Source organism: Geotrypetes seraphini, chromosome 16 (assembly GCF_902459505.1).
Source record: "Geotrypetes seraphini chromosome 16, aGeoSer1.1, whole genome shotgun sequence".
In the NCBI taxonomy this organism is placed as follows: domain Eukaryota; kingdom Metazoa; phylum Chordata; class Amphibia; order Gymnophiona; family Dermophiidae; genus Geotrypetes; species Geotrypetes seraphini.
The window spans coordinates 45,613,156-45,897,199 of record NC_047099.1 but is presented as its reverse complement, the minus strand read 5'-3'; the positions used below and the strand labels follow the sequence as shown (position 1 = coordinate 45,897,199).

The following is a 284,044-nucleotide window of genomic DNA, read 5'->3' as shown; positions in this document are numbered from 1 at the left end:
TCATGCATATTCATTAGGTATAGCCTGAAAACCTGCCCCTTCTGGCTGAGGCATCTTCACTCTTTGGAAGCAGAAACCTGGTGTAAAAGTCAGTAGGGAAAGAAGAGGCCAGCACGCCCCCTGGAGGAGGGCACTAAAGATGCTCCCCAAGGGCCTGTGGGCTTCCAAGCCAGCTCAGGTGAAAGCACTGCCTGGTCCTAACCAGAGCTGCCAACATGGACTGAGGTCCAGGAGAGACCGACCACGGGCAGGTTCCAATTGTGCCACTAGGATGCCCAAACCACAGACGCCCAAGAAGAGAAGAAAGGCCAAGTGGTGGAGCCTGACCTTCACCGTGCAAGGGTTAAGAACCGTGGCCTTTAGGGAGAGGATGCTGCGGCTTTTATCTGGCATCATCGCTTGTGGGTCAAGGCCTATTCTTATGACTTAGAAATAGCTTAGTGCAAGGGATTTCCTAAAAACGTCATTTCCAGGAGACTCCAGCGCATTCTAGCTACTGAAACCAGTGCTGCAGGTACCAGAATTTCCCTCCAATTAATAGTTTGACAGTTCTGTAATTAAGAAGTTACATTTTCACACTGATTGTGCACATACATGTTTCAAATAATGCTAAGACTTTGCCTAAGCGTGAGTCTGTAAATATGCGGGTGTTTGACAGATGGGCAGTGCTCACAGTTCAGTCCCTATCATAAAATGCTATAATTCAGTGTTTCTTAACTTGGCCCTGGAGTACCCCCTTGTCAGTCAGGATATCCACCCTGAATATGCACTGGCAAAGTGGGACTCCAGGACCGAGTTGAGAAACTCTGCTCTATAGTATGGCGCTCTTTTACAGAATCACCCCTTAATGCAGCGGTGTCAAAGTCCCTCCTCAAGGGCCGCAATCCAGTCGGGTTTTCAGGATTTCCTCAATGAATATGCATGAGATCTATTAGCATACAATGAAAGCAGTGCATGCAAGTAGATCTCATGCATATTCATTGGGGAAATCCTGAAAACCCGACTGGAATGGCCCTCGAGAAGGGACTTTGACACCCCTGCCTTAACGTGTGCATTCTATGATACTCGGCTTCTCAGTGTGACATGCACCTACAGGCCTGTCTTGCCTCACTGCCAGTATGGATTTGTGCTTTTAGCAGGATTGTGTCTTCCAGCAGGTAGTGGGGTAAAATCAGGCCTGGAGTGACCCATCCTGAGAAAATTGAGCAAAGCTGAATCCCACATGTTCCCCCCTCCTAACGTGATACAGAATTCATCAAGCCTGACAGGCTGATGAGATTACCCCCTAGAACAGGGGTAGGGAGTTCTGATCCTCGAGAGCCACAGGCAGGTCAGGTTTTCAAGATATCCACAATAAATATGCATGAGATAGATTTGCATCTCAAGAAGGCAGTGCATGAAAATCCATCTCGTACATATTCATTGTGGATATCCTGAAAACCTGACCTGCCTGTGGCTCTTGAGGACCGGAATTGCCTGCCCAAGACCTCTCTGCTGTTCACTTCCAAGCCTCAAGAGCTTTCAGTAGGTCAGGGTTTCCCTGATGAATATGCATGAGAGAGATTCAGATCGCTCATGCATATTCATTATAAATCTTGTTGTGAAAAAGCTGAATAGCATCGCTATAATTCCAGTTTCTCAGCAAGGGAAGAGCTGCTCATTGCAGAGATGCGGTGGCACAGAACCAGAATGCCATCAGCCATCTTCCCCCCCTCCTTCAAGAATAGAGCAATGTCGATGTTCTTGTTCCCACTCCCCCCTTGACGTGCCATGTTTGGCCTTCTCCATTCCCAGAAGAGACACGTTGAGAAATTGGAGCTAGTCAGCTTGGCCTGTGGAGTTCATCCAGGATTTATCCAGTAGCATCCTCTACTGCAGGAGCAAGTGATCTTCAGTGGCTTGGTATCTCTGGTTCAGTCTGGTGAGGGACTGCCAAGTTCCTCGGCGCCAGGCTGAAGCTTCTGGGACAGCCCTGGGTTTGAACTTTGAACTCATACATCCCAAAGCAGAGTGGGATTTATAGTGCCTGATCCTGTTCATTGAAATTAGTGGCACCAAGATGGGACAGTTAGAAATCCAGGACTGTTCCAAAATCTCCAGCCTGGTCTTGAGTAACTTGGGATCTCTGCTGAGCTCGTGTTTAGGATAGATCCACACCCTGCAGAGAGGTGGCAGGACAGTGATAGTGAACCACTCTGCATGATTTTGTTTTGTAAAGAATTTTTTTTCTCTCTAATTTTTGCTTCTTTTCTGGTCTTAACTCTCTCACCAGTTGTTTTATGATTATGATTCTTGTTTGAATATGAGGTGCGGTTCTTGATTTTGTTATAGAGAAACCCTAAGGGCATTTATTCCCAACTTAGGGCTCTTTTTACTAAGCTGCGTTAGGGCATTAATGCACAGAATAGCGTTCGCTACAATGCCTCGCGCACTAGACGCTGCATTGAGCTGGCGTTAGTTCTAGCCACGTAGCACGTGCTAATCTGCGTGCGCTAGTAAAAAGAGCCCTTAATCTTCGGAGCACACCTGGTCCCATCAGGTTTTCGAGATACTCTCAATGAATAGTCATGAGTTAGATTTTGTATTCATTGTGGATATCCTGAAAACCCGATGGTAGGGCAGGCACAGCAATAAGGTAAATGCCGCCTGGTATGCCAAGCTGAGCGCTATTAGTGCTCAGGGAACAGCACCGTTCTGAGATGGTATTTGTTTGCAAAGTTTGTCCCAGCTGGTCTGCTGCCGATTTCTCCTTTGCACTAGGGCAGGGGTGTCAAAGTCCCTCCTCGAGGTTCCCCAGTGAATATGCATGAGATCTATTTGCATGCACTGCTTTCAATGCACATTCATTGGGGAAATCCTGAAAACCCGACTGGATTGCGGCCCTCGAGGTGGGGCTTTGACACCTCTGCACTAGGGTCTTTAAAGGAGTGCTAGTCACTGCTTTATCCATTCAGTATGACATGTCTGTTATGTAGGCTGGTGAATGCACATCCCGGTGGAGATGCCCTGTGTCCTCCAGTTGCTCAGGTGAATTATTTTTTGAAGCAGTGATTGTCATCGTACTCCTGGATGCTGTAGTGTTTTCTGGGCGGGCACCTGAGTCCATTGTGTGACATGCCAGTGTTTCCCAAGTCAGTCCTGGAACACTCCCCGGCCAGTCAGGTTTTCTAGAAAGCCACAGTGAATACTTATGAGATTGATTTGCATATTCACTGCCTCCGTGATATGCAAATCTTTCACGCATATTCATTGTAGCTATCCAGAAAACCTGATTGGTAAGGGGAGTAGTCCAGGACTGATTTGGAAAAGACTGTTCTAGGCTCCAGTTCATCCTCTTTGGGAATGGAGGAGGCTTGACTCTGGGGAAATGGTGCGAATTGAGAGTTGTCTGGGAATCCTAATTCTTTGTAAAGACACAGTTTATTTACATGAGCATAAACTGGCACTTAGATGTTTGTATTACTACAAATACTTGAATATAAGCTGAGATTTTGGGGCCCAAAAATGGAGATTTCGACATTCGGATCAGCGCCCACCTGCCCCCCCCCCTCCCGGACCTGTTGCAGGCCTCCGCTGGGCCTACCATAAAACCTGACTGTGCCTTCCTTTACCTCCCTCCCACTTCCTCCACATACCTTTTATAATCCCCAGTGGTGAACCAGAGCAGGAGTGAGCCACTAGTGATTGGCTGCTGCGAGCTCTTGCAAGGCCTGTGAACAGTTTAAAGTCATGGGCAGGCTCGGGTGATATGCAAACAGACAATGAAAGCCATAATGACAGCATAAGAATATGAGTTGCTGTACTGGGACAGACCGAAGGTCCATCAAGCCCAGCATCCTGTTTGCAACAGTGGCCAACCCAGGTCCCAAGTACCTAGCTAGATCCCAAAGAGCAAAACAGATTCTATGCTGCTTATCCTAGGAATAAGCAGTGGATTTCCCCATGTCCATCTTAAAAATGACTTATGGACCTTTTTTAAACCCTGCTAAGCTAACTGATTTTACCTCATTCTCCTGCAACAAATGCCAGAGTTTAATTACACGCTGTGCAAAATAGTCCAGTGGCATCAGGTCAAGGCTTTCAGGTTAACAAGAAACCCAGTAACGAGATGATATGCAGAAGACGGTTCCATTCTGGACTTGGATCATATTTTTATCGTGAAAGCCAAAGTTGTTCACTGAGAGTAGTAAACATCGGCTCACTTTCTACCACAAATGTAAGCAATGAACAGCTGAGAGTGAGTGGGTGCACCTTCAGCCACTTTCACTCTGTTCTATAGCTTTCATAGACATGTCAGGAGACCTTCAGCCAGGGTATGTGAAGCAAGCGCCAAACTCGTGTTTGGATTGGTTGAGCAGTTATGGATTATGCAAATTATTCCCCTGTGCCATTAGGGTTGTAGTTTCTGCTCCATCCAGGTTACTCCCCCCCTGTACTGGCTCTTTATTTTCATGCATGTTTTATTGTGAATGGGATTATTCTGTATTTTGAATCCATCACCCCCCATTATATGCAAATCTTTCTCATGTATATTCATTAGGACTATCCCAAAAACCTGACTGGCAGGTGGTCCTCCAGGTCAGCCACTGATATAACATGTCGGTTGTAATGTTACCTCTCCATGGCAGATGCCCACCCTCACCTCCTCTCTCCATTACTAGAAGAAAGCAACCTTTGAGTGGTGGAAAGACAACTCAGAAATGCAAAAGGAAGCTTAGAAAATGTATTTATTTTCTGCTATCTAAATGATCAGTAGGGAAGGCACAAGGTCCTATCGTACATAGGGTTATAGGAGAAGGAGCAGTGCAAAAGTGAGCTTCTCAAAGTTCAGTAGTCACTCATGTTCAGGATACACCGGCTCTCCTTTCCCCAAGGCAAGAGGAGAAATGTCATCTTTCAGTGGAGCACTTGGAACCATCTTCATACCTTTCATGGTAGAGCTTCTCTCCCTTGTTCATAGTCTAGGAGGTCCTATTCTATTTCTCTTCTCTCTTCACACTGGGGGGAGGTGTCTGTTTCTCTCCCTCTCTCACACTAGTCTCTGTCTTGTTCTAGGCGGTAGAAGAATATAAGAATAGCCATATAGCCCACTATCCTGTTTCCAACAGTGGTCAATCCAGATCACAAGTACTTAGGAAAAACACCAATAATAGCAACCTTCCATGCTACTGAAGCCAGGGCAAGCAGTGGCTTCACCCATGTTTGTCTCAATAGCAGACTATGGACTGTTCCTCCAGGAACTTGTCCAAACCTTTTTTTAAACCCAGCTATGCTAACTGCTGTCACCAAGTGCCAGAGCTTAACTATTTCTTGAATGAAAAAAATATTCCCTCTTATTTGTTTAGAAGTATTTTCCAGATAACTTCGTTGAGTATTCCCTAGTCTTTGTACATTTTTGAAAGAGTAAAAAATTGTTTCTAGGACTAGGATGGCATGACACAAAGTTACTAAGCAGTAAATTTAAAACAAGCCAGAGACAATATTTCTTCACTCAATGTGTAATTTGTTATTGGAGAATGTGGTGAAAGCAGTTAGCAGGGCGGAATTTAAAAAAGGTTTGGATAATTTTTTAAAAGTCCATACACCATTATTAAGATGGACTTGGGAAAATCCACTGCTTATTTCTAGGATAAGCAGCATCAGATCTGTTTTATTCTCTTTTGGGATCTTGCCAGATACTTGTGACCTGGATTTAGGCCAAGGTCTATTCCAGTATGGCAACTCTTATGTTATGATTGAATCGTATTCCCATCTCTTCTGCAAACCGAAGAGCCCTTGACCTCTTTAGTCTTTCCTCATAACAGGAGTTCCACCCCCTTTATCATCTTGGTCGCTATATCTTTTTTAGAAATATGGCGACCAGAATTGAATGCAGTATAGAAGGTGAGGTCACACCGTGGAGTGGCATTATAATATCCTTGGTCTGATTTACCATCCCTATCCTGACCATTCCTAGCATCCTATTTGCTTTTTTGGCCACCTTTGCGCTCTCTGATTCTAGGAGTTGGGTGTCTGTTTCTGACTCTCATTCTAGGCGTTCCTATTTCTCTTTCCTGTCCAGATTGAAGGGGTCTTTTTTTCTCTCATTCTAGGAGGTCCTAGTTCTCTTTCCTTTTCACGGGGGGGGGGGGGATCTGTTGCTCTGTCTTTCTCATTTTAGCAGACCTTAGTTCTCCTTTTTTCATATTAAAGTGGATGTGTTTGTCTGTTTTCCCCCTTAGAATAAGAGATACATCCCAATCCTGTGACACTTGGGTAGGAGACGAATCCATGCTCTTCTCCTCACCCTGCTAATGTCACACTATTTTTTTGCACCTTAAGCTTCACATTTTTCTTAAATCAGAATCCAGCACCCAATAGACCAAGGCTGTATTAGAAAATCAATCTCACAGTGTCCAGCTCTACGACCCTCCCAAGACTGAAGCCCCTGAAGTAGAGACTCAGGGATGGCACCATGGCTGGTTCCATGTAACATCCAGAGGATAAAACTGTATCACAAGCCCTGCGTATAACACCCTGCTTATCCATCCTCCCCTCCCACCCCCATTAACTGAAGTGAGTGGCACTGTTTCTGACAGCACTTAGAAGAGGTTCAGTACAATAAAAGTGAAAAAAAAACCTTGTTCTCTGCGGGTGGTCACAGGTTCGGGAAAAGCCAAATGTTGATATATACAAGGCCACATTCTGTGTTGAGAAACAGGATCCCTGTTGTGCCTTCCACAGCAATGTGACCAAGACCTTGGTACCCTCAGCACAGTTACACAACAAGATATGGTTGGGGAAAGAGAGGGACTGTGAGACTATGGGTCTGGGGAAAGGGGTCTGGGGGTCTTGGGAAAAGGAGAGAGCCTGTGAGACTAGTAGAGAGACGGGGGTCTGGGGAAAGGGGGAGAGCCTGTGAGACTAGCAGAGAGATGGGGTCTTGGGAAAAGGGAGAGCCTGTGAGAGTAGCAGAGAGATGGGGGTCTTGGGAAAGGGGGAGAGCCTGTGAGACTAGTAGAGAGACGGGGGTCTGGGGAAAGGGGGAGAGCCTGTGAGACTAGCAGAGAGATGGGGTCTTGGGAAAAGGGAGAGCCTGTGAGACTAGTAGAGAGATGGGGTCTTGGGAAAGGGGGAGAGCCTGTGAGACTAGTAGAGAGATGGGGGTCTGGGGAAAGGGGGAGAGCCTGTGAGAGTAGCAGAGAGATGGGGGTCTTGGGAAAAGGGAGAGCCTGTGAGACTAGTAGAGAGACGGGGGTCTGGGGAAAGGGGGAGAGCCTGTGAGACTAGTAGAGATATGGGGGTCTGGGGAAAGGGGGAGAGCCTGTGAGAGTAGCAGAGAGATGGGGGTCTTGGGAAAAGGGAGAGCCTGTGAGACTAGTAGAGAGACGGGGGTCTGGGGAAAGGGGGAGAGCCTGTGAGAGTAGCAGAGAGATGGGGGTCTTGGGAAAGGGGGAGAGCCTGTGAGACTAGTAGAGAGACGGGGGTCTGGGGAAAGGGGGAGAGCCTGTGAGACTAGCAGAGAGATGGGGGTCTGAGGAAAGGGGGAGAGCCTGCAAGACTAGCAGAGAGATGGGGGTCTGAGGAAAGGGGGAGAGCCTGTGAGACTAGCAGAGAGATGGGGGTCTGGGGAAAGGGGGAGAGCCTGTGAGACTAGTAGAGAGACGGGGGTCTTGGGAAAGGGGGAGAGCCTGTGAGACTAGTAGAGAGATGGGGGTCTGGGGAAAGGGGGAGAGCCTGTGAGACTAGTAGAGAGACGGGGTCTTGGGAAAGGGGGAGAGCCTGTGAGACTAGTAGAGAGATGGGGGTCTGGGGAAAGGGGGAGAGCCTGTGAGACTAGCAGAGAGACGGGGCCTGGGGAAAGGGGGAGCCTGCAAGACTAGCAGAGAGACGGGGTCTTGGGAAAAGGGAGAGCCTGTGAGAGTAGCAGAGAGACGGGGGTCTTGGGAAAGGGGGAGAGCCTGTGAGACTAGTAGAGAGATGGGGGTCTGGGAAAAGGGAGAGCCTGTGAGACTAGTAGAGAGATGGGGGTCTGGGGAAAGGGGGAGAGCCTGCAAGACTAGTAGAGAGATGGGGGTCTGGGGAAAGGGGGAGAGCCTGTGAGACTAGCAGAGAGACGGGGTCTTGGGAAAAGGGAGAGCCTGTGAGAGTAGCAGAGAGACGGGGGTCTTGGGAAAGGGGGAGAGCCTGTGAGACTAGTAGAGAGACGGGGGTCTGGGGAAAGGGGGAGAGCCTGTGAGACTAGTAGAGAGATGGGGGTCTGGGGAAAGGGGGAGAGCCTGTGAGACTAGTAGAGAGACGGGGTCTTGGGAAAGGGGGAGAGCCTGTGAGACTAGTAGAGAGATGGGGGTCTGGGGAAAGGGGGAGAGCCTGTGAGACTAGCAGAGAGACGGGGCCTGGGGAAAGGGGGAGCCTGCAAGACTAGCAGAGAGACGGGGTCTTGGGAAAAGGGAGAGCCTGTGAGAGTAGCAGAGAGACGGGGGTCTTGGGAAAGGGGGAGAGCCTGTGAGACTAGTAGAGAGATGGGGGTCTGGGAAAAGGGAGAGCCTGTGAGACTAGTAGAGAGATGGGGGTCTGGGGAAAGGGGGAGAGCCTGCAAGACTAGTAGAGAGATGGGGGTCTGGGGAAAGGGGGAGAGCCTGTGAGACTAGCAGAGAGACGGGGTCTTGGGAAAAGGGAGAGCCTGTGAGAGTAGCAGAGAGACGGGGGTCTTGGGAAAGGGGGGAGAGCCTGTGAGACTAGTAGAGAGACGGGGGTCTGGGGAAAGGGGGAGAGCCTGTGAGACTAGTAGAGAGATGGGGGTCTGGGGAAAGGGGGAGAGCCTGTGAGACTAGTAGAGAGACGGGGTCTTGGGAAAGGGGGAGAGCCTGTGAGACTAGTAGAGAGATGGGGGTCTGGGGAAAGGGGGAGAGCCTGTGAGACTAGCAGAGAGACGGGGCCTGGGGAAAGGGGGAGCCTGCAAGACTAGCAGAGAGACGGGGTCTTGGGAAAAGGGAGAGCCTGTGAGAGTAGCAGAGAGACGGGGGTCTTGGGAAAGGGGGAGAGCCTGTGAGACTAGTAGAGAGATGGGGGTCTGGGAAAAGGGAGAGCCTGTGAGACTAGTAGAGAGATGGGGGTCTGGGGAAAGGGGGAGAGCCTGTGAGACTAGCAGAGAGACGGGGTCTTGGGAAAAGGGAGAGCCTGTGAGAGTAGCAGAGAGACGGGGGTCTTGGGAAAGGGGGAGAGCCTGTGAGACTAGTAGAGAGATGGGGGTCTGGGGAAAGGGGGAGAGCCTGTGAGACTAGCAGAGAGACGGGGCCTGGGGAAAGGGGGAGCCTGCAAGACTAGCAGAGAGATGGGGTCTTGGGAAAGGGGGAGAGCCTGTGAGACTAGCAGAGAGATGGGGGTCTGGGGAAAGGGGGAGAGCCTGTGAGACTAGCAGAGAGATGGGGGTCTGGGGAAAGGGGGAGAGCCTGTGAGACTAGCAGAGAGATGGGGGTCTGGGGAAAGGGGGAGAGCCTGTGAGACTAGCAGAGAGACGGGGCCTGGGGAAAGGGGGAGCCTGCAAGACTAGCAGAGAGACGGGGTCTTGGGAAAAGGGAGAGCCTGTGAGAGTAGCAGAGAGACGGGGGTCTTGGGAAAGGGGGAGAGCCTGTGAGACTAGTAGAGAGATGGGGGTCTGGGAAAAGGGAGAGCCTGTGAGACTAGTAGAGAGATGGGGGTCTGGGGAAAGGGGGAGAGCCTGTGAGACTAGCAGAGAGACGGGGTCTTGGGAAAAGGGAGAGCCTGTGAGAGTAGCAGAGAGACGGGGGTCTTGGGAAAGGGGGAGAGCCTGTGAGACTAGTAGAGAGATGGGGGTCTGGGAAAAGGGAGAGCCTGTGAGACTAGTAGAGAGATGGGGGTCTGGGGAAAGGGGGAGAGCCTGTGAGACTAGCAGAGAGACGGGGTCTTGGGAAAAGGGAGAGCCTGTGAGAGTAGCAGAGAGACGGGGGTCTTGGGAAAGGGGGAGAGCCTGTGAGACTAGTAGAGAGATGGGGTCTTGGGAAAGGGGGAGAGCCTGTGAGACTAGCAGAGAGATGGGGGTCTGGGGAAAGGGGGAGAGCCTGTGAGACTAGCAGAGAGATGGGGGTCTGGGGAAAGGGGGAGAGCCTGTGAGACTAGCAGAGAGACGGGGCCGGGGGAAAGGGGGAGCCTGCAAGACTAGCAGAGAGACGGGGTCTTGGGAAAAGGGAGAGCCTGTGAGAGTAGCAGAGAGACGGGGGTCTTGGGAAAGGGGGAGAGCCTGTGAGACTAGTAGAGAGATGGGGGTCTGGGAAAAGGGAGAGCCTGTGAGACTAGTAGAGAGACGGGGGTCTGGGGAAAGGGGGAGAGCCTGTGAGACTAGCAGAGAGATGGGGTCTTGGGAAAAGGGAGAGCCTGTGAGAGTAGCAGAGAGACGGGGGTCTTGGGAAAGGGGGAGAGCCTGTGAGACTAGTAGAGAGATGGGGGTCTGGGAAAAGGGAGAGCCTGTGAGACTAGTAGAGAGATGGGGGTCTGGGGAAAGGGGGAGAGCCTGTGAGACTAGCAGAGAGACGGGGTCTTGGGAAAAGGGAGAGCCTGTGAGAGTAGCAGAGAGACGGGGGTCTTGGGAAAGGGGGAGAGCCTGTGAGACTAGTAGAGAGATGGGGGTCTGGGGAAAGGGGGAGAGCCTGTGAGACTAGCAGAGAGACGGGGCCTGGGGAAAGGGGGAGCCTGCAAGACTAGCAGAGAGATGGGGTCTTGGGAAAGGGGGAGAGCCTGTGAGACTAGCAGAGAGACGGGGGTCTGGGGAAAGGGGGAGAGCCTGTGAGACTAGCAGAGAGATGGGGGTCTGGGGAAAGGGGGAGAGCCTGTGAGACTAGCAGAGAGATGGGGGTCTGGGGAAAGGGGGAGAGCCTGTGAGACTAGCAGAGAGACGGGGCCTGGGGAAAGGGGGAGCCTGCAAGACTAGCAGAGAGACGGGGTCTTGGGAAAAGGGAGAGCCTGTGAGAGTAGCAGAGAGACGGGGGTCTTGGGAAAGGGGGAGAGCCTGTGAGACTAGTAGAGAGATGGGGGTCTGGGAAAAGGGAGAGCCTGTGAGACTAGTAGAGAGATGGGGGTCTGGGGAAAGGGGGAGAGCCTGTGAGACTAGCAGAGAGACGGGGTCTTGGGAAAAGGGAGAGCCTGTGAGAGTAGCAGAGAGACGGGGGTCTTGGGAAAGGGGGAGAGCCTGTGAGACTAGTAGAGAGATGGGGGTCTGGGAAAAGGGAGAGCCTGTGAGACTAGTAGAGAGATGGGGGTCTGGGGAAAGGGGGAGAGCCTGTGAGACTAGCAGAGAGACGGGGTCTTGGGAAAAGGGAGAGCCTGTGAGAGTAGCAGAGAGACGGGGGTCTTGGGAAAGGGGGAGAGCCTGTGAGACTAGTAGAGAGACGGGGTCTTGGGAAAGGGGGAGAGCCTGTGAGACTAGTAGAGAGATGGGGGTCTGGGGAAAGGGGGAGAGCCTGTGAGACTAGCAGAGAGACGGGGCCTGGGGAAAGGGGGAGCCTGCAAGACTAGCAGAGAGACGGGGTCTTGGGAAAAGGGAGAGCCTGTGAGAGTAGCAGAGAGACGGGGGTCTTGGGAAAGGGGGAGAGCCTGTGAGACTAGTAGAGAGATGGGGGTCTGGGAAAAGGGAGAGCCTGTGAGACTAGTAGAGAGATGGGGGTCTGGGGAAAGGGGGAGAGCCTGTGAGACTAGCAGAGAGACGGGGTCTTGGGAAAAGGGAGAGCCTGTGAGAGTAGCAGAGAGACGGGGGTCTTGGGAAAGGGGGAGAGCCTGTGAGACTAGTAGAGAGATGGGGGTCTGGGGAAAGGGGGAGAGCCTGTGAGACTAGCAGAGAGACGGGGCCTGGGGAAAGGGGGAGCCTGCAAGACTAGCAGAGAGATGGGGTCTTGGGAAAGGGGGAGAGCCTGTGAGACTAGCAGAGAGACGGGGGTCTGGGGAAAGGGGGAGAGCCTGTGAGACTAGCAGAGAGATGGGGGTCTGGGGAAAGGGGGAGAGCCTGTGAGACTAGCAGAGAGATGGGGGTCTGGGGAAAGGGGGAGAGCCTGTGAGACTAGCAGAGAGACGGGGCCTGGGGAAAGGGGGAGCCTGCAAGACTAGCAGAGAGACGGGGTCTTGGGAAAAGGGAGAGCCTGTGAGAGTAGCAGAGAGAGGGGGGTCTTGGGAAAGGGGGAGAGCCTGTGAGACTAGTAGAGAGATGGGGGTCTGGGAAAAGGGAGAGCCTGTGAGACTAGTAGAGAGATGGGGGTCTGGGGAAAGGGGGAGAGCCTGTGAGACTAGCAGAGAGACGGGGTCTTGGGAAAAGGGAGAGCCTGTGAGAGTAGCAGAGAGACGGGGGTCTTGGGAAAGGGGGAGAGCCTGTGAGACTAGTAGAGAGATGGGGGTCTGGGAAAAGGGAGAGCCTGTGAGACTAGTAGAGAGATGGGGGTCTGGGGAAAGGGGGAGAGCCTGTGAGACTAGCAGAGAGACGGGGTCTTGGGAAAAGGGAGAGCCTGTGAGAGTAGCAGAGAGACGGGGGTCTTGGGAAAGGGGGAGAGCCTGTGAGACTAGTAGAGAGATGGGGTCTTGGGAAAGGGGGAGAGCCTGTGAGACTAGCAGAGAGATGGGGGTCTGGGGAAAGGGGGAGAGCCTGTGAGACTAGCAGAGAGATGGGGGTCTGGGGAAAGGGGGAGAGCCTGTGAGACTAGCAGAGAGACGGGGCCTGGGGAAAGGGGGAGCCTGCAAGACTAGCAGAGAGACGGGGTCTTGGGAAAAGGGAGAGCCTGTGAGAGTAGCAGAGAGACGGGGGTCTTGGGAAAGGGGGAGAGCCTGTGAGACTAGTAGAGAGATGGGGGTCTGGGAAAAGGGAGAGCCTGTGAGACTAGTAGAGAGATGGGGGTCTGGGGAAAGGGGGAGAGCCTGTGAGACTAGCAGAGAGATGGGGTCTTGGGAAAAGGGAGAGCCTGTGAGAGTAGCAGAGAGACGGGGGTCTTGGGAAAGGGGGAGAGCCTGTGAGACTAGTAGAGAGATGGGGGTCTGGGAAAAGGGAGAGCCTGTGAGACTAGTAGAGAGATGGGGGTCTGGGGAAAGGGGGAGAGCCTGTGAGAGTAGCAGAGAGACGGGGTCTTGGGAAAAGGGAGAGCCTGTGAGAGTAGCAGAGAGACGGGGGTCTTGGGAAAGGGGGAGAGCCTGTGAGACTAGCAGAGAGATGGGGGTCTGGGGAAAGGGGGAGAGCCTGTGAGACTAGCAGAGAGACGGGGCCTGGGGAAAGGGGGAGCCTGCAAGACTAGCAGAGAGATGGGGTCTTGGGAAAGGGGGAGAGCCTGTGAGACTAGCAGAGAGATGGGGGTCTGGGGAAAGGGGGAGAGCCTGTGAGACTAGCAGAGAGATGGGGGTCTGGGGAAAGGGGGAGAGCCTGTGAGACTAGCAGAGAGAGGGGGGTCTGGGGAAAGGGGGAGAGCCTGTGAGACTAGCAGAGAGACGGGGCCTGGGGAAAGGGGGAGCCTGCAAGACTAGCAGAGAGACGGGGTCTTGGGAAAAGGGAGAGCCTGTGAGAGTAGCAGAGAGACGGGGGTCTTGGGAAAGGGGGAGAGCCTGTGAGACTAGTAGAGAGATGGGGGTCTGGGAAAAGGGAGAGCCTGTGAGACTAGTAGAGAGATGGGGGTCTGGGGAAAGGGGGAGAGCCTGTGAGACTAGCAGAGAGACGGGGTCTTGGGAAAAGGGAGAGCCTGTGAGAGTAGCAGAGAGACGGGGGTCTTGGGAAAGGGGGAGAGCCTGTGAGACTAGTAGAGAGATGGGGGTCTGGGGAAAGGGAGAGCCTGTGAGACTAGTAGAGAGATGGGGGTCTGGGGAAAGGGGGAGAGCCTGTGAGACTAGCAGAGAGACGGGGTCTTGGGAAAAGGGAGAGCCTGTGAGAGTAGCAGAGAGACGGGGGTCTTGGGAAAGGGGGAGAGCCTGTGAGACTAGTAGAGAGATGGGGTCTTGGGAAAGGGGGAGAGCCTGTGAGACTAGCAGAGAGATGGGGGTCTGGGGAAAGGGGGAGAGCCTGTGAGACTAGCAGAGAGATGGGGGTCTGGGGAAAGGGGGAGAGCCTGTGAGACTAGCAGAGAGACGGGGCCTGGGGAAAGGGGGAGCCTGCAAGACTAGCAGAGAGACGGGGTCTTGGGAAAAGGGAGAGCCTGTGAGAGTAGCAGAGAGACGGGGGTCTTGGGAAAGGGGGAGAGCCTGTGAGACTAGTAGAGAGATGGGGGTCTGGGAAAAGGGAGAGCCTGTGAGACTAGTAGAGAGATGGGGGTCTGGGGAAAGGGGGAGAGCCTGTGAGACTAGCAGAGAGACGGGGTCTTGGGAAAAGGGAGAGCCTGTGAGAGTAGCAGAGAGACGGGGGTCTTGGGAAAGGGGGAGAGCCTGTGAGACTAGTAGAGAGATGGGGGTCTGGGGAAAGGGGGAGAGCCTGTGAGACTAGCAGAGAGACGGGGCCTGGGGAAAGGGGGAGCCTGCAAGACTAGCAGAGAGATGGGGTCTTGGGAAAGGGGGAGAGCCTGTGAGACTAGCAGAGAGATGGGGGTCTGGGGAAAGGGGGAGAGCCTGTGAGACTAGCAGAGAGATGGGGGTCTGGGGAAAGGGGGAGAGCCTGTGAGACTAGCAGAGAGACGGGGCCTGGGGAAAGGGGGAGCCTGCAAGACTAGCAGAGAGACGGGGTCTTGGGAAAGGGGGAGAGCCTGTGAGACTAGCAGAGAGATGGGGTCTTGGGAAAGGGGGAGAGCCTGTGAGACTAGCAGAGAGATGGGGGTCTGGGGAAAGGGGGAGAGCCTGTGAGACTAGTAGAGAGATGGGGGTCTGGGGAAAGGGGGAGAGCCTGTGAGACTAGCAGAGAGATGGGGGTCTGGGGAAAGGGGGAGAGCCTGTGAGACTAGCAGAGAGACGGGGTCTTGGGAAAGGGGGAGATCCTGTGAGACTAGTAGAGAGACGGGGGTCTGGGGAAAGGGGGAGAGCCTGTGAGACTAGCAGAGAGATGGGGGTCTGGGGAAAGGGGGAGAGCCTGTGAGACTAGCAGAGAGATGGGGGTCTGGGGAAAGGGGGAGAGCCTGTGAGACTAACAGAGAGATGGGGGTCTGAGGAAAAAGTGTGAGAGGGAAAAATGTAGTGCATCAAAGTGGTTTACCTATCACAAGCAGGTACTTTCTCTGTCACAAGTGGGCTCGCAATCTTAAGTTTTTATACCTGGGGCAGTGGAGGGTTACATGACTTATCCAGGGTCAGCATCACAGGACGGGTATCGGTTCCCCCTTGTCTGTAAGAAGTTTCAGCTCTTGTTCTAAGGATTCCCTATTGTCAGTGAAGTGTGGAAGAAGAGACAGGGGCAGGGAGTGAGAGTGAGCAAGTTCATTTCCAGTGGCAGGAACAGCGAAGTGCAAAGTGTGGGCAAACCTGGAGAACAGAGAGGCAGAGGCTGCAGTGGGATCGTGGCTCTCCTCTCTTTTACCCACTTCCTGGCAGGGAACCTCCTTCCAGTGACAACTGACTCAGCTGCCCTAGGAGTCAGTCAGCCTCTCCCCCACCCGTGCACCAGGAGCCCTTCTGCCCATCATGTTGGGGAGACAGACAAGCAGGGCAGTACAGGAAAAGAGAGGCACAGACCCTAAGGAGGGAGCACGTTTTCTAAGACTCAAGTGCTTTTGTGTAGGGAGTGGGTAAAACAAATGACCATTTTAAAACTATTGCCAAGGACAGGAAAGGATGAGGGGCTGGAGGTGGAGTGAGAGGGGGGGAGGTAAGCAGATGTCCGTGGAAACCTGGGCATGTCCTCTTTTTAGAGGACTGTCCGAGTGCCCAGATGGGCTTCCAAAACCGGTTTGGGGCCATTTGGCATGCACGGATGGCAACGCAATAACTTTGCACGCATATGTGTGCATGATGTCAACACGTTGCATCCACGCATGCTCAGAAGCCCTGCAGACGCAGCCCCGAGCTCAGGGAAAAGAGACGAGGATTGTGTGGAGGACGGGCTGGGGCAGGCCACACGTCTGCTTTTTTTTTTTTTTTTTTAATGAAGACATCTGGGAACCCAATTGGGGGGGTGACAAATGCTGCACCCGTCCTTCCCATCAGATTTGACCTAAAGTTCTGGAGCCTCCTTTCATAGTAATCCCTTCTCCTGCCATTGAGCTGGTCCTGTAGGTGTCCCGAGGGCGAGGGAGGGAGAAATTCAGACTGAGCAAAAATAGCAATACAGGCAAACACATTACTTGTGGTTCCACACTGGCGCTGGCGTACTGCATGCATGTGTGTTCCAAGTGTGAGGTAGCAGGTTATACAATCTCAGATAAAACATTATACAAACTTAAATACAAATGATGCTTCTAAATGCCCACGCCTTGGACAGCCGTTGCCAGGCCAGAGCTCGCCATTCTGAGCTGGTACAGCCGCTGCCAGTCCAGTGAGGCTGCTCCACCTCTTGCAGATGGCACTGTGCAAGTAGGAAATAGGACCGTAGAGGAGAAAAAAAATATCCCAAAGATGGCCAGAAGCTCAGGCGAGGGAACAGACGTGGAGGCCTGAGCAGCAAATGCACGGACAGCTTCACAAAGAAGTTTGTACTGTCCCTTCCCAGTGAGCCCACCTGCTGTGTCTGCTGAAGCTACAGATGGGTAACAGAAGACGCCTGTTTCCTCTGTTCTTTTCAAGAGCCACCTCCATTAACAAACAGATGGGCACGATTACACACGTCTCCCTAACAGTGCTATCCATCAGAGCTGGGGAAGGGAGCCAGATGCGTAGGGTGAAAGGCAGGCCCTGGCACATGAGTCTCTCGCGGGCCACCCTATGCCTCCTCTTGAAGTCTCATCTGGAAGATACTCCCAGAGCCACTTTCATGTTCTCGTAGACCACGTAGCTGATGCTGACAGCAGGAATCACCTTCATGAAGTTGGGAGCAATGCCTCGATACAGTCCAAAAACCCCCTCCTGAGACAAGATGTGTTTGAACAGTCCCAGCATGGAGAGCTGAGGGGCTCCTGCAATGGAGGCTGCAGAGGGGAAGAGATGGGGCACAGTCAGATTCAGACCCACAGCCAAGTTTCTCAGTCTCATCACAGACATTTGGTGGCATAGGAAGCCCACTGCCTGCCCTGGCAGCGTAACCATCAGGTGCGACTAGGCATTCGCCTGGGGGGAGGCGGCGAACAGCAGCTGCAGTCAAAGCACAATTATAGATCCTAACAGCTACAAATGTACTGAGGGGTGGACAATTTCTAAATAACCCTTTATCTAGATAAATGACTAGATATGAAGAGTGGAGGAGCAACCAGTGCTTAGAGCAGGGATGTCAAAGTCCCTCCTCGAGGTTCCCCAATGAATATGCATGAGATCTATTTGCATGCACTGCTTTCATTGTATGCTAATAGATCTCATGCATATTCATTGGGGAACCTCGAGGAGGGACTTTGACCCCCCCTGGCTTAGAGAACCAGGGAAGCCAGCGGTCAAATCCCACTGTGGTAGGGTTGTCAGATTTCCACCCCCTTGCGACCCTCCCCGAGATCAGGACTGCGTCTGGAGGGCGTCTGTGCGTGCGATGATGAGCTTCTGCATGATATTGCGTCAAAGTCCACGCACGCACAGACGCGGCCCAGAGGATGGAGACTTCCAAAAGCCAGACAAACTGCTGGGTTTTGGAAATCCCTTCAGGTACCCAGACCGTCTGGTAACCCTGCACTGCGGCTCCTTCTGACTTTACTCTCCATTGGCTCAGGTACAAACATAGGCCTAGATTCACTAAGCCCCCCCATCTTACCTGACCTGTGGGCGATCCAAGGCAGGCTGACCGATGCAAGTGGGGGGCGGCGATCGGAGACACGCTTCTCACCGACAACACGGATTGCTGGAGAGCGATCCCAATGCATGCGCAGATCATCTACTTTGCCTGTGGATGGTCTGTGCATGCGTTTGCTGTCCATTTTGTTCTTTTTTACTCACCCCAACTCCTGCTCTCTGCTGCTCTTCCCTGCAGTGCGAGCCCGTGGTTTTAACCCGCTCACGCTGCAGGGAAGGGAGCAAGCAGGAGCAGAGAGCTAAATGGAGCAGGGCTTCTGGGATTTCAGGTCCTCAGCAGTCGCTTGTTTTTTAGTGAATCGCTGTCTGCCTACATTTGCATGCCGTTCCCCCTCATTTGCATGCACGGATCGGGTCGGGACACGATCAGTGTCCTTAGTGAATCTAGCCCTTAGATTTTAAGTCCTCAGGGTCAGGGAAATACCTGAATGTAATTTCCTTGAGCTAGTACTCGGAAAGAAAGGTGGAGGCTAAATCTGAAGAGAAGAAAATCCATATTACGCCACCGAGTATCACTGACTGGTCCAGGAGAGTGCTGGTTATTTTTGGGGGGGGGAGCTGCATTGGAATGATCATAGTTCTTGAGTTTAATTATTAAAATCTTGGGGTGAGGGTTGGCTAAGGGCCTGAAAGTTAATTGTGGGAAAGGAGTTGGGGGGGGGGGCATGATAATCAGGCTGAAGGATCAGCGAGGGTGTCCTGTCTCCTTGCACCAGTCCTGAGAGAGCCCTGCCTGTTACTTAGGAGAGATACACTGTCCCTCCCTCAGCATGAAAGTCGATGGGTTCCTTTTACCGCATGCGCTAGACGCTAATGCCTCCTTTGAGCTGGCGTTAGTTTTGGGCGCATAGCGCACGCTAAAAACGCTAACGCACCTTAGTGAAAGGAGCCCTATGTGTGGAACTGAGGGTGCCCAGCCTTTCTCTCTCCCCAGCAAACAGAAAGTCTGTGCATGGAACAGGAGGGATTGGCAATTTAATATCCTGCTGTAATCATAAGAAGATACTAGGACAGGCCAAAGGTCCATCAAGCCCAGAATCCTGTTTCCAACCTAGATCCCTAGTAGCAAAACAGTGGCTTTCCCCAAGCCCTCTCAATAATGGCCTGTGAACTTCCATTTTAGGAATTTCTCCAAACCTTTTTTAAACCTCGCTTAGCTAATAATTTCTCCAGTCAGGATGCTAAATTGCAATTCTCAGCCGACATGCACAACTTATCCAGCTGTGTCTAAATGGAGGGCAGTTCCAGAACTGTGCGAGTCCCCTCTTGAGTGGACGTTGAGTAGCTTAGGGGCTGCTCTCTCTCACTGGATCCTGTAATCTCACCTCCCTCCACCAGGAGATGTCTCACCTTGCGCTTGCATGCGAGTGCGCACCAGTGCCAATGGGTAACTGGCTATCTGACCACAGGTGCTGGAGACTGTCCCACACGCCAAGAGGACCAAGACGCCTGGATCGGCCGTGTTTCTGCTATAATTCTGTAGCCATGTGTTCTTCAGAGTCTGTAGAGAGGCAAAAGAGAAGGAAGATATTTAAAGATAGAAAGAAAGAAGGGGTGGGATGGCAGCAGCAGGGTGAGGGTGGGAGGGGAGAGGCAGAGGCAGCCCAAGGTCTTCCTAAGCAGGGAGGGGGTTGGAGTTATGAATGCAGCCCTCTGGTGCCTCTGGGGGGGGTGTAGGGGAGCAGCACTTCCTGGTTCACAATAACAGTATTTCTGAAGATTTATTAACCATCATTATGAAGCGATTCCATCATACTAACAGCAAAATGATCCAATGTCATCATAGAAGTAGGCAAATACAGACCTCATAGACTGCCAGATCGATGCCAGCGTAGGGGACGATTCCTAGCAGATTGGGCAGGTAACCCTTGGAGAATGCACGAACACCTTCCTTCTTCAGGATCTGCCTGGCACAGTCCACCATGCCCAAGTACTGACCAGTCCTGCGCAGGGCCAGCCGCGTCTTCAAGACCTGAACACAGATTCTTTTGCTTACTTCGGTTGCATTTCATTAGTTGCTTCGCCAGAAACACATGAAGTGAGAGACCCACTCAATGCAAGACCATATCCCCCTGACCCCAAATCTGCTATTGGCGCTCTTCCCTAGGGCAAAGCTGACCCCCACCCCACAGCATTAATATCCGAGTAGGAATTGTGCTCAGTCTTTGTGTATGATTGTAAATGGGTCGTCATGTAGCAGGGGCAGAGCCAGACACCCAATTTTGGGTGGGTCTGGACCCAAGTTCAGTGGGCGGAAGAACCCTGCGATCCAGTCTCTCAAGCTCCGCCCCCTGCTGTTGCCTCCGCCAGTTCAGACCTTCACCAGCAGCGTGACTGATAACACACTGCTTGCGCTGGCCCCCACAGCTTTCCTTCTGACATACTCTGCCTATGTGGAAACAGGAAGTTACGTCGGAAAGAAGGCTGTGGGGGCCACGGCGAAGGCTTGAGGATCTCCACCAGGCCCACCCATGGCTACACCACTTGTGTAGATCTATGATTACAGTACAGTAGATCGGTACTAAAGAAAAGTTGATGTTCCATTGCTCTCTAAGGGATTTTATAGACCTGCACCAGTTGAGGTGAGAACCGAAAGGAGAACCTGATTAGTTGCGTTTGTATTTTCACCATTTAAATGATCCGTTGGGGGGGGCCAAAATGCGTATATTTCCTGATATGGAGAAAGGAGTTGTTGGCATTAAGGCCTTGAATCCTTGCCTGGGGTGGAACTTTCCTGTAAAATGTTTTATTTCCTATTTTTTGAACCCAAACAGCTGTTAGAGTTTATTGAATCAAGAGGAGGAGGAGCATCCAGAGCAAATAATGTGTCGTTTGCTCTACTGGCTGTAGGTCATGCAGAATATTGCCGCTTTCTTATTCTTGTCTAATTTTTCATTTGAATTTTTATTTTCTGTTGATCTTCTCAAAATATTGTGGACTAAATATCTAAATAATTTGCTTTTCCTGTTTTTAGGTGTTTCTATTATGTTTAATTGATCCATTCAAGTTGTAATTATTCTGCTCGATTGTAATAAGAAAGTTGTTATAAATAAAAAAAATTTTTTAAAAGATTTCCACGGTAGCTCAGCACAGATGTGGTCCTGCCTGAAATACTGATTGTGTCTTCAGGGGACAGATGTGCTGTTGGTTGTGTTAGACCCTTAGTGTTGCTTTCGAGGCCATCGACCGTGACCTGGCGTCGCGTCGGTTGTGAAGGGGGCTGGGGGTGAGCATTGCGGACAAGGTTGTCATCAGTTTGAGAATGGCGGCTCAAATGCCACCGAGGCTCCTTGTGACTTGAACAAAGCCACTTAGCCTTCCATGGCCTCGAGTACAGACGTCGTCTGTCAGTCCTCCAGGGACAGGAAATACCTGAATGTAACTCACTGCGGGAAAAAAAGGCCTGAGACAAATGCAGAATCCAAATAATTAAATGCATTTTTATTTGTGAGAACTCGGGCGATGCTAGTAGGTGGCAGGTTATCAGGTTACCCAGTTACATGGGCAATCCTGCAGGGGGCGACACTGTCACCCCTTCCCCCTATTTTTCATCGTGTCTATTATCAGCGGGATGATATTTAGGATAGTTGGGTATTAAGCATTTTATTTTTGCTGATGACATCCATATTTTCATACTTTAAGCTAAAGATAAGGGAGGGGGATAGAAATGCTCTCAAGATGGTGCTGAATCTGCAGAAAACAGATATTGTGGGTAGAAAAATCCTCTGGCGATGTAGAGCATCCCTTAGTTTTGGGAAAGGGACTTTGGTGTGCAGCTTGACGGTTCTTTGACATTAAAGAATCCGATATCTGCAGCGGTGCCTCGTTTTAATCAATTCTGTTCTGTGGGTTTGAGGAATGCCTGCGGCTACTTCCTGTCTTAATTATTGCAATGTTCGTTACTTGGGATTACTAGAAGACGGCTGCGAATTCGAGAACATGCTGGCTCCATGTTTGTTTATTTAGTCAAAGGTTCTTGATGTACCGCGCAGTATGACCTGAATCGGCTTCAAGGCTGTTTAGTAAAATAACATTGCGTGGTTAGGGGGAGGGAGGAGATATATCAAGAAGTGCTTGAAGTTACCTGTTATTTCCTTTGTTTATACTTTTTTGTGCATTTAATTCTTAAAATGGTGGACAGTGTGAATCATAAATGTTTATTCATAAATTAGTAAACAAATTTAGCCCATCCAAACATACCCCCTTCCTTTACAAAGCCACAGTGTTTTTAGCGCTGGCTGCGGCAGTAACAACTTGAACGCTCATAAGAATTCTATGCGTGTCAGAGCTAAAAACACTAGCGCGGCTTTGTAACGGAGGAGGCGAGGATAGATCTCAGGGTGAGTCACAATTTTAACATCCATAAATTAATACAAGCAGCAAAGTGACATTCGACATAATCAATCTTAAACCGCCGTCAAATTCAAGAATGAAATAAAATTAACGCTTCCAGAGCCCCCTTAAATGTCTCTTAAACCCAGCCAAAGCACCAGTGGGAGTTCATTCAACAGGGCGGCTTTTCAACAGAAAAAGCCACAGTCCGCATATCTGGCATCCGTGCAATCTTCAGACCAGGAACTAGCAATAGACTGTCATCTAGACAAGTTATTTCATGTGACTGCTTAGTCCCTGTCCCATTTCAACCTTCGTCAGATCAGAAGTTGGGAATGAAACGGGGGGAAATTTCTCCCTGTCCCTGCAGGAACTCAATTTCCCTGTCCGGTCCCTGTGAGTTTTCTCGCTATCGCTGTCCCTGCTCCATTCCTGTAAGCTCTGCCTTAACCGCACTTGTGCAGATGAGGATGGAGCTTGCAGGAAAAGAACTCGCGGGGATGGGAAAATGAGTTCTCATAGGGAAGAGGAAAAATTTGTCCCCACGTCATTCTGGTACTAAACACGAAACCTTGACTCACCTCCATGGGGTAGATGATTGTCTGAGCTGTAGCCCCAGCCAGAGACCCAGCAATGAACCTCTCCTGCACACGCAGCGTCTCCTGCTGGCCCCGAATCAGACGCTTGATCTGAAATAAGAAACTACAGATGCAACCAGGGATTGCAACCACGCTTTCAGTTCATGGACTTCATATAGCTGAGAAGCTCACATGTACCGTGGAGGATATGTGAGTGTGTGGGTTTGAGAGAGAGGACTGGTGGCATGCCACAACACACCTGCTCATAGGCCATGAATTTTATGGCAGATTCAGGTGCTATCTTCAAAACGTTGATCCCGTTCCCACGCCACAGCGAGCAGACTCCGCCCTCCTGGATCATTCCCCTGAGCCCACTCAGCACATTCATATGGTTGTCTTTGGAAGCATGTACCTAAGCAGGAAAGAAAGCCCAAAGAGTTAGACGAGATATGTACACGGATTCTTTGTAAACAGGAGCTGAACCTGTTGGTGAACTGTGTGTTGGGGCATTAACTTTCTGTGCTTTTACCTGTTATGAAGTGGAATTCCTTTCTGCCTTTATTATTTAACTAGTCTTTAAGCCCATTACATTAACGTGTGCTAGAATAGATGTGTGTGTCTATCTTTCTTTTTTTCTTTCTCTCCTTTGCCACTTTCTGTCTGTCTGTCTTTCTGTCTCTCTCTTTCCTCAGCTGTCCACCACCAACCCTTGCCTGCTCCCCCTGTCCAGCAGTAGCCATTCTCCCTTCCTTTTACCTCCCCCGTGTCCAGCAGCATCCCTTCCCTGTTCACCCTATCCAGCAGCAGCTCTTCTCCCTTCGTTTACCTCCTGCCTGTCCAGCAGCACCTCTTCCCAGCTTACCCTGTCCAGCAGTAGGCCTTCTCCCTTTTACCTCCCCCCTGTCCAGCAGTAGCTCTTGCCTGCTCCCCCTGTCCATCAGTAGCCCTTCTCCCTTCCTTTTACCTCCCCTTTGTCCAGCAGCACCTTTTACCTGATCCCCCTGTCCATCAGTAGGTCTTCTCCTTTCACTGCTCCCCCCTGTCCAGCATCCGCTAGCCCTAGCAGCCTCGGGGCTTTTGCTAGGCTGGCCTACCTCGCATTATTGAAGTGGGCCGGCCTAGCAAATGGCCCGCGGCTGCTGTGTTTGCTGGTCCGGGGGTGAGAAGAGGTGTCCCGGCAGCACAGGAATCAAACCGCCGAAGCAAGCCGCCCCATGCGCCGGAAATCAAATTCGGCATGGAGGCAGACAGTAAGGCAGCAGGGATCACAAAATCCTCAGTGCGCATACGCGCTTAGGGTTTTATTATAGAGAATAATGTACCCCACCCAGATGGATCTAGTATCCTTAGGCGGGTAATCATGTTAAGAAACCTGAACCTGAAGAGTGTGAGGGACCCACCAGACAGGCGACATGCGTGCAAGGGGCAAAGAACTGCATTGCAGGCAGAAGGCAGGGAAAGACTTACCTGCATGAAAACCTTGAGTCGATCCAGTGGGGCTGTACCAGTTCTGGAGACGGCTCCTGCCACCCCACCTGCAATCAGCTGCTTCCACCAGAACCCCGTCCTCTTCTCCTCCTCTGAGAATTCATCTGGCACCGTCAGACCCTCCCCAATATCCAGAACCTGGGGAAATCGTCAAACAGCACACCGTAATTAGTTCAGTGAGAAGCAGAACATGGGTAAGGACACTGTATTGAGAGAGTGGCAGAAGCTCGGGGGGTTCCATAACTACAAATTAAAAATGAGACTATTCCAGGCCGCCTGATTTGTTACATAGAGGAGAGGAGAAGGAACCAAGACAGAGATGGGTTTTTTTAACGCTCTACTGCCATTCTAATCTTATACAGTATAATCAACACAGTTTACACAATGGTCTGTCATATAAAATACTTAATCTTACAGAGCATTGTTACGTTCATTAATTACAATACAGTTAACAAACTACATTTCTATTTAAGCCATATTCGTATCATTCCCAGCACACGGACTGCTTCTCACACACTTTCTTAACTTGCACTCTTGTTTAGGAAGAGACACGAAGGGACAGGGCAGGTCTGAGAAGGGCAATATTCTGTGGGGGGAGGTGCAGGTTTGGGATTACCTGCAACTCTTCTGGGTATAACCAAATTTGGTCATCCTTGACCAAAGAGTTAGAGTGCATAAAAAATAAAATAGAACTGAATGAGATCGTGGTTCCTGTCTGGAGCCACATGTGGCAGCGGGAAAAGGCACTTCCTAGCAGCCGGCACATTCCTTGAAACCAGGACATTGCAGCATAGAGCACCGGCACAATAGATCAGTCAGGAGACATCACCAGAAAGTGTCCTGCTGTCTCCAGAGAAGTCATCTCACTTGTCCAGTGTGTGTGAGCCTAGTGATGTAATGAAAATGCTCAGTGATTTCATAATGTGGCACCAGAACTTAGGTTATGATGATGTCTTCAGGGTTTTCAGCAAACATCTGGTCTGCTCCTCAGGGGTAGAGCTACCATTGAGCAGAAAGGAAGTAAAGGTCTAATTTGCTCCTCAGGGGTGGAGGTATTATTGAGCAGAAAGGAAGAAAAGGTCTAATTGGCTCCTCAGGGGTGGAGCTGTTAGTGAACAGAAAGGCATAAATGGTCTGATTGGCTCCTCAGGGGTGGAGGTATTATTGAGCAGAAAGGAAGTAAAGGTCTAATTTGCTCCTCAGGGGTGGAGGTATTATTGAGCAGAAAGGAAGAAAAGGTCTGATTGGCTCCTCAGGGGTGGAGCTACCATTGAGCAGAAAGAAAGTAAAGGTCTGACTGGCTCCTCAGGGGTGGAGCCACCATTGAGCAGAAAGTCAAACAAAGAAAAATCAGAACCATGGTCCAACCCCTGCGGCATACCCCAAGGATCACCTTTATCTCCCACACTCTTCAACCTCTACATTGCATCCCTCGGTACCTGTCTAGACAAATTAGGCCTAACCTCCTATAGTTATGCAGGCGACATCACCATTCTCCTTCCTTTTGATCAACCAGCGCCCTCCATGACAGACACACTACACAGAACACTAGAAACAGTAGCAACATGGATGAAAGAGCACAAACTGAATCCTGACAAAACAAAATTAATCCGCCTCAAAAATAACAAAACCCCAACCATAACAAACCTAGTAATAAACTCAATCACATACCCCATTCAACCCACTCTAAAACTTCTAGGAAAGATGATAGACAGAGGCTGTACCATGCAGCCACAAATCAACAAAACAATACAGAAATCATTTGCAAGTTCAAAAATTCTTCGACAGAAAACAATTCCAGCTCCCTAGTCCTGGGTCTTCTAGACTACTGCAACATCCTCTGTCTCCCCTGCCTTGCAACCATGATAAAACAACTACAAACAGTACAAAACACAGCTCTGAGACTTATCTACTCACTGAGGAAACATGACAACATCACAGCGGCTTACCTCGATTCACACTGGCTCCCAATACAAGCAAGAATACTATTCAAATTCTACTGTCTACTATTTAAGACCATAAACGGAGACTGCCCAGCCTACTTGAACAACTGACTAATCCAAATAACCACAACCAGACATAGGAGAACCCACGCACCATCCAATCAGAAACGTCAAACGAAAAAGAATGTACGATGGCCTCCTGGCCACTCAAGCAGCAAGACTAGACTACCAATTCTCCAATTTACTGATCACGACCACAGACTACAAAACCTTCAGAAAAGAAATAAAAACCCTGCTATTCAAGAAATCCTTAAAGACAAACTAACACAGTAAGAATAATCTCATTCCCCAATAGCAACCTGCTCCACTCCATAATACCACGGGAAATGTCCAGATAACTCCTTATGTAATCCGCCTTGAACCGCAAGGTAATGGCGGAATAGAAATCACTAAAGTAATGTAATGAAAAGGTCTGATTGGCTCATGGGCAGAGGTACCACTGAGCGAGCCAAGCAGAAAATCTAGTTTGCTCATTCATTCCTGCTGCTATCCAGTCTTCTACTGGCTCTGGCCACTGCCACCATAGAGCTATTGAACCCAATGGGCAAAATTCCTTTTATCTCTGAGCTCGACTCTTTTTGCATGGCGCCAGTGGTCAGAGCAGCAGGAATGAAGAAGCCATTCCACCTTTGAAGCTAATTTAGAAATGTTAGAGAAGTGAGGAAGTGGGACAATTCTGAAAGCAAGGCAAGGAAACTGATACTCCACAATTTCTACACCCCACCCTGAGTGGACTTCTGAAGAAATCTGTCCACATTACCTTGGGAGAGATGGTTTTATAGGGACCCATTTAATCCTAGCTATGTCGCTGCAGCTCCTACATTTACCTGACCAATGAGTTCTTCCAGACCCTGTTTTGATGCTCCTGCACCTCCTTCTCTCCTACCCAGGGAGGGAGAGAGGAGTAGAGTATGAGATGGGAAGAGGAGGGGAGAGGAAGGAGAAGAAAGAAAGGTTGCAGATGGAGCAGGCAGGGAGGGAGGAGAAGAGGATGGAGTAGGGAGAACCAGAATTTCTGATTGTTACATGTACTTGAAGGGTGTCCTTAGAGGAAGGTCAAATCCTTCCTTAAGCTGCATCTGAGCAGTTTTACTGGGTTATAACCAGTACACCAAATAAGCAGGCAGGAAGGAGTAGCCTGGAGGTCACAACAGTGGGCTGAGGTCCAGGGAATCCAGGGTTCGAGTCCTGCTAATACTCCTTGTGAAATCACATCACCCTCTGCTGCTTTAGGCACCAACTAGATTATAAAACCTTTTAGGGACAAGGAAATTTCTATCATACCTGGCCATAACTCTGAAAAGGCATGAGAGAACGATTAGCTTCTTACCTCGATGAGTTTCTTTCTTGTAGATGTTTCTACTGGTTTTGAGCACTAGGGTTTTGCATCTGAACCAAACAGCCTGTGCTCAAGCTCCTGAAATCAGGGATCCAAGCAGCTAAGCAGAGGATGGCCCCAAGCTAAAAAAATATAAAAGCAGGCTGGCTAGCTAGGTGTCCCCGAGGGCTAATCCTGCTAGCAGCAGACTTCCAAAGCACGAGTCTGTGTCTTCTCCCAGACAGAGGTCCCAACAAGTGGGGAACCTCTGAGCACCGAGCCTCCAACCAAACTTAGAAAAAAAACCTGAAAATAATAAAACCACAGAGCAAAGCAGAAACACTTCTGAGAAACTTGCTTGCAGAAAAAAAGCTGAGGGGGAAGGATCAGCTCCCTAGGAAGGAGGCGGAGTTCAATAGATGATTGGCAGCATTCTACAAGCAACTTGAGGTTTCAGATGCATAATCCTAGCATTCAGGATCAGTAGACCAACATTTAAAAACCTGACAGCAAAGGCTGCAAACTTCTGTGAGACAGAGGGATAGGAATCAGATAGATCCTACCACTTACCTTGGAGTGTTCAGAAGGACAGAGAGATCCAGTCACAAACCGTGGAGTGTTCACAGGGACAGAGAGATCCCATTACTTACCGTGGAATGCTTCCAGTAATGGATCACCTCTTCCACGTTCTCCAATGGGTTCAGCAGGAAATGATCTCTCCACTCATGCCAGTCTATGGTCATAGTGTCATCTTTATCTATGCTACAAGAACAGAGACAGGACTTAGTGCTGCTTCTCTTGCCATTATATTCTTCCCACCTCTGTCTGTCACTGAGCTGCTTTCAGTATCTGCCTGTCTTTCATGGCATGCTTGTGTCTCTCCTGCAATATGCTCCCACCAATTGGGTTCTAGATGGTTGTTCTGCCTTTTACGAGTGCCTTATTTTGATGGCATTCCACATTGTGCTGCATCTCTTTCACACTGACTGTACCCTATCTTTCTGTTATAGCTTACTCACATTGATGGATTTCTAGACTGCCCCCCTGTCTCCTACATGTCACACCAATAGTGGTTTCAGGCTACACCCTGCCTCCTGCATGTCATGCCAATGGTGGTTCTAGACTGCATCCTGTCTCCCATGTGTCATGCTGACAGTACCAGACTGTGCTGTCTCACGTGTGTCATGCCAAAGGTAGCTCTAGACTGTGCCCTGTCTCCTGTGCATCATATCGATGGAGGTACTAGACTGTTTCCTGACTCACATAAGTTACATCATTGGTAGCTGTAGACCAGGGTTGTCCAGCGTTGATCTTTGAGGGCTGCAATCCAGTCAGGTTTTCAGGATTTCCCCAATGAATTTGCATGCACTGCTTCTATTGTATGTAAATAGATCTCATGCATATTTATTGGGGAAATCCTGAAAACCCAACCTGGCGAGGGACAAGGTTGGACACCCCAGCTCTAGACAGTCTTGTCTTTGATGTGCCACACCAACAGTGGTTCCACACATCACACTGTGGTCAATTCCAGATTATTCTGTCTCATTCATCACATTGATGGTGGTTCTAGACTGTATCCTGTCTATTGCACATCATGCCAACACTGGTTCTAGATCACATCCTGTCTTTCACACCTCATGCAGATTGTGGTTCCAGACTGCACTGTTTCCCATGCATTGCATTGATGGTGGTTCTAGACTGTGCCTTAAACTGATGGGAACTTCAGACTGATCTCTTCTCTCTCACCTCTGCAGGATTTTCTCTGCTTGCTGCAGTGAGATATAGACCCCTAGGCTGTGGAAGGTTTGCTGAATCTCAGATACATCAATATGTCCTGAAGAAGAAACAAGAAGGAGACCGGTGTCAGCAAGAAGCCCAAGGGTGAATGTGGGAGAGCAGGAGAGATTGGGCTTGAGTTGTGTCTCACCACGCTGGAGGACAACAGTTCTTACCATCATTGTTTTTGTCCAGGCTGTGGAACATAAGTAGCAATTTACTCTCTCGCTCCTTCAGGTACCTTGTAAACTCCTCAAAATCCAGACCCCCATCCTGGTTTATGTCTCCTCCCTTCAAGATCTCCTGCCAAAGATTTAAAAAACAGACATGAGAGAGTAGCACCTCCGTACCTCCAAATGGCAGGTGGAATTTTATGTAGACAAATGCAACGTAATACACTTTGGGAAGTATAACCCAGATGATAACTGTATGAAGCAAGGTTCTACATTGGAAGTCACCACTGAAGAAAAGGACAGGACGTAGAAATCTTCTGCCCACTTGTGGTGGTGGCCCAAAGAAAGGAAAGAGAATGTCAGGAGTTATTAGGGAAGGAAGATAGAATATCATCATGCCTCTGTATAGTGGAATGAGAACAAGGACAGCAAAGTGCATGTAACATGATAAAGGAGGAAGGTTGACGCTCGAATGAGGAAAGGCTTAAGAGGATGGAGCTCCTCAGCTTGGCTGAAGGGAGATTATATGATAATGGATAATTGCAAATTGTTTAGTCTTTTAAAATTACAAAGACTAGAGCCGACTGTAGGTGCTGCATTCTCCTATCACACCCCAGGAGCACATTTCCACTGCTGCCCCCACCCTTCACTGACCTTCCTCACTCGCATAGATGCCCTCAGACCTGCATGAGCCTGTTCCACACACACACTGCATAGTCTCAGAGTGTGCTCATTATGTGAGGGTTGGGCACTGCAGGATATAGCGTGATGACCCTTCAACATCTACTCCTTCAGAGCTTGAGGATACACAATGTTTACCTCCTTAGCTTGGTATTGAACCAATTCCAGCAGACAGATGCTGGTCGTCATTTTAAATCGTTACAATTAGCAAGATCAGCTCTTTACTGAGAAAGTTGTCCTAATCTTATTGTGTATTAGACAATTTGCCCTGTGTATTTGATGGTGGATCCATCTCTTCAGATAACTGAATGGCTTACATCAATTCTAACCCATTTTTCAAGCTGGTCGATTTCCATCTCCATTAGGAAAAATCTTAACTCCTGTTGTGCATCTTTAGGACACAAACCTCCCTTCAAATTACAGATCAGTTTATCGTTTATTAAACTTGATATGCCGCCTTAGTTGCAGCACAATTCAAAGCGGTTTACAAAAAAATATATCGAAAAATAGAAATTGAATGCCATTAAGAATAGGACAGAATGCTACATTCGTACAAAAGAAGATAAAAAGCATTCAAAGATTGACCCTGCAAAGAGGAAGGCGCTCTTCATTACTTTTAGTACTGGCTGTGGCGGTAACAGCTCTGACGTTTATAGGAATCCTATGAGTGTTGGAGCTGTTACCACTGTGGCCTTTGCTATAAACCGCGCTACAGTTTTGTGAAAGGGGGGTAAATTAGCAGAATCATATGTAGCTGAATCATGATCAGATGTCTTAACAAAATATGATTGTCTACGTTTTCAACAGTTTGATTTTAGACCCTATCACTCTACTGATTCAGTTTTACTAGCTCTGGTTTTTGAGATTAATAATAATAATAATAATAATTTTATTCTTATATACCGCCATACCCAGCGAGTTCTAGGCGGTTTACATTAAATTAGATTAGGATCCGCTTAGACTTGTAGATTTACAACAAATTTATAGGATTTACAACAACTGTAGCCAAAACTTGGCAGATGAAAAGGGAAATTTACAACAAGTTTAGCCAACTTCGTAGATGAAGAGGGCAGAATTACAACAAATTAATCGGATTTACAACAGATTTGGTCAGACTTGAAGGAAGTGGGAAGGAGAAGCAGGGGGAGATAGGAGCTATCGTGAAGGAGAAGAGTCGGGTAGGAGGCCTTGAGATTATCTGAAGGGTCAGTTAAGGGTTTTGTTAAGTCACCGCTTAAAGTAAATGATCTTACAGCGGCATTTGATATAATGGATTATAATGTTTTATTGCACTTCCAGAGAGTGTGATAGGACAGCGTATGGTATTGGGGTTCAAGAGGGGCTTAGATGATTTCCTGAAGGAAAAGGGGATAGAAGGGGATAGAGGAATTACTATATAGGTCCTGGACCTGATGGGCCGCCGCGTGAGCAGACTGCTGGGCATGATGGACCTCTGGTCTGACCCAACAGAGGCACTGTTTATGTTCCTATGTTCTTAAGGTTATCATACAATGCGCTGTTTTGGATAAAATAATTTCTCGCTCTCAGATACTACAGTATGAACTTAAAATGGGTTCCCAAATTTCAGCAACTTGAATCCCACCATGTCCCACTGTCCCCTATTATATTTGACATTTGCATTACATCTTTTTGTGATAAGGTCACCCAATAACATCTTAACCTCCCTCCCTCCCAATAAACGTACAACAGTGGACAAATTAGGAGTACAGGATAAAAAAGGAAAATCAAATAGCATGTAATCTATGATGCAAAAGAGCCCAAACCTTATTAAAATATTGAATCGCCAAACAAATTCCAGCCCACTAGGTAGAAAAGTAAAGAGCTGTGCTATCTTTCTGTTCTAGTATAACAGGTTAAATGGCTGAACCCATAAGAATATCAAACAATTTGACCTCACATTATCGAACTAAGGGCTCCTTTTATAAAGCCATGTTAGGCTTTGTAATTACATTAGTGATTTTTATTCCGCCATTACCTTGCGGTTCAAGCAGATTACAAAAGAGGATTTCTGGACATGTCCAGAGGTGTTACAGAGTAGAGCGGGTTGCTTCAGAGGATTGAAATGTTTCATACGGTGTTAGTTAGTCTTCATGGATTTCTTGAATAGCAGGGTTTTTATTTCTTTTCTGAAAGTTTTGTAGTCTGGGGTCGCGATTAGTAGATTGGAGAGTTGGTGGTCTAGTTTTGCTGCCTGTGTAGCTCGAAGGCCATCGTACAGTTTTTTCCTTTTGATGTCTCTGATTGGAGGGTATGTGAATTGTGTCTGGGTTCTCTTGTGTCTGGTTGTGGTAGTTTGAGTTAGGCAATTGTTCAAGAAGGCTGGGCTGTCACCATTTATGGATTTAAATAGTATTCTTGCTTGAATTGGGAGTCAGTGTGAGTCGAGGTATGCCTCGGTGATGTGGTCGTGTTTTCTTAGTGAATAGATTAGTCTCAGGGCTGTGTTTTGTACTGTTATCACCAGCCAAGGCAGTACTAGACATGGGGGAAGCCACTGCTTGCCCTGGATGAGTAGCATGGAATATTGCTACTCCTTGGGTTTTGACCTGGATGGGCCACCGTGAGGACGGGCTGCTGGGCTTGATGGACCCTGTAAGGCTAGTCTTATGTTCTTAGCTTCGACACTCATAGAATTCCTATGAGTGTCAGAGCTAGTGCCACTAATGCTAGCGATAAAAAAACCTAACACAGCTTCATAAAAGGGAGGGCGGGGGTAAGTGAGGCATTTCATATGTCAGCTCTGATCATTTTTTTAAATTTTGGGACAAAATTGTTTTCTCATGCCGATGATATATTTTTATTGGTATATCTCAGCATTCGATCTTGCATAAAACATTTGGAATTATTATGTTCATGGTTTTAAACTGAACAGGAACAAAACAAAGTTACTTTGGCTGGACAGGACTGGACTTGATATCCCTGAGGGAATATGCTTTTCTGGTGGCGGATAAGGTAGCTAAGATGTCTGGTTTTTACTTAGAGAACACGCTGTCTCTGAATCAATATATAGATATGATAATTAAAGCCACTTTTTACAAATTACAATTACATTGCCTCAGGAGACTTCATTCATTGTTCGAAGAAAAACATTTTTCTGTCTTAGCCGAAGCTTATATATCGTAATGGTTTTCATTACCTTCTTTCCAATAAGTTGATTCTAAGATTGCAGACTCTTCAAAATATGGCCACTAAGATGATTTTTACATTACATTATTTATTTATAGATTGGTAATAGGCCCTAGAAGGAGTTAAATGCGATTTACAATTTAGAAGTGCCTGGGATTACATTATTTCATTAGGGTTCATGATATAGGTATCTTGATTTGTGTTCGTGTAGGTACTTGGAACCTGGGTTGGCCACTGTTGAAACAGGATGCTGGGCTTGATGGACCTTTCTTATGTTTTTAGGATTATGACATATGGTTTGGAGAGAAGATTGGCTGTTTCTGGTGTTGTAGTCTTGATATTATGGGTTCTGGTATGGATGTCGCTTTCCCCGTTTGTAGGGAGCTTGGTCATCTATCAAGATAGGAGAGGTGATTTGTGTCTTGTTTGGTTTCTGGTGGTCGTAGCCTGTTGTTTGGGGGGTGGGGGAAGGTGTTTTCCAAATAGATATATAGATTTGTAGGCCTTTACAAAAGTTTTGGTACAAGGAGGAGATGTTCCTTAATTGTGCTGGTAAAGAATTCCACCATTTTGCTGCCAGGTATGGGAAGGTTGTAAATGAAGAGTTTTAGATTTGATTCCTCTAGGCTAAAGAGATTGGATCATGTCACACCTAGTTTGGTGAGACTTCATTGGCTCCCAATCAAGGCCCATATTATTTTCACATTATCATGTTGGGTAAATAAGACATTTGCAGGAATTTGCCCTGAATACTGATTTTCTTTATTTTCATTCCCTCTATCTCGGCAGGCTGGAGAATCTTGTTTAGTTTATTTTCCATCATTTGCTAAGGTTCAATATAAAAAAATCTATTACCTTATCTTTTTTTTGTCAATCAGTTACAGCTTGAACTAGGGTGGATATCTTCTTATTTGCTATTCCATAAGGAGCTGAAGCCTTACGAGTGTAGAAAGTTTTTTCTTTAAAGTTTTACCACATTATTTCAGGATATATATTGCATTTTTTATGTTATCTGCTTTGAACCTGGTTCTCAGCGAATTGGTGGACTATAAGTATCAATACCATTACTTTCACATCTGAGCAAGTGGGGAATAAGGAGCTCCCTCAGATTGTTGGGGGAATGTCTGTACCAGGATCACTTTCTCAGCACTGTATTTTGTGCATCTCATGATAGGAATGATGTTTACTCATAAGCCAGGGAATACCTGGATAAGATCTTGGTCTCTCAGATGCACTGCTGGGGGGGGGGGGGGGTCTAGAACAATTAATCACAGCTGTTTAATTGCGGTCAGTTTTTTGTGGCTGTTTCAGTGCTGAACCATCCCATGAAATATCCTGCAATGAAACAAACAAATAGGTTGTCCTCCCCTCCCAGATCGTGTTGATTCAGCATTTTTTTTTGGGGGGGGCAATGCTCCGCAACACCTCCCCCCAATTCTTTCCACCCCACTGAATCATGTCGATCTCTGCCAGTTTCTTGAAGCTAAGAGAGTAACCGGGCAGTAGTTCTGCCATAGTGGGAGAGAAGAAGACCTCCAAAAAAGATGTCCCGGGAGTCAATGACAGACATTAGAGCAATTGCAGTTCCACTCCACCGTAAGTTACAAATCTGGCACGCTCCTGGCGGTGCATCTCCTACCACATCATTCTCGCGCCAGATCAACTTCACCAATTAGAGGGTTTACATGCAACAGATCCTTTCTTGAACCTGTGGCATGCTTCAGAAGGGTCTAGGACAATTCATCATGGTCCGCAATGAATCATCCCATTTTTATGCCGGAGCTCTCCGTAATACTTACACTACGCCCGAGGGGACCTCTGGAGTTCACAGGGTGCCTTGAGAGCAGGCAACGTAGTGGAAGGAGCTAGAAGTTCCTTCTAATTAAACTGGTGGCTCCCAGTATAACGGGGATCATTTATCTTTCTGCCACATTTTCCTGGTCTCCAATTGTATTTTTATTAATGTTTGAGGATCGTCTCTATCCTCGTACGGATTCAGATAAGTTTATTGCATGTCCCATAAAGTCTCCAGTTTGGTTGTGAATAATAATAGCTTTATTTATATCCCGTCATACCTTTTCAGTTCAAGACGGTGCATGACAAGAGGCGTTGTAAGGAGAACAGTGAGGTAACATCAGTTAGATTTGGGAAGGAGAAGAAGTCAGTTATGTGGCGGGGTGGTAAAGGGTGGGAGGAGGGATGCAGCTCTGAAACCCGTTCTGGGCTCCTGGGGAGGATGGTCTATGAACTCAAAGAAATCTCCACAGGGTAGAAGGAGATCATTCACAGGATTTTCTTGCAGGTAATGTGCTGTAAGCTCACAGGGGTGGGAAGAGCGTGCAGCCAGCACAGGGGAGGGAGTGCAGACACTCTGCCAAGATTATACAAAAACAGCGTGTGGGCTGAGCTAATTATAAGCACTGACAGAGCACAGGAGAGAACAGCAGCGCCCCGAAGGCCTCTTTCTTCACCAGCCTGGCTACATGTCTCTCTCCGAGTGTGACTGTCACATGGGCTGCTGTGTGTATACCTGCAGTGTGCCTGCCCAACCTGCTCCCCACTCCCCAGATCTGAATGTCTGCCCCCATCAGAGATCTTGTCAGTGTTACCATACCTGCCCCCCGATCTCAGTTAAGGATGTGTCTCCCTCCCCACCCCCCCAAAATTGGGTCTTAGTTAAGGATATGTCTATCCTCCTACTACTACTATTATTTATTCATTTATTTATTTATTTATAGGAGACAGTCCCTGCTTGAGTGAGCTTACAGTCTAAACAATCAAGAGAGACAGGGTGCCAGGGAAGGGGTAACAGTTAGAGGAGATGGTTAAACTGCTGGCTAGGGTGGTGAGCAGAGGGCAGAGATCCTGGTCAGTGTTACGCATGACCCCCTCTCCCAGTCCCACTTCCACAACGTACCCCACACGATGCATTTAGAAGCGTGGTAATCATACCTAAGAAACATGTCTCGGTCTCCTCCTCCTTTTTGGGCTTCACACTGAAACACAAGTCATATCCTGCACCCACCCTCATCCCATTAGTTCAGAGTAGACGGACCATATCTTGAACATCAGTTTACAATCCTCCCATCACACTCTTTGAATGCTGATATGTCGCAGACCTCTCACTTTGGGCTCAGTCCCACACAAAATTGTGGCACCCTTATTAATGCTGGCAGGGATCCCCAAAGCCCACCAGCTGACGTGGCCTAGAGTACTGTTGTACCCACTGCAGCCAGGGGCACTCTCTATAGGTTGTTGCTGCACCAGCTCACCCCTCTCCTGCAAATGCTCGGTGTTTGCATATGCACAGGAGAGAGGAAAGCCAGCTTAGCGTCAGTGGCCCATAGAGAGTTCTGCTGGCTGCAGTGAGTTCCCCCAGGAGCACGCGGGGCTTGGGATCCCTGCCAGCTCAGGTATCTATTTGAATTTGGAGTCACCAGGGGGAGGGAGAGCAAAATAGGTGTGTGCCCATCCAAATCCCGAGTTTATACACAGGTTCATGCCTGTGCTGGTACACAGACCTCTCACCTGCTCGGCGTTGATACCCAGGTTCATGCCCATTGCTGCCAGCCCCTCACGTAGCTCATTGATGTCCACATGTCCATCCTTGTTGGCGTCCAGCTGCTCAAACAGGCTGGCCCAGCGCTTCTGGCGCTCGGAGTCCCTGAACTCCTGACCCATGGCACCTGGATTTGACATCTTCGCCAGATGCACTAGGCTGTCTGCAGGAAGCAGGGCACCCTCATTGCTGCTGCGTGCCGGGGCTCAATCTTCCTGCTGGACCCTGAGGGCCACCACCAGGCCAGGGTTTCTGCTGTTATGCTGCTGCTGTTGCTGGTGTCCTGGTCTCTCTGAGGAATCCCTCCTCTGTGCAATGGCAAAAGCAGAGGCAGGAGAGGGAAATGCAGCTAGGAAGCTGTTTCACGCGCTCGCCCTCCTTTAAACTGTGCTGTCAGCAGAGCCACTCTTCACTTCTGGGGAAAGGAAAACAGAGGTGCCGGCCCAGGGGACATCAGTGGGCCAAAAGCTACGGTCTAAGCCAGTAGAGACCGACGTGTGTCTGCAGGAGCATTTCTTAGGGTTTCTGTCGATTAAAGGACACTGGGCATTTGGCTTGCCTTGAGTTGTCTTCCATCTCCGCATTCTCTGCTTGTGTGTGACACCTCAGCTCCAGCTGATGACTAAGCTCTGACACTCTCACTTCGCTTTCTGCACTGAAGCCTGCAGTTCCCCCAAACCCTTCTTCTCACTGCACATTCCTTTCTCCCTCCCACTTCACTTTCTGCAGCTGAAGCTTACAAGAACCCAAGACTCAAGGACTGGCTTCCTGCAGTGCAAATCCTGTGCCTGCCTCCAGGGTGGGACTAAACTCTCCCAGCTGTTCTTGCAAGGAGGAAGTGAAAGGAAGGAATAGTGGCCTCTCACTCCACCACCAGGCTCTCCGAGAAGTAGCACTGACTACAGAAAGCAAGTAATGGAAACACTGCGATATGCCCTGAAATCCCAGTACACCTGGAAGAAAAAGAGCAAGCAGGATTGGGCACCTCCCCTCTGCCGCACATGAAGGACACGGACAGACCCTTGCCAGTTACAGACTACAAAGAGAAAGAGGCAGACAAAAGCTGAACTGGAAGGCCAGAGAAGCCAGACTTTGCACCCAGGGCAATATCAGAGAAATAAGAACATAAGAATTTGCCTCCGCTGGGTCAGACCAAAGGTCCATCGCACCCAGCAGTCCGCAACCGCGGCGGTCCATCAGGTCCATGACCTGTCAGGTTATCATGATTTAGCCCTATAGCCCCCTTGTTTTTATCAATACTCTTTCCATGCTGATATCTACCCCTATTTGTATCCCTCAATCCTCCTATCCTTCAGGAATCCATCCAATCCCTGAGCCACAAGCAAGGAGAGAAGGGAGAGAAAACTCAAAGACTTCTCAGCAAAGAACAAACAGGGAAAGCTCTGAATAACCATAAGGAAAGAGGAGAAATAGAAATGCATTTCATCCTATACTGAGCAAAATGAAGAGAGAAAATCAAAAACTCCCCAGCAAAGAACGAATGGCAAAAAAATTGATGGAACCCTAGGCAAATAGGAGAAATAGAAACAGCAGTGTTCATAAATTAGAGCCCTTGCGACCTTGGACAAGTCAGCTACCCTCCATGGCCTCCAATACAAAACTGAGACCACCAGGGACAGAACATGTGCAGCGCTGTGTATGTCTCGGAGCGCTATAGACATGATTAGTCCAGGTAGTCCCTGGATTAAGAACGAGTTACATATTTGAAGCTGTTCTTAAGTCAGATTTGTATGTAACTCTGAACTTGTAGATTTTAAGATTCTGCTCCCAGCTGACAAAAGGGCCAAATGTCCTAAACATGCACAACCACACACTGTCCTTAATGTGGACATGCATCAATCCTGAATCTGTAGGAGTCTAAACATAGAAACATAGAAGATGATGGCAGATAAGGGCCATAGGTTCCAGAGTCCACAGGTCGGCCCACCCCTAGGAAGCGCAGAGTTGTGGTCATCGGGGATTCACTGCTAAGGGGCACCGAGGGACCAATTTGTAGACCAGATCTGCAATCAAGAGAGGTCTGCTGCTTGCCGGGGGCCAAGATCCGGGATGTAACTGCTAGCCTGGGCAGACTCATCAAGCCCCAAGATCACTTCCCTATGATTCTCATCCACGTCGAAACCAACGACACTGCCAGGGGCACCCCGGAAAGCATACCCGAAGACTTCAGAGCCCTAGGAGAGAAGCTGAGGCGGATGGATGCGCAGGTGGTCTTCTCCTCGATCCTCCCAGTGAGGGGCAAGGGCAGTGCCAGGGAGGATCGAGTCCAGAGGGTGAACGACTGGCTGCAGGAATGGTGCTAGGAGATGAACTTTGGGTTCCTGCACCACGGAGAGGCACTGCAAGGACTGCTTGGACCAGACGGGTTACACCTGACCAAGAGGGGGAAGAACGTCCTTGGACACCGTCTAGCCCGCCTACTACACAGGGCTTTAAACTAGGTAAGTTGGGGGAGGGTACAGGCTACCAATACTATTTTGAGACTGAACTAAGTAAACACTACATTGGGTCACATTACAATTCTGGGTCTAAGGGGAGTACACATAGCAATTCTGGGTCTAGAGGGAGTACACACTGTAATTCTGGGACCAGCGAGAGTGCACACGCTGCAAATTGCACTAAAGGAGCTCAAGTAGCCCAAACGGGAATACCCCCACAGGGTACACACATTACCAAGTCTCTGATAGGAGCACACTGTAGTTATGGGGAGTCCGGGATAGGTACACGCTGTAGCTCTGGGTCTAGGGAGTGTAAGAGACACTAATACTAATGGTGGCCTAGTTGATATAGAGGGATTGTCCCCACTGAGATACAACAAGCACACAACATGGAGGGCTATGTACGTCAACGCCCACAGTCTGGGAAACAAGATCCTAGACTTGGAAACAGAAATGAGGAATGCCGACCTGGATGTGGTGGCGATATCTGAGACCTGGCTCACAGACTCCCACGGGTGGGACATGGTCATTCCAGGTTACAACTTGCTTCGTCGGGACAGGGAGGGCAAAATGGGAGGTGGAGTAGCATTATATACTAAAGATGACATTAAGATCACCAGAATCACAGATGTACAGTACACTGGGGAATCCCTTTGGGTAAATTTGGCCAGAGGGAAGGACAAATGCCTGTATCTTGGCGTAGTGTACAGACCCCCAAAACATCAAGAAGACCTAGATTTGGAATTAATCGGAGATATAGAGAATATCACCTTGCGGGGGGCACAGTATTGGTAGGTGACTTCAACATGCCCGATGTGGATTGGGTCACGCTTTCCTCTGCTTCCGGCAGCAGCAGGAAGCTATTAAACTCTTTGAATGGAGCAGGACTCAGGCAACTGGTATTTGAGCCAACAAGGGATCAGGCAATTTTGGACCTGGTACTTACCAATGGAGAAAGTATCGCAGAGGTCTCGGTGGGTGAAACTTTGGCCTCCAGTGACCACAATATGATATGGTTCAATCTCAGGAAAGGTTTCACGAAATCTACCACACTGACCAAGGTTGTCAAGTTCAAGGACACAAACTTCCAGGACATGGGAGACTTCGTTCACCAGGCGCTACAAACCCAAGCAGACACCGACAGCGTGGAAGAAATGTGGTCAACTTTGAAAACCACCATACAGGAAGCAACAAACCACTATGTTAAATCAGTAAGCAAACGGAGTAGGAACAACAAGCCACAGTGGTTCTCTATGGAGATCTCGGACCTCATCAAAGAGAAGAAAAAAGCATTCATCTCTTACAAACAATCAGGGACACAGGACTCCATAGTAGATTATCTGACCAAATCAAGAGCCGTCAAAGCGGCAGTTAGAGAGGCCAAATTCCGCATGAAGGAGTCTCTAGCAAAGAACATCCAGAAGGGAGATAAATCCTTCTTCAGGTATATTAATGACAGGAAAAAGAACTCGGGTGGGATAGTACGACTCAGAAAACCAGACGGAGACCATGTAGAGACGGACTCGGAAAAGGCCCAACTGTTAAATGAATACTTCTGTTCAGTCTTCACCCGCGAGGCGCCGGGAATCGGCCCTCAACCACAGACAAGGATTAAATCAGTAGACCCGTTTAGTAATTTCAAATTTACACTCAGCAGCGTCTACTGCGAGCTGTCAAAAATCAAGGTCAACAAGACAATGGGGCCTGACAACCTACACCCTAGGGTACTCAGGGAGTTGGGTGATGTCTTGGCGGAACCACTATCCGCGCTCTTCAGTCTCTCCCTTAGTACAGGTAACGTCCCGATGGACTGGAAGATGGCTAACGTCATTCCACTACACAAGAAAGGCTCCAGGATGGAGATGGCAAACTACAGACCAGTGAGTCTCACTTCAATAGTGAGCACACTAATGGAAACCCTAATCAAACGCCAATTGGATAGGATCATGGACGAGGAGAATCTGCGGGATCCCCGCCAACATGGATTTACTAAGGGGAGATCCTGCCAATCCAACCTGATTGGCTTCTTTGACTGGGTGACGAGGAAGCTGGATGTTGGTGAGTCCCTGGACATCGTCTACCTGGATTTCAGCAAAGCATTTGATAGCGTGCCACACCGCAGGTTGCTGAACAAGATGAGTTCTTTAGGTTTGGGCGACACATTAACCAAATGGGTTGGGAACTGGCTTGGAGGTAGGCTTTAGAGGGTGATGGTGAATGGCACCTCCTCCAAGATGTCGGAGGTGATAAGTGGAGTGCCACAGGGCTCCGTCCTGGGCCCGATCTTGTTCAACATCTATATAAGAGACCTGACAGAAGGGCTCCGAGGTAGAATAACATTGTTCGCCGATGATGCCAAACTGAGCAATGTAGTGAGCAAAAGCACAACAGACAAAAAAGCAATGACAGACAATATGGTACATGACTTACTTCTGCTGGAGCACTGGTCTAGGTCCTGGCAACTTGGTTTCAATGCCAAAAAAATGCAAAGTCATGCACCTGGGAAGCCAAAATCCATGCAAGATCTACACCCTAAATGGCGAGATCCTGACTAGAACTGAAGCAGAAAGAGACTTGGGGGTGATTGTCAGGGAAGATATGTAGTCTGCAAACCAAGTGGAGCAAGCTTCATCCAAAGCAAGGCAAATCATAGGTTGCATGCGCAGGAGTTTCGTCAGCCGTAAACCTGAAGTCATTATGCCACTGTATAGATCCATGGTGAGACCGCACCTGGAGAACTGTGTGCAATTCTGGAGGCCGCATTACCGCAAGGATGTGCTGAGACTGGAATCGGTTCAGAGGATGGCCACCAGGATGGTCTTGGGACTCAGGGAGCTCCCATACGAGGAGCGGTTGGGGAATTTGCAGCTCTACTCACTCGAGGAGCGTCGAGAGAGGGGAGATATGATCGAGACATTCAAATATCTCACGGGCCGCATCAAGGTGGAAGAAGACATCTTCTTCTTCAAGGGTCCCGCGGCAACAAGGGGGCATTCGTGGAAAATCAGGGGCGGGAAACTGCACAGTGGCACTAGGAAGTTCTTCTTCACTGAAAGGGTGGTTGATCGCTGGAATAGTCTTCCACTTCAGGTTATTGAGGCCACCAGTGTGGCGGATTTTAAGGCCAGATGGGATAGACATGTGGGATCTATCCGCAAAGATAGATAGGGAGGATCACTGGAGTGGGCAGACTTGATGGGCCGTGGCCCTTATCTGCCGTCTATTTCTATATTTCTATGTTTCTATGTTTCTATCAGGTCTGCCCACTCTACTGACCCACCCCCAAGTCTACTATCCTAGGGATCTCACTCCTGGTGACAGGTTCCCTTGGCTTAACCCTCTAAGGGATCCCACATGGGCATCCCATTTGCTCTTAAATTCTTGCACGCTGTTTGCCTCGATCACCTGCCCGGGAGCTCGTTCCAAGGATCAAACACTCTCTCGGTGAAGAAATATTTCCTGGTGTTGCCATGAAATTTCCCGCCCTTGAGTTTGAGCGGATGCCCTCTTGTGGCTGAGGGTCCTTTGAGATAAGAGAATCTCTTCTTCCATCTTGATATGGCCGTTAATATACTTAAACGTCTCGATCATGTCTCCTCTCTCCCTACGTTCCTCGAGTGAGTACAGCCACAGATTTGCATGCCTGGCACCTTCATTATATGCAGATCTCTCTCATGTATATTCATTAGGGCTATCCTGAAAACCCGACTGGCCTGGTGGTCCTCCAGGAGAGGGTTGGGAACCACTGGTCTAGGTTCTTAAGTAGGAGTCGTACTTAAGTTGGGCGTCTGTAACTCGGGGACTGCCTGTAGTAGTGGTGGAATGCATTTCCTCTTGTACTGCGCATTATCCAAAGCTGAGAAAGCAAAAGAAAGCGTGAGCAGATAACCCCTGTCATCTTGGAGAAATGGCTGCCTTAATAGCAAATCAATGAGATCAGCCACCAAGTGAAAAATGTGGACTGGAGATCAGGAATCGTCCTTTGGAAGTTGGCTTTAATGGTACAATTTCTGTTTCATAAACAATCCCCATCCTCTTTGGGGGTAATTTCACAAGCAAGAAGCAAACAGTAAGATAGTAATTGATGGCAAATAAAGACCAGTTTGGATTGCCTCGAGTTGCAGCAATCACTCTGTATAGGTTACATCTCTGTATTCCTTTGTTTAACTGCTGGCATTTCTTTAAGACTATTAAAAGCTCACTTTTTCTCTATAGCTTTCAGTTTACAGTCAGGTTGAGGGAATTACTGGGGGGGTCATTTTGATCTGCTTCATTTGATTGCCCTGTTTTTGAGCAATTGATCTTGATTTGCGTGATGTCTGCCTGTCACTTTTATGGAGTTCAGTTTCCTTCTTTTTATTATGACTTTTTTTTGAACATTGCTTTGACCTGTCTTCTCAGAAATAAACATAAACAGAGAAGATTTGTTTGTTGAATGATTTCTAAAGCACAAACAAGTGTTTCAGGAGAACAGAGGCATCCAAAGGGGAAGAGGAGGGTTGGAAGAATCTGACTCCAAGAGGAAAATATAGCATCGTTTTTCGACAAATGAAATTTCAGCCTGTTAATTTATGAGCTGTTCATCAACAGTATCTGGCTTTGAGAAAAGTCCAGAGATGAAATCAGAATCAATAGGGATAAAGAGTTTTATATCACCAGAGAGCCACTGGGGCAAGAAAAATCGGAAAAAGAATAAGATCCAATATTAAACCCTACAAGACGGTGCATGTGAGTCAGAATATGAATTATTCCACCATATGAAGATCAGACAGGCGGTCCAGGGAATAGAATAATCGACAGGACTAAAGGCAGGAGAGAGATGTAGTGTGAACAAAAGCACATCACAGTTTCTGTCCAGATCAATCCTGATCTAGTCGGTTGAGCGTTCTGTGCAGTAATGTGGGCAGAAGCAAGTCTGTTTGTCTTTTGAGGCCAACTAACCTTGATCATAAATGGAAGCGTGGAAATAGGGCAGTAGTGCAGGGTCTTCTAGATGAGGGTGAATGATAGCAAATTTCCACCCAGGCAGGAAAAATGCCTAATTGGAGACTAGATAGAGAAAGAGCTATACAGTGCAGATGAGGAAGAAGAGAGTCAATGAATTTCTTGAGCAAATGAGTCAGCAGGAGAAATAGGTTTGACTTGAGAAGCAGCCTTCATGAGATCCAAAGTACGAGAATGGGGGGGGGGGGGCAATTAAGAACATAAGCATCGCCTCCGCTGAGTCAGACCATAGGTCCATCATGCCCAGCAGTCCACTCCCGCAGCGGCCCCCAGGTCAATGACCTGTAAGTGATCCTAAAGCATTTGTACTGTATAGTACCCCTCTAATTGTACCCTTCAATCCACTTCTCCTTCAGAAATTTGTCCAGTCCCATTTTGAAACCCAAAATCGTGCTCTGCTTTACGACCTCCTCCGGAAGTGCATTCCAGGTGTCCACCACCCTCTGAGTGAAGAAGAACTTCTTGGCATTTGTTCTGAATCTGTCTCTCTTAAATTTTTCAAATGTCCTCTAAATGTGGAAGTCAGGCCAGGAATTTCAGAAGAATGAGAAGATAAACAGAAGGAAGAAGTTTGAGCTGCGGAGCATAGAAAAGCAGGTCTAAGGACAAAGCTTTAACGTCCAAGGTGGAGGCCGATAAGGATGGAGTTATAGGAGCTACCACCTGTTGTGTGTTGATTTCTTTAAGGTGTAGCCATCGCTCCACGCTGTGTGTGCCCTTGTTAGGAAGTTGCACCTTCTGTGCTTTTGTTTGGGTTGTAACTGTTGGTCTGTGCAGGTTACACCCATCGAGGCCTTTGTTTAAGGTAGTAACTGTCACTCTGAGAGGGGGGCTTACTGGGAAAAGTCCCCTGCGTGAGGCTCTCCCACTCTTAGGGCGAGCCCTATGCGACCCGATCCACTTACCTGTGTACCGATCCAATCCCGATCCGTGCATGCAAATGAAGGGAATCGGCATGCAAAGCAGGAAGGACTCGATTCACTAAAATAAAAAAGCAACACTGACTGGGCTGGCCAATCCAAAATAAGCGACTGCTGAGGTCTTTTCCGACTGCCCTGCCTTCTGCCGCCCTGCTCTCGCCCCAAGTCTCTCCTGCCACCCCGACTCCTGCCCTTCCCCGCACTGCGAGCCCGTGGTTTTAATCCGTGGGTTAAAAGCAGGTTAAAACCACAGGCTCGCTGGGCTAGTAAAAGTTTTTTTAAAAAGTTGGAGCTCTTAGACGCATGCGTCGGGGTCACACACTAGCGATCTGTGTGGTACGAGGGGGGCGTTCCTCCGATCACCCTCATTTTAATTTTTTCTGTGAATTGGTCGGGCATGCACGGATCGGCCACGGAAATGAGGTTAGTGAATCTAGCCCTTAGTCGCATCATCAGTTTTGGCAAGGGAGGGTGGCCTCTGAGCCTCCCTTGCCTAGACAATGGCTTTGCTTTTCCCTGAGCTGGAGCTAATATCGGAAGATACACATTTGCTTTCCCCTGTGGTCATGATCCGAGCACTTTGTTCCTTCCTCCTTGAGCCTCCACCCCACACTCTTCCCTTTCTGTCTCTTTAGAAAGAGATTATGGATGAACACGAGCATCAAACTCTGTTTTTGGAACCTCCTACGCTGCTTTTAAATAGACAGTTGGTCAGAACAACAAGCCCCTGCCTGAAATGAGTAAACACTCATGGATCATCCCTGTCAGGCAAGTGTAAAACATGGCAACTGTACAGGGTTCCAGACCCCATCAGCCAGAATCTGCAAGAACATAAGAATAGCCTTACAGGGTCATCTAGCCAATTCATGTCACAAGTACCTGCCCAAACCCAAGGAGTAGCAACATTCCATGCTACCGATCCGGGGCAAGCAGTGGCTTCCCCTATGTCTGTCTCAATAGCAGACTATGGACATTTCCTCCAAGTCCTCTGGCAAAGCATTCCTCTTTTCCTCTTAGAAAGAATTGTATTTTTTTTTAATGAAGGGGCATGTTGCAGGCAGAGAATGAGGATGGAAGATGTTTTGTGGTTAATGTGCTGCAAATACTATGAAATTAATGCACAATTAACATAGAAGCACTTACTGCCTCCTACAAAGGAAGCACTAACCCCTAAATTCTGTGTAGGGCGACTTAAATTGTGCACACAACTTAATTGTTTAACAACTTGATAGGTTAGTTTTGCTGCGCAAATCTGAAAAGGGTCAGAGAGGAGCACGGGCAGATCGTGGGCATAGACCAGACAAGGGCAACTCTGGTCCTTGAGGGCCGGAATCCATTCAGGTTTTCAGGATTTTCCCAATGAATATGCATTGAAAGCATGCAAATAGATCTCATGTATATTCATTGAGGAAATCCTGAAAACCCAATTGGATTCCGGCCCTTGAGGACTGGAGTTGCCCATGTATGGAATAGATCCACGTTTCAAGATACACCTGGTTTGCGCACAACTTAGGCAAGTCATTTAGGTGTTGATTTCCTTGGCCTAAATGGGTGTGACTAGTTATGACACACCCTGGCACCTAGCGCTTTATAATATCACCCCAAACACAGTTCTTGTTGGTGCCAAATTTTCAAGTGCTGTATACAGAGTATGTCCCTAAGTGCCACCATGCTAACTCTAAGGCAGTGGTTCCCAACCCTGTCCTGGAGGACCACCAGGCCAGTTGGATTTTCAGGATAGCCCTAATGAATATGCATGGAGCAGATTTGCATGTCTGGAACCTCCATTATATGCAGAGCTCTCTCATGCATATTCATTAGGGCTATCCTGAAAACCCGACTGGCCTGGTGGTCCTCCAGGAGAGGGTTGGGAACCACTGGTCTAAGGGATTATTGCACACTAATGGAACTTGAACATGGGAAATGTGTAAAAAAAAATGCTGGATACACCCCTAACAGTTGCAGCTACTTTAAGATGTACTAAGGGCAAATTTTAGTCTTTTAATTTAGTAAAAGGGCCCCTAAGTAGCCAAAGTCAGGATTTCATCCATGCCTGAAACGTGACATAAAAATCCAAAAGGTCTCTTGTACCTCAGTTCTAAATCCAATGAAAAGGATCATTTCCAAAAAGAGAAGTCCAGAGGCCATTGTTGAGAAGGCTTGGAGAAATCCACTGCTTATTCCTAGGCTAAGCAGCATAAGATCTGTTTTGCTACTTGGGATTTGGGACCAGGGTTGGCCACTGTGGGAATCAGGATCCTGGGCTCGATGGACTTTTGCTCTGGCCCAGTTTAGCAACTCTTATGTTGTTATGAAATGACTGAGAATCTAAAGATCACCGTCTGGATGCAGAAAAGAAGTTGCTCTTTCAAAGAGAAGCGCAATGCAAACTGGAAAGCTCGGCTTCTTCTTTCCTGGGGGGTCCCTGAGAGTAGACGAGTCCAAGGAAGGCAGCGAAGGCCATTGTGCCGTCACTCTGCGCCCTCTGGTGGCCGCGGCGCTCCTCGCAGCCTTCCTCCGGGGCGCGGGCAGGTGTGCGCTGACGCCGGCAGGTGCGTCCTGCGGAGAGGAAGTGACGCCGACAGGTGGGCGGAAGAGACGCCGGGATTGCGGAAGTGGCGGCTCAGGTGGCCAGCGAGAGCGAGAGGCGCTGCGCTATCCGGGACGAGGTGGAGCCAGGCGGAAGGGCAGGTAACGTAAGGACCCCCCAGGAGAGGATAAAAGAGAGGTCGGGGGCAGGGGGGGGAATGAAGGCATCGGAGGCCGCAATTAGTCACGTTGCAAAATCTGCCCAGTAGGAAAGGCTCAGGGCTAGAATCGGAGAAATTAAAGATAGAAACAGTGAACCATGACAAAAGGTAGGAAAAAAAAAAAGAACACCAATCAAGCTCATAATTGTCATGAAACTATAAGAATACCTAGAAACATGAGATCCCACCTGCCTATCATAGACAAACAACCTGTGAACCTCCTCCTCAGCAAATAAAAGGTTAGTCCAGCATACTTGTTGCATCTGGAGAGAAATGTTGTTTAATAAAACCCAAATAAAGGATCCGATAGACATTTTTGGTTGTTTAACTCCTATGTCATCCATTCCATATTTACAAGGTCCCAAACTGTTTCGTAACCATTCGGATCTTGAAGGAAGAGTCCCTCTACAAAATGTTTGTGTATGTGAGGAAGCAATATATTTTCCCCTGGTACAACACCCTTTAAAGAAAAAAGGGACATTTGTTCTTATATGAATTTGTCTCCAAAAAGGTTGTATTAGTGGCTATTTTGTATTAGTGACATCTTTATTTATTGCACCTTTTATTATTGGACAATTCCACTTGTGTTTATCATTCTATTTGCTGTGGATTTGTTTCCCCTGTGTTTTGTGGCTATTCCCACCACAGATTAATGAAAATACCTATCTGGCCACATTTTCTCCAGCCTACATCAGAATTCTGGAAACCCCAGATTTTGAGTTTTTGAGGAATGATGTCATGTCATATTAAGAATCATATCTCAGTAAAAAAGAAGACTACATCTGGCACTATGAAATGTTCTCTCCCAAATTCGGGTCTAAAATTGTTTTTGGGTGAGTGGTAGCTCAGAGGAAAGTGGGCCTACTTCATGTTACAGAGCTCCTGGGTTCAAATCTCCCACTTGCACCTGTTTAAAGATATAAACAGGATGGTGTCGGTCCAGAGGAAGACTACTAAAATGATCTACATCATAAAACATACGGGAACAGACTCCAAGATCTCAATATGTATATTTTGCAGGGAGAGGGGAGATATGATAGAGATGTTTAAATATCTGTTACATAAATGTGCAAGAGGTGAGTCTCTCTTATTTCTAATCTAAATCTTAGATTTATAGACCGAATCATCTCTTGAAAATAAGGGCTTGATTCAGTTTACACAGTTTAGATTAATAAAATAAATAATAAAAATAGAAAAAACCATAACCCATATGAAAACTAATTACCTAAGAAACGATGGAACAAAGTAGTTTTCAAAATTTTACGAAACATCTGAAGAGATAAGCAAGATCTAATCTGAATAGGTAATTCATTCCATATCACGGTCAATAGATGGGGAAAGAACAAGAGATTTTACTGGCTGAGGGAAAAGAGAGCTTATGCATGTGACCAGTTCTACTGCCAGATGATCTCAGGGTGTTTAAAGACAGAGAGATAAAAGGAAAGTCCAGAGTGAGAGGGAAGAAGTTAAAATAATAATTATTTTATTTTTCTATACCGCCACACCATATATAGTTCTAGGCGGTTCACATACAAAAAGAATTTATACAAACAGTAAATAAAATACAACTGAATTAAAAATATATTAAAATCAAGCTAAGAACAACCTAAAGAACAATGTACATTTTACCAATCAAAAATTCTAAAAACATCAATTAACAAATTTATTAAATAAGTCAGTTTTCAGCAGCTTCCTAAAAGACATATAGGAATGAGCCTGAGAAATGATGGTACATAACCATGGAGTGATAAGCTCAGAAGTAATCTAAGAAAATACTTTTTTACAGAGAGAGTGGTAGATACAAAGGCTATGTCTGAATTCAAGAAAACGTGGGATCTCTTAGGGAGAGGAGGAGGTGGTGGATATTGCGGATGGGCAGACTGGATGGGCCATTTAGCCTTTATCTGTTGTCATGTTTCTTTCTAAAAGACCCCAGATCCTTGGTCTCAAGAAAAGTAGATGACTTGTCTCAATCTGGTCAAAAATGTCTTTAGTTTAAGTTTAGCAAAAATAACCTCTTAGAAGGTAAAGGTTTTTTTTTGTTTGTTTGTTTTTAAACGCCATAAGATTAAGGCTCTTCATCTTGGAAAAGAGACGGCTGAGGGGAGATACGCTCAATGCTGGCATTAAGGTCTAGTACACGGGGCTGTGTAGCGCTCGCTATTCCACACGTTAAAGCCCTAGCGTACCTTCGTTGTTCCCAGTGAGGATTTATTTAGTTGTTTCCTCTTAAACAAGCACACCAGGAAAATACTTGAACTGCTGATTGGGAATGCCAGTTTATTTTCCTTTTTCCAGATATAATTAAGTGAATATTGTTTAATTTTAGGAAAAATATTTTTAGGAACAAATTTGGGTAGGTGAATGGAAAGAAATATAAGTTTGGGGAGAATCAGCATCCTGACAATGTTTGATCTACCCAGCCATAAAAGAGCCATATTCTAAATAATGAACTAAGATTGGTAATGACAGTAATAGCATATTGTTTATGCTCTTAAAAATGTGCTTGGTAGCATGATTGCTTGGGGGGGGGGGGGGGGTACTTGATATCACTACCTTTATCAACAGTCCTGAAGGGGTTCACTGGGAAAACTCTACCCAATACCACCAGATCCAGAGGAGGCCACTTCCTCTCATCAATCCCAGGGAAGGGGGGAAGATGATATATCAATGAATTTGATTAGAATCTGAACACAATTGTGAAATTTGAGTGAAAAACTCAGTTACAGTCTTCAAAATATGATTCTCAAATGAAAAGAGATCCCCATCATGGAGAACCTCTTCATACAGCTGGAAAGGGCAGTTACTTCATAGGCCAACCCCGCCCCCAACCTATAATTACAACTTTGTGTGATATTTATCTAGTGTCAACTTGCAGTGTACAAATAGCAGGAAGGGGGAAGAGGGCCCTAAGCCATAGCATCAGTTTGGGGAGAGGGAATGGGAGGAGAGTTCCTGGATATCACCAATACTGGGAAAGGAGAGATGCTTTTATGCCTCCTTACTTATACTTATATTGTTAATTACCGCCACAATCCCACTTGGTAACTCTTCACTATTGTATACCGTCTTGAACTGAACAGGTATGACGGGATATAAATAAAGCTTGATTATTATGTGGCATGACCCTCTCAGGGGCTGAGGTGTTACTCTTCCCTATATGGTATCAGAGGTAAAATTTTACAGTTGAGATAGCAAATGGATAAAGTAGAACGCTTGCTGTGTTGGTCTGATTAAGCTCTTGATGGTCAGAACCTTTTCCTCGGGTCAAGGCAATAGAAGCAAAAGCTGGGAGTGTCAGGATATGTAATTGAAACAAAAGCGTGCTTTCTGGCTACTTGTCCTTGGCTCCCACTAGTTGTCTGCCTTTTTTGTTGTTCGTTCATTTGCGAACCGCTCTGTTGCACTCCTGCAAGGCAGCAGTAAATTAAATTGAATAAAACATTCCAGTGACAGCCTTGCGGGGAGAGATGGGTGGTGATCAGAAAGTGACACAGCAGTATAATTCTTACAGGTGTTAGTGAAGGTCACACCAGCTGCTAATCTGGATCCAAGTTGTTTCCTGTGGAATGTTTCCCATGACTGGCAGTGAATCGTAAGCTTGTTGGGACACAGTGGGTGTTTGGACCCCCCCTATCGCTGGACATTCCTTGTGGTTTTTCTACTCCTACTCCTGCTGTGACCTCAACTGGGCCAAGGTAGGGTAGGATCACATATGCTTCTGGGGATAGGGAGGGCCTTGATGTTGCAATCAAAACCAAGAACACACCAGAACTCTTGTTTTGTATTTCGCTGTTGCATGCTGTAAGATCTTTTTTTGTAGAGGTTATAAGCTTCATTCTAGAGTGCTGCTTCCTCTCACCCAGAGACTGCAGAGGTTTCTTCAGGCCCTTAGTATGTCTTTGGCACAGGGGGAAGAAGAAGGCCTCTTTGTAAAGTGTAGCTCGCTTTTTTTTCATTCTCTGCTTTCTTGTTTCCAACTTCCTGCTCTTCATATAATATCTGTACTTGTGGGGTGTTTGACATCAGAAATGAAAGTAAATATCCTTCAGTGAGAATAGAAGGCCTCTGGACTCCCTCACCTAGTAGCCCACATTGTCCAGCGGTCATCCTGTTAGCCCTGGTTCAGGAGAGATCACAGTAGATGTCTGTGTGTTCCCCTAATAACTTTTGATTGGTTAGACCTAATTATACCAAACTTTTGTTGGGATGTACATCCTGAGAGGGTTTCAGACTTTTTAATGAGTAATTCAGGAGGAGGACCTGCAAAGTTGGCACCTTTTTGAAAACAAATGGCTTGGGGGTTTGAGCCAAGATGTTTGAGAAAGTATAGTCAATGGGCTAGATTCACTAAGCAAACCGATCGTGTACCAATCGGTTTGCGACCCCTTTGTGACTCGATTTCCCTACGACCTGATTCACTAACCTGTGTAGTGATCCCATCCCAATCCGTGCATGCAAATGAAGGGAATCGGCATGCAAAGCAGGAACAATGCGATTCACAACACTTTTTTCCTGACACACTGACTGGCCGATCAAGAACAAGCGACTGGTGAGGACCAGTCGCTTGTGTAAAAAACTGCTCTCTGCCCCGATTCTCTTTGGTGAGGCTCCACTCAAAAAAACCTGCCCACCCACCTTCTCCCCACGCGCGAAGGAATATGACAAGAGGAATGCCAACTCCCTCCTGCCATCGCAAACTCGGCCGGGCCCATCCCCTCCCCGTACCTTTAAAAATGTTGGGAGCAGGAGGGGTGCCCAGTCCCTCCTGCTCCTTAGGCCTCCAGTTATCTTTGGGAGCAGGAGAAAGTGCAAAGTGCTCCTGCTGCTCTGCTGGCTGTGATGCAATACCTGCATTAGGCCATGCCATGGTGCATCATGTGATTGGCTGAGGCGCCCGAGGCACCTCAACCAATCAGGGACTTCCTTAGGGAGGAGTCTAAGGAAGTCCCTGATTGGCCACTGTCAGGGCTCTAACGATCCGTGCCTCCGATTGCCTCCATTTGCATGAAGATGGCTGGTGAATCGTTCAGCCTGCCTCCAATAGGACACGGATCAGAAGGTTAGTGAATCTAGCCTCTTGTTTTTTGTCTAGGACATGAGAGAGGTGCGGAACATAGGTAGACGCTTCCTGTTGTGTTTTTGCTCATGTGTTAGGCTGTTCCACCCTTGTTTAATGTAGAGGTTGTGGAGGTAATCATTATTAAGTGAGTCAGAATAAGCAGAGCAAAGCTGGATTTATGTGCAGGCGGCAGACAGCAGCACCTCAGCGCTTTAGCTCTCTCTCGTTTAAGATGTCTGGGTGGGAACAAAGATTTGGCCCTATTTACCTTGGGCAGCAGAGAATGAAAAGTAGTTCACACTTCAATTTAGCTGCCGTTAACTGTTTCTCAGAGTAAAGTCTAGGCCATTGGGGGGGGGGAAGGGATACGTTAGCTGTTGACAGATGATCAGTTGCTGCATCCAGTTAACTTTTTTTGTGTTTTTCTTTTTCAACTCCCAAACTAGGTATGACTATACCAAACAATACAACTACTGCCCCCCCTTCTGGTCTGACGGTAAGTGTGAGTGTCTGGGTGATTGCTGCACTGATTTATGTATTTTGGATTGACTACACGATGCAGAACAGAGAGGTTTAAAGACTAATTAAAAAGAGCAGAAAATAATTCCAGTGATTAAGAGGGAAGATTCAGAATGTAGACAGACTTTCCACAAGAGGCTTATAAGGATTTGTCCTCTTGTCAACGGCTTGTGCAAAGTGCCAGTGATCATCTATGCTGTGCACTGGCCACAGAATGTTTAAAATGTCTGAGAGCCTGTGTATGACGGGTGCTGCTCTGCTCTCTGCAGGAACCCCAGCGTCTGGCAGCTATCATTGTACCATGCGTTCTTGGAGGAATCCTGCTGATTGGCATTCTCATCTTTGTTATCATGAAGGTGCGGGAGAAGCGCCAGACAGAGGGAACCTACCAACCTAGCAGTGAGGAACAGGCAGGTTCTCGCATGGAGACTAATAGTACATTGAAACTGCCTCCTGAAGAAAGACTGATTTAAGCAGGGGAGGGGCCCTGTTGCTGCTGTAGATGTTGGTCATGGATACTGGATGGGACAGAAATGTGTTTTGCCTGGGCTTGCTGTGGAGCTAGGCTGATTTCACTACCCTGCCAACAGCAGCAACCGGTCCTTCTGAGAAGTTTCAAGAAATCTATTCAGTGATCCAAAGGGAGTATTGAGCACATTTCTCCTTCCTGTTCACAACTCCAGAGCAGCTTCAGGACATACTTCTTTCTGCTGAGTGTGAGAAGGGTGTACCTGGCATACACCATAGTGACTCTGTTCTCTTTACCAGACAGTATGCTACTTGTCCATGTGCTGAAAGTGTTGATTTTGCGATATGGAAGTTCTTAGCTCACCTGGGGCGGAGTCTAGCCTATCAGAATAATCACGTTTTAAGCAGTAACCTTATCAGCAATGAGAGTGTTGCAGACAAAAATTGAGGTTGCTTTAAATTGACTTGCAGCTCCAAAGGGAGGATGGAGGCTTTGTGCATCGCTCTCTAATCAGTTCCCTGTCCTGTGATGGAGCACCCGCTACCCCTTGTCTTTTCCCTCTGTCCAGAAGTTTAGGGATCAGTAGCTTAGCAGATGGACACTGTTTGAGTATCGCAGACCAGCCTGAACTGTGCCAGCTGCAGAGATATTGACACTTGTGGCAGATGCTGGCAGAATCAGAGGTTGTATGGCACCTTTTCATTCATGACTTGAGGGGCCTTCAAACATTGACCCAGATGACATGTCCCCTGGCCCCCTTGTCCCCTGAAGAGCAGTAGGCGGAGGCTTTCTGGCTGAACTAGCAACACTGGCTTTTCCCAGGCTGGTTCCTGCTTGTTGTTCTTTTTTTTAAATAAACATGAAATGACAACAATTAAAAAAATATATTTTCTTTTGCTTTTAAAACATGTAAAAGCTGATTTTTAAACATTGTGATAACGAATAAAACTGTTTAAAAGATATATCTCTCTGTTTTCCCAGGAGTCCTACAGCAGTTCCAACTGTGAGGAAATAATATTTTTGTGAAAAGCAGCTTTACTGGCGAGCAAAAACTGAGCCTTTCACTTAGCTGTATTGTATTAGACAGTACGTTTGGATTTTTTGTGGTTATAGTTCAAGTCCAGTTTTTCAGGTACAGGTACATCGCTGATTTTCTGGCAACCTCCTTTAGTCCGGACAAAATTATGAGTGGGAAATTCAAATTCCTGCACCCGCCAGACCGGTTTACTTGGTGGCCCACAGATGGCGTTGAATGTAGCTGGATCATTTACACGGTGATGTTACCTCAGTTTGGCTATGGCGTTCTGGTATCAAACTTAAACACCGGTCCATATCAATTCAAGAGAAAGTTGAACTGTTGGAAAAACTGGACTATGGTGTTTCACTGCTTAAGCTATGTGGCATCTATGGCATTGGTTCACCAAAGAAGCAAAAGGGAATTCGATAGAGAGAGTGATTGCAAGAACCAAATGAGCATTAGAAAAACTATGAAAGCAGGCTTTACTGTTAATAAGGATAAATCTGAGTTGCAGATGATGTCCAGCGGTTATCAGGGAGATTTCTGTTCCGTTGGGCTTTGAGGGCGATTAAATACTTGGGTATCCATATCTCCAATGACCTTTCTCAGCTCTATGCCTTGAATTATACTCCCATTGTTCAGCAGGTTCGGGGACTGGGTTGTGGCTGTCTTGGTGGGGGCGGATAGAGTTGTTCAAATGAATATTCTGCCCCGTTTATTGTTTCTACCAATCCCGGTTCCTACCTTAGTGCCTTATTTTTCAAGTTTATTTGGAAAGGGAAATCGCCTAGACTTTCCCGGCAGTGTATATGGTCGCCGAGCACTTCCTCATTTGTTTTGGTATTACCGGGCGGCGCAGCTGAGATATTTCTTGGATTGGGATATTGCTGAAGCGAAGAGTGTAGTGCAACTGGAGCAACAATTTGTGGGAACCCATGTTTTATGGTTTTGGCTTTGGTCTTCTTTATCGGAAAGGGTGCTTTTAGGGGGCTTGTAATCCTTTTCTGAGGCATCTATTGTGTTTATGGTGTGAAACGAGGAGGAGATGGGGAGCTGGGTTGGTACCTTCCCTTTTGGGGACGCTATGTGATGAACCTCTGTTCCCTGCAGGTAGGGAGAGCTCTGTCTTTTTGCGCTGGGGGAGTATTGGGCTTCAGACCTTTAGGGATGTTTTACATAAGGGGATCCTGGTATCTTTTGAGGCCTTTCAGACTAGTTGTGCCTTGCCCCAGGGAGATTTTTTGGCTTACTCACAGACCCGACATTTTATTCATCCTTAGAAAATTTGTGGATCAAACTTAGAAGTCTGCCTAAGCCCATTTCAGTTCTTTACCAATATTTTAGGGGCTCTGTTTCCTTCCATCCTCGATATAAAGAAGCATGGGAGCGGGATTTGGGATGTTCTTTTTCAGAGAGGGAATGGACTCAACTTTGCATAGAAGTGGGCAAGGCCTCCTCTTGTGTTCTTATCCAGGAAAATGCTTATAAGGTGTTTACTAGGTGGTATTATATACCAGCTAGGTTGCATAAAATGTATCCTGGGACTTCTGCAATGTGCTGGAGGTGTGGGGTGGCTTTGGGAACCTTTCTTCATGTTTGGTGGGATTGTATTCCTTTGCAGATTTTTTGGAAACGGGTGGTTGGGTGTTTATCACAATTGTTACAATTAGTGATCCCTTTAGTACCAAGGGAATGTTTATTGGGCTTAACCAATGTGTGTGATTATTCTTGGCAAACTAAACTCTGCCGTTGGGGTATGGCAGCTGCTAAATGTTTAATTGCTAGTCACTGGAAGTGGACCGAGGCACCAGCTATCCTGGAATGGTCTCTGAAGTTTCACAATATGTGTGCAATGGAGCTTTCAATAGCTAAGCGACATGGGCATTATTTTTCATCTGTTCGAACCTGGACTGTAATTATGGACAAGGTGGATACTTTGGTTTAATTTACGGGGGGGTGCAGGGGAATCGGGGGGATTGATTGTTTGGGGATGACTTCCTGAAGGAACAACAGGGGGTTGTCCACATGGGTTGTTTCAGTTTACTGAGGTGGGGTGGGGGGTGTGGAGTTTCATTAAAGGGGATATCCATTTCTTTGTATTGTAATTTGTTATTGCTCTTTTGTGACTTTTGCCTGAGATATTATTCTGTTTTGCTACAGAATCTGGAGTTTGATTGTGAGCTGATATCCACAATTTTGCTTGTACAACTTTTCTAATTTCAAAATTCTAATAAAATATTTTAAATTTAAAAAAAAAGAAAAGAAAAACAATGAAAGATGGTATGAGTAGCGAGCATGATCGAGGGATGATGGAATGGTTTTGACAGCGTTGGAGTGACAGAGTGGAATTGTCACGTAGTTTGATAATAGAGTATACTATAACCAGGAAAATGCTGAAGACTCATTTCTTCTCTCGAAAAGCATAGACGTTCTACCCTTAATCTATATCTTATTGTTCAAGATCACCGATTATAAATCTTATTGTAAACTGCATTGAATCCTTGTCGAAGCTTGCGGTATAGAAGAAAGTGTATGGTATGGTATGTTTCATAAAGAAATTAGAACATGAGTGTGATTATAGTGAAGGATGGCTTCAAAGATTCAAGAAGCATCATGGAATTTCCTTCCACGAAGTGTGTGGAGAAAAACAGTCTGCAAACCAAGGAGCTACAGCGTATGTAGATGAATTTGCCAAGCTCATAGCTGACGAGCAGCTCAGTCCTGAGCAGGTCAATAATGCAGATGAAATTGCATTATATTGGTGATGCACACCTAGGAAAACATTAACAGTGGAAGATGAAGCGCCCACAGGATTCAATCAGTCTTAAGAACAGGCTTATCAAACGCAGCAGGTAAAACCGCCGGTGATGGGAAAAAGTAAATGCCTCAGGGCCTTGAAATGTATTAAATTAAACTAAAACTTAATTTTATAATCCAATTTGTAGCTCGACTCGATTAACATAAAGAAAAGGAAAATAGACAAGAAAAGAACTAAAGCAGGAGAGGTAGTAGTAGTTAATTTCCAAAGTGCTTGGTGAACAGAATTGTCTTCAAAGCGTTCCTGAATGATTAGAATGGGCCTAAGCTTCTTAACGAAAGCAGCAAGTTATTCCAGAGCTCTGTCAATTTGAAGGAGAAAGAATGATGAAATTGCAAATAACAATGGTTTGGAAAGATTTTTTGTGCCATTTGTAAGACTGCCAGGAGACTGCAGAATCCTTCTTCTGGGCAACTCTTCAGCCCACCCCAAAGCTGAGCTCCTGTATAAGAAAAACATTTACACTGTCTATTTACCATTCAACTGTACATCACTTATTTAACCCCAAGACCAAGGAATACTGGGCTCGCTAAAGGCTAAGTATCGCTCACTTTTCATGAAATGAATGTTAGATAGAGTGAATGCTGGCAAGTCTGGACTTAACATGAAGGATGTCCTTTGGTTCATTGCTAGAGGATGAGAGAAGGTGGAAGTATCTGCACTTAAGAAAGCCTTTATCAAAGGAGAAAGAAGTTGTACGTGAGTTGCTTGAGTATGCAGAGAATGTTACAGGTATATAGCAAATCATCTTCATGAAGAAAGTCTGGCCAAGTGGATGAATGCCAATGAAGAAACACCTGTTGTGCGTCATGTTGAAAATATAGGAAGTGATGAGGATGAAACAGTTGTAGCTGAAAGACTTTCCTATGACAAATTAATTGAGTTGGGGGCTGGAGAAACCGACCACCTTTACGGAACAAGAACTAATGAATTTGCACACGAAACAACTGTGCTTGGATGAAATGTTTACAAAGATTCACACCAGCAGCAGAAATCAGACAGCTCTCAACTCCCAGACAGTTGTGATTCGCTTTAGTTCCCGTAAAATTCTAAAATCTTGTTTAATCTGTTTCACTTATACACAGGAGGTGTTTATCAGTGGGTTTGAGTGTGAGCACTGTTGATCCAGCAAGACTTTGCAACTCGGGGTGCCAGAAAATCGGTGGTGTACCTGTCTTTATTTCCTTGTCCCCAGCGGGCTTACAGTCTAAATCTATACCTGAGGAGTGAGTGACTTGCTCGCGAGGAATATTAGCAGGATGTGACCCTGGTTTATATCTGCTTTGCATCTGCTGCTCCAACAGCTGAATTATTTGTCTCTGCTTTTGCCTCACTTTGCATATGTAGGGCCTGAATCTCTAAACTCTGGAGAAGGACCTTTCTTTCAGTGAGTGCAGGATAAGATAACAACACATTTCTATAGTGAGATACTGTGCTTTTCCACTCAGTACATTACAGAGACTTATACAAAGCAGTTTTCCCATAGACACGGAATGGGAAAAAATTCAGTAAATCAGATACCTTAGGCCTCAAAGCGCTTTTTCAGCTCTGCTACCTTTGGGAGACTGGGGATATCAGGTTCCAGATGAAGGCCTTTCAACAAGGGACTTGTGGGTATAGGTGCAGTTTGGGGAATGGCCCCCACTGTTTTTGTAAGTGAGAAAGTTTTAGTCTCAGGAGAGGTATAAAGTTTGTTTTGAATAGGTCTTTCAGTTTGCTGTTCCCCTCTAGCCTGGAAAAGTGCTAGTGCTGACCGGACACTGGAGCCTCTACTTTCACCTTCGGCCTGTGCATGTTGGTCATTGGGATATCCAGTGTGTCGCTGAGCTGATGCTGGGAGGGCTTCTAGGCCACAGCCTTTTCTTTTAGCTTCCCTCCAACTGGGCTTCTCTGCTGCTTCAGTTGCGCCTAGGACTTGCTCACATTCTGTCTCGCTGTTCCCCAGGACTAATACTGTTTCTGGTGTTGCCATCTCTTCTTCCCAAGTAATCCCCTGGTCCCATGTTTCGCTCCTTTCCAGATCCTTAGCAGCAACACTCAGGGACACGTCGGGTACCACAGGATCCGCCTCTTCTGAGATAGATATTTCCTCAGAAGATGGCATGGTGTATTCAAGAGAATCTTCTTCCAGACACCAGTGCTTTCTCCCATAGGACTCGGAATCCCTTTCAGACTCGTAGCTCAGGTTTTCATTGCTTGGTGTATCTAGGGACTTTGCCTGAAATGATAATGACAATAATAGCAATTCTACATAAAAGATGCAACAACTGAGGCACTATCTCATCAAAAACAAAGGGGGGAAGTTGACTCACCCTGGTCATATAGCTGTCCTCCTCCAGATTGAAGAAGTCGAGGCTGCGTGTTCCATACAAGACCCTTTCCCCAGACACCTGTGTACTGAGTGTATCAAAAATCTCTCCCAGAAGATCCAGCTCCTCTTGCTCCAAGAAATTCTCTTCAAGCTCTTGATCTAAGTCGCTAGCTGTCATAGATATTTCCTGCTCATCCTCTCTGCCAACAGAGGTATAACAATCAGGGCACATGACTTGGAACCAGGCACAGTAAAGTGTGGCAATACACACATGTCCATTACAACAGCAGTGTCCAAAAGCCTTTCCCGTCCACCATAATTTGGACAAATGATGGTCTGCATAAGAGTGTGGCGGCTTATTTATGTGTGGTTTCTGTCTCAGACTGTAGTTATAGGAGGGTGGTGTAGATGTAGAGGAGGGTGTGATTACTGTGCATCCGTGTCAGACTGTAGATACGGGAGAGGAGGAACACTATCTGTGGGGGTATGAGAGGGTGTGAATTACTGTATGTCAGGCTGAAGGAACAGAGTATCTGTGGATAGGATTTGCTGTCTTAGACTGTAAATAGGAGCAGCTTCACCTTGGACAAGACTTTTAGGTACAGGAGAGTTGGACAGAGGCTATAGAGGGTTTTGGGGTTTTTTTGGTTGTTCCTTACCTTTGTGCTTGCAAAGCAGAACTGTTCTGAGTTTCTTGATACTTTTTGTTTGGCCTCTTGGGACGAGACTGACAGTAAAAGAAAGTGAGAAAAGTTTAAGGTCTTTTTCACATATTTATTATGAGGATATGTACACAGAAGGTTTCAGAAATAATAACACATGTTACAGGATTAATAACGAGCTACAGAAAATTGAGACGGTTTTCGATAACATACATGCTTTAGTGAATCTAAGAGTAAACAGCTATATAGAGTCTGCATGGCTGTAGTAGATAAGAGTACAATATTGGCTGACAGATTCAGGTGCCCCGAGTTTTATTAAAAATTTGATTAAACGTTTATAGAATTTCTAAGCGATTTACATTAAGAATATTAAAATAGTAGTTTACAAAGAAAACATATAAACAATACTAATATTGATACTGATTTACAAGAAAGAAAGGGAAGAACTACAATTTTTAAAAGCAAAGAAACATTCACGGTAAACACATGATTTATTCATTAATTTTTTTGCCTGTTATTAAATAATTTCAACCGTTTCTGAACTTAATGCTAAAAGGCATCATTAAATAGAAATGTTTTAAGAGCAGTTTTAAATTTATCTAATTGTCTTTCTCCCCTTATGAAAGACGTTAGTCGATTCCAGATTTGTGGGGCTGTTATAGAAAAAATCTCTGTTCTTCTCGTATTTATGATTTTCAACGATGGAATTGTCAAAAGATTTTGTTCCGCTGATCTAAGGGCTCCTTTTAATAAGCTGCATTAGAATTTTTAGTGCACGCTAAACCCGTGCTACGCTGATAGAACTCATGCTGGCATTAGCGTCTAGTGCGCACGGCAATGCCCTAAGTGTTCGTGAAGGAGCATAGGGCAATAGCAGTCTGTCAAGGAAGATAGGTTGTTGTTTATGCCGAATTTGAAATGTCAAGAGTGCTAATTGGGTGGCATTGGTAGCCAATGGGCACTTTTTAGAAGGGGTGTGACATGATCAAACTTTTTTGAATTGGTAATAATTTTTATTGCTGTGTTCTGAATAATTTGTAAATGTCGTATTTCCTTTTGAGACAAGTTATTAGCATTACAATAATCCAATTTAAAAATAATCAGAGTGTATTATTAACACATTAAGGGATGTTGAGTCCAGTACTTTTGCTAGAGATCTTATCATTTTTAATTTAAAGAAGCGATTTTTAACGGTAGAGCTAATCTGATCATGATAGGTTAATTTGTAATCTAAAATGATCCCTAAGATTTTGACTGAACTAACAGGTTGAATAGTAGAATTATCAATTATAATTTTACTTTTTTGGGTAAGGCCATCCTTCCAAGGGATTAACATTGTTTTTGTTTTATTGAGATTGAGAGCCAGCATATTGTTTCTCAACCAACAACTAATTTGATCAAGTTTTGCATTCAAATCAAATGTCATTTGGGCTTTCGGTGTCTATTGGGTACAGAATTTGTATACGGAGAAAGTGAAGCAATCTCCTTACAGTCAGTTTCACTTAACATGGAGAGTTTGGTGCTTTGTTCGAATGCACCCTCTTGCTCTGACTTCTTACCTATGAGTACTATATATTATTTCTATAGCGCTGTCCTTATTAACACACAATAGGCAGTCCCTGCTCAGAAGAGCTTACAATCTAATTTAGACAGGACATTACAGGGTTGGGGAGATTATGGTAGAGGAAATGATACAGTGGGTCTAGGTATCTGACAGCAGTGAGTGGGAGTCAAAAGCTGAAAGCAGTTTCAAAAAAAGTGGGCCTTTAGCTTGGATTTGAACACTGCCAGGGACGGAGCACGATGTATTGATTCAGCCAGCCTGTTTGGTTACCTGTCCAAAGTGTTGTGTTATGGGCAGCCTACTCTGTAGACAGTCATGAGGTTGCTTGTGGAAACCTGGGCCAGTCATCTGGTCACATCTGAGAGAGCCGCCACGCTGCAGCTCCCGTGCTGTACACATGTCCTGGAGGCAGAGAGAGAGACATGAGAAGTGGCAGAAGCCAGCCCTAAAAACAATGAAGCAAGAATAACAGGGGGCCTGTCTCTCACCTTGTATTTAAAGCGATTCCTCATTTCCTTCAGACCTATCTTAGCCTGGCCCTTTGCCTGCCATGAAGAAAAGAAACACCGAAGTGTTGCATTAATTTCTGGGTGGATTTATATAAGCACTCACTCGTAGCCATATATGCTCTGTGGCTGCTAACTAAAGTGTTGAAGTCAACTCTGCTAGTATTGTCTTAATTTAAAAGGTATTTTAGTAAACTGAGTCACAATATATTTATGAATAAGTGAGTAATGTAAGTTGTGTTAAAATTTTTATTATTCCTGCGTTGGTCCTAGTAGCAGTATATAACAATAAAGTATATACCGAATATAAACCTATCCAAATAGATAACATTCCCCCCCCCCAAAAAAAAAAAAAAGGGAGGGAGGAATTAACAAGCATATAGACCAATGGTCTTATATATTAAGGACTTGACCAAAAGAGATCCCTTTCCCTGAGGTGTCCTGTCTGCTGGATTTATAGCCAGCCAGTCTGTCCCCCTTTCCCCCTCATGATCCAGGGGTGCGGGGAGCTGGAGCTGGAGCTACAGAGCCAGAGCTACCGATCCTTCCCTTTTCCGCAACGACTTGTCACTTCAGCAACTAGCCTGTCTACTTCCTGATCCCCCTGGAGGCCTACCTTAGGTCCTTGGTGATCCAGTGGTGAGGGGGGCAGGAGCAATCCTTTGACGCTCCTGCCTGGCAGTCTCCTTAGTAAACGAATGGCTACTGAGTCTCATGGCAGCCAATTTGTTTACTACAGAGACTGCGGGGCAGGAGTGTAGAAGGATCACTCCTGCCCCGACTCACCGCTGGACCAGCAGGGACCCTAAGGTGGGTCTGCGGGGGTCACAGGAGGGGAGGCAGGCTGGCTGGTTGGTTGCTGAGGTGAAAGTCACAGCAGGGAGGGATGAATAACCAGGGCAGTACTGGAGACCTGCGATGGGACTGGAATATAAACCAAGACCCCCATTTTTGGGCCATTTTTTGGCCCCAAAATCTTGGTTTATATTTGAGTATATTTGGTAACAGAAGGAATCTGTGTTTAATATTAGGATAACCCCTGAATCACCTCCCCTCCTTCTTCCCAAGGCACAATAACAGGTGTCTGCTTACAAATTAATAGAGGACTCTAACTATCTTTGCTGATGGCTGAGAATTTATGTGCAGTCTCTGTGTTCCAGAAGTGCTATGATTGTAAATTTAGAGGGAACAGTTTTGGGGGGGGAGGGGGGAGTCCTGCCATTGCAATTAGTAAATCATTTGGCATTTACTGTAAGACTGCTAATCAAGGGAGTTTTGATGACAGAACTTTTTATCTAGTCGGCTAAATTGTCTGGAGTTGGGAGGGAGTACCAATAAGTTTTTCATTTGAAAGGAAACTCCAGAATGAGGGCATAGGATGAAGTTAAGAGGTGACAGACTCAGGAGTAATCTAAGGAAATAGTTTGTTACAGAAAGGGTGGTAGATGCATGGAATAGGTTCTCGCTAGAGGTGGTGGAAACAAAGACTGTCTGAATTCAAGAAAGCAATCGTAAAGCGCTATGATGTCACAAGGCAGCTATTAAGAGCCTTAGCCAATAGGAGAGGAGATAGTGGATGCTGCGGATGGGCCATTTGGCCTTTATCTGCCATCATCTTTAAGTACCATATTTATTTTGTTTGAATTTAGCTCATACCTTTTTCAGATGTTACATTTGGGTATATTAGGCCTTTATATAAGGTAACATCTATTTTCCATTAGGTTATTTGCTATAGTGCTTATAAAAATTTATTTTTCTGATCTGCCTCTGGCACTATAATGTACATGTGATACACCAAATTTTTCCAACATTTACATCTTTTTAATATCATGCAGTAAGTGGACAGACACAATGATGACCAAAACTGGTGCTGTTCAAGGAAACATTTTAGATTAGATTTGCTTTTCTTTTGGATTATAATATATACAGACCAGGTCTCATTCAATCAGAGAAAAATGGGGAGCAAAGCATTCATCTTTCTTACATATTTGTACATGTTCTTCACAGCCGGGTTTGCCTTGTTTTTCACTGTATGAATAAGAACATCACCTCCTTTCTAAAAAGAAGTGGAGGGAAAATGATTAACTATGGACTATCTCACAGAAATAGAACACTGGAAAGAGAGGCTGGAAGGAAGGTGGGTACAGGAAGACAGACGCTACAGTGAGAAGAGAGGCTGGAAGGATGGTGGGTACAGGAAGACAGACGCTACAGTGAGAAGAGAGGCTGGAAGGAAGGTGGGTACAGGAAGACAGATGCTACACTGGGAAGAGAGGCTGGAAGGAAAGTGGGTACAGGAGGACACACGCTACAGTGGGAAGAGAAGCTGGAAGAAAGATGAGTACAGGACAGACGCTACACTGGGAAGAGAGGCTGGAAGGAAGGTGGGTACAGGAGGACAGATGCTACAGTGGGAAGAGAGACAGATGTTACAATGGGAAGAGAGGCTGGAAGGAAGGTGGGTACAGGAGGACAGACGCTACAGTGGGAAGAGAGGCTGGAAGGATGGTGGGTACAGGAAGACAGACGCTACAGTGAGAAGAGAGGCTGGAAGGAAGGTGGGTACAGGAGGACAGATGCTACACTGGGAAGAGAGGCTGGAAGGAAAGTGGGTACAGGAGGACACGCTACAGTGGGAAGAGAAGCTGGAAGAAAGGGTACAGGAGGACAGATGCTACACTGGGAAGAGAGGCTGGAAGGAAGGTGGGTACAGGAGGACAGATGCTACAGTGGGAAGAGACTGGAAGGAAAGTGGTACAGGAGGACAGCCGCTAAGTGGGAAGAGAGGCTGGAAGGAAGGTGGGTACAGGAGGACAGATGTTACAATGGGAAGAGAGGCTGGAAGGAAGGTGGGTACAGGAGGACAGATGTTACAGTGGGAAGAGAAGCTGGAAGAAAGATGAGTACAGGACAGACGCTACACTGGGAAGAGAGGCTGGAAGGAAGGTGGGTACAGGAGGACAGATGCTACAGTGGGAAGAGAGACTGGAAGGAAAGTGGGTACAGGAGGACAGCCGCTATAGTGGGAAGAGAGGCTGGAAGGAAGGCGGGTACAGGAGGACAGATGTTACAATGGGAAGAGAGGCTGGAAGGAAGGTGGGTACAGGAGGACAGATGTTACAGTGGGAAGAGAAGCTGGAAGAAAGATGAGTACAGGACAGACGCTACACTGGGAAGAGAGGCTGGAAGGAAGGTGGGTACAGGAAGACAGATGCTACACTGGGAAGAGAGGCTGGAAGGAAAGTGGGTACAGGAGGACACACGCTACAGTGGGAAGAGAAGCTGGAAGAAAGATGAGTACAGGACAGACGCTACACTGGGAAGAGAGGCTGGAAGGAAGGTGGGTACAGGAGGACAGATGCTACAGTGGGAAGAGAGACTGGAAGGAAAGTGGGTACAGGAGGACAGCCGCTATAGTGGGAAGAGAGGCTGGAAGGAAGGCGGGTACAGGAGGACAGATGTTACAATGGGAAGAGAGGCTGGAAGGAAGGTGGGTACAGGAGGACAGATGTTACAGTGGGAAGAGAAGCTGGAAGAAAGATGAGTACAGGACAGACGCTACACTGGGAAGAGAGGCTGGAAGGAAAGTGGGTACAGGAGGACACACGCTACAGTGGGAAGAGAAGCTGGAAGAAAGATGAGTACAGGACAGACGCTACACTGGGAAGAGAGGCTGGAAGGAAGGTGGGTACAGGAGGACAGATGCTACAGTGGGAAGAGAGACTGGAAGGAAAGTGGGTACAGGAGGACAGCCGCTATAGTGGGAAGAGAGGCTGGAAGGAAGGCGGGTACAGGAGGACAGATGTTACAATGGGAAGAGAGGCTGGAAGGAAGGTGGGTACAGGAGGACAGATGTTACAGTGGGAAGAGAAGCTGGAAGAAAGATGAGTACAGGACAGACGCTACACTGGGAAGAGAGGCTGGAAGGAAGGTGGGTACAGGAGGACAGACGCTACAGTGGGCGGGGAGGCTGGAAGAGAGATCATTAGTGTGTAGTGAGACACTGGTTATGTGAGAAGGTAGCATGCAACATGTGGACTTTTCTTCACTATTCTAACAAGAATCAGGGGTTTTACCTTTAGACTGTCTAGCCAAATCTGATAAGACTTGGAACTTCCTGTATAAAAGAAGCAAAGACAGATGAGGAGCAAATAAATGGGAAAAAAAATAAAAATCTCGTGAGCTGTAGTTTGTACATGCCTTTTGCAGTCTTCTCTCAGGCAGTCTGTCTGTAATGAATCTGGAGGAGTTCCATTCATGGAGTTTTATATACTTACATCAGCTTGATGGGTGAGCAGTGGTGCTGTTCACTAGCACGAATCTGATTGGTTAGTGTATTCACTGAATGTCATATGCTTAGAGTGCTCTGATTGGCTAGCCTAGGTTCCGCTCACCAAGTTCCATTCAAGGAATTTCATACATTACATTACCCTTTTAAAGTCTTTCTATTACGTTTTGAAAATATAAACGTCATAATCGGAGAGAAACAATTTTCCCCAACAGTAGAAATGAATATATTAATTATCAAAATTTAAGCAATAATATCAGAGGTACTTCAATTTTACAGCAACTTCTGTATGCTGTCAAAGTTTCCCCAGTCCTGCTGTGCCCAGACTGGGCTCTAAAGGAGGGCATTATAAGAGAGCCCCCTCCTTGTAAAGACAAGAATGATTTATAAAGACACTTAGGTGCCTGTAATATATAGGTATTTTATAACTGACACCCAGACTTCGCCTGTATGTGGGTCATATAATAACATGCCTTCTTGGCATCACACGTTCTTTTCCATGCATAATAATATTGTGCATGAAATCTCCTGAAAAACATTTGCTCTCCAGAATAATATGAACTCAGTGATGTAATTATGGACTGGTTCAGTCCCTGCACTCACCTGCAGCCAGTCCACAGTTGTTAATTTCCTGTTCAAAGACGTCAGAAAATCCTACCCCACTGTTCAGTTTTTCCAGCCGGCCCTCAATAAACTGCAAAAAGGGGAGAAAAGCAGGAGAAATTGTCTTTGTCATGAAAGAAAAGTGCAAGATGTGACCTGAGAGGGGCATGGGCTGCATTGGATGTGGAGATATTTTTGTACCTGTTTGAACAGCTGCAGATGAACTGCGTTCTGCAAAAATCGCCTGATGCTGCTTGATTTGTGGTTGAGGAATGATTCTTCACAGAAAGAGATGGGCTCTTTCTGCCGAGAGGACAGACAGAAGCTGTTAAAAAGTTTCCTATGCAACCACTGCTGTTATTTTGGAAAGGGATGAGAAATGTCTCAAACATACCGGGATACAAATCAAGGCATCTCTGTAGCTTCCGAAAAGCAAAGCCTGGGCTCTGAGGAAGGCCCGCGCAATCCCATCACCTACAGTTGCAGATTGCTTTTTCAACTTAAGCCTCAGTAGTGAAACCTGCAGAAGAAGATTAATAATGTTGAGACTTCAGCGAGATGAGACCTTCCCTTGTTGGCACAGAACTCTTCTCCCATCCCCCATATTATATGATCTCAGCTCCCCTCCCCTCAGTACACAGACATACAAGACCTTCCCCAACTCCCATGCTGGCACAACCTACCATATATGGAATTTAATTTTGTCGTACCCCCACCAGCACACAGCTCTAATGTGCATAGCTATCGGGTTATCTACTATTTATTGACAGCTTGTATATCCAAGAGGGCGAAAGCACTTACTACATGACAGGGAAGGCTTTCCAAGTCCTGAAAGGGCGATTCCACAGTGTTGGTATCCACATTCAGTATGATGACATCTTCCAGAGCCTTGCTCCTGACCCTCTGTAGAGCAAACAGTGACATCACAACATCTTGTGTAACACAAACACCTGCGTATAAGGTCTATTTAACACAAACCACATGACACTTTTGCAGCATAAACATTGAAACACAGTCAACCAGAGAAATCCACACAGCACTCATATGTAATGTAATCACCCCCGTATTTGTACAACTCAACTTCCCCATGACACCTAACACTTGCTATAGAAGCACATACTGCAGTGTGCAGTATCTGTGTAATCTCAGGATCATGTGCTCGCAAGGCCAGAAAGCTCTTTAGAGATCATAAAGAGATTTTACATTGACTAGAAAAGCTCAATGGGCAACAGAAGGTCACTGACAGAACCAATGGAATATATGCAAAGTATGCGAGTGCTTTTGAGTGAACCTCAACGCAATTACCCAGGTCATCTCTCTTTGAAAATGAACATTAGAAGCAGCTGCAATTTAAACTCTCTGACTGGCACAACATTCTGCATTTTTTAGTAAATTATCAGATTGTATAGGGTGGCAGAGGATTAAGGACCACTCCAAAACTGCAGTACCATTGAATGGCTAGCAGGGATACCCAAGTCCCACCAGCCAAAAAAGATCCACTGCCTGACCCCCCCCTCCCCCTCCCCGGTAGCGCTTCAGAATCATTGCAACGCACTCGGCTACACCCTCTGAAGGGCAGTATAGGAAGTTGGATATTAAACATAGAGAGAAACAAAGTCCCTGGGCATGAAATGAATGCACTGGTTGCTGGAGGGAACAGGAGGAAATCGCTAAGCTCTTGTACTCCTCAAAATAATGAAACATAGGAGGAGAGGGGGCCAGTAAGAACTCCCCTTTCAACTTCAAACCTAGAAAATAATCAGAGAGTACTTACCTCCATAAGGCTAGTGTGGACACCAATAAGGTAAGGCATAGGAGCACTGCAAGCACAAGGAAAAATATAAGTCTCAGATGTGTTTGTGCGGGTGGAAGGGAAGAAGGTGTTGCAGAGACAGACAGCTGATGAGCTTAGAGAACAGATTGTGGCAAGAAGGAACCCGCAGCTGGTGAGGTTGGGGCAGTGGGGTAGGATGGAGTCCACAGCTTCCAGTGAGATGAATCACTGCAAGTTGTTGAACATTTCAGGAGACAGGAATGAAAAGGAAATGCGAGGAATGTTCCTTACCAGCAGTAGTCCAGTAGGTGTGGGGGCAGCATGGGGATGTATATGTGTTGCCAGTACATGGGGTAGAGAAGTGTGGTAGATGCATGAACACACGCTGTCAGCTGGAAGAAGAAAGTAGGCAAAATGATTCTATTGAAAGAACAAGTCCCAGATGCCTGTGTGTGACGAGTGGATTTGAGTTGGCTTGCATTTATCTGACCATTGGTAAGCCTCGGCATCAATCCATGTATATATGCACGTGTGCTTGTGTGTTACATGTGTATAAGAACTGCCATCTCCGGATCAGACCTTCGGTCCATCAAGTCCGGCAATCCGCACATGCGGAGGCCCAGCCAGGTGTACACCGTAATTTTAGTCACCCATATCCCTCTATGCCTCTCATAAGGAGATGTGCATCTAGTTTGCTTTTAAATCCTAGAACGGTGGATTCCACAATAACCTCCTCTGGGAGAGCATTCCAGGTGTCCACCATTCGTTGCGTGAAGCAGAACTTCCTGATATTTGTCCTGGACTTGTCCCCCCTTAGCTTCAGTCCATGTCCTCTTGCCGTGTCACATTGGACATTGTAAATAATTTTTTTCCTGCTCTATTTTTGAAAGTCTCAATCATATCCCCTCGCAGTCTCCTTTTCTCAAGGGAGAACAATCCCAGTCTCTTAAGTCATTCCTCATATTCCAAGTTCTCCATACCTTTTATTAACTTCGTTGCTCGTCTCTGCACCCTCTCCAGCAGTTTTCTATCCTTCTTTAGGTTGGGAGACCAAAGTTGGACACAGTATTCCAAGTGTGGTCTGACCGCCTCTTTTGCAGGTTTTTTTCCTTTTACGTATCTAAAGAAGGGTTTGAAATTTTTGGCCTCTTGCACTATTTTCTCCTCATAGTCCTTTTTGGCATCCCTCACCGCCTTGTGACATTTCTTCTGATCATCTTTGTGTTTGTTCCAAGCTTCGGTTGTTTTCGTGCGTTTCCATTTTTTAAAGGAGTCCTTCTTTTCTTTTATGGCTTCCTAGTAAGCCATGCTGGTTCTCCTTTGCCTTTAGTTTTCCTTTCTTTGGAAATCCGTGGAATGTAGAGATTTTGTGCTTCCGTGATAGTAGACCTGCCTGATCTACTGTTTTAACTTTGTCCATCTTTTTCTTCAGCCGTTGTTTCACTATGGCTCTCATGCTATCGTATCTTCCCTTTTTAAAGTTTACATGTTACTTCTATATCGGAGGAAGGCCCCGCCCTGACATTCTTCCCTTACATGTCTTCTATCTTATTATGACCTGTAGTTCCTCCCTCTCTCCTATTTTTGTTCTATTTTGTACATGTGATTTTATTTATTCATGATATTGGATCCCTATTTTAATTGTAAATCACTTAGAATTACCGATAAGCGTTCAATCAAATTTTAATAATAATCATAAAACTTGAGTTAGCATGTGTCTGTATGGATTCATGCATGTCACGTGTATATCGAGTTTGTGATTCAGTTCACACATGACTTTGGGATTGCAGTCTCTCACCGTGCTGAGCTTGCTGGAGGTTATCAGGATGCGTCTCTCGTACAACATACCGGCATAGAGCTGTAACATATTGTTCACATCCACAGCAACAACATACTCTGTTAGATTCCTCTGAGCAGAAAAAAGAGATATCCTAATTGTGAGATTCATACATCAAGTTTCAAAGCATTCATTTACCACCTTAAACATTCTGGTAGGAGTCTGCGCCTTCCCCCCTTTCTCTGCCTCTAGCCTCTCCCTAACCCCAATCACTTCCTAGCTTCCTCTCTCACTGCCCGCTCTCTCTCACACAGTCTCCTTGCTTGCTTCCTCTCTTCATAAGAAGAGCCATACTGGTTCAGACCAATGGCCCATCTAGTCCAGAATCCTGGTTTCACAGTGGCCAACCCAGGTCACAAGGACCTCTCTTGAGTTGCTTCTGTCTCCCTGTTTCTGAGGTTGGTGTTGCTGCTCACTTCCCCCTTTACCATGTGTCTGCTTCTTGCCTCTCTCTCTGTCCCGTACTGTAAGGCAGTCTTCATACTTACACTTTCTGGGATGGTAGGAAGGCTCCCACTGTCTGGTGCAATAAAATATGATAGCTGTTAAATGACAGGACATAAAGAGAGTCAGCCCTGCTATAGTGAGGTAGCTGTGCACACACATTATATTACACTAAGATATGCTTTTGTTAAAGGCAGAGGTTCCTCAATATCTATGATATTGCAAAGCAGGTCGTTAATGATGTGCATTGTCACACGTTCATTTCAGGGAAGAGTAGGGCCCAGGCTTGAGGACCCTTTCACTTGCCTAGTAGTCCTTTTTGGCAACTTTTGGACAACTAATAATAGTAATAATAATAATAGCTTTATTCCTTTGTGGTACCAGGTTTTGGGACTCTTTCAAGACATTTGGGGTTGGGGTTTGGGATGTGTGGGTGAACTGGTGGGGGGGGGGGTTGTTTTTCTGACATATAAAATGTGAGCTTGCTCTGTACTTTCTTGTACTTCTGTTTTTCTACTTATTGAGCTCAATAAAATACATTCTTCTTAGTGTACCTCTTCATCATTGGGTCTCTTTGGGCAGGGATACTTGCCCTGAGTTCCACAACCCCTCCCGGATGCTTTCCCTCAGTCTATCCTCAGAAAAGTATTAAATTGGTTCAAAGATTTTTTTGGCATTACGATCCTATCAAGTACATGTTGAGGGTAAATTCTCTTCTGCTTGGACTCCTGTCTTTGGAGTACCACAGGGTTCACCATTGTTCCCGATATTATTTAACATATATATGACTATGTTAAAATATCTGAATTTATCCTCCTCAGAATTGATTTTCACTTATGCAGACGACATTTTCATCTTATTTGAAGTTGATCCTTCATTAATAAACCTAACAGCAGATATTAATTCTTGTTTTTCAAGAATTCAAGATTGCGCTTTCTCTGTGTGTATGAAATTAAAAATCACTAAGACAAAACTCTTATGGTTTGGTCCTAAACTAGACCACCTGTCTTCTTCATTTTCGTTAAATTCTGTCGAAACTTTTAAAGATTGAATTTTCATCAAAAATTCTGGGTTTTCTTCTGGATTCTACTCTCTCTTTGTCAAATCAAATTAATAATATAACAAAAAAAATGTTTCTTCACTCTCCGAATGTTGAGAAGGGTTTGTCATCTTGTTCATCTGCATTTTGCTGTTTTGGTTCAGGCAATTATACTGGCTCACTTGGATTACATAAATTCTCTTTATATCTGCTTAAGTAAGTGTAACATGAAAAGGCTGCAACTTATTCAAAATTCGGCAAGGAAATATGATCATGTTACTCCTTTGCTGAAAGCCTTGCACTGGCTTCTGGTTTATTGGAGAATCCAATTCAAATGTGCCAGTATAACATTCAAAATTCTTTAGGGGATTTTTTCCTCATTGGTCTCTCATTCTCAACAGCCTCTATCCTCCAGGGATATTCATAAAGTTAAACTAGCCTTTCCTTCTATTAAGGGAATTAAAGCTTTAGGCAAGATCTGTCGATCTTTTGCTTTTGCAAAAATTTGGAATCATCTTCCTGCTGAAGTTAGACTTATTTCGGGAAACTTTAAAAACTTATCGATTTCAGAAATTTCTAATATAAATAAGGATTATAAATGATGATGCTAATATCCCACTTTTTTGTCCTATTATTTAATCTTTTGTAAACAAAATCAAGCCCCTTTGTTTGGATGAATCAGTATATAAGACCAAGGATTGGATTGGATTGGATTCTTCCTTTATCCCTCTCCAGACGTACAAACTTAATTTCCTGATGCTGCTTCATAGGGCTTATGAGGACCCCCTCCCCCCCCCAATTCTATAGCAGTGTATCTCCTAGTCCTATTGTAAGGATTTGGGGCCGGATTCTTAAATATTGTTGGTAAAATCCAATGGGTCACTGTAGCGGCCGTAAATCTAACGAGCCATTCTCACTGCGCATGCAAGTGAGGTTCACGGAGGGTCTCCAAATTTACATGAGATCAGTCGCAATCCTCACATGGCAGTCAGAGGCTGCTAGGATGCTCAGAAAGATCACAGTGAGCCGTTCTGATAATCAAACAGTAAAATACTGGACAAGAGTGAGGGGTAAAACCTGGGATAAGCACAGAGGGGAGAGGGAGTGAGGTTGAGAGATCAAGCCACAGATCAGATGACTATTGTGAGGGGAGAGCAGATCTGGTGACAGCTGATAGGAAGAGCTCACTTCTGTGAAATACTCGTACTTACAAAGTGCAGGCTCAAGCCACCATTTGTCTGAGGCACTGGATGCTGGTATAGAGACGTGAGCAGTTCCATCATGTCACTAAACTAAAAGGAAGCAAGATTAGTCTTAACTACATTTTCAACATCAGAAAGCATGATGGGTAGGAGACCTATTTCCATTAAGAGATAGAGAGTGTTTGTATGTGTGTTAGGGAGTTGGAACTGTAAACACTCACCTGTTCTTTTGCGAGATGGTCTGCAATATTGTTTAGGAGTTTGTAGAAAACTTCAAACCATGGCAAGTAACTGAAAGAAGAAGCATTGTATTTACACAACAAGAAGCAAAACATAAGCAAAGGACAGGCAAAGTAGCAATACCCACAACATACACAAAATGAGCGGGCAGAGTGCCATGCCTGAGAAATGTGGCTGCGAAAGCTGAGCTCAGTGCGGAAGATGAAGGAGAATTGCCATGTAGCTGTCAGTACCAGAGACCATTTGCAATTTAGCTGGAATGATCTCTGCAGGCCAGGAGATATGAGCAGAGACTGTAGTATATTCATTTTCAGGTTGTTGAGTCCTATCATCGAAAGGGTGTGAGAGCAGGGTGCCTGGTGCAGGGAAGAGCAGAGGAATAACACAGAAGCTCACCTGAGGATACATAGACACGACTTAAAGCCAACGGCCAGTCGGCAGAACCCAAAGCGCTGGTTCCCTTCCAGGTCTGTCAGTACAAATGTGAAATGCTGGACTACATTATTCTCTTTCACCCTGCAGTGAGAGAGGAGACATCAAAAAGTTGATGGCAACAGCCACAGCTGTTGAATGCCAATTACTACTCCCTGGACAAACTTAAGTACTGTACATAAGACTAGCCATACTGGGCCAGACTAATGGTCCATTGAGCCCAGTATCCCGTTTCCAATAGTACCTGGCAGAAACCTGGGAACATTTCATGCTACCAATTCCAGAGCAAGCACCCACTCTACTCACAGAGCTGGCATCTCTGTGGGTGCAATACCATTTCACTGACAGTATATAGCGAGTCCAAAGCCCAGCACATAGCTCTGCTCCTGCAAGGGCAGCTCAGACTGCAAACTCGAGGGAAGTGTCAGCAGCAGCTCCTCACCTTTCCACATCAAATGGGTAGCAAAATCTGCAGAGTGTCTGGATAGATTCCTGGGGAGACATATGAAATTCCACCTTTTAGCACCTTTCAGGTCCAATATTCTTTCTAACCCCTTAGTACCTAATGTGTTTCCCCTTCGATGTCATTCTCTAACAAAGAACATGATTGTAACTTTTCCCCTTCCTTCCCTCCCCCCCTGTTCGTCTAATTTTGTCTGTCTTATGAGTAACTATTGTAAATTAATTGTATTACCACACTCTGATGGTTTTTATTACTGTACATCGCTTAGATGTTATTATAAGCGATTCATCAAATAAAGGTCAAACTTGAAACTTGAAACTTGAGAGCAGAAGGATGCAGGGTTGCAGAGGTGAGGATGTGATCAGAATTAGGGCAGCATCTTTCAAGGTGATGTCATAACCCAAATCATATCAGGTACTTCCAGCTGAAGCTCCACTAAACTCTACACATTCTGACTGCCTCAGATTCTGTACATGAACCGTACTAGAGATCCTCATCCTCCAATTGCATCTGAAATTCTGTCCACTAAACCAGGCAAATGCATTTCCTTTGTGCTGTGCAAAGTACAAAGATGTAAGAGAAATGTATTTTTTTTAAACTAGCAGAGCAAATCAAAGAATAAGCAGGAATAGTGATAGTGATATCATCCTGAACAATGAGATATTCCATCATATCCATTTAGTTAAGCAGCAGATACGGCTGTTCTAAATTAAACTGCGAGCTGCAGGGAGCCGCAGATTCTTATATTAGATATCTTTTACAACCTTAAGAAATACAAATACTACAACTGAATCTTCAGGCTGTTCGTTAGTACCTGTTTTCATGTTTATGGTCAGCAAAACAGTTTGTTTTCTGTTATCGTGTAAATCTAATCACCGTATGACTTATGCGCATGGCTAGTGACCTCTATTTGAATGTAAGTAATTAGTGGATTGTTGGAGCAAACTCAGCTGTTATACTCGTAGTTATCAAACTTTATTATTGTTGAGTAAGCGTCAAGTTCTGATCAACATAATTTTAAAAATTTGTTTCAGAACCCTAAACCTTTACAATAAGTTGTTTTCATTTTTTTAATTAATAATCGTCTCGCGCTAACAACTATCAGGTATGTGTTAGATTACAGAACTATTGTTTGACCTGGGGAGCCGTGGAAAAATTTTGAAACATTAAGTGAGCTGTGAACAGAAAAAGTTTGGGAACCACTGGCTTAACTATATGAACAGCAATTGAATACTGGCACAATCTGCATTGCGGCAGCTGTCTGTGCTGTCTAAATCTTAAACGCTGCCACTTCTGTGGGGAAGAGGATTATTTAAACATTGCGGCTAGCGGGTTGTTGTTTTTTTAAGCAACATTGATCCTGGGACTTAAATATCACCCTAACACAGTAGATGACAGCAGAAAAAGACCCTCATGGTCCATCCAGTCTGCCCAACAAGGTGACCTTAGCCTCACCCACCGCTTTGTGTAGGCTCAAGTCATAACCAGGTCAACCATATAGGCAGCCAAACATGATGGGGATGATAAGGAGAAATTAGGTTCTTACCTGCTAATTTACTTTCTTTTAGCTTCTCCAGACCAGTAGAGGTTAACTTTACGAATGGGTATATATCTAATCATGACCAGCAGGTGGAGACTGAAAACAAAACTTTGGGACAGTATATCCTAGCCCCTCCTCTCTATTTCCCTCAGTCTGCCGAATAGCCAAGCAGAACCAAGAACTGGAAAACAACAGAGAGAAAAAACAATACTCCGAAAGGAGTAACAAATAACAAAACCCAAAATGCTGTTGGAAAATGCAGAGGAGAAATTCCCGAAGGAAGAATGTCCCCACAGCTCGCCAGCTAAGCCAGCCGAGCCACAGCCGCTGTTCTTCAATTCTCCCCGGCCCTAGAAAAATACTAGAACCCGCAGCAAAAAACCAAAAACTGCCCGCGCAACAGCCCCAACAACAACAACAACAGACAGGGTGGGGACCTCTACTGGTCTGGAGAAGCTAAAAGAAAGTAAATTAGCAGGTAAGAACCTAATTTCTCCTTCTTTAGCACTCTCCAGACCAGTAGAGGTTAACTTTACGAATGGGACGTACCAAAGCAGTCCCTCTCACGGGCGGGACCCCCGAAGGGCCGATACCAGTACACGCTCACCGAACACCGCGTCCCGACGCGCCTGCACATCAACCCGATAATGACGAACAAAGGAATGCAAGGAGGACCAAACCGCAGCCTTACAAATATCCACAGGAGGCACGAGCGACGACTCAGCCCAAGAAGCCGCCTGACCCCGAGTGGAATGAGCCTTGAGAAACTCCGGAACAGGCTGCTGTTTCAGAAGATAAGCGGAAGCAATCGTCTCCTTGATCCAGCGCGCAATAGTAGCCTTAGAAGCGCCAGCTCCCCGACGAGGACCCGCCAGGAGGACAAAGAGACGATCGGACTTCCGGAATTCCTGGGTCCGCTGCACATAAGAGCGAAGGACCCGACCGACATCCAACTTGCGCAGCTGCCGTTGCTCAGAAGAGCCCTCCCGACCACCCAAGACCGGGAGAACCACCGATTGATTGACATGAAAAGGAGAAACAACCTTAGGCAGAAAGGAAGGAACAGGCCGCAAGACGACCCGCTCCCTAGAAAACTCCAAGAAGGGAGTCCTACAAGAGAAAGCCTGCAGCTCAGAAACACGCCTAGCAGAAGTAATGGCCACCAAAAAGACCGCCTTCAAAGTAAGGTCCTTCAAAGAACAGTCGTCCAACGGCTCGAAAGGCGGACGCACCAATACAGAAAGCACCAGATTAAGATCCCAAGAGGGAACCGAGGGCCGTAGGGGAGGCCTAAGCAACTTGGCCGCCCGCAAAAACCTAATCACATCAGGAAGAGCCGATAAACGCTGACCTGACACCAACCCTCGAAAAGCCGACAGGGCCGCAAGATGAACCCGGAGAGAAGACCAAGCCAGGCCTCTATCCAGACCGTCCTGCAAGAACTCCAGAATGTTAGGCAGAGAAGCGCGAAAAGAGGTCACTCCCCGCGCCCGACACCATTCCTCAAAGAGACGCCAAACCCGCACATAAGCCCGAGAGGTAGAAAGCCTCCGGGACCCCAACAGTGTAGAGATCACCTTGTCGGAATATCCCTTCTTGCTAAGGCGACCCCTTTCAAGAGCCACGCCGTAAGACAGAAGGGAGACGGGTCGAACATGGGAATGGGACCCTGCATCAGCAGGTCGTCCGAGAGAGGCAGAGGAAGAGGACCCGCTACCAGGTGCCTCACCAGATCCGCATACCACGGACGGCGAGGCCAATCCGGCGCCACCAGCACCACCAAACCCGGATGGTAAACAATGCGAAGAAGCACTCTGCCCACCAGCGGCCAAGGAGGGAATACATACAACAGCCCCTCCGTTGGCCACTGCTGGACCAGAGCATCCAGACCCTCGGCCAGACCGTCCCTGCGACGACTGAAGAAGCGGGGCACTTTGGCGTTGCCACCCATGGCCATCAGGTCCATCAGGGGCTGCCCCCAAGCCTGCACTATCAACTGAAACGCCTCGGCGCCGAGACACCACTCTCCTGGATCTAGGAAGTGACGACTGAGGAAGTCTGCCTGAACATTTTCTACTCCGGCTATGTGAGAGGCCGAGAGGTCCAGCAGATGGGATTCCGCCCAAACCATGAGCAGAGCCGCCTCCTGCGCCACCTGAGTGCTCTTGGTGCCCCCCTGACGATTGACATAAGCCACCGCCGTGGCATTGTCCGACAGCACTCTGACCGACTTGCCCCGCAACAGGGAGTGGAAAGCCAACAGCGCCAGACGGACCGCTCTGGTCTCCAACACGTTGATCGACCAGGCGGCCTCCTCCGCGGACCAGGTGCCCTGGGCTGAGTGACCCAAACACTGAGCCCCCCAACCCAGGAGACTCGCATCCGTCAGGAGCACCGTCCACTGCGGGAGATCCAGACCCACCCCCTGAACTAGGTGAGGGGTCTGGAGCCACCAACGCAGACTGCAGCGCGCCAAGCCTCGCAGGGGAACCGGAACATCCATCCCGTGCCTCTGGGGAGACCACCTCCGGAGCAGAGCATACTGGAGAGGACGCATGTGGGCCCGCGCCCACCTCACCACGTCCAGGGACGCCGCCATCGACCCCAAGACCTGGAGGAAATCTCGCGCCCGAGGACACCGGGACGCCAAAAGCAGGCGAATCTGAGATTGCAATTTGCTCACCCGGCCCTCTGGGAGGAAGACCTTCCCCAAGGAGGTGTCGAACAGCACCCCTAGGTACTCCAGACGCTGAGCCGGGACCAACCGACTCTTGGAAAGGTTGACCACCCAGCCCAGCGACCGGAGAAACTCCACCACCCGAGCAGTAACCCGGGAGCTTTCCTGCAACGACTTTGCCCGAATTAACCAGTCGTCCAGGTAGGGGTGTACCAGGATGCCCTCCGACCGCAAGGCTGCCGCGACGACCACCATCACCTTGGTGAACGTCCGAGGAGCCGTGGCCAGCCCAAAGGGAAGCGCACAGAACTGAAAGTGCCGACCCAAGATCGCAAAGCGCAGGAAACGCTGATGAGAGGCCCGAATGGGAACATGCAAGTAGGCCTCCGTCAGATCGAGAGAAGTGAGAAACTCCCCCGGCTGAACCGCCAGAATGACCGACCGCAGAGTTTCCATACGGAAAGAGGGAATCTTGAGAGCCCTGTTGACCCCTTTCAAATCGAGGATGGGCCGAAAAGTCCCCTCCTTCTTGGGCACCACAAAGTAAATGGAGTACCTGCCCGTGCCCCACTCCGGAGGGGGCACCGGAACAACTGCCCTGAGATCTAGCAAGCGCTGAAGGGTCTGGCGAAAAGCCTGCGTCTTCCCCGGAGTCTGACATGGAGAAGCGAGGAAAAAATCCGGTAGAGAGCGGGCGAACTCCAGGGCATAACCGTCCCGCACCACCTCCAGGACCCACTGATCGGACGTGATCTCGGCCCATTTGGGGAAAAATTCGCGCAGCCGGGCCCCCACCGGAACCAAAGGGGGCGCCGGCAAGGCGTCATTGTGCAGGACGGGAAGCGGGGGAACCGGCGGAGGGATTCCCTGCCCCCCGACGGGCCCCCCGAAAGGGCTGCATACGCTGGAAGAACCGACCCCGGGAAAATCCCGGAGACTGGAAAGAAGCAGCCCCACGCCCAGGGCGATACTTGCGAAAATCCCGCAAACGCCCCCGGGCCGCACCCCCCCGAGACGCCGGGCGGGCACGGTCCTCCGGCAGACGGGGAACTTTCGAGTCCGACAGAGTCTGAATCAACTTATCCAAATCCTCTCCAAACAAAAACGACCCCCGAAAGGGAAATTTAGTAAGCTTAGCTTTGGACGCAGCATCCGCCGCCCAAGCGCGCAGCCACAACACACGCCTTGCGGCCACGCCAAAAGCCATAGACTTAGCCGAGATCCGCACCAAGTCATAGAGAGCATCCGAGAGGAATGAGGCCGCCATCTCAATCTTCGCAACCTCCTGATCCACCAGAGACCAGTCGTCAGACTCTCGATCCAAGACCCGCTCCGCCCACCGAAACACGGCGCGAGCGACCAGTCCCCCACAAATAGCCGCCTGGACCCCAAAGCCAGAGACCTGAAAATTTTGCTTAAGGAGGCCCTCCAATTTGCGCTCCTCAGGATCTCGCAAGGCAGAACCGCCCTCAACAGGCACGGTATGCCGCTTGGAAATTGCCGAGACCACCGCATCCACGACCGGCGAAGCTAACGTAGCCCGATCCCCTTCAGGAATGGGATACAGGCGAGCCATGCTGCGCGCCAGCCGAAACGGCGTCTCCGGCGTTTTCCACTGCTCCAGGATAATATCCCGAATATCCTGATGCATAGGAAAAGAGCGGGAAACGGTACGGATCCCCCGCAACAGGGGGTCCCCCACACGCGGAGTCTCCGGCGGCGCGTCCTCAAAACGCAAAACCGAAGAAACCTGTTGAATAAGGTCAGGCAACTCATCTTTCTGAAAAAGACGCACCACAGACGCCTCGTCACTGGAGAACGGGAAATCCGACAACCCGCCGCCAGCTTCCGTCCCCTCCAGAGAGTCCTGGAATTCCTCAGAAGGGTCCAGGTCCTCCTCCAGACCGACCCGTTCCTCCGACCACAAATTCTCGTCCCACGACACCCGCGGACGCTTGGACAAGGGAGGCGGCGGAGGGGACGTCACGCCAGACGAAAGAGGCAAAGCCGCAGGAAGCGCGGAGGAAAAACCACCCCCCGAGACCCCCTGGGCGCAACCGGGACCCCCAGCCGCCTGAAAATAGGCTCTGCATAAAGAAAAGAAAAATTCAGGAGAAAACCCCCCCGAGGGTCCCAAGGGACTCCCTGCCACAGCAGGGGACCCAGCAGAACCTTGCCCCTGCATAGTCAAAACAGGGGGAAGGTCACCTGAGGTGGAAGACAAAATGGAGGGGCCAGACAGAGAAGATGGCGTCTTTCCCGCCAAAACAGCTCCCTCCACAGCCTGCAGCGGCTGAGAGACCTGAAAAGTCTCAGCCGCTAAAACAGGCAAGCCGGCATCAGCTGTCAAAATATCAGCTGAGAGGGAATCCTCAAAAACCCGACCGTCGGCGGCTCGGGGAATCCCTCCGTGGGCGGACGGAGAAGACCGGGCTTCTCCTCCGTTCCCTGCCGACTCGCGAGGCACCATCGGCGGGGAGCTCTGGGCGCCTGCAGCCGCTGCCGACGGAGCTCCTCCACCGCACCGGCCTGAACACCGCTTGCACAGGCCGGCCGCGAGTGCCTCGCGTCTGGAGCACAATGAGCACTTTTTCCCTTTAGAAGTGCTCATTGCTCCATACGCGACCTAGCTGTAAAAAAGTGCCGGTTAGTTGAAAAAATACAGTAAAATACAGTTTTCTTAAAGGGATACAACCCTCCAGACCAGCACTACCTCAGGATTTTTTTTTTTTTTTTTACAGAACAGACTCCACAGGCTCTCAAAGCAATAGTCTTGCTTGATTTAGGGGGCAAGGCTTATTGCTGAGGCTCCTCTAAAAAAATGTGGGGAGGTGGAGGAAGTGGGGGGAGGGACCCCGCTCGTGACCCGCCGGGTTTGACACCCCCGAGGTCGGACGAACCCCCAAACAGAGTCCGTCCAAGCTCCGTCCGGCTAAAAACAGGGACAATAAACCCCTTAAACAAATTCCAACAGCCCTACCAAGGGAGATGGGTACAGATCACTCAACACCTGCTGGAGACTGAAAGAAGACTGAGGGAAATAGAGAGGAGGGGCTAGGATATACTGTCCCAAAGTTTTGTTTTCAGTCTCCACCTGCTGGTCATGATTAGATATATACCCATTCGTAAAGTTAACCTCTACTGGTCTGGAGAGTGCTAAAGAAGCTGAATACTTTCGGCAGTACACCACGTATCGGACAAGATGCCTTCCCCTCCCTCCTAGGGTGCTCAGTGCCCCCCACCCCCCTTACTGTATGTGACTATAAAATGATCAACACACTGGAGCTGTCTAACCCTCAACATGACTTTCTAGAGCCCAAATGAGGGAGGACACCCACCTGATTGAATTGCTCGGGAAACTGCCTGAGAACTGTGGGATCTGTAGGGGAAGCAAAGAGAAGATCAGGAGTTGGTATGTTTTTCATCTCAGAATAAACAGAAAAAAAAGCCTAGTAGACTCAGCCTTTCAGGGAGCATTTCTGAGCCCCACATCAAGAGCGCCTGAAGCTACTCTGACATTTTGATGCTTTTCCAGAGGGGTGAAAGTGCTGCCCTTCTGGTTTTGGTGAGTTTGAGTGAAATGCACTCTTTGCTGTCTCTTCATCTCGGCCTACCTCATACAGGATCAGGATTATTTGCTCTTTTTCACACTGAATACAATCTGCTTTCAAGTCATTGAAATGAACTCAGCAGAGCAGTTGCTCTACCCCTTGCAGAGACCACTCTTTGTTATTTGGTGCTCAGAGCTGGGAGTATCATAGAGAGAAGAAGATGCCTTCACCCTATCTCCTCTGTTCACTCACCATCACCTGATGACTTGGGGCAGCCAACTTCAAAGAACCAATCAAAAGTCTTCTCTGGATTTTGCCTGCACAGAGGTAAAGCAAGATCAAACATAAACCAAACTAGAGAGAAATGGCCGTGAAAGTCTTTTTTGAAAGGAAGGAGGCTGATGAGAGCACCCTGTTCTCTTCAATATCCTCAACACACCACATTTTCTAGAAACCTCTGTAGGGTTACAATATGACGCCAGAAAAAGGACAGATTGAGACCTCTGGGTTTTATTTCCGTTGCTTTCAAGGGACGTAAAGCCCAGATGTCTCTATCTGTCCTCTTTACTTACATTGCTTTCAGTAGAAGTAAAATCCAGAGGTTTCTGCAGCCAGATGGTAACCCTAGTCTGGTACTTCTTGCTTATGGATGCGGTTCTGGGCTAACCTCATGACACTTCTGCTCGTTCTCTACTAGGGTAGGGTAGTGCGTCATACTTTCCTGGAAGGGAGTCCTGCATGTCTCAGGTCATCAGGTGGTGGAGGGGCCAGGTGTATAGTCCTGCAATTCTCAGGTGATTGTGTGTGTATGTGGGGGGGCGGGGGCAGAAGGTGGGCAGATCATACCAGCTGCAGAAAAGAACCAAAAGGTTAATGTGTAGGACACAGGACTCAGCTGTTTGTTACTGCATTTTTGTGATTTATTAATCGGCATTTGAAGAAAAGAATCTGCTTAACCAGGTTTGCAATTGTCATCTTGCGATTTACTAGTTGAAGAGAAGAAATTGTTCAATTACATATATTTTATGATATGGTTTGTTTTATCTTATGTGTGTTTTAGTTGATATAAATCATTTAGCCTTTTGTAAACAGTATAAAAGAAAAGCTTTGAATAAATAATAATGTACAGACTGCTGTCCTGGAGGGTGCCACGTAATGTGTTCATGGCTGCCCAGTGTTGCTGACGTCTCTTTGTTATCAGAAGTTGTGTTCTTTTCACAGAATAGCCGAAAGTATCTGCCTCATGATAGAACCTGTTTAGCCAGCTACTTGCCAACTCTCACTGCCATTTTCTTGCCTGAGCAAGTCAGTAAAACAGGTTTATTTCTACATAATAGCTGCTTTTTCCCTTAGGCAAATGAGCAAAATCTTGGTGCGTGACCCAGTTTACAAAAAGAAAGGCAGCAGAGGCAAGTACACCTAACCCACAATCAATGTCAGATACACCGTAACCCACAAGCAACAAATCAGATCTACTTAATAACTCATGCTAAATAATGCACTTAATTGGCTTTATTTTCAATGCCAGAGCCCCATATACTCCTCCATACCATCGACTATCTCCTCTCCCTTAGAGATCCTTCATACTTCTTCCATGCTTTCTTAAATTCAGATATAGTCTTTGTCCCACTCTCCATCACCTCCAGTGAGAGGCTATTCCACACATCCACTACTCTTTCTAGAAAGAAATATTTCCTTACATTACTCCTTAGTCTGTCCTCTTTCACCTTCATCTTATGCCCCTTCCTTTCAGTTGAAAGTCTTGTGCCCTGCGAATTTATGCCTTAGACATATTTGAATATCTCTATCATATCTCCCCTCTCCCTCCTCCTGTGCCTTTATATCACAGTGGTATTTAAATGTTTCTACCCCCCCCCCCAAAGTATACATAATGGAAATCTTTAAGTCTGACCCCTTATGTTCAATATTTTAACAATTTTTATATACAATTTATTGCAAAACGTCTACGTGGTTTGCAAAATTAAGCAATATGCTTTATGACCAAGATCACTGACCATTTTAGTAGCAGCCATCTGGACCGACTCCATCCTTTTTATATTTTTTTGAAGTGTGGTTTCCAGAATTGGACACAGTATTCTAAATGGGGTCTCAGAGACTTGAGAGAGAAAAGAGGGGAGACACCGAATGTAAATGCTGGCTGGAAGGTGGAAGAAACAGGAGAGATGCACTGTTTAGAGAGGGGGGATATTGGATGGAACAGAGGAGAAATGTTGGCTGGAAGGGAGGAAAACAGGAGGGAAGCACTAATTCAAGAGGGGGAGAAGCTGAATAGTAAGAAGGGGAGGGATATGTTGGATGGAAGAGGGGAGAACAGGAGGGAAGTGCTGATTCAAGAGGGGGAGGGAGATGTTGGATGGAAGAGGGAAGAGAAACTCTGGCTGGAAGGGAGAGATGCTGTCTGGAAAGAGTGCAGAGAGAGAGGAAGGAAATACTGGATGGAAAAGGAAAGAGAAGCCTGGTGGTCATTTGGCAACCTACCCCAAAAAACTGATGGACAAATCATTCTATTGTTTTGTCAGTAACCAAGAGATTTCTGTTTCAGTGCTGCTAAAAAATATCGTTCACATGGCCCAACAGGAATATACTGGACTGGGGAGCTAAGGTACTGCAATTGTTATTTCTTTTATTTTACATAAGAATAGCCTTACTGGATCAGACCAATGGTCCATCAAGCCCAGTAGCCCACTCTCACGGTGGCCAATCCAGGTCATTAGTACCTGGCCAAAACCCAAGGAGTAACAATATTCCATGCTACTGATACAGGGCAAGTAGTGGCTTCCCTCATGTCTTTCTCAATAACAGGCTATGGACTTTTCCTCCAGGAATTTGTCCAAAATTTCCTTAAAACCAGGTGTTGGAATATAATTTCCTGGAGTGTTCAGTGTGCATGATACCATCTGTAATAAAGGTTAGGGGGAGGGGGGGGGTCAGCTGGTAGGGTAGGGGTCTTTCCTGTTCTGTTCAAAACTGCCCCCTGCTTAAAGTTACCATGGCTCCAGAAAAAGGAGGACAGACTGAGACACCAAGGTTTTACTTCCACAGAAAGCAATGGAATTAAGGAGGACGGATTGAGACATCTGGGCTTTACTTACACTGAAAGCAATGGAAGTAAGGAGGATGGATTGAGACATCCAGGTTTACTTCCATTGAAAGTAATGAAAGTAAAACCCAGATGTCTCAATCCAGCCTCCTTTTTCTGGAGCCATATGGTAACCCTACCCTGCTGCCGCTCCCCCCACAGTTGAGTCACCGACCAACTAGGTACTTGGTTCCATTAGTGACTGCTGGAGTAGTTCTCCCTGGATCTCCCTATTGCTAGATGAAGGAGTGCGGCATCTGGCATATTGAAATCACTTATTTTTAGTACTTCCCTTTTCATAGTTTTGTCATGAATGTCTCCAATTAAATCTCTGTCCACTTCTCTCTGTAAAGGAGGTCAGTGTATCACACAGATGTAAACAGATTCTTCCATTCCCTCCTTCCAGATTAATCCACAGTACCTCTTCCTTATAGCAATTCTGTCACTTTCATATTAACTACGATGCGATGAAACTACTAAGTAGTAGTTTTAAAGCAAACTGGAAAAAAATATTTCTTCATACAACATGTAATTAAAATCTGGAATTTGTTGCCAGAGAATATGGTGAAATCAGTTAGCTTAGTGGGATTTAAAAAAGGTTTGTTCGAGGTTGTTATGTATACATTTGCAATTTATATTATTAATGCGGCTATTATTATATTTGTTTAATTTGTTATGTTGTATATTTGTTGAAAATTTATAAATAAATTAAAAAGGTTTGGATAAATTCATAAAAGGGAAGTCCATAGGCCACTATTGAGATGGCTTGGGAAGATCTGCTTATTCCTAGGATAAGCAGCATAAAATGTGATGATTTGGTATAAGATTGGGCTAGGGAGGGTATCGATGGGAACTTCACTAACTTGGAACATGAAGATGTTACTGGCCAGACTTTGTGGAAGATATCCTGCAAACAGGATGGTTGGATAGGCTGGAGTGAGCTTGGACGGCAACTTCAGCATTTGGAACCTAGGACAATACCAGGTGGACTTTACAGTCTATGACCCAGAAATATCAAAGAAGAGATAAGTTAAATGAATCATGTATTTTTAATGGGTATAGCTAATGGACAGACTGGATGGACCATTCAGGTCTTTATCTGCCGTCATTTACTATGTTACCTGGCAGAAACCTAAAGAGTAGTAACATTCCAGAGCTGAGATTGTGATGTCATAATGCCTAAGAAGCCAACCTCAGCAGTGATGTCACAATGGCTTGTTTAGATGGCAACTTCAGCATTTGGAACCTAGGACAATACCAGGTGGACTTTACAGTCTATAACTCAGAAATAGCAAAGAAGAGATAAGTTAAATGAATCATGTATTTGTAATGGGTATAGCTAATGGGCAGACTGGATGGACCATTCAGGTCTTTATCTGCCGTCATTTACTATGTTACCTGGCAGAAACCCAAAGAGTAGCAACATTCCAGAGCTGAGATTGTGATGTCATAATGCCTAAGAAGCCAACCTCAGCAGTGATGTCACAATGGCTTGTTTAGATGGCAACTTCAGCAGTTGGAACCTAGGACAATACTAGGTGGACTTTACAGTTTACGACCCAGAAATATCAAAGAAGAGACAAGTTAATTGAATAATGCATTTGGGTATAACTAATGGGCAGACTGGATGGACCATTCAGGTCTTTATCTGCCGGCATTTACTATAAATCTGTTCTACTACTTGGAATCTAGCTAGGTACTTGGGACCAGGGTTGGACACTATTGGAAACAGGAGACTGGGCTTGATGACCTTCAGTGTGTCCCAGTATGGCAATTCTCATGTTCTTAATCTAAGAGCTTCCCCACTAGGTCAATTAAAAGTCCATTACCCAATGGCTAGTCCAGTTCAATTGAACAGGTGCCTAGTAGACGCCCAAAATGCCACCAACCCCGGGGATATGCAGTGTCTTTCCCCAGTCTACCTTCCAGAGCTGCATTATATGACATGAAGTGTCCCCCTCAACTCAGGACTTTTGTAGAGAGTAAACAGTCGATTCAAATTTCCCTGTTCCAGTCATTAGAATTTTATAGACCTGATCAAATCCCCTCAACTGATGTTTTCTTCAAGAAGGAGAGTATTACGCTCTTTAGCCTTTCCTCATACGAGTCCTCTCATCCCTTTAATCATTTTGGCCACCCTGCTCTGTATGTTATCAGCGACAGAGGCACTATGATTTTGTTTTATTCTCTATTCCTGTCCTAGTCATTTCTAACATTCTGTTGCTTTTTGGCCACCGCTGCACAGTGACCAAAATATTATCCATGATGACCCAGCTAATGATCGTAACAGTCTCCTTCTACCTCATGACTTCATTTGTCTTATCAAATTAGCTTTCTTGCTGTACTATACTCCTCTGATTGCTCTTTTAATGTACCTCCCATGGTTCCATTGAGCAGTACCAATCTACCTCTTTCACTACTAAAGACAATCTCTACCTCGGGAAATCCCCAAAGCCCTAATTGTCCTTTAGTACATCTGTGTATTGTAATGTTTACGTTAGGTATTCTGCAATGTACTAATCTGTACTAATTTTCATCTGTACTAATTTTCATCTGTAAGTCACCTTGAACCTCTGTAGGTGTAGTAAGATGCACAAATACCAGATTAGATTAGACTCCTACCGTGGAACCTACCTAGGGTCTTGTAGCTATAATTTGGGTTATTCTTTATTTTCCTCCTTGGATCTATCAGTGTTAATATAGTAAGATCAGGATAAGCTTATATCAGCTAGGAATTTGTATTTAGCTCACACTTTTTTCTTAATCTCTGACTGAAAATTTATCTAAATTTAGGCCTGCTAAATTTATTTTCCCACACCTGTGTGCCTAGAAATGAAAATCAGGACTAAACCATTATCTTTTTTCAAAGAGGGAATTGAATCTACTGGAGAGAACACGCTACAACTGACGGATAAGTTAGAGTCTCTATGGGTCAAAATTCCGGGAACAAATGGCCTGGAAATGAAGATTGGCATCTACTACTGACCCCCAGGGCAGTCTGAAGAAATTGACGGAGAAATGATGGACGAGATTAAATGCAACTGCAAGGGAGGCAACGCAGTTATCATGGGTGACTTCAATATCCGGGAATAGACTGGAACCTAGGCACCTCCGGCTGCTTTATAGAGACCAAGTTCTTGGATGCTGTAGGCGATTGCTTCCTGGAACAACTTGTCAAGGAAAACACTAAAGGAAATGCAATTCTGGACTTAATTCTAAATAGCCTATGAGGACCAGCACAAGATGTAGATGTAGAAGTAGAAGGGACGCTGGGAAACAGCGATCACAATATGATCTGCTTCAATCTGGACGCAGAGGAGAAACGTCAGTCCAAAACGACAGCCATGGCACTGAACTTCCGAAAAAGGAATTACGAAGGGATGAGACTCATGGTAGGGAAGAAGATAAGCACTGTAAAAACATTAGAGCAAGCTTGGTCCCTTTTTAAGGACACAGTCACCGAGGCGCAAAATCTATATATACCACGTATCAACAAGGGATCAAAGAGGAAAAAGAACAAAGAACCGGCGTGGTTCACTGTAGAGGTGAAGGAAGCGATAAGAGACAATAAAACTTTGTTTAAGGAATGGAAAAGGTAAAAAAATGGACGAGAACTGGAACAAGCACAAACATCAATGCAGGTGCCATAAGGCGGTAAAAGGGGCCAAGGAGGTGAAGAACTTCAAGCCGCTCTTTCGATATATTAAGGAGAAACGACCCGCGAAGGAAGCAGTGGGACCGTTGAATGACCATGGAATAAAGGGAGCGCTAAAGGAGGACAAAGCAATCGCCGACAAACTGAACACATTTTTTGCGTCTGTATTTACCGAAGATGATGTACACAGCATACCGGAACCCATCAGGCTAAATGCTGGAAATGAAGACGAAAAGCTAACAGGATTGACGGTCAGTCTAGAGGATGTGTGTAGGCAGATTGATAGGCTTAAGAATGATAAATCCCCGTAACCGAATGGCATCCATCCGAGGGTCATCAAGGAACTGAAAGAGACCATAGCTGAACTGCTTCAACTAATAGCCAATCTGTCGATCAAATCGGGAAAGATTCCGGAAGACTGGAAGGTGGCAAATGTTACACCGATCTTCAAGAAAGGTTCGAGGGGAGATACGGGAAACTACAGACCGGCGAGTCTGACCTCGGTACTGGGAAAGATGGTAGAGTCGCTGATAAAGGACCGCATCATTGATTACCTTGACGGACACGGACTGATGAGGACCAGTCAGCACGGTTTTAGCAAAGGCAGATCGTGTTTGATGAATTTGCTGTACTTCTTTGAGGGAGTAAACAGATAGATAGACAAGAGCAACCCGGTCAACATTGTATATCTGGATTTTCAGAAGGCATTTGACAAGGTTCTGCATGAACGACTACTTTGGAAAATTGCGAGCCATGGAATCAAGGGTTAAATACTCACGTGGATTAAAAACTGGCTGGATCATAGGAAACAGAGAGTGGGGGTAAATGGACAATACTCGGACTGGAAGTGCATCACCAATGGGGTGCCGCAGGGCTCGGTGCTTGGACCAGTGTTCTTCAACATCTTTATAAACGATCTGGACATTGGTACGACGAGTGAGGTGATTAAATTTGCGGATGATACAAAGTTATTCAGAGTAATGAAAACACAGGGGGATTGCGAAGATCTGCAATGTGACATAATCAGGCTTGAGGAATGGGCATCAACATGGCAGATGAGGTTCAACGTGAATAAGTGTAAAGTGATGCACGTAGGTAACAAAAATCTCATGCACGAATATAGGATGTCCGGGGCGGTACTTGGAGAGACCTCCCAGGAAAGAGTCTTGGGAGTTATGATCGACAAGTTGATGAAGCCATCCACGCAATGTATGGCGGCGGCGAAAAGGGCGAACGGAATGCTAGGAATGATAAAGAAGGGGATCACAAACAGAGAAGGTTATCATGCCGCTGTACCGGGCCATGGTGCACCCACACCTGGAGTACTGCATCCAGCATTGGTCGCCGTACATGAAGAAAGACACGGTACTATTCAAAAGGGTCCAGAGAAGAGCGACTAAGATGGTTAAGGGGCTGGATGAGTTGCCGTACAGTGAAAGATTATAGAAACTGGGCCTTTTCTCCCTCAAACAGAGGAGATTGAGAAGGGACATGATCGAAACATTCAAGGTACTGAAGGGAATAGACTTAGTAGATAAGGACAGGTTGTTCACCCTCTCCAAGGTAGGGAGAATGAGAGGGCACTCTCTAAAATTGAAAGGGGATAGATTCCGTACTAACGTAAGGAAGTTCTTCATCACTCAGAGAGTGGAAGAAAATTGGAACGTAGGGGAAAACACCCTCCAGGGATTCAAGACAAAGTTAGACAAGTTCCTGCTGAACCAGAACGTACGCAGGTAGGGCTAGTCTCAGTTAGGGCACTGGTCTTTGACCAAGGGCTGCCGCGTGAGCAGACTGCTGGGCACGATGGACCACTGGTCTGACCCAACAGCGGCAATTCTTATGTTCCCTGATTCCCACCTTCATTCTGCTCACTTTATAGGATCCTACATTTAGAAACTTTGAGGTTAATTTACAAAACTTTTGTACAGTTAAAATTGGCTTTAAATAACATAAATTTAAGAGGTAAAAAATGTCCCACTCAAACAGTATCTGTTAAAATCAGTCTGCCCAAAGTGGCTGTGTGCACAATTTAGCCAGACAGAAGGGGAATGGAGAAAGGATCTGATAATAATTTTCCCTCCATATTCACGGGTTTGGCATTCGTAACTTTGGTTATTTGCGAGTGTTTCATCAGTAATTAAATGGGAATATTTTGTGGCCTTTGCTGAAAATTGCAGACATCATGTGTAGACTTAAAAATGTAAACAATACTAAAATAAGCCTAAGTGATAAATGCATCAAATACTGTATATCAGTTATTAATCTATTTTATAATTTACATATCACAAACTTTTATCTCGTAGCAATTATTTAATCTCATGTTAGTTGCAACTTTGTTCATGTTTCAGTGTGCAGTTGGATTACTTGCAGTATGGTTCCAAAGCGTAAAGCTCCCGGTGCTACGGAAAGTACTTCCAAAAGGTTGAATTATTGGTATGTGCCTTGAAGGTGAAGGAGTTAACATAAGATTTGCCGCTGCTGGGTCAGACCAGTGGTCCATTGTGCCCAGCAGTCCACTCACGCGGTGGCCCTTAGGTCAAAGACCAGTGCCCTATTAGAGTCTAGCCGTACTTGCATTTATTCTGTTCCATTAGGAACTTATCCAACCTCGTTTTGAATCCCTGAAGTGTGCATTCCCCTATAACAGCCTCCGGGAGAGCATTCCAAACCTCCACCACTCTCTGGGTGAAGAAGAACTTCCTTACGTTTGTACGAACTCTTTTCCCTTCTAACTTTAGTGAGTGCTCTCTCGTTCTTTTCACCTTGTTAGCAGAAGCAGCAATGTCTACGTACACAAGCATATAATGAAGAAACAGAAGAGCCAGACAAACCACAATGTATTTCCAGAAGATACCAATAAATCCCTGCCACCCATGAGAAGGCTTCCTCTTTGTCTCTTGCACTGCAAGATGTTTATTCTGATGATCCACTTCCACTGCTTGAATAAGTGATCAGTATTATTTGTTATTTTTATGTGTTGTTAAGGTTTGGGAGGCCCTAAAAGTATTCGCAAGGGGGCTCTGCCCCTAACCTCTTCAGATATGGAGGGAGAACTATATTGTCTTTCTGTGGTTACGATCAAGGTGGCTTACAAGTTATATACAGGTACTGGGGCAATGGAGGGTTAAGTGACTTGCCCAGGAGCTGCAGTGGGAATTGAAGCTGGTTCTCAGGACATTACTCAAAGCATTAGGCTCCTCCTCCACTCTAGAGGGAAAAGGAGAGGACTGTGTATGTTTGGGACAGTGTTTCAAAATTTAGCTGCCTGGTCTAATATTCAGAGCTATCCGAGCCATTGGCTGTAGTGCTGACTGGACAAGTCTGTGGCCATTTCTTAGTCCTTGAGGGCTACCATTAAGTCAGATTTTCAGGATATCCCTCATGAATATGCATAAGAGAGATTTGAATACCTATTATTTCTATTGTATGTATATTCACGAGGGATATCCTGAAAAAAAACAACTCATTAGCCCACGAGAACTAGAAGTGAAGACCCAAAAGACTAAGTTTTATAGGGTCAGACTTAACCGGACATTCAGACACTACTTAGTTAGAAATTCAGCCACGGCAAACTGGCTAAAGTTCAGTGGTTAAAACTTCTTTTTAGACCTTTGATATGTTCTGTCCTTTGGAGCAAAAACCATCCAGGCGGTGTACAGTTTAATGATAAAATAAAAGCATGGGAAAATGCAGTTGGCAAAGCAGAAACTCTGGGAGAGAGAAAAGCGCTTAGCAGACTTCATTGCAGGCTGTCACTCCACAAAGTTGGACACATGCCAGCTGCCACAGCCAGGTCTTTGTGGCTTTCTTAAATTTGAGAAAAGACTTTTTTCCTACCATACTACAGCAGGAGGGAATACCAGAGAAAAGAACCGTGATGAAAGAAAGCAGACTTATGAAAGACCTCCAAAAATAAATGAGAGGATAGGGGAAAGAGAAAGCAAAAGCAGACAAGATGGACAAAGACAGCTGACTTAAATAAAAGCCAGGATAGAGTGGAGAGTCAAGCTAATAGGGTGGATGCCACTGTTGTGAAATGAGGAGAGGGACACGTGGTTAGAATCGCTTCCCTCATCAGGAGCTTTACGGTAGCAAATTGTCTAAGAGGAAGACAGCGTGAAAATGAGATTATGATAGAGAGGGTTACAGCAGTGTGGTTAACAGTAGGGGCTTGGTATTCATAAAAACATAAGAATTGTTGCTGCTGGGTCAGACCAGTGATCCATCGTGCCAAGAAATCCGCTTCCGCGGTGGCCCTTAGGTCAAAGACCAGTGCCCTAATTGAGTCTAGTCTCACCTGCCTACGTTCTGGTTCAGCAGGAACTTGTCTAACTTTGTCTTGAATCCCTGGAGGGTGTTTCCCCTATAACAGCCTTCGGAAGAGCTTTCCAGTTTTCTACCACTCTCTGGGTAAAGAAGAACTTCCTTACGTTTGTACGGAATCTATCCCCTATTAACTTTAGAGAGAACCCTCTTGTTCTCTCTACCTTGGAGAGGGTGATCAATCTGTCTTTATCTACTAAGTCTATTCCCTTCATTATCTTGAATGTTTCAATCATGTCCCCTCTTAGTCTCCTCTTTTCAAGGGAGAAGAGGCCAAGTTTCTCTAATCTCTCACTGTACAGCAACTCCTCCAGCCTCTTAACCATTTTAGTCACTCTTCTCTGGACCCTTGTACGGCAACCAGTGCTGGACGCAGTATTCCAGGTGAGGGCTTACCATGGCCTGGTACAGCAGCATGATAACCTTCTCCGATCTGTTCGTGATCCCCTTCTTAATCATTCCTAGCATTCTGTTTGCCCTTTTCGCTGCCGCCACACATTACGCGGACGGCTTCAGCTGAAAATTCATCTTAATTTAGGAGCTTATAAATATAGGCCTGCCATTAATTTATCTAAATTGATCAACCCCAGTGCTAGGCTCCTAACTTTTCCCCTGCCCTGTATCCTCTCCTGTTAATATCCATTTTTATACTGTTACTACTATTTATCATTTCTATAGAGCTGAAAGGCATACGCAGTACTGTATAATTAACATGTAAAAGAGCTTACAATCTAATTTGGACATACAGACAGGGCATATAGGGGTTGGGGAGTTTCTAGCAGAGAGAACGATAGGATGGACATTGGTATCTTATGGTGAGTGGGAGTGTGCTTTGCTGAATGAGAAGCCTGCTGAAGGTAGTGGCTGGTAAAGGTGCTGGCTAAGGTAAACCAATTATTATTTGGTTGAGGCTGTGTGCTGAAGAGCCTAACACTGCTTGGAAAGGAATAGCTAATGTCTGGTGTGGCTGAGGTAAGCCACGCCGGTTTTGAAATTGCTGAGAGCTGATTACCTGACTAAACATTGAATGGGAATTGATACTGTCTATAGAACAGACTGTTACACTGGACTAAGAGACTGAACTTAAAAGTCTAGAGTTTTGGTTTCTCTGAGCTTGTGAAGGAACAGACTCAGGTCCTGTACATCAATAAACGTGTTCATTATACCTTCAAGAGTGTCTAGAAGTAGACACGTGTATGAATACAGAGAGGGTTGTTAGAAAACCTGGCCCGGAGCACTGCAGGTCCTGGCAATTTGATGGGAAAATGAGCGCTCGGCTTGTCACACTTGGCCATGCTTAATTTTAGATGGCAGCGAGACATCGAGGTGGCAAAGGCAGACCGACATTCATGCCTGGATTCCTATAGAGAGAGCTGATGTGGAGAGGTAGATCTGGGAGTCGTCAGCATAGAGATGATAGTGAAAACCACCAGAGGATCAGAGTCAAGAACGGACATCTGAGCAGGTCGCAGCGAGCTTTGAGAGTTTTTCTTGCTGTTTATATTTACCGCTGAAGCACAACTCTAACCCAAATGGGGAAGAGAAAGGGAGCCATCCGCCCTAACCCTCTGGCGTCTGGGACCTCGCAGCACATGATTCAGCCAACGATTTTGTGCGGTTTTACCTGCTCAGCTGTGGAGAACCTCCCTACCAAAAACTTCAAGCCCTTCTTTAGATACGTGAAAGGGAAAAAACCTGCAAAAGAGGCAGTGGGACCCCTGGACGACCAGGGAAGAAAAGGGTATATCAAGGAAGATAAACAAATCGCAGACAAACTAAATTCCTTCTTTGCGTCCGTCTTTACGAAGGAGGACACCTCAACAATACCTGAAGCGGAGAAAGTGTTTGCAGGAGAAATAGAAGACAGCCTCACCACAGTTGAAGTGGACTTAGACCAGATATACTATCAGATCGACAAACTTAAAAGTGACAAATCCCCTGGACCGGATGGGATTCATCCGAGAGTCTTAAAGGAATTGAAGTTTGAAATCGGAGAGTTATTGCAAAAACTTGCAAACCTGACAATCAGAACTGGACAGATACCGGACGACTGGAGGATAGCGAACGTCACCCCAATTTTCAAAAAAGGATCGAGAGGGGAACCGGGCAACTATAGACCTGTTAGTCTTACGTCTGTCCCTGGCAAGATGGTTGAAGCACTGATCAAGGATAGCATAGTCCGGCACTTGGACGCATACGACTTGATGAAACCCAGTCAACATGGATTCAGGAAAGGGAAATCATGTTTGACTAATTTACTCCAATTTTTCGAGACCGTGAACGAGCAAATTGATAGTGGGAAGCCGGTGGACATAATATACTTGGACTTCCAGAAAGCGTTCGACAAAGTTCCACACGAAAGACTTCTCAGGAAACTACAAAGTCATGGCATAGAGGGGGATATACAAAGATGGATAGGCAAATGGCTGGAAAACCGAAAGCAGAGAGTGGGCATAAATGGGAAGTTCTCCGACTGGGAGAAAGTGACTAGTGGTGTACCCCAGGGCTCGGTACTTGGGCCGATCCTTTTTAATATTTATATCAATGACCTGGAGGAAGGAACATCCAGTGAGATCATCAAGTTTGCAGACGATACAAAACTATGCCGGGCAATCAGATCGCAGGAGGATCGAGAGAAACTCCAGAGCGACTTGTGTCGGTTAGAAACATGGGCGGAGAAATGGCAGATGAAGTTCAATGTGGAGAAATGCAAGGTAATGCATTTAGGCAATAAAAATAAGGAATACGAGTATACAATGTCAGGTGCAACTCTGGGGAAGAGTGAACAAGAAAAGGACCTGGGTGTACTGATAGATAGGACCCTGAAGCCGTCGGCACAATGCGCGGCAGCGGCAAAGAAGGCAAATAGAATGTTGGGCATGATAAAGAAAGGAATCTCGAGTAGATCAGAGAAAGTTATAATGCCGCTTTATAGGGCAATGGTCAGACCACACTTGGAATACTGTGTCCAACATTGGTCCCCCTACCTAAAGAAGGATATAAAGCTGCTGGAGAGGGTGCAGAGACGAGCAACAAAACTGGTGAAGGGTATGGAGAAACTGGAATACGAGGACAGACTTATAACACTAGGATTGTTCTCCCTTGAGAAAAGGAGACTGCGTGGGGATATGATCGAGACCTTCAAAATACTGAAAGGAATCGACAAAATAGAGCAGAGAAGATTATTTACATTGTCCAATTTGACACGGACTAGAGGACATGTAATGAAGCTGAGGGGGGACAGGTTCAGGACTAATGTCAGGAAGTTCTGCTTTACTCAGAGAGTGGTTGACACCTGGAATGCTCTCCCAGAGGAGATTATGACAGAATCGACCATCCTAGGCTTCAAGAGCAAACTAGATGCATATCTCCTTAAGAGAGGCATATAAGGATTTGATGGACTATAAATTACGCCAGGTGTACACCTGGCAGGGCCTCCGCGTGTGCGGATCGCCGGACTTGATGGACCGAAGGTCTGATCCGGAGAAGGCAGTTCTTATGTTCTTATGTTCTTATGTTCTTACCTCGGAGGGGGGGGGGTGAGCCCGGAGCTTTCCGGCGAACTCAGTGCAGGAGCTGCCTGGGCGTTCCTGAGCCCAGAGTAGATGTCAATCCCTCCCCAACCCGGAAGTGTTTTGGTGCAGGGAGGTGCAGGAGTTCAGCAGCCCGGTGTGGGAGGAATGGACTCCAGCAGAGGAGGGACGCCAGCACTGGAGCCTCGGCAGGACGGTGTTGGAGATGTCGGCCAGCTAACCCCTGACACCATTGAAGGGAGGTGAGAGGAGCTTCTGGAGGGAATAACATCAGTTTTGGGGAGCTGAAACAACCTGAGAAAATTGATATGGAAGCGCTTTGGCAGGCCATATCTATCATGGACACCAACCTTAAATTGAGTCTCAACTATCAAAACTGACTATGGGACTATCTATTTCAAGGTTGAGCAACTTGGAGTGCGACTAATTAACTTAAGTAAGAAATTGGAGAAACAAGAAGAAAGTTTGAAGGAAGTGAAGACTGTCCAATTGGAAATGGTTAAGGAAAGGTCATTTATTTCTTGCAAGTTGGAAAATTTTGAAAACTCACTCAGGAGAAATAATTTAAGATTGTTGAACTTTCCTAAATGTCCAGTCATCTCTCCAGTGGAGATGGCAAGAAAATATTTTTGACTAGCCATCCCATTGGAAAATTTACCTCCAATTGTTAGGGCTTATTATTTGGACATTAGGAGACCTCAAGGGGAGTCTACTCCTAAGGAAAAATCTAAAGATAATATTGATCTGTCTCTGGAAAGTTCCCTTGAGGTGGTTACAGATAGAACCACTCTCTTATTGATTCTAGCCTTGGAAAGTGATAGAGAATATGTTTTACGCCTATATTTCCGTCATTTAAATGATAAATTTTTGGGCTCAAATGTTAGAATTTTTCCAGACTTAGCTTTGAAAACCCAGAAGTGTAGAAAGGAGTTCTTGGCCTTGCAGCCAAGAGCCCTGACCCTTGGGGCTACTTTTTTGCTTAAATTTCCAGCAAAATGTTTTATTTCTTATCAAAATAAAAATTTCCTTTTATTTGAGCCCAAACAGTTATTAGATTTTTTTAGGGCCAAAAGAAGGGTTGGTTTCTTAGTCCGTGGATGAATGACCTTTCTATCAGCTGTAGGGTGGATATCCATTGCCGTTACTCTATATCTGTATAATTTTGTTCAATTAATTGAAATTTATTTTCTTGATTTCAAATTTTGTGGACTAAATAGCTGATTGAATTTCCTAGTACATATGTTAATTCTTTTCTTTTTGGATATTCTGATCTCTTTTTAAGATTGTAATGCTTGATGTTAAATTGTAAAAGGATTTTAATACAAAAAAGTTTTTTAAAAAGAAAACCACCAGAGGAGATCAGTGCACTTTGGGAGCAGGTATAGATGGAGAAAAGGTCCCAAGACAGAGCCTTGTGGTACATCAATTGATAGTGGGATAGCAGTGAAGGAGTATCCACCATTGTATACAATGAAAGTGTGATGGGAAAGGTAGAAAGAAAACCAAGAGAAAACAGAGCCCTGGAACCAAGTGAGGATCTCGTGTCAAGGAACAGGTGCTGATCAACAGTGTTGAAAGCAGCAGATCGAGAAGGGTAAGGATAGAGTAGAGGCCTTTGGATCTGGCCAAGAACAAGTCATTGGAGACTTTAGCAAGGGCAGTTTCCATGGAATGCAGTGGGCGAAAGCCTGACTGAAATGGGTCAAGAATAGCTTAAGATGAAAGAAAGTCCAGGCAATGGCGATGAACAGCATGTTCAAAGTACCTTGGATAAGAAGGGGAGGAGGGGGATGGGGTATATAGGCCTAGTGAGGGTTTTAGGGCCTAGTGAGGGTTTTTTGGGGGAGAGGTGTAACTACAGCATGTTTGAAGACATCAGGAACAGTTGCAGTGAAGAGTAATAGGTTGAAGATATAACAGAGAGAAGGGATGATAGTGGGAGGGATAGCACTGAGCAGGTGGGTGGGAATCAGATCCGATGGGCAGGTAGTGGGTTTAGAAGAGGAGAAAAGATGTGCAGTTTCCTCTACAGTAATTTCAGAAAAGGTGGTGGAAGTTGGCAGAAGGACCAGATGGAAGGGGGGAGAGGGTGACCTGGTTGTGAACTCAAGGTGAATCTTCTGTACCTTGTTGTAGAAGAACTCGGCCATACTCTGGGGAGAAAGTGAAGGGGGGATTGGAGATGAGGGCAATTTGAGTAGGGAGTTTAGTGTGGTAAAGAGATAGTGAGGGTTAGAACTGAGAGAGGGCATAGTATTCTTGTTTGGCAGACTGGAAGGATATCAGCAGGAATTTGAAGTGTATGAAGTCAGCATGTGTGGGGGATTTAAGCCAGAGACATTCAATAGATCGGGTGCAGGTAGTGGATGTTGGAGGTCAGCCAGGTCTGAGGTTTGGTACACCTTAAAGGATGTGAAATGGGAGGAGCAAGGGTGTCTTGAGCAGAAGACAGCTTCATTGATAGACTTGTGTGACATAGCAGGTGAGGGGAGGGATGAAGCAGTGGTAGAGAGGGCGCCAGGGTCAATAGCCTAAAACATATTGGTGGTGATTGACTGAGTCAGAGGAGGAGGGTGAGGAATTGTGAAGGTTAACAGTTGATGGTGGTAGTGCAGTTGAAGAAGAAAACAAGGTCAAGGCAGTGGCCATTCTGGTATATAGAGATGATTGAATGAGGATGTTAGAGTGAGAAACCTGGAAGTGTAGGAGTTGGAGTTGTCAGCATGGATGTTGAAGTCACCAAGGATGAAGGAAGGAGTTAAGAGTTCGAAGAAGGAGAGCCAGGAGTCAAAATCTGTGTCGCTGGGACCGGTACTATTTAACTTATTTATAAATAATCTGGAAATTGGAACGATGAGTGAGGTGATTAAATTTGCAGATGACACTAAACTGTTCAAAGTTGTTAAAACTCATGCGGATTGTGAAAAATTGCAGGCAGACCTTAGGAAATTGGAAGAATGGGCATCCAAGTGGCAGACGAAATTTAATGTGGACAAATGCAAAGTGATGCACATTGGAAAGAACAACCCAAATCACAATTACTGGATGCTAGGGCCCACCTTGGGGGTTAGCACCCAAGAAAAGGATCTGGGTATCATCGTAGACAACATGATGAAACCTTCCGCTCAATGTGTGGCGGCCAAAAAAGCAAACAGGATACTAGGAATTATTAAAAAAAGGGATGGTTAACAAGACTAAGAATGTTATAATGCCCCTGTATCGCTCCATGGTGCGGCCTCACCTGAAGTATTGCGTTCAATTCTGGTCTCTTTATCTCAAGAAAGATATAGCGGCACTAGAAAAGGTTCAAAGAAGAGTGACCAAGATGATAAAGGGGATGGAACTCTCCTTGAATGAGGAAAGGCTAAAAAGGTTAGGGCTCTTCAGCTTGGAAAACAGATGGCTGAGGGGACATATAATCGAAGTCTATAAAATCCTGAGTGGAGTAGAACAGGTACAAGTGGATCGATTTTTCACTCTGTCAAAAATTACAAAGACTAGGGGACACTCGAAGTTACTGGGAGATACTTTTAAAACCAATAGGAGGAAATATTTTTTCACTCAGAGAATAGTTAAGGTCTGGAACACATTACCAGACGTTGTGGTAAGAGCGAATAGTGTAGCTGGTTTTAAAAAGGGTTTGGACAATTTCCTAGAGGAAAAGTCCATAGTCTGTTATTGAGAAGGACATGGGGGAAGTCACTGCTTGCCCTGGATCGGTATCATGGAATGTTGCTACTCCTTGGGTTTTGGCCAGGTACTAGGGACCTGGATTGGCCACTATGAGAACGGGCTGCTGGGCTTGATGGACTATTGGTCTGACCTAGTAAGGCTATTCTTATGTTCTTATGAGATCAAATGGAAACAAAATTTAAATGCCATTGACAGAGAAAAACAGGCTAAAACTGAGTGTGTGTGTGGGGAAGAGGGGCCAGAAAAAATTGATATTGGGGATATGGCTAGATTCCGCATTGACGATGAGGTGTCAATCTTGACATAAGAACATAAGAATTGCTGCTGCTGGGTCAGACCAGTGGTCCATCGTGCCCAGCAGTCCACTCACGCGGCGGCCCCCAGGTCAAAGACCAGTGCTCCAAATGAGTCCAGCCTCACCTGCGTACGTTCCAGTTTAGCAGGAACTTGTCCAACTTTGTCTTGAATCCCTGGAGGGTGTTTTCTCCTATAACAGACTCCATAAGAGCTTTCCAGTTTTCCACCACTCTCTGGGTGAAGAAGAACTTCCTTTATGTTTGTACAGAATCTATCCCCTTTCAACTTTAGAGAGTGCCCTCTCGTTCTCCCTACCTTGGAGAGGGTGAACAATCTGTCTTTATCTGCTAAGTCTATTCCCTTCAGTATTTTGAATGTTTTGAACATGTCCCCTCTGTCTCTTCTTTTCAAGGGAGAAGAGGCCCAATTTCTCCAATATCTCACTGTACGGCAACTCCTCCAGCCCCTTAACCATTTTAGTCGCTCTTCTCTGGACCCTTTCGAGAAGTACCATGTATGGCGACCAGTGCTGGACGCAGTACTCCAGGTGAGGGCGCACCATGGCCCAGTACAGCGGCATGATAACCTTCTCTGATCTGTTCATGATTCCCTTCTTAATCATTCCTAGCATTCTGTTCGCCCTTTTTGCCACCGCAACACATTGCACAGACGGCTTCATCAACTTGTCGATCAGAACTCCCAAGTCTCTTTCCTGGGAGGTCTCTCCAAGTACCGCCCCAGACATCCTGAATTTGTGCATGAGATTTTTGTTATACACCATCAATCCACAACGACATATAATAAACTTCAAAGTGCCTAATTTCTAAGTGATCTTTTTTTCAGATAATATATTTCTAAGTACCTCTATGGTCTTCAGTTCCAGCCAACCACCAGCCAAATTATTTGAAGGCTTGTTTCTCTTTCTGGCTTTTATTCATCATCAGACCTTAGGTTTTTTTTTTAAGTGCTTGTGCTCTACATTCTATGTTTTGTGCAAATCGATAAACTTTTCATAGAAACATAGAAATAGACGGCAGATAAGGGCCCACAGCCCATCTAGTCTGCCCACCTTAATGTCCCTCCCCTACCTTTGCCCTGTGAATAGATCCCATGTGCCGATCCCATTTGGCCTTAAAATCAGGCACGCTGCTGGCCTCAATCACCTGTAGTGGAAGACTATTCCAGCGATCAACCACTCTTTCAGTGAAAAAGAATTTCCTGGTGTCACCTCGTAGTTTCCCGCCCCTGATTTTCAACAGATGCCCTCTTGTTGTCGTGGGACCCTTGAAAAAGAAGATATCTTCCTCCGCCTCGATGCGGCCCGTAAGATACAACTTTAAAACTTTTGTACTTAGCTTTAGCTATTTCTTCATTCTTTTTTTAAACTTCCGGAAGGACCTTAAGGTTCAACCAGTTATGCCCGAAGGCTTTTTCAAGAACGGGTCCCACCTTTTGTTTTACTCCACAGCATCCCGACATGTGTTCTATGTAAAGAAACAAGCCTTCAAATAATTTGGCTGGTGGTTGGCTTGAACTGAAGACCATAGAGCAGGGGTCTCCAAAGTCCCTCCTCGAGGGCCGAATCCAGTCGGGTTTTCGAGATTTCCCCCAATGAATATGCATGAGATCTATGTGCATGAACTGCTTTCAATGCCTATTCTTTGGGGAAAACCCGACTGGATTCGGCCCTCGAGGAGGGACTTTGGACACCCCTGCCATAGAGGTACTTAGAAATGTATTATCTGAAAAAAAGATCACTTAGAAATTAGGCACTTTGAAGTTTATTATATGCCGTTGTGGATTGATGGTGTATATTACATAGACAACGTCATAAACAACATTGGGCTATTTTAATACATCAGTTGAGACTTTTGTTAAGCACAATTATACATGCTATATAGATTGAAACCAATGCTGCCGCCGTATGATATTCATTCTATGGTACAATCGCTCATTTTAGTTAAGTTTGACTACTGCAATGCACTTTATCTTGGAGTAGTAAAGACAAAGCAAAAGGCATGGCAAGTGTTGATGAATTCTGTGGCTAGATTAATTGTCGGAGTTTTGCGGCAGGTCCACATTATGTCAATTTTGAAGCAGCTGCATTGGCTTCTGATACATTAGTGTGCTGAATTCAAGGTCTTGAGCATTGAGTACCAGGTCTAATATCACAAGGCCCCTGATTGTCTTTTTGACATGCTGAAGTTGTACTCTCCAACAAAAGTGTTGTGATCTGAACATACTATGAGACTAGCCCTGGATAGGGCATGTAGCATCTCTCATGCAAGACTTGGGATATTGATGTTCTCTGTTGCTAGTGTGAAGTTCTGGAATGCTTTGAATGGGCAATTACGCCTAACAATATTTTTAAGAAATTATTGAAAACATATTTGTTTGTGTTGGCATTTATGTGAATCATGAGGTTATTTTATTTACAGGATCTGTTTGTAAAAATAAAGGATGTGTTAGATGTTTCTACTTTGCATATTGCTTGTACACTGCTTAGGTTTAAAATAGTATATAAATTTTTTAATAAATATTAAAAAGGATAGAGGCGAGCAGGGCTACTAGAGGAGGAGAAAGCAACTGGCTATATGAAACTTAAAAAGAACACAGAATGAGGCAAGAGCAAATGCCACTCAGCTGCTCATCTACTGCCAAGATATAACTCAACGGGGGAAAATGTTCTTGTAGGCAGAACACATCATTTCTATAGCACTGGTAGACGTATGCACCAACGCCTTAAGTTTTTACTTATTCATTATGCTGGATTAATGATGACCGTATTAAAATGATATCCATGTTTTCTCCAATAAGAATGGAGAGTTAGAACCACCAAACTGTTCAATTCACCTGTAGCCAAGAAACCCAGTGAGCATAAAAATATGAAACAAAACCCCTGTATTAGCAGGCTGTGCATTACCCCGACTTACTCCCGTGTGCAAGTGGGAGGAAAGTCCTCAGTACATCAGTTCATGGTAGCTAAATACTTGCAGTCTACTCTCTCTGAAGGTGCTCAGACCAGGGCTTGCTAAGAAAGCGGGAACTCCTCTCTCGATTCTTCGGCTTGATTTTTCTTTGTGTCATTTTTTCCCTCCGTGCCTCATTATTTCAGAATAAGGAAGCAGGGCTGCAAAACTGGTCAGACAAGACAAAAGAGCAGAAAAGAAATTCACTCTCTTACTTGATTCGGGAGCCCATGATTCAGCTCACACGGTCATCCTGTGGATTCCAGAGGGGTTCTCTCAAAGAAACTCCTTTATATGAATTTTAACACAAGAAAAAGAAATCTTTTTTGTTGCCAGGGTAGATCTTTGAATGTTTCTGTTGCTTCAAGGCTTCCTGTGTGGGTTTTGCAGAGGAAGTAAAAACAGTGACGTATAAAACCTAGCTTGGCTGAATGCAGTAATTTAAAATTGTGCACACTTGCGATACCACAGCGTACACCTACCAGTATACACTCGGTTACTTTAGTGCAAGGGTGTCCAACCTTTTGGCTTCCCTGGGCCGCATTGGCCGAAAAAAATATTTCTGGGGCCACACAAACGCGCAAACACTGCAGCAAGACAGAGAAAGGAGCTGGTAAGGCGGTAAACACCCAGGGGCAGCAGAGGAAAACACTGTATCGCCCTCGACCGGGGCCGCACAAAATACTTCACTGGGCCACAGGTTGGACACCCCTGCTTTAGTGCATGGGAGGCAGATGGAAGTGCTCGGTTGGATAAAGGCTGCGAGACAGGGTTCCTCCAGAAGGAACACAAGAGTTGTACAGTAGAACATCTAGCTCCATCCATGCAGGTTTCTTGACAGACTCTTACGAGTGCTGTCCATTATAGATCAGGGTGCCATCACTGTCTTATATTTTAATTAATTCCATTGATTTTCCCATTCTGGACCCTATTGAATTGCCTTCCTGACACTGAGGTCCACAGGTAGGAGGATGACAACATCTACCCTTTGCTTTAAGCTCTATATATCCCTTTAAGAACATAAAAATTGCCACTGCTGGGTCAGACCAATGGTCCATCATGCCCAGCAGTCTGCTCCCACGGCGGCCCTTAGGTCAAAGACCAGTGCCCTGAGACTAGCCTTATCTGCGTACGTTCTGGTTCAGCAGGAACTTGTCTAACTTTGTCTTGAATCCCTGGAGGGTGTTTTCCCTTATATTAGTGTTTTCCCCTATAACAGAATCCGGAAGAACGTTCCAGTTGTCTACCACTCTCTGGGTGAAGAAGAACTTCCTTACGTTTGTACGGAATCTATCCCCTTTCAGCTTTAGGGAGTGCCCTCGTGTTCTCCCTACCTTGGAGAGGGTAAACAATCTGCCTTTATCTACTAAGTCTATTCCCTTCAGTATCTTGAATGTTTCGATCATGTCCCCACTGTCTCCTCTTTTTAAGGGAGAAGAGGCCCAGTTTCTCCAATCTCTCACTGTACAGCAACTTCTCCAGCCCTTTAACCATTTTAGTTGCTCTTCTCTGGACCCTTTCGAGTAGTACCGTGGTTTTTTTTTGTCATTATGAGCATAAACAAGCTATCCCTTTCCTTTCTCCACCATTTTATGAATTTGTTTCCCAAGCTAAATGAAAGTAGTTCCACCCTGCAATTCATCATCCTTCTTGATCCGTTTTATTATCTTCAGTGCTTTTCTCTCCTTTCCCCCTCTCCTGTCACCCTTTTTTAGTGCGGCATGCCTACCCAACTCTTATGCATTTTCACAGGTGAGGTTCATGTTTCCCAAGCTCCATTCATACAGCAGTTACCTATTTATAAATTGCAATGGTTAAAAAAAAACCCACAAAACTACCTTAACTATAAAGGCCACAAGACAGGAGGCCTAGGTAAGACCAGGAACCTTTTAGCAATCTACATACCCAGGAGAAACAGTGGGTAAGGGAACTGTACAAAGACTTTTACAAATCCAGAAGTAACTAGTTGAAGAGGAAGTTAGGGCAGAGAATGACATAGGGACAAAGTTGTCCCTGTGGGATCTATCTCCATCCACCCAAGTCTTGAACGGCAATCATTCTCTACAGCCATATAGTGCAATACCAGCAATTAACTTTACATAGTACACATTAACAGAATTCTTGTAATAGCATTTTCCTAACCCAGAGAAGCTTCCATTTGTGATTTCAAGCCTTGATTAATTAAAATAGTAGATGAGACGTTAATGGACTCCCACCTCACCACAACAGCAATACAAATAAATGGCCACGACCACCCAATATTAAAAACTATAAGAATACTAGGAGTCACTCTAGATACCCAACTAACTATGACCGATCACACAAACTCGGTGATAAAAAAATGCTTCTCCACTCTTTGGAAACTGAAAACCATAAAAAAATATTTCGACCCTCTATCCTTCAGATTATTGGTACAGTCGCTGATTCTATCCACCCTGGACTATTGTAACATCATCTACTTGGGGATACCTAAAAAAACCGTAAGAAAACTGCGAATAGTTCAAAACACGGCTGTCCGCTTAATATTTGGACTAAAGAAAAGTGATCACGTTAGTCTCTTCTACAAACGGCTGCACTGGTTACCAATCGAAGAAAGAATTCTATTCAAGTTCTCCTGCTTTTGCTATAAATTAATCTGGGGAATGGCCCCCAACTACCTTCTACCTCACTTCGAATTCTACTCCCCCATTAGATCTACCAGAAACCACAACCTGTTTGCATACCCGAAAATCGCTGGCTGCAGATATCGAACCTTCCTGGACAGAACTTTCAAGTTTCAAGCTGGTAGACAGCAATCATGGCTAGGCTATTTCATCGATACCGCTAGGCATTTTCCGGAAAAAATTAAAGACCACTTTGTTTAAGAAATTCTTGTCCTAGCCAGACACTCTCCCGCGAACATAACTTCCACACCTTATCCTGAATTTCTTCCTCACACTAGGTATCCACATTCCCTGTCTGCTAAAATTCCCTCTTCATAATTGTATCCCGATACTCGCTGGTGTCAGACTATTTTCAATGTAAAATAGTTAATTTCTTATAATTCAACCTATGTATAATTTTCCTTTCAACCACCTTGCATTCATCTACTGTAATTCACTGATTGTACAGCTCTTCTTCTTTGTGAACCGCCTAGAAGTCGCAAGATTATGGCGGTATAGAAAAATAAAGTTATTATTATTATTAAACAATAAACTGGACTTCATAAATGATTGGCTTCATTCTAACAAACTTTCTCTCAACATAGATAAATCTCGCGGTCTTCTATTTTCAATCAAAAATTCTGAATTTCTACCAGAAAAAATTTCTATTAAATCCATCCCAATTCAAATGGAGACAAAAATAAAACTCTTGGGAGTTACCATTGATAAAGACCTATCATTTCATGACCATATTAGTTCGGTAGTTAAAACATGTTTCTATAAACTACGCATAATTCGTTCATTGACCTCAATTCTAGAAACCGAATCTATCAAAATTCTTGTCCATTCTTTAATTATCTCTCACCTGGATTACTGTAATTCCATACTCAATGGCCTCCCACAAAAAGAAATTTGTCGTCTTCAACTCATACAAAACTCTGCAATAAAACTCATCTATAACCTAGGTAAATATGATCACGTTACGCCAGCTCTGAAAGATGCTCACTGGCTACCCGTGACATACCGAATCACCTACAAAATCATCCTTTTGTCTTTTAAAATAAAATCTTCTCACCTGCCGTTATATCTTCACAAACTTCTCATTCCTTTGTGCTCTACTCGAACTTTGAGATCTTCAAATCAAAACCTCTTATTGATTCCGTCTATAAAAGAGTTTTATTACACACGCAAAATAAATTTTGCAGTAACTGCTCAGATATTATGGAACTCCCTCCCACAACCACTTCGAGACGAACAACACCTTGACAAATTTAAGAAAAACTTAAAAACTTTTTTATTTCGTGATGCGTTCTCTTCCATTTAATCTCTCTCTTCTTAATTTTCTTCTAACTTTTTTTTTTTTTCTTCTTCCACAAACATTCAATATATTTTTTCCCCATCCAACATGTTTTTTCCCAACCCCTCTTTCTCCTTTTTCTACCTACAATGTAACTTTACCCATCCATTTCCTCTCTCCTCACTGTCAAGTCCGTCTTGTTATTGTTTTTAATGTTCACTATATATTATTTAAATTACTTAACATTTTTTCAATTGTTTCTACTCTTATCTGTCATTTTTAAATCTAATGTAAACCGTCCAGATATTTGCTTGATGGTCGGTATATTAAAATCTAATAAACTTGAAACTTGATTAAACTACTGCAGTTGGAACCATACAGTTGCCAGGATTATATAGGACAGAGCAGTAGGTCCTGGTTTCATCAGTCTCACATTAGATGCAACATTTATTTATATACATGGTGGTTAAACTCACATAGGTCTCTTCGGCAGACTGATCTCTGTTACATACAAGATACATTTGAGCAGCCCAGAATTATTATGTTGATACGTCAAGCTCTGTCATGGGTAGTATTCACATCTAGGCTAAAAGCCCATTTTAGGGAGATGGCTTTTAATTCCTAACTCCCACTCTCTTGTAATGCACCCAGGCCTGAGAAACTCCTTACGTGTCCTGTTTGCCTTCTTGATTAGATTGCAAGTTCTACTGAGCAGGGACTGGCTGTTGAATGTTTGATGTACAGCGCTGCATATGTCTTGTAGCAGTATGGCCCCTGGAAATAGGGACGAGCAAATAGGGCCAGGGCCTTAGCTCTCAACCTGACCCTGTCCCCATATTATGAACACCCTGCTACATGATACCTCAGATTTGAAGGACTTGTTAGGATTTCTAGAAGTTGACAATACTTACCAGAACATTGATATTACGGGAGGTGTGGTTGGGTTAGTCCTAAAGCCCTGAACAAGTGGTACATCATAACCCTATGGAGAAGCCTGGAGATTAATGGCATTTGCTGGGTAGGATTAGAGAACTGTATTCAGTACTGGAAAGTCACATTACGGTAATGTTATAGCAAGGTTTGAGAAGGCAGAGGGGAGCTGAGACAGTTAAATACTTAAAATCCTTTCCCAAGGACAGAGGAGCTGAAGTATTAGGTAACAGACTGTATATAATAAAGCTGCCTGCAGGTCACATCAGTAAACACTTGAGCAGAGAAATGGTAGATGCCCGAAATAGCCTTCTACGTGTCTGATGTGAACTCATTATTGCTGTGGTGCTACAAAGACACAGGACAAGCAGGAAGTTCACTCTAGAGCAGACAGGAAAACCTGATACAAATAAATCATTCAGGTAAAAGCAAACCAGTATGACAGGCCCGTGAACTGGGCTGTTGTTTGAATCAAAGGGTAATACTGCAAGCTTTTAATAAATATTAAAAAAGGGATGATGGAAGTCTGCATGCTAACTGAGTTAAGCACCATGGGGAGAGATTAAGGGATGTTCAGCCATTTTCAACCAGATTAGTTAGAATTTAATCATTTCTGAAATCCTAGCTGATGGTACATATCAACATGAGCACAGGGTCAGATATCCTGTGCATTTTTCCCATAAAGAATGGGGAAAAGGTGGGAACGCACCAACCCCATGGTTTGGAGCTGTGTCAGTATCAAGATGGCATCACCGGCTGACAGTGAATAGGGGCAGTTAATTGAGTAGAGTATTAATCTCCCAGGGCCCCCACCCCATAGGAGCCTTACACTACACCATGATTTATATACTCTGGAAACAGTTGCTCCAAATTACAGAGAAAATGCAACTTTTCAGTAGAAATATTTGCTTGAGGAGAGAACAAAGATATCTTCAAGCATTAAGCAAAGAAAGCAGTGTCATGTCAAAGAACAGATCCTCCAAGAACACAGCACAGCTAGCCCGATGGCTCCTGCCCCTTTCCCGCTCATAGAAAAAACGCACAGTATCACATGATTCATCTTTATTGTGGACATACACCATGCTCACAATAGACACAAGATTCTGTCCTGGGGGCCAAGGCAGATTTTTACAGCCAGGTTCCATGATTTAGTCCAGCAGTGAAATGAGGCCATTGAGTTAGTCACAATTACAAAAAAAAAAAAAAAACAGCAGCATAGATGGGGTTATGGGAGACACCGATTGCATTCAATTAACCACATTATACGGCACTATCATTTTGACACCATTGAAACCACATTTTTAACAAGTCCTCTAGGACCCAGGATTAACCTGGGCCACGCTCAGTCTAGTATTGGCGCTATGAGCTGTTGGTGCAAACGTAGCAGCTCCAGGAGGATCACGCCACTTCCTCTTCTGCATCCTCCTCAAACTCTCCTTCCTCAGCGGTAGCATCCTGATACTGCTGGTATTCCGACACCAAGTCATTCATGTTGCTCTCTGCCTCTGTGAACTCCATCTCATCCATACCTTCACCCGTGTACCAGTGGAGGAAAGCCTTGCGGCGGAACATGGCTGTGAACTGCTCAGAGATGCGCTTGAAGAGTTCCTGAATGGCAGTGCTATTACCGATGAAAGTAGCTGCCATCTTGAGGCCCCGTGGTGGGATGTCGCACACAGCCGTCTTGACATTGTTGGGGATCCACTCCACAAAGTAGCTACTGTTCTTGTTCTGAACATTTAGCATCTGTTCGTCCACCTCTTTCATGGACATGCGGCCACGGAACACAGCCGCTACAGTCAAGTAACGTCCGTGCCGGGGATCACAGGCTGCCATCATGTTCTTGGCATCAAACATCTGCTGGGTCAGTTCTGGCACTGTGAGAGCACGATACTGCTGACTACCCCGGCTGGTCAATGGGGCAAACCCAGGCATGAAGAAATGCAGGCGGGGGAAGGGCACCATATTCACTGCCAGCTTCCGCAAGTCCGCATTGAGCTGGCCGGGGAAGCGCAAACAGGTGGTTACACCGCTCATGGTGGCAGAGACCAGGTGGTTGAGGTCACCATAGGTAGGAGTTGTCAGCTTGAGGGTGCGGAAGCAGATGTCGTACAGCGCCTCGTTATCAATGCAGAAGGTCTCGTCTGTGTTCTCCACTAGCTGGTGCACAGAGAGGGTGGCATTGTAGGGCTCTACCACAGTATCCGACACCTTGGGGGAAGGCACCACGCTGAATGTATTCATGATTCTGTCAGGGTATTCTTCTCGGATTTTGCTGATGAGCAGGGTGCCCATACCAGATCCCGTGCCACCACCCAAGGAATGTGTGAGCTGGAAGCCCTGCAGACAGTCACAGTTTTCCGCCTCCTTCCGCACCACATCCATCACAGAGTCCACTAGCTCCGCACCCTCTGTGTAGTGACCCTTTGCCCAGTTGTTCCCAGCACCACTCTGACCTAAGAAGCAAGAACAGAGGTCAGTCATATTCAGACAGACAACACATGTGCTGTTTATGCTGGATACTGAAGTAGCCTAGATCATCCTACGGCTCCTCAGACTCAAACAACCAAGTGCCTGTCCTGAACTGTCAGAATAGCTTCTGATGGGACCTGTGCCATTTTAGTGCTGCCCAATCTGTAATATTGGAACAGGCAGCATCTTGGAAAAAGCTACCAAGCTCCTTGCACAAGCAGTCATTTAAACTGATAGCCTATTTATTTATCCATCCTTAATGTCCAAAGGTTTCTGCCAGCCTTGCTCATTTGTTGCATTGACGCTGATACCTGTAGCTTCTTGCAGTTTCCTAGTCTAATATTCCTGTACCAGTGTTCATGTAAAAAAGCTTTAAGCTAAGACGGACATCAGATCTGGACTTAATCCACTGTGCTTTGACAGACCACAATATTCTGCATTATCTGCTTTCAGAAATCGGCCTTGGTCAAATTGTTCTAGACTGGTTGGACAAATTTCTATCTTTCCCGCTCTTATTCAGTCAAAATGAAAGGTTCAATTCAAAATCATGGAGAGTCCTCTATGGTGTCCCCCAGGGCTCTCCATTATCTCCAATCTTATTTAACATCTACACGAGTTCATTGAAATATTACGATTTGAATACCTGAGAAACTTTACTAACAAATGCTGATATCTTTATATTACTTGAGGTTGATCCACATCTTGATAATTTGATACCTAATATTAACCAAACTTCAGTCCTGGGTGACGATGGTCCAGATGAAATTAAATGCTGCCAAGACTAAGCTTTTATGGCTTGGCCCAAAGTTAGATTCTCTCCTTTCTGCTGTGATCTTAGACTCAGGAGAATCTTTGAAAATTGAGTTTTCCTCATTAATATTGGGTATTATCAATTCTTCACTTAAATTTAAGGACCAACTAAATTCACTTATTAAAAAGTGTTTTTTCAGCCTCCGTGCTCTGTGAAGAGTGAGAGCACTCTTTCACCAACAACACTTCTCTGTATTGGTTCAATCAATCATTTTGTCAAGGTTGGATTACTGTAATTCAGTGTATTTGGGTCTTTCAAAGGTCAGTCTGCAGAGATGTCAAGCTAAACTTATTTTCGGTAAGAGTAAATTCGATAACGTAACCCCTCTGCTCAAGCAATTACATTGGTTTCCAGTGTATCTCAGAATTCAATTTAAGTGCATTTGTATTGCATTTAAGATCCTATTTGGCATTTTTGCTACTTTGATTCCTTTAGACTGGAATGGTCGTAGATCTCATCATGCCAGAAGTTCTCAAATTAAAACTTACATTTCCCTCTCTCAGTGGTAAAAACAGAACATAAGAGATTTAGTCATTCTTTTGCTTTTAAATTAACCAAATTCTGGAATGCTTTACCACTTACATTAAGAAGTTTAGGTTATTTTGCTTTATTCCAGAAAGTTCTGAAAACTTTTCTGTTTGCTAAACATTTTGGAAATTAACTATTTCAGTCTATTTTTCCTTGTCAAGTTTATGTAACAGAGTCGAGCTCCTCTTGGTTGATGACTCAGTCTATAAAACTAAGTTTAAGTTTAGCTTAGTTTAGTCTTGGGAATAGACTACTGCCACAGTAAAGGCTCCCTGGAATGGTTGAGAGAATGCACAATGCTCCCTAATTTAGCTTATGCCTTTAGTAGTAGCTCAAGGACGTCAACATTCATGTATAGGTGGTATAGATTCCAAGATGCAACAATTCATTACAATTCTCAGATAGTGGGAAGTCAATTGGCATGTACAGCAGATGCTTTCAACTACAATCAAGGAAAAAGTGTTTATTTCCCCAAACCTTTCTATTGCTCATATTTAAGCCTGCTGTTGCGCATCCCTCAGGATTTAAGAGCAAAGCATATAGAAGAACCCCACCTCAGAAGATACTCACCAAAAACAAAGTTATCTGGACGGAAGATCTGGCCAAAAGGTCCAGAGCGTACAGAATCCATTGTACCAGGCTCCAGATCTACAAGCACTGCTCGTGGCACGTATTTCCCACCTGTAAAGGGAGAACAGCAAAGTCAAGTTATGGAGCAACTCGTTTTTCTCTCTCGGCTCTCCTTGCATGGTCACTACACTCACCCAGCCAGATGCCGGAGAAACACTAAATAGTAGCACAGTCTCGCCCTCCTAGTCCATAGCCTAGCAGGCGCAATCACTGTCAAGATATTCTTACCCTTCTCATTCTTTCCAAAACTGACCCATTTTCTAGTCTGGTCCCTCTAGCAACCCAAGTGACGTACCTGAGGCTTCATTGTAGTAGACATTTATCCTTTCCAGTTGCAGGTCGCCATCTCCATGATAAGTGCCAGTGGGGTCAATGCCATGCTCGTCACTAATCACCTCCCAGAACTAAGGGACAAGAAACTGTGATCAGCAGAGATCAGACAGAAGGGAAGTTGCACAATTTATTGTCATAGTCCATTCACAAGAAACAACAAACCACTTAAAAGGACTGACAGGAATGAGTCCAAAATTATTTCCATGACCATGAACTAAAGCAGTTCATGCATGAAAACTTCCAGATTCTGTAGTTTCATGAAAGCAGAGGGTAATTAGGGGTGCCTTACATATAATGCACATTACAAAGGAGCTCTTGTCCTTAAAATCTTATGTGAAGGCAGTTGTTCCCAAGTCTGTCCTAGGGGGATTGCAGGTTTTGGCAGCAGGTAGTAATCCAGTATGCTGCACATGGGGCCCCACTAGGAGCCAACCACTGAACCCCTCGGTCTGGGGAAGATAAAAGGAGGCCCAAATGTACCCCAGACCCGGTCCTGTTGGTATTAAATATAAAGGGTTTAGAGCAGTGTGTCGCAACTTTCCGGCCGACGGCACACTGAACAAAGTACCCCGGCTGGAAGGCACCTGGAAGTGCGTGGTCGCCATTGCATAGACATCCAAGCATGCACAGAGGCCCATCTGGCCGCTTCGGTGGGGATACGGGAGCAGAGGAGGTACAGAGAGAGGAGGAGAGTCATCCACACCGGCTGCCTGCCTTCAGGACGCGACTCTCCTCCTCGCCAATATGTCGCAGTACCCCTGAAATCTCAGGAGGCACACAGTTTGTGATACACTGGTTTAGAGGGACAGCATTGATCCTGTCCCCAAATCCCACTTTGGTTTGTGTTTAGTTTAAGTTTTAAGGATTTGAACTTTCACAGAAGGCAGTTATGACAAAGCTTGTGCTGCTCTCTAGAATCAGGCGTGTGGAATATCACATTACATATGAGGAACAAAGATCAAAACTTTGATTGTAAATATTCATTAGACTGTAAAGGCAAACAAGGGCCCATGTTCATCACATGAATTAGGAAGTCTCCCAGGTGCACGAGTTTCTGCACTCTCCTTATTCATATGAATCCATTCCAGATCCTCTGGAATGAAAAGCACCAGAGGTGGGGGGAATATAAAACATTTGGGGGAGGAGTGATAGGAATGTATTGAAATATCAGAATTGTGAAATTACTTGTAATTAATATTTCTTTGTATTATATTATTGTATATTTACTTGATTGATTCCTTCAATAAAATGTTATAACAGATAACGGAAGTCAGTTTTACTTCAGTAATATTATAGATTTTGTTAATAACCTTTCATTGAAGTAATGGAAGTCTTCTATTTTAGTAATAATAATAATGATAACAGCTTATATACTGCAATACCATGAAGTTCTATGCGGTTTACAAAGATTAAGCAAAGGTACAAATTGATTGACTTTAAGAGGGGAGGAAGAAAGAGGATTAATAGGACTGATTTTTTGAAACGTTTGATAGCTTTTTATTGACATGATGGAAATCTATTTTCATAACATTATCAATTTCTTAAAAATTATTGTAATTTTTTTTTTTTTTTGCTTTAGATTGAGTTATTGTATATGATATTTTTATAAATATACTGTGATATATTGTATTCGAAATTTGTAGCTTTCCAGACCGCTTAATACTTTGGTACAATGTATCCAATGCAGTATGGTGAGAGATGTGGAAATGAACCATGAAAATAGTACACCAAACAATCTGTCAGGGATTGCTGACCCTGATCAGCTAAAGAAGTGGCATTGTCTCCTCCCTATTTATAACACTCATGGCTAATGGCAGCCCAGGACCTGGTCAAAGTGATGCTACTTATGTATGCCACAGCTGTAGACATGAGCACACAAGCACATCCACGACTCATGTGTTGCTCCTGAAAATGCTCCTTTGTGCCCTGGAGCTTTGGGAGGAGGCCAGCGAAGGCTTAGTGCTTAAGCTACAACTGTCAGGGCTGCTTCAATCTTCTCTTGCATGCTTTTTATCTGATGTGCCAGCACAGGTGCCTTAGGAAACTCAAGGCTGCATGTCCCTCTCTTAACTGTAAGCAACCAACCTCCCCAGGAAGGTTTTGCCCTATTCCAAAACCCAGTTGCTGCTGGGTCTACTTTTTCATCACGCCCATGAGAGAATGTGTTGGTCTGAAAAGATGATTTATATTACAAGGGTAAAAATATAGCCTGTGATCTCTCTCATTTGCCAAGCTCATATTTAAATTATTTAGACAGACATACTCGAAGGCCTGCAGCAGGTCTGATCAAAATCAACTTAACTGCAGTGTCTGATTTACAGATCAAAGCAGCAATATGAAGGACTTTTTTTTCAGTATTTCTTAAAACTAAGCCTAAACAAAAAAGGGGGGCATGGTGAATCTGCAGGCATTCCTACAGAGCATCCCATGGCATCAGCTGTATCATGGCAATAAGATGCTTGAAATCTGAAAAGGCAGCTGTGAAGACCACAGCAGATTTATATCACAGATCCTCCATTTGTCCTTTCCCAGGATCCAGCAGGCAAAATGCAGTCTTGCCTCTTCTTGCTGATCTGGGAATGGGTGGAGTAGAGGCAGTGCACAGCCAGTGACTGAGCTGTTCACAACCCAAGTCTTAGTCAGCAGAGGTTGCGAGATAACTGCTTCCCTTCAGGTGTGTCCGCAGAGAAGGGTGTGTTAATGCTTTCAAAGCAACAGTTATCAGCAGTATCCAGAATAGACTTGGCTTTAGACATAACTAGAAGTGGTGCAATGGGGATAGGACAGGGGGGGGGGGGAAGGTGTCAGCAGCTAGAAGCACAGTCACTCTCAGGCACGCCCGAGGACATGAAAGCTTCCAGGTCGTGGGAAGTGTCCAGTCAGGCCCCTACTTTTCCCTGTTAGAGGATACCAAGTAGAGAATGACATGGGGACAAAATTTTCCCCGTCACCGCAGGAACTCATTTTCCCTTCCCGACCCCCCGAGTTCTTTTCCTGTACCTGCCCCATTCCTGCAAGCTCCGTCCTCATCTGCACAAGCCTAAAACACATTAAAATCGTAAGTGTTCAAGGCTGAGCTTACAGGAATGGAGCAAGGACAGGGACATCAACAAAACTCACAGGGACGGGATGGAGAAATTGAATTCCCGTGGGGACGGGGAAAAAATTGAACCCATGTCATTCTCTAATGCCAAGTGCAACACACAGGGCAGTCACAGAACAAGACTATCTGGGCAAAATGACCCTTGGCCCTGAACCGCCCCCATCTGACACTGATGGCTCAGCCCTGGCCCCCTCTAAACAGACCATTTATCTCCAGCCCATGTCCCTGTCGGGGGAGCCAGCCTCATCTCACCCTACCACCACCCCCCTCAGTTTATTCCCTTCCCTAATCCCCCCCCCAATTCTAATGTCAGTGCTGCCCTCACTCTCTCCCTTCTGCCACAGCACTGAGCCACCACCACATCATCCTATATATCCTCAGACACTCCCCTCCAGTGTTACCCCATCTCCCCCGTCTCTCCTCAGACCCCCCCTCCAGTGCTGCCTTCACTCTCTCCCCTCCCACATCACCCCGTCTCTCCTCAGACACCCCCTCCAGTGCTGCCTTCACTCTCTCCCCTCCCACATCACCCCGTCTCTCCTCAGACACCCCCTCCTGTGCTGCCCTCACTCTCTCCCCTCCCACATCACCCCATCTCTCCTCAGACACCCCCTCCTGTGCTGCCCTCACTCTCTCCCCTCCCACATCACCCCGTCTCTCCTCAGACACCCCCTCCAGTGCTGCCTTCACTCTCTCCCCTCCCACATCACCCCGTCTCTCCTCAGACCCCCCCTCCAGTGCTGCCCTCACTCTCTCCCCTCCCACATCACCCAGTCTCTCCTCAGACACACACACCCTCCAGTGCAGCCTTCACTCTCTCCCCTCCCACATCACCCCGTCTCTCCTCAGACACACCCTTCTGTGCTGCCTTCACTCTCCCCCTCCCACATCACCCCGTCTCTCCTCAGACCCCCCCTCCAGTGCTGCCCTCACTCTCTCCCCTCCCACATCACCCAGTCTCTCCTCAGACACACACACCCTCCAGTGCAGCCTTCACTCTCTCCCCTCCCACATCACCCCGTCTCTCCTCAGACACACCCTTCTGTGCTGCCTTCACTCTCCCCCTCCCACATCACCCCGTCTCTCCTCAGACCCCCCCTCCAGTGCTGCCCTCACTCTCTCCCCTCCCACATCACCCAGTCTCTCCTCAGACACACACACCCTCCAGTGCAGCCTTCACTCTCTCCCCTCCCACATCACCCCGTCTCTCCTCAGACACCCCCTCCAGTGCTGCCTTCACTCTCTCCCCTCCCACATCACCCCGTCTCTCCTCAGACACCCCCTCCTGTGCTGCCCTCACTCTCTCCCCTCCCACATCACCCCATCTCTCCTCAGACACCCCCTCCTGTGCTGCCCTCACTCTCTCCCCTCCCACATCACCCCGTCTCTCCTCAGACACCCCCTCCAGTGCTGCCTTCACTCTCTCCCCTCCCACATCACCCCGTCTCTCCTCAGACCCCCCCCTCCAGTGCTGCCCTCACTCTCTCCCCTCCCACATCACCCAGTCTCTCCTCAGACACACACACCCTCCAGTGCAGCCTTCACTCTCTCCCCTCCCACATCACCCCGTCTCTCCTCAGACACACCCTTCTGTGCTGCCTTCACTCTCCCCCTCCCACATCACCCCGTCTCTCCTCAGACCCCCCCTCCAGTGCTGCCCTCACTCTCTCCCCTCCCACATCACCCAGTCTCTCCTCAGACACACACACCCTCCAGTGCAGCCTTCACTCTCTCCCCTCCCACATCACCCCGTCTCTCCTCAGACACACCCTTCTGTGCTGCCTTCACTCTCCCCCTCCCACATCACCCTTTCTCTCCTCAGACACCCCCCTTCTAATCCAGTACTAATCTCTCCCCCATTCTAAGGTCAGTGCTGCCCTCCCCCTCTGAGCCCCCCCATCACCCCCCTTCTAATCCAGTATTAATCTCTCTCCCTCCCTCTCCTCTCCTCTCCTCACCTTGGCTCCGATCTGGTTGCCGCACTGGCCGGCCTGCAGGTGAACGATCTCGCGCATCGTGTCTCGCGCTGCAACAACCCAGCCAAAGCCCCAGAAGAAGCGCTCGGTGGCGCGCCCGCCCCGCGCAGCGCTTCTTATAGCCGCCGACGTCACCGGCCGCCAGAACGAGGCTGGGAACGACGTCAACTGCCTCCCCCTGGACGCGGCCTATGCGCGAGGACGTGCGCTGACTTGGCAGCGCGCGCTCGGCCCGCCAACGGACTCGCTTCTCTCGTTTCCTCCTAGCAGAGTGTGACTGGAACTGGGGCCTGTCAAAGAAAGCACCTCCTCATGACTGTTCATTCAGGTTACGCGCAAAGCGCGAGTCTGCTAGCAGGAAAAGGTCACGGGAGTGGAATTGGCACAAATAACGCCTTTATTCTTCCCAAAACTCAGTAGCTCAGGAGTCACCTGCAGTGGCAAAGGTTAGCGGATGGGCTAATGAGCCCTAGAGAGGAGGGCTGTTTGCCTGCCAGCAATTAGATACCCCCACTCGAAGGACTTGTCGAAATTCGATTGGAAGCTCTTCTGAGCAGGGACTGTCGAGTGTACGCCTTTCAGCGCTATAGAAATAATAAATAGTAGACTTACAGAATACTGGGCATGAGCTTACACCTAGTTGCTTCACAAATGCCAGTTTATACTAGTACTTGATTACACTGATGGGATAGTGCGCCTTAGGAAATCAGATGGGAAGTTTGTAGAATCAGATTCAGATAAAGCCGAACTACTAAATGAATACTTCTGCTCAGTCTTCACCTGCGGTCCACAGTTGCAGGCAAAGCAAAGTTCAGAAGACCCATTTCGGGATTTTGAGTTTACTTCCGGAGACGTCTACGACGAATTATCAAGACTCAAGGTGAACAAAGCCATGGGCCCGGACAGTCTACATCCCAGGGTGCTCAGTGAGCTCAGGGACGTCCTAGCAGAACCTTTATCCGTACTCTTCAATCTGTCCCTGAGCACGGGAATAGTCCCCTTGGACTGGAAAACAGTTAATGTCGGCTGCAAATTACAGACCGGTAAGTCTCACATCGGTAGTGAGTAAACTCATGGAAACACTCATCAAACACAAATTAGACATGATACTAGACGAGGAGGAACTACGTGATCCCCACCAACATGGATTCACCAAGGGTAGGTCCTGTCAATCCAATCTTATCAGTTTCTTTGACTGGGTAATAAGGAAACTGGATTTGGGAGAGTCCCTAGACGTCGTGTACTTGGACTTCAGCAAAGCTTTTGATAGCGTCCCCCACCGCAGGCTATTGAGCAAGATGAAATCGATGGGATTAGGTGAAACACTTACAGCATGGGTCCACGAATGGCTAAGTGGTAGACTTCAGAGGGTGGTTGTTAATGGTACCATCTCTAAAACGTCGGAGGTGACCAGTGGGGTGCCGCAGGGCTCGGTCTTGGGCCCGATCCTTTTCAACATATTTGTAAGAGACATGACTCAAGGGCTTCAAGGTAAAATAACATTATTCGCCGATGATGCCAAACTATGTAATATTGTGAGTAACGGCAATCTGTCCGACAGCATGACGCAAGACCTGCTTTTATTGGAACATTGGTCCTCGACCTGGCAGCTTAGCTTCAACGCTAACAAATGCAAGGTCATGCACCTTGGCAACAATAATCCGTGCAGAACGTACACATTGAATGGAGAAACCTTAGCAAGGACTGCCGCAGAACGGGATTTGGGGGTGATCATCAGTGAAGACATGAAAAAGGCCAAACAAGTGGAGAAGGCTTCATCCAGGGCTAGGCAAATGCTGGGTTGTATCCGGAGAAGCTTTGTTAGTCGGAAGCCCGACATCTTAATGCCTTTGTACAGAACCATGGTGAGGCCTCATCTGGAGTACTGCGTACAATTCTGGAGGCCACATTACCACAAAGATGTGCTGAGAATCGAGTCGGTGCAGCGAATGGCCACCAGGATGGTCTCGGGGCTCAAAGATCTATCATACGAAGAAAGGCTGAACGAATTGCGGCTATATTCTCTCGAAGAACGTAGGGAGAGAGGGGACATGATTGAGATGTTTAAGTATGTCACTGGTCGCATCAAGGTAGAAGATTATATTTTCCTTCTTAGAGGACCCTCGGCCACAAGAGAACACCCGCTGAAAATAAAGGGCGGGAAGTTTCATGGCGACACCAGGAAGTACTTCTTCACTGAAAGAGTAGTGGAAAGCTGGAATAAGCTCCCAGTACAGGTGGTCGAGGCCAGCAGCGTGCCAGATTTTAAGAACAGATGGGATGCTCATGTCGGATCTCTACGAGGGAAAAGGTCATCAGAGAGCGATTAACTAGGGGGGTGGGTCAATGGAGTGGGCAGACTCGATGGGCCTTGGCCTTTTTCTGCCGTCACTTTCTATGTTTCTATGTTACAGAACCTCCGCTCCCAGCTCCTGTTATGACATTCACATTCCCAATCTTGCCACCTGACTTTTGGTATCCTTTAGAGTGCTGTTCCCGATAGGCTTAAAAAAATTCAACAGGGATAGGGTTGCACCTTTGTGGAGGTGTCAGGGTTTGTGGTTATGAGCCAGCTACTCGGCGGTTATAAAGCATCACATTTTATTCTGAATAACGTACCATAAAAACTTACTTCTGTACCGCAATACCGTTAAGGTCTATGCCAGGGGTGTCCAACCTGCAGCCCCGTGAAGTATTTTGTGCGGCCCTAATTGAGGGTGATGCAGTGTTTTCCTCTGCTGCCTCTGGGTGTTGACCTCTTGCCTGCTCCCTCCTCTGTCTTGCTGCAGCGTTTGTGCGGCCCCAGGAATGTTTTTTTTTGGCCAATGCAGCCCAGGGAAGCCAAAAGGTTGGACACCCGTGGTCTATGCAGTTTACAAAATAAAATAGTTACAATAGATAAAGTGAAACTACAAAGCAATTGGAGGTAGTAATAACACACTCAGAAATTAAATAAAGCTGGTAGCAAGTAAGTGAAAAATGGATCCTTACTCCAGCAAGTATTGTAATTGTGTCCCTCCACTGCAGACTTAAATATTGCCACCTAGGCCCCCATGTTCAAAAACTTTCCGGCCACGCAAGACTGGTTAAAGCCAGTCTAATATGCAAGGAAGCTCAGGTTCCGATACTCAAAAAGGTTCTCGAGGGCTTTTACCCATCCTGGTAGCCAGCCACCCAAAACCATATGCCTGTGTACCGCAAACTGTGTGCCACACAAGATGCAGAGGAGGAGGAGAGGTGCTCAGCTGATCACGGCTTCACTCTTCCCGTGCCGGCTCAGCTGACCAGCAGCTCCAGTGAGTCCTTGAGTCCTGCCATGATCAGCTGTGCAGAGGAAGGAGTGGTGACATCAACCTGTAGAAACCACTAGGCCTGCTCAGAACTGGGCCTACTGAGGCACTGTGGCTTCTCCAAGTTTCTTCACCCACACAGAAGAGGCACAGCTTTGGAAGCAGGCCCAGGGGTAATTTCATTAGTCTGATTGGCCAGAATGTACGGTAATTGCAAAGCTGAAAAATTTAGACAACCAACTATAGTTGCACAAACCTCTTGAATAAGTCCAACTAAATAAATCAGGAAATCAGTCCCAGTCCCAAATCTATGTGCTGTAGCTAAAATGTCCCACTGAACTTTGTTAACCTTTACTTTTTTTGATTAGTTATCTCAACAGTTCCTTGAAAATCTCTAGGTAAAGATTCCTGCAGAGGGAAAGTAACTTGATCACTGTTAAAATGAATTGATGATAGTGTAAGAGGGAGGGGTCTCAAGGAGGCCTAACACCCCATCTGCTTCAGTTCCTCTCTTCTCTACCTTCAAGCAAAGCAACTCATATGTCCAATAAACCAAAAAAAAGTCTTCCTTAGCTAGAGGAGAGCTCTCGCACAATAGCTCTCAGAGGACACCACCACCAAATGGTAATCGCTGCATTCCCCTGCTATCTACAGAGAACCTCTGCTACAGGTGAGGAACTCGGGCTTCTTGAGGACAACCACTAGGAGCTTATATTACAGCTCAATACCAAAATAAAACTGTTTAAAAGCCACTTGACCAAAGACAACATCTTTATTCCTGACCTACCTAAAACATAAAACACCTCTTCAGGCAGTTCTGTACTTTTCACTCAGTATTTCCTGTGAAATGTACAGAGTTTCCCTTTTATTTATGTAGTTCTGAAAAACGTATGAAAAGTCTGGGTACGAACAGTATGGCAAAGCCAGCTGCACATCAGCAATAGCACGAGCCAACTACCCTAGGCCCTTGTCCCGTTCCATGAGGAGATGCTTTTGTAAAGCTGGCATGTGTGGTGTAGAGAGGGCGATGCATGGCATGGAAGGAACAATATAGCAACTGTGTAACGATGATCTCACTAAGGAGGGTCAGGCTGCCACTCTGTACAAGAAAAAAAATAGACAGTGATAAAGGCAGCATAATGTACTTTTTTTAAAAGAATTAACATCTCTGTAAAGTGAAGTATCCAGTGATCCCCATGCATCTAATTAGGAGGCTCACATTGCACAAATATAATGAGCATAATAATTGCCTGGAACAGAGCAAAGGTCCATCAAGCCCTGTATCCTGTTTCCAACAGTGGCCAATCCAGGTCCCAAGTACCTAGCTAGATCCCAAGTAGCAAAACTGATTTTATGCTGCTTATCCTAGGAATAAGCAGTGGATTTCCTGAAGCCATCTCAAGAATGGCCTATGGACTCTAGGAAATTATCCAAACCTTTTTTAAACCCCACTAAGGGCTAGATTCACTAAGCAAACCGATCGTGTACCGATCAATTAGCGAGCCCTTTACGACCAGATTTCCCTCCTGCACTATTCACTAACGCCTGTAGCGATCCGATCCCGATCATCCCATGCAAATTAATAAAACCCTATGCAAAAGAGCCAAGCGATTGATTCACTAACAATTGCTTGGCTATTTTGAGTCGGGTATTACTATTGGCAAACCTGACTGCTACAGACCTGTCGGTAACTGAGTTACCGTAAAGATAATGTATAATAAGGCCTTAAATATATATCATCCCTGAAAATGGAATAATTGATGACAGAAAGGTGGAAGGGAAGATAATGCAATAAATGAATGAAATTATTAAACAATCAATTCTAACTATACTAATAGCTATATCAGGGCCATCATAGCATCTGATAAATGAAGTTTAAATCAATAATTTCTAGAATCTATATATATATATAATCTTAAAGATATTAATTCTAAATCACAATCCTTATTAAATATCTAAAGCAAACAGTGGTGGACATATAAATTATACAGACTTCAGTCTTTGGAACCTCTTATGATATATACCATTCCAGGTTCCTGTCTTGTATATTGTTATAATCATCTATGTCCACCACCCCCTACCAAAAAGGTTTTTTAATTATTATTCAACCACTTAATTTTATTCCCTAATAAATTATCGCTAATTTTAATGTTAGAATATATATTATTTTTGAGAATAAATAGATTAAGTAGAACAAAATAATGGGAAACCTAAAACATTAATTCATGTTAATGTGCTGAATTCATATTGATCTAAAAAGATTCTTTAAAAATTTCAATAAATTTGTAACATAAAAAACTTTTTTAAGGTGCATAAAGTGCCTGTGAAAAAATTTTGAAAGTGGAAACCTAAATTGATTAACTATGAAATATAAATATAAATTTATCTAGTCAAATAAAACGCATATATCTAAAATATGTAAGTGCCTACAAAAACTTCTTAAATATAAAGAAATTATGTGCAAAACAGCCGATATTTGAAAAAAGGGGGAAGAAAAGAGAAAAGGCAACACTTAGCTTATCATGAGGTGGAGCCTGCCACCATCAACGTTGATATATTAGAGAACTCCCAACGCCTTTATAGAGGCGTTTCGACCTTAAACCGGGACTTCTTTGGGGGGAATTTCCAAGCCAGAGTTGCCTTAGAATATAAAAAGAAATTGGACATGCATTGTCAGCACAGAGGAAACCTTAAATGAACAGAATAAACCGGCCTAACGCTCGCGCAAATTTGTATATAAGGAGAACAATGTCTTCCGTAACCGTCAGGTCTGCAGGTATTTTGACAGGCCTGACTGTCTTTTTTATTGATTTTTTTCCATGGCACAGATATTTTGCGTGTGTTACACAAGCAAAATATCTGCCCCATAAAAAAATGAAAAGACAGGCAGACCCACATATAGCAGGAGGGATGTCCCACCACCCGACGCTGCCCTCCCTGCCCGCACGAATATGGCAGGAGGGATGGCTTTCTCTCATTAATCCATGTTTACGTATATGGTAGCTGTAGGCATCTTGCACTATAGTCTTACTTTCTGTAATGCTTCCAGCAAAAGCAACAAAATATGCATTGGAAGTACAACAGGGAGTAGAAATGTCAACAATGACCGCACAGGAACAGTAGAAAAGTGTCAACCCAAAGAACAGATCCTCCAAGAACACAGCACAGCTAGCACGATAGCTCCTGCCCCTTCCCCGCTCATAGAAAAAATGCACAGTATCACATGATTCACCTTTATTGTGGACATACACCATGCTCACAATAGACACAAGATTCTGTCCTGGGGGCCAAGGCAGATTTTTACAGCCAGGTTCCATGATTTAGTCCAGCAGTGAAATGAGGCCATTGAGTTAGTCACAATTACAAAAAAAACAGCAACATAGATGGGGTTATGGGAGACACCGATTGCATTCAATTAATCACATTATACGGCACTATCATTTTGACACCATTGAAACCACATTTTTAACAAGTCCTCTAGGACCCAGGATTAACCTGGGCCACGCTCAGCCTAGTATTGGCGCTATGAGCTGTTGGTGCAAACGTAGCAGCTCCAGGAGGATCACGCCACTTCCTCTTCTGCATCCTCCTCAAACTCTCCTTCCTCGGCGGTAGCATCCTGATACTGCTGGTATTCCGACACCAAGTCATTCATGTTGCTCTCTGCCTCTGTGAACTCCATCTCATCCATATTTTAAACCACTGCCTTTTTTTAAAGATTTTACATGGTATCTTTGCTCCTCTTGTTCCTCTGCTATGGAATGTTTATAGATTTTCATATGCAAGAGGCATTCATCGATTTAAACTTTCTCTTCCTTCTAGGAAAGGAATTCAAGGAGTTAAGAATTTTAGCAGCTCTCTGGTGTTTAAATTTCACCAGTTATGGAATGAACTTCACCTATTTTTGAGGTATCCCAGTTCCTTCCAACTCTTCCATAAACTTCTAAAAACTTTTTTATTCGCTAAACATTTTGAAAACTAACTCTCTTGTATTTCAGTTTACTTTATTTTTTTAATTTATTGTTAACCGCGTCGAGCTTCCTTTGGTTGAAGACCCGGTATATAAGGTTAAGTTTTAATTTAGTTTTGGTGGTTGGCAGCAACAGAGGGGTACTCTGATAAGAGGGCTGTAGAGCCAACAAGGGTTACTGAGAAGAAATTATTATTTCTATAGCGCTACATTACATTACATTAGTGACTTTTATTTTGCCATTATCTTACAATTCAAGGCGGATTACATAAGAGGTTATTTGGACATTTCCAGAAGTGTTACAGAATAGAGTGGGTTACTTCAGGGGATTGAAATGCTTATTGCGGTGTTAGTTTGTCTTGATGTATTTCTTGAATAGCAGGGTTTTTATTTCTTTTCTGAAAATTTTGTAGTCTGGTGTCGTGATCAGTAGATTGGAGAGTTTTTGGTCTAATCAGCTTCTTTGACTGGGTTACAAGGAAATTAGATATGGGGGAGTCTCTGGACGTCGTGTACTTGGACTTCAGCAAAGCTTTTGATAGCGTCCCGCACCGCAGATTGTTGAGCAAAATGACGTCGATGGGATTGGGAGCAACATTGACGACATGGGTCAATGACTGGTTAAGCAGTAGACTCCAGAGGGTAGTGGTTAACGGTACCCCCTCCAATACATCAGAGGTGACCAGTGGAGTGCCACAGGGCTCAGTCTTGGGACCGATCCTTTTCAACTTATACATAAGAGACCTGACTCAGGGGCTTCAAGGTAAAATAACATTATTCGCCGACCACACCAAACTATGCAACATAGTAGGTAACAGCGCTTTGCCCAACAGTATGGAGCAGGACCTGCTCTTATTGGAACAATGGTCCTCGACTTGGCAGCTAGGCTTCAACGCTAAAAATTGTAAGGTCATGCACCTTGAAGCAGAAACCCATGCAGAACTTACACTCTAAATGGTGAGACCTTAGCTAGGACTAGGGCAGAACGTGATTTGGGAGTGATCATTAGTGAAGACATGAAAACTGCCAATCAGGTGGAGAAATCTGCATCCAAGGCTAGACAAATGGTAGGATGCATCTGTAGAGGTTTCATCAGCCGGAGGCCCGAAGTCATAATGCCCTTGTACAGATCCATGGTGAGACCTCATCTGGAATATTGTGTTCAATTCTGGAGACCACATTATCAAAAAGATGTGCAGAGAATTGAGTCGGTTCAACGAATGGCCACCAGGATGATCTCGGGACTCAAGAACCTCCCATATGAGGAAAGACTGAATAAATTGCAGCTATACTCGCTCAAGGAACGTAGAGAGAGGGGGGACATGATTGAGACGTTTAAATATATCACCGGCCGCATCGAGGTGGAAGACGATATCTTCTTTCTTAAAGGACCTTCAACCACAAGAGGTCATCCGCTGAAAATCAAAGGCGGGCAATTTCATGGCGACGCCAGGAAGTATTTCTTCACCGAAAGGGTGGTTGATCATTGGAATGAATTTCCACTGCAGGTGATTAACGCCAGCAGCATGCTAGATTTTAAAAAGAAATGGGATATGCATGTGGAATCTCTAGCGGGGTGAAGTCTGTGGGTGGGTCATTAGCGTGGGCAGACTTGATGGGCTATAGCCCTTTTCTGCCGTCATATTCTATGTTTCTAGTTTCACTGCCTGCGTAGCCAGTAGGCCATCGTACATTTTTTTGTGTTTGACGGCTCTGATTGGGGGGGGTGAATGGTGTCTGGGTTCTCCTTTGCCTGTTGTGGTTGTTCGGATAAGGCGGTTGTTCAAATAGGCTGGGCTGTCTCCATTCATGGCTTTAAATAGTAGACAGTAAAATTTGAATAGTATTCTTGCTTGTATTGATGTGATCGTATTTCTTCAGCGAACAGATCAGTCTCAGAGCTGTGTTTCATACTGTTTGTAGTTGTTTTATTATGACTGCGGGGCAGGGGAGATAGAGGATGTTGTAGTAAGTCTAGAAGTCCTAGGACTAGGGATTTGACCAGAAGCATGCAGTGCTGTACATTAAAAACGCAAGAGACTGTCCCTGCTCAAAAGAGTTTACAATCTAATTATGACAGACATAGAGGACACAAGGGTGAATCTATACAGAGGGAATGATAAGGCAGATAGGGTAGGAAACTACAGAGGGAATGACAGACGGACAGGGGTATTTTCCAAGTGGGTTGGGGTTAGGAGCTGATATGTGGAAGATGATATGAGGCTGCCTTTGCTAATGGTTGGTCTTTTCCTGCAGCATTGCCAGGTTCTGTGGAGGATTTTAAATGGAATGCTGAGTGCTTGGCTGTCCTAGATATTTTTAGCTGGGAGCCTCAGCTGTTAATGAATGATATGGGAATCAGCTTCCAGATTTATGCGAAGGACATTTGGATTTCTCTAGGAGCAAAAACATATTAGGGAAAGAGGATGTGTGGGTCCAGAGAAGAGCAACTAAAATGGTTAAGGGGCTGGAGGAGTTGCTATACAGTGAGAGATTGGAGAAACTGGGCCTCTTCTCCCTTGAAAAGAGGAGACATAGGGGACATGATCAAAACATTCAAGATAATGAAGGGGATAGACTTAGTAGATAAAGACAGGTTGTTCACCCTGTCCAAGGTAGAGAGAACGAGAGGGCACTCTCTAAATTTAAAAGGGGATAGATTCCGTACAAACATAAGGAAGTTCTTCTTCACCCAGAGAGTGGTAGAAAACTGGAACGCTCTGCCGGAGTCTGTCATAGGGAAAAACACCGTCCAGGGATTCAAGACAAAGTTAGACAAGTTCCTACTGAACCAGAACGTACGCAGGTAGGGCTAGTCTCAGTTAGGACGCTGGTCTTTGACCAGAGGGCCGCTGTGTGAGTGGACTGCTGGGCACCATGGACCACTGGTCTGACCCAGCAGCAGCAATTCTTATGTTCTTAAGAGGAAAGCATCCGATCCATCTAGTTGCAGAACGCAGATAAATGCTATACAAATACACAAACGAAACCCTAAGATGCCAGACTCTGCATGCGGTACAACAGCACAGAAATAGAAACAAATGCATTTCTTCCTGAGCAGTACAAAATATAGACAGCAGATGTCAATTCTGAAAACGGGTACATTTCAAACACTAAATTGAAAATAAAATTATTTTTCCTAACTTTATTGTCTGGCGATTTTTATTTTTCTAATCAGCTTTTTCCTGTCTGGCAGCACTTCCTTCTGTCTGTGCTCTTGACTGTGTTTCCAGGGCCTTCTTATCCATTTGCTGTTTTTCTCTCCTTCACTTTCTGGCCATACATTCATCTTTATCCAGAAGAAACAGGGGATTTAAATATGAAAACTGTTACTCGGGGGAAGGAATCGATACAGAACAAATGCAAAACCCCTTATCCACAGAATAATAAACTTTTTTAGGACTTGCCGCAAATTGTTAACTTAACAATGAATTATTGAACTTCAAATGTGCTCATAAATCCTTCAGCAGGGTGCCAAACAGCGATACGAAATCGATGACACAATGCATAAGTTTTTAATCATATCACATTTAATTGAGCACTACAGCTTCTATAAATATATGATATTGTTCATATGGCTCTACAGCATGTAAAAAAGCCACTTATCTGAAAAGTTGTGTCTCTCAGCTCCAACACAGTCTGGAAGCTGAATGAAATAGTATTTTTAAAGAAATTTTTCTGTTGCTTTAGTGCAGTGCCTGAGTCCTCTGACTTTGACACTCCTAGCTGAAAAAGACACCTCTGGGGACGGGGGGGGGGGGGGTGTGTGGATGGAACCCCAGTTTGCTGCTTAGGCTGCCATTGGCTCATGGGTTTGCAATGAAGACCACTGTGCTAAACTAACAGCTCTAGAAACCAAATACCTCCTTTTCTCCGCAAGGAGGGCAAGTATAAGATTCTCACAGACTGTTGTGGTACAACTTCCAGGGGAAGAGGGTTGTTCAGTCTTTGTCATTTCTGCTGCGTCCAGTGGCGGTAACCAAAAAAAGCAAGCAGGATGCTAAGAAGTATTAGGAAAGGGATGCTAAATAATACCTCCATATTGCTCCACGGTGTGACCTCACCTTGAGTATTGTGTTCAGTTCTGTTCTGTTCTGTGGTATTCAGCCTATGCCTGCTAGGTCTGTCCCCAGAGCAGTGCACAAACCAGAAACTGATGCAGTAGAAACAGCACATTTTAAACCTCAAGCTGACAATTTTTAGAACTTTTCTTCTTTGGCCTCTAGAGGGAGCAGGAGAGCAGACTTACCTGTTCCACAACACACACACAGCTGTAGCTTGGTTCCCTGTAGTCATGTGCAGGCTGAAACTAGAATCCGCAGGAAAACCTTTGCACCTGAGGGTTTGGGGCGTGGCTGCAGGCTTTTACTCCAGAAAGCAGAACAACTAGAGAGGCAGAGGGAGAAGAAGCACAAGGAGGGCAGGAGAGCTCAGGGCTGAGAACAGCCAGCATACATGGACCTGGTAGAGGCTGGATCAGAGCAACTGAAGCCAGTACACCAGGATTTACAAGCCATGGAGTTGGGGCCATATCCTGAACTGTCCAATGGGATGGAAGTCTGCTGCACTAGGCAAGTGAACTAAACTGTCTAATTGTTTGAACTGGAAGTTTTATTTTTTCTTCTGCTATGGTTTGCTTGTGAAGAACTGAATATTTTGAGATAAGCTTGCTGGATGTTCTGCTGAGTAACCCTGAAGAAGTGAGGTGATTTTGGGCACCTGAACTTTGAGAGAACTGGTTTTTTTTTGGGGGGGAGGTCTTTCCCTCTGTGTGGGGGAAGGGCTGTTAATTGTCCCAGGAAGTGGGGACTGCTCTGTGTTTTTTGTGGTGGGGTTTTGAGGGCATACTACCTTGTTTCCCTGAAAATAAGACCTACCCCGAAAATAAGCCCTAGTTGCAAGCAGCAGCAGTGCTTATCTCCCCCCCCTGCCGCTGATCCATCTCTCCCTCCCATCCGAACCAGGAGACAGAAATAAATACTTTATAACAAACCAGCAGCGTCGGCAGCAATCTACATAGGCTGCTTTATGGCCTTCTATCGCCCAGCCGTTCCTCTGCCGCATTGCTGATGATGTCATCAATGATGAGGCAGAGGAATGGCCAGGTGATAGAAGGCCGCGAAGCAGCCTATCTAGATTGCTGCCGATTTGTTATAAGGTATTTATTTCTGTCTCGCAGTTCGGATGGAAAGGAGAGATGGGTCGGCGGGGGGAGGTTCTTGATGGATGCGGGAGGGATAGAAATATGCTACATGGGGGGATGGGAGGAAGGGAGGGATAGAAGCCGTAAGGGTTCTGCTGCACAAAGGATGGGAGGGAGGGAGGGAGGGATAGAAAGATACTGCACAAGGGGATGGGTGAGAGGGGAGGAAAGGAAATAGGAAGAATTGAGGTGGAGGAGAGGAAGGGAGAGATGATTATTGTACATGAAAAGAATAAGACATCCCCCAAAATAATAGAAGACTGTCTTATTTTCGGGGAAACACGGTATATGCAATATTGAGATCACACAGAGCACACTCCATGGCCAGCAAGCCTTAGGCTATAGCACTAGGGCAGGCTGTGTTATCAGATATCAGCCCAAGGAATTGTTTTGAGAAAGTTGAATTTTGCTTTAGAGTTAAGCTGAAGAAACTGTGAAGGCTTGGAGAAGCCAGAACTGTGCATTTGAATTTATTTTGATTCTCAATAATGAGATACTCAAGGTAAAAGAGTTTCAAAGAACTTTATTGAACAGCAGTATCACAAAGACTGATTGAAAATACTTTATTTTTGTGTGCACAGTGTGCACTGGTAAAAGGACCATACTTTAGATGCTTGGAGCATTCTGACACTTTTGCTTTATTTTGAACCTTGAACTGTTTAAACCTTGATGCAAGAAGGATGGTTTAAATGGTTTTGGTTTTTTTGCCTGAATAAACTAAGTCCTTATTATTTGAACCCTATTTACCTGTAGTGTTTTCCTGTGGTTGCCTTTATTCCTTGTGCAGCCCGCAGCGGCTCACAAGAGGTTCCTTGTCACTGGTGCCCTAGGACCCATTGCCCTGAGGCTGCCTGTGACAGTTCATTGTATCTCAAAAATGATATAGTGGAATTAGAAAAGGTTCAAAGAAGAGCAACTCCTCTTGTATGACATGGTGACATTCTTTTTGATACTTCTTGTGCTCTTTCCAGTTCCCCTCAGTTTTGTCCTTTTTCCATTTCTTGAATTAATTTTTCTTATTGCCTATTGCTTCCTTCACTATTTTGGTTATCCACGCCGGGTCTTTTGTTCGATTCTTTTTGCACCCCTTTCTGAATCTGGGGGATATACAGATTTTGCACCTCGCTCACCATGTCCCTGAAGAAGGACCAGGCATGATTTACCGTTAGCCATGTTTTGGAAGTGTTCCTCCTTACCAATTCCCTCATTGCTTCGTAGTTTCCTTTCCTGAAGTTAAAGGTTGTTGCTATGGATCTCTTGCCTTTTGATACTCCTACCTCAATCTTGAACTTGATCATATTATGATCGCTGTTTCCCAACGGTCCCACTACTTCTACGTCCTTTGCAGGTCCCCTTAACCCATTTAGAATTAGATCACCTAAGAAATTTGAAGGAATGTATTTAAACGTTCACAGATTTTACTTCAGAATCAGCTCCTTCGTTCAATCAGATTTATTAGGCATTCTGTGCATTCTACAGACTCCTGATGAAGGTAACTTCATGCTGAAACACAGCCCATGTTGGGTCCTGTACTTAATTTCTCACACCAAAGAGCTGTAGATTTTATAATAAAGAACAGTTCAAATGATAGTTTTTATTCTTCTGTCTGGTACTTTCCATTCTATATTTGCCATAGAATTGGCCTTTACATGTATTACTTTATCAATGTATCTAAAAATTGCCATGTCGATAGTTATCTGAATCCTTCATGCTTCTTAGATTGTATGTGGAATACTTGACAGCACCAGAAATGTAATAATTCCTGCATCCACAAGAGGGCGCTCCATGCATTTTTTTCCCAGCTAAGAACCATGTGTAAAATGCTTCTCAGTTTTGCTAACAGGTTTCATTCAGTGCTAGAACATTTATGTTTTTTCAGCAGGTGATCAAGGCTTGACTCTAAAGGTGCAGGCTACTGGTATCTGCATTACCAGATGGCACACAATGATTCTGAAAATGATTTAGATATGTTTGTTTATTGTATATATTGTTTACCTCAAAGGCAAAACAAGGTGGTTTATAGAATTAAAAATACATTAAGTATAAGAATGGTATGCCAGGATAGAAGCAGAAAAGCAAAAGTGGAGGAATACAGACTTCACTCCATATGCTTAGACACTGCCAGAAACCCTTAAATTTAGGAATGAATGGTTTGAGTGGATTCAAGTTGATCAAGAGATGGTGCAAGAGAGTGTTGGAAGAGCGGAGAACCCAGAGCAAGTGGGGAGGAGAGCCCTTGGGATTGCCTTCTGAGTGAGATCAAAGATTTTCAACTGAATTCAACAAGTATTCTGAAGCCAGTGGTGTTGGGAAAGAATGTGAGAGACATGGTTGAATCTCTGGACTGTATTTTAGACAGACTGAAGATTTTTAAGGAGACAAAGCATAAATATACAGTAATTGCAGTAGTCCGGTCTAGACTTTCCATGAGCATGTATTAAGAAAAGAACAGATTGATCTGGGTTGAGGTGAGACATTTGTGCTTCAAAAGAGAGGGATACATAGAAACAAAACTTATTGCGTTGTGTCATCTGCATTTAAGAACATAAGATGTTGCCTCCACTGGGTCAGACCAGAGGTCCATCGTGCCCAGCGGTCCGCTCCCGCGGCGGCCCATCAGGTCTATGACCTGTGAAGTGGTTCCTGACCACTTCTATAACCTACCTCTACTTCTATCAAGTTTCAAGTTTATTTGATTAAACGCCTATCCAAAATACTAAGCGTTGTACAATAATAATTAAAACATTAACAAAAGTACACAGAGACTAACAATCTTAACATACTTCGGGTTTTGTTTTGTTTTTTGTTATCAATCTACAAGGACACATTAGGAAAAGGGGGGGAGAACTACAATATTTATTAAGAAAAGATACAGCAAAGGAAAGAACAATGGGATGGGAAAAAATCAAGAGTTGCTGGACTTGAAACGAATAGTCAATTGTAGGCGTCTTTAAAAAAGAAACATTTTAAACTATTTTTAAATTTCTGTAAGTTGTGTTCAGATTGTATATATATGGGAAGAGAATTCCAAATCGTGGGGGCGGTTACTGAAAAGATTGCATTATGTCGAGTACCTATTATTCTTAAGGATGGAATATTAAGAGTATGCTGTGAGGTGGATCGTAGAGCTCTCGGAGGGTCATATGGAATAAGAAGTCTGTCAATAAATGCTGGGACATGTGTACCCCTATCTATCTGTACCCCTCAATCCCCTTATCTTTTAAGAACCTATTTAGACCCTCCTTGAACCCCTGTAGCGTGCTCTGGCCTATCACAACCTCCGGAAGCGTGTTCCATGTGTCCACCACCCTCTGAGTGAAAAAGAACTTCCTAGCATTTGTTCTAAACCTGTCCTTTTTCAATTTCTCAGAGTGCCCCCTTGTACTTGTGGTTCCCCACAGTCTGAAGAATCTGTCCCTGTCTACCTTCTCTATGCCCTTCAGGATTTTGAAAGTTTCTATCATGTCTCTAAGTCTCCGCTTTTCCAGGGAGAATAGCCCCAGCATTTCCAATCTGTCAGCGTATGAGAAGTTTTCCATACCTTTTATCAGTTTTGTCGCTCTTCTCTGGACTCCCTCAAGTACTGCCATGTCCTTTTTGAGGTACGGCGACCAGTACTGGACACAGTATTCCAGATGTGGGTGCACCATTGCCCGATACAGCGGCAAGATGACTTCCTTCGTTCTGGTCGTGATACCCTTTTTAATGATACCCAACATTCTGTTCGCTTTCTTTGAGGCTGTCGCACACTGTGCTGATGCTTTCAATGTTGTGTCCACCATCACCCCCAGGTCTCTTTCAAGGTTGCTCACCCCTAGCAATGATCCCCCCATTTTATAGTTGAACATCGTGTTCTTTTTCCCTACATGCATGACCTTGCATTTCTCAGTGTTAAAACTCATTGGTATGGTTGATAAGAAAGTTTTGTTAAGTATATTATCCAATATGGAGATCAGTATATAACTGATTTGTATCATATTCTCAGTATTGATCAACGCAGGTGAAAAGTAATGGATGTACTTCTATTATGATATCCATACAGAGAGGGGTTCCACAAGGATCAGCTTTATCAGCACTTTTCTGTAATATTTAGTTGGCATCTTTAGGTGATGCATTTCGTAAATTGGGTATTAGTTATTGTCTATATGCAGACGATGTCCAATTTATTTTTTTTCCCCATGTCAGAATGGCAAAATGGATCGAAGGATTAGACAAGTGAAATTCCTAGTACAATCTTGTCCCCATTAAGGATGGAGTGAAGATTGGGTAATAGCCCGTTAGAACAGTTTCTGTGCTGTGCCATGGACCAAAGCAAGATGGACGAGGGTGAAAGAAACAAAGAGTTAAAAAGAACTATTTTGCCAAGCTTGCACTTAGTATTAGACCTTGACTGGAGTAGGTTGGCTGAATATTTGCCTGTTTGTCTCACATGTTTTTAAATATTGATTGTGTGGTGTATAAATTGATTGATAAATGGAAATGGTGTTTAAAATATATGGGAGAGCTCCATCATACATGTTAGATACAGTGCGGTATGTTTGCCAAAGGGGAATAGAATTGTCACATTGCAAAACATAGAAACATGATGGCAGATAAAGGCCAAATGGCCCATCTGCAGTAACCATTATCTTTTCCTCTCTCCGAGAGATCCCACGTGCCTATCCCAGGCCCTCTTGAATTCAGACACAGTCTCTGTCTCCACCACTTCCTCCAGGAGATTGTTCCACGCATCTACCACCCTTTCTGTAAAAGTGTATTTCCTTAGATTATTCCAGAACCTATCACCTCTTAACCTCATCCTATCATCCTATGCCATCTCATTCCAGAGCTTCCTTTCAAATGAAAGAGACTCAACTCATGTGCATTTATAATACGTAGGTATTTAAACGTCTCCATCATATCTGCCTTCTCCCGCCTTTCCTCCAAAGTGTACATGATGTTATTACATTTCTCTGATCCTAAGCAGTTGCGTTTTAAAAGTGTTTCCATCAGGCTTCTCCTATCAAATTCATTACCTATACAAATCAGAATGCTAACAAAATTATCTGGCTTCTTGAAAAGCAATGAAGTCCTTTTTTGTTTAAAAAATGCCTACTGGCAATGCGTCTTAAACCTATTTCTCTTTTATTGTCATAATTGTTCTTCCCAAGGACTGCTAGGTTCTCATGGACTCTACAGTGTTTGTGAAATACAAGAGTACGTGAAATGTAATGTAATGAAGAATTTGCCCCAAAGACAGATTTTCTGTCTGTTTGGAAAGAAAGGATACATTTGAGATTGGCCTATATTTTGCTAGGGTACAAGGGCCAAGGGAAGCCTTTTTCAGAACAGAGCATACTAGGTCAGTCTTCAAAGTAGGAAGAATCTTGCCAGATTGGATACCGAGATGAAGAGTATTGAATAACTTATTTGTCTGTCTTGAATATATTGCAAGCTCTGTCGAGCAGAGACTGTCTCTTACTGTACATGTTTTGTTTACGGTGCTGCATATGTCTGGTAGTGCTATAGAAGCCCTAGTGATGGGGTTTTGACACAACCAGAAGGCAAAGGATTGCGGGAAGATGTGGTGGGTTTTGATGAAGATTTAACTTTTAGTTTTAGAGAGAGCAAATTCAGAGATCTCATTAAACAAGGACCAAGGACAGCACAATCCGAAGAAGAGGAGACTTAGAGGGGATATGATAGAGACTTATAAGATCATGAAGGGCATAGAGAGAGTAGAGAGGGACAGATTCTTCACACTTTCAAAAAATAAAAGAACAAGAGGGCATCTGGAAAAGTTGAAAGGGGACAGATTCAAAACAAATGCTAGGAAGTTCTTCTTTACCCAACGTGTGGTGGACACCTGGAATGCGCTTCCAGAGAATGTAATAGGGCAGAGTACGGTACTGGGATTTAAGAAAGGATTGGACGGTTTCCTGCTGGAAAAGAGGATAGAGGGGTATAAATAGAGGATTTCTGCACAGGTCCTGGACCTGATGGGCCGCCGCGTGAGCGGACTGCTGGGCATGATGGACCTCAGGTCTGACCCAGCAGAGGCATTGCTTATGTTCTTATGTTCTTATGTAGGGAGGAAGGTTGGATCTTGAGCATTTGGCAAAGGAGGACTGTAGGAAGATGGGGACAAAAAGAAAGAGAATGAGGATTTGGGTGATATTTTCAATAACGGTGGAGATCTGTGGATTGACAAAGGTCTTTGATTTTAGTAGTCAAATATTGAGCAAATGAGTCAGCAATAAGGGAAATGGAAACGGAGGGCTTAGAGACCCCAGTGGTAAAATTGGAAATGATGGAGAATAACTTTTGAGGTCATATTATGACTGTCGGGATCTTGTTGAGCTCTTTGTTATAGATGTAATGAGAGTGGCTTTACAATTAAATAAGTTGGTCATTGTTTGATTTCATCTTCAGCATCTTTCTGTCTGCCCGGACTGATGTTTTCATTACCCAGCGGTATTTTGCACTGAAGGAGCAAGTCGACAGAGCCGAATATGCTTTTTGGGTGAGGTCCTCAAGACAACGCTGTAGACAAGCCCTATTACTTTCTTCAGCTTTCTCTCTCTGTGGGTTCATAATATAGGTTTGTACATGAGGTAATGGAAGGTGGGATTTGAACAAGGCCTCCCCTGGTTCTCTGGCCACTTATCTAACCATAAGGGCGATTCTTTCACTGCTAGATGGTATCTGTCAGAATTTCAGCAGAACTGGTATCGTTGAAAATGATCTTATTCTTAAAATGTTTAGAAACCAGCAGAAAGAGCATTTATAATACAGTAAAGCCCTCTTAGGCTGTTGACAGAGGAAATAAGTTTGCCTCCCCATAACGTTGTAGCTGATTCTTATAACTATACAGTCTAAAAGAGCCAGATTTCAGCTAAATGTGTTCTGCCTGGTGGGAGTTCCTTGGTAAGTGAAGCTTCATATATACTGGTTCTGTGAGAAAAGTCTCCAACATTGCTTCATTCATTGAAAGCATGTGAGCTGGAGGATCGAGGAAAGGCCAAAGGAAAGGCACTTGCTGGGTGTGTCCATCCCGATGCTCGGTCATTGTTTCAGTGTGCTGGACAGGATGTGCCAATTAAAACAAATGTGCCTTCCAGGCCCAGAGAGTGAAATGTGGCTCCAGAGAGGGACTCGGCCCCGGATTTTGGAGCATGGGAGGAGAAGGTCATTACTGATGCTTCACTGTGTGACTGCTTAAAATAGATCTCTGGTTGGAATGTCCTCATGGCCTCTATCAGTACAAGCCAGGTGGAAGATAAAATCTAGACTTCCCTCCACATGGGGAAGATTTATTTGCACACAGGGCCGGCTTAACCAATGCAACAGGTGAGGCTACAGTGAAAAAGGGTGCCAAAGAGTAATGTCACTGGCCCTATAGGTTAAGCCAACTTATTCTCTCCCCTCCCCACTTCCTCAGCCTCTCTCAGTAGCCCCAGACCAGCAAACCTGTTCTTTGCTGGGGCAGCAGTGGTAACACGCTGCCCGAGTCAAGCCAGCTCTTTCCCTCTGCAGTGAAATAACTTCCTGTTCTCACACGGGTGAGATGCAACAAATGGAAGGGTAGGTTTGTTGGTTGGGGGGTGCTGAGGGAGGCCAAGGAAGAGGTGCTAGACCTGTGTGGGGGAGGGGGACAGCAGAGATGCCAACCCTTGGGTGAGGGAACAGGTGAGGGGGGGGGAAATGTCAGATCTTGAAGGTGAGGAGAAGGGCTAAGGGTGAAGAGAGGAGGACATGTCAGACTGGGGGGTAGGGAGAGAGGGACATGTAAGATGGCAAGGGATGAGATATGCAGGTGGGGGTGTGGTGGGGGAGGGGCACAAAACCAAAAGTTGGTCCAAAGCATCACAACCTCTTGAGTCAGCCCTGTTTACATGTTCCTCATGGATGTGGCAAGAAACTGGAGAAGGTAATATTCTGTCATCCTTTGAAAGGAGAAAGAGAAGTGAGTGAATTACAATTCAGAAAAGCAAGCTCAAGGGATCTGGGTACAGCAGCTGCCCACTGAGAGTCAAGCTGGATCTCTTTCCAACAACTGCTGGGCCCTTCTCCTCTGCAGCATGAGCAAGGAAGAAGAAATATGTATGCACACTTGCAGATGTCCTGTACTCCTCAGTCCTCCAGGACCTGTCTGGTACGTTCCAGGTCTTGGAGACATCTGGTGGTTTCTGGGGCATGACGGATGCCTGTGCTCCATGGAAGTCTGTCAGACTGCCTGCGATTAGAATTGACTTCTGCAGGAGTCCTCGGGGCTGAAAGGATATCGCAGAAGCTTAGAGACTCTGGTCTCCACCAGCCAAGAAGACCCCAGGTCTGGCCTCTGGGTTTTTCTAGTTTTTGCAAATGGCTCTGGGCCACACTAGGAAATGGAAATGCTGTTTTGGAATGGAGTATTCCACAATAGGGAAAAAGAAGTGGCTAGGATATTAATATTCACACTAGAGGCAGCTGTTCCTGTCTCTCATTTCCTCAGGCAGACAGAGAGCTAAAAGCTTTCGTTGTTGGACATGACATCAACGAACATAAGATGGACCATGCGAGACAGAACCACAGCTGCACAATTTTCAAAACCTTTGAAAACAGAATTGTTTGCTTCAAGCTCTGCCTGGCTAAAAGAGCACGTGGAGTTCCGAGGGGGATCATTTGTGAGGACTGGGCAGAAAGGAGACATGTGTCCATTGTATTTGGAATTCATTACCCCCGGAATGACACAATGAAAATTCTCTAGAAAAGTTTTAAGGAAACCTTAAAACGTTCCTCTAAATTGCTACGAGTCCTTCTTTTTATATTTCCCCTTCATGGCTTACTTTGCTATTTTAAGATAGATTTCCTACCTCCAGCCCTATTGTTCCAGTTAGTCCTGTTTGTCACCCTGTTCAGTGATTTTATTATGGAAAAACTGCTTAGAAGTATGATAGGTGGTATATCAAATTTTTATTAAACTTGAAACTTTTCAAATCTGAGACTGTTGTTTTTCAGCAAAAGCTGGCGCATGGTTCATTGCCCCTGTGGGCACTTTTCAAAGGCAGACCAAGTGCACGGTTTCCCTTTAAACAAATACCTTTCAGGTCTTTGAGTAGTTGATACCACAGCAGTATGGGGGGTGTTGTTTTTTTTTGGGGGGGAGGGCTTGGAGTGGGAGATTAGGGGTCCTGGGGGGCACAGTGATTTTTAAGAAGGATCAAGGGTGAGGGATCCTCTAGATTCCAGGATAATTTATTTGGAGGGAGGCCAAGGTTGTCAGCAGGTGGAATTTGGAGGATTGGGGAATTTTTTTTTGTGGGGGGAGAGAGGGTGGGATAATTATAGATGTGACCCCCTTATGCAGCAGTGTGTTTTTCCTTATTTAAAATGTCTTTCTTCATATCAGAGGAACACAAAAAAGGAGCAACAAACCAGGGAAGTGAGGTTCAGATAACAACTCCAGATGGGTTACCTTGTAATGAAAATCAAAGTTGGATAGGTAATCAAAGACCACTCAACATGGCTATGTTTTGGTAATGTGAGGGAGTCGGGGGATTCTCTCTCATGAATGATGTTGTTATATTGGTGGGCAGCAGAGGGCGCTGGCCAATTAGTGGGTAAACTACATGGTCTAGGATGCATTGAGCTCTGTAGTTCAGAGCTGAACTCTCATTCAGCTGGTGACTCTGAACTACAGGGTCCAAGATGCATTGAGCTTTGTAGCTCAGAGCTCAACCCTCATCCAGCAGGTGGCACTGAACTGCATGAACATGCTACCCTGCAGAGTCATGGGGTGGAACCCAGGCAGGAAGAGCTTTATATGCCCAGTCTGGGGTTCATTCTGAGAGAGGTACCTGTGGGAAGGAGAGAGCCTCCACAAAGAGACTTCCCTGGGCAGAGAAGGCTCAGAAGCCGTGGGTTAAGGAGAATCCCAGGGGAAGACTGATAAGGATTGCTTCTGGATGGTGGTGTGCTTTGTTGGATGAGAAGCCTGCTGAAGGTAGTGGCTGGTAAAGGTGCTGGCTAAGGTAAGCCAATTATTATTTGGTTGAGGCTGTGTGCTGAAGAGCCTAATACTGCTTGGAAAGGAACAGCTAATGTCTGGTGTGGCTGAGGTAAGCCACGCCGGTTTTGAAATTGCTGAGAGCTGATTACCTGACTAAACATTGAATGGGAATTGATACTGTCTATAGAACAGACTGTTACACTGGATTAAGAGACTGAACTTAAAGTCTAGAGTTTTGGTTTCTCTGAGCTTGTGAAGGAACAGACTCAGGTCCTGTACATCAATAAACATGTTCATTATACCTTCAAGAGTGTCTAGAAGTAGACACGTGTATGAATACAGAGAGGGTTGTTAGAAAACCTGGCCCGGAGCACTGCAGGTCCTGGCAGTGTGATGGGAAAATGAGCGCTCAGCTTGTCGCAGTTAATAACGCCCACATTAGGTGTCCATATAGAGCAGGGGTCTCAAAGTCCCTCCTTGAGGGCCGCAATCCAGTCGGGTTTTCAGGATTTCCCCAATGAAAATGCATGAGATCTATGTGCATGCACTGCTTTCAATGCATATTCATTGGGGAAATCCTGAAAACCTGACTGGATTGCGGCCCTCAAGGAGGGACTTTGAGATCCCTGATATAGAGCAATGATGTGGGCTGAACATATGATGACTATAAAGTTGATGATCGTATTCAGGATTGCTGTCTTATGAAGAATAGTTAAAGCTGTATAGTCTTTTTCTGAGTCATTTTCTATGTACAGAGGATCTCTCAGGGAGAGGAAGGGATAGTAGAGATTAGAAGTTGTTGTGGATGGGAGACTGGATAGGCCATAGGATTTTTATCTGTAAAATAGACAACACCCACAAAGGTGAAACTGCCTCCAGAACTGGGACAAAAATTTCACAATATATGACCCGACACTGACAGTGTTTCGGCTCTTGCCTGCCTCAGGGGTCTTTTCTCTCTTTCAAAAATGATTTGTCCAAACGTAGTAAAACTTTTTCTAAAATTAGAAGTGACGTGTTCTCTCCTCACTCCAGCTTTCACTCTCAAAAAATTTTCTATGTTTCTATATAGAGAGGATTTACGAGAGAGAGGAAGGGATAGTAGAGATTGTAAAATTATGTCCTACCTGTTAATTTTCTTTCCTTTAGACGCAGCAGATGACCAGTGGGATAGCACATACCTACCAGCAGGTGGAGATAGAACCCTGATTTTCAGGAGTATATCTAGATGGAACTCCCTCTTGCCAATCAGTACTGCTCTTGCCCAAGCATCCGGGACAATGCAGCTGCAGCTCAAAAAACACCAATCAAAAAACAATAGCTAATTTAACACCAACACCCCCCCCCCCCCCACACACACACACAGTATTCTCCCCTCCCCGCTAAGGGAGTAACCGCAGAACCTAACCCGGGTGGGGCTCTGGATTCATTTGCTGCGTCTAAAGGATTAACAGGTAGGACTTAATTTTACATTCCTTAGCGCCGGCAGTAGATGAATCCAGAGACCAGTGGGATGTAGCAAAGCCAATTCATACTGGGTGGGACTAAGGGGCAGCCTCTGCAATGACAGAAGCCCCGAAAGACGCCTCAGTCCACTCAGCCACATCCAGATGGTAATGTCTAGAGAAAGAGCTAGAGGAAGACCATGTGGCTGCCCTGCAAATTTCTTCCAGAGAAAAACCTCTGGACTCAGCCCAGGACATAGCCATTGCCCTTGTTGAGTGAGCATGGAGGGCCTCTGGTAGCCATTTGCCTGCTACCAAATAAGTAGAAACAATAGCCTCTCAGACCCACCGAGCTACTGAAGGTTTTGAGGCCACCAGGCCCTTCCTGGGTCCTGAAAATAGAATAAAGAGATGATCTGACTTCCGAAAGTCATTAATAACCTGAAGATAGTGCAAGAGAATTCTACGCACATCCAGCAAATGTAAAGACTGAAATAGCGACCCCCACTCTTCCCTAAAAGCTGGAAGGAAGAGAGCCTGATTGACGTGAAAAGGCAAAACTACCTTAGGCAGAAAAGAAGGAACCGTCCGAATTGAGACACCTGATTCCGAAAAACATAAGAACGGATCCCTGCAAGACAGAGCTTGCAACTCTGACACCCACCTCGCCGAGGCCATAGCCACCAGAAAAATCACTTTCAAGGTAACATCCTTGATCGTCCCCGTATTCAAAGGTTCGAAAGGAGCTCCTATCAACCCCCCAAGAACCACTTTCAAACTCCAATCTGGACATGGTTTCCGCCTAATCTGGTTAACCCCCTTAAGGAACCTCACGACTTCTGGCTGAGATCCTAAAAAAGTATTAGACACCTTACCTCTGTAACAGGCGATAGCCGCCACTTGAACTCGAAGGGATTTACCCTCTAATCCTTTGGAAACCCCTTCTTGCAAAAAAAGAGAGAATGTGAGACAAGAAAGCCTGAAAAGGCAAATTCTCCATTCTACAACACCAAGAAACAAACACTCGCCAGACCCTAGCATAAGCCATAGAAATAGACTTTTTCTTTGCCTGCAGAAGAGTAGAAATAACCTGCTTAGAATAGTCCTTTCGCCTTAGCCCTGACCTTTCAATAGCCAGGCTGTAAGACTAAAACAGGAGGGATCCTCCAACTGTACTGGTCCTTGTGCTAGTAAGTCAGGTGTCACCGGAAGCCAAAGTGGAGGTCCCTGTGACAGCTTCACCAAATCCGCATACCACGGACGACGCGGCCAACTCATGTGCTCCTTATTGGAAGGCAAAAGGGAGAAGCTTGTGCTGCAGTGGCCAGTGGATGCCGGCACCCAGGGTTGGGTTTGGGGTTTTCTTTTACTATAGGAAAGGAGCCTCTGACCCCCTCAGTTTCTCTGCAATGGTAGGGAGGGTGGGGTAGGGTTGCCCCTAAAGTTGCCCCAGCTCGGCCAACACCCCAAGGCTCAAATGAAGCCACAGCAACAGGAGCAACAAACCCTGGAAAAGCGGAGACTGAGAGGAGACATGATACAGACGTATAAAATCATGAAAGGCATAGAGAGGGACAGATTTTTCAGACTAGCGGGGACAACAAAAACAAGAGGTCATTCAGAAAAACTGAGAGGGGACAGATTCAAAACGAATGCAAGGAAGTTTTTCTTCACTCAGAGGGTGGTGGACACCTGGAACTCGCTTCCAAATGAGGTAATAGGACAGAGTACAATACTGGGTTTCAAAAAGGGACTGGATGACTTCCTGGAAGCGAAGAGGATTGCAGGGTATAGATAGAAGGTTACTCTACAGGACAAAAGCGAAAAGCGTATGTGAGTTTTAGGGTAGGAGCACTATCAGGTCCTGGACCTGAGGGGCCGCCGCGTGAGCGGACTGCAGGGCACGATGGACCTCCGGTCTGACCTGACAGAGGCAATTCTTATGTTCTGTCCTCAGGAGCAGCAACCAGAAACCAGAATGATAACCACCATCCAACCTGCTGGAGATAGAGTATACTGATTGGCAAGAGGGAGTTCCATCCAGATATACTCCTGAAAATCAGGGCTCTATCTCTACCTGCTGGTAGGTATGTACTATCCCACTGGTCTCTGGATTCATCTGCTGCCAGCGCTAAGGAATAGTAGTTGGTGTGGATGGGAGACTGGATAGGCTGTACGGTCTTTATTTGTCTCATTCTCTGTGTTTATATATATATATATATATATATATATATATATATATATATATATATATATATATATATATATATATATATAAACATAGAAAATGAAACAGATTTGGCAGCCAGCCCCAGAGACATTTTGGCAGCCAGTATGTATGTGTATATATATATTGTGACAGTATTTGCAGCACCAGCATTTATCAGCTGAGCAAAGCTTTTATCATTAGGATCATATCTTTTTAACTTGATCTTATTCTAATTTATGATTCTGAGTAAGAAGTAGATTCTGGGATACCCATGTACACCCTAACGCACCAGAAAGCAAACTGTTGGGCAGTTCAATTTCATGAAACAAAGATCTTGTCAAATATTTCACTAGTAGCCAAACTCATGACAAGTGGACCATCAGGTCTCTGGGGCTGGCTGCCAGGCTACAGTTAATCATTGTAAAACTCAGACGCCTACAAACAGAGAACAGATAAAGCCTGTAAACCCAGCTAGTCTTCTTCCAGGCTTCAGGATTGTTCTTGCTCTGTTTTCCACCTGCCCCAGTGGAAGGCACTTTCTTGTATCTTCCATCCTTTCCAGGCTTAACTCCAGTGGAAAGTGCATGCTTCTTGTGAATTTGGGGTGTACCTTTCAGGTGTCCCTCTCTGCCAATCCAGGGTATTCATAGGGCTTACGGACCAAGCTTTGCACCATTCTGGTGGCTCTTTTGGTGCCTCTCAAAGCACTTACAATCACACTCATATCTCATCTTCCTTCTTCTGCTGCTGCAGCCCAAATGCCTGACCGTTTCTCTTGCGTCCTCAGTGGTGCTGCTGCTTTTCACCCCCTTCCTTACCTGCTTATATGTACATATATTAAGATGTCCTTAGTGAATGGTGAAATAACTTCTTTAATATTAGTCCTTTCTGTACACAGCACATGTTGATGACGAGCAGGGACTAGAAGAAACTGAGCCTCTTGGCAGTACAATTTCTGGAAATATCTTTTGCTTTCAGGCAAGGTATGTGAAGGGTTGGGTGTTTTAAGCAGCACATCTGAAAGAAAGGCTGGCAGAACACCTTTACATTGTAGGACTTGTTTTTACATGCAGTATTAGCAACTCGGTGGTCAAAAGTCTTTGAAGGGAGAGCAGTACAGAAGGAAGGGGCCTACCCGGTGCACAGTGCTTGCTTCATTGCCGGACTGGCCCTGCCAGCTGTCACTTCCCAGTGAGGACAAGCCCGCATTTCAGGAGAAGGAAAGGCAGACTCTTTACCAGGTCTTGTAGATCTATGTCTCTGCGCAAAGATGCTAAAATGGAAAAGCACAGCAAGGTTGTATTTCTAACATCACATTTGTAGACCGCAAAACTTTGCGGTTTAACAAACGAAGAAAACTGAACAATCTCAGTGATTAACAACTCAATTCTCCAGGAATTTTGCAAATAAACTCGATTTTCTAAAATGCATGTAAGATGAAGCAATTCTGTATTCTTAAATAAAACTCAGGCAAGGCCCTGGGTAACTTGGTCGTTTCTCTCTTTCACAGCTTGAATGTCCCAGGTGCAGAAAAGGTTCTTACCGTCCTGTCTGGGGGCTGGAAGGTCCGGGTCACAATGAGACTTAGGGTATCAGCTCTCTTTCCAAATGAGCAATGCAATGGCTTCTTTACCTGCTCTCATATTGTTTATGGTTATGTTTATGTTATATGTGAGTGTGTGCTTCTAGGCTTGGTGATTTCCTGCTTTTCTTTCATGCTCAGTCGAGGCAACAGCTGGGATCTGCATCATGAAATGTCACACAATACTGTCTTGTGATTTCCCTTTATTATATTTTGAATTTTGCAATCCACTTAGTGCAATACAAGACCTCAGCTGAGGACCACACACCAAGGCTCCTCTCAAAGCCTGCAATCCTGAGCCCTGCCACAAGGTGTCAGTGTTGCAAAATGAATGGAACTCCTTCTCTTCTAGGTTGTGGTGTAGCCACGGGTGGGCACAGACCCTTCCAGCAGTAATGCATCTTTGAGGTGTCTGGCAGGGCTCCTCAAGCCACACCAGCTGAAGACTCCTGACATTTCACCTTTCCCTCCCTGCAGGCATTCTAGCGTCTCTTAACTCCACTCCTAAACCTTTTAAAGCCTCCATTTCTTTGCCAGCAGCAAGCAGCAACTCATATCCAAGTTGGCCCTGAGCCTTTCTTCGTAAACAACTTCCTGTTTCCCCATTGGCAAGACCAAGTTACAGGAAAGGCTCAAGGCTGGCATGTGCAAAAGGTAGAGGTGGGGAATTCAGAGATGCCCATTCGCCTGGGGGGATTTGTCCTTGCTCTCGTCACTTCTCACCTTGATTTCTGCAACTCTGCTAAGCCATCTCTCTTCCCTGCTATTATGCTCACATTATCCCTCTCCACAAATCACTTCACTGGCTCCCTGTCCGTTTTCACATACAGTTCAAACTCCTCTTATTAATCCTACAAGTGTATTCACTCTGCAGCTCCTCCGTATCTCTCCCTATACTCCGCCCCAGGAACTTTGTTCATCGGGTAAGTCTCTCTTGGCTGTATCCTTCTCCTCTACTGCCAACTCTCAACTCTGTCCCTTCTACCTTTGTTACGCCGTATGTCTGGAACAACCTGCCCAACTCGGTATGTCAGGCTTTGACTCTGGCAGGCTGAAAGCCCACTTTTTTGAAGTCCTAACTTGTAAAGCATCCATATCTGTTTCATTCCCTCCATAGTTGCCTTCTCACTCTTTGTGTAATTCTCTACCTGAGCAGTGTGCATAGGGTCACTTTTTTTGTCCTGTTTGTCATAATTTGTGCAGGGATTGTGTCTTGCATGTTTAACGTCTAGTAGCACTATAGAATTGAGAAACAGTAGTAGTAGCAGTGTATACTTCTAAATACTACGTGGAAGACAATTTTGAGCTCCAGCAATTTACCCAAATGGCTCCCCATTTTGTCCATATTTTTTCATAGGCTCCAAAGGAAAGCCGATAGAATTTAATGCTGCCTTGAATCATTGGCAAAGCAATACTACACTTAAGTCATTTAGATGTATACTTTGAATGTACCATCTGAAAATCTCACTCTTTAAGATGGTTCACCCTTGGCATGTCTGCTACCGTATTGTAGATTTTGGTATCTGCAAAGAGGCAAACCTTACCAGACACCCCTTACGATAACTTTAGATTTTCTGCTCTGTATTAGCACCGTTTAGAAGGCTTTGTGGCGAGGTGGAAGATGTATGTATCTCATGGTCTGTTATAAACCTCTGGAGTTGTATGAAGCTGTTTCTATAATCTACAACAGGGGTGCCCAATAGGTTGATCGTGATTGACCGTTAGATCGCCAAGGCAAAGTGAGTCGATCGCATAGACTCACTTTGCCTTGGCGATATACCGGGCTGATCAGCCTTCCTCTCCCAGTCAATTCTGCTGTCGGAGAGGAAGTTCGGGCCAGCCAATTGCTGCCTGGCTGGGCTGGAACTTCCTCTCCGATGGCAGAATTGACATCGGGGAGAGGAATGCTGGTCGGCCTGACGCAGGGAGAGCTTGGGTGGTGGCGGCTTTGGGGCCTGTTACCTGATGGCGGCGGCTTGGGGGCCTGTTTCCCGATGGTGGCAGCAGTGGCTTGGTGGAGGGCAGGGAGAAAGAAAGAAAGGGGGCAGGCAGGGAGACAGAAGGAAAGAAGGGAAACAGAAAAAAAGAAAGGGGGCATGAGAGAAAAAAAGAAAGGGAGGCAGGGAGAAAGAAAGGGCAGGGAGAGAGGAAGAAAAAGTTGGGGGAGGGAAGCACAAAAAACAGAATTGGATAATAAATTGGAACTGATGAAACAACAAGATTCAGATTAAAGTTTTAGAAAAGCGTAGCAAGAACACATTTCTGGTATGGATAAATATAAAAGCGAACAGAGACAATTTAAAATTAAAAAGTTCCGAAGAGACGAGATGGATTTCACCAAGGGTTATGTTTACCCATGGATGAATCGTAATGCTAAAACAAAACGACAGCGGAAAATGAACAACATCAAAAAAGTGGGGTTTAATTTATCCACGAGTGATTCATCTTCAGATAATGAGAATAATGGATCTAACGTCTCTAAACCTACTTCAAGGCAGGGAGGACTTAATACGTTATCAGATCCCATCAATGGAATCAGTAACACAGGAACCAACCAGGATAGAAACCAGAAGTTCCAACAAACAGAAGAAGCTATCTCAACACTAAATACGGGTATATTTAATTTGTCATCTCGAAGACTTAGTAACCAGGAAGAGGAACTGTTATCTAAGGGCCTGTCTTTTATTCCCAGCATTAAATATGACGGGTTTGATATCCATACCCACTATTATAGATTTTTTAGAACGTTGAGATTAAAGGTATTTTTTCAAGATAAGGATAATAACATCACGGATACAAGCCTTCCTGAGGGCTTGATTTATAAATCTTCCTGGATGCCTCCGGGCTCTCCTGACCCTTTAGTTACAACATTTGAGCGCTTAGTGATGAAGGATGTAGGAGGGGTTAGAATCTCAGAATATGAAAATGCAACATAATATATCATCTAATCAATGGAAAATTATCCAGGATTTACAGGATGATCGTTCAATAATAATTCATAGGGCAGATAAGGGAGGCGGCATAGTCATTCAAGACTATGTTGATTATCATAGGGAAGCTTTACATCAATTGTCAGATATATCCTATTACACAGTTTTGACCCAGGATCCTACGGATAACATCAAACACAGGGTTGACTCGATATTACTACAAGCAAGATTGGAGGATATAATATCTCCTAAAGAATTGCGTTTTCTTACCAACGAGTTTCCCAGGGTTCCCGAGATTATTTTATCCCTAAAATACATAAGTTGTGCACAAATCCGCGGGCCACCCTATAGTCATTGGCATAGGGTCTGTTTTGGAACCATTATCCAAGTATGTTGACGGTTTTCTAAAACAATTTGTACCGCAGGCTCGACTCATTTTTTACATGTCATAGAGCAATTATCCCAACAAAGTATACAGGATGAATTTATAATGGTCACGGCGGACGTGGTGGCACTGGACACAAACGTTCCTCAAATCGCAGCTATACAGATGGTCATCTAAACTTAATATTTCAAGCTCGAAAAAGGGTTTGTTGAACCAACTAGCTGAAATGGTCATTACTAAATTAATTATTTCAAATTTGAGGAAACATTATATTTGCAAATTAAGGGTGTGGCTATGGGGGCCACTGTAGTCCCCACGTTAGCCTGCCTTTACATGACTGAATTTGAGGAAACCTTTGTGTACAGATCCAGCCACTTCCGATTTGTTACCTGCTGGAAAAGGTTCATCGACGATGTGTTTTTTGTGTGGACTGGTGGCATAACTGAGCTAAATGCTTTTATGGAACAAATCAATCAAAAAGATCCAAATATTAGATTTACTTTTAAATTAGATAAATATCAAATATATTTTTTGGATATAAATCTCTATAAATGGGATAATGTTATTGCCACCAGCCTACACAAAAAACCGTCAGATCGGAATGCTTTACTTCAGTATCAAAGCTTTCACCCCCGAGCTCTCAGGAACAGCATCCCTGTAGGTCAATTTCTTTGCTTAAGAAGAATTTGCTCGGAGGAGGCAGACTTTGACAGACAGGCTAGGTTGATGTATCAAAAGTTTTTGGACCGGGGTTATCCAAGTAGGGTTGTAAAAAGAGCTTGGAAACGGTACAAGAACTGTCATCGTGAGTGGCTCATGTACCCAGTGAAAATAACAACGAACACAATGTAGTTTGTGTGATGCCATATACCAATAACAGTAATGCCATTAAAAAGATTATTTTAAAGCATTGGCCCATCGTACAATATTATCCGGCGCTAGTACATAAACCAAAATTTGCATTCTCCCGGGCACAAAATCTGGTAGAAAAATTGAAATGAAGGAAAATGGACCATAGGACTGGGAGATTGCCCCCCCCATAAACCCCATAAATGTGGACATTGTAGATTGTGACGGCTTGCACTAGATCAATCCTCTGTAGATATCCCCGCTGCAAATGGGAAGAAATTTGAGTTATCCACTGGTACAAATTGCGACTCCATGGGGGTCGTATATTGTGTACTTTGTCCTTGTGGCAAGATATACATTGGCCAAACTAGTAGGAAAATTAAAATACGGATAACAGAACATCTTAGTAACATTCGTAGGGGCAGTGTCTCCGCCCCTTTGGTAGCTCATTGGTTACAAGAGTCTCATTCAGCAGAAGCTCTAAAGTATACGGTTTTATTACAGATTAGACAATATACAGGAGACATAACAACGATTTATTTTGAATTGGAACACACTATGCCCTTATGGGTTAAACATGGATATAGAATGGTTAAATATATGATGTCGGGTACTCTGTGATTGATGTCATTTCCGGAGAGTCAGTGATTACAGAGGTATCATGGGATATAAATGAGGAGTTCACTCAACGCGGGTTTTCAGATTGTCCTCTTTCCGGTGCCGTCCTGGTTTTTACAGGTTAGAAATTGATAGACAGTAGTTGTAACAGCATAAAGCTTTATAGGTAAAAGATACTAATGAATATAAGATTCAGTGTCACTTATTTAAATTTATATTAAGTTTATAATCAAGTTTTTTGATTTTAAGAGTCCCCCCCTGATGAAGAGCCGAAACTCTAGTCGGGGGGCCAGGGATTATATGTGTTATTTTTAGCACTTATTTATGCCCAGCACTTTAACACCACTGGGGTTACCGAAGGTCTTATCTACCCAGCCACCAGCAAATCTAGTAAAATCAGCAAACTCAGATAAGTGAAACATATATATATTTTTTATATCTTTTATTTTGTTACTGGACTGTATATTTATTGTGGTCGGGTCAGGGACAGTGAAGTCAATGATGGTCCCTGTGATAACCCCAGTTCGGTGATTGCACTGAATTTAAGGGTATAAGGTCTGAGCACTTCACAATAAGGTTTATAACTAAATTAGAGCTGTGATTATATAGACAAATATACCCCCCTCCCTTTTTACTAAACCACAATAGCGGTTTTTAGCGCAGGGAGCCTATGAGCGTCGAGAGCAGCGCTGGGCATTCAGCGCAGCTTTCTGCGCTAAAAACTGCTATTGTGGTTTAGTAAAAAGGGAGGAGGGGTATATTTGTCTATTTTTGTATGGTTGTTACTGAGGTGACAGTGCATAGAGTCATCTGCTTTGACCTCTTTGAAAAAACCCCGGAATAGGAATGATAATTAACATTTTCTCAGCGTACAGTGTGCTTTGTGGTTTTTTTTACATTTTATTGTTGATAGATCATTTGACTTTGTCATTTTAAAAGTAGTTCGCAAGCCCAAAAAATGTGGGCACCCCTGATCTACAACATATTCAATCGATTATACTCTTTACTTCAACCTTCTGCTATAAATGTTTTGGTCCATGCTCTTATCATTAATCGATTGGACTATGACAATTCACTGTATAAAGGTTATACAAGTAAAAGAACTCAAAAGGCTTCAACTGATTCAAAATACAGCTATAAAACTTATAACAGGTCATAAAAAATATGATCATGTTACACCTTTACTCAAATCGGCTCATTGGCTACCAATATCACACCGAATTACTTACAAAATTCTATTATTAGTATTCAAAATCCGTTCCACAGACACCCCATTATTTCTCAGTCAATTTTTAACACCCTTTTTACTCCCTCTCGAGCTCTAAGATCCCTAAATCAAAATCATTTAGTAATTCCTACTCTTTGGAAATTATTTCTTGACTGCATATGTAATTCGATTTTTTCCGTTCCGGGTCCAGAATAATGGAATGCTTTTCCGAGTCATCTCAGACTTCAGATTTCTCTTGATACTTGTAAGAAAGATCTCAAAACTTCTTTATTTTCCGATGCTTTTTCATAAGCATCGGTTTCTATAATCTGTAATACCAAGCATATAGACCTTTCCCAGACCTCGTCTTACCCTCCTCCTATTATACATTGTAATTCTTCCTCTGTCCTCTTGTGTCACACATTGTTTTTATAATTATTTTATTTTTAACATTACTAGTTAATTTCTATTTATTTTTATTGTAAGCTCTTAGTTGTTGTACGTTTTGCGGGATACCCAGAATTAAAGAAACTAGATATTGTATCATTTCAGTCGGGGGTTTTAAAATGTTCTTGAGGCCCTGTGTAAGGACAGGGCAAATGACGCATATCCTCATGTAGGATAGGCCTGATGACAGTTTGTTAAACCAGAGACCAGCCTTTGCTCCAAGTGCCGTGGGTGGGTTGGGAGGTAGCACCACACACTTAAAGGACACAGAGAGCTGCCTTTCTAGTCTAACACTTGCAGAAGTGCCCATTCCCTTTCTCTGTTGTTTATAAGTTTTTATTAACAGTATCTTCAAATACAAAAGTTTTTGTTTGTGAAATTGTAAAAACATAACATAAGACTTGCCATCCTGGGTCAGACCAATAGTAGCCCGTTCTCACGGTGGCCAATCCAGGTCCCTAGTACTTGGTATTTTCCACTCTGTTTCTTTTAATTTTCTTAGATGACCTTTTTAAGGAAACGTTACTAGAGCCAGGCAAAGCATGAGAGACACTCTTTCCTCTGTGCCACTCCTGATGAATCTCTTGCTACTAGCTAGGCCTGTTGGTCTTCCAGAAAGGTGAGTGGAAGCAAAGCTTGGCTTAATTGGTCAGATCACATCACACAGTAGCGAGAGTCTGTGTGTTTTTCTTTGCATGAGAAAATGGGTTTTGATATCTCGCCTTTCTGTGGATCTTCTGTATAAAGCAGACATTTCAGTACCTGGAGCCACTCACACCAAATTTAGCCTGTGCCCTATAACTTGCGAAACATTTTGACCCTATTCCATGTACTTGGCTTGCATCCATCATGTGTTTCTCCTTGTGACTTTGGTTCTGAAGCCATTTTAGGATCCTAAGCTGCTCTGTTGGCCTTGTCATTTGAGGAGAAATTAGTAGCTTCAGTGCAGATTTACTGCTGCGGGGCATTCATTAACTATCCTCAATTCCTGCAGCCCTCTAGAGAGGAATGCTGGGCAGCAAGGCAAGGGTTATCTATTCCAGTAAATCACTGTATCTCATTTCTTACCAGTTGTATTATACCTCTAAGTACAGAAGCATTCACTTCAGTCAATGGCCTGCTAATAATTAACCTGGCTGGGAGACGCCAAGTTCCTTGTGAGGCCCATTTCAGTATTCAGGTCCTCTGCAATAGGAAAAGACTTTTTTTGTTTTGTTTTGTTTCCTTCATGGTTTATGGAAGGGGGTAGATGCTGTGAGTTCTGAGAGAGAAGGTGGCATAACTCTATGGGGGTTCAAACTTCAGGCATGGTCGTCTGCTCTGCCCTCTCTCCCATACAGCTCTCATGTAACCCTCCCAACCTGTGGAAGAAGTTGTATAACGTTTGGCTCCAATATTCAAAACAATTTACATGGCTTTCTTGGGGGTTAACTGGGCATTTTCAGCAGCATCTCATTTGGAAAATGCCTGGTTAGCAGCCGAGCCGAAACTGGTGTTCCAGGGTAGAGTCGGCACTTACCCGGTTAAGGTAAGCGCATAAATAAGACTATCTTTAGGCAGTTCTTCACAGCTGGTTAAGTGCTTAAGTGGTGCCAGAGCTTGGACATAGCTGGACTGACAATGGTCAGATAATGCTGATTGCATCTGGCTGAATACTGATGTGGCTCTCTCCCTCTCTAGCATCACATCCAGCTCCCAGAGCCTTTATCTTCCTTTTGCTGCTCTGGTTTTACAGGTCCCTCATGGGGTTAAACATCCCTCATCACACGAAGGTGTTGATGGTGCTCATTGCAGACTGAACTGTCATGCTCCTCATGAGCTATTGCAAAGAAAGAACTGATGGGGAATAACCCTATTTTAATTCGTTGTCCCTTTGATAAATTCTGACACTTGCCTCTTTGCACTGATCCAGCGAATTCCCCATTTGAAACTGTCTTTCACCGCCAAAGGAAGGGGCTTTCGATGACCGTGCACTGGTAAAACATTCCTGGTACCTGTAAAGTATCTGCTGAGGTCCGACGTGAAGAAAATCAGAGGAACAGAGTGAGGAAGAGCCAGAACCCCAAGCACTGAACAAAAGAGAGTGAGAACTAACTTTTTTCAGAATGGAAGAGAATCTTGACCCTCCTGTTCTGCAAAGACAGAACCTAAGAATGATACAGAGCACAAGTAAGACATCCTCGTTAACGCCATATCTAAAAGCATAACCAAATTTCATTGATACTTCTAACAAGCCATACAGACCCTATCTACTACCAAGGACTCCTTGACACCACACGAAACCCTGCAAAACCACCTGCCTTACCAAAACAGCCAGAACCCAATAGGCAACAGTTCTGCCAACTTTAGACAGCCAAGATGAATCCCCCTCTTATGGATCAGCTGTAGTGTTCTGTAAAGAGTTACATGAGGACAGAAATTTTGCTCATACCCAGTGGAATCTGACCATCCACCTCCTCCAGACCCACTCCTACATCCAGTAATTGATGCCCACAGGCCTCTGTTTCTTCCCTTGTCTCTGTATGTTCCACTCCTCCTTCTGGAGTCACCAGAGATTTTGACTATACTGTCATGCGGGAGTCTCACAGCAATTTATTTCATCCCCGCAGGAATCCTGTGGTAATTTCTTCCATACCCACGGGATTCCCACAATCCCCATTCATCTCTCTACTGGTCACATTAATCTTAAAGGTACAACAATTACATTCTCGCAATAAATAAACAATTCGATCTCTCTGCAGCTTTTGATGTCGTCCACCACGATATTCTAATTTATCAACTTTCTGAGATCAGCATCGACTCCGCAGTTTTGGAGTGGTTTTCAAACTTCTTAGTTCCCGCTCCTACACTGTCAACATAAATGGCACCATGTCTGCTCCTTGGAAACCGCAGGGATCACCCCTATCCCCTATTCTCTTCAACATCTATATGTCCTCCCTGAAACTCTTCCATCTGTCTCCCTTCAAAACTATCTATACATATGCTGATGACATCCTTGTCCTTCTCGAGACAGACTCGAACCTTACCAACCTCTCTGAGAACATCACAGCCTGCATAACGAAACTCCAATCCTGGTCCCTCTCAGTCCAAATGAAACTGAACGAGTCCAAAATGAAACTACTCTGGCTTGGCCCAAAATTAGAACAGCTACCTACCCTCTTCTCACTACCCTCTGCAGCCACATTGCAGCTCGAGTTCTCTAGCAAAGTCCTAGGCATCATTATCGACTCTTCTCTTTCCTTCAACGACCACCTCAACTCCCTGGTAAAATCATGCTTCTTTAGCCTCCACATGCTGAGGAAAGTGAGATCCTGCTTCCACCAACAACATTTCACCATCCTTGTACAATCTATTATCCTCTCCAGACTAGACTATTGCAATTCCATCTATCTAAGTCTAACTAAAAAAAGTCTTTCAAAGACTTCAGCTAATTCAGAACACTGCGGCCAAGCTGATCTTTGCAAAAAAACAAATTCGATCATGTTTCCCCACTTCTATCCAAACTTCACTGGCTCCCAATAATTTCCAGAGTTCATTTCAAATGCGCCTGTCTAGCTTTTAAGATCCTACACGGCATACTCCCTCCACTAATCCCGCTTTCTTGGAACTCCTTGAGCCCTGACACCACCAGGCCTACCCAAAAACTTAAACTATCCTTCCCCTTGCTAAAAGGTATCCTCTATGCGGGAAAACTGGGCAAATCTCTCTCTTTCAGAATCACAGAGCTCTGGAATAATCTTACTGCCCCACTACGGAATCTGGGCTCCTTCCAATTATTCCTTAAGCACCTGAAAACTAGGCTCTTCACAAAACTGTAATGTTCTCTTCCCCCCTGGACTCAACATCCAACCTCTCTATGCTACTCCTTCCTTTATTAAACTCTTGTAAACCATGCCGAGCTCTATAATTATGGAGAGGATGCGGTATATAAACTTAAGGTTTAGTTTAGTATTGGTGATCCCCCTCTCCCTCCCACCTAAACATTGCAAATATTACATTGGGGATCTAGATGAACCCTAGTACGTGTCCCAGAAAAACGTAGGTAATGGAATGGGGTGGGCCACCAGGACTATGGACCTACCATTATTTTGCCCAACAAGGCATTAGCACTAAGAGGGCGCCCCCCTGAGGATTTCTAGCTAAAAAGGTATTCTATCGCTCTAGGGAAAACAATATCAGAAACCCACTGGTATTATGATCTTAAGGGCATCATGGGAAATTAAGAGGCTGTGATCACCTGGAACATCCCCATTCCAACCAGTAATAGTTTGAGTGCCAGTAAACTGGAGAGAGTGGTGAAAGAGGGAAACACTAGAACAGCATAGAGGTGTCAGTCTCAAATGAGTACTCTATAAATCAAACAGAAAGAGAGAAGATTCTCTGAGACCAAGAAAATGTGACAGAAGGACACAGAAACGCTTCTTGTTCTGGATGCCAGAAGCCTCAAAAAAGAATTTCCAAGCACACCTGGACATGTAACATTTTATGAACCCTAGAAGGATGCTCTCTTTGGCACTATGTAAATTTTCAGAGACTGAGATCACATTGCATGTACCCTGGCTTAGGAGTGAGGTATGAGAATAAGTGACCCATTTGAAGACATTGCTCCAACAAATTCAGCTAAGAACATAAGAATTTGCCGTTGCTGGGTCAGATCATATAGATTCTTGCATGGATATTTCATGTTGGAAGAATACCTCACCCCAGTCACACCTTCGGCAAATACAGAATAGGGCCTGCAAAAACTGACCTGGAAACCCAGAATGCGACCCTGAATAAATAGAAACAGAGATATGTTTCTCACTGTGCAGAGCAAAATCTAAAGAGAGACGTTTCCCAGACATTAACTGAAGAAATCCAGGAAAACTGTATAATCCTGGGAAAAAAGGAGGAAGCAGCAAAGCCTGTGGGATCAGGGCAGAATCGGAGCCTGCCCAGAAAGAGTTTTGATCCGCACCAGAACCTGGGAACAGGCCAGGGCTGCTAATGTCCTTTTGGTACACTGTTCTTAGCCTGATTAAGATAATATTAACCAGTCTGTGAAGTGCTTTGGCAACAGTGCAAGTTGTCGTGCCAATAAAGTTTCCCAACTAATCTGGGATTGAGACAGAGCAGAGCTCTGACAGACGGACACTGCCCGAGTTTAGAGTCCTTTATGACCTTCACTTTGGTCAGACAGCTTGAATATCACATGCCCTGTGAGTCATTATTCCTGGGGCAGGTTACACTTGTGGCAGACTCAAAGCGGACACTATAGGTGTGTATTTTGTGTGTAAACTGACTGGATCACGAGGACACACTGCACAGACCCTGCATTCCTAAGCAGCCTAGGAATATTTTCCACCCATCAGAGGGGCCATCTGGGATCACTTTCTGGCCAAGGGATGGAGAATTTCAGCAGAGACGCCTCCTTACGGTTTATCACTTTTAGCAGATATAGACTATTTGCTGTAACAGTACCATGTTCAAGAGAAGGGCTAGTTGGCCCTTTCATGGACATTGGTTCGCTGGATGTTTCTGAGATTCATTAAGAAGCTTTGTAAGGGGGCTCCCCATCAGGGAAATACTCTTAAAACCAATAGGAATAATTTTTTTTTAACTCGGGGAATAGTTAAGCTCTGGAACACGTTGCCAGAGGATGTGGTAAGAGCTGATAGTGTAGCTGGTTTTAAGAAGGGTTTAGACAAGTTCCTGGAGGAAAAGTCCATAGTCTGTTATTGAGAAAGACATGGAATATTGCTACACCTTGGGTTTTGGCCAGGTACTAGTGACCTGGATTGGCCACGGTGAGAACGGGCTACTTGGCTTGATGGACCATTGGTCTGACCCAGTAAGGCTATTCTTATGTTCATCCATTTGGAAGGCCCCTAATTCAGAGCTTACATCAGGCTCATTGCACCTGGAGTCAGCTGGAGTTGGGGGTTTTGCAGGGACAATGCTCACATCCCTAGGAGTTAGAAGGAACAAGGTTGAGGAAACAGGAAGCCATGGACAACACCTGGTGGTCAGAGGAAACTCATACAGGGTTCTGAAAGGAGCCCTAATGCAGGGCGTCCAATCTCGACCAGAATACAAAAAACAGATGTAGGGTTGACAACCTTTGAATAGGGAAAGAGTGCCAACAAAGGCTCATAGGCAGCAGAATTCCAGCACTTCTTTAAAATGGGAGAGAAGTGGAACTTCATAGCTAAATATATGTAGAGATCCACCTTAGAATGCGTAACCACTGCCCACCATGACAGGGAATTTCATTTTCATTATACTGCTCAGAGAGATCTTTCTGTTCAATGTTTTCTAAACTTCTCCAGCCTAAGGTGACTTTGCTATTCACAGCCAGCTGGCTGTCAAAGGCTTCTCTTTTCAGCTGGAAATGGAGAAAGCAGTGGAAGCCTCAACTTGGCTCCGATTCCAGATCCCTGGCCCTTTACCCAGCAGAGATCCTGCAGTTAATTTATTTGAATAGTTATTTATAGATCACATTCCTGGGAACCTATAATAGGCCTGCTTAAGGCTGTGCAGATAATATTATTAAAATGCAGTTGAGTAGCGAGGATCCTATATGATGTGCACTTTTTCCAGAGAAGCATTTTTAAAAGGCATTTCTGTAGGTTAAATGGTGTTTTATGCACACAAAAACGTGGAGAGGCATAATCAAAAGAAATGTCTAAGTCTGATTTGAAGGTAGGGCGCTAGTTGCCCAAAGTAGGCAGCAGCAAAATGTCCATTCTCAAAAAGTACATCCAAAATAATTTTTTTTCCGAAAATTGTCTGTCTATACTGTCACAGGGTAGACCCTATGACTGAGAAGGGTAGTAAGAAAACGCCTCTGCCAAATGCTAGGCAAAGGAAAATGCAGACCCAAAATGAAAATACACTACCGACACCTCAGCCCAGAACCAGTCAGGGAAGGTTCAGTAAGGAGCAGTATACTTAACGTGACCATTTATTTTTTTCATCAAAACGGGACATCTATTAATATTCAGTCCCGCCCTAGCCCCACCCCCAATCTTGCCCTAGCCCCGCCCCAAATTTTTTCCATTCATTTTTCATGTACACACAATATCTTATTATTTCATAATGGTAACCATAAAATTTTTAAAAAACCACAAAGCACCCTATACGCAGAGAAAATGTTAATTATTTATATTTGGGGGGTTTTCAATGATGTCACCTCAGTAACTATAGAAAAATAGACAAATATAGTGCAAAATATAGACAGCAGATATAAATTCTCAAAACTGACACTTTGTGATCACTAAATTGAAAATAAAATCATTTTTCCTACCTTTGCTGTCTGGTGATTTCATGAGTCTCTGGTTGCATTTCCCTCTGACTGTGCATCCTATCTTTCATTTCTTTCCTACTCTTAGGCCCAACAATTGTCCCTTTCTATTCCCTCCCTCCTTCCTTCCTATGTCCTTAGTGTCCCCAGCACCTCCTTCCTATGTCCTTAGTGCCCCCAGTGCCTCCTTCCTATGTCCTTAGTACTCCCAGATCCAGTCTCAGTTCTCCTTTGTACCTTTGTTCCAGGTCTCCCTTTCTCTCTCTCCCTCCTCTGTTATGATCTTGCCTCTCTCTGCTCTTCCTCAGGGGCTCTCCCCCTCTGTCTGCACCTTCCAAAGTCCTGCTTCTGCCTCCTGTCTTTCCCCTTTGGTCCAGGCCTTTATCTCTCTAGTCTTTCTTCTACTTACAACCCCCCCCTTCTCTGCCATTTTCTCTCCTTCCTTCATCCCTCCTTCCTATGTCCCCTTACTGCTTCCAGCCTTTGTCCCACCCCCTCCCAAAAAGCCTGCCGGCCTACCTCCCCAAAGCCAGCCTTCCCCAAAGCCAGTCTGCCTGTCTACCTACCCCAGAGCCAGCCTGCCTGCCTACCTCCCCCAGAGTCAGCCTTCCTGCCTCCCTCAGAGCCAGCCTGCCTGTCTCCCCTAAAGTCTGCCTGCCTACCTCCCCCAGAGTCTGCCTTCCTGCCTCCCTCAGAGCCAGCCTGCCTGTCTCCTCCAATGTCTGCCTGCCTACCTCCCCCAGAGCCAGCCAGCCTACCTCCCTCCCCCAGGGCTAGCCAGCCTGCCTGCCTCCCCCAAAGCCTGCCTACCTCCCTCCCTCCCTCCCCCAGAGCCAGCCAGCCAGCCTGCCTGCCTGCCTACCTCCCCCAAAACCTGCCTACCTACCTCCCTCAAAGCCAGCCAGCCTGCCTGCCTGCCTACCTCCTCCCCCCCCCTACCGCGGAAAACAAAAGGGTCCACCGCCGCTGCTCCTCTGCTGAAAATTGCTGGAACCCGGAAGCCTTCTTTCCGACATCAATTCTGACGTCGGAGAGGACGTTACAGGCCAGCCAGGTAGTGATTGGCTGGCCCGGAATGTCCTCTCCGACGTCAGAATTGACGTAGGAAAGAAGACTTCCGGGTTCCAGCAGTTTGCAGCAGAGGAGCAGCGGTGGTGGACCTAAATCGAGCCTGGAGGGAGGCTTTTGGTTTGTTTGTTTTTTGGTGCGGCAGGAGAGGGACAGGAAGCGATCGCCTGTCCCGTTGTCCCCGGGCACAGCTTCCGGACGCTGTCTCTGAAAACGGGACATTTTGGGCGTCCCGAAGCTGTGTGTGGGGACAACGGGACAGGGGACACCTTAAGCATAATACCCATTTGTTTTCACCTAGGTTATGGAATGGGGAACAAGAGGCAGGTGGAACCAACAGTGCTGGGAATATTGTTCCTAGGGGGAATGTTTATGGGATAACTCACAACATTCATGGGGGACCCAGTTTAGAGCAACACCAGGAACATTCTAGGCACCAGTTTAGCCAGAAACAAGCCATACCTGCAGCAGTGCTCACAAGGCAGGTAGGCAGCCACTAAACCAACCCAAGCTGGAGAGGAAGACCTATGAGGAAACCAGACCAGGCCCAAGAACCAGAAGCAGTTTACTTCAGCCAAAGGTACAAGTCAGAGCTACTTATAATGATTTTGAAATTCTAAATGAGGAGCTTAATGAAGCTTCTGAGTACAGAGAAAGTTTAGACCCAGAAGAAGCCATGGACTATTAGGAGGGAGATTCTGGAAATGACCTTTATACCATGGAAACTGAAGGGTTTGTTGTTTTGGTTTTTTTTGTCTTGTTGGTGAACAAGTAAGCAAGCCTAGTGGCTAAAATGCTGCTGAGATAGGGGCTGGTTGCCTCAGTGAACTGTAAAGTAAAAGTTTAATTGAACTATAGAAGGTTTAATGGGAAGTTTCTGCCAACCATTGCATGAGTTTCACAGCCCTGGCAGTTGTCTTTTGAATAGTTTCCTTTTTGTCTGGATTGTGGGTCCTATTGAGGAGGGACCACAACCAATGGTCACTGTGGGAGGAGATCCCTTTCTGCTCTGAGCTCCGCTGTCAGAAGAGCTCAGCGGTAAATCCAATCTGGTACGACCAGTGAGAATTTTTTATTAGAAAATATGTGAAATGGTTTGAACCAGATAAATGTAGTTCTGAAGACCTACCTCCGGGTAGGCACAGGCCTAAGGAAGGCCATATTGAAAAGCCTTTTGAAGCTGTGTTTTCTTTTGGAAGTTTTGTATTGATCTCTGAGAAGCCTTAAAAGCCTGTTTGCAAAAAGGGAATTAGGGGACAAATGTACTGTATTTTTGTTTGATGTCTGAAAAGAAGAATTCCAGCCATACTCGTTTTGAATTGTTGAAATATTGAGTCCCTGAAGAAATAAAGTGATATAAGTTTTGAACTATCCAGGTGTTTTCATCATTTGATCCACCCCTCTAGTGGGAACTGATTAATCCGCCCGGTTAGCACCGTGTGCTCTGGGCTCTTTCGGCTACCTCCATTTTGGGCGGGGCCTGGCCTGGTGACACACAGTGACAATGCCATGTTCTGAACCAAAAATTTGTCCAAGTTCCAAACGCACAGAACAAGACCTTTTGGATGTGGGAGGGGCCAGCATTGTGATGGACTGGCCACCCAGACATGGCAACAGAGCAGTGGGGCACCTTACAGGGCACTTCTGTGAACTTCACAAAAAGGGTGCCACATAAACATCTCATCACAACTCTTTTATAGGTCATAGTGAGCCCCCCAAACCCAATATATCCACCTGTCTACAACCCCAATAGCCCTTATATCTGCAGGTGGCACCTATATGGCAGTACAGTAGGGTTTTCCTGAGGGGGGTTGGGGGGCTCACATTTTCCACCATTGATGTAGTTGTTACAGTGGCTTATGGGCCTGGGCCCTCCTCTCTATGGTTCACTAGCCCATCCCCCAATCACTTAAGCCACCTCTGTGCAGCTCTACTAGGGTTTCCTATGCTGATGTTCTGGAGGCAGGGATGTATGTTTTTATTCTGAATCTTGGGGGAGTGCGCTGGGGTCAGTGAACACTGGGATTGTGTGTTGGGGGGAGTGTCTTTACTTTGACCCTGAAGTGATTATCTGGTCACTTTGGATACCTTTTGGGCACTTATACGTATCCTTACATCATCTAAATCACAATGTATAAGTTCTGTCTAGGCAATCTAGTCAAATCTTCGATTATCTCTGCAGGATGATTAAGTCTAGGTCGTCCCACATCCTGCCCTAACCACTTGATCTGAAACCCAGTTCCTGGCTATTTTAGGGCACTATGGATCACTTGGTACCTTTGCAGGTGAAGAGTTGGTTAACTTCAGTGTCCCAGTCAAATTCCACCTTCCTTATCTCTAACTGTGGAACGATTTGCTCATTGCTCACAGATACCAGTCGAGTGCCTGACTCTGGCTCTGAGGTTGTTACACTTCGATGTTGGAGTCGTCTTCTGTTTTGTTTTTATTTGCTTCACAGGTTGTCAGTGTTTGTGTGTTGCAGACTGACTTGTGCTTCACCACAGGACTCACCAAAAATAGTTTCTCCCAGAACAAGCAGGATGCATCGGCCATGTATAGGTGACACCATCTGATGGCTTCCATTGGACGGAAATGCTCTCCAGTAGCTCAGAGAGGGTTTTGTTTGGTTTTTAATCTCTTTGGGCATGTGCAGTAGACACCCCTGCAAGATGAGTCTGACCACCCCCACTTCCTGCCTCCAGCCCTGTGGATGAATTCTTTTGCTCTCCTAATTTCTTTATTCTTCTCCAAATGTAAATACCCTTTCTCTTCCTCTGTACTCAACCACATCCACACCTGTGAGGAAAGACTGATCCTGCAGAGATTTCCCCCTTCGGTAAGAACACCCAGATGAGACATGGAGCAGGAGCAAAACCTGACTCTGTCAGTCAGCACTCTGCCTAAGTACATAACAGGCATCACTGAATCCTGGGCCCGATGGAGAATGGCTGACTGCCCTTGGGACCTGACCCGTCATTCAACAAATCAGGATATAAGACATAAGAATAGCCATATTGGGTCAGACCAATGGTCCATATAGCCTAGTATCCCGTCTTCACAGTGGCCAATCCAGGTCCCAAGTACCAGGCAGAAACCCAGAGTAGCAACATTCCAGAGCAGATATTATGATGTCATAATGCCTCATTCCACCAATGCCTAAGAGCCAGCCTCAGCAGTGATGTCACAATGGCTCCATTGTCTTACACTTGGCTCTCATAAGTGCTTAAGAATTGGTGTACTGGGACAGACTGAAGGTTCATCAAGCCCAGTATCCTGTTTCCAACTGTGGCCATCCCAGGTCCCAAGTAGTAAAACAGATTTTATGCAACAAACTCTTTCTCATCAAGTCACCACAGTTATTTCATTATCTGAGCCCTGTGGAGTCTAAACTTTAGAAAACAGAATGGATTTTGAGAGGGAGGTGAAATGATGTTAGGAAAAGATGAATTTAGCCACCAGAGCAGCGAGACTAGATCACCACGACGCCCAACTACAAAACCTTCAGGAAAAATCTTAAAACTATTCAAGAAATATGTCAATTGGTCCAACTAAACCTGATCGACCCTCCCCAGATCCCGACGCATACTCTATCTATCAACCTTGTAATCTCCCTGGGAATGCCCAGGCCAATTCTTGTAAACCGCCTAGAACTGAAAGGTATTGGCGGGATAGAAGACGTCAATGTAATGTAATAAAGTTGAATGCTTTGGGCAAAAAAACCCAGCTTTAAACTAGGGTATGGGGTACCACAAGCCAGTAGGTTAGTCACGGAGATAAATAACACAGTGTCACTGACAATAACAGGGATAGAACTCCAACACTGATCGCTGGCAATCGGCACGTCCACGTTATCGCATGCTAACTGTTTAGCGCAGGAGCCCTCATCTCCTAAAAATCGGTGCTGCTGCTACTGCGGAAATCCTTTTAAATGTTTGGTGACATTAGCGCATGGCTGTTAAAGGTAAAAATGGCCTTAGCACCTGGGAAAAACCTGCCTAAGGACGCACTATAATTGTGATTAATCGTGCAATTAAAATGTGTTTGAATCCTGTGATTAATTTCAATTTTTAATTGTTGCCCACCTTTCTTTTTTTGTACTTGTTTTTTGGTTTTACCCTTGTTTTTCTCTTACCTTTTTTCTTTGTTTTTCTCTTTTCTCTTTTTTTTTTCTCTTTTGGGTTTTGTTTTGTTTTTAGCTTTGTTTTTCTCTATAAACTTAGACATGTTTTGATATATTCTGCTTTTCAATTTTGTTGCAATACTGTTTTCCTCTATTTAAAAAATAAATATTATCTATGGAAAGATTGTTGTTGACCTCTTTGGAAACCCTTCCTGGACGGATGTTTTGGTCCATCTTAACTTCTAGGGTGTGAAGTCATCTATTTAAATGTATAATTCATCTTGGTTTGTGACGCACTGGAACTGAATTACATTGGCAATGGGCACTTATGCAGAATAAACACAACCCTCCCAAAAGAACCAAAAACAAATCATGCCACCAAAGTCATGCAACCCTCCAACCAACAGTGGGAGAGATGCCTACTGCTGCCATGTAACTGCACTCCCCAGCAGCGAGAAAGATGTCCACTCTCTCCCGTCACCATGCAACCCCTCCCCGTGTCTCTGCCCTCTCCCCCTTCCCTTACTTAGATGGTTGGCCGGAAGGATGACTACTCCCTCCCTCCGGCCAGCAGCTGAGGTTGGGTGGGGGGAATAGGGAGGGTTGGATGGGTGTGGTGGGTTCTATTCAATTGTGTATTTTCATGTGTGGCATTTGTATCTCTTTTCTATTTGTACTGAAAAATTTAATAAAACATATTTAAAAAAATAAATAAATATTAGTATGAATATCTGAAGTTCCTGTACACAGTATGGTATAAACCAAACAGTGTCCTGGAATAGTTCAGGCATTTAGAATTTCCTGGATATCTCGTTCTAAGACTGGAGAATATATTGGCTTAATTTGTATTTCTTGAGAAGAGAAACTTGGTGTCTTTGAGGTTTGTGACACTTCTAAAGACCTACAAACAGAGCTTTTCTCCAGGTAGGCAAAATGAGCTGGGAAGGGACTTTCTTCTGTATCCTTCCTCCTGTAACATGCTGTACCTGCAGCCTTCCTGAACTGGGCAAGGGCTGGGGGCAGGGGGGTGGGGCAAACCCTGCCTCTGGTGCCATCTTCCCCAACAAAGATCCAGCTGCCAACGCCATGTCAAATGAGGAATTCTTGCCTCTTCTGCTCTGTGCCCAGGAAGATACAGCTACCCAAAGTCTTGTCCTCATGTAAGGAGATTTCTGCTCTTGTTCTCCCCACCAAGGACAGTGCATCCATCAGCTCTGTGGTGGAAGAGGGAAAACCCTATCTTTACCTCGCTTCCTGCTAGCTCTGCATACTAAGAGTGCTGAAACCAGTCTCTGTGGATCTGATGCAACAGCTGCCAGAGAGACGGATGAAAGCGGATCGTGGGCCTGAACCACTTTCACATAGCTATCGTGTAATACAGACCCAAACATTTCAATTATGCCATGATGCTTAAGCCTCTGAACAGCTGATCTGTTTCTCGGCTCCTTTTAGAAAACTCAAAACTGCGGAAACCTCTGAGCTCAAGCTTCCTTCCAGCTGACTCCTTTAACTCCTCTAAATGGGAACAAGTCAGGGGGAAGATTTTGCCACCTCCTTTTCCGCTCTGTAATGCATAGAAGCTGACTTCGTATTAGTCCAAATTCTGTGATTGATTTCACTGTCACCCCCCCGTGTCCTCATGGTACCACTCCAGAAACCTATCAACAAAACATGTGCAAGGGACTGATAGCAATGTTCAGAGGAAGGAGAAGGATTCACTTTCCCCTTGGAATGAATAGAGAAACCTTGGTGTAAAAATGTCTGAATGGGTCAGGGCTATTCTAATTTTCTCTTGGTAAGAATAATATGTAAGGATCCCACTTTTGAACAGCTGTGCATGTCTCAGCAGCCTGAGGGCAGCCCTCTCCCCCCCCTCTCTTAGGTTGGTCAGTTGCCCACTATAAAATCAAGGGGGGGGGGTCACGTTTGATATTCTTCCATAACTGACATTCTCCTGTGTAATATTTGCCATTAAGGCACGATATGACATAGAGCAAGACTTGGGGTGAAGTATCAAGGGATAACCCATCAAACCTTCTTGTTCTTGAGAGTTCCCGTGTTCTGAATCTTCCAAGAGGCCGTAAACAGCTGTAAAATATACTTAGTTTTTATTAGAATTTTGTAATGGAATACAGGTTAGATGCAGGATGAGCTGCTGAGGAGACTCATAGTTTCCCTGTCTCTGAAGAAGAATCTTTCACTGGTATGAAATGGACAAGAATGGGGAACTCTGGATCTGCTGCAGGCTAAATAACTGTCCGGCTGGTCTATAGTATCCTCAAAGACTCAATGTTCTCATTTCCTCCAGGAGGTCCTAGCAGAGGATACTGTGTAAACGGGAGTAATTGCCCCTCTGGATGGCCCTAGTGGCGAGGTGGAGGGATACTGTGTAAATGGGAGTAACTGCCCCTCTGCATGGCCCTAAACGGTGAGGTGGAGGGATTAATTGCCCTTCTGGAAGATTCTAGCGGAGAGATGGGGAAGGTTTTGTGTTTTTATGTGCTCATGAGAAGTTGACAGTGCTTCTGTTTTGGTTTATGTATTCTTTGGATTTCAGGAATGTAGTAATTACCCCTTGAAGTGTTTAAGTAAGGGGTCCCCAAACTCAATCCTTGATGGCAGAACCCAAACAGATTTCCATTGAATGTGTGCAAAATCCTGACAAGAAGGCTGGATCTGGTGCCCTCTGTTCAGCCCCATCTCAGGTTGGGAAGAAGCCTCCACAGGGAATGGGTGTAACATTTACCCCTCACTTGACATTCTGGAGGCCCTGGATTCTCAAAGGAAGAAGCATTGCAGCTGCTGTAAATGTGAGGCTCTGACAGACCCTCAGCATGCCCCTCGGTCTAGTGGGTACTTTAATATTAGTTCTTGGTACCACTGATGAAAAAGAGTTTGTATATTTCACATTTTCCAGGTTAATGTGAGGAGCTGCCAGGAGGTAGTTTCCGGTGGGATTGGAAGGGGAATGAGAGTTAACACACAACAGAGGGGAAGTAGCCAGGGTCAGGCCTGTTTTATTTTCTTATTCCACGCCTGGGACCTCGGTGCATCTGTCCCTCATTCTCTAGATCCCTTCAGACCTCGGCTGTGAGGGGGAGTAGAGCAGATCCAGGTGTGCTGTGCAGGGGTTGAAATGATGGACAGATGGATGAAGGAATACTGTTGGAAAATCCTAGGGAAAAGTTCTATGTTTAGAAAGTCTGTCACAAACAGATCGTTTGGCTTCCTGCTCCGTTTCCTTCCTTTTGGAGAAAGAATGAGTTTGTCAGGAGGTCTTGATCTGAAAAGCTTCAAGCAGGCAGCTTGCCAGCAGTTTGTCCAGCAAAGAGAACTTTTCAAGTGTTTGGACCTGGATTAATCCATGAAGCTCCAGTACTCAAGGAGGCTTTCTTTGGAAGACAACATTTGCAGTGGTTTGAAATGTTGGATGAAACTAGAAAAGTTTGCTCTCTTTTCAAAGTCATCAAATTGTATATATAGAAGTCAATCAAATATATAGAAGGAGCAGGTGACTGATGTGGTATCATGCACCAGAGAAAGCAGAGGAGCCCAAGAACTTGGAAGTGACACGTGAGGTCCTGTCACTCCTCTCTTGTTCCCGGTGCCTTTGCAAGTTCCCCATTTTGGGTCCCTGAAAGCCTGTCTCTGCTGTACTCGCTGTATATTGGCTGTCCTTTCCTGGGTGATGGAAGTTAGAACCTCTGGCGCATTAAATAGACTTTTTACAGAAGTGGGGTTTGCTGCTAGCTGGCGCTAACATTTGGAGTGGGAGTTCATATCTGGACTGTCAGGGCATGACAGAGCACTGTCCATCGTCTGGCTCTTGTGTCTGAACATGCTTGAAATGTGGAAAGCCTGAACAAAGAGAAAAATAAAAACATGTTAAAAAAAGGACCCTGAATGCTGGGAACCACTGCTAGCATGCAATGCTGTGGCTGTAGAAAGCAAAGTGCTCTTAGTTTGCTAAAGGACTTCCCCAGCTGTCTACATGGTTTTCACAACTTGGGGAGGGTTTAGAAGAAATAAAAACCCCATGTAATTTCCTCTGCTGTTTCCTGTCCAGTGCAGTCAGTTTAAGCATCAAATGCAGGACCTTCCCACCCTGTGCCGTACTGTTCAATCCTACTCAATTTAATAAATCAGTAATCCAAAATGAATTGTAAAACAGCAAGGTAAAACATTCCAAATATAACAATTGCTCAGATGTAGAAAACCCACCAATAGAACAATTTATAAACTAAGGACCGAAAAACAAAAAGAAATGGATCAGTTACTTAACTGAAGCCAAACTCGGTGATTAGGAGCTGAGTATTACAAATACAATGATCCACAAAAGATGTGGTCAAAAGGCAAACCTTAAACTCTGCCTTGAATGGTCAGAGGTCCAAAATAAACCACAAGCTCTCAACAGATCTGTTCTAAAGGGTAGAAGGTTCTCACATTCCTGGAGGAAAAGTCCATAGTCTCTTATTGAGATAGACATGGGGGAAGTCATTGCTTGCCTTGGATCGGTAGCATGGAATCTTGCTACTCTTTGGGGATTCCGCATGTTCTCAAGTTCCTGGAGGAAAGTCCATAGTCTCTTATTGAGATAGACATGGGGGAAGTCATTGCTTGCCCTGGATCGGTAGCATGGAATCTTGCTACTCTGTGGGGATTCTGCATGTTCTTAAGTTCCTGGAGGAAAAGTCCATAGTCTCTTATTGAGATAGACATGGGGAAGTCATTGCTTGCCTTGGATCGGTAGCATGGAATCTTGCTACTCTTTGGGGATTCCGCATGTTCTCAAGTTCCTGGAGGAAAGTCCTATAGTCTCTTATTGAGATAGACATGGGGGAAGTCATTGCTTGCCCTGGATCGGTAGCATGGAATCTTGCTACTCTGTGGGGATTCCGCATGTTCTTAAGTTCCTGGAGGAAAAGTCCATAGTCTCTTATTGAGATAAACATGGGGGAAGTCATTGCTTGCTCTGGATCGGTAGCAAGGAATCATGCCAGGTACTAGTGACTGGATTGGCCACCATGAAGACGGTGGCTAGATTGACCATCGGTCTGATCCAGTAAAGCTATTCTTATGTTCTTATGTACTAGTGGCCGTACTAATGAACTGGTGATACAGCCAACAGTCTGCCTACAGATAATCTGAGGGACTGAACTGGCATGAGAATCTTGGTCTGGAGCACAGATAAACAGGGGCTGGTCCATTTATTACCGAAATGGACCTCAGTGGGTGGGTAGTGAGTGTAACAGAGGAGGAGGAGCTGATGAAATCTTTTGGCTGATGGCTCATTGCTACATTCTGGCTTAATTGTGTTTGAGTGAAGGGTTACAGTAGTGACTTCATGTAGCAAAAGCCTGCGGTTCTAGAAGTGGAGAGCTAGAAAACAGGAAGCTCCATAGAAAGGGCCTTCTGGTGGTAAGGGGATGTGAAAAGATGAGGTTGATGGCTCTTTTTCTCCCCCTCCCCCAACACTTTTTTTTTTTTTTTGCCTTTATGCATTTTTAAAATAATTCTACTGTATTTAATTGTTGTAAACCACATTTGATGAACCTTTTGTCTCGAGGGTCAGTTAATCAAAGTTGCTCCTATTTCTATAAAAAATATTCCCCTGCAATCAGTTAACACCATTAAAATTCTAGGAGTGATTTTTGATAATAAATTAACCTCCCACGATCATATTAGTAGTATTATCAAATCATCTTTTTATAGACGTCGTCAAATTTGTTCTCTTTCGCAATATCTCTGCTCTAAATCACTCAACATTCTTATCCACTCTTTGGTGATTTCTAAAATTGATTACTGTAACGCCCTTTTTAAGGGAATTGAGCAAAGTGAAATTAGACGATTGCAAATTATACAAAATACCTCCATTAAGCTTATAACAAAAACAAAGAAATTCGATCATGTAACTCCACTTCTTAAGAATGCACACTGGCTTCCGGTATCTCACAGAATAACTTATAAATTATGCTTACTTACTTTCAAATCCCTACTCTATAAAACTCCTGCATTTATTTTCAAACTATTAATCCCTTATTCCTCTAATAGAACATTACGATCAAATGAACAACATCTATTGACAATTCCTTCTCTCAAGATCATTAATACAAGACGACAACTTATTTTTTCTGTTACAGCCCCTCAAGTCTGGAACTCTCTTCCTATCTATTTTTAGAGAAGAACGCAACCTCGATAAATTTTTAAGACTAATTTAAAACTTTTCTTTTTAAATATGCTTTCGATTATTAGTTATCCCTCTTGGATTTATTTATTGAGTTGATTATGATTATGGAATTTTACATCCACTCCCTTGTGTTTATTTCCTTGATTATTTTATTTTTAATATTTTGTAGTTCAATTCCCTTTTTCCCCTTTTTTCTTGTTTGTTAAGTTTGTTAATAGTCCTGTTCGGACTTAAGTTTATGTTAAGTATTGTATTATTCCCTAATACTGTAATTTTATTACACCAATGCCTAAGTATTACAGATTATGATTATGGAATTTTACATCCCCTCCCTTGTGTTTATTTCCTTGATTATTTTATTTTTAACATTTTGTAGTTCAATTCCATTTTTCCCCTTTTTTCTTGTTAAGTTTGTTAATAGTCCTGTTCGGACTTAAGTTTATGTTAAGTATTGTATTATTCCCTAATACTGTAATTTTATTGTTTATTATTTATGTCAATCGCTTTGAATTGTGATTAAGCGATTAATCAAAAACACTAATAAACTTGAAACTTGTACAAGTAATCAAAGCTCTTTAAACAGAGAAGCTAATTGCGGTTCCCACAAAAGATTCACATCAAAAAGAATTTCCAAACTCTAAACCTGAAAGAAGATGGACAGAACTGATCCACCCAACTTTGATTCATGATCTCAGAGCTTTTAAAAATTCAAATGAAGTCCATTTAAGCAAAGCTGAGCTCTAATCCCAATTAATTAGCAGTCTAGATCATGATTCATGAGTAATTAACCTGGTGTTTTCTACCCCCTTGCTCTAACGATTCTCCCCCCAATCGATCATATACATCTGCAGCTCCCAAACTCTTTGTTCTTGGGACCAGCGCACTATAGAGAGAAACCACTTGGCAGAATGGGTGTCCTTATTGATATTAATCAACAGCATCAGATTCTACTATTCTCTCTAGAAGAACATAAGAGTTGACGTACTGGGACAGACCGAAGGTCCATCAAGCCCAGGATCCTGTTTCCAACAATGGCCAACCCAGATCCCAAGTACCTGGCAGAAACCCAAAGAGTAGCAACATTCCAGAGCTGAGATTGTGATGTCATAATGCCTCATTCCACCAATGCCTAAGAGCCAACCTCAGCAGTGATGTCACAATGGCTTCATTGTCCTAGACTTGGCTCACATAAGAGTTGCCATACTGGGACAGACCGAAGGTCCATCAAGCCCAGGATCCTGTTTCCAGCAATGGCCAACCCAGATCCCAAGTACCTAGCTAGATCCCAAGTAGAAAAACAGATTTTATGCTGCTTATGCTAGGAATAAGCAGTGGATTTCCCCAAGCCATGTCAAGAATGGCCTATGGATGTCTCTTTTAGGAAATTATCAAAACCTTTTTTTAAACCCATCTAAGCTAACCGATTTTACCACATTCTCTGGCAACAAATTCCAGAGTTTAATTACATGTTGTGTGAAGAAATATTGATCGCATGCCCCCTAATCCTAGTATTTTTGGAAAGAGTGGACAAGCAATTCACATCTACCATTTCCACTCCACTCAGCATTTTATAGACCACTATCATATCACCCCTGAGCCTTCTCTTCTCCTAGCTGCTTTAGCCTCTTCTCAATAGCAGTTCTAAACCCAGTCCTTGGGACATACCTGGCCTGTCAGGTTTTCAGAATACCCCGAATGAATATGCATCAGATAAATTTGCATGTTTCATGCATATTCGTTGTGGGTATTCTGAAACTCTGACTTGCTGGGTGTATCCCAGGAACGGGGCTGAAAACCCTTGCTCTGAAACAGTGTTTCCAGGGCGCCGTGGGGAAGATGCAAACAGCTGCCTGTTAGGCACCCCACCTCCCTTCCCCACACTGCCTTAGACAACCCAGAAGCTTTCCCTCTGCTGCAGCATCTTTTCTCTTCAAGGACAGGAAATTTAAGCAGAGGGGAAAGCTTTTGGGGCAGCTGGCAGCATAGGGAAGGCAGAGAGAGAGAGGTGCCGTATCCTGCGGGGAGAGAAATGCAGTACCCAGTTGGAAGGGGTAAGCGAGAAAACCATCAAATTGGGGGGAGGGGGAGGAGACAGATGCCAGTCCAGGGAAGGAAAGGTAGAGGAGAGAGAGATAGACCACGGGAAAGGGAAGGAAAGGAGAGAGAGAGATCAGATAGGGAGGAGCGAGGGGAAGGAAGGAGATATACCAGATTGGAGGTGGGGGATTAGAGAGATGCCAGACCATATGGGGAGGGGGGAGGGAACTGTTAGGTATTTCTTTTGACTTAGGGGCGCTGTGAAAAAATTGCTGACATCCTAAGGATGCCTTGAACTGAAAAAGTTTGAGAACCACTGCTCTAGAACGTAGCCACACCTGGAACCAAGTCTGAGTTTAGGAGATGCATAATCTGTCCTCAGGGACAGAGATTGGTCTGGTTTTAAGGACATTCATGAAATATATTTGCCAGCATCTGCCCTAAATTGCCTACTCGGGTTGCGTTGAGAACCAGGTGGGGTGCTGGCTGCCAGAACGGTGCCTTTTAATTCTGAAGTGTCACTGGCAGCTCCAGACATTCAGCAAATTTTCCTCTAATATATAAGGAGGGGTCCATGTGTTGCCCCATAGCACAGAAAGTTATACCTACCACCCAGTAAGCCACAAGAGCTCCCTGCAGAAAACCCACCACCACATCAGAGGGGTGGTGTCTGTAGTCAGAGATGCGTGTGAGGCCTGTATACAGGGCCAGCATGAATAGCGTGAACTGGAGGAGGGGCCGCAGCAGCCGGGCCCCCCTCCAGGTGAACCTTGCTTGTAAGTAGAACTGAAAGAAAAGAGAAAACATGCTGTGAGGAGTGTCACAGAATCATCCAAATCCAGACCCTTTTTATATAACACCCCAAAACACATCGACCTGCTTGTATAACACATGGGATTTGTCTAGGAAGAATGTCCTTAAAAAAATGGCCAATGTAGGAACTTCTCAGATTGCAGCTTTGCTCTCTGGGTTGTTCCAGAGTGAATAACAACAAAGCTGGCCAGTCTTAGTCTGAAGTCCCAGCTTTCCCTTCCCTCCAGCCTCTCACTTTCGGTCTTGGGAATGTGCCGGGTTTGCTGGTGCCTGCCAAGAGCACAAAGGCAATGTCAGGCCTCTCTATTGTTCAGCGCAGCTCCTGGGCGCAAGCACACAGGGCACTGAATAGATGTTCTTGGTCTTGGGTAGAATCTCATTAATTGCTGGCCTGCGTCACTCGTGAACAAACCCTCACTTGTGCTCTTCTTTTTCCGGCAACCCTCCCCCACGCTCTTCAATGGGGTTTTTCTCCAGGGGCCGCAGATCAGCCCTTTCCTTCCCTGTGTTACAAGAGATTGCAGTGAGGGCAGAGGACACAGACCTCCCTTCCTGACATAGTTTCTGAATTAAATAAGTCTAATATTGAGGAATATTGGTGTAAAACAGAGTCCTACAAAGTGCAGCGTGAAAACAGTGGTCAGTGGATGACTATCTGTCAACATGAAATCACCTCTGGCATACGTGAGGCCATATCTTCACTCTGGTTAGGAGTCCTTGCGGAGCTGTGCCTTGAGATCTACCCTATGTAAGGGAGCTACTTCCACATTGCTTTGTTGCCTCATTAACTGTGGGCCTGAAACCATTTCACTTCTTATCTTTACATGGAAAGACGCAGGCCGACTCCTGTTACCTTTTCCCTTGAGAAGACTAAAGGGCTGGAATCTGAGAGAAGATATGGACCAGAGGCTTATCCAGCATCTACCAAATATCTTTCTGCTGCAGTAACACAGAACCCAGTACATCTGATTACTTTATAGCTAAGGATCCTCTGTGCTTATCCCAGGCTTTACCCCCTCACTCACAGCATGGTTGCCCTGGGCTTCACAATGATGCTTTCCGTGAACTGCAGGAAGGAATCAGTTCATTCTCGGGGTAAATGAAAGGACAGGCTGATAGCCACTGAGTTAAAATTGAGTTATCATTGCTAAGGAGGTGCCTAAGGGGGAGGTAGACAGGCATGTTGGGATCTTGGAGGGGTAGGATGGTGGGAATGGGCAAGATGGAGTCATTAGAGGACAGGGTAGGGTAAGAGTGCTGAGGGGCGTGAAATCCAATCCCTTTCTTCAGTCTTGTGGTGATCCTTACCAACACCCTTTCCATACAGAAAACTGATCTTTATGCCTGAATAACTTGTTACATTTGGTTCACCACAAGAAATGCTGAATGGTGTCTGGTAGGGCAGGATAGCTGCAGAAAGCACAGAAAATAAACACCCCTGCGCCAACAAAATCCAATACACATAGAAACATAGAGTATGCTGGCAGAAAAAGGCCGGCGGCCCAACAAGTCTGCCCACTCAAGAACCTTCCCTCAGCAAATTTGCCCACTCTAGAGTCCCCTCTCCCATGAGAATCCATCTTTTAAGCATAACTCTGTAGCAACCCCACTTGTTTGTCCCAACGTCTCTTGAAGTCGAGCACATTACTGGCCTCGACCACTTGGTGTGGAAGACCATTCCATCGATCAATCACCCTTTCGGTGAAGAAGTATTTCCTGGTGTCCTCATGAAATCTTCCCCCTTTAAGTTTTAGCGGATACCCTCTTGTCACCGTGGGACCCTTAAGAAAAAAGATTTCTTCCTCCACTTCAATGTGGCCCGTGATGTATTTGAATGTTTCTATCATGTCCCCCCTTTCTCTGCGCTTCTCGAGAGAATATAAGTGCAGTCAAGTCAGACGTTCCTCATAAGGGAGATTCCTAAGTCCCGAGACCATCCTAGTGGCCATTCTCTGGATCAACTCCATTCTCTTCACATCTTTTTGCTAATGCGGCCTCCAGAACTGGACCCAGTACTCCAGGTGAGGTCTCATCATGGATCTGTACAATGGCAGTATGACTTCAGGCTTTCGGTTGATAAAGCTCCTTCTGATGCAACCCAGCATTTGTCTAGCAGAAGTAGCCAGGTCTTCAAACTTTAATAGCAACCAGTACTGCAATACAAATAAATCGATCAGTCAATCATAAAAACATCTGGCAACTCATAGGACTCGACACGCAATGTGTTTCGGCTAAAACGCCTGCATCAGGAGACCCTGGTGAAAACAAACCAATAATCAAAATTAATTCCGTAAGGATAAAAATGGTCAACGAGCTTCCTGTTCCTTCTACATATTTATCCTTACGGAATTAATTTTGATTATTGGTTTGTTTTCACCAGGGACTCCTGATGCAGGCGTTTTAGCCGAAACACATTGTGTGTCGAGTCCTATGACTGGCTTATTGATTTATTTGTATTGCAGTACTGGTTGCTATTAAAGTTTGATGATCTGGTTCCTTCTGCTCTTGTGTATTGCAAGTTCAGCTGCACCAACAGGAGAAGCTAAACTCTGCTTATGGGACCTGCAAATCCCGCGGATGTTTGGAAAAGAAACCAAGAAACAGCCATGAGGACGCTACGCCAGCATGGGAACTTACCACAAGGTACAGCATGGCATACATGGAGAAAGAGGCATGTCCAGAGTAGAAAGACTTCCTGGAAGAGAAAGAAAGAAGGAATTTAGTGCCAGCCCAGAGCTCACCCCGAGATGCCATTCTTCACGCTCATCACTCTCCGTTTTTCTCTCTGTTCAACGTACAGTAACTCTCTATATGTCTTTCTATGTATCTTTTCACTACTGTTGGAGCACACCATTAGGACTTTCAGAAGTGACATCTAGGAACAGGGAAGACCAACCAGTAGCCAAAATGAGGTGGTTAGCTAGGGCAACAGCTTCAGGGGGGCCCCAGCACCGCAAACTCAGTCAGCTTTCAAGTAGCCAATTTACCTGGGTAAAATTACTCTAGGAATTGAGGGCTTGAAATTCAGCTGGCAGCAATCGGCGTTTTGCTTACTGCTGTTGGCACTGAGCCCGCAGTTTCAATGTCAGGCCATGTCTGAGCTCCGGTATTGAAGTTCCGGGTATAGGGAACCGCTGAAACATAGCCAGTTAAGTGTGGTATTCAGAGCTTAACTGGCTGAGGAACTGTTTCTCCCCTGGAACACCCCCAAAATAGTCGATTTCAGCTATTGGAACATTAGCCAGGCATTTTCAGCTGGTTAGCTCTGGATGGACAATTTAAATTGCTAAGAACCTGAAAGTTAATTGAGCGAGGGGAGGGAGATACCTAATACCTTTGCATTGGTCATGTGTAGAAAACGGAAATATTTCAGGTCACCTTAGCAAGAACCTCACAGTAATTGCTGTGGGAAAGTGCGATTAACACCCCCCCCCCCTCCGATCTATAAGTAGGAATTAATCTAGACAGAGAACTGGCAAAATGTGGCTACTGGAGAAGAGAAGAAAGTTACCTGGCTTCCCTCACTGCAGATTCATTTTCCATCGTGCAGGTGTAGTTTTCTACATAACCCACAGAACAGTTCAGCATAGAGAAATTTGGTCGACATATTGCGAGAAAGTTAGGTCTCAGTCTCCCTATGGAGAGTTTGGCGGTGTTAGTGAGAGACTGGCCAACGGTGCAGCCGAACAGGAAAGCTCCAATCTCCTTGTAGAGGATGGAAACATATGGGCTGGTGATGAAAGATCGAGATCTTGAGCCCAGGAAACGAATACGATAACTCTCTCCAAGGGCGATCTGGAAGGGTGGAATCAATACAGGAATAGTTTAGAGCAAGCTGTGACGTTTCATTCACTCACATTCATTAAGGGGTTTCAACAGGATGGGAGGGAATATTTAGCCTGGCGGTGCCACTGAATGCCTTATTTGGATTGCTGTAGCAATGGCTGGTTAGTGATGGGGTGGACCTGAAGATACGCATGCTCCGATGATATTTAGATGCAGATAGGACAGTGCAAAAAGTAGCCCTATCTTTGCCCATTGGGAGATGTTCAGAACCTAACACCAGTGCTAGAGCCAATTAGCGCTAGCGTTGATCTGCGCAGAATGTTCATAGTGTGGGAAACAACAGTATTTCAACGTAGTCAAATAGATGTTAATGAGGTCATTGCTTAGCCCTTCCCATTGCCCAGACAGCACACAACCCCAGCTCGGAGCTAGCATTGGGGTGTTTGAAGAGAGGATTTCCCATGATTTTTTTTTTTTTTAATTTGCTGGTTTTTATTTCATTTGGAAGCAGAAGGAAGTCTGCACAAGCCCCTAAGTGCTGCTAGTAAGAGACAAATGTGTGCGAGTCAGAGCAAAGCACACATTGGCGCCCCTTTTTTTCAGGTGGAAAAGCTGACATTTAAAGGCGCAAAAGAACAGCGCCAATGTGTGCTTTGCTTCTGGATTTGCCTGGCGCATGCTTAACCCAAAACTCCTCCCCTTGCTTTTGTTAAACAGCGCACACATCATTTGAATCTTTTTACTCTTGGGCATTAGGGGGCTACTTTTCTGCACTGCTCCCGCAATATTAGTCGGTCAGGTGCTGTTCCAAATCGTGCCCCCTGATTTGGAACGCAGATGCTGGTACTGAATGTTGACTTGCGTCTGCTTCCAAGGAACTGAGTACCGCCTCTCAGCTGCTGGTAAAAAGCATATTGTTTAAGTCTGCTAAAAGATTTCTGACCTTCATTATCCTAGGACAAGCAAGCAGCATATTCTCACATGTGGGGACTGAAAAGTCTTGAGACCGCCCGTACAGCGCATGCGTCGGTGTGTTCCTGACATCAGCTCATAGGACCATCAGTTTTCTGTGAAGTTGACAAGCTGCACTTTGTAGTTTCTCCAAATGTGTCAAACTTTTTTGCCTCCCTTTCCCCATTTTTCATCATTTTTCTCATTTACTTCGATTAAAAAATGTTAATTTTTTTGACCGATTTTGATTTTTGGGCCTTCGGGCTCTTTCCAACCTGTTTTCAGCCCGGAAGCATCAAGGTTTTTTCAGTATAACAACTACTCAACCTCCTTGGACCATTGCATCTTTTGACCTCACGTTTGCGGTATTCCCCTCTATGTCAAAACCTTCTAGCGGCACTCAGTGTAACCGGACCATTTCAGTCACTGACCTACATAACTGGTATGTTCAGTGCTTTGGTCCTCAACACCATCCTGACCCTTGCCCATGTTGCTCCAAATTGCAGAAAAAGTTGCATTCACTATACTGGTACCAAAGCCATCCCTACAAGACCAGATCAGAGAACTGGTACAGAGGGAGTTGGCTAGGATGCTAAAAAAGCCCACAGTGCAGGTACCTGTCTTGATACATCCAGCACCAGTCCAGTCTGAGCAGTGCTCTCAGTTACCATCTAGGGCCTGGTCTCGGTCTCTACAACGTCAGTGTTCAGTGTCGAAGACCTGCGTCTTTTAGGGAACAGAGTCCTTATGTTTGATATCTTGACACCGATGGTCATCCCGGAGAACGTCTCACAGTACTTCACGATACACCCCTCGACGTTCTCCTCAGCGTTCATTCACCTAAACCAACACCTCGATGCCCACCTCAACGTTCTCCATCTCCAAGTTACGGCATCGAACAATATGCCGCTGACCTATCTCAGCGCTCTTCTTCTGACCACCCAGAGCTATCTGCTGAAGAATCTTATGGCATCCTGTCAGACACTCCTCCTCCTCGCAGAAGGTCATCACCAGAAAGCCTGTATTTTACAAAATTTATAAGACAGATGGCTCATGCCTTACCAGTTAAGATGGAGTCTGAACCTGAACCTTGAGCAGAACTCATGGATGCTCTAGATCAGGGCCACATTTTGGATTTGTAGGTACTTGGAGGGCCTCAGAAAAAAATAGTTAATGTCTTATTAAAGAAATGACAATTTTGCATGAGGTAAAACTCTTTATAGTTTACAAATCTTTCCTTTTAGCTAAGTCTTAATAATAATATTGTAATTTATAGCTAAAGAGATATATGATCAAAAAATTGTTTTATTTTACTTTTATGATTATGATAAACATACCGAGGGCCTCAAAATAGTATCTGGCGGACTGCATGTGGCCCCTGAGCCACAAATTTGAGACCACTACTCTAGATTATAAAGAATGGCCACTTCATAATTTAATGAAAGAGACCATGTTTAAGAACTGGGAGTCACCATTATCAATTCCAATAGCTCCCCAAAAACTAGACACTCGATACAGAATTTAATCTTGTCCAGGGTTCGAAAGACCACAACTTCAACATCAATCCCTCCTCGTAATCTGCATTGAAAAAGACTAAACAGTTCTAGAACCTATGTTAGTAATCCACCTGGAAGAGGGCAGGACTCTGGACAAGTTTGGATGTGAATCTTTCAAGGCTCCATGCTGACCATCAGGATTCTAAGTTTTAATTTCTATATGACTTTTTTTCATGAAAGCTCTACTTCAAAAGCTGTCTGTATATCCCTTCAGATCACTTGGACTCATTTCAACACATTACTAATGATCTGCTTGAAACCAGAAAATATATGGCACATTCTTTATTTGATGCTTTCAATGTCACTTTACGAACCTCAACGGTTTCTATTGCCATGAGATGACAAGCAAGGCTTTGAGTATTAAACCTTGATGCTAACGCCCAGGAATGTTTGACTAACATTCCCTGTCTAGATGATGAATTGTTTGGGGACAAATTGAAGAAGCAACTTAAAAAATTAAGACATGAGGACTCCATGACAACTCTTTTATCCTCAAAAGCTTCTAAACCTCAAACAACTAAACAGTATTACAACCCCAAGCACTCTTCTTCCTATTCCAAACAGAGATATATTCTACTGTCTACCTCCACAGCAAAAATGTCCCAGGCAGAAGAGACCTCAAAAAAAATCACAAACTCGGTCTCAACCATTTTTTTGACTTCCTCCTCGAGAGCCTACCCAGTCCTTCCACAAACCCATGCCTCAGACTCGCCCTATATGAAGCTGTCTTACTCATTTTTACCAATGATGGTCCTTCAAAACAGACTACTGGGTCCTTCAAGTAATGAAGCAAGGCTATGCCCTTTGACTTCAGAAAATACCTCAAGACCATCCTCAGAGTCATCTTTCAATTCCCAGCAAAAGACCCTCCTTCACCAAGAGCTCTCAGCCCTCCTCCAGTTCAATGCCATCCAACAAGTACTTCTGCAGTACTTCTCAAAATATTTCCTCATACTGAAAAGACACGAGGTATCCGTCCAATTCTCAACCTCTGCTATGCTCAGACTGGGCTGTCCTTAGAAGGTTGTGTCAGTACACATAAAGTAAGAGCCATCTACGTTCCACTCCCATTGAGGACATCTGTAAAACAGCCACCTGGTCCTCAGTTCATAAATCCACATCCCACTAATGTTTGGAAAATCATTCCAGAAAGAATAGTCGGTTTGGTCAAGTAGTACTACAAAATTTATTTTCCATTTGGATGCTAACTTCCCTCCATCCCTTTGATTTCACCAGGCTCACAATCATGATCCTGGCAGCTAGGGAGTTCTACATGTGAGAATATGCTGCCTGCTGTCCTCGGATAACATCTGTTACAGGTAAGTAACTGTGCTTTTCTGTGCCTAATAGGGCTACCACTCTAATTTATTCATAATAAATGTAATCAAAGGCAAATGAGGATCGGGAAAAGAGATGCACGTTAATGTGGGTTTATAATTTCCCTCCCTACACATCTTGGGAAGTGTAATAATAAAGTCTTGTAAACCTTAAACATGTGGTCTAGCAATGGTGAGCAGAAGACATACCGAGAGGGAAGTGACCAGGATTCCTACACAGATGAGGACGGCATCACTAACGGTCTCCTCCCTCTTCAGGGGATATTTGATGCTATTATCACTGCAGAAGAACCCACGCTGAACTGGACTCAGGACACCAATCTCACAGACTAAGAAGGGGATTGAAGCTACAGAGGAGAAACAAACGCAGACAGTCAGTAGAGGGCATGAGCAGATCAGTTCCAAGGGAAGCTGGGCAAACTCCAGAAGCTTACTTATATGTCTGGACTTCTTCGGATGTGATTTGTTGCCTATGTTCTGCAGACTTTCTGACGTTAACTGTTGCTTACTAGTTAGTTCATTTTTTAAACCTTTTTTTTATTTAACGGTTTGGAAATACCTTTGGGAAAGTCTGCATGGCTCCATAATTTTGTAAATTCTCAGACTTGGGCTATTCCATATCTCCTCTTTTTTCACTTGAAAAATATCTCTTTATTTTTTCTTTTGAAGATAGTTGGTTTATTTATTGATATTTATTAACCAGCAGGCATAATTCAACATAAAACTTACAATTTTGTTAACAGTAATGGTCACGCCTCTTGCAGCCTTCTCTCAGTTGTGCTCCAGCATTCTGAATTGGTTGCAACTTTCTGGTTAGATCAGTGTACAGGGCATTGCAGTAGTCCAGTCGTGATGCTATTATGACATGGACCACTGTGGTCAGACTTGTCTTTTCAATATTACTCCTCACTCTCAAGACCCTAACAACCAATGCCCCAGAATTGACAGACTTGTAAGATCTCTCCGATTGCTATCCCAACATCTATTAGTAATTCCCTCATTACGCCACATAAATTATGACACAATCCGTTCTTCTATCTTTTCAGTAATTGCCCCTCTACTCTGGAATTCTATCCCAACCCTTATTAAGATAAGAACCCCAACTAGACCGCTTTAAATCTATTCTAATCTTCCATTTGTGAGTCGCACAAACCTATACAAGCTCAAGGCGACAGAAGTTGAAGACCATCTTATTCAAAGATGCCTTTGAAATATGAAATTTTACATCAAAGGCTCCTTCAGACAGGATTCCCCCTCCCTATTATACTATCCCTAACCATCATCTAATAGAGTTCTCTCTCTAACTTCATGTCTCTTGTACGTCAGTTTGTGATTCTTGTACGCCAGTTTAGCTCTACCAGTATGTATTACGAATTTTGTACACCGCTTAGAATTATGATAAAGCATAATAATATAACATAACTTTATTCTTCTATACCGCCATAATCAAACAATTTCTAGGCGGTTTACATAGAAGAAGGCTGGACAATCGGCAAAATACAGATAATTAAAATACAAGTTTCTTAAATATGTTCAATATAAAATTTTGTTAACAGTAATATCCACATTTAGGAAATGAATTTATCAAACGCTGACTTAATTACTTTTCGAAATGCACCATAAGACAGCATAAGTTCACCAATACAATTATCCCACCAGGACTGCTGCTTACTTGCTTGCAATGCAAGAGTCCTATCCAAAAAAGTCTTCTATCTGCAGCCATTAATTTTTGGATAAGCAAATAGATTGCAATTCCTAGTTATCCTCGTTGGGTTGTATAACACAAAATGAGATAAAAGGTAAGTTGGGGCAAATCCCCAAACCGGCTTAAAACGGATGCAAAAAAATTTGAATAGTACTCGTGCCTCCACCGGGAGCCAATGTAGCAGTCGGTTTAACAAATTTTAAATAAACTTGGAAACTTGGAATTTTTGAAGGTTGTTTGAATTTGCGGGATCAGAGTGAGCGATAGAGCCTAGCAGTATCCTAAGATTCCTGATCTGTGATTATAGGGGGAGTTCATACTTCCTAAAAGATATTCTGAAGTCAGGTATTTGCCCCACTTGTATTAGGAATCCAAAGAATCTCTGTTTTGCTTGGGTTCAGGCAGAGTTTGTTTTGTTTGCCCATTCCTGAGTTGCGTTTAGACAGGCAGTCAGTTTACTCAAAGCTGTGGGTAGATCTGGTTCAATGGGTGTGAATAGCTGCACATCATTGGCATAGATATAGAATTTTGTGTCCATTGACTGAAGCAGCTTAACCAGAGGCTTAAGGTAGATATTAAATAAGATGGGAGACAGTATGGACCCTTGTGGCACCACACAGTTCAGTGCCCAGTGCTATTACTGAACAGAAATGATTGTCTGCCTGACAAATAGGATTTGAACTATGTAAACACTATGCCACAGATACCTTTTTCTACTAGTCTTGTAAGCATGATATTATGATCCACAGTGTCGAAGGTTGCTGAGAAATCCAGCCACACTAGTATCGAGGCAGATCATCAAGAAGGGACACAAGAACTGTCTCTGTTCCATATCCAGCTCTGAAGCCAGATTGACATGGGTCTAGGACAGTGGTTTCCAAACCTGTCCTGGGGGACCCCCAGCCAGTCAGGTTTTCAAGATATCCGTAATGAATATGCATGAGAGAGATTTGCATATAATGGAAGTGAGAGGTATGCAAATCTCTCTCATGTATATTCATTAGGGATATCTTGAAAACCTGACTGGCTGGGGATCCCCCAGGACAGGTTTGGGAACCACTGGTCTAGGGCTAGACAATTACTTTGTCAGCCAGTCGTTGAGTTGAATATAGACTGTCCGTTCTATAAGTTTTTTACCAGGAAAGGAATGTTGGAGATTTGATCGGTAGTTTTCGAGCTTGTCCTTATCAAGGGCGCACCACAGCTCTTTTTAATGTTGTTGACAGCTGCACTTCCACAAGCAAGGAGTTAACAATTTTAGTGGCCCCTTCAATGAGGTCTCTTCTCGTTTGTTGTACTCTCTTTGCTGGCGGGAGGTCTAAAAGGCTGGGCATAGGCCGTAGGCCTTTCAGGGTTTTTCTTTCAATAGCTTCCTCTGTGACCTGATTGAATGTTGCCTATTTGTTGATTTTTTTAGGTAATATAAAGGTAAATCAAAAAGTAAAGGCAAAATACATTTAACGGCTTTAATAGAAGTAACTGAGCAAATGAACATATCACTTTTCTACGTAGTCCCTATGCAAAACATATTTGTTCAACTAGCTCCTGCATTCCTGCAGAGAAGTTTTTCGACTGCTCCTGAAGCCAGGTGAGCAATTACTTCATCTTGCTTTGTCTTTTGCTCTCCAGAGCAGTGATGTAGCCCTGTCTTGTTGCCAATGACAGTTCTCTCCAGAATACTCGGATCTTCTTCACACTGTCTCAGGAACTGGGTTGCAATCTCCACACACTGTTGCTTGTGCAGATCAGTAAGCTGTTTGGGAAACCATCGTGCGCAGACTTTCCTGTATCCCAAGTCATCATGAATTATGGCAAATGCAGATCCATAGTTGATATCCAAGTATGCAGCCAATTGAAACACTGTTATCCATCGGTCTTCTTTAATCAAGGCATCCGTTCTTATATGCGCGTTGTTGATGGATGACCAGAACAACCTGCATTAAACCTTTTTACTCACTTGTAAACCTTTTGTTGATTCATGGTGCTATGTCCATACTGAGTCAATATCCAATGGTGAATTTCCGTAGGTTTCACTCCCTCTGCCCAAAGAAACCACACTACTGCACGTTCATCTTCGATGCTGCAATCTTACAATGGAGCATCCATGTTTCGGACCTCGTGGCTACCACATGACGAACTATCCAACAGGCAATGTATGAATACATATGTTGCATTTCGTTAGCTCTGTTCCGGCTATTATTAATTTTAACCATTGCCTTTAATTTTTGATTCACTCTCATATATAGGAGCAAAACCAAAACATAAAAAATAAAATAAGGTGATACCTTTTGTATTGGACTAACAATACATTTTTCAATTTTTTTTGTCTTTTTGATTTTACAGTTTGGAAATATCTTTCGGTGAGTATACACAATTCTGTAATATTGTGAATTCTTATAGAGCTTTACAATATCTTTTTTTTTCCCCCCCATTTGAAAATTTTTCATTATTTTTTGTTTTGCTTTATAAAGATAGTTGTTGCCTATTTTTTTTGTTTGTTTTTTAGGTGTTGCCTTTTTTGAGGGGGGGGGGTTAAACTTTTGTTGATTTTTACAGTTTGGAAATATCTTTTTTTTTTTTTTGGGGGGTGTACACAGGTCTGTAATACTGTGAATTCTTATATACCTGAGAGAGAAAGAGATAATGATTACTGCGGATGGCCAGACTAGATGGGCCATTTGGCCTTTATCTGCCATCATGTTTCTATGTTTCTGAGCTTTTCAATATCTACTGTTTTCAACTGATAACATTTTCATTTTTTTTGAGGATAGTTGTTAACTAGAACATAAGAATATCCTTACTGGGTCAGACCAATGGTCCATCAAGCCCAGTAGCCAGTTCTCATGGTGGTCAATCCAGGTCACTAGTACCTGGCCAAAACCCAAGGAGTAGCAACATTCCATGCTATCGATCCAGGGCAAGCAGCGGCTTCTCCCATGTCTTTCTCAATAACAGACTATGGCCTTTTCCTCCAGGAACTTGTCCAAACCTTTCTTAAAACCAGCTACGCTATCCCCTCTTACCACATCCTCTGGCAACGCATTCCAGAGCTTAACTATTCTGAGTGAAAAAACATTTCCTCCTATTGGTTTTAAAAGTATTTGCGTGTAACTTCGAGTGTCCCCTAGTCTTTGTAATTTTTGACGGAGCAAAAAAATCGATTCACTTGTACCCATTCTATTCCACTCAGGATTTTGTAGACTTCAATCATATCTCCCCTCAGCTGTCTCTTTTCCAAGCTGAAGAGCCTTAACCGTTTTAGTCTTTCCTCATACTAGAGGAGTTCTATCCCCTTTATCATTTTGGTCGCTCTTCTATTTGGGTTTTTTTTTTTTAATTTCCACAGTTTGGGAGAGTATACATAGCTCTACAATACTGTGAATTCTCACAGATGTGAGATTTTCAATATCTTTTTCACTGAAATTTTTGTCTTATTTTTTTTTTCTCAGTTTCATTTTGGGGTTTTTTGTTTTGTTTATTGGGATGGCTGTCCTTCACTGTATGTGAGATTGGTAAATGTCAAACAAAAAATAGAGAACTAGACTAAAACTATCCAACAGTCAAGAAAATCGATAATCAGGACAAAGGCAACACACATAGGCAAAAGAACAATTTTTTTTCTTTTTGCTTTGAGACACCTTTTAATTCATTTAGCAGTATGCAAAGCACCAATCTCCAAGGTCTTAATTGAAAGAGGAACTCGGTCCCTGGAGCTCAGTTCTCAGACTGCTCATGGCCAGGCATCAGTTTGTTCATGGAGATGTGGATGGAACAAGGCAAAAGCCCTGCAGAACTGCTGGAGATGCCTTCTATAGGTTGTTCTTTTGAGTGAGGGAGTAGACTAAGGGTTAGAGCAGTGGGTGAAAATCCAGGGAAGCCAGAGTTCAAACCCCATTGTGGCTCCAGGTACAAACTTAGATTGTAATCCCTCCAGGGACAGAGCCATTGACTCGAATTCAAGTCCTAGCGACTTGATGAATTGTGGATCTAATAAGAAATCCAGAAAGGTCCTCCAATGTTATCCCCATGGTTTTCAACATGTCCAGCCATCTGATTGCAGATCGCCCTCTTCGTTTGATTCCTTCGATCTTCCTAAAAATGATGTCCTTCTGCAGTGACCTTTCTCTTCTGACGGTGTGATCAAAATAAGACAGTCATAACGTCATCATTTGGGCTTCGCGTGACATAGCCGGCTTGATCTCTTCCAGAATCAATTTGTTAGTTCTTCTGGCATAAAATCCTTCTCCAGCACTAAAGCTCAAATGAGTCAATCTTCTTTCTATCTTAGAAACATAGAAAGATGACGGCAGATAAGGGCTATAGCCCATCAAGTCTGCCCACACTATTTACCCTCCCTCTTAAGTCTACTGACCCCCTAAAGTATAATTGTAATTATACTGTCACTCTACTGACCCGCTCATTCAAGTCCATACCCTAGTGACCCTATCCCTTGGCATGACCCTCATAGGGATCCCACATAGGTATCCCATTTGTTCTTGAAGTCTGGGATGCTGCGTGCCTCGACCACCTGCACTGGAAGCTTGTTCCAATACTCAATCACTCTCTCCATGAAGAAGTACTTCCTAGCGTCTCCACGAAACTTCCCTCCCCTGAGTTTGAGCGGATGTCCTCTTGTGGTCGAGGGTCCCTTGAGAAGAAAGATATCATCTTCCACCTCGACCCGTCCCGTGATGTACTTAAATGTCTCAATCATGTCTCCCCTCTCCCTACGCTCTTCGAGAGTGTAGAGCTGCAATTTGCTCAGTCTTTCTTCGTACGGGAGACCCTTTAGCCCCGAGACCATCCTGGTGGCCATCCGCTGAACCGATTCAATTCTGAGCACATCCTTACGGTAATGTGGCCTCCAGAATTGCACACAGTATTCCAGTTGAGGTCTCACCATGGCTCTGTACAATGGCATCATGATTTCAGGTTTCCTGTTGACGAAGCTTCTCTTGATACAACCTATCATCTGCCGTGCTTTAGATGAAGCCTTCTCTACTTGAGTGGCTGCTTTCATGTCAGCACTGATGATTACTCCTAAGTCTCGTTCTGCCATAGTCCTGGTTAAAGTTTCTCCATTCAGGGTGTAAGTTCTGCAAGGATTTCCGTTACCGAGATGCATGACCTTACATTTCTTGGCATTGAAGCCCAGCTGCCAGATCAAGGACCAACTTTCTAAAGTATGCAGGTCTTGCTCCATAGCATCCTGTAGATTATAGCCGTTTACTATATTGCATAGTTTGGCGTCATCAGCGAACAAGGTTACCTTGCCTTCAAGCCCTTGAGTCAGATCCCCAATGAATATGTTGAAGAGGAGTGGGCCCAGGACTGAACCCTGTGGCACTCCGCTAGTCACCTCTGACATTTTAGAGAGGGTACCGTTAACCACCACCCTCTGAAGTCTGCCACTAAGCCAATCTTTAACCCATGCAGTTAGAGTCTCTCCTAATCCCATCGATTTCATCTTGTTCAGCAGCCTGCGGTGTGGGATGCTGTCAAACGCTTTGCTGAAGTCCAGGTACACGACGTCCAAGGACTCTCCTGAGTCTAGTCTTCTTGTTACCCAGTCAAAAAAGCTGATTAGATTGGACTGGCATGACCTACCCTTGGTGAATCCATGTTGACTGGGATCCCGGAGATTTCCCTCGTTCAGGATCGTATCTAATTTATACTTAATTAGTGTTTCCATGAGTTTACACACTATTGAGGTGAGGCTTACCGGTCTATAGTTCGCAGCCTCAGCCTTACAACCCTTTTTATGTAGAGTCCAGCTTTCACCTCCATAATTGACCACTGAGAAAATGAGGGCATGGCCAAGTCTGATCTTCGTTTGGAGTATTATTTCCTTGCCTTTGAATATTTTGTTGAGAACTTTCTTTGAAGAGTGACCAAGTGCTATTCTGCGGAGTATTTCTTCCCTGCCAGTTGCTTCTTTGATTATGAAAGAGCCCATGGAATAATTTACAACTTCTATTCTATCACCTTCAAGGTCTATACAGTACATGAATATAATTCACCTTGAGCTACAGCTGAAAAATTAGATCCAAAATGTCTTCTCTTTCCCCACTCCCCAGATCATGAGTCCCAATAGATCAACTAAACTGGAGCAGATTTCTGCATTTGTGCTGCTGCCCACAGGGTTCAGGTTTCAGATCCTAGAGTGCCAGAAATAATTTCTCTCGAGCAACCAGGATGCACGAGGGCATGCTATCTTGAAGCTGTAACAGTTCACAGAGCTCTGAAAATATGGAATAAAATAAGCCACATCCGTCATCCCCAGAGCTCAACTACAGCTTGGAGGATTTCATCAGGGAGGGAGGAAGTGAGTCAGTGAGCAAGTGACCCTGTATGTGTCTGTTCGTGAGTGACTGTGTGTGTCAGCGAGTGCGTACATGTGTGACTGTGTTTGTGGATGAATATTGTGACAGGTGAAAGTCCTGTCCAACTGTGAGTGTAGGTCCCTCAGGGTAAAGTTCTAGGGGACCCTGATTTGGAGTTAAGTCAATGATATATGTTGGTGTTAGCTCACAGGAGGCAGGAAACTATAACTCCCAGGAACTCTTGCTAGGGCAAAGGAATTCTACCCTCTTATCAAGCTGCTCCATATTAGAAGCTGTGGCTTCAGGCTGAGTTGAAGCATTAAGGGTTAGATTTGACAGTATAACAGGATGTCTATAGGTGAAGTTCACAGAGAAGACTTTTTTTTTTAAATTTAATAAATGCAATGTTTAATAAAGAGCCTGTTTGGTCTAGCCTCAACCACACTTAAATGCAAAAACACAAACTTTACAATAAGGTGCAAGTAACTCTAATGGTGTGACTCCACCTCTGCCCAAACTATGCCCCTGGAAATGCTTAAGTATACATCATGAGAAAGCAAGTAGGTACTTTCCATACACATGACAAGTAGCATTTTTCATGATACATTGGCAATTCAATCAAGCACCTGTTCAGCATAGTAAACAGTTGAAACTGAACTACATTGATTTAGCTGCATTCTCTGCCAACAAAATTAGAAGTCTCACCCTGGGGCAGTCTCACCCTGGCAGTCTCACCCTGTCTCCTGTTAGTTAACCAGGACTGCGGGGACCGGCACAGGATGTAGAAGTAGAAGGGACGCTGGGAAACAGCGATCACAATATGATCTGCTTCAACCTGGAAATAGGGGCAAAACATTGGTCCAGAACGACAGACACAACGCTAAAATTCAGAAAAGGGAATTATGATGGGATAAGACGCATGGTGGGAAAGAAGATTAAGAAGAGGATGCGCACTGTAAAGACGCTAGAGCAAACTTGGTCTCTTTTCAAGGATACGGTCACCGAGGCGCAAAATCTATATATTGTCACAAGCCCGAGCCCAATTCCGGCCTTGTGCCAGGGAAGAATGATAAAAAACCTCCCCTGAAACTAGTCCGGGCTAACCATGTTGTCCCTGTTAGGCAAGAACAAGAACAGGAAGCACAGGCTGTGTTCAGTCCTAATGCAGAACACAGCCTGGTGAAAACTGGTAGGGCCCCTTTAAATCCTCCATTTTGTGGAAAGCTGGCTAAGCAGGGGAGAAGGCAACCACAGCTGAAAGAAGTTCAGCCCCGGAGTAGGGCTGGGCGTGGTACAGCAGCTTGGCAGCATTTAGAGAGCTGGCTGACCAAGAGGAAAGGAGACAGAGGAGAAGCTCTCAGGTGGAAGGAGCCTCCAGGTCCCCCTGAGACAAGGGACATAGAAATGCTGGACACAACCCTGGTAAATCCTGAAGGTGAAGCTATGGATTGCAGCACTTTACCAGAGGTGGGACTATTTGAAGAAATGGAAGTCGATTAAGGTGGAATTGCTTTTTGTGCTAAGTTTTTTTGTGGAATGTTTCCATTTCTATTGAGCATAAGGATTTTCCTGAAGGCTGCTAACTAATGGAATGTATGCTAGCCCAGGGTGTGCTTGTATGAGAAGTTTTTTTCTTGCTTACCAAGAGGGCTGCTGTGGAAGGAACTTCAGCAAGTTCTTTTCAGAAGGTGTGAATATCCTGGAAGCTTGAGGCAGGATTTACACAGTATCATGGTGAATAGTTTGCAGGTTTCTTTTCTATTGATAACAAGGAACCCTTTGACAAATCTGCCAATCTTTGTTACTGCATTTAATGAGGCAGCGCTGCACAGTGCAGTGCATCATGCATAGTTGGCCTATTTACCAATAAGACTCTGGGAGAGTCAAGGACTATCAAGAAACTCTGTTACACCTGGGACATTGATAAAGAACTTTGAGACAGATATCCAGACCATATTATGTTGTTCTTCATAATTTTGCCAAAAACCTTTTGGAATACATTTTCTTTTGATGCATTTTTTTTGGACTTGTCAGTTGAACAATAAATTTGATTTTTGTTATTTCCTTACTTACCTGTGTGAGGCCATTCTGTTTATACACATAGGATAAATTTATGCATAACAGGGACTTCCTCCATCTTGAGGAAGCACGCTGGGGAGAATATTGTAAGCGTGGGCCGGTTACTGCGAGCCTTGAGGGCCGGCCACGCTACAATATATCGCGTATCAACAAGGGATCAAAAAGGAAAAAGAATAAAGAACCGGCGTGGCTCACTGTAGAGGTTAAGGAAGCAATCAGAGACAAAAAAAAACCTCGTTCAAAGATTGGAAAAGATCAGAAACGAACGAAAACTGGAATAAGCACAAACAACATCAACGCAGGTACCATAAGGCAATAAAAGGGGCCAAAAGAGACTACGAGGAAAAATAGCCAATGAGGCAAAAAACTTCAAGCCGTTCTTTTGATATATCAAGGGGAAACCTGATCAGCTTCTTTGACTGGGTGACGAGGAAGCTGGATGTTGGGGAGTCCCTGGACATCGTATACCTGGACTTCAGTAAAGCATTTGATAGCGTACCACACCGCAGGTTGCTAAGCAAGATGAGTTCTATAGGATTGGGCGACACATTGACGAAATGGGTTGGGAACTGGCTTGGAGGTAGGCTTCAGAGGGTATTGGTGAATGGCACTCCCTCCGAAATGACGGAGGTAATCAGTGGAGTGCCGCAGGGCTCGGTCCTGGGCCCGATCCTATTCAACATCTTTATAAGAGACTTGGCAGAAGGGCTGCGAGATAAAATAACATTATTCGCCGATGACGCCAAACTAAGCAATGTAGTGGGCAAAAGCACAACAGACATCAATTCAATGTCCGACAACATGATGCACGACCTACTCCTACTGGAGCGCTGGTCTAGGTCCTGGCAACTCAGCTTCAATGCCAAAAAATGCAAAGTCATGCACCTGGGCAGCCAAAATCCATGCAAGACTTACACCCTTAATGGTGAGATCCTAACAAGAACTGAAGCAGAACGAGACTTAGGGGTGATCGTCAGTGAGAACATGAAGACTGCCAATCAAGTGGAGCAAGCTTCATCCAAGGCAAGGCAAATCATAGGTTGCATACGCAGGAGTTTCGTCAGCCGTAAGCCTGAAATATGCCATTGTATAGATCTATGGTGAGGCCCCACCTGGAATACTGTGTGCAATTCTGGAGGCCACATTACCGTAAGGATGTGCTGAGACTGGAGTCGGTCCAGAGAATGGCCACCCGGATGGTCTCGGGACTCAAGGATCTCCCATACGAGGAACGGCTGGATAAGTTGCAGCTGTTCTCACTCGAGGAACGCAGAGAGAGGGGTGATCTGATCGAGACATTCAAGTATCTCATGGGCCGCATCGAGGTGGAAGAAGATATCTTCTTTTTCAAGTGTCCCGCAGCAACAAGGGGGCATCCGTGGAAAATCAGGGGTGGGAAACTGCACGGGGACACCAGGAAATTCTTTTTCACTGAAAGGGTGGTTGATCGCTGGAATAGTCTTCCACTTCAGGTTGTTGACGCCAGCAGCGTGCCTGATTTTAAGGCTAAATGGGATAAACACGTTGGATCTATTCACAGAGAAAGGTAGGGGAAGGTCATTGGGGAGGGCAGACTAGATGGGCCGTGGCCCTTATCTGCCGTCTATTTCTATGTTTCTATGTTTCTATGGGGACTTTACAGAAGAAGCTGCGGCAACGGAATACAATGTGGGAAGACAGCATGCAAGTCAAGAGCTGAACATGTGAGGGGAACTTAGAGAGAATACATTGCGGGAAACTACAGTCAAAAAACAAAAGAAAGCGAGTAAGTCAAAGGGATCTTGCTGGACTGTTAAAATGGAAGGCGATACTTGGTTAGCTTTGAGAACATAACATAAGCCGTGCCTCTGCTGGGTCCGACCCAGAGGTCCATCAGGCCCATCAGGTCCAGGACCTGTATAGTAACCCTCTATCTATACCCTTCTATCCCCTTTTCCTTCAGAAAATTGTCCAATCCCTTCTTGAACTCCAATACTGTACCCTGTCCTATCACGCCCTCTGGAACCGCATTCCAGGTGTCCACCGTTGGGTGAAGAAGAACTTCCTAGCATTGGTTCTGAATCTGTCCTCTTTTAATTTTTCCGAATGCCCTCATTCTTGTAGTTGTCGAAAGTTTGAAGAATCTGTCCCTCTCCACTTTCTCTATGCCCTTCGTGATCTTGTAAGTCTCTTTCATATCCCCTCTAAGTCTCTGCTTCTCCAGCGAAAATAGCCCCAGTCTCTCTAATCTTTCAGCGTATGAAAGGTTTTCCATACCTTTTATCAAACGTGTCACTCTCTTCTGAACCCTCTCGAGTGTCGCCATATCCTTCTTTAGGTAGGGTGACCAATATTGGATGCAGTACTCCAGATGCTCCAGAAGTCTATTAGGATCAGCCTGCTGATAAGCAACATCCATACTATTCAGCATCATCTCAGTGCCACTGTGGGGTACCATAAGGATCGATAGATGTGTTGCCTATTTTATTTTAATATCGGTTTCAAGTCACCAACTGAGCTGTTTTGGTCAATGGATACCCATTTCTACATTCACTTGGGTGATGTGCCCTACTTGCAGTTCTGAATAAACTGATTACACCCCACAAATCCACAAAACTATTCTTTAAAAAATAGAAAGGGACAGTAGGGGCTCTTTTGAACACAGCAGAGAAGACCCCCTTGATTGTCTTCCAGCTGCCTCTCGTAAGTATTTTCGTTACTAAAGGTATCATGCACACTGTATACACTCCAGGGAATTATGTATATATATATATAAAAAAAATCAAAATAATGTACAGAAAACAACATACTGGACAAAATAGTATTTGCAGTATTCTGGAAATATATGCCCCCCCCTCAATCCAGTGTCTTCCTGTTGGCCACGTGAACAGTAACGTTCAGCAGTATTTGAAGGAGATTGAGGTTACTAACAACCATAAAATAATTTAGGGAGCAATGTTTTTGGTAGGTCGCCAAAGGGCCACCAGGCTTCAGCTCCACTAGGTTAGATCAGTAAGGTGAGAACCAGGGAAGCCAGGGCTCAAATCCCAGGGATGTTGCTTGAGATCTTAATCCTCCCTCCATTGCCTTATAAAACTTTAAAACTGTAAGCCCTCCAAGGACATAAAAATACCCACTGTATTTGAATGTAACTTCCTCTGAGCTCTTACTGAGAAAGGTGTGATCACTCTAGATCTAAATCCAGATCCAATACCAGACATAGTGTGAAGTAGTACAAAACACTACAAATGTCACTCAGCATCTACAGAGCAATTCCAACATACCATAATAGCAGTAACTTCCACAAGTCACACAAGCATCTACGTAGGAAAACACAGTACCACAAACACTGCAGTGAGCATTAGAACATCACTAAACCTATTGGAAAACTAAACAAACCAGAGTAGAACGGAATGCTAACAGAAAACCATCTCTCTTTCACACATGCAGAACACAATACTTCACCCTTATAATAAGTAGCCACAAAATAAAAATAGAACTGAACACTCAAGAAGCCAGACTCTACATACAGTGCAACACCAGAGAAAGAGAAAGCAATGTGAGCACTCAGACGCAAATTTCCAAAAACGAACATATTCCAGCCACCACATAACAAACTAAAAAATGCAAATACATAAAAAAATGGAAAATGATACCATGTTATTGGACTAAATATTTTTTTTCAATTAGCTTTCAGAGGCCAAAACTGTCTTCTTTAGGTCAGGGAAGTATCCTGCTGTTCTGGTATAGTTATTTCCATTTTCTATTCATACTTATTAATATTTATTAACACAGCTACCACACTACTTTATCTTCAAGTAAGAATCAATTTTTTTTCTACCTTTGTTTACTTTATTTCCAGCATTTCCTGTCCATGTATCAATTTTCTCTCTGTCTTTTCCTTTCTGCCTCTATCCTATCTTCAATGTCCCTCTGTTTACTATGTCTACCTACAGCTTGTCACCTCTTTCACTTGCCCTGGCTCTCGTATTTCATTTCCTCTCATTCTCACTCTTATTCCCCCATCCAGCATCTTCCCTGTCTTTTCTCTTTTCCATTCAGTATCTGCCCTGTTTCTTTATCCCCTGTTCCACCAGCATCTGCCCTTTCCCCTCCCTTACATCCAGCCTCTGTCACCCTCTCTCATCCAGCATCTGATCCTTCCCCGACATCCCTGCCACTGCGGCTGCTTCCCCAAACCAGCAGCAATGGCAGAACAAAGCACAAAGTTTGCGGGTCTGCCCCGGAACAAGAAGCGATGTTGAAGGGCTGCGGTCCACTGGTTTTCATTTACCGCTGTTGCTGATTTGGGAAGGCAGCAGTAGTGGCGGCAGACGGAGGCAATGGAAAACAGCTGGACCGCTGGCTGCGCAGCCTCTTCTCAGGATGTGCTCAGCTGCTCAACTTACAGGGAACATTGGATGTAACTTAGAGCTACTGACTAGAATTGCAAGCAAATACAGTATTTTAAAATAATACATTCTGTTTCACATTAATTCATGTTTCAAAACAATTATGTCCTGCACACAGCTTTTACGGATCAGTCTATTTCCGACTGGCATTTTTATCCACGTATCCCTAGGACTTCATAGAGACCCCTGAAGAACACATTCTGTCGAAACAAGGACCGTGTTGGGTCGAGGGTCCAAAGCTTTTCAGCGGACTGTGTCCTAGAGGTTTTGATGTGGTTTGCCAAGTTTTAATATTATTTTAATATTAATAAAGTCCATCTCAGGAACATAATTTCTCCACATTGCTTTTTGTTTCTAATCGGGGAAAATAAAACCCAAATGATTGAACAAGTGGAAGGAAAAATCAAAGGCGTCTTTAAAAAGAGAGTCTTAATTATTCTGGATGGTGCTTCTCAACTAGGCTTCTTGCAGGCTCCTCAGAATTGTTTTGCTTCCGTTGTACACTGTACGCTGGCACTTGGTTGACAGATGCCTTTGGCCTGTTTTCTCAGGGAGGTGTGGTTCTGTCGTAGTTCCAAAGTTAACTGAAGGACAAACTTGCATCCTGCTGGTACAGTATTCTACAACCAGTGTTGCTTCCTAACTAAATGTCATTAGTTACTGTACTTAAGTCAAAGTTTAACTCTTTTTGGTTTTGCAATTTTATCATTTTTACTTGTAAAGAAATACAGAATAACATTTGTTGTACTTTTACCAAAGTAATCATTTAACTAATTTTCACTTGCAGTGAAAAGTAAAAGTGGAAACGAGATGAAAATGATGATTCCTCAGTAACAAAACAGCAAAACCTGTGAATAGTGAATATAGCCCATGAGAACAGTGGAGTTGCCTGTGTTTGTTGAATTGGTCACCGATTCCTACACAAATAGAATAATGACAGTTCTTTGAAGTGGAGATGAAGTTGAAGCTGGCTGCAATTCTTGATCAACAGACTTCTGTCTCTTTCACAACAGACTGCTGGTCTTCCCATTGGGGTGACTGTCCACCAGACTGGCAGAGTCTTTATAGAGGAAGTCTGCTTGCAGGCCTTAAGACTCGGAGGTTCCCACACTTTTAATATTCTTGTGTAATTTCAGAGTTTGCCATCAGATGAAAAAAAATTGTTAGAACAACAGACAATGATTCCTATTTTGTGAAAGCCTTCTCTGTAATTGTACAGCGTGACGATGATGAAGAAGATGAGTTATTCAGCACTACTTCTAATGGAGATGATGACGAAGTTGATGATAAAGAATTCTTTGCTCTAGGAAGTCAAGAGATTCCCTTGATCGGTATCCAGTCAGAAGACATCAGTTGTTGTAGAACGGGTACGATTGATTTTTCACTCTGTCAAAAATTACAAAGACTAGGGGACACTCGAAGTTACAGGGAAGTACTTTTAAAACCAATAGGAGGAAATATTTTTTTACTCAGAGAATAGTTAAGCTCTGGAAAGCATTGCCAGAAGTTGTGGTAAGAGCAGATAGCGTAGCTGGTTTTAAGAAAGGTTTGGACAAGTTCCTGGAGGAACACGGGGGAAGCCACTACTTGCCCTGGATCGGTAGCATGGAATGTTGCTACTCCTTGGGTAGTGACCTGGATTGGCCACCGTGAGAATGGGCTACTGGTCTGACCCAGGAAGGCTAGTCTTATGTTCTTAACAGTATTGCAGCCTTGCAGGAACTTTTTATCAGACCGAATCTGCATTCCACTTCCTGCCAGTGCAGGTGCTGAACACCTTTTCAGCTGTGATGACTTAAATGAGTGACTGTCATTATCAAAATGAAGTTTCATTAAAAGCAAAGTGGGTTGGATTGAAGAGTGACATTATTGGATAAAATGTTAACTATCATTGCAATACTTTTTCTTTTTACTCAAAGTATTATATTAGGCAATAACTTTTTTTTTTTTTTTTTTTTTTTTACTTTCACGTAAGTAAACTTACTATTTTCATACTACTGATCCAGGACAAGCAGTGACTTCCCCCGTGTATGTCTCAATAGCAGACTATGGACTTGTCCAAACCATTTTTAAACCCAGCTATGCTAACCATTGTTACCACTTCCTCTGGCAACAAATTCAGAACCTAACTATTCTTTGAGTAAAAAATATTTCCTCCTATTTGTTTTAAAGGTATCTCCAAGTAACTTCACTGAGTGTACCCTGGTCTTTATCATTTTTGAAAGAGTAAAAAAAATTGATTCACTTTTAGCCGTTCTACACCACTGAGGATTTGTACTACCTTGAACAGCACTGACTACAACACTGTTGTGTTGATAGTAGCCACATCGAGGAAGTTATTGGAAAATCTGGAGTGGCCATCTGTGATTTCCCAGTTTCCAGGAATTTTTTTGGAGTCCTTTGATCTAAAGTTTCAATCCCCAATTTTGTCTTGTAAAAGGCTACTTACTAGCTCAGTTATCTTCTTTCTGTCAAGTCCAGTGTGGACATCTGGATGGAGGATGCTCTGGCCAGACTGGTTTTGTTTACCTTTCCTTGGTAAACAGAGAGCAATCTCTGTGCTTCGTCACCCTGGGGTTGGAGAGGTTCACTTGGGAATCTTTCACTAATGGTAGAACCTCTCTTTTGGACTGATTCACTGTTCCTATGATAGCTTATATTCTTGGTCTTCAATTTCCTGGCTAGTTGCACTGAAGTGGAAAAAAAGGGTCTGGCAGCTGGAGGACAATATGTTCTGAAAGAAAATGGAGCAGAGAAGGCAGTAGGAATGAACCATGAGCAAGCCACCAGAGTTTTCATTTCAGTTCAGGAGGTACAATGATTTGTCTTCTATGCTGCACTTTTTGCCCGTTCCATGGCTTTCCATCCTGTTGGACTCCTTGGTGGTATCTGAAAGATTGGGTCAGCAGGTCAATGATCATCTTTACCTAGGTAGGGAAAGCTATTCAAAAGGTACCTTGTTTAGCATCTGCTGTGAGACAGAATTTGATTCCAAACTTATTAGATTTGCTTGCCATATACTAGATAAATGGACAATTTTCTGTAGTAGGGAAAAAAAACTGCTCAGCTCTGGGCTTGTAGCAAACCATGTAATTCTCAGTGAAATGGTTCCAGACTTCTGAAACTAATGCCAACTTATTTGTCAATTTCCAGACTATATTTTGTGGCCTAGTATCGGTGAAAAATCTGGTGCATCAAAGATTTTCCTTGGGAAGGCCATTTGCATTATAGGCATCAATGAAGGCATTAAGTTCCTCAAAAGAAATTGTCCAATTGTTGCTTTTGAGCTGTCTCCTTGCCTCAGTTTGTGTTCCTTTTTTTAGATGGTGGAGAATAGTTTTATTTATAAGCAAGCACCATGTGCTTTCCGTGCCGTATTGTTTGGCATAAAGCATTGGTCCAGGTGTTTCTCAAAATACTTAGCTGGGTTCGTCTTCTGGAGTATAACTACTTTTCATAACTTCCTCTATAGTTGTGTTAGAACCAGTTGACTTTTCATTGTCTAGAAATGGAACATCATCTTCCGGCCTATCCAAGAACAGGCAGAGATCATCCTCAAGTCCCTGTGGAAGTCCACCTAGAGGGTCAGGGTGTCTACCCTTCCCAATTATACAAAAATCCTCTCTCTACTTATAAAGAGTTCTTTATTTATCCAACGTCTGGTCCAACTCTTCCCCCCCCCCCCCCACCTTCCTCAAGCAAAATTAATGGATTTTTGCTAATTTGTTCCTCTCAGAACAGTCATATGTAACTTAAGTCTTTTGCTAGGGCTCTTGGTCAAACCCAAGTTGTCCTCTGATACTGGATTCCTGTGAGCCCTCTAGTGGCGAGTGGTGGAACATAAACCCCATCACAGTGGTATATCAAGTCAACAAATGAAAAACATTTTACAAAAATAATAATGCAAGCTAGAAGGATAGAAAGTTCTGGGGGGAAAACGGTCAATAATATGATGAAAGAAGGTGTGACAATTTTCTAGAAAAAAAACCCTAGAAATCACTGGTGTCTACACTCCGGAACAAACTCCCCAAAATGTTTTGTTTAATGCTTGGTTCTTCTCTCAGGTGTTAAATGGAAGAAGCTACCACTCCTAACTAGTTGGTCCCCCTCACAAGGACTAATCCATTCCTTCTCTAGCTGAAAGCATTTTGAATCCATTTCACCTCTCTTTACAATATGTGGATTATGTGGTCATTGTAGGCTAACCGGCTCACTTTTATCCACCTGCTCAATCCATACCTCTTTCTATGTTCAGTCCATTTCCTTCTTTACATCTTATCTGATCTACTACTACAACGCAGCGCTGTACAGAGTCACAAAGAAGACAGTCCCTGCTCCAGAGAGCTTACAATCTAAACAAGCAAGACAGAGAAACAGTTAAGGGGAATGATTAATCAGCGGGCTGGAGGGTGAAGGATTGAACGCTGGGCAACTTATTCCAAACTCAGTGCTGGATTTTCATGATGCCCTTACTCACCCACGGCCAGACACACCAGGTCCACAGCCACCAGGGTTTTCCTCAGGCGGGGCTGGGCGTCTGTGGTCGGGGAGTCGCCCGCTCGGCTCTGGTGGCTGCCCACGATCACCTTCACTTCTCTCTGCTGCCGCTCGGTGCCTTTGGCAGACGCCGGGGGCTCCCACTTCTGCAGGTCCCCCCCGGGGCGCTCAGCGTGCCCAGCCGACATGGGCGCTCAGGAGAAAGGCATGGCGCGAGCTCGGAGTTTGTGCGCGTAGGCGATTTCCTTGCGCTCTTTCTCCTGCCGAAGCAATTCCACCCCTTCCCCTCCTTCTCCTTCTCCAAGCCGTGTGTGCAGTGCCGCCTCCCGGGGCTGGACCTGGACTGGGACAGCTCAGCTCTCCGACAGAGGACGGCCTCCTGGCCCTTCACCTGGACAAAGGCAAAGCATGGCAAGAAGCGTTTCATTCTCACCATTAACACGTCCGACCCTCCCCACAGTGGAGGAATTGGGGGTACTGGAAGAGTGTGTCAAGTTTTGGATGGGGGTGGGGGGGGGGCGTGAGAAAATGTTTGGGATGTTGTGGGAGTGATGGGAGAGGAGCCAAGTGCCTGGAGGGAGAGGGTCATGGGTACTGGGTAGATGGAGGGAGAGGGTCCTGGGTACTGGGTAGATGGAGGGAGAGGGTCCTGGGTACTGGGTAGATGGAGGGAGAGGGTCCTGGGTACTGGGAGATGGAGGGAGAGGGTCCTGGGTACTGGGTAGATGGTGGGAGAGGGTCCTGGGTACTGGGTAGATGGAGGGAGAGGGTCCTGGGTACTGGGTAGATGGTGGGAGAGGGTCCTGGGTACTGGGTAGATGGAGGGAGAGGGTCCTGGGTACTGGGTAGATGGTGGGAGAGGGTCCTGGGTACTGGGAGATGGTGGGAGAGGGTCCTGGGTGCTTATGTGTGGATTTCTAGGTTGGGGAGGGTGCTCAATGGGTGGGACTTGGGGTGGTGGGAGAGTATTTTGGTGTGAAAGAAGATGGGGAAGGCGGACACTGGGGATCTTGAAGAAATAAGGTGACCTTTTGAAATAGTCATCTATTCAACAATAGACACAATATTCTAAGTAGAAGTGACAATTATTTTGTGTAAGTTTCTTCAAAATACAGCTTGTTTCAAACGCAAAAAAGTATGACCAAAGGCACATTGGCTGCCCATCAAGATCATATTCCTATCATCCAAAGAGCCACAATTTATACCTAATCTTCTCATTCCTTACATGCCATCACGATTGACTGTCCCGTCATTGTACGCAGCGTCAAGACACTTTATCTGTTATGGCATTGAAACTTTGGAACACCCTTCCACCCTACTTGCGAGAACCTGTGTAGTTCTACCCTTTTTTACCATCATGTTTCTGTTTGTAAATCGTCTATTGTAACTTTAATTGTTTGGTATTCCCCATTTCTATGTACTTCGCTTAGAAATTCTTTTTATAAGCATTTTTATCAAATTTTAAATCAACTTGAAACTTGACTGCTTCAAAAGCAACCTGAAATGCTTTCTATTACACTTTACTCGTACATATGAAAAAATTGGAATGAGGAGTTGGGAATTCAGATTTCACTTCTTGATTTTACTCAAGCTATTAATAGAATACCAAAAGTTATTACGGGATCTGTCTGGAGGGAATGTTCTTATAGAGTTTGGCATAGAGCTTATTTTTCCCAAATTCAAGCTTTTCATGCGGGTTTGGTAAATTCCCCAAACGTGATAAGGATCTTGGCACATTATCTTGTGCCCTTTAATCAAGTCATTCTGGTCTGCCATCCTATTATATTTGGGTTCTTTATGGGGTAGTCCTGTTGTGGGTTCTCCAAGGGGAGTAATTTTTGGTAAAGCAGCAGCTTGTGGGGTATTTGGTCAAGGGAGATAGCTTGTATGATTGGGCATAAATGTATTTTGCAATATTGGTTACAGAAAGATCCTCCTAGTTTTTGGCATTGGAGGAACCAACTCCATCGTTTACTTTTATTTGAGATTTGGGAGGTTAGGCGATCGCCTAGAAGAACTCATCTTTTTATTGACGTTTGGGATCCATATGTTCAAAACCTTTCACCTAGAGCAAGAAGTTTAATTCTCAATGATTTACGTTGAAGCTAAGGTTGTTTAAATTACATTCTAGTTCTTTATTTTTGTCAGCTTTCATTGGGGAGGGGGAATTAATTATGGGATGGAAGGGAGGAAATGGATAGGGGGGATTATGGTTTATTATATAAAATGTTTGAAGAAATGATATAATTTTATATAATATACGGATTAGAATTTTAAAATTTGTGAATTATTTATTATTTGTAAAGAATATCTTTCTGTATAATTTATTTGTATTTTTACTCTATTCCTTTAATAAAATGTTTGAACATTATTACACTTTACAGCTTCTCTCAGACTTACCGTATATTTGACTTCTTTGCATCTAATCCCTGCCCTACTACTATTTATTATTTCTATAGCGCTGAAAAGGTGTATGGAGCGCTGTACATTTTAACATACAATAGGCAGTCCCTGCTCAGAAGAGCTTACAATCTAATTTAGACAGGACATTACAGGGTTGGGGAGATTATGGTAGAGGAAATGATACCTTTGTATATATAAGATTGTATTTCTTCCCCCTCCTTTCCTCCTGTACCCGTCAGTCTATGTTTTTGTGTTTTCTCTGTGATTATGTTTATATCAAAACATACCCATTTTTTAAATTATTTAAATTGTAAATTGCTTAGTAAATCAAGATAAGCGATCAAATCAAATTTTAATAAAACTTGGATTGTTCCTGCCTAGTGCCATGGGAGCTGACTTCGCAAAATGACTGGGGGTGGACAAAGTTAAGGAGTTTGCTCAAAACTGGGGATGCTCAAGCGCTCACGGCACCCACAGAGCTGGCTCATATGTCCAGTGCTGGGGGGGGGGGCTCTATTTAGGCCCCCTGATGACAGGGGTAAGAGCCTCAACTGCGATGGCACCAGGTATCCACGTTTTCATTATAAAATACTAACAGAACCCAGTAAAATAATGAGGCGCATTATCATTTATCAGGAGACAGTCATAACAGAGCGTACCACATCTAGGCATCCACATTATACCAGCCACAGACCTGCTGTTATCTGCCTAGAACTTGCGATGGTGTGCAATATTAAGTGTGGGTGCCTTAGTGAGGTGGGGACATGTGCAGCTGGCAGAATCCTCTCAAGAGAGCTGTGCCCATGGATGAAGAAAAAGCAACCATGCTTATCAAATACTTATGTGTTCATGGAAGAAAATCCTGGAGAAGGACCGAAATTGGCTGGCAAAGTTACACGTGAGGATGGAGAGGATACTGCGCCATTCACAGGAACAACTTCAAAAACTGAAGGTGGATAAAACCACGGGGCTGGACAGGATGCATCCCAGGATAAATTGTAGCACTTATGGAAACAGCTGATAGGCTGGATAAGATGTGTGAAAGGCAGCAGATGAGAGCAGTGAAGTACCACCAATCCCGGCTGTTTAAACAGAGGTGGAAAGGGTTTCATTAATGCTGTAGGTCTGTGACGTGGACTTTGCCTGATGGGGAGGGTAAGGGGGGCTTGAGTTGTTTTCTCTTTCTTTCCTGTTGCGGCAGGTGCAGTGAAGAAATGACATTCCTCTGCTATTCTTTGTTGTATGATTTGAGCCGTTCTCCCAGGACAGCTCAGAACGGTTTACAAGAGTTTATTCAGGTACTCAAGAATTTTTGGCAATGGGGGGATTAAGTGACTTGCCCAAAGGATTTGAACCTACAACCTCAGGGTGCTGAGGCTGTAGCTTTAACCACTGTGCCACACTGTCCCCTTTTCTTATATGCTATCGTTCTCAATAAAAGCATTCAGTTAAATAAATAAACTGAACCTCACTGTACATCCTGCAGACAGCTAGACAGAGGTAAAGGAGGGAGACAGTGCCCCCTGCTGGTACTCTGTGCAACTTGCTGGGTTTGTTTGGTTTTTTTGTTTGTTTAATTTATAACATTTTATTGAAGGAATCAAGTAAATATACAATAATATAATACAAAGAGATATATTCTTTACAATTAGATTCACAATTATGATCTTTCCATACATATTTCTATCATTCATCCAAAATACATTTCCATATGACCTATTCCATCTTACCCCTACACCCCCCCTGTTCCCTCCCCCCCCAAATGGAAGGTGACACAAATGACCAGGTATTGGGATGTAATGAATGTTTCCAAAGCTTCAATGTAAAACATTAAGGATCATACTTCGTGCACTAGAGGAAAGGTTTTGAATATAGGGGTCCCAGATTTTTAAAAAGAGACGAGTTCATCTGGGAAATCTATGAACCTCCCAAACCTCAAATAAAAGTAAACGATGGAGTTGGTTCCTCCAATGCCAAAAACTAGGAGGATCTTTCTGTAACCAATATTGCAAAATACATTTATGACCAATCATACAAGCCATCTCCCTTGACCAAATACCCCACAAGCTGCTGCTTTACCAAATAACACCTCCCTTGGGGATTCCACTAATGAACTATCCCATAATGAACCCAAATATAATAGGATGGCAGACCAGAATGACTTAATAAGAGGACATTGCCATAATACATGAGAAAGCTATTAAGAGCTTTATCACATTTAATACAATTAGGAGAATTAACTAAGCCTGCATGAAAAGCTTGCACTTGTGAGAAATATGCCCTATGTATAATTCTATAGGTACATTCCCTCCAAACATAGCCCATAATCATTTTTTTGTTTAAAGCAGAACTGGTTATATCCTTTGCTGCAGTTCTCAAATGGTGTGGTGCAAGAGGTGGCTAGGTGTGCCATGAACTGTTGTGGGTAAGTATTTTAGAGGTGCAAGGCTCGGGAATTCGTGAGCGAAAGAGTGGCGAGGCTGGGAAGCACATGCCAGAGAGGCAAGATGAGTAAGGTGAGGGAAGGGAGCACACGAAAGGCAGGCGGGAAAAATGAAATGTTAGCTCTTATACAATCAATTATTTTTTTGCAGTTGGACTTTTGTAATTCAATTTATCTACGTCTGACCAAAAAAAGTCTGCAAAGACTTCAGTTGATCCAAAATACTGCGACCAGGTTAATCTTCTCTAAAAGTAAATTTGAGCACGTTTCTCTGCTTTTATCAAAATTTCATTGGCTTCCAATAATTTCCAGGGTATATTTTAAATGTACCTGTTTAACATTGAAGATCTTGAATGGCATTTTTCCTTTATCATGGAATTCAAAAAGATCTCGCACAACCAGAACTCAAATTGGGGAAATCTTTATGTTTCCAAAATAACTGATCTGTGGAATAATCTCCCTTTACAGTTGCGGGATTTGGGTTCGCTTCAAATATTTTGTAAATATCTGAAAACTTGGTTATTCTCAAAACTGTAAAACCTCTCTCATTTTTATTCCCTATGAATTTCACTGTATGTCTTTCTTTCCTTCATGTCTTATCAATTTTCTATTAACCCGTGTCGAGCTCCATTCTTATAGAGATTAAGGTTTAGTTTAGTTTATAAATACTAGTTGTAGTTGCCCTCTCTACCATGTGGCAGCACCAGAGAGGGGACTGTGCCATGCACGGAGGCTGGGGCCGCTTTCCGCAGTGTCTCTGGGAGAGGGCGCCTCACTTAGACAGCCCTGTGCCTGTTTCCTGGCTTTGCATTTCTTCCGGTCACTATTTTCTTCTTAGTCTTCCCTGACGGGACACACCGGTGTTTTTTTTTGCTGTGAATGACTGAACTCAGCTTTTCTTTTCTTTTTTAATCACATCTAGCACCATAGTTTTGTACATCATACCTATGTGAATGAGGGTTTTCTTCACTAAGTAACAATAAATGCAAAAATAGAGAGACTTCAATGCATTTTTTTAAAATACTTTATTCATTTCATATCTTAAATCAAGTACAATCAATACAAATATCAATTTCACTTTCAAATACACTTGACATCTTATAAACAACCCTTATAAAATATAATAATATCTCCCTTCCTTATATAATTATGAAAAATATATTCATTCTATTATAATAAAAAAAATACCCACCCCCCTCCCTCCCCTATTTTCTTAAATTTTTTAATTCAGGGAAGAATATTTTTTAATCTTTACAAAAATCCATCAATGGCCTCCACACATCCTTAAATTTGTTATAATTCCCTTTTTGGACAGCTAACGCCCTTTCCGTTTTATATATATATGACAAACAGAATTCCACCAAAAACAATAATTAAGACTACTCCAATTTTTCCAATTAGAAGTAATCTGTTGAATGGCAATCCCAGTTAAAATGAACAATAATTTGTTATTATTAGATGATATTTGTTTCTTCACTCTCATTTCTACACCAAATAAAACTGTGTCATAAGATAATGCCACATGATTTTCTAACAGGGAGTTAATTTGATTCCATATTGATTTCCAAAATTCTAATATATAAGGACAACAGAACAACAAGTGATCTAAAGTCCCCGCTTCAAGATTACAATGCCAGCATCTATCAGACTTAGAGCCATCTAATTTTTTTTAAACGAAGAGGGGTCCAGAAAGCTCTATGCAACATGAAAAACCAAGTTTGTTTCATAGATGCAGACATCTCATCCTCCAAGACCAAATACGTGGCCATTGAGATGCCGTAATTTCGTGCTTAATGTCAATGCTCCAAATGTCTCTAAGACCATTTCTTGTTTTTTTTTTTCAATAATCCAGATATTAATTTGTACCACTGTGTGGCCTGATGTCCCAGAAAGTCTGCCTGAAAGCAAAGGAATTCTAAACTATATTGATTATTAAGATTTTTCCATTCAGGGAACCCCGCCTGAATGGCCTGCTTCAGTTGCAACCATTTATAACTTTGTGATTTATTCAAGCCAAATTTTTGTTGCAACTGTGAAAAATCAAGCAATTTACCATTAGATATTACATCATCAAGAGTACGTATTCCTCCTATTATCCATTGCTTCCAGATAAGCTTACTTCCGCCAATTTGAATCTTGGAGTTAGAAGTTAAATTATCTATCAATTTTAAAGTTTTCCAAGTATCAATTAATATTTGATTATCTTTGTACAACCTAGGCATTTTAGTACTAATATGACACAGCCTTATTGGATCAATTATCATACTAATCACAGCTATAAAAATAAATAAATATATTTAATATGAAGTGCTCAGACCATTACCCTTTGATTCAGTGATCTCACCAAACGGGGGTATATTAGGGACCATCATATCACTTCATTGTCCCTATGCCATCCTACATCGATCTTCTAACACTCTAAACAGTGTAATATGTAAGTAAAATTCACTTATCTTTAAGATGACTTGAATGAAATAGATGGCAAGATCTTAAACCTCCAGCTACGTTGAGAATAAGGTGCTGTGTGCTACTAGTGCCTGGCCCCCCGACTCGAGTTTCGGGTCCTTTGTCAGGAGGACAAATTTAATTAAAACCTGGTTAAAACCTATTTATTGATGTATACATGCCTGAATCAATTCTTTTATTACTATTAAACCTCACATTTCAATTATAACAAATCAAACTTAAATTAAATTAGGCTTTCTACATCTGGGTTAACATCGAAAAAAGAGCCCCCGCTAGGGGCTTTATATATACCCCCACCTCGGTATCCAATTACCCGGAAATGAAGTTAAAAGACTACCGGTAAGGGTAATTCTTTATAGATTTAACCATTCTATTTCCGAATTTAAACCATAAGGGTATAAAGTATTATAATTAAAGATGAGTTGTTGTTCCTTTTGCAGCAAACATTTTGCAATATCACCTTCATATTGTCCTATATGTATCAAAACAGTATATTTTAATTTCTCTAAAGAATGAGACTTCTGTAACCAATGGGCTACCAGGGGAGCGGAGACTCTTCCCGTACGAATATTACTAAGGTGTTCTGTTATTCTCACTTTAATCTTACGACTCGTTTGTCCAATATATGGGAGACCACAAGGGCATACCACATAATAAACCACCCCTTGGGATTCACAGTTAGTGCCCGTTGACAACACAAATTTCTTTTCCTTCGAGGCTGGAAATATTACTGATGATTGCTGCAAAACATGACTACATAAACGGCAGTGTCCACACGGTTTATGAGGAGGAAGTGAAAAATCTTTCATTAACCTATCTGTTTTTTTGTATTTCAACATCTCCCCCAAATTGCGAGCCCTAGAAAAAGCTAATTTTGGTTCATCCTGTTGTCTTGGGGGTCTGTATATTACGCCAAGATACAGGCATTTGTCCTTCCCTCTGGCCAAATTTACCCAAAGGGATTCCCCAGTGTAGTGGACATCTGTGATTCTGGTGACCTTAATGTCATCTTTAGTATATAATGCTACACCTCCTCCCATTTTGCCCTCCCTGTCCCGGCGAAGCAAGTTGTAACCCGGTATGACCATGTCCCACCCGTGGGAGTCCGTGAGCCAGGTCTCAGATATCGCCACCACATCCAGGTCGGCATTCTTCATTTCTGTTTCTAATTCCAGGATCTTGTTTCCCAGACTGTGGGCGTTTATGTACATAGCCCTCCATGTTGTATGTTTGTTACGTCTCAGTGGGGTTGTTCCCGTCTGGCCCTGTAGTCCTTGCAATGCCTCTCCATGGTGCAAGAACCCAAAGTTCATCTCCTTGCACCATCCCTGCAGCCAGTCGTTTGCCCTCTGGATGCAATCCTCCCTGGCACTGCCCTTGCCCCTTACTTCTTTCTCCTTCACCACTCCCTTCCTGTCTCCGTCGTCCAGCGGTCCCACCATCTCCCTAGCCGGTTGTTTCCCTTTAACATATCTAAAGAACGGTTTGAAATTTCGTGCTTCCTTGGCTAGCCTCTCTTCATACTCTGTTTTGGCTTTTCGAACCACTCGGTGACATTCTTTTTGATACTTCCTGTGCTCTTTTCAGTTCCCCTCAGTTTTGTCCTTTTTCCATTTCCTGAATGAATTTTTCTTATTACCTATCGCTTCCTTCACTATTTTAGTTATCCACGCTGGGTCTTTTGTTTGACTCTTTTTGCACCCCTTTCTGAATCTGGGGGATATACAGATTTTGCACCTCGCTCACCGTTTTCTTGCGAAAAGACCAGGCATGTTCTACCATTTGCCATTTTTTGGAAGTGTTCCTAAGTTTCTTCCTTACCATTTCCCTCTTTGCTTCGTAGTTTCCTTTCCTGAAGTTGAAAATTGTCGCTATGGTTCTCTTTCCTTTCGGTATTCCTACCTCAACCTTGAACTTGATCATGTTATGACCGCTGTTTCCCAACGGTCCCACTACCTCTACTTCCTTTGCAGGTCCCCTTAACCCATTTAGGATTAGATCCAGAGTGGCATTTCCTCTCGTTGGTTCTCTAACAAGCTGCTCCATGAAACAATCTTGTATAGCCTCCAGAAAGAGAATAGAAGAAGATAAAAGGAGGAGATAGGAGAGAAGATAGAAGATAAAGGAGATAGAGGCGAGAAAAGAAGAGAGAGGAGAGAAGATAGAGGTAAGAGGAGAGAAGATAGAGGTGGGAAAAGAGGAGAGGTGAGAAGATAGAGGCAAGAGGAGAGAAGATAGATGTGAGAAGACATAGGAGAAGAACAAAGCATTCGATTGACTGGAACTTTTGAAACCTTGTAATGCCTTGAGAAAATGGTGCAGCAAAGCCTCTGCTCCTTCTTCTAAGCCTGGCATTTTTAGACTCGGCAGTAGGTGCACAAAATGTTTTAATGAAAAGCTGATAATGGCTGAGCTGAAAAAGGCCAAAGCAGGGGAAAAAAAGTTAGATCCAAACATCAACAATCTAAGTTAAGAAGATGCCACTTTCTGCTGTACTTTATTTATTTCAATATTTATAATCCGCGCTATTGTCCCTCTAGGCAGAGTACAGATTTGCATCCCTGTTTTACCGTGTCGGCTATCTTTTTCCTCCATTTGCATCTTTGCTTTCCTGATTACTTGACTAGCCTCTCTTAACTTTTCCAGATATTTTTGCCTGTCTTCCACTTTCTGTATATCAACCAATGTAAATATATTTACCATTCCCTCTTTCCAAATTGATCCACACATAGACTAAAACCAAATGTTTACACCTCGATTTCCAGCCTGATTCTAACATCAGTACGATTGGAATTAGTCAGTCAGTTTTTCAGCTTTCTTCAGTCATCAAAATATCAACAATTATGGTTACTATATGGCTCCAGGAAAAGGAGAACAGATTGAGACATCCAGGTTTTACTTCCACTGCTTTCAATGGAAATATAACCCAGATGTCCTCATTGCCGTAAAACCTGGATGTCTTAATCCGTCCTCCTTTTTCTGGAGCCATATGGTAACCCCTATCAACAATGCTCTAGTTTTAGAACCACAAATGTCTTTTCTGACTTGGGGTAAACTTCCGGCAGAGCATAAATGGCTCCTATTACTGAGCCCAGTAGATTAGTGCAAAATAATCTGTTGAGGATGTTTGAAATATGTGTTGGAAAAAACGTCAGTGCATCCAAAAAACTACAAGAAGACTCATCTTCTTTTTTTACTTCACTGACTTCCAACCGAGGCAAGGATTTTGTTTAATTTTTATTGAAGGAATCAAATAAGTATACAATAATATAACACAATAAGATATTCATTACCATTATATTCACAATACTAATTTATCATACAGAGTTCTAGCATTCCTCCAAAATATATTTCCATATTACCTATTTCATACCTCTATACATTTCCCCTATTCCCATCCCCCTTCCCTACCCCCAATTGTTTTTATTTCAATTATGAATTAAGCAAATATACAATTCAAGTATTTCCATACAAATTACTAGCATCCCTCCCCTCCCCCAGAATGAAAGGTGACACAAATTACCAGGTGTTGAAATGCAATGAAAGTTTCCAAAGCTTCAATATAAAACATTAAGAATCATACTTCGTGCTCTAGAGGAAAGATTTTGAATATAGGGGTCCCAAATTTTCAAAAAGAGTCGAGTTCGTCTAGGAAATGTACGAACCTCCCAAACCTCAAATAAAATTAAAAGATGGAATTGGTTCCTCCAATGCCAAAAACTAGGAGGATCTTTCTGTAACCAATATTGCAAAGTGCACTTATGACCAATCATACATACCTTTTGAAATAATATGCTTCTTCCTTGTCCAAAACCCCCACAAGCATCAGCTTTACCAAATAACACCCCCCTTGGAGATGCCACTAATCGACTATTCCATAATGAACCTAAAAATAATAGGATGGCAGACCAGAAAGATTTAATAAGAGGACATTGCCACCATGCATGAGATAAAGTATTTGGATCCTTCTCACATTTGGTACCTGTGAGAAATATGCCCTTTGATGGGCTGCATTCTGCTTCATTTTTTCACTCACGTTCCTTGTATTCAACTTGCTGTATTTGATCTGTTCTATGTATTACTTCTTTCCCTGCCATGCTGGCATTTAAACAGTTCTTTTTAAACTGTTGTTTTCTTTTCTGCATTATATTGTAAATGCTTTCTGTCTTTATCTGGTTTTAAGTCCATTATTCTAATTTGTATTTTATCTGTCTCTCATGTATTAGCTCACCTTGTTGTGAACCGCCTAGAACTTTTTCGGGATGGCAGTATATAAGAATAAACTTATTATTATGCAAAACTCTACAAACATATCCCTTAATAATTTGAGACAAACGATGAATAGGATTTAGTTTAAATTGGGATGTTTTTTTCACTTAAGATTTTAAGAGGATTGTCCCCCATCATCAAACCTAACCCCTCTTATATGAAGCCACATTAGTGGGTTTTTTATCGCCAGCTGTAGTGATAAAAACTCTGACCCTCATACAATCCTTATGAGCGTCGAAACTTTTACCACCATAGGCAGCAATAAAAATTGCCTACATGGCTTCATAAAAGGGGGTAAGTTCTTTATGTTGCCTTCCTCTAAGGGTGTAAGGAGATTGAAATTGTTGGAGAGCTGAGAGGGCTAGGCTGCATATTTTGGGGAAAAGCTTTTTCGCCAACTTACAAAGTAGGCAAAATGCTAAAGCTTCTTTTTGGATGCTACTTATAAAGTTAAAATGACAGTTTAATTTAATTTTGTTTCTGTTTGGTGTTGAGTTTTTATAGAAATAAAAGAAAAATTAATAAATTAATGGAAAATCATATTGCAATATCATATGATACAATTTTATTTGGAACAATGATGAGAATAAAAAGTCAAATTTCACCAGAAAATAATAAGCTTTTATTAATTATGACAGGGGTTGCCATTCAACATATAACTAACAATTGGAAAAATTACAACAACCTAAATTACACATTTTGGTGGAATACAATATGTCATATTTTTAAAATGGAAAGAACAATAGCAATACAAAAGGGGACATATAATAAATTTATAAAAATATGGGGGCCATTGACAAAATACTGTAATGAATAAATAATATGATGTTTTCTTCTTCTTTTCTTCTTTTAAGGATTTTTTTTATGACACACATAAAGGGGGGGTAAGAAAAATTAATTTATACATAGTATGTTATAATATATTATACAAAATGTAACGTATGAATAAAAGGTAATAAAAGGGTGAGGGGAGGGAAATGGGACAAAAATTGTTTAGATTATATTGTATTAGATATAAAAAAGTTATTGAATATTTATCAATTGTATTCTAATATGTTGTATACTTTTTATAAAAATTTGAAAATTAAAATATTATATTAAAGTAATGAAAGGGAGGGGGGAGGGTGAGGGGGAAAATCAAATTCAGATATATAATGTATTAGATATAAAAGTGATAATATGCATTTATCAATTGTAATTTATTATTATGTACACTTTATGAAAAATTAGAAAATAAAAAATAATGGAAAAAAAAAAAAAAAAGAAATAAAAGAAAAAGAATCCAAGTGATACCTTTTTTATTGGACTAACTAGAGCAGGGCTGTCAAAGTCCCTCCTCCAGGGCTGCAATCCAGTCGGGTTTTCAGGATTTCCCCAATGAATATGCATGAGATCTATTAACATACAATGAAAGCAGTGCATGCAAATAGATCTCATGCATATTCATTGGGGAACCTCAAGGAGGGCCTTTGACACCCCTAAACTAGAGAATGGTTAGACTACCGTAGCTTTGGAAGGTAATCCTTCTTCTTCCCATCAGAGATTACTTTCCAAAGCGAATCGAACCCTGCTCTGATGCTTACTAAGGTGCGCTAAATGCTAAGATGCCCATAGGAATATGATGGATATCAAGTTTCAAGTTTATTAAAATTTTTGATGTAAACGCAAATATTTTCAATGCGTATAACAATAATAATTTTAGGGGACAAGATAAAACAATTTATACCAATAAATAGACAATACTAGATAGTGATACATAAGGAAAGAGGGGGTGAACTACAATTATTTAAGGAACAGAAAAACATCAGGAGGGTAATTAAAAAAATATTTTATATAAAACTAGGTCTAAAAGTGAATAGGAGAGATTGTGACCTATATACAGATCTGGTGAAATTGAATTGTTGTTGATAGAAAAAGTTATCCAATCTATGACTCATATGCATCTTAATAAAAGGACCCCCCCAAAAGGTGTCATGCGGATTCTTTTTTGTTTTGTTTTACTTCTACATTTTATCTTTAAAAGTGGACTCACATGGCTGCCACCTTTCAAGATGGTATATGTTTTTTGTCATTCCTGCTCATTGTACCTGGCTAAGAACTGCAATATTAGGGTCTCTGGTGAGGAGACACTTTCTGGACGTGGTGTGTCTGCTGCTGAGACTGCGATTACCATATGGCTCCAGAAAAAGGAGGACGGACTGAGGCATTGAGAGCCATATGGTAACGGAATGATTTCTAGTAAAAGCAAGTCATTAGAGTGGGTTAGGAGGAGGTTTTCGTGTGCGTCCCAGGGATGGTTTGGTTGAACCCATTGGCAGACGAACTTTGCTGCCTTCCACTTGCATTAAAGTTTGGCTGTTTGAATGTGATTTTATGGACTGGATTCCTGCTGTGGATGGGACATATGGAAGAGTTGGATGCCATGTTGTAATGTATTCTGTGGTGGGAGTTCAAGTTTCAGGTTTATTTATGACCATCACATGTATCTGGACGTTTACTGCTGGATTTATTGTTTGCTGTGGTCATTTGTGAATAACGTGAAATATACCAGTAGATATTACTTCAGTATATATTAGAAAAGCAGGATCAGAATCCCCAGATCCAAGAAGAGGGAGAAACAGATTCAAAGCAAAGCTCATTGCGAGGAATCGAGGGTCTCGTCCAATCTTGGAGAGAAGTGGAAGCTCCGGGGAGTCTGAAGACTTTTCCAGATCCGAGACCTGATGGTGAAAGCTGACAGGTGCAGTTTTGTGTTTAATCTCAGAAAGCAGGAAGGGGAAGGTGGCAGAGCTGAGCCTGGGGAGCATTTTTGTTTCAGGTCTGACTTCCTCCTCTTGAAAATGTAATTAAAATCTTCCACTGCCCCCCTTCCCTAATCTCTCCCTCTGGTGCTCCACTTAGACTGCAAGTTAAGCCACAAAGAAGTCTGAATTTGAAGACCAGCTTATGTTGATTTCACTACCAGGCAAATAATAGCAGAGTGGAGTAATTATGCAGTCATTTTTGCCTAATGGGGTGAAGAAATCCTCTGAGGTGGGGATGGGAAGTCAAAGACACAGATGAGGAGGCTTTTTGTAGCCTGGCTCTGTCCTAGTTCCGGGATTTCCTTTGTGTGGAGTGAGGCTGGGCTGGGAGATTTTCTGCATCCAGTCTTATACTGCCTGCCACTTTTGGGGTGTGAGTTTCCACGTTCAATGGGAGTTTCTACCAGGTTTCAATAGCTGTAGAGAGCTGGGGTAAAGCTTTTCCTAGGACAGAGCTGTGCTCTTCCCTGTTCCTAGCCCAGATTTGGGAAGGGGGGTGGGGTGGAAGGAGGAGGTTTGGCACTCGTGTGTGACCCCTGCTGCTTTTTCTCTTCCATTTCTGTAGGCGCTTGCTTGGAAGGAAAAGCCCTGCAGGATGGAGAACCCCTCAAGTCTCATCGGCTCCTTGAGCTCCCCGGCACTGCTGATCCTGGCGTCCACTGCTGAGGGGACTCGGGGCAGCAGCGCCCAGTGCCAGCAGCCTTGCCACTTTGGGGTTCCGCTTACCCTGGAAAAAGCCACTCAGCTGCCTTTTCTCACCACCGCCTATTCCCTCCTATACCACCATCCTGAGCGCCTCGCCAGTCCTGTCCCAAGCAGAGACTATCCTTCCGGGCTTCTGCCAGTTCACACCCAGTTTGCAGCCCACAATCTGGATCGTGCTGGGGTGGGAGTGCTGGGCTACGGTGGAACTCTCCGTCCCTTCCCACCGTTCCATCTCTCGGAAGATGTGGAATGTTTTTCAGCAGGTTTACTTCCCAGCAGGAGAGGGGAGACCCAGGGCCCTTCAGAACCTCCTCAGGTGCACTACTTGACACTGGAGAAGGAGATGGAGGCTCCCGGCACCGCCAACTCCCGGGAATCTGGGTTAAATCCTGGTTCAGCCCCTTTCAGGAGTTCCTCTGAATCAAGACCGATCCCCAGCAGGAGAGGTAAGAGGCTTTTTGAGCTCCTTTTTAAAGTTTGGGTGCACCTGATTCCTTCTGCCTCCTCATTCCCAAACCCCCGCACATCTCCCAAGTCTTCTCCCTTATTCCTCCCTCTGCTGATCCTTTCACTGCATTTGTTTTTCCTCCCTCTCTCTCGGTTATCTCTTTCTGCTGTCTATCGCTTCTGCTCTTTCACCTGACTTTCTGTCTTGCTTTTCTGGGTATATCTCTCTGTTGACCAGTGCAAGGGTACTGGGGAACCTCCAGCCTTACACTCCCATTAACTTTCAGGTCCCTAATCTGACGCACCCCCAGTACGAACCTTTGTTTTGTGTGACTGACAGTTTCCAAAAGTTATTTACCCTGAAAATTGCAGGTGATGTTTTTGTGAGTTTGTGGTTTTATCTGCAACTGCTCTTTGCTGCCCTAGGTGAGTGCCTAGTTTTGCCTAATGCCTGCACCGGCCCTGTCTCTTCTCCGTGTGTTCTTCTTGCATTTTCAATCATACTCTTCTTTCTTTCTTTCTCTCCCTTTCCCTCTCCTTCCTTTCCTTCCTCTCCCTCCCTTTTCTCTTCTCTTTGAGTCTTGGTCCCTTACTACCTCCTGTTCTCCTTGTCTCTGATGTTTTAGGACAGGATCTGCCTGTCATATAGGTTATAATGATCTCCTAATTCCTTGTGGATGAAACGTTAAAACGCTAAAAAGTAGAGGGGCTGCCTGAATAGCGCAGGAGATGGGAGCTTGTAGGAGAGCCATCTCCTGTTTTACAATCATTTGCTCTTTTAAGGGACTTCCTAGAGCTCCATGTCATTCATTTGGAGAACTGGGACTAGCCAAACAGATCTGATTGCAGTGTGGAATGAAAACTGCTTTGGATTATCTTTGATTACCTGCTACAGAGCTGAAATGCCACGAGCAAGTGGGAGAGGACTGATCCTTGAATTTTAAGAACTAGAAGAGTCTGTGAGGGGCCTTCGGACTCTGCTATGGAAGGAAAGTCTTATTTTACAGACAAAAGGTAGAATCTATTTGCAGAGAGGTTTCCTGTCCCTCCAGTCATAGGTGTTAGTTCTGTGGGTGCTTGCGAAGCCCCGATATTGAGTAATTTGTGATGTGTTTCATTGTGAAAAGCTGTCTCCTCTTAATGCAGACAGACACCTCTAATTAACCCTCGGACTCTGGTATTCATAAGAACATAAGAAATTGCCCCCGCTGAGTCAGACCAGAGGTCCATCTTGCTCAGCGGTCCGCTCCCGCCGTGGCCCATCAGGCCTAGTGCCTGAACAGTGGTCCCTGATTAATTTTATAATTTTACCTCTAATCCCATCCCTATAATCTGGATTTCCAGCTGCCCAGAGGCACTTTTCCAGTTCCAGCAGTGGGATTTATTTTGGCTGAGGATACAGGACAATCTGTAGTGGAAATTAGCTGTGCTTTTTACTCTTTAGTCCTTGTTAATGTAGACCTGGGGAGAGCCACTTCTTATTCCGTTGATTTTGGGATTCTAACAGGTACTTGTGACCCTTCGTTCTGCCCTAGGATAAGGATTCTCTTGTCGCAGTATCGGAGTCAGCTGTGTGTGTGTGGGGGGGGGGGTTTCTGGTCTTTTCTTATGGAGATTGGATGAGAGGGGTCCAGAATTGTCTGGCCACCTGCAGGAAAGAGACCCCCCTTCCTTAATGAGTTCAGAGTCTGCATCCCCCCCATGCAGCAGTGAAAGAGAGGGGCTGAAGCAGGAAGATGAAGCCCATAGGAGACTGTAAAAAACATGGGGAGAGACCGTGCTAATCCTCCACCCTCTGAGAAAAGCAAACAGGACTTCTGGAAACTCTCCCAAGCCTGCAATTTCCTCCCCAGATGGACACTTGTGTGTACTGTATAGAGCAGGGTGGGCAACCTTTGTACCCAGAGGCCGCACACACAAAATTAAGAAATGCACCAACAAAACTCAATATGATGAACATGAATTATTTCGGCACGCTGGAAGTGGCGTGAAGCCGCTGGAGAAAAGCCAGAGAGGCTTCGTCGTACAGAACATGAATTATTGCCAGGATGTTTTTCCAAACAGTTATTCCTTCAGCAGTTCCACTGCCAACAAAATTCTGGTTTGACGGGTTGCAGGTTGCCCTTCCTTGTTGAATTAGAACAAGTGTAGTTACTTACCTGTAATGTGAGTTCTCTGTGGACATTGGTTGGAGCTCTGTCGGGGACTGACGCACCCTGGTTTTCCCTTCTTATGTGCTGTCTTTTCTTTAGATTAAATACCCTATGGATGTGACAAAGGCTGCAGACATAGTAATAAAGTAACATAGTAGATGACGGCAGATAAAGACCCGAATGGTCCATCCAGTCTGCCCAACCCGACTCAATTTAAATTTTTTAATTTTTTCTTCCTAGCTATTTCTGGGCAACAATCCAAAGCTCTACCCTGCACTGTGCTTGGGTTCCAACTGCCGAAATCTCCATCAAGACCCACTCCATCCCATCTACACCCTCCCAGCCATTGAAGCCCTCCCCTGCCCATCCTCCACCAAACGACCATATACAGACACAGACCGTGCAAGTCTGCCCAGAACTGGCCTTAGTTCAATATTTAATATTATTTTCTGATTCTAAATCCTCTGTGTTCATCCCACGCTTCTTTGAACTCAGTCACCGTTTTACTCTCCACCACCTCTCTCAGGAGCGCATTCCTGCCCGAATGCTGCCTTTTAAGGGGGGGGGAGGAAGGGGGCAAGATAAGGCCTTCAGGGTTTAATGAGAAGATTCACATTAGAGACTCATTCTTGCACAAATTATCATACCAAAGATTTGAAATTTAGCTATTTGTGGAAATTCATTATGTTACTAATTCTGCTTATAAACCTCATTTTTTTTGCATTAGGGACAAACGCCTGGTTCAGCTGCTGCCCTTTCTAGAAGGGGGTGGAGTGAAGGGCTTCACCCCAAATACTTGACACTTCTCGGGGAGCAACCAAAACAAAGGCGAGAACTGTGGAGTTGATGTTCTTGATAAATAGTTAAAATTTATTAATACATGTGATAAAATCCCCCAAAAGGGGCTATAAGTCTACCTGGAGGAAAAGTCCATAGTCTGTTATTGAGAAAGACATGGGGAAATCCCTGGATCGGTAGCATGGAATGTTGCTACTCTGGGGATTCCGGGATCTTTGAGATTCTGCCTGGAATCTTGAGACTCTTTGGGGTTCTAGAATCTTTTGTTACTCTTTGGGATTCTGGAATGTTGCTACTCTGGGGATTCCGGGATCTTTGAGATTCTGCCTGGAATATTGATACTCTTTGGGGTTCTAGAATCTTTTGTTACTCTTTGGGATTCTGGAATGTTGCTACTCTGGGATTCCGGGATCTTTGAGATTCTGCCTGGAATCTTGATACTCTTTGGAGTTCTAGAATCTTTTGTTACTCTTTGGGATTCTGGAATGTTGCTACTATGGGGATTCCGGGATCTTTGAGATTCTGCCTGGAATCTTGATACTCTTTGGGGTTCTAGAATCTTTTGTTACTCTTTGGGATTCTGGAATGTTGCTACTCTGGGGATTCCGAAATCTTGCTGTTCTTTGAGATTCTGCCTGGAATAAAGCCCAGAAAAGTTTGGAGGGGCAGCGTTCACTGTTGAGTTTTGGGTCACTAGAATGGGACTTTGCAATTTTTTCACAATTCCCATGATTTCATGTTACTTAGCTAGTTTTTCAAATGTGTTTTTCTAGAAAATGAATATGAGAACATAAGAGTTGCCGTACTGAGACAGACCGAAGGTCCATCAAGCCCAGTATCCTGTTTCCAACTGTAGCCAACCCAGGTCCCAAGCACCTAGCTAGATCCCAAATAGGAAAACAGATTTTATGCTGCTTATCCTAGAAATAAGCAGTGGATTTCCCTAAGCCATCTCAAGAATGACTTCTCTTTTAGGAAATTATCCAAGCCTTTTTAAAACCCTGCTAAGCTAACTGATTTCACCAAATTTTCCAGCAACGAGTTCGAGTTTAATTACACATTGTGTGAATAAATATTTTCTCTGGTTTGTTTTAAATCTACTACTTAGCAGCTTCATCGCTTCATCCCCTAGTCCTACCTAGTATTTTTGGAAATAGTGAACAAGCGATTCACATCTACCCTTTCCACTCCACTCATTTTATATCACCCCTGAGCCATCTCTTCTCCAAGGTGAAGAGCCCTAGTCGCTTTAGCCTTTCCTCATAGGGAAGTTGTCCCGTCCCTTTTATCATTTTTTTCGCCCTTCTCTGAACCTTTTCTGAGATTTGTGTTTTTCAGTTTACGAATGCTGAGGAAGGTCAGATCTCTTTTCCATCAACGTCATTTTTCTGTCTTGGTCCAATCAATTATACTATCTCAGTTAGATTATTGTAATGCCATTTATCTCAGCATCACAAAGAACTGCCTTCAAAGGCTACAGTTGATTCAGAAAACCGCTGCATAGCTGACTTACGGAAAGAGTAAATTCGATCACGTGACTCCTTTGCTTTTGAGTCTCCATTGGCTCCCGGTTTATCTCAGAATTCAGTTTAAATGTTTATTATTTTTAAAATTTTATATGGTGTTTTTGTTCCGCTTGTTCCTCTTCTATGGAATACTTATAGATTTTCATATGCGAGAGGCACTCAGTGATTTAAACTTTCCCTCTCTTCTAGGAAAGGAATTCAAGGAGTTAAGAATTTTAGTATTTTTTCTGGCGTTTAAATTTCCCCAATTGTGGAATGAACTTCTAATTTTGAAGTGTCCCTGCTCCTTCCAATCTTTTCGTAAATCTTTAAAAACTTTTTTATTCGCTAAACATTTTGAAAACTAATTCTCTTGTATTTTAGCTTCTCTTTTAACTTATTGTTAACCGCGTTGATCTTCCTTTAGTTGAAGACCCGGTTTATAAGGTTAAGTTTTTAATGTTTTTTTTTTTTTTTCTTTGAATTGTAGTTCTACCGTTTGTTTGTTTTTTTACCTTATGTTCCTGTATGTCTGTCAGTTATAATTACTGTTTAAACATTTTTTAAACATAACCATTGTTTAAACTTTTTAAACATTATGTCAAACTATATGTTATTTTTTATATATTTTAACTCGCTTAGTAAAACCTAAATTAAGCGATCTATCAAATTAAAATAAACTTGAAACTTTAGATATGGCGACCAAACTCTACACAGTATTTGCGGTGCGGCTATACCATAGATCGATACAAGAGAATTATTGTTATTTTTTTATTATTATTTATTCATAAATTTTCAAATATAACAATCGAGTATAAACTTGTACAGAAAGCATGATTCAAGAAATATAGAAATTACATTCAGACATATGGATACAAGAGAATTATAACATTTTCATCCTTGTTTTTCATTCCTTTCCTGATAATTCCTATCACTCTATTTGCTTTCTTAGCCGCTGAGCTGAGGGTTTCAACGTATCCTCAACAATGACATCTAGATCCTTTTCCTGGGCAGTGACTCCTAACACAGAATCCAGCATCACCTATCTATAGCTCGGGTTTCTCTTTCCCACATGCATCACTTGCCATTTTGACACCCAATCTTCCTCTTGAAATTTTTCACAATCCTCTTGCGATTTAACAACTTTGTTTCGTCAGCAAATTGAATTATTTCGCTAGTTATTCCCATCTCTAGATCATTGATAAATACGTTAAAAAGCAGCGTTCCCAGCACAGACCGCTGGGGAACCCCACTTTTTACCCTTCTCCATTGAGAATATTGACCATAGGACATCACCTCCTATCCCATGACTCTCTCATTTCCTCCGAAGTCTTTCATTGAGCTACTTTGTCAAATGCCTTTTGAAAATCCAAATACACAACATCATCCGGTTCACCTTTATGCAGTTGTTCAAGATTTCTATTGAAAAATGTTTCTCAATTTTTAAAGATATAATTAGTCCATACCAGAGGTTGAAATTTGACAGGATTATGCTGTTGATTTCCCTTTTAAACAACCACTTTTGGAAATGGTTTTCTCTGTGGGGCACCTACTTTTCTATTTGCGTACATGAACCATTTCTCTAATATCGGAAAAGTGTCCGCAGGGTTGGAGTGGAGGAGGCATCACATGCTGTGTTTTGGGTACAAGATTAATTCTTGGCTCAGCAGAGGGTGAACTCACACAGGGGCTTATGTTCTCTTTCTCTCTCTCTCTCTCAACAGACAAATGAAAGAACAAGCCTCCCATTCCTTCCACCCCAGCAAATTATGCAGCCCCCAGGCTTCCCTTTTTAAACAAAGTCTCTCTGTAGGATCTTGTCTTTTTGTGATGTTAATTCCTTTGGAACAGATGGAGAGGTGACCTGCCTCTCTAGCTTCCCAGTGCCATGGAGATGGAGACTCTGCTTAGCAGGGGAAAGGGGGACAGAAGACCCATAAAAGCCCATTTTGACCCTGGGGAACTCTTCTTCTGGGGTGGCACTATGATGTTGCAGTGCATTTTAGCAAGATTGGCATCTCTTGATTCAGCCTTGAACTCTCTGGATCCCAAGCAGAGACTGGGGTATGGGAGCAACAGAAGGACATGCACTTAGGGAGTTCATGAGTAATGCTAGCTGTTGGGGGCAGGGTCTTCAGGTGGATCCCAAACCTTACTTGTAAGCCAAGGAATACCTGGATAAGATCTCGGTCTCTCAGATGCAATCCTGGGGCTTTTCTTAATACTTACACTGCTTGAGGAACCTTCTGGAGTTCACAGGGTGCCATAGGAACATAGTGAAAGGAGCTCAAAGTTCCTTCTAATCAAACTGGTGGCACCCAGTGCAACTGGGATAATTTCTGTATCTTTCTGCCACATGTTCTTGGTCTGTGACTGTATTGTGAAGGACTTGAGGATCTTAAGAACCTAAGAAATGCCATACTGGGACAGACCTCTGACCGAGCCTGTGTGCCGGTGCTTTTGAGCTTACTGGGCATGTGCAGGAGTCCCTACACCTAGAGCCCCTCCCCTCAGCTTGTCAATTTTGTCCCTAGCAATGAAAGGAATGAGAAGAGGGGATGGAGGGCAGGCAAGTGTGGCTGCATTTCCCTGTTGTCTACGGAGAACACCTGTTACAGGTAAAGAACTTTGCTTTCTCCGGAGACAAGCAGGGGATAGTCCCAAGCTTAACAAAGGATAAGGGTGGTGGAAAAAGTCACAATGCAAATAGGAAAAATACCATGGATAGGTCCATCGAGCCCAGTATCCCGTTTCCAACAGTGGCCAACCCAGGTCCCAAGTACCTGGCAGAAACCCAAAAAGTAGCAATATTCCAGAGCTGAGATTGTGATGTCATAATACCTCATTCTACCAATGCCTAAAAGCCAACCTCAGTAGTGATATCACAATGGCTTGTTTGTCCTATACTTAGCTCACATAAGAACATTGTAATGGTTTATGGACTTTTTCTTTTAGGAACTTATCCAAACCTTATTTTTTTTTTTTTAACCCTGCTAAGCTAACCACTTTTACCACATTCTCCGGCAACAAATTATAGAATTAAATTACAATTTATGGAAGAAATATTTTCTCCAGTTTGTTCAGATGTTTCACAGATTTAATACTTAGAAACTTTGGGGTTGATATTCACCTGGCAACGGTGAGTGATTTTTTTTTTTTTTTTTTTTATCCAGCACCGGTGTTATTCCCAGCAAACCCAGTATTGAATGTCTTGGGTTTTGTTATGCATTTAAATGTGATATTCAGCACTTAACTTGACTTTTATACAGTTCAACTTAGGAGGTTAAGTGTTTAATACAGTCACTTAACTGTACAAGTGCCGATTCCAGCTTCAAACCTCCCCCATAAATAGCCAGCTTTGATTTAGCAGCCTGTGGTGATATTCAGTACCATTAACTGGTTTAAGTTCCTCTGAATATCAGCAACTAGCTCTGATAAAGCAACTTTAACTGATCAGGAGTTGGTTAACCCTTTCAGGACCATAAGGATCGTAGGCCAATTTTTGTGGTTTTGACGACATTTTTATGGTAAAAAGGGCTTGCAGATGCCAAAAAATTGATTTTTTTTTGTGAAATATCATTATTTTTTTTTTAAAAAAATCAAACTTCTGGCTTATGGACAGTGTGGCAAGTGAATCTTCTCGTCAATCTGGCAACGACGCTAATGAATGAATGTCGGAACCAGTTTGTTTACATAAAGGCAGTATCCTATGGAATCCGTACATATCAAATTTAGAACTGTAGACTATCCCAATCAAAATTTATAGGATTTTAAAGTTATGGGACAAATATGTCCCTTGGTCCTGAAAGGGTTAAATCACTCTGAATATCAACTCTTTTCATTGGCCGCCCCCTAAGTTCTTGGGTTTTTGGAAAGAGTAGCCAAGCGATTCACGTCTACTGTTCCACTTAGTGGCATAGCGAGGGTATTTTAGAAACCTGCCCTGAGCCGGGTCTTTAGCCTGAAGAGTCCTGGTCACTTTAGCCTTTCCTCAGAGGGACTTTATCCTTTTTCTCACTCTTCTCTGTACCTTTCTTTTTTGAGATGCGCTTACTAAAATTGCACACAGGATTCCCAGTTATGCTCCTTTCATAATAATTGCATTGCATTTAAGAATTTATATTCTGCATATCCTACAATTCTATGCGGATTACAAATTGTTCAGGTACTCGAGCATTATTCCTTATCTGTCCCGGTGGGCTCCCATTCTATCTAATGTACAAGGAGCAGTGCAGGATTCGAACCCACAACCTCAGGGCTCTAACCACTGCACCACACATAATAATTTCTTACATTACATTTGCTGGTTGTTTGGAATACGCATTGGGGAGTTTTGTGGTTACACATAGGAAAGTGGAGGATTAAAAATTCAAATGAGGAAGACAAAAACATAAGTGTGGGTGTAATTTTTGCATTAAGCGGGCCAGTGGAGACTGGGAAGGGCAGGAAGGGGGATCCCGAAGAATTGTCAGAGTGAGACAGAAAGAGTTCAGTGTTAGCTGGCCAGGGAAAGCCCTTCGTAAGCTCACCTGGGGAGAGAGGCAGAGCAGATGAGTGGAACAGGGGCAGGGGGGTACAGCGGATGAGTGGGGGAAGGGATAGAGGGGGGAGGAGTGAGGCATGGGCAGGGAGCATTGAGTATGAGTTAGGGAGAGGGGCCAGATTGGACCTCACTTAGGAGTCCTTTGGGTTTGTAAAATTAGGCCCATAGAGGTTAAGGACTTAAGGTTTCTCTTCGTTCCTCCCCTGGATTCCTTTTCACTGTTTGAATGTGGAGTGAGAGGTGTTCTTCTGGGTCACTTAGCAGTGACTTCTAGCCTGCTGTCTCAGATCCTCATTCTCCTCCCCCTCCCCAGCTGAGATGCATTCAGGACCCCGTACTGAGAAGCACTTTTCAGCAAATAGTCGTGTTCACACTTTGTCAGGGGTTAGGAAGCCTCCTTTCTCATTCTGCCAGTGCACTGGGAGGTCCTTTCCTTGGCCTGCAGACCCCCCAGCTAGGTGGAAAATTGCTAATTTCAGGGCACTGGTAAGGTGACAGAATGGCCTGGCAGCGTGTGATCACTCTTCGACCTCCCACGCCTTTCCTTCTCCTTAGAAATTCCATATCAGTGGCTTATAGTGGAAGAGAGGCCCCATCCGAACCCCTATGAAATCTCAGGCAGTTCTGAAGGGATCCCGCAGGATTCCACACTTTCCATTGGCTTCATAAATGAATTGTTTGGAGAATACAAGAAGGAATGTCCCATGCTGGGTGGTCTTACAGTCACGTCAAAGTCTCCCATTAGGTCAGCGAAGGCCGGGGTAATCTGTTGCTTTAGTAGCAGGAGGCCAACGCTCCTTGCAAAGCTGATATCACATTCCCATTTCCATCAGGGTTGCTAGAAAAAAATTAATGGATTCAGTTTTCTACAAATTTGTGTCCTACTTTTGGCCAAACTTAGGAGCCTAAGCCCGTGATATTCGTCCCACAGCGTTGGCGTTTTTTAAAGACCCGAGTTAGTAACATAGTAGATGACGGCAGATAAAGACCCGAATGGTCCATCCAGTCTGCAGGCTGATTTGTGATCCCGCCCCTCTCGGGTACCAGCATTGAGTCACTGGCACTCGGTGGTTCCTGCAGCTTATCTGGGTGTCGCTGATGTACAGAGCAATACTTGAGACTTAATTGAACGCATTTTGTGGTCCTTCAGGTGCTGTCGGAGAGCCAGCACCGATGGTCTGGGTCTTCCACGATTCTGCTCATGGATCAGCCCAGCACTAGTGAGATCTTTCAACAATGGCCTCTCCAGATTTTCAGCCGCTAAAACTGCAGGGTTCACCGGACATCCGGCCTCTAAGTTTTCAGCTGAAAACTCATCTTAATTTAGGAACTTCTGAATTTAAATCTGCCATTCGTTTGCCTCAATTTTGAGCCTGGTGTTGAAATTCAATGAAAAGTGCCAAACATTTTCCCAACTACCTTTTGGGCTCTTACATTTAGGGGTTTATGCTGCTTATCCTAGGAATAAGCAGTGGGTTTCCCCAAACCATCTCAATAATGGCCTATGGACTTCTCTTTTAGGAAATTATCTAAAACTTTTTTAAACCCCGCTAAGCTAACTGATTTAACCACATTCTCCAGCAACAAATTCCAGAGTAAAGAAATATTTTCTCCAGTTTGTTTTAAATCTATTACTTAGGTAGCTTAATCGCATGTCCCCTAGTTCTGGTATTTTTGGAAAAAGTAAACAAGTGTTTCACCTCAACCCTTTCCACTCCACTCGGTATTATATATTTATTTAATTTATTTTCTATCCTGTTTTCCCCAAAGCGCTCAGAACAGGTTACAGGACCTTTATCATATCGCCCCTGAGCTGTCTCTTCTCCAAGCTAAAGATCCCTAGCTGCTTTAGCCTTTCCTCTTAGAGAAGTCGTCCCATCCCTTTTATCATTTTTGTTGCCCTTCTCTGTACCTATTCTAATTACGCTACATCTTTTTTTGAGATAAAGCGACCAGAATTGCACACTGTATTCGAGGAGCGCTCTCTGTGTACACTCTCTCGGCTCTGAAATTGTCTCACACGCTCTCTTTGCCCTGTGTCTATCTTTGTATCTTGCTTTCACAATCCTTATGGGTAGCAGGTGCTTTCTCACCCTTTCAATAAAGCAGGCTAATCGTCCGCAGTTGGGGGGAAAAGAAGAGCTGAATAGTTGGTTAACCAGACACTGACCCTTATTCTAGGCCAGATTTACCATGTCATTTCCCTTATTCTTTGCCTTTATGGAAAAGCTTCATAAATCAGGCCCTTGGGTAGGATTAGGGAAGTTTTGGGGTCATGACCTGAAGGGGGACTTGCCAGTGCTAATGATTGAGGGGAATCTAATGGTTCTGGACATCTTTTAAGCCAGGGCTAGACCATTTCTTTCCAGCCAGCCAGAAATGTTTGACGATCAGCCTAGATCTTAAATGTTTAGAAAGATCCAGCTATAAACCCCCCCCCCAAAAGAAATACAACAATAACCATTGCATTTCCAGTCTCTCCCAGCAGGAGGGGCTGTAGAGAATGGTGCAGGAGCACTGGCTTTGGGGGTACTCAAACGTCTGCATTTTGTCCTTCCTCATGAGCAGATGGTAACTGAACAGCGATTCACATCCAATGACTTCTATTCTTGATTTTCAGGAGATAAGAAGGTGAGCAGCTGTTCATCACTGTATTGCCCCCTCTGTAAACAGGAGCTCCAGCGTGGACACTTAAAAGAGCATCTGCAGTATGAACTCGATATTTTAATCCAGCTCTCAGACAGGTAAAAGAATCTCTCTTGATTTCTTCTTGGCATAGGAAGGGGTGTGTAGGGTGGGGACGGACCGCCCTGGTGGGGGTGCCCGCCTCCATGCTTGCACCCTCACTTTCCCGCCTCCTCCGTACCTATTTAAAACTTCACCAGCGTGAGCAACTGGCCTGGCTTCCTCTGAAATCACTTCCAGGTCGCAGGGCCAGGAAGTGACGTCAGAGAGAAAGCCGGAAAAGCTGCTCACTCTGGCGAAGATTTGAAAGGGCACGAGTGTGGCGGGGAAGGAGCGGGGGTGGGGCACCACCGCTATGCCGCTGGGTACTCCAGCCTGGCCACTCGTCACCTCCCTCAGGGCAGTCCTCAGAGTTACTGCCTGTATGAAGTAGAACATTATTCAGTGGCCTGGTACTGGACTTGTAGGCTAAATCCTGGGTGGTACCAGAGTGGGGTGTGGTAGTTCTGGTACTAGACCTCCAGGTTAAAATCTCCAGAACCGGGTCGATGCTGTCTATGTAGTGTAGCGGGAAAGGAGTGGCTCCGTGATACTGGCAAAATTTTCTAAGTGAGTGCCTGCCCTGTGGGGTCCAGAATGTGTCTTATTTCCGTTTTGTTTTGTTGATTTTTATTTCATGTGTGATTTTTATGATCTGCCCTGGATGTAGGTGTAATGCAAATGAATTGAATTGTGCTAATTTTCAGCTGCTTCCTGGATAAACTTGGTGTTGAGTTTACCTGCTGAATGAGTGACACCAGCAGCTGAATTGCCACTAAAACTGACCCCCAGTGCCAAAACCGGCTGAAAACCATCTTGGTTTTCAGGCCTGAGCACCTTTTGTCAGTTGACCCCTTAAGCGCTCAGAAATGGGTCATTTCTTTTTCTGTTTCCAGTGTGCTGGAGGTGCCGCAGGAGGATGAGGCTCTCTCAGGACAGGTAACGACTTGAGCGAGACTGGGCCTTGGAGAGGGAGCGAATGGCTGGCTTACTCTGCTTTCCTGAGCTCTAGTATGTGTTGACCCACTTTTCTTTTAAATAGGTTATGTTTCACCTAGAAATGCGCACAAACGTTTCCACGCCAAACATTTCCTGAGTCTGAAGTTATTCATAGTGACACTGAGGAGAGAGCCCCGTCTGTTAGGGTGGGGGAAAGGATGGTGCCCAACACCATCAGTTGGGGAGCTCTGACTTAGGAGAGACAGCCCAGTTGGAGGGGGTTCAATCTTGCACCTAGGAGAGACAGCTCAGACTTGGGGTGGTGGGGGGAGGTCTGGCAGTGGGAGAGAGGAGAGGGAGAATGCTCACACGGCATTGAAGTCCACCAGCAGTGTGAATCTTAGATGTTGTGGGTGATGATTTTGGGAAACTTTGAAGACACTTGTGAGATAATGTGTCTCTGAGGAAGAAAGTCATGCAGTCTTTTATCTCTCTGTAGTCTTCTGGCATGGAGAGAGAGGGCGCGGAGTCTCCCAGCAGCTCCCCTCGAGCCTCAGAGGACAGGCAGCAGGTGGGTACTGTGTGAAGAAGGTTGCTTTCCTCAGTTTCTCACTGGTGCAAACCTGCAGTACAGGTTCACATTATTAACATGGAGGGAGTCCTTCCTTAACAAGGAGCTTGCATACATTTCTGGGAGCAAGTGTAAAGTCTGGCCACCAGGGGGCACTGAGATTACAAAGACTGAAGATACGTCTTTGATGGTCCACAGGGCTCTAGGAAAAGTTACCCAGTGTGAGAGTCACTGCCTCCTCTCCAGCTTCTACATTTTTAAAAACATTGAAGTAGGTGTGCAGTATTCCAGGGTACAGGCGTGCTCAGAAAAGTATGACAAAGTCCTGACTACACCCCAACTTTTTCAGGTCTGAAAGGGGGAAGGGGTCACATACACAGAACAGCAGATACAACCCTAAAACAAAAGGGAGAGGGGGTCACCTACACAGAATGGCAGATCTAACCCTAAAAACAAAAAGGGGAGGGGTCACCTACACAGAATGGCAGATCTAACCCTAAAAACAAAAGGGGGAAGGAGTCACCTACACAGAACGGCAGATTCAACCCTAAAACAAAAGGGGGAGGGGGGTCACCTTCACAGAATGGCAGATCTAACCCTAAAAACAAAAGGGGGAGGGTGTCACCTACACAGAACGGCAGATACAACTCTAAAACAAAAGGGGGAGGGGTCACCTACACAGAATGGCAGATCTAACCCTAAAAACAAAAGGGGGAGGGGGTCACCTACACAGAAGGCAGATACAACCCTAAAACAAAAGGGGGAGAGGGTCATCTACACAGAATGGCAGATCTAACCCTAAAAACAAAAGGGGGAGGGGGTCACCTACACAGAAGGGCAGATACAACCCTAAAACAAAAGGGAGAAGGGGTCACCTACACAGAATGGCAGATCTAACCCTAAAAACAAAAGGGGGAGGGGTCACCTAAACAGAATGGCAGGTCTAACCCAAAAAATAAAAGGAGGAGGGGGTCACCTACACAGAATGGCAGATCTAACCCTAAAAACAAAAGGGGGAGGGAGTCACCTACACAGAATGGCAGATCTAACCCTAAAAACAAAAGGGGAAGGGGGTCTCCTACACAGAACGGCAGATACAACCCTAAAACAAAAGGGGGAAGGGGTCACCTACACAGAATGGCAGATCTAACCCTAAAAACAAAAGGGGGAGGAGGTCACCTACACAGAACAGCAGATACAACCCTAAAACAAAAGGGGGAGGGGGTCACCTACACAGAACGGCAGATACAACCCTAAAACAAAAGGGGGAGGGGGTCACCTACATAGAATGGCAGATCTAACCCTAAAAATAAAATGGGGAGGGGGTCACCTACACAGAACGGCAGATCTAACCCTAAAACAAAAGGGGGAAGGGGTCACCTACACAGAACAGCAGCTACAGGTCTGGTCAGCTGTCTGGGCAGACTGGCTGGGTCCTGCTGTTTTTTTCTGCCATCATTTGCTTTGTTACCATGCTAAAGTTGAAATTGAGAGGGTATGGATGGGAATTATTGGAGAAACATAGAAATATGATGGCAGGTAAAGGCCAAATGGCCCATCCACAGCATTCACTATCTCCTCCTCTCCCTGTCCCACAGAACATGAGACCATGACCTCACTTGTTGGAAGGAGCTGGTGTTGGTTGCTTTCCATCTCATTCTTTACTCTTGCTTTCTCCTTCACAGACATTTCTCCAGGTGAAATACAACAGAGAGACACGACTGGGAGGTAAGAGACACCTTCCAGCCACTCAGAATGGGGTAATGTGAGCTCTGACCACCCTCATTCCAATGTGTACGAGGAACAGATCAGGGCTAACAGAGGGACTGGTAGCACCTCATATTTTTCAGGTCAAGAATCCACTTTGTCAGATGTGTTTTATCTCGGCAAGTGCAGATCTAGAAGGTTCCACGAGCCTCCCATATCTTTTTTGCCCCTCTAGAAGTTTTTACCATGTATCTGCCTTGGGGGAGTGGTAGCTCCTGCTTGGGGATGGATTACAGTCACATTTGGGGGTGGAGGAAGAGAAGGTGGGGCATGGAGCTTTGCCTTCTGAAACTTATCTTGATCTGAGTTGTGTCGAGGTTAAAATTTGCTTCAGATTCAGGCCATGTGTGTAATCTGTCCTCACATGTTTTTATTTAATATATGGAGGGCTCAAAAGAGATTATTAGTCCTAAATGTTTGAGGAGTGACCCTGCAGTGGTGGGAGGAAATTTGTGTCGGAGCAGCCTAGAAGATGAGCAGGATTTCTGATCCTAAATGTCTTCCAAAAGCTGGTGGATATTCCTTGAGCCGGTAAGCTTCTGATGAGTCTCTTCTTCATGAGATCTTTCTCTTCTTCTCTACAGCCAGGGCTGGAAGATGTAAAAGGATGAAGTCTAACCTGGATGAACGGGTGAGTGATTGATTTATTGCAACTCTAGGTCTCACTCTCAGTCCTACTCTCTTGGCCCATTCTTCCCCAAGTGGCAGCGCATAGTTAACATTTTAAACAGAGATTGATAAAGATGAAGTCGGACTCCCACTGCTTTTGACCATAAAGATGAACTTGGAGTTGTGGGTTGGGGAACCTCAGTCTTGGGTTTCTCTCACATTAGAACTAAGAGCTCTGGCCAACTGATCAATTGAACTCTTATCAGCTCATGAAATACTTTCTCTCCCTTTCTGGAGTGCAGCTGGTGGTGCCTTTGCTCAGGGATCCTGAATTGGAGGAGGCAGAAGAAGAGCTTTCCGCAGGAGAGCACTGGGGAGAGTGTAATCACCAGTGTCCAAAGAAAAGCTCGGTGGAGATGAAAGGTGAGGTCATAGCCTGTGTGTGTGGAGAATGAGGAAGGAAGGTGAGAACTACACCTTAGAAATGGTGAAAGGGATCATACCAGAATGATTGGCGCATGAGGCCTTCTGCTTAATGTGAAATATTTTGCCTGGACCAGGAGGAAGGAAAGGTCACGTCAGCATTTGAGTGGGAAGGGCATATCTACAGTCTTCTTGCAATGTTCACTTTTTATCTATCCAGACTACAGACTATCCCCCCCCAGAAGTCTTTGGAGTCAGGAGAGTGACGTGGACATGGATTCCGAGGTGGAGGACCTTCCCTCCTTCGCTAAGCAAAAGTATCCTTGATGGTCTCTAGTTCTCATTGGCTGAATGCCCTCAGGGTGGGATTGAAACCATTTTTTACTGGTAACTGTGATAAGGGAGACCATGTTTGAGACAGCTAGAGAAGGAGTGAGAGGGAAGCGCTCTGTGTGTGTGAGAGAGAGGAAGGCACTCGGTGAGAGAGTGTGTGTGTGCAGCATCTCTATATTCCTTGGGGGGGGTGTTTGTGAAGCAGCCACAAAGCTTTTTACTGCTGTTAGCAGCTGCCCTTCCAGAAGAAAGGACTTAAAAATGTCAGAGGCCCCTTCTTGGAGGTTCCTGCTTGCCAGCTGTCCGGTGAGAGCAGGATGCTGCCCATAGGCCACTCAAGGTCACCTGATTGAATTCCTCTAAGATGGCAGTTCACGGAGGGGGCCAGGATGGGTTCTCCTCCTTAGCTGATAGGTGGAACTGTCTCTGGTCCTGATTAGAGACCTTTAATTGTGCTGCTGAGTGACTGTCTTTTTTTTTTTTTTTTTTTTTTAATTCTTTATTCATTTCTCATCTTACAACAAATATATATATATTAAACATTTGTCAATAAATACATCATTTGAAATTCTATCATTTATGATACTAATAGATAAAAATTTTATCCTATCCCTCCCTCCCTTTCTTTTTTTTTCCAAATCTTTATTCATTTTTATATCTCACAAGTGAACAATAATACAACAATTGGTTCATACAAATCACTTGAAAATCTTTTCTATTATCATTGTAAGTACATAAATTTAAATCCCTCCCCCACCCTCCCCTTCCGCCAATAATATAATTCAAGCATATTATACATATATTATATTGAAAGATACTGAAAAGCCAGTAAAATAACAATATACCCCCCCTTTCCATTCTTATAACATACTATTTGTACAAAAAAGGCGTCTAATCATCACAATATGCTGTCAATGGCCCCCAAATCTTTTAAAAATTATTATAGTTCCCTTTTTGTATGGCAATTATTCTTTCCATTTTATATATATGGCACAGTGAATTCCACCAGAAGGTGTAATTAAGTCTGGTGTAATCCTTCCAATTGCTGGTGATATGCTGAATGGCAACTCCTGTCATTATTAATAAAAGTTTGTTATTATTGGCTGAAATTTGACTTTTTATTCTCATAGATGTTCCAAATAAAATTGTTATGTCAACTAGTAGGGAGATATACAATGTTATTCTGTGATGATTATTAAATCACTGTTTATTATTATCACAGCTCTATAAATAATAATTAAATTAAATTATAATTTGTGAAGTGTTCAGACCAATACCCGTGTATTCTGTGATCTCACTGAACTGGGGTACATTTGGGACCATCATCACACTTCTATATTTTCTGAAATAGGTAGGGAGAGATTGGGAGGGGGGTTTATTTTATTTATATTGGTCATACATATTAAATGAATTACATATTATTTAGAACACTAGCTGATGTCCCGGCGTTGCACGGGTATTTAATTATAGCAATAACTCAGTAAATGGATTGAAATAAAGATACTTTATAGTGGTGAATGAAATTATTTTTTTACAGCTTTATAAAAAGTACAATATTCAAATTATAATGTGAAATATTTGACAAAATGAATACAATACAACTAACACAAAACTTGATTATAAACAACATTTTTAGTTTCACCTCCAGGAGCAAGAACATATAAATTCTTGGGTGAACCCACCCTTGATCAAGCAACATAGAGTTGTCCATGGGAAAAACAGGGGGATCTTAAATCCACTCCACAGTATGTAATAGTCTGTCCCTGTGATTTGTTGATTGTGATAGAGAATGCAAGTCTCACTGGAATTTGCAATCTCTTAAACTGAAAAGGAAGATCTGTTGGAATAAGTGGCATCCAAAAGTTTCAGTATTGATTTAAACAACTCAATATGTGGAAACTCAGGTTGAAAAGAAACTCCATGCAGTTTGTTCCCGGTTCAGAATGGAACCTGTGTTCCTTCCTAGTTCAGGATATGTGAGTACTCATGTAATGTAATAACATTATGAACTGGGATGCATGAAGGAAACAGTTACAAACACAGTTAGAACATACAAACTCTATATGTATGGTGTCCGTGGTAGAATAGAAACGATGTCCCTAGTGGTTATAGTGTCAAAGAAAGTGTTTTATAGTTGGAATTACTGTGAGAATGGCAGCTTTTTACATTTTTTCCATTGACATGAATGGGTGAAATCCGATTTTCTGTTTGTAGCTCCGCCCACGTGTGCAGGTGGGCCGCGAGACCCCCAGAACATATCACCCCAGGTAGTGAGGGATCTGCATACCAAGTTTCGTTCAAATCGGTCAAGCCGTTTTTGAATTACTGTGAGAATGGCAGCTTTTTACATTTTTTCCATTGACATGAATGGGTGAAATCTGATGTTCTGTTTGTAGCTCCGCCCACGTGTGCAGGTGGGCCGCAAGACCCCCAGAACATATCACCCCAGGTAGTGAGGGATCAGCATACCAAGTTTCGTTCAAATCGGTCAAGCCGTTTTTGAATTACTGTGAGAATGGCAGCTTTTTACATTTTTTCCATTGACATGAATGGGTGAAATCTGATGTTCTGTTTGTAGCTCCACCCACATGTGCAGGTGGGCCACGAGACCCCCAGAACATATCAGCCCAGGTAGTGAGGGATCTGCATACCAAGTTTCGTTCAAATCGGTCAAGCCGTTTTTGAATTACTGTGAGAATGGCAGCTTTTTACATTTTTTCCATTGACATAAATGGGTGATATCTGATTTTCTGTTTGTAGCTCCACCCACATGTGCAGGTGGGCCGTGAGACCCCCAGAACATATCATCCCAGGTAGTGAGGGATCTGCATACCAAGTTTCGTTCAAATCGGTCAAGCCGTTTTTGAATTACTGTGAGAATGGCAGCTTTTTACATTTTTTCCATTGACATGAATGGGTGAAATCTGATGTTCTGTTTGTAGCTCCGCCCACGTGTGCAGGTGGGCCGCGAGACCTCCAGAACATATCACCCCAGGTAGTGAGGGATCAGCATACCAAGTTTCGTTCAAATCGGTCAAGCCGTTTTTGAATTACTGTGAGAATGGCAGCTTTTTACATTTTTTCCATTGACATGAATGGGTGAAATCTGATGTTCTGTTTGTAGCTCCACCCACATGTGCAGGTGGGCCGCGAGACCCCCAGAACATATCATCCCAGGTAGTGAGGGATCTGCATACCAAGTTTCGTTCAAATCGGTCAAGCCGTTTTTGAATTACTGTGAGAATGGCAGCTTTTTACATTTTTTCCATTGACATGAATGGGTGAAATCTGATGTTCTGTTTGTAGCTCCACCCACATGTGCAGGTGGGCCGCGAGACCCCCAGAACATATCACCCCAGGTAGTGAGGGATCAGCATACCAAGTTTCGTTCAAATCGGTCAAGCCGTTTTTGAATTACTGTGAGAATGGCAGCTTTTTACATTTTTTCCATTGACATGAATGGGTGAAATCAGATTTTCTGTTTGTAGCTCCGCCCATATGTGCAGGTGGGCCGCGAGACCCCCAGAACATATCACCCCAGGTAGTGAGGGATCAGCATACCAAGTTTCGTTCAAATCGGTCAAGCCGTTTTTGAATTACTGTGAGAATGGCAGCTTTTTACATTTTTTCCATTGACATGAATGGGTGAAATCTGATTTTATGTTTGTAACTCCGCCCACGTGTGCAGGTGGGCCGCGAGACCCCCAGAACATATCATCCCAGGTAGTGAGGGATCTGCATACCAAGTTTTGTTCAAATCGGTCAAGCCGTTTTTGCGTGATCGCGACACATACACACATACATACCTCCGATTTTATATATATATATAGATTATAAAATATGAATATAAATATGATATGTTGTACTTAAAGTGTTCATGAAGGTAAATCAAGTGTGTATTTATAAGATCATATACATTTTTCTGATACACTTGTTGTAATATGAAAAAAATGAATAAAGAAATTATTAAAAAAAAAAAAAAAAGCCGCGACATACTTTACAAATTCTTAGCGTGTCACCTGGGTTTGAGGAGCTCTGCGATTACACTGCCATCTTGTGTGCTGCCAAGCCAAGCCACGCCCCCTCCCTCCCTTTCAATCTTACATTCAATTAAATATATCACATCAATAAACTTTCCTAATGATCTAGTCATTTAATAAATTCAAATTCCCCCCTCCCATTCCTTCTATCTTAAATTGTATTTATAATATAAAAATGGTATCTACTTATTGCAATATTTTGTTAATGGCCACCATACCTCATTAAATTTATTAAAATTCCCTTTTTGCACAACTATTGTTCTCTCCAATTTGGAAATATAACATATCGAATTCCACCAGAAATTATAATTAAGTCTATTCCAATTTTTCCAATTACTTGTGATCTGTTGTATGGCGAGTCCTGTCATAATCATCAAAAATTTATTATTCTTTGATGAAATTTGGCTCTTTATTCTCATTGACATACCGAATAAAATCGTATCATAGGATAATGCCATATGATTCTCCAGTAAACAATTAATTTGGGGCCAAATTGATTTCCAAAATGCCATAATAAAGGGACAATAGAATAATAAATGATCTAGAGTCCCTACTGAGTGACTTTCTGTTGAAGGCTTGCAGCAAGCTGTTTACTATTTTGAATGACTGTTGAATTTTTAGCCTCTGTGATGGTGTAAGAGAAATACTGATCTTTTTTTGGCTACTGTTAAGGCTTGGTCATGTTTTTCATAGCCTGTCCTCATCCATCTCCTTTTCAGTTTATATTAGAGAATGACACAGACAAATTTTTCCCCATTCCCATGGGAACTCATTTACCCATCCCGTCCCTGCCCCATTCCTGCAAGTTCTGTCCTCATCTGCACAAGCCTAAAACACTTTAAAATCATAAGTGTTCGAGGCTTGTGCGGTTAAGGCAAAGCTTACAGGGAGAGTGACAAAACTCACGGGGATGGGACAGGAAAATTGAGTTCCTGTGGGGAGAGGGAAAAAATGTTCCCCGTATCATTGATGCCACCCATGGTTCTGAGGAGAAACAAGGGAAGAAGCATTTGCGAATGGGGCCTAGGGCTCTAATGATGTAGTCATCTTTTCATTAACACAGGGGTAGTATAGGGTTCCTAGGAGTCTCCCCAGGGCTCCATTTCTCGTGTTTAGAAACGTCAGATATCTCTGGAAGGTACCAGATGTTACTAGTTTCTTGACTGATTGCTCAGACATACAACACCAGATCTAAGGAATTCACTGGGGGATATCAATGAAGGATCTGGCAACCTGTGCTCAGGTAGCACATTGATGGCTAAAGGGTAGGTCAGGCCTGCTGAGGTGCATCCATGTCTTCTCAGGTTCTCAGCATGTCCAGATACCCTGAAAAGGTCCTGCAAGTGCTAGAGAATGATGGATTAGGAGGGCGACGGGGGATCTTGTCCCTGAGATGAGGGGATAGGAGGAGGTGATGCAGCAGGAGGAGGGGACGGGAGGGGGTCAGATCCCTTAGGGTGCAGATGTAGAGCTCATGAGAAGGGAATAGGTCCTATGCCAGTGGTCAGTGAGATGGAACAGAAGAATAGGAGGGGCTCTTGGCTTTGGGGGGGGGGGAAGGTGCTGGATCAGGAAATGGGAGGGTATTGTCCTTGGGTTGAGGGAGATGGATCAGGAGATGGGCGGGGGTATTCCCCCTAGATAAATCTCTCCAATCTAGGAGAAGTTGGGCCTAATCATGTTAGTTTTCATCTTCATCTTCCGTCCTGTCTTGGCAGTGAGAACAGATCTGCAGTTATGATGGAAACCCTGAAGCTTCAAATGCAGGAGCTGACCGAAAGGCTACTCCGTTCTGACTTGTACAAATGCCACATTTGTTTGGTGAGCCCTCCCTCCCCTTTATAATCTCACTTGACTCCATCCCATCATTGCCTTAAGTTTATTTATCGTTTATTGTGAGCTTCTATATCGCTACTAATGACTGGGGAATTAAGTCTGCTGTTACTGTCCTGTTTAGAGATTTCCCCAATTTCTTTTGGCAGATTTATTTCTAGAAGTCATTTGTGTCTATCTCTTCCTCTTGCAGGATTCCTACACGGTTCCCCTGACTTCGATTCAGTGTTGGCACATTCACTGTGAGCAATGCTGGCTCCGCACACTGGTAAAATGTTCCGCATGTGTCGTGTGTCTCCCACTCTCTCTCTCTCTGTCTTTTCAAAGCAGGGTTTCTCCAGACAAAGGTTCTCGTGTTTCTTGAGAGCTGACAGATATTAATAAGAACATAAGCAGTGCCTCCGCCGGGTCAGACCATAGGTCCATCCTGCCCGGCAGTCCGCTCCCGCGGCGGCCCAAACAGGTCACGACCTGTCTGAATCACCAGAAGGGGCTCCCTTGCCACCTTGGTTTCTCATTGAAGTCCTAACCCTCCGGTCTTGCACATGCATGACCTGGTTGGGTTTCTATACTTGTGTTACATCCCAGCTCCTCCCTCAGTATCCCACGATCCCTTTATCCCTCAGGAATCCGTCCAATCCCTGTTTGAATCCCTGTACCGTACTCTGCCTGAGTGGCATTTGGCTGGCTGGGAAAGGCTCCTGGCTAGCACTAAACCAGCTAACAGCAGATATTCACCATGAGAGATGGCCATCTATGTCCCGCTGAGCATCCTGGTCACCAGCTATGTCGCACAACGCAGTCAGTCAGCACCAGCCAATCGCTAAGTCCAGCGGCTAGATAGACCCACCTAAATGCAGGTCTCTCTCTGGCCGCTGTGAATATGGTGTTTGCTGGCTATATTTACTGCGGCTGAACTTAGAAATGTAATGCCAGTGTCTGGATTCGGCCCTGGCATTGAATGACCGGGTTCACTGTCGACTCCCGGGTGTCCCTACTTGCAGGATCTCTAGTGAATGAAAGTGAGAGGGAGGGTTGTGCAAGGCTTGGAGGGGTGTGAGTGGGGGGTTAGCCCTGAGGAAACGTAGCTGTGACTGCAGTGGCTTTTCAAATGCATAGGCTGAGATATCCTGCCATTCTTGGGTGTGGATTTCTGATAATGCATCTCACAAGTGCCTAGTGCAGTGGACAGAGAACCAAGTAGGCGGGGTTTTTAAAACGTCGATTGTAACCCCTCTGGGGACATGGCTATATCTGCTGTACTTGAGGATTGAAAAGGTGTGAGAGAACTCCATAATCCTTAAATCCAAAACTGTGCTCTCGGAGTTGAAATTTGTGTTTTGGTCTGTTTAAAAGAGAGGGTGAAAGAGAAGGACTGAACTCTTTTCACAGGAAGCAGCTTTTCTCTGGGGAACTGTTTGGACTTCTATCATGCAGTGAGGCAGGAGAATAATGATTCTCGGTGGTTTTCATCATTTCTGGAGACATGAGCCGTAAAAACCATGAAAATCCTTTTTCTTCTCAGGGATCAAAGAAGCTTTGTCCCCAGTGCAGCACCCTAACCTCACCTGCTGATCTCCGTCGAGTCTACTTCTGAGGACACTGAACGTGGACCAGCTGTGACCCTTCTTTGCTGCCTCTAGAGCCCTCACAAGCTTTGGCAGAGGCTGCAAAGAGATGTTTGAAGCTCTTGAACCTGGATCTGGCTGACTCCCAGCTCAGAACAGCCTTCAGTAACATTATGGATTTATGAATCAAGACTTGCTTGTTTTTTTAGTAATGAATTAATGTTCTCAAATGATCTGTTTATTCTGTAATTATCGTGGGGGGGGGGGGGGGGTTCTTGTATTTTGTTGTATTTCAGTCTTTTAATAAATTTTTCACTTTGTAGAGATTTTCCAAAATACGTTAAAAACATAAGAATTGCCATTCTGGGATAGATCAAAAGTCCATCAAGTCCAGTATCCTGTTTCCAACACTGGCCAACCCAAATCCCAAGTACCTGGCAAGATCCCAAGGAGTAAAACAGATTCTATGCTGCTTATCCTAGGATTAAGCAGTGGATTTCCCCAATTCCATCTCAATAATGGCCTTCTATGGACTTCTCTTTTAGGAAATTATCCAAGCCTTTTTAAAACCCTGCTGCTCCAGCAATGAATTCCAGACTTTAATGACACGTGGTGTGAAGAAATGGTTTCTCCACTTTGTTTTAAATCTACTACTTAGTAACTTCATCGCATGTCCCCTAGTCCTAGTATTTTGGAAAAGAGTGAACGAACGATTCACATCTCCACTCAGTATTTTATAGACATAACATAACACCGGATTTGTAGACCGCAAAACCAAAAAGAGTTCTATGCAGTTTACAAAACTTCATCAAAAAGACACAATAAAAAATATAGGATCAGAAATTTTGGTTCGAAGAGAGTTTTCAATTCTGTTCTAAATTATTCATAGGAAATTTTGAAAAGAGAAAAGTTTTCAGTTGTTTTCTAAATTGTTCATAAGAAAAAGATGTACGTATTAAATGCCGAAAATCTTTATCATAATTTGCTGCTTGATAGGCCAGCGTGTGGTCGAGATATTTCTTACTTTTACATCCTTTAACTGATGGAAAAACGAACAGAGCGTGTGACTTTCTACTATTCTTCTAAGATGCTATAAGAAATATATCAACTAGATATGATGGAGCTAATCTAAAAGCAACTTAATAGCACAAACATCCCAACATGAAAACAACTCGTGCCTTCACTGGGAGCCAATGCAACTCACAATGGTCGCATCATACCCCCCTGAGCCGTCTCTTCTCCATGCTGAAGAGCCCTGGCCACATTAGTCTTTCCTCATAGGGAAGTCGTCCCATCCCTTTAATCCTTTTTGTCTCCCTTCTCTGTACCTTTTCTAATTCCGTTATATCTTTTTTGAGATATGGCAACAAAATCTGCACACAGTATTCGAGGTGCGGCCGTACCATAGAGCGATACAAGGGCATAATAACATTTTCATCTTTGCTTTCATACCTGCTGCTGCACTTTGAGCTGAGGGATTGTCTGGGGATTAGGTGGTGTGAGTTTGTGACGTAATATGGGGATGTCTTAGGTTAACAGGGCACTGTAGTTACATACAGAAAACAAGCTATGTCCTGTGGTTTATCTGTGGAGATGTTTTCGCAGATAAGAACATAAGAATTGCTGGGTCAGACCAGTGGTCCATTGTGTCCATCAGTCCGCTCACACGGCGGCACCCAGGTCAAAGACCAGTGCTCTAAATGAGTCCAGCCTCACCTGTGTACGTTACAGTTTAGCAGGAATTTCTCCAACTTTGTCTTGAATCCCTGGAAGGAGATATATCATAGGCATGTGTATGCAATGCCTGTGTGGTGATCCGAGTGCGTCTATGTACCTGTTCAAAAGCCGAGTGTAGGTGTGTCTGAGGATGGACTTTGGGTGGATCACAGTGAAGTCATTTGTACTGTTAGCTCAAGTTGGACCCCTGAGGAAGGCTTTTGAGCCGAAACATGGATCACTTGGATTGGTTGAACGTGTATTTGGATTTTAGCCCCTTTGTTAGGATTTTATACTAGCAACATAGTAGATGATGACAGATAAAGACCTGAATGATCCATCCAGTGAACCGTATTAATAAACTTTTTATTTTATATCAAGAACATCGATTCCACAGTTTTTGCTTTTTGTGTTCCTCCTTTTTACCTGTGGAATTGTTGGGTATTTTGGGGGTTCTCACTTTATAAAATGCAGATGTTTGCACCCACTTTACACCAGTCCTTGGGCTCATCCAGCCAGTCAGGTTTCAAAATACCCTCTTTTATTATATTTTGCTATACTGCCCCCTCGTGGGACGTCTGAGCGGTTTACAATTTAATAATAATTGATGATAGGAAGTAAAGAGAAGAGGTTAGCAATGGTGTGGAGAAGGGAGCTGCAATCTGTGATAGGACAGAGGGAATTGTGGAGGGAAGAAGGGAGCTGTTCATAGGAAAGAAGAAACTCAACAAAGATTAATTTAAAAGGAGGTACTCTAACGAAACGCGTCATTAAAAAGGACATCTTTTAGCTGGGCTTCTAATTTTTCTAGGTGATTCCAGAGAGAAGATCCTATAATGGAGAAAATGAAAGAGGCGGGGCATGGAAGTCAGGCTTCTGTGATCATTTGGGATGGAGATGGAGATGCGTAATGAGAAAATGCCCAGATGCTCCAAACAGAGGGATAGCTAAGCTGAGGGCACGAGATCTCTGGGCTTTGGTAGGATTCTGGCCATCTGGTATAGGAGGCTTGATTTGGAGGTTATCTGGTGCTTCAGCATGATTAAAGGGTCCGTGTTTGGGATATCCAGCATGTGTGGGGTACAGTTTCTCTTTTTTTGCTGAGAGGAGAAACATTTCTCAAAAGGGAAGTGAAATGAGGAAACTTCTCCAATGTGACAAACGGCTTTGCTGATAAGTCCATAGGGGAAGGACATGACAGGCAGCTGCAAGGTGTGGCTGTCCTTCCCATCACTGGCCCAGGTTACCAGTTTCTAAGGTGGGGGGAAGAATACAAATACAAATACAAATAAGTACTAATTCTGTAAAATTAATTACTGGAACTCTCGTCAAGATTCTTAGAAAAGATCTGTATTGCAATCAGGGCTAGTGGAAGAGTGAAGCACTACAGGAACCCTCCCCCCACCCCCACCCCCACCCCCCGACTGCTTCGACTGTTCTCAATAAATTTCTGTACAATTTCCAGGTCCTTTAAAGTGTGGTTGATCCGCTGATATAGTGGACTGTCCGAAAGCAAAGTTTAGTTTATGTACAAACTTGATATATCTGTGGCATTGAACCAAAACATTTTAAATCAATGTAAAAGGACAGCCCTAACCACACATGCTCTGAGCAAGTCCTCTCTGGCAGCTGACACCTACGTCTGATAATAAAAGGGGAACCTATTCAGTATAGTTTGAGCTCACAGCTGGAAAGTTTATCAACAATCTCAGCAGCCAAACCACTGATACCGTATTCCTCCGCCTTCGGATATGCTGGACTTCTGAGATTTCGAAGTGAATGTCTTCTCCCCAAACTTCCCAAGTAAAAGCTCCTCTGACTCATTCTCCAGTGAACTTATCTCGTTCTCAGTGGGTGATACCCAATGTGTGTGTGTGTGTGTGTTCTTGGAAGTAATTTTAAAAGCCATTTAGGTGAATAAAAAACAGAGGCAGAGAAGGGCCTTATGTTATATATATGTGATCTTATAATCCACCAAATCCTCCGAAGCAGAGCTCGAGGTGGGTTACAACAGAATTATCACTTCACAGACTATGAAATTGTCCAGAATATATTGCAGCGTACTGTCATTTCAATCATAACTTTTAGCCATGATAAACAGATTGAAAGTTTGGATGGGACGGGGGCTAGATTTGTTGGTTGAAACCAGTTTGAAATGGCTATTTTACCCCCATATTGCTTTATAAACACCAGGAGACCACATCTGAAAAAGGTTTACCCACCTGATTTTCAAAATTATTCACATGAACAGCTGATTTTAAATATTCCCTCCTCCTTCCCCCACTGTCCAGCTAAAAATGTATCTTCCCAAATTTACAAGGGCCATGAAATTTATCCAGTTAGAAAAAGGAGGGCTCTGGAGGAGACCTGCAAAGCCAGTGCAAGTGTTTGAGAGACCCTGGGCAAACTTTCACTCTTGTGCACCCCCCCCCCCCCATACCCAATTGATTTTAGACCTCATCATGATCATCGTAACACTGCCCCTCCCTGAAGGGGGTAAATGGACTGTTTAGCAGCTGTCCTCACACTCTGCTGCTGCTTCTCTGCGTTTGGGTCTGTCAGGACCTACTGATTTGCTGTGAGTTCAGCTGACATCCTAGTGATTTCCTAGCTCTGCCTAGTGATTGGGCTGCCTTGAGTTTCTCAGCAAGTCTTTAATGATTTAATCACCTGGAGTACCATACCAAATGGTTTCTTATACCCCGCAAATGTCAACTGGGAATCATTGCGGCTTGCATAAGATTAATAAGGCTAGCGACATAGGCTCTAATAAAAACAGATGCATTTTTAGCAGCTTCTTAAATTGAAGATAGGAGGAGGTCTGACATAAGCAGGTCGGGAGGCAGTTCCAGATTGTGATGCATTGGTCTTTAGTTAAACTGCTTTGTGAGCTGTTACTTGTAGGTGAAGTTGGGCAGAGGTTTTAGCTTGGTCCGCACGAAAGTGAGTAGATGCTTTCTGAAATGGTATAGTTGGAGGTGGTAAAATGGATTTAGCACCTCCCTTTATGTTTTGTCCGAGATATTGGCCAACTTCCAATCGAATGTAGAACCCTTTTTTCAAAAAGGCTCCAGAGGTGATCTGGGAAATTACAGACCGGTGAGCTCAACCTCGGTGCTGGACAAAATGATAGAGACTATTAAAAAGAACAAAATCGGTGTCAAAGATGGTTTTAGTGCAAAAAGTGAAGGAGGAGAGGGAAAAAACAGCTAATGCATACAGAGGACTGGGAAACAAAGTTATGAGCACAGAGGGAAGAAGATCAGAAAAATAAAATTGCCAGAAAACAAAGCTAGGAAAAAAAAAATTGTATTTTCAATTTAGTGATTGAAATCGTCAGTTTTGAAATTTTGGACTGTTCAGGAAGAAATGCATTTCTTTCTATTTCTCTCGTGGTGTACGGTGTGCAGAATCTGGCATATTTGTGGATTTGTATTTGAAAGGGATTTTATCTGTTTTCTGCATGTGTAACTGAGGCCAGGTGTTCTGGTGGGGATAGAAAAAGTCCAGAAACTTTGCTTGGTGTTGTGGCCCCCAAGTAGGAAGATATTTGTCAGCTGTCCTTCAGCTTTTTTGTGCTTGAAATGGCCCCAACTGAAAAACGAGTGACAACCACTGCTGTAAGGTGTCACCAGCCTTTCTGGAAGTTTTGTTTATTATAGAGGGAGGGGAACAGTGGATATTCCATGTTTTTCAGTGTGTGCATAATACGAGAAAAAGGAACAGAGAAAGCAGATGATAAAGTTGGTTCCTGGGAACTTCCTTTGATGGTGTCAGCATGTCCTGAGTTCATAAACACTCAGCCCTAAAGTAAACTAAACCTTAAATTCGTATACCCCATCATTTCCGCAATCGTAGAGCTCGGCATGGTTTTGTAGGAAGAACCTCCCTCACACAGAGACTTACCTCTTTTGGTAGAGAAAACCCTTCTATTATCCATAGAAAAATAAAAACACACACAAATACGGCCCAGAAATCACAAAGAAAAAAAAGACATTTGGTGTAACCAGGTGTGTGTCTATCTCCAGGATCGATCTTGTCGTCACTCCTGGCACCACTTTTAACATTGGGACAGTCTGGTGGACTAACGCAGACAACATCCAGTCACTGTATACCTTTGAATCTGGCTCCCCATGAGAAATCTCGCTTCTTAATGAGAATCTTGATCGTATTGCAAATTGGCTGCATATTCAGAAATTGGAATTTAATATTTAGCCATCGCGATCCAATAACTTTGCCATTAGAAATTTTTTTTTTTTTTTTTTAATAATTCTTTATTTGTTTTCAAATTAAACAATTTTTTCCAGAATAGCACTTTGATATCTGCCATATAAACATCTAGTAAAATCAATAAGCCCCCCTACCACCCATCCTTCATTATATTTTCAATAAAAATATGCACATATTATATATCATAGTATAACCTAATATGTAACATTATTTCCAACTCCCTCCCCCCTTTAGTGTGCTAAAAAAGAAAACAAAAAGGAGAAGAGAAGAAGTGATGACTATTCACTACAACATTTTGCCAATGGCCCCCATATTTTTATAAAGTTAGTATATGTCCCTCTTTGTACTGCTATTGCTCGTTCCATTTTAAATATATGGCATAATGTATTCCACCAAAAAGTATTACTAAGGTTGCTGTGATTTTTCCAATGGATGGCAACCCCTGTCATAACTAATAAAAGCTTGTTGTTCTCTGATGATATTTGACTCTTTTTTCTCATCATCATTCCTGTTTAACATTTTTTATTAATTTTTTCATATAACAACAAGTGTATCATAAAAATTCATACAATTACCTTAAGTATACACTTGATATCTCCTTAACATATTGTACATACAGCATATCTTACTACAATTTTAGACATCATATAAAATTTAATAATTTTATCAACTATTATTCAATTATGAATCCCCTTCCCTCCCCTTATTTTGTTAGTTGCACACAATATAACAATTATTATGATAATTTATTTATATTTTATGATAAAGAGAATAAACCTACCCCCCCTTCTTTATCAAGTATCTTATTATGGGAAAAATTATATCAATCATTACAAAAATCTGTTAATGATCCCCAAATCTTCTTAAACTTATCATCATTCCAAATAACACTGTATCGTAAGAAAGTGCCACATGATTTTCCAATAATGCATTTACTTGAGACCATATTGAATTCCAAAATATCTTAATATAGGGACAATAATAAAGTAGATGATCTAATGTCCCAGGTTCCAGATTACAGTGCCAGCATTTATTGGACTTAGAACTAGTTTTTGTAAACGAACAGGGGTCCAAAACACTCTATGTAACAAAAAGAACCAAGTTTGTCTCATAGATGCTGACACTGTACATCTCATTCTCCAAGACCAAATTCATGGCCATTAGAAATTAAATTAGGATGTACTTCAATTCCATCTGTGACTAGTACCAAAATAACTAACTTATCTTATCACTTACAAATCTCAAGGGTAGTAAAAAATTATTTTTTTTAAATTGATCAGTTCGTTTCTTGTTATTTTCAGAGGCTCTGAATATCCTAATGCACTCACTTGTTGTTCAACAAATTGATTTTTGGAATTCTCTGTTTGCTGGATTGCAGATTATACAGAACACAGAGTAAATTTGATCATTTATCATCATTTATGAAAAATGCTCATTGGCCCCCTGTAAAATGCCAAATTGTATACAAACTACTTCTTATTACATTTAAGGTACTGAAAGCAGGTGAGCCATTATATCTAGCATGGCTGTTAAATCCTTATGTAGCGTACAAAGATATTGAAGAGATGCAATTTGTTCTGTAAATGGTCCAAAGTATTGGAATTCAATACCATTAGCACTTAAAGACCTATCTTTTCTCTGATGCGGGTGGGTAGTGCTGTGGGGATCATGGAAAACAGAAGCAAATCCTTAATGTGTTTCCTTTTTCTTTAGTCTTTGTGTATTATGTATGGATTATTTTGTATATTGTGAATTGTTAATATGTTTTAGATTGTAAGCCGCCCTGAAGGTTACCCTTATGGTAGGATAGAAAATTTTAAATAAACTTGGAAACATTTTAATTTAATCATGGAATTGTAATGCATGTGATTACAGGGCAGACTGGATGGACCATTCAGGTCTTTATCTGCTGTTATCTACTATGTTACTATTATATGTTACATAATCACAGACTCATACAGACACACACCCATGATCACAATCTTACAAACATCTATATATATCTATAAATACAGAAACAAACACACATACAATCACAGACTCATACATGTATACGTACAATCTTACACACATCTATATAAACACACACACACAATCACAGGCTTATACAATTATACAGTACATATAATCTCACTTCAACAATAAAAAATCATTAGGCGGTAATAATCATAATCATTATAACAAAACCCGTCCTTTGTGGAGTTGGGAGGGAAAGAAAGGAGAGCAGAGGAGAGAGATGCCAGAGCATGTGGGAGAAGAAGAAGGGAGGGAGGCATGGAAGGAAGGGAGACAGATGCCAGACCTTGGGCTGGAGCAGTGGTTTATCAAGGACAGATACTGGATGAAAGGGGTAGAAAGAGAAAGGGCAGATGCTGGATGGAGGGAGAGAGTTGCTACCTTGAGGGGGGCAAAGAGAGAGGTGATGTTTGGGGGGGCAAGAAAAGGAAAGAAGCACTGGACTCGGGGCAAGGAGAGAGTGAAGTGCTGCATCAAGGGGAGGGTGAGAAAGGAGGGAGAGAGGTGCTGCACAGGGGGGGGCATGGAAGAGGAAAGAAGTACTGAACTCAGGGACATGGAGGACGAGGTGCTGCCTTAGGAAAAAGGATCAAAGTGCTGCATTGGGGAACAAGGAGGGAAAGAGATGCTGAACTCGAGGAGGTGTTAGGGAGGGAAGCGAGAGACCCATTGAAGAGATTGAGGATAAGAAGGGGAGAGATGGTGGATATGAGGGATGAGTGGGGAAAAGAAAAGAGACGACACACTGGCCTGGAGGCAAGAGAAAGGAGAGACCAGGACAGAGAAAGGAAATGGGAGACCAGGTAATAGATGAAAGATAAGAGAGGAAATTACAGATTAACAAGTGGTTTATGCTTGATTTCAGGAATTTTTTGTTTGTTCTATTTTCTTTTAAAATATATTACAGTCTACTCCACCTAAGTGCATGTCGGTTAAGCGCACTCTTTGATCATCTACAGCCTACCACCCGCTTTTTTTACATTAAAGTCAATAGATGTAAACTCTAGATAATTGTAATTCTGATAAGCATACAATCCACTTGTGCGCACTGATGTTATAGGTCCCTCCTCTATTCTTTCACGTTATGTTGACGCTGGTTAAAAGCAATAACATTCTCATGTGGATGAGCCACGTGTTTCGGAGCAGCAGTCTAGGCCTGGCCAGGTGTTCGAACTTTCAGAACTGTACCATGGCATCGCATGGAGAAAAATCTTTGTCTTTGGCTGAACGTATCCAACACGCTGGTCAAAGTCATTGTCTTTGGCTGAATGTGTCGATGTCTTAAAGAGACTTCACCAACGGGAGAGTCAGGTCTCTATTGCAAAACATTACAGCGTTCATCCTAGTCAGATTTCTCGGATTCACAAAAAAAAAAAAAAGCAAGCCATATTGAAAGACTGGCAAAACAACAGCAATCTTACCAGGAAACGGAAAAGAATTGGGAAGGCTGGAGACGTTGAACAGGCGTTGCTGCGATGGTTTGCTGAAGCTAGAAATCACAAAGGTAAGGAGGAAGGAGGGAGGGGAGCTGCTGAAAGACATCTAGTAATCCTTGCAGGCTTGACTGCAGGAAATTATTTTTGTAAAATCATGTTTTGTTATGTGACTGGCATTATTTAGACTTTAATTTCTATGAATGAATAGAATGAAAATGATATAAAATTACTTGCTTATTTTTATGTGCGTGCGCTGAAGGAAAGTGGAAAGAGAGTGGGCTGAGGACGCTGAAGGGAAATGGGGAAGAGAGAGTGGGGAGAAGACGCTGATTTATAAATTGACAATTGTACAGAATATTGTTTCTTTTTATACTTTAATATAAACAATTCAAGGCTTGTGTGGATGGAATCAGGTGGTTTGCGGGGATGGGGACCGAGCTTACGGGGATTAGTCCAATAAAATGGTATTTTTTTATTTCTCATTATTTGTTTTATTTTTATTTGTTAATTTGTAAAGTGGTGATTGTTATGTATCAGTTTTTTCAAATTTACATCTACTGTCTTTATATTTTGCACTGTATTAAAGGATATGTGTTACTGTTTTTGTGGTGTTGCATTGTATCCAGGGTCTGGTTTCTTGGCGGTTCAGTTTAACTTTTGTCTAGAACATAAGAACATAAGAAGTTGCCCCCGCTGAGTCAGACCAGAGGTCTATCTTGCTCAGCGGTCCGCTCCCGCGGCGGCCCATCAGGCCTAGTGCCTGAACAGTGGTCCCTGATTAATTTTGTAACTTACCTCTAATCCCATCCCTATAATCTACCTTTACTCTTATCTGTACCCCTCAATCCCTTTGTCTTCCAAGTAGCTATCCAAAGCTTCTTTGAACCCCTATAGCGTGCTCCTGTTTATCACATCCTCTGGTAGCGCGTTCCATGTATCCACCACCCTCTGTGTGAAAAAGAACTTCTTAGCGTTTGTTCTATACCTCTCCCCTTTCAATTTCTCTGAGTGCCCCCTTGTACTTATTGATCCCCTTAATTTGAAAAATCTGTCCCTGTCCATTTTTTCTATGCCCTTCATGATCTTGAAGGTTTCTATCATGTCTCCTCTAAGTCTCCGCTTTTCCAGGGAGAAAAGCCCTAGCTTTTTCAGTCTGTCAGTATATGAGAGGTCCTCCATGCCCTTTATTAGCTTAGTTGCTCTTCTCTGGACCCTCTCAAGTACCTCCATGTCCTTCTTGAGGTATGGCGACCAGAACTGAACACAGTACTCCAGGTGCGGGCGCACCATAGCACGATACAGTGGCAGGATGACTTCCTTTGTCCTGGTCGTGATACCCTTCTTAATGATACCCAACATTCTGTTTGCTTTCCTTGAGGCCATGGCACACTGCGCTGACGCCTTCAATGTTGTGTCTACCATCACTCCCAGGTCTCTTTCAAGGTCGCTCACCCCTAGCGCTGATCCCCCCATTTTGTAAGTGAACATCGGGTTTTTTTCCCCTGTATGCATGACCTTGCATTTCCCTATGTTGAAACTCATTTGCCACTTTTTGGCCCATTTTTCCAGTGTTGTCAGATCTTTTTGGAGATCTTCGCAGTCCTCCATGTTATTGACCTTGCGATATAGTTTGGTGTCATCCGCAAATTTAATAACCTCACATTTTGTTCCTGCTTCCAGGTCGTTAATGAATATATTGAATAGGAGCGGTCCCAGCACCGACCCCTGTGGAACTCCGCTCGTGACCCATTGCCAGACTGAGTAATGTCCCTTTACTCCAACCCTCTGTTTCCTGTCCGCCAGCCAGTTTTTGATCCATCGGTGGACCTCCCCTTGCACCCCATGGTTCCATAGCTTCCTTAGTAGTCTTTCGTGTGGCACCTTGTCGAAGGCTTTTTGGAAGTCAAGGTAAATGATATCTATGGATTCCCCTTTATCCACCTGGCTGGTTACCCCCTCAAAGAAGTATAATAAGTTCGTGAGGCATGACCTGCCCTTGCAGAAGCCATGCTGGCTCGACTTTAGCTGCCCATAGTTGTCGATGTGTTCCCAGATGCTGTCTTTAATCAGTGCTTCCATCATCTTTCCCGGGACCGAGGTCAAGCTCACCGGCCTGTAGTTTCCTGGGTCTCCTCTTGAGCCTTTCTTGAAGATGGGCGTGACATTTGCTATTTTCCAGTCTTCTGGAATCTCTCCAGTTTTTAGGGATAGGTTGCATATTTGTCGAAGTGGCTCAGCTATTTCGTTCCTTAGTTCCTTGAGTACCCTTGGGTGAATGCCATCCGGACCTGGCGATTTGTCGCTCTTTAGCCTGTCTATCTGCCTGAGGACATCCACCTTGCTCACCTCTAGCTGGACCAGATTTTCATCCTGCTCTCCTTTTACGATCTCCTCGGGCTCCGGAATGTTGGTTGTGTCCTCCTTCGTGAAAACTGACGTGAAGAACTTATTTAGCCTGTCAGCTATCTCCTTTTCCTCTTTTACCACTCCCTTTCTGTCCCCATCATCCAAGGGTCCCACTTCCTCCCTTGCTGGTTGCTTCCCCTTAACGTACCTGAAGAATGATTTGAAGTTTGTTGCTTCCCCTGCCAGTCTCTCTTCATATTCTTTTTTTGCTTTCCTAACCACTCGATGACACTCCTTTTGGTGTTTTTTGTGTTCCTTTTGGTTCTCCTCTGTTTTGTCCTTTTTCCATTTTTTGAATGATGCTTTCTTGTCACTTATCGCCTTTTTCACTGCATTTGTTATCCACACTGGGTTTTTTGTTCTATTTTTTTTTGCACCCTTTCCTGTACTTGGGGATGCACAGGTTCTGTGCTTCGTGCACTGTGCCCTTGAGTATGGTCCAGGCATTTTCTACGGACTCCATCTTCCTTGCGCTGTCGTTGAGTTTCTTTCCCACCATTTTCCTCATGGCATCATAATTCCCTTTTTTGAAGTTAAGTGCAGTCGTTGTAGTTCTTTTCACCTTTGATGATATTTTTAGTTTGTGATTATTCCATATTGGGCGAGGGTGTATCTCTGTTCTGTGTGTATGAAAAGAACATAGTTTTCAGTTGGCATTGACTACAGGATCAATTGACTGTGCGGGATCTGGCTTGTTTAGTTTTACAATGTATGTGTTGGTGTTCTAGTGCTCACTGCAGTGTTTAAGATGCTGCCTTTTCCTAGGTACACTCTTGTTGTGCGATATGTGGATTGTTACTAAAAATCATATTTTTCATATAGATGGGGGGGAGGGGGGTGTCAAAAAAATGATGGGCCCCGGGTGCCACATACCCTAGGTACGCCACTGCTATATTGTATAAACTTTTGGGTGGGGTTGTTTTTTTAATTGTTTATCATTTTAAGTGTTAACGTTTATATTGTCCTCTAGTTAGCATTTTAGAGTTTTATCATGAAAATACTTTTTAATATAAATCAATCAATCGCTGATAAGGCACAGGAGTTTCTGTGTCTGATCATGTGAGGTGGGAGCTGGGAAGGAGGAGGAGTACATGAGGGGAAAGAAGACAGAGAAAGGAGATGAATGGGGACTTTTTCCATGTGAGCTGTTGCCACCTACAGATTCAGTAGCGTTTGGGGCTGTGCTGTAGTTTCAGTGAGATGCTATGTGGAAATTTCCTCTTATTGCAGGGCGTCCCAGTAATCTTCCTCGTATACTCAGGGTGCTGGAAGGAAATTGGGTGTCCTTGGCAATGGCAAAGCTTCAGCCTTATGTTTTCATCATGAACTCTGCCCCTTCCCCGCCTACATGTATTTACCCAGTAAATGGCCTCTTTGACAATTCTCCATTTTGCCTGCAGTTAAAAGTGTTCTTTGAGTTTGTGGCTGGTTTGACCGCAGCTCCTCTTTCCTGCCCCTGTTTTAGGTCACTGCCTAGTCTTGCCTAAAGGCTGGGCTGACCCTGCACAGAGCTCAAAGAGCAGTTTATCATAACAGACGGCAGAAGGATCTCACTCTTTCCAAACCTTACAACTGCTAATGGTGGATCCACTTGAGAACCCAGGATGAACCATTCCTCACTCTGTACCATGATTTCTAATATAACTGTAATCGGCCATGAATGTCTAATATAATCTGACGGAATGGGTCTACTGTGAATGTGCTCATGGGAGGACGGGACAGAAATCTAAATAAATAATTAATAAATAAAACATGTTCCAAAATGTGACTGTCTAGTTCTGGAGCAGATGCACTGATTACCTTTGGACTTACAGGTAGGATGACCATGGTCGACCTGAAGCATGATGGACGGCTGAGGAAGATGATGACAAGTAGAAGGGTTCACCAGATGGCAGGTTGAGCAGGTCTGGGTAGGGCGGGCTTCAGGGGTTCTAGGCCTGAGCTTGGTCATTGCAGGCAAGCTTTGGGGCTTCCATCCAAATTTCTGTCCTGGGCCTCAGTATTTCAGGTACCAGACCTATGTCCTGGTTCTGATTCATTCCCTACAAGTCCACACACATGGTGTTGGCCTGTCTGGTAACATAAGCACTTTGTTTATACCCTGAAGCCTGGTGGCAGATGAACCAAGAGGGGGAAGGGAGAGAGGCGAGAGGGGATACATAGAAGGGATTTTCTGAGTTCTACTCCTACTGTAAAGTCACAGCACTTGCTCTTCTGATGATGGGACCTGTCACAGGGAGCTGCAGTGGTCATGGGTGATGCATGTTTTAACCCCTGCCTTGCTTGGACATATTCAGTAGTTACTGAGAAATTTGCTCTCTGTCCTCCCTTCCCTGAGGCAGTAAAGTACTACCAGGCTCTGTGGCTGAGGGGGGCTGCAAATTTCTTTTCTGCTGCAGTAGAAATCCTTGTGCTTATTAATCTCCCACTTTCTCTCTTCTCTTTCTTCGGATCTAGAAGGTACCAAAGGCCATTATAATCAATTTCCACTGCGTAATCAGCATCACAGGAAGCCTTGTGCTCTAGCAAACATAAATAAACTTCTTATTTTCACACAGGAAACTGCAGAAGCAATATCACTAGTCTTTGCAAATGTTCCACAAAGGAACTGAATTTGGTGAGACCAGTTTCCAGCCCCTGGATGCAGCCATGACAGCCGATAATGAATAGATTATATTTATTAATTAGGACAGTGTTTCTCAACTCGGTCCTGGAGCACCCCCTTTCCAGTCAGGTTTTCTGGATATCCACAATGACTATGCATAAACTTGATTTGCATACACTGCCTCCAGGTGGGCCTTGCTTGTCGGGGAGGGCTCGGGAAGATCAAAGCAGGGCTGTAGTAGTTTCCATTGGAGTAGGGCCTGGTTGAGGAAAACATTTTGAATGAGGAGGAAGGTCTCCAATCGTAACCTTCCACTGAAACATAGAAACATAGAAGATGACGGCGGCAGATAAGGGCCATAGCCCATCAGGTCTGCCCACTCTACTGACCCACCCCCAAGTCCACTATCCTAGGGATCCCACTCCTGGTGACAGGTTCCCTTGGCTTAACCCTCTAAGGGATCCCACATGGGCATCCCATTTGCTCTTAAATTCTTGCACGCTGTTTGCCTCAATCACCTGCACCGGGAGCTCGTTCCAAGGATCAACCACTCTCTCGGTGAAGAAATACTTCCTGGTGTCGCCATGAAATTTCCCGCCCCTGAGTTTGAGTGGATGCCCTCTTGTGGCTGAGGGTCCTTTGAGAAAGAAAATCTCTTCTTCCATCTCGATACGGCCGGTAATATACTTAAACGTCTCGATCATGTCTCCTCTCTCCTTACCCTCGCTAAAACTCTGCCACTATAAAAGATTCATAGACAAAACCTTCGCCTACCAAGCAGCCAAGCTCAACACATGGCTGGCCCAAATGATCCTCAAGGCCCCCTCCTACTTCGACTTCAGAAAATCTCTCAAAACTTACCTTTTCAGCAAACAAGACCTCTAACGGCCCCACCCGCTCACATTTTCCTCTCCCCCCCCCGCATTCACCCCCCCTTTTTCAGCTCCTCTCTTCCACGTCTTCAACAACCTCCCCCATCCTCGGTCAATTTCAGTTTTTACTTGTTACTGAACTGTTTTATTTTATTTGTTTGTAAATCTGCTGGATAACGTAGATCCTTTTGAATTGATGTAAACCGCCTAGAACTCGCTGGGTATGGCGGTATATAAAAAATAAAATTATTATTATTATTATTATTTAAAAAAAAAAAAAAAAATAAATAAAATTATTATTATTATTATTATTACATTCCTCGAGTGAGTACAGCCGCAAATTTTTCAGCCTTTCCTCGTACGATAGATCCTTGAGCCCCGAGACCATCCTGGTGGCCATCCGTTGCACCGACTCTACTCTCAGCACATCTTTTCGGTAGTGAGGCCTCCAGAATTGCACACAGTATTCCAAATGAGGTCTCACCATGGTTCTGTATAATGGCATTATGACTTCAGGCTTCCGGCTGACGAAACTCCTGCGGATGCAACCTAACAACTGTCTTGCCTTAGATGAAGCCTTCTCCACATGAACAGCAGTTTTCATGTCTGCGCTGATGATCACTCCCAAGTCTCGTTCTGTTGGAGTTCTAGCTAAGGTCTCACCATTCAAGGTGTAAGTTCTGCATGGATTTCTGCTGCCAAGGTGCATGATCTTGCATTTCTTAGCGTTGAAGCCCAGCTGCCAGGTCGAGAACCAAAGCTCCAACAAATGTAGGTCCTGTGTCATACTATCGGGTGAATTGCCATCTCTCACTATATTGCATAGCTTGGCGTCGTCAGCGAATAACGTTATCTTACCTTGAAGCCCCTGAGTTAGGTCCCCTATGAATATGTTGAAAAGGAGCGGGCCCAAGACCGAGCCCTGCGGTACTCCACTGGTCACCTCCGATGTTTTAGAGAGGCTACCATTAACTACCACCCTCTGAAGTCTGCCACTCAGCCAGTCATTGACCCATGTAGTTAGTATTTCTCCCAGCCCCATTGATTTCATCTTGCTCAACAGCCTGCGATGCAGGACACTATCGAAAGCTTTGCTGAAGTCTAGGTATACGACGTCCAGGGATTCTCCCAAGTCCAGCTGTTTTGTTACCCAGTCAAAGAAGCTGATGAGATTGGATTGGCAGGACCTACCCTTGGTGAATCCATGTTGACTGGGATCCCGTAGATTCTCCTCATCCAAGATTGCATCTAATTTACGTTTGATTAGTGTTTCCATGAGTTTGCATACTATTGATGTGAGACTCACCGGTCTGTAGTTTGCAGCCTCTGCCCTGCAACCCTTTTTGTGCAGTGGAACGACGTTAGCTGTTTTCCAGTCTATGGGGACTCTCCCCGAACTTAGAGAGAGATTGAACAGTCCTAATAGCGGTTCTGCCAGGACATCATGCAGCTCACTGAGCACCCTGGGGTGTAGATTGTCCGGTCCCATGGCTTTGTTCACCTTGAGTCTTGCCAGTTCGTAGTAGACGTCGCCAGGTGTGAACTCGAAATTCTGAAATGGGTCTTCCACGCTGGGCCTTGCCTGCAACTGCGGACCGTGCCCCGGTGCCTCGCAGGTGAAGACCGAGCAGAAGTATTCATTCAGTAGTTCTGCTTTATCGGAATCTGATTCTGCGCAGTTCCCATCTGGTTTTCTAAGGCGTACTATCCCGTCTGTGTTCTTTTTCCTATCATTAATATACCTGAAGAAGGATTTGTCCCCTTTCTTCATGTTCTTTGCCAGAGTCTCTTGCACTCGAAGTTTGGCCTCCCTGACTGCCATTTTGACCGCTGCAGACCTCGCCCTATGTTCTAGTTTAGCTTCCCTAGTCTCCGTTCGTTTGTAGGAAATAAATGCTTTTTTCTTCTCCTTGACGAGGTGCAAGATTTCTGCGGAGTACCATTTGGGGTTTGTTGTTTCTCCGCCGTTTGTGTGCTTGAGGAGGAGCTAGGGTGGGGGGGGGGTGAATTATGCTGGACTCCGAGATCAAGAGTTTTCCTTTCTATTCCTTGGAACATTCAATTTACTCACCCACCCGCCCAAGGTTCAAGCTTAGATTTACCAATCATTTTAATTCCTTTAGGAACAGAAAGTTCAGCTGTTGATATAACCTGGAATCATTTTTAAAATCCAGACTGGAACCAATTCCTCAAGCTGTATTCAAAATATGTAAAATCCAATTGCCTGTTGGATAACTGTCCACTGACTGCGAGGACCTGCAAAGGGACCTAACGATACTGGAAGAGTGGGCAAAAAAGTGGCAAATGAGCTTTAACATAGAGAAATGCAAGGTCATGCATGTAGGGAAAAAGAACCCGATGTTCAGCTACAAAATGGGGGGATCACTGCTAGGGGTGAGTAACCTTGAAAGAGACCTGGGGGTGATGGTAGACACAACATTGAAGGCGTCAGCACAATGCGCAACGGCCTCAAGGAAAGCAAACCAAATGTTGGGTATCATGAAGAAGAGTATCACGGCCAGGACGAAGGAAGTCATCTTGCCACTGTATCGTGCAATGGTGCGCCCGCATCTGGAGTACTGTGTCCAGTACTGGTTGCCGTACCTCAAGAAGGACATGGCAGTACTTGAGGGAGTCCAGAGAAGAGCGACTAAACTGATAAGGGGTATGGAAAACTTCTCATATGCTGACAGGTTGAAAAAGCTGGGGCTATTCTCCCTGGAAAAGCAGAGACTTAGAGGAGACATGATAGAAACCTTCAAAATCCTGAAAGGCATAGAAAAGATAGACAGGGATAGATTCTTCACACTGTAGGGAACCACAAGTACAAGGGGGCACTCGGAGAAATTAAAAGGGGGCAGGTTTAGAACAACCGCTAGGAAGTTCTTTTTCACCCAGAGGGTGGTGGACACATGGAACGCGCTTCTGGAGGCCTTGATAGGCCAGAGCACGTTACAGGGCTTCATGGCAGGTTTGGATGGGTTCCTGGAGGATAAGGGGATTGAGGGGTACAGATAGGAGTTGAGGTAGGTTATAGGAATAGTCAGGGACCATTGCACAGATGATGGGCCTGGAAGGCCGCTGCGGGAGCGGACCGCTGGGCGGGATGGACCTCTGGTCTGACCCAGCAGAGGCAAATTCTTATGTTCTTAAATCAGCCCCTATCCCCTTCAAGGCTGAACTCTTTAATTGGGTCTCTTTATGCATGTGTACTGACAAATTTTTGGCGGAACTTGGTCAAATCCTTTTGACTCAAAATTCTAAGGAGTCTGTTTCCTTGACTGCCAACTACAGACCTATTGCCAACATACCATTTTTTCTTAAACTAATGGAAGGACTGGTTAACATCAATCTCATGAAATATTTAGAGAAGTTCAACATCCTACATGACTTTCAGTCTGGTTTTCGTACAAATCATAGTTCCGAAACAATTTTAGCTTCCATGACTGATCATCTTTTCCATCTGTTTTCCCTGGGGAAAAGCACACTGGTACTGAGGTTTGACCTGAGCAGTGCCTTTGACCTTGTTGATCATGACATTTTGCATAGATGCCTTGATGCCATTGGCATTTCCAGACAGGTACTAAATTAGTTTACGGGTTTCTTAAAAAACCATATCTACCAGTTTTACAGCGAAGGAATTTTCTCTCAGGCTTGGTATAATCCCTGTGGAGTTCCACAGGACTCCCCACTCTCCCCTTCACTTTTCAATGTCTATATGGCATCATTGGGAAATATGTTATCCAATTTAAAATTGAAATCAAATCATATATATATATATATATATATATATATACATACACGCGGATGACATTACAATTATTATTCCCTTAACCTCACTGACTCAAAAGACAGAACAATTCATCTTATCTGTCCTTACTAAGGCAGAATAATGGACTACGCAATTTAAATTAAAACTGAATTTGGATAAAACTAAGTTCTTTTTGGCAAGTCCTAAACACAAGATAACGAACACCTCTTTGAGATTAAATGGGTCAGACCACCCAATTAATTCTACCATCAAAATCCTGGGTGTCATCTTGGACCGAAGCTTGACTTTTGAAAATTACACTAACTCTCAGGTTAAAAATGTTTTTTTCATTTTATAGAAACTTAGTACCATTAAACACTATTTTGACTTCTTCTCTTTTCGACTGCTGGTTCAATCCTTGATCTTAAGTATCTTAGACTATTGCAATATTATACACTTGGGATCTTTTAAGAAAACCATCAAATGACTGAGAATTGTTCAGAACGCTGCAGTCTGTCTCATCTACAGTCTCAAGAAATCGGGTCATAGTAACATAGTAGATGACGGCAGATAAAGACCCGAATGGTCCATCCAGTCTGCCCAACCTGATTCAATTTAAATTTTTAAATTTTTTTTCTTCTTAGCTATTTCTGGGCAAGAATCCAAAGCTTTACCCGGTACTGTGCTTGGGTTCCAACTGCTGAAATCTCTGTTAAGACTTACTCCAGCCCATCTATACCCTCCCAGCCATTGAAGCCCTCCCCAGCCTATCCTCCACCAAACGGCCTTATACAGACACAGACCATGCAAGTCTGCCCAGTACTGGCCTTAGTTCAATATTTAATATTATTTTCTGATTCTAAATCCTCTGTGTTCATCCCACGCTTCTTTGAACTCAGTCACCGTTTTCCTCTCCACCACCTCTCTCGGGAGCGCATTCCAGGCATCCACCACCCTCTCCGTAAAGTAGAATTTCCTAACATTGCCCCTGAATCTACCACCCCTCAACCTTAAATTATGTCCTCTGGTTTTACCATTTTCCTATCTCTGGAAAAGATTTTGTTCTACGTTAATACCCTTCAAGTATTTGAAAGTCTGAATCATATCTCCCCTGTCTCTCCTTTCCTCTAGGGTATACATATTCAGGGCTTCCAGTCTCTCCTCATACGTCTTCTGGGGCAAACCTCCTATCATTTTCGTTGCCCTCCTCTGAACCGCCTCAAGTCTTCTTACGTCCTTCGCCAGATACGGTTTCCAAAACTGAACACAATACTCCAAGAGGGGCCTTACCAATGATCTGTACAGGGGCATCAACACCTTCTTCCTTCTACTGACTACGCCTCTCTTTATACAGCCCAGCATCCTTCTGGCAGCAGCCCCTGCCTTGTCACACTGTCACACTGTCGCCTTTAGATCTTCGGACACTATCACCCCAAGGTCCCTCTCCCTGTCCATGCATATCAGCTTCTCTCCTCCCAGCATATACGGTTCCTTCCTATTATTAATCCCCAAATGCATTACTCTGCATTTCTTTGCATTGAATTTTAGTTGCCAGGCATTAGACCATTCCTCTAACTTTTGCAGATCCTTTTTCATATTTTCCACTCCCTCTTCGGTGTCTACTCTGTTACAAATCTTGGTATCATCTGCAAAAAGGCACACTTTTCCTTCTAACCCATCAGCAATGTCACTCACAAACATATTGAACAGGATTGGCCCCAGCACCGAACCCTGAGGGACTCCACTACTCACCTTTCCTTCCTTCGAGCGACTTCCATTAACCACCACCCTCTGGCGTCTGTCCAACAGCCAGTTTCTGACCCAGTTCACCACTTTGGGTCCTAACTTCAGCCCTTCAAGTTTGTTCAACAGCCTCCTATGAGGAACTTCAAAGGCTTTGCTGAAATCCAAGTAAATTACATCTAGCATATGTCCTCGATCCAGCTCTCTGGTCACCCAATCAAAAAATTCAATCAGGTTTGTTTGGCACGATTTACCTTTTGTAAGCCCATATTACAAAAAACTACACTGGCTGCCCATGGAAGCAAGAGTCATCTTTAAGTTTGCTTGCCTTTGCTTCAAAACCATAACAGGTTCATCCCCAATCTATCTATCTCATCATTTTGACTTTCCAGGCACAACTTGGATACGTCGTGCCTACTTGTTCGCTTTCCCATCCTTGAAGGACTGTATCTACAAGAGATTCTTCAATAGAACATTATCATTCCAAGCAGGCAAATAGAATAAATGTTTAACCAACTTTATCTCAAACGCTCTTTTCTTACCAAACTTTTAGGAAGTCAATCAAAACTTCTCTTTGACAAATTTCTCTGACTCCATTTCTACCATGATGTACTTCTAAAACACTTCCAGGAAAAATGGATTAATCTTAACATGCTAATGTAATTTTGAAAGTATTTTTGTAATATCGCTGTCTGTAAACCGCTCTGAACTGTTTGTGGTATTGCGGTATATAAAAAATAAAGGTATTATTATTCTTCTTCAAGTCATGACATCAGAAAAGTCTGACACATGTAAAAAAATGGAAAAAGCTGAGAAATCATGTAACAGAGGGTATGTAATGTTGCAGAATTGCATTTTGCAGCTTCAGAAATGGGTTTTGATTTGTATTTTTTAAATTGTTAACTGCGAGTCAAAGCAGGTTCAGAAGAGGTTGTGGGATTGATCCCAGCTTCATCCTCCAAATCCTCTATATATGTGAACCACTTTGATTGTATAACCAAGTCCCATTCTCTTTCCTAGCTTCGGAATTTAAAATTTGGGACTGGAGTAAGGGGAAGTCCAGAAGGAATTGGGATACTGACCCTTTGACCCAGCATGAGAAATCAATTCTATAGGGATGGAAATCTATATTAAGAGGAGATAGACCCCCCCCTCCCCAGGCTCCTACACGTCTGACCTACTTTCAGCCAACTTTATGAACCTATAAGTTTTCAGCTGAAAATCTTTCTCTCTTTCTGTCTCTCCTTCTCTCTCTTCCATTTCCCTTTTTTCTCTCTAACTGGGTTTCCCCCATCTCTTTCTGTCTCACTCTCTTCCCTATCTCTTTCTTTCCCTACACCTCTCCCTCTTCTTGGGTCAACCTCTCCTTCCTTATTTGTCTGTCTCTCCTCCATCTCTCTACTTCCCTTTTCTGTCTCCTCCCCCCTCCTTCGATTTTCCTTTCCATTTTCGCTGGCTGATGTATCAGCATTTTGGAACAGAGCTGAGGTGGAAAGTTGCTCCGGGCTCAGCAGCCGCAGTCCCGGGAAGTCCCTGCCCACATGACAGCACTTCCTCCGGCGGCTGTTCTGCTATAAAGCAGGGGGAGTCGTCCGTGGGCACAGTCTGAGGCCAGCCCCGCTCCTGCCCCGTCCTCTCCTTACTGTGCAATGTCAGTGGCCGACCCGGCTGCGGTGCGGGACCCCGAGGGGCTCACTGGCCCCCAGCAAGGCTGCCGCAAGCCCAACCTGTTTCTGCTGCTCTTGGTGCTTTCTCTGGCCGTGGCCCTGGCCGCCCTGGGCACTTTCGTGCTCCTGTCCTTGCCCTGCCAGGGCAAAGAGGTGAGTGATTGAGATCTCTCCCTTAGAGAGACTGGCACTTTCAAAAGGGGGCTTTTTACAGGCTGGATTATCCGCTGAAAATCAGTCGCTACATACAGAACAGGAAACGTTAATTCTGTGCACACAATCCGTTGTGAATCTGGATTCTGTGCATACACTGCTGGATTTTCCATTCTGGATTCTCAATAGACAGACGATGGGGGATATGACTGAGGGTGAATCGATTTTTCACCCTTTCCAAAAGTACAAAAAAATCCCCAGGGGAGACTCAATGAAATTACATAGGAGGAAATATTTGTGATTACGAATAGTTAAACTGTGGAGCTCAAGAAGTTGTGTTATAGCAGTTAGCATAGCTAGGTTTAACAAAAGTCCGTAGTCTGCTATTAAGACAGACAGGGGGGAAGCCACTGCTTGCCCTGGATGGGTAGCATGGAATGTTGCTACTCTTTGGGATTCTAGAATCTTGTTACTCTCTGGGATTCCGGAATCTTACTATTCTTTGGGATTCTAGAATCTTGTTACTCTCTGGGATTCTGGAATCTTGCTATTCCTTGAGGTTCTGTATGGAAGGTTGCTACTCTTTGGCTTTCTGCCAGGTGCTTGTGACCTGGATTGGCCAGTGTTGGAAGCAGGAGGATGGACCATTGGTTTGACTCATTGTGGCTGTTGGTATGTTAAAAAGTCACAATAAACAGAACCACATTTCAGGATTTCTCTCAAGAAAAGCTCATGAGAGGGATTCATTCCAGAGTTTGCTCAAGTCTTGTCACACATTTCATTGGAAGGACAGGATTTAGGAAAGTCAAAGAGCGTCCTCAGGTAGAGAGAATGGAAACCATGCAAACTCAGTTTTTTGTTTTTTTTTGGGGGGGGAGGTGTCTTGAGGTCTATTCAACTTCCATGGGACCCTCAAGGTGGTTGGGTTAAAGGAAAGGATGAATTTGAAGGGAGAAGAGAGAATAAAACAGCCGAGAGGAAGATGAGAGGCATCTGCTGGGACAAGTCTTGGGTTTAATCCTTCCAGAAAGGCAGAGTGAGGTGCTTGTGCCGCTGGTCATTTTGTCCTGGTCATCTCAGTTTTTCCCTCTTTTAACAGACCACAGTGGAAAGAGTGACAGAAGCAGCTGCAGTGGCCGCATTAAAAATTGCGACGGAGACAGCGAGCGCCAAAGTAAAGGAGATGGCACAGGAAGGGATCGGTGCTCACCTGTCACCAGAGGGTGGTAAGTTCTTCCGCTCGGTCCTTAGGACTTTGCTTAAGAAAGTTCACAAAAAACTGTGTTTTCAGCAGCCAGAATAACATGGGCTTAGCGTGTTCCAATGCATGTCTTTCCCACACTATTTTCACAGTGGCCTTTTCTTTTCTCCTTTCGCACTACTTTTTCCATTAATGCACATGACTGATACAGTAATAGCACGGGGGAACTTACCCCCTCCTCTAAAGAACCCCTTAGTGTGCTTCCTCAGGGCTTCATACTATCCCTTCTGCCTTTCAACATTTATCTTGCTCCACTGTTAATGCTCTGTCAGTCCATTGGATTTACTGTATATGTTTATGCTGATGATCTTCAACTTCTACATACCATCGACCCCTCTGATTTCAATGATATCTCTTCTATTAACCACAAATGAACTAAAGCACACGACTGGCTAACATCAAACATGCTATCTTTAAGTATCACAAAAACTAGCACCGTTCTTTTTCCTTGGAAGGATGGTCAGCACTTAGTCTTACCAGTCTCTAGTGATCAAATCCCATTAGAATCCTCCTCAACAATAAAAATTCTAGGAATCCTCATTGATAATAATCTTTCCTATCATTCTGAAATTAGTGCTCTCATCAAAAACTGTTTCTATAAGTTAAGGATGATAAGATCTTTAGTTCCTCTCCTTGACCTTAAATCTCTCCAGATCTTAATTCATTCTCTCATAATATCTAAAATCGACTACTGTAATTCATTATAGAAAGGTTTATACCAACAGGACATTAGACGCCTTCAACTTGTACAAAACACAGCAATAAAAATGATCATTAACTCCAAAAAAATCTGATCACGTTACTCCTCTGTTGAAGAATGCTTATTGGCTTCCCCTTCATCAAAGGATCATTTATAAAACCACCCTCCTTACTTTTAAGACCTGACCAGCATTTATTGACAGACTTCTTATTCCATACGATCCCCCTAGAATCTTAAGATCCTTATCACAATTTACTCTTAATGTTCCCTCTCTAAAAGTAATTGGCAAGCACTCGTCGCTCATACATTTTTTCTGTAACAGCACTCTCTATTTGGAACTCACTACCATGACATCTAAGATTGGAACAAAATTTGGTTAAGTTTAAGTGCAGCTTAAAATGCTTCCTTTTTAAAGATGCATATGATTAATGTATCCTATCTAATCTTGATATATCCTATATCAGTGATTCCCAACCCTGTCCTGGAGGAACACCAGGCCAATCGGGTTTTCAGGCTAGCCCTAATGAATATGCATGAGAGAGATTTGCATATGATGGAAGTGATAGGCATGCAAATTTGCTTCATGCATATTCATTAGGGCTAGCCTGAAAACCCAATTGGCCTGGTGTTCCTCCAGGACAGGGTTGGGAACCACTGTCCTATATCATCTTAATACATCCATATTTTTTCTCAATTTTAAAACTTTTCCCAATCCTTTCCTTTCGTTCTATTCCTTCCCTCCCCTTAGTATGTCTGTTCCTGTATTGTTTTTATTCATTATTTATTTTTTATTTTAAATGTACAACGCTTTGAAATGTAATGCAAAGCATTTTATCAAATTTTTAATAAACTATAACTATAAACTTCCTTGTATCCCACAGTGAGCCTTTTTCACCACACTTTAGTGAAAAGGCCTTGAAACTTTCAACCAAAAAGTAATTTAGGCCTGACATTCATTTGTGTAGATCCTTGAGCCTAATTTCTGAACTCAGTACTAAGCACCTTTTTCCCTGACCTAAATTCTCCTCTGTTGCCCGCCCACTTTGTACAGTCCTAGTAAATTTTCAGAGGCCAATTTAGGAGAATTGATCTTTTCGATATCAGCCATCTTTAACTAACAGGGAAGAGGCTGAGGGGTCAGATGAACGGAGGGTTTAGAGCACAGATGGGATCGTTCATTGAGAGTCTCTGAGCCTGAGATGCCGCTTGTCGTGAAAGAGTAGTCCAGTGGTCAGGGAACTGGGTTCAATTCCTACTGCAGCAACTTGTGACCTCCATTACCCCAGGTACAGAACTTAGATTGTGAGTCCACTAAGCACAGAGAAAGTTCCTGCATATAATGAATGTAAACTGCTTTGATTGTACCACAGAAAGGTTGTATTTCAAATCCGTGGCACTTCCTGGAATCCCCTTCCCCTCATGCAGTCGGTTTAATATCTTTTTTTTTTAATCTCCACAGTGGATGTGATGGATGGGCTGGTGTCCTGGGACCACTCTAATAACCTTGACTCCGTGTTCATTGGGTCCGACTTCCACTATGAATCTGAGTCTAAACAGCTAGTGGTGCACAAGAAGGGCTTGTACTACCTCTATGCCAAGCTGAGTGTATTGTGTGTGATGTCACCCTGCACCCAGAGTGAAAAAGTGACTTTAGCCGTAGAGCAGGGACCTTCAGGGAACCCTGTGCTCCAGACCTCGCTAAATCTAACTAGAGAAAAGGCCTCCTTCTTCTCAGACATCTTGCTCTGCTTATCCACAAATGACCAGCTCCAGGTTCGCTTAAACCTCCATGAAGCCAAAGAATACACCCAATGGCAACTCAGTCAGAACCATGACAACTTCTTTGGACTCTTGCGTGTGAGCTCAGCATGCAATGAGTGACCAGGCTCCTCCTCCTAGGGGGCCTTTCAAGGATATGTGACCAGGTTCCTTCTTCCAGGGACCCAATCAAGGATGCACAAGTTGTAACCAGGTCTATTCTTCTAGATGATTATTCAAGGATGTACAAGGGGTGACAAGGTCCCGTCCTCAGGGGCCCTGCTGGAGTGGCACCCCCAACATGCTGTTCACTGCCAGCTGGAGATGCCCTAATTAACTCAGGGAGACAAAGCACTACAGCACGTGTCAAAGTCATTCCTGTGTACCATCTTTGTGGATGAAATGCAGGCCGAACTTTCACAGATTTGATATTTATACGTGTTTAATTTAATATCATATAAGTTATTTATTATTTCTATATTATTTATTGTGAGGGAAATGTTGAATGAAGCTAAAACTAAGTGGAGACTGGGGATAGTTTAGGGACATTGACTTCATGAGTTTATGAGGTCTATGAGATGGAGCAACTCTAGTGAATTCATGTTATATTATTGAAGATAAATGTCCAGAACTTTGCTTCTTTCTGTCCTGGCTGAGACTTCGAGCTTTGAGAAGTTTAAGTGACTCAACTTCTGGAGAGAGGCTTTTAATCCAGCAAAGGCTCTGACTTCATCATTCACCAAATGGAAGAACCAGAACCACAGAGGGATAAGCCTGAAAATCATGAATAGTCAAACATTTGCTCCCAGAAGTTGAGTTATCTGTTAAATCTGAGCTTCTGCCTTGGGTCAATGGACTTAAAATTTCCATGATGAAAAATCCTGAAAGGAAGAAGAAGTAGGCAGGTGTCTCCGGAAGTACACCATGGTCATTTGGGAAGATGGTATGTTATTCATTTTCAGCTTAATATCATGGATGCTCCAGATCTCCACTGCCCCTTCCCAAGACTCAAATACAAGGGAAGAAGAATTGTCCCTAGTGTCACTGTTCACTGAAGGATCATCTTGTTTTCATGAGAGACTTTTGTACAGAGTCATGAGGTTCCAGGTTCTCAGGGAATGTCACATTCTAGACCGGTCTCACTTTCATGTGGATCTGAGTTGTATGAGATATCCTTTGCGCTCTGGCTTGGCATCATCTAATGTCAGATCCTGAGGACTAACTGGCCAATTTCTATGTTCTGTCTTTCTGACAAATTTTCTGGGAGCTGGTTAGTACATTCCATGGGACATGAAAATGTAATCTGACCTGAAGCTAGATGATCTGGTGAGTGTTTACTTACTGGAACAAATGTTTTGGACTTGTGATCCATTTTCTCATTTGGGAAAGATGTATTTATCATTTATGTGAAATGTTATTACAGTGTACCGATGTATTTATGATTGCCTGGTGCAGGCACCTGGCTTTGCCCACTAGACTTAGATCTTGCAGTAAGATTTGATTTCCGTGTATCTGATGTTCAGAGATGCCTTGTTCTTCATGCTGGATGTTCACAGATCCCATCAAGACATATTGGTACCCTCACCCTCATGTCCACACCCCAGGGACACTAGTGGCAGTTTCTTGAGTTCATGTCTCACAAGAAACAAAATCTCAAGAAACTGAGTGCATATATTGTGCTTCGCCTTGTGTGTGAATTTCTTTCTGAAGGTGATTGGGTCCATTTCTTGCAACTGTGCAGAACTGTCTGGCTGTAACAATAAAGTGCATTGTTATAATTTCTAATGTCTGATGGTTTAGGATTGAAATGTTCATTGCTCACATGTCATATTAATAGTGCTATTGGAACTTTACCACACTATAGAGGTTCAGAATTGGTCTGGCTCAAATGTTTACATTCCAATTGAGAGGTTCCTGACATAAAGTGACCTGCCCAAGTGCCAGAAGCAGGATTTGAACCCAGGACATGCCAGCTAGTCAGATTTTCAGGATACCCACAATGAACATACATGAGGTAGATGTACATACAATGGAGGAGGCGTTACATGCAAATATATCTCATGCATATTTATTATGGCTGGATTCAAACCTCTTGCTCTAACCTGTAGGCCACTTGCTCTGCCTTCCTTCCATCTGATGATCTGAGACACGTGGCTTTACTGTTATCTTCTGTTTTGGTGGCAAGTGGGATTTTAGTGAAGTCCGAACAAAAGAGGCAAAGTCAGGTTAGGGACAGTGTAAACATTGAGGAAGTGAAACAAAACAGAACATTTTGGGTTGCACACAGAGACAGAGCCCTCGGACACTTCCACCTACTTTTTGCAAGAAAAATAACTCCGAAATGTGAAAACCTAATCAAGCTATATTAGTTTTCTCCCATAGCCCCTCCAACCTATACCCACCCCTTCTACCCCACCTCTGGAGCTTACCAAGGGTAAGGAGTGATCCCACTCCAGTCCTGCTTCATCTGGCTCTGGGTTCAAAATGGCATTGCTGATCCGGAGTAGTAATTATGTGGGAGAGGGGATCAGCGATGCAATTTTAAATTGGAGTTGTACATAGCAGGACCAGAGGGGGGACCATTCCTTGCCACTGGACCTCCAGGAGGTGGGAGGGGAGGGGGTTCCAGGGACTGGAGGAAGGGTTGGGCTGGTTGCAGATAGGAAGAACTGCAATTCATAGGCATGACTTGGAGGGGGAGGGTTGGCTGAGTAGAGGAATGGAGAGCTGATTGGGTAGGAATTAGGGGTTCAGGAGAGCTGATCATAGAGAGGGGAGGGGTTGGTGGGTTTGAATTGGGAGGAAGAAGCTGATTGGAAATTGGAAGTGATGGACAGGGATTGCGTGGGAACAGGTGGTATCACTGAAGATGGCTGTCAAGTTAGTGCCCAGGAAGTGTAACGTGCCTAGTCCAATCGTGCAGAGGGACCGTGTTATCAGCCCTGGCATGTCATACGGTGCCCATGTGTTAACTATCTGGTCCTGCATGGTAAAGGTAGGGAAGATACAGAGCACAAGCTCTGCATTTACCAGACAGGTTTTGTACTTACCATATGTTACATTTTGTTGTTAACTCTACTGCACTTTCGATAAAGTGCCCCTTAGCTGTCAAGCCTTCAGTCCTTCTTACTGCATCTTCTACTTCCTCAGGGGTGGCCACACACTTACAGAAACCAATTCAGTGCCACAGGGATCCATCCAGCATTCTTACCTCCTTTCTCATGGGCAACAGAACTGGGTGGCCACAGGGGCCGTAGCCCTACTGACTTAATGTTCAATAGGCCCACTTCTCCTGGACTTGTAAGGAAGGTTAAAACAAGCATCAACTAATCACTAAAATAATTACCTTTCACTTATATTTTATGAAGGACCTCAGTGGCTACCCTCAGAAGACTTAAATGGTCCAAACTGAGCATCAGTATGTCAAAATCGTCATAAGTCCAATCAAAATATTCTTCAAGTAATTCTAGTATTTATATTTCTAGTTTTTCTCTTAATTTAATATTTTAAAATTTATAATACTCATCTTTAACTCTTCAATCAAATCAAACTTGGAACAGGAAGAGGCACAGACAAACACATGGTGAGGTTCTTGTGGGAAAGGACCTCTGACCTCCAGTCAGTAGGTGGCAGCAGGCTCCACCTGGCTTCTTAACTGCCTTAGTGTGCTCTATGCTTGACACTTCCTCTCAGAGGTCATCTTCTTCCTGCTTAGATCTGTATATAAACCCACCCACAAGTTGGCGTTTTTGCTAGAGTGTGGTTGGTAGTGTTTGCTGTTGCTTCGCACGTTGGGCGTCATACTATATTTTGTATTCGGATTCTCCTTGCTGGAAGGTTCCTCAATCTCGTACTGGGCCCAGATGTATTTCTGTTCTGAGTCTTCCTGGTGAGAAGCCTGTGCTTTTGTTTTCAGTCTTCTTCTTGGTACTCCACCTCAGGCTCAAGGTTGGGCACCTAATATCTGATGACTCAGCTCAAAGGGAAAGTGGCTACATCCCAGACCTAGGCTGTTTGATCTTGAGGATATCCTTTCTGCAGACAACACCTGCTCACCCTTCCTGGGTCTTGGTCATTACAGTCTCTCTCTCCTCCTCAGTGATATTCCGAGACGTCTCAGAATCAGATTAGGAAATATTATTGCTGTGTCAATGTTTACACTTGATGCCAAAGTAATCCAAGAACAGGAGTCCACTTTTCCCTAACAGCAGGGAGTGCCAAGTACAGCAGAAATTACTGCTCCTTGTATGCAGTGAAGGATTGTGCTCAAGACCCTCAGAGATGCCAGTTGATGATGGCTATCACTATGGATAAAATAATGATCGAAAATTGTCCCTTCTGTGTGATTCCAGCACAATTTCACTTACCCAGGTGAGAAAGGGGAGGGAACATATGTGCCCACACACACTGTTTCTGTTTTGTTTTCCAGTCATAGAAGGCCAATTTCTTCAGAACTGCCCAGGTAAGTTCAAGAGTGCCGGTTTCCCCTCTGCTATTTCTGGAAGCACTGACATGGGGGTGGGGGTTAGAAGGGCATGTAGACAATGCTTCCAGGAGCATCTCTTCCTAATTCGTCTATAAGTGGATGCCTATTTATCATTTAGCTGGGACAATAAGTACAAAGTGGCAAAATGATATAGATGCAGGAAAAAAAATTCTAGTAATACATCATTTATAATAAAACCTCAATAATACGAAAAATAGAAAAAATAAATGGAACAATTGAAATCAACCCTTGAATGATGGTACAAAGAGGAGAGATTTTCTCTCTCTCCTAAAAAAAGGTACGGTAACCTCTTTAGTAATAAACCATTCATAACAAAATCTCAATAATGCAGAAAATAAACAGAACAAAGGCTGTATCTGTCTCCTAAAAGAACGTATGCCTTTCTGTAGTTGTCTCTCCAAAGGCGATCAATTCCAATTTCTTGACCATTGGTCTGACCCAGTAAGGCTATTCTTATGTTCTTATCTGGAACGTGTTGCCAGAGGTTGTGGTAAGAATGGATAGCGTAGCTGGTTTTAAGAAAGGTTTGGACAAGTTCCTGGAGGAAACATCCATAGTATGTTATTGAGAAAGACCTGGGGGAAGCCACTCCTTGCCCTGGATCGGTAGCACTGAATGTTGCTACTCTTTGGGGTTCCGGAATCTTGCTGTTCTTTTGGATTTTCATGGACTGTTGCTACTCCTTGGGTTTTGGCCAGGTACTAGGGACCATCGTAAGAACGGGCTACTGGTCTTGATGGACCATTGGTTTGACTCAGTAAGACTATTCTTATGTTCTTATTTGGGAATGTGGGTTCATAGACAAAACCGCCGAAGACAAAGGCGTGCGCCGACAACTGAGCGCAAGACGGAAGCGCGCGCCAAAGAAAAAGAGTGTTTTTAGGGGCTCCGACGGGGGTTTTTGTTGGGGAACCCCCCCACACTTTACTTAATACAGATCGCGGCGACATTGTGGGGGGTTTGGGGGGTTGTAACCTCCCTCATTATACTGGAAACTTAACTGTTTCCCTGTTTTTTAGGGAAAAAGTGAAGTTTTCAGTAAAATGTGGGGGGTTACAACCCCCCAAACCCCCCACAACGCGGCGCGATCTGTATAAAGTAAAGTGGGGGGGGTTCCCCCCCACACCCCCATCGGAGTCCTTTAAAACAGTCATTTTCTTCGGCGCGCAGCTCCACATTGCGCTGTTGTCTGCACGCGCCTTTGTCCCGGCACACTTTTGACCTGACACCGGGAATGTGACCTTAGTGACGAGACTGAATCATAGAAAGCAAATAGCTCTGCAAATAAGCAGATGACATTCCTATTATTCCAACACTTGTGTACAAAAAAAAGAAATTAATTGGGACCAGAGATTCGCTTCCAGTGATCCCAGGACACGTACTGCCTCCAGCGCAGATGTTGGCAACCTTTATAAACTGTATAGCAGAGAAATTGGACCCCTTCTGGACTCTGGTGCTTCTCCATAGATTTTGTTGTTCTTCCTGCTCTTTCTCCTCTTCCCCCAGGATAAAGTATGGCGCGTTTGCTTTTTCTTTGCTGGAGTCTTTCATTTTCTCTGTTAGTTACATAAGAACATAAGAATAGCCTTACTGGGTCCATCAAGCCCAGTAGCCCGTTTTCATGGTGGCCAATCCTGGTCACTAGTACCTGGCCAAACATTCCATGTGGAATCCCCAGAGTAGCCACATTCCATGCTACCAATACAGGGCAAGTAGTTTTGGGACATGTGTTGCCCATTTCTCTTGGCTTGCTCTTCTGTTGTGTACTGTGGTGCAGAATCTGGCTTCTTGGGGGTTCCATCTCAGGTTGTCTGAACATTTCTGTTTCTATTGTGCAGTCACTTATTCTGTATTTGGCAGGTCTGTTTGTGTTCTGCGTGTGTAACCAAGGCTGGGTATTTTGCTAACTTCTGTGTAGCTCTCTGGCTTACTTGAGGGATGCTGTAATGTTTGCAGAGCTGTCTTTTCACATGAGTGTTGGCAGTTCGTGCAGTGGGATTCCCAGGGAAGGTTTGGGAAGCTCTAAGCTGGGGTTCAGGCTTAGGGTTTAAAGTGAAATGGTAGAGTTGGGATTGGGGAAATATATTCATCCATTGTCTGGGTAGAATTCCTGCTATTTTCCACATTACTGGTATATTTTCCTGCAGAATCCTGGAATAATCGTGATTCTCGGTATCTGCTTGGTATGAGCCCCATAGTCACTTTGGCCTAGGACTGACCACAGATTCAAGAGTCAAGGTCACTCCATGGTGCAGCCACACCTCAAATACTGTGTGCAGTTCTGGTCACCGCATCTCAAAAAAAGAATTAGAAAAGGTACAGAGAAGATCAACGAAAATGATAAAGAGAATAAGATGACTTCGCTATGAGGAGAGGCTAAGAGACAGCTCAGGAGAGATATGATAGACGTCAATAAAATACTGAGTGGAGTGAAACGGGTAGACATTGAATTGTTTGTTTACCTTCCAAAAATACTAGGACTAAGGGGCACCCAATAAAGAAACATAGAAAGATGACGGCAGAAAAGGGCTATAGCCCATCAAGTCTGCCCACTCTACTGACCCACCCCATTAAGTCTGTGTGCTAATGACCCAGTTCCTTAACTCGACCTTCGTAGGGATCCCACATAGATGTCCCATTTATTCTTAAAGTCAGGCACGCTGGTGGCCTTGGCCACCTGCACTGGAAGCTTGTTCCAGTGATCTACCACTCTTTCCGTGAAGAAATACTTCCTGGTGTCACCATTAAATTTTCCTCCTCTGAGTTTGAGCGGATGCCATCTTGTGGCCGAGGGTCCTTTGAGAAAGAAGATGTCATCTTCCACCTCGACACGTCCTGTGATGTATTTAAATGTCTCAATCATGTCCCCCCTCTCCCTACGCTCTTCGAGAGTGTAGAGCTGCAATTTGTTCAGTCTCTCTTCATACAAGAGACTCTTGAGCCCTGAGATCATCCTAGTGGCCATCCGCTGAACCGACTCGACTCTGAGCACGTCCTTACGGTAATGTGGCCTCCAGAATTGCACACAGTATTCCAGATGAGGTCTCACCATGGTTCTGTACAGTGGCATTATGACTTCAGCTTTCCGGCTGACGAAGCTACCAAGTACTAAATTTAAAACAAACCAGAGAAAACATTTCTTCACTTAATGTGTAATTAAACTCTGGAATTTGTTGCCAGAGAATGTGATGAAAGCAGTTAGCTTAGCAGGGTTTTAAAAAAAATTTGGATGTTTTCCCAAAAAGAAAAGTCCAAGATGGACTTGGGAAAATTCACTGCTTATTTCTAGGATGAGCGGCATAAAATCCGTTTACTGTTTTGGGAGGTGAAGAGTGGCTTAGTGGTAGAGCTGCCGTTTCAGCACCCTGAGATTTTGGGATCAAATCCTAGTGTTGCTCCTTGTGACCTTGGGCAAGTCACTTATCCTCCATTGTCCCAAGTACAAAATCAATACTGATATCTATGTAAACTGCTTTGAATGTGTAACCACAACAAGTCCCATTCTCCCTACCTGCAACCTGGGTTGGCCATTGTTGGAGAGAGTCTGTCCTATTTAAGACAGAACATGGTGATGCAATGTCCATCTGTCCTGTTTCCTAGGAGATGGGTGCTGCCTTTTCTTCTTTGGATGGAGAAGCAATGCTGAATTTCAGCTGGGAGGAGCTTCAAGCTTTGCCAGTTTCCTCTTACCAAACCCACATGCTGGAGCTCTTTAAAAAAGGATAAATACAACCTAAGCTCAGCAGACTGCCTCAGATGCTGGGCTGAAAATCGTTTTGAAGAACATGACGCTGCAGGACAGCAAACGCCAGCCGGACCCTGCAAGCCCAGAGTCTGGTTTGAGGAAGCTGGTGTTTGGTCTGCTCTACTGGGTGCTTCTGCTGTCGGTACTTCAGCTGGTCACACTAAGTCTCTTCTTCTCGCTAGTTTATCCGTGGTCCTTCCTGTCCAATGCTATGGTGAGTGTTTCTGCCGCTCCATCCTCTGATTTCTCAGCTCTTCTTACTTGTTAGAGAATGCAACGTTTCATGAAACTTCACAGTCTGTATCAGGATAAATAGTCTAAGAGAGAACATTTCTTCCATTTTAAATACAGGAAGTTTATACTACAGCTGTCAAAACTAGAAGCTATTAGACCACAGAATGTTCCCCAGACATTGCTCTCCCTTTTTTCTCACTGTATCACATGGTGTAGGGAATAAAGACCATCCCCAGATGCCCTTGTCAACTTTCTCTCATCTTGGAACAGATGTTCTCCTTAGGAAAACCATTTTCCCCTCACCACTGGCCTGCTCCCTCCCTCCGTGAGTTTGCAGGTTTATCCAGGAGTGGTAGGAGGAATATCGCTCTTGGCCAGTTTGTGAAGGTATTTTGGATACCTCAGGTTCTCCGGCACGAGTGTAGCGGACAAAGAGTCTGAAGGAATTCCCAGGGAAGCAGGAGATTCTGTGCAGAAGAGGCTCTCGGCCTCCCAAGTTAGGTCTCTGGTATCTCAATCCCTTCAGGAGAGGGTACAGGGGAGGTGTCACACTATGAATCTACTGAAGAGGTTCATGAGGTGTTAATGACCAGGGAGGATACAAATCAATGATTTAAAAAAAAAAAAATAAATCAGATTTTTAACCCTTTAAATCGCTTTTCTTTTTTAATTCTGTAGCATCAGGCTAGATATTTATGTAATGTTTAAATTTTCTTCATAAATGAATTCCATTAAACCAGTTAAATCAAATCTACCCTGGTGGTGGCAGTGGCTGGTGTGAGAGGAGGAGGAGGGTTTCTGTCTGGGGTCCCAGTATGTGAAGCTTGGGCTAAGGAGGCAAGGTAGTCACCGTCTCTCCTGTGTTTCTTTTTGGGAGGAAGAGCTGCTGGTGGGAGAACCTGAGTGGACTTCTGGAGGTTTCAGTAGTCACCATGCAGTGGTGTCTTGTGTGTCTGCGGGAACTCAAGAAAGGGTATTCCGTGGTGGGATGGAGTGGGGCAAATGGCTGCCAGGTTCAGTACCATGCGGATTCAAGACAGGCAGCTGAGTGATAGATGTTCTTGGGATGAACCGAATTGACAGAAGAATCTCCGAGAGGAGGCGAGTGGGCTAGTGGCGGGGACAGGTGGCACATCCTAAGAAGGAACCATTTAAAAAGATTTTCCAAACTTTGGGAGAGCAAATCCGTTCCTGACTCTGACAGATGCATGGCTGACTCATGCTGCTCGAGCACGGAGAAGCGCTGAAAACAGGGGCAGAGAACACTTGCTCAGAAGAAAAACCTTGGAGCCAGACATCTAATGGGGCTTTTCTTGCTGTGCTGAGAAATGTGTCCAAATGTCTTTGTCTCCTGTGCAGAAGCGGAATTACCCGTCCTGAGACTCCAACACCGCATCACAATGATCACAAGATAGGAATGTTTCTACATCCAACATCGAAATTACACTACACCCACAAGCACACAAATGACACAGACACACCCACATTTCACCTGCTCACACTAATCCATACACTTTGAATCATTTTGTGGCAGCCAGTATGACTGAGAACCAGAACCCAGTAAAAATACTGGGTTGGGAGCGATTTTTTTTTTTTTTTTTCTTTATCAGGTGATGATCTGCACAAATAGGATGAAATCATATGCATGGTATTATTATTTTTTTTTTTTTTGCAGTATAGCACATTAAAAAAGTGAGGAATTTCAGCTACTACGAATACAGCGCTGTACATTAAAACATTCCAGAGAAAGTCCCTGCTCAGTAGAGCATACAATCCAATCAGACAAACAGAACAGGTAGGGAGTCGGGGAATTTCTCAGGCATGGGGGTTAGGAGTTAAAAGCGAGTGGGGGTTAGGAGTTAAAAGTGACCTAAAAGTGGGCTTTTAGCCTGGATTTGAATACTGCCAGGGACAGAGCAAATTGGTAGGCACAGCTCTTCCCACTGCAAAGTCCCAAACTCTTCTCTTCTCCCCTGCGTGCGATCAGCTGAGCTGGCAGGGGAGAAGAGCCACAATTAGCTGATCAGGGCTCCAGTGCTGGCTCAGCTGATCGTAGGCAGGGAGAAGCAGTTTGGGGCTTTTACCCCTTAAAAGGGAGGCGTTCCCTTTTGTGCAGCACAAGGAGAGCTCATTAAAATACTCATGAGCCCTTTGTAATGCATTTGCAAGGGGTTCTCAGTGACTGCTGTGAGGATCGATGAAAGCCCCCCCCCCTCCAAAGAGCTTCTATGCCAGTAAGACTGACTTTAACATATCTAACTGGCACAGAAAGCTTTTGAGCACTGGAGGCTGAGTGTATGACTATGAATGTGGGTGTGTTTGCACCAATGAGTATTTGTGAGTCGACAAATCTTTTATACTCACACACACATACCCTGTTATATATGAACACAGTTACACCCACTGCGAGACACACACATACTCACTGCCTGCCTTACACAATGTCACACCCACTAACCCCTCTCTTCCCCCTCCTTCACTTATGCTCATGCCACACATTCTCAGTATACACACATTGGCATAGGAGCTACTTCTATACACATTCATAGTTGTGAATAATTGGGTTTTGGCCAGGTACTAGTGACCTGGATTGGCCACCGTGAGAACGGGCTACTGGGTCTGACCCAGAAAGGCTATTCCTATGTTCTCTTGTGAAGCCAGGGCAGATAATTGAACTGACATTATAAAATGGACCTTCCAAAGTTTAACCGCAATTGATTTAATTATCAAATTGCAAAGGTTTTGAATTCACTTCCCATAGAAATTCGTATTTCTACTCCGAATGCTCCATTTTGAAAAATCTAACCTCATGGCTGTTCCAGAAATCTCAGTTAGGGGTTTAGCTTGATCCCAACTTTGACCTTTGTGAAGCGAAGTTGCTCTCTGTAACCCTCTGTATCAGAAGTAGAGAATAACACGGTGACAAAATTCATCACCGTTCCCGTCCCCGCGGATAACCGCGGGAAATAATTCCATGTCATTTTCTAGTGTCTATTTCAATCTCGGTCCTTCTACACCAGCATTCTTCAAAGCAAAGCTTGCGGGTCAGTGGTTGTGGCCATTCATACTCTGATTCTTATGGGAGCCAAGGATAATGAAGCCATTGTGACATCACTGATGTGATTGGCTCTTAGGCACTGGTGGAATGAGGCATTATGACATCACAATATCTGCTCTGGATACCAGAGACTGTCATTCTGTAGTGTCTGTTTCAACCTCAGTCCTTCTACACCAGCATTCTTCAAAGCAAAGCTTGCGGGTCAGTGGTTGTGGCCATTCATACTCTGATTCTTATGGGAGCCATTGTGACATCACTGATGTGATTGGCTCTTAGGCACTGGTGGAATGAGGCATTATGACATCACAATATCTGCTCTGGATACCAGAGACTGTCATTTTCTAGTGTCTGTTTCAACCTCGGTCCTTCTACACCCGCATTCTTCAAAGCAAAGCTTGTGGGTCAGTGGTTGTGGCCATTCATACTCTGATTCTTATGGGAGCCATTGTGACATCACTGATGTGATTGGCTCTTAGGCACTGGTGGAATGAGGCATTATGACATCACAATATCTGCTCTGGATACCAGAGACTGTCATTCTGTAGTGTCTGTTTCAACCTCAGTCCTTCTACACCAGCATTCTTCAAAGCAAAGCTTGCGGGTCAGTGGTTGTAGCCATTCATACTCTGATTCTTATGTGAGCCAAGGATAATGAAGCCATTGTGACATCACTGATGTGATTGGCTCTTAGGCACTGGTGGAATGAGGCATTATGACATCACAATATCTGCTCTGGATACCAGAGACTGTCATTCTGTAGTGTCTGTTTCAACCTCAGTCCTTCTACACCAGCATTCTTCAAAGCAAAGCTTGCGGGTCAGTGGTTGTGGCCATTCATACTCTGATTCTTATGGGAGCCAAGGATAATGAAGCCATTGTGACATCACTGATGTGATTGGCTCTTAGGCACTGGTGGAATGAGGCATTATGACATCACAGTATCTGCTCTGGATACCAGAGACTGTCATTCTGTAGTGTCTGTTTCAACCTCAGTCCTTCTACACCAGCATTCTTCAAAGCAAAGCTTGCGGGTCAGTGGTTGTGGCCATTCATACTCTGATTCTTATGGGAGCCATTGTGACATCACTGATGTGATTGGCTCTTAGGCACTGGTGGAATGAGGCATTATGACATCACAATATCTGCTCTGGATACCAGAGACTGTCATTTTCTAGTGTCTGTTTCAACCTCGGTCCTTCTACACCCGCATTCTTCAAAGCAAAGCTTGTGGGTCAGTGGTTGTGGCCATTCATACTCTGATTCTTATGGGAGCCATTGTGACATCACTGATGTGATTGGTTCTTAGGCACTGGTGGAATGAGGCATTATGACATCACAATATCTGCTCTGGATACCAGAGACTGTCATTCTGTAGTGTCTGTTTCAACCTCAGTCCTTCTACACCAGCATTCTTCAAAGCAAAGCTTGCGGGTCAGTGGTTGTGGCCATTCATACTCTGATTCTTCCCTCTCTCCTTAAAGAATGACATGAAGATGGTTTCCCGCAGTTATCTGCGGGGACGGGAACGGTGATGAATTTTGTCACCATGTCATTCTCTAATCAGAAGCCTTTGTTAGGAGTTTAATCTGATTCTAATTTGCATTCTATGTTGTTTCTGTGAAGCGATAATTCTGTTGTAACCCACCTCGAACTCTGCTTTGGAGGATTTGGTGGAATATACGATAACATAACTTAATAAGAATAAACGTGCCCAGGCTCTGTTCCAGGGCACAAAGTTGCTACTGTCACTCCCACCTCTGATCGTTTAATTTCTTTCTCAGGTGCAGGAAAGCTCTGTACCGGTGGCACATCTCATTTTCAAAAGCTCAGGTAAGTGTCTGATGTCTTTCCCTGTGCGAAGAGCAGAGAGAGGTATTGCCTAACTTGAGTGGTACATCACAATATCCCCCACAGCATAAAAAAAGAATTCCCATATTGGGACAGACCAAAGATCCATTGGGCCCAGTATTCTGCTTCCAACCAGTGGCCAAAACCCAAAGAGTAGCAAAATTCCAGAACTGAGATTGTGATGTCATAATGCCTCGTTCCACCAATGCCTAAGAGCCAACCTCAGCAAACACAAATCTTGAAGAAAGTCACTTCGTTAAGGTCAAAAATGAATTCAACCCAAATGTAAATTGTTTGCATATCTAGTAGAACTCTGCTCAGAGACATGAAGGTTGAAAACTCCGCCTCACCACCCAATCATCGCAGTGCTCAATGCAAATTCAAAGCTGTACTCGTAGCAGTTCATTATACTCGAGCTATAGAAGCACTATAGTAAGAAGAAGCAAAAATTGTTTGGCGAATTTGCTATTTTGTTTAAAGTTAGTGAGACTTCACCTCCAGTTTAAATTGTATTCAAACCTAATGTCGGTTCCCTGAAGCAGTACCGAAACGTGGCACGTCGGAACCAGTAAAAAGTTTAAGCTAAGTCTCGGTACTTAGAAGTTCCTCTATAGGTCGAGTAGCTAGTGATAGTATAATGAACTACTGCTACGAGTACAGCTTTGAATTTGCATTGAACACTGCGATGATTGGGTGGTGAGGCGGAGTTTTCAGCCTTCATGTCTCTGAGCAGAGTTCTACTAGATATGCAAACAATTTACATTTGGGTTGAATTCAATTTTGACCTTAATGGAGTGACTTTCTTCAAGATTTGTAGTCACTCAACAGCGAATTAGTTGAGTTTATTACCCCACAGTGATATTTTGTAAGAGCCAACCTCAGCAGTGATGTCACAATGGCTTGACTGGACATAAGACTGAAGGTCCATCAAGCCCAGCTTTCTCTTTCCATCGGTGGCCAACCCAGGTCACAAGTACCTGCCAAGATCCCATGAGCGTAAAACAGATTTGAAGCTGCTTATCCTCGGAAGAAGCAGAGGATTTTTCCAAGTCCATATTAATCAAGGCTTATGGAGTTTTAGGAAATTGTCCAAATCTTTTGTAAACACTGCTAAGCTAACTGTTTTTACCATATCTTCATGTTTTACCATATGTGAGTCAAGTATAGGCCAATGAAGCCATTGTGACCTCACTGATGAGGTTGGCTCTTAGGCATTGGTGGAATGAGGCATTATGACATCACAATCTCAGCTCTGGAATGTCGCTACTCTTTGGGTTGGCCACTGTTGGAAACAGGATTCTGGGCTTGATGGACCCTTGGTCTGTTCTTATGACACCTAAATCCCTGATGTAGAACCTTGCATCAAATAGCTATAATTTGAGTTCCTCTTTCCCCCATACATCAGTTTGCACTTCATCCCATCATCTACCATTTGATGCCCAGTTTCACAAAGTCCTTTTGCAATTTTTCATAATTCTCTTGCAATGTAATAACTTTGTGCTATCTGTAAATTTTCCCCTCCCTTTACAACACCACAAAAGAGGTTTTCAGCGCCATCCAGCATGCTGAATGCTCAGCGCTGCTCTGGCGGTCAGAGTTCCTATGACTTAGGATTTAGCGCACTGGCGCTTAAAACCTCTTGTTATTCTCATCTGTATAAGGGTCATTTTGTCAAGTCCTCAGCTTCCCACTCAAAAATTGCTGATCTCTAATGAAGATGTCTAGAGTTTTTGGGTATGGTCTCAACTAGGTCCAGAACTATTTTATTTTAGTTGGGCTGCTCTTTTTGTCTCTTTGAAAGATGTCGAGTGGGGACTCTCCTTGAAAATACATTAGTGTCGACCCCTGGGGAATCCCCTTTCACCTCTGTTAACATATATCACAGTCTCCTCCAGCGATACATTATCTAACAGTAACCTCCTCCCCCCAGTGAAACTCCAATACCATAGAATACTTTAAAGCCTTAAAATGAAATGATTCTAGAAGTCCAGGTTTTTCAGCACGTGCCTGAGGTCTGCTGGCTTAGCCCATGCACAAGATCTCCTAGTGAAAAGCAAAATAAGCACCTGTGTATAATATCTAAGCTGCTTCGATAGTAACTACAGAAAGGTGATCTCTCTATATAATATGTAAACCACTTTGATTATAACCAATAAAATTGCAGTGCAATAAAATCACCTTTAAAAGTGGACTAACATGGCTCATTGTGACCATCACTTCCCTCTCTGTCACCACTGCCTAGCACAGGAGCCTCTCCGCATGGCCTCTTCTGCTCACGGATTCCTCCATATCTCTGAGCGCCTGGGAACTTTGCTGATCTAGGGATAACGGGGATATTCCTGCTGGTGGTGATGACGTTTTCTCTGTGTTTCAGAGCACGGAAGAGCGGAGACTGTGAGTTGGCAGGCTACAGGTCGAGCCTTTCTCTTGCAATCCAACCTTCTGCAGTCTGACCAGCTGGAGCTGCCGTGGGATGGAACGTACTATCTTTACACCCAAATTACTGTTCATGAAACGTGCGCCTCGAGTAGCCCAGCCACTGTCACCCTGTTGGTCAAACACGAAGGCAAAGACAATGACAGCGCTGCCTTGCTGAGGAAGGACATCTCCTCCTCCTGCAGGGTGGAGAACCCCAGCTCCCACTACATGGGTGGACAGTTCCACCTCTCCAAAGGTGACAGGGTCTTTGTCGAGTGCTATCCATCTCTAAAGGTCGTTCCAGAACCACAGGAAACCTTCCTTGGAGCTTTTCTCTTGCAGAAAACCAAAACCATTCCACTGAGTCACAAGACAAAATAACTCCACATAATTTATCTGCTTTTTTCAAACACGAGGTGTCCCTGTCTCCCCCAACCCCACCTCTTCTAAAGCTTGGTGAAGTGCCTCCATCTAGGAAGGGACTGAGAAAACACGTGTCCAGGTGGACAGAAGGAGGCGCAGGGGTTACGGCTACTGTCTGTATAGATCAGTTCTTAACTATGTGGCTTTATTTCTGTATTTATTAATCTTCATAAAGTTATTAACATTCTTCATATTTTTGCAGAGTTAATAAGTCTCTCAGAAGAGGGGGCTTCCACCCCCAAAAAAGTATTTCTTTGCTACTGAGAACTTAAGAAGTGTTCTTAGTTAATTTAATGATGCTGGTTTCAGATCTGTAATTGAAATTCAGCTAGCACGTCAGGTTTCTGATTTTTTAGACAGTTTGCCATATCGGCACAATATTGCGAGTATGAAGTGTGTCCCACTAAACTTGTGATAAGGAGTTTACTCTGAAAACCAACACGAAGACAATTTGGAAACATGTTACAGTATAGATTTACACCTCTTTTAACTCACACAAAAGTGATGTCAGCATGTTCAGAAATTTTCGAGACACTTGCACATTTGTCTCTCTTTGCAAGAACCAACAATAGTCTCCCATCATACTGGGATTGAACTTTCCCTGATATCT

General features: G+C 44.3%; 7 protein-coding genes across 16 annotated transcripts; 3 read left to right on the top strand and 4 right to left on the bottom strand.

Moving 5' to 3' along the window:
• Nucleotides 1-6,105: 6,105 nt before the first annotated feature.
• On the bottom strand, nucleotides 6,106-47,924 carry LOC117350819 (calcium-binding mitochondrial carrier protein SCaMC-3-like). Of its 3 annotated transcripts, none has more exons than XM_033925456.1 (10): nucleotides 47,335-47,924; nucleotides 29,477-29,603; nucleotides 29,271-29,358; nucleotides 28,175-28,286; nucleotides 24,183-24,341; nucleotides 22,975-23,127; nucleotides 22,719-22,826; nucleotides 19,610-19,777; nucleotides 19,156-19,306; nucleotides 6,106-17,000 (listed from the first exon to the last, which is right to left on the bottom strand). In XM_033925456.1, exons 1-10 carry the CDS (start codon nucleotides 47,440-47,442, stop codon nucleotides 16,816-16,818), a joined length of 1,359 nt encoding a protein of 452 aa, XP_033781347.1. In that variant the 5' UTR covers nucleotides 47,443-47,924; the 3' UTR covers nucleotides 6,106-16,815. The 3 variants fall into 3 exon arrangements, with proteins under 3 accessions (XP_033781347.1, XP_033781346.1, XP_033781348.1); XM_033925455.1 differs by lacking the exon at nucleotides 47,335-47,924 and adding an exon at nucleotides 36,830-37,608; XM_033925457.1 differs by lacking the exon at nucleotides 47,335-47,924 and adding an exon at nucleotides 36,823-36,956.
• A 90-nt stretch (nucleotides 47,925-48,014) lies between these two features.
• CRB3 (crumbs cell polarity complex component 3) lies at nucleotides 48,015-55,005 on the top strand. The gene is made up of 3 exons (XM_033925458.1): nucleotides 48,015-48,101; nucleotides 53,502-53,551; nucleotides 53,844-55,005. The coding sequence occupies exons 1-3, from the start codon at nucleotides 48,092-48,094 to the stop codon at nucleotides 54,045-54,047; spliced, it is 264 nt and encodes an 87-aa protein (XP_033781349.1). The 5' UTR covers nucleotides 48,015-48,091; the 3' UTR covers nucleotides 54,048-55,005.
• Nucleotides 49,456-110,599, bottom strand: LOC117349814 (DENN domain-containing protein 1B-like). Its single transcript, XM_033923409.1, has 23 exons — nucleotides 110,498-110,599; nucleotides 104,550-104,575; nucleotides 83,265-83,329; nucleotides 82,800-82,840; nucleotides 75,224-75,273; nucleotides 74,746-74,865; nucleotides 74,331-74,400; nucleotides 74,119-74,199; nucleotides 71,913-71,966; nucleotides 71,386-71,496; nucleotides 69,879-69,979; nucleotides 69,588-69,633; nucleotides 68,615-68,716; nucleotides 68,208-68,333; nucleotides 68,015-68,116; nucleotides 67,814-67,904; nucleotides 66,999-67,039; nucleotides 64,907-64,978; nucleotides 62,905-62,961; nucleotides 62,687-62,818; nucleotides 60,850-60,917; nucleotides 60,192-60,390; nucleotides 49,456-60,097 (listed from the first exon to the last, which is right to left on the bottom strand). The coding sequence occupies exons 1-23, from the start codon at nucleotides 110,597-110,599 to the stop codon at nucleotides 59,402-59,404; spliced, it is 2,553 nt and encodes an 850-aa protein (XP_033779300.1). The 3' UTR covers nucleotides 49,456-59,401.
• On the bottom strand, nucleotides 110,502-119,445 carry TUBB4A (tubulin beta 4A class IVa). The gene is made up of 4 exons (XM_033924154.1): nucleotides 119,290-119,445; nucleotides 114,191-114,299; nucleotides 113,836-113,946; nucleotides 110,502-111,910 (listed from the first exon to the last, which is right to left on the bottom strand). The coding sequence occupies exons 1-4, from the start codon at nucleotides 119,344-119,346 to the stop codon at nucleotides 110,853-110,855; spliced, it is 1,335 nt and encodes a 444-aa protein (XP_033780045.1). The 5' UTR covers nucleotides 119,347-119,445; the 3' UTR covers nucleotides 110,502-110,852.
• Nucleotides 119,446-162,169: 42,724 nt separating this feature from the next.
• TNFSF9 (TNF superfamily member 9) lies at nucleotides 162,170-268,963 on the top strand. Of its 6 annotated transcripts, XM_033923813.1 has the most exons (15): nucleotides 162,213-162,342; nucleotides 215,680-215,865; nucleotides 216,495-217,080; nucleotides 228,701-228,824; nucleotides 229,701-229,743; nucleotides 230,243-230,314; nucleotides 232,000-232,042; nucleotides 232,666-232,712; nucleotides 232,993-233,113; nucleotides 233,334-233,430; nucleotides 238,662-238,751; nucleotides 239,205-239,307; nucleotides 239,513-239,587; nucleotides 264,582-264,708; nucleotides 266,903-268,963. In XM_033923813.1, exons 3-15 carry the CDS (start codon nucleotides 216,525-216,527, stop codon nucleotides 267,322-267,324), a joined length of 1,920 nt encoding a protein of 639 aa, XP_033779704.1. In that variant the 5' UTR covers nucleotides 162,213-162,342; nucleotides 215,680-215,865; nucleotides 216,495-216,524; the 3' UTR covers nucleotides 267,325-268,963. The 6 variants fall into 6 exon arrangements, 5 of the variants coding, with proteins under 5 accessions (XP_033779707.1, XP_033779704.1, XP_033779708.1 ...); XM_033923816.1 differs by lacking the exons at nucleotides 215,680-215,865; nucleotides 216,495-217,080 and adding an exon at nucleotides 186,598-186,614 and having other exon boundaries at nucleotides 162,170-162,342; XR_004537217.1 differs by lacking the exons at nucleotides 162,213-162,342; nucleotides 266,903-268,963 and adding an exon at nucleotides 240,845-241,052 and having other exon boundaries at nucleotides 214,517-215,865; nucleotides 264,582-264,650.
• LOC117349984 (phospholipid phosphatase 3-like) lies at nucleotides 166,519-201,869 on the bottom strand. Of its 2 annotated transcripts, XM_033923819.1 has the most exons (6): nucleotides 201,525-201,867; nucleotides 182,739-182,896; nucleotides 178,431-178,714; nucleotides 177,557-177,614; nucleotides 174,716-174,892; nucleotides 166,519-169,740 (listed from the first exon to the last, which is right to left on the bottom strand). In XM_033923819.1, exons 1-6 carry the CDS (start codon nucleotides 201,730-201,732, stop codon nucleotides 169,639-169,641), a joined length of 987 nt encoding a protein of 328 aa, XP_033779710.1. In that variant the 5' UTR covers nucleotides 201,733-201,867; the 3' UTR covers nucleotides 166,519-169,638. The 2 variants fall into 2 exon arrangements, with proteins under 2 accessions (XP_033779710.1, XP_033779711.1); XM_033923820.1 differs by lacking the exon at nucleotides 174,716-174,892 and having other exon boundaries at nucleotides 201,525-201,869.
• A 1,988-nt stretch (nucleotides 268,964-270,951) lies between the features above and the next one.
• Nucleotides 270,952-283,670, top strand: LOC117350071 (tumor necrosis factor-like). 2 transcript variants are annotated; one of them, XM_033923999.1, is made up of 4 exons: nucleotides 270,952-271,572; nucleotides 275,309-275,667; nucleotides 280,527-280,575; nucleotides 282,968-283,670. In XM_033923999.1, exons 2-4 carry the CDS (start codon nucleotides 275,494-275,496, stop codon nucleotides 283,390-283,392), a joined length of 648 nt encoding a protein of 215 aa, XP_033779890.1. In that variant the 5' UTR covers nucleotides 270,952-271,572; nucleotides 275,309-275,493; the 3' UTR covers nucleotides 283,393-283,670. The 2 variants fall into 2 exon arrangements, 1 of the variants encoding a protein (XP_033779890.1); XR_004537231.1 differs by lacking the exon at nucleotides 275,309-275,667 and having other exon boundaries at nucleotides 282,968-283,664.
• Nucleotides 283,671-284,044: the final 374 nt, after the last annotated feature.

Excerpts from the sequence above, each read along its gene's own strand:
- LOC117350819 (XM_033925455.1), bottom strand. The coding sequence starts at position 37,000 with ATGTCAAATCCAGGTGCCATGGGTCAGGAGTTCAGGGACTCCGAGCGC. Across the intron at positions 28,287-29,270 it reads GCAGAGAAAATCCTGCAGAG|CATAGATAAAGATGACACTA; the intron begins GTGAGAGAGAAG and ends CTGTTCTTGTAG. Across the intron at positions 19,307-19,609 it reads TCGATCTGGCAGTCTATGAG|ACTCTGAAGAACACATGGCT; the intron begins GTCTGTATTTGC and ends GCCTCTCTACAG.
- CRB3 (XM_033925458.1), top strand. Across the intron at positions 53,552-53,843 it reads CCCCCCCTTCTGGTCTGACG|GAACCCCAGCGTCTGGCAGC; the intron begins GTAAGTGTGAGT and ends TGCTCTCTGCAG.
- LOC117349814 (XM_033923409.1), bottom strand. The coding sequence starts at position 110,599 with ATGGAACCTGGCTGTAAAAATCTGCCTTGGCCCCCAGGACAGAATCTT. Across the intron at positions 69,980-71,385 it reads CCTCCAGCAAGCTCAGCACG|CTGACAGCGTGTGTTCATGC; the intron begins GTGAGAGACTGC and ends TTCTTCTTCCAG. Across the intron at positions 60,098-60,191 it reads AGGACAGCTATATGACCAGG|GCAAAGTCCCTAGATACACC; the intron begins GTGAGTCAACTT and ends TTATCATTTCAG.
- TUBB4A (XM_033924154.1), bottom strand. The coding sequence starts at position 119,346 with ATGCGCGAGATCGTTCACCTGCAGGCCGGCCAGTGCGGCAACCAGATC. Across the intron at positions 113,947-114,190 it reads CTACTACAATGAAGCCTCAG|GTGGGAAATACGTGCCACGA; the intron begins GTACGTCACTTG and ends CTCCCTTTACAG. Across the intron at positions 111,911-113,835 it reads TCCAGATAACTTTGTTTTTG|GTCAGAGTGGTGCTGGGAAC; the intron begins GTGAGTATCTTC and ends CTTGCTTCTTAG.
- LOC117349984 (XM_033923819.1), bottom strand. The coding sequence starts at position 201,732 with ATGTCGGCTGGGCACGCTGAGCGCCCCGGGGGGGACCTGCAGAAGTGG. Across the intron at positions 177,615-178,430 it reads TCTGCAGTGAGGGAAGCCAG|GAAGTCTTTCTACTCTGGAC; the intron begins GTAACTTTCTTC and ends TTTCTCTTCCAG. Across the intron at positions 169,741-174,715 it reads CTCTTGTGGCTTACTGGGTG|GCTTTCCACATTTCAAGCAT; the intron begins GTAGGTATAACT and ends CTCTTTGTTCAG.
- TNFSF9 (XM_033923813.1), top strand. The coding sequence starts at position 216,525 with ATGGAGAACCCCTCAAGTCTCATCGGCTCCTTGAGCTCCCCGGCACTG. Across the intron at positions 232,043-232,665 it reads CAGAGAGACACGACTGGGAG|CCAGGGCTGGAAGATGTAAA; the intron begins GTAAGAGACACC and ends TCTTCTCTACAG. Across the intron at positions 264,709-266,902 it reads TCACCTGTCACCAGAGGGTG|TGGATGTGATGGATGGGCTG; the intron begins GTAAGTTCTTCC and ends TAATCTCCACAG.
- LOC117350071 (XM_033923999.1), top strand. The coding sequence starts at position 275,494 with ATGACGCTGCAGGACAGCAAACGCCAGCCGGACCCTGCAAGCCCAGAG. Across the intron at positions 275,668-280,526 it reads CCTTCCTGTCCAATGCTATG|GTGCAGGAAAGCTCTGTACC; the intron begins GTGAGTGTTTCT and ends TTTCTTTCTCAG. Across the intron at positions 280,576-282,967 it reads TCTCATTTTCAAAAGCTCAG|AGCACGGAAGAGCGGAGACT; the intron begins GTAAGTGTCTGA and ends TCTGTGTTTCAG.